Source organism: Octopus sinensis, linkage group LG5 (genome assembly GCF_006345805.1).
Source record: "Octopus sinensis linkage group LG5, ASM634580v1, whole genome shotgun sequence".
Lineage (NCBI taxonomy): Eukaryota > Metazoa > Mollusca > Cephalopoda > Octopoda > Octopodidae > Octopus > Octopus sinensis.
In genome coordinates this window covers 41052065-41340422 of record NC_043001.1, presented here as the reverse complement: position 1 = coordinate 41340422, position 288358 = coordinate 41052065, and the positions used below count along the sequence as shown (strand labels likewise).

General features: G+C 35.8%; 5 protein-coding genes and 1 long non-coding RNA gene across 11 annotated transcripts in view; 4 read left to right on the top strand and 2 right to left on the bottom strand.

Annotated features, from left to right (window-relative positions):
- LOC115211635 overlaps positions 1-41944 on the top strand; it is a 169087-nt gene extending 127143 nt beyond the window's left edge. Inside the window, exons 4-6 of the mRNA XM_029780261.2 lie at positions 23106-23177; positions 27387-27468; positions 39123-41944. Coding sequence (XP_029636121.1) covers positions 23106-23177; positions 27387-27468; positions 39123-39519 — 551 coding nt within the window. The 3' untranslated portion in view covers positions 39520-41944. The remainder of the gene's footprint in view (positions 1-23105; positions 23178-27386; positions 27469-39122) is intronic.
- An 18479-nt stretch (positions 41945-60423) lies between these two features.
- On the bottom strand, positions 60424-77199 carry LOC115211927 (methionine adenosyltransferase 2 subunit beta). 4 transcript variants are annotated; one of them, XM_036503345.1, is made up of 6 exons: positions 77070-77177; positions 74186-74246; positions 72493-72751; positions 67827-67941; positions 63834-63986; positions 60424-61012 (listed from the first exon to the last, which is right to left on the bottom strand). In XM_036503345.1, exons 3-6 carry the CDS (start codon positions 72673-72675, stop codon positions 60558-60560), a joined length of 906 nt encoding a protein of 301 aa, XP_036359238.1. In that variant the 5' UTR covers positions 72676-72751; positions 74186-74246; positions 77070-77177; the 3' UTR covers positions 60424-60557. The 4 variants fall into 4 exon arrangements, with proteins under 4 accessions (XP_036359238.1, XP_029636536.1, XP_029636534.1 ...); XM_029780676.2 differs by lacking the exon at positions 74186-74246 and having other exon boundaries at positions 77070-77199; XM_029780674.2 differs by lacking the exons at positions 74186-74246; positions 77070-77177 and adding an exon at positions 75605-75953.
- A 38772-nt stretch (positions 77200-115971) lies between these two features.
- Positions 115972-208553, top strand: LOC115212339. Its single transcript, XM_029781204.2, has 19 exons — positions 115972-116125; positions 123737-123887; positions 140407-140434; positions 148797-149312; positions 154485-155699; positions 159094-159307; positions 160931-161054; positions 165485-165583; positions 167871-168337; positions 170012-170467; positions 172287-172478; positions 173495-173870; positions 180103-180519; positions 182957-183023; positions 188629-189451; positions 192039-192130; positions 203605-203778; positions 205265-205596; positions 208028-208553. Exons 2-19 carry the CDS (start codon positions 123759-123761, stop codon positions 208124-208126), a joined length of 5820 nt encoding a protein of 1939 aa, XP_029637064.1. The 5' UTR covers positions 115972-116125; positions 123737-123758; the 3' UTR covers positions 208127-208553.
- Positions 208554-210451: 1898 nt separating this feature from the next.
- Positions 210452-269012, bottom strand: LOC115211719 (protein sel-1 homolog 1). 3 transcript variants are annotated; one of them, XM_036503344.1, is made up of 22 exons: positions 268552-269012; positions 246536-246786; positions 246167-246367; positions 243118-243490; positions 242279-242430; positions 239210-239273; positions 237466-237628; positions 235849-235902; positions 234299-234358; positions 233046-233127; positions 231547-231701; positions 230734-230790; positions 229728-229796; positions 227472-227549; positions 226946-227008; positions 225598-225685; positions 222939-223087; positions 219679-219844; positions 215739-215813; positions 214411-214583; positions 214124-214249; positions 210452-210705 (listed from the first exon to the last, which is right to left on the bottom strand). In XM_036503344.1, the coding sequence occupies exons 3-22, from the start codon at positions 246339-246341 to the stop codon at positions 210562-210564; spliced, it is 2466 nt and encodes an 821-aa protein (XP_036359237.1). In that variant the 5' UTR covers positions 246342-246367; positions 246536-246786; positions 268552-269012; the 3' UTR covers positions 210452-210561. The 3 variants fall into 3 exon arrangements, with proteins under 3 accessions (XP_036359237.1, XP_036359236.1, XP_029636235.1); XM_036503343.1 differs by lacking the exon at positions 246536-246786; XM_029780375.2 differs by lacking the exon at positions 246536-246786 and having other exon boundaries at positions 242279-242428; positions 243128-243490; positions 268552-269010.
- LOC118763641 lies at positions 257473-257891 on the top strand. The gene is made up of 2 exons (XR_004999406.1): positions 257473-257775; positions 257840-257891. It is a non-coding gene; the product is annotated as an uncharacterized LOC118763641 (long non-coding RNA).
- Positions 269013-279996: 10984 nt separating the features above from the next.
- LOC115211799 (putative E3 ubiquitin-protein ligase UBR7) overlaps positions 279997-288358 on the top strand; it is a 21148-nt gene continuing 12786 nt past the window's right edge. The window contains exons 1-6 of the mRNA XM_029780502.2: positions 279997-280171; positions 281627-281760; positions 282804-282861; positions 283797-283892; positions 286105-286158; positions 287813-287918. Of these exons, the coding sequence (XP_029636362.1) occupies positions 280022-280171; positions 281627-281760; positions 282804-282861; positions 283797-283892; positions 286105-286158; positions 287813-287918 (598 nt within the window). The 5' untranslated portion in view covers positions 279997-280021. The remainder of the gene's footprint in view (positions 280172-281626; positions 281761-282803; positions 282862-283796; positions 283893-286104; positions 286159-287812; positions 287919-288358) is intronic.

Genomic DNA, 288358 nt, shown 5'->3' with positions numbered 1-288358 from the left:
AATTATTTCTAAACAACATAAAATATGAGAAATTTGGAACTATTTGGCTGCTTTTTGCTGATTGTTAGGTGTTTGTGAATAAGAAAATACATTTAAAAAAAATTTGTTTCTATATCCTTGTTGTTGCTATTAACTGCTTTATAAATAGATGAAGAAGTTATTCATGATTTTCTAACAATTGTTTCCAGCAGCTTAATGATGTTTTTAGCTTCAATAAATAAAGTACGAATGTGGCTTAATAGCATGTGACAATCTTTTACTAATTGTTTTAGGTGTCTATATAGTTGCAAGCAGACTTAGACAACCTCTTAGTCTCTCTCCACCTCTTGACTCAGTGGAGCATCAATGATGTGACATTTTGCGGGAGAGAGGGTTGTACCCAATGCCTGGCTGGTGGTTGTCATTACAACAGGATAGACTGGAGTAACATGAAACAGCCCTGTCCAGAAATTGAACCAGTGACTTTATAATCATAAACAAAACATTGTAACTTCTGTGCCTTCATTCCTCACACCTATGTGAGAGTGTCCCCAATAAATCAGAAGTTTCAGATATATAACTCATTTGTATGAAATTCTTTCAGGAAAAGGAAAGAAAAATTGGATACTGATTTTTAAGCTATTTTTAAATAGTTGTTGCTGTTGAGCTCCATGCACATATCTAATATATATTTAAAATGGTGAAATTAGATTCAAAGAAGATTTCTACTATTTCTTGTTTGTTGGTCAGTCACATGGAGGCTTGATACTGTGCAGTATATTCAAAATTGATCTGTGTAACAAAATAATTTATCGACCATTTTTCATTTTGATATCATTCATTCATAATTTACAACTCACACATGTTTATCATAATCATTTCATTAGAAACAAAAAATATATATTCCCTAGAAAATCAGCTTCAGGCTGGAGTGCATTTTGTATTTTTTGTGACTTTTTGTAACATATTAATTTCATCAAGATTTTGTATTTTGAATCAAAATCATCTCTCACAATTACTGTTGTTTTGAAATAGATATTATAATCAACTTCTCTAAAATTTAAAATACTTTATAGGTCAAAGGTTTTTAAATTCTATTCATAGCATTTTAAACAACTTTTCACTGAATAATTTTGGTAGTCATGGAGAGATTTTGCTGCTGTCCTGGTTATATGCCAATAGTTCAAACCTGGTCTTCTGTCCTCAGGCATTCTTGTTTCTGTAATTTACCTAGCCAAAAAAGGTAGATTTTATAGTCCAATGGTTGGCTGGTTGGCACACATTCATTTTTCTCACTAAATCCATGTAAAAAGAACCATTTAATTCAAGTTAGCATAAAACACAATTAAAAGATAATACAGTTCTTGATGATTTATCTTTTGAGACCTTTTCTGATTGTTGCAACATATCTGACAAGGAAATCTTTAGTTATATTTATCATACCTTTGTTGTGCTTGGCCAGTCTCACTATCAGTCTACTTCCTGTGACTACTGGAGTTGGTTGCAAGTGATAAGCTGCAAACCACTCATCTACTGTATCAATTTTCCAATCAGTTCACTTAATCTTCTCAGTTGTAAGCTTGTTGGTTTATAATTTATTGGGGAAAGGAGGCTAAACTGATTTGGACGGGATTTGAATTGAAGAACTCTGGAATCTGTGTCTGTTTCTGTCAAATATCAATCCCAGAATTTAGAACTCTACTAAGACATGTTCAAGCAGACAAATAGTTCTTGTACAAGTAATGATTGTACAAGTGAAAATTGTATAGTGATGTAATTTTCAAATTAGGAAACCGGTGTAATTTAGTATTATAGATGGACATTGAAATTTGTTAACCCCACTAGTAAAACCATAGCAAACCACTTCAGTGGCTGAGTGAAGCATGTTGCAGTTGAATATCAGAGTAAGATTATCAGTTCAAAGAGTTTTGTTGCAGTTATATATTAGAACAAAGACTAGCATCACAAAGCTAGAACTGTCATTGCAGTTTGTTGTTAGATAAAAGACTGACATTTAGCTTGATAGCCTAACAAAAGATGTCACCTTACTTTGATATGAAAGTGAGGATTAAAACTAAATATTACATCAAAGCAAAAATTCTCATCACAATTCGATACCAAAATGAGGTTTGTCTTCACAATTTCATATAAATCCAAGGAGTGTCTTCTAAATTTAATACTTAGCATTTTGATTTCAGTATGAAAACTTAGGCTGTGTGGTAAGATGCTTGCTGCCCAAGCACATGGTTCTGGGTTTAGTCCCACTGTATGGCACTTTGGGAAAGCGTCTTCTACAATAACCTCAAGCCAACCAGAGCCTTGTGAGTAGATTTGGTTGATGGAAACTGAAAGAAGCCTGTCGTATATGTGTGTGTCTTTGTGTGTGCATTTATGTTCCTATAACTTAGCAGGCAAAAGAGACTGATAGAATAAATACCAGGTTTAAAGACATAAAACCTGGGGTGATTCATTTGACTAAAAAATTCTTCAAGGTGACGCCCTAGCATGGCTGCAGTCTAATAACTGAAACAAAAATAGATAAAAGATTTCAATTTGGTATCAAAGCAGAGATTGTCATTACAATTTTATATCAGCTCATTGCAGTTTGTTATTCAGACAAAAACTGTAATGACAGTCTGAAATCAGGACAGTGTCTTGTCATTGCTCTCCAGCACCTCGTGTTTGCTTTTTATATTTTTAAATTGCCATCCATTAGTTACAGTTACAAAAAAAAAACTTGTTTTCTATACTAAAGTACTTCATTACTACCATTTAAAAATTGTTCAAAAATGGTTTAGAATACAAATGAAATTTGTTTTTCCAATTATTTCCTGAAATAAACAGTATTCTGTTAACCCTTTCGTTACCAACCCGGCTGAAACCGGCTCTGGCTCTTTAGTACAAATGTCTGGTTTTCAAATGTTCTGAATTAAAACCTTCCACCAAACCTTAGTCACAATTTATGTCCCTAACTCTAGCTTAATGATAACGATGTTATTTTACTAATTCTTTGTTATATTTAACATAATTGGAAGAAACACTGAGCATCTCAAAATAAATTCAGTAATGAAAGGGTTAATGTAAACAAGTAAAATATCTGTTATACTTGGATCAAAACAATATCCTTATGAAACATTAGTGTGTGTGTGTGTGTGTATTCAACTATGAATGCTGTTATTTAAAAAGATTATATATATATATATATAGAGAGAGAGAGAGAGAGAGAGGTAATGGTATCATTGAGACCCAAAGGTGTCAGGTAATGTTGAATAAGTGCTATAAACAGACCATAGTTAAGTTCCAGGTTTGGGGATTTTGCGAATAAGGGGTTCAATGTTGGTCATATGTCAGCGTGTGTATATATGAATTTTTTGCGTAATGAGATAAAAAAAACCAAGGCTGTGTAGATATTAGAACATTTATATATAGAAGGTCTTACAGCTGTTTCCAGGATATTTATTAATTATATCCCTTCATCAGAGACGGTGTGAGAGGATGGTTAAGTAATAATTAATTTAGATAGGATACAAAATAGAGAGTGAGGTGGAGGAAAGAAAAGAGATGTGAGATATGTAGGGATATTGAATTTGTAGATCCATTTAGGCAGAATGGTACATATGTAAGATTCCAATACCTTATGAGAAAAAAACCAACAGTATTTAAAATTGTTCATTACAAGTATAGAGTTTATACACAATGTAAGATTCCAATACATTATGAGTAAGATCCAATGGTAATGACCAATTTTAAATACCGTAAGACCTACTATATATCAGACCTTCTATATATAAATGTTCTAATATCTACACAGCCTTGGTTTTTTTTATCTCATTAAGCAAAAAGTTCTTATATATATATATATATATATATATATATATATATAATATATATATATATATATATATATATATATATATATATATTTGTTATCAATATTACTCGGATAATGAAGACAGCTTGCAGAATCATTAGTATACTGGGTAAAATGCCTAGCAGCATTTCATCCATTTCATTCAAATTCCGCTGAGGTCAGTTTTTGCCTTTCATCCTTTTGGGGTCAATAAAATAAGCACCAGTTGACCACTGGGGGTTGATGATGTAATCAACTTATCCACTCTCCCGAAATTGCTGGCCTTCTGCCATTAGTAGAAAGAATTATTACTCACATGAGTACTGTAAATAAGCTCAGATTGAGTCATATGTACAACTTGGTTTTGTTTGTAATCATTTCATATCTCCTACAACTTTCAAGTAACGATGATTGTTACATATCCTCATACCCTAAATACCCTCATACCCAAGGTTCCACATAGTGGGACTGAACTCAAAAGTATATGATTAGGAAGAGAACATCTTAATTACACAGCTATGCCTACACACACACACACACCATCTTTTAATACCTGTTTTCCATGCTGGCATGGGTTGGACATGTGTGTGCGCATGCAAAATAAGAAAACTGGGAGACTTCTGGGGGTTTTGCAATTTATATCAGGTCTTCTATGATCAACTGTACACTATTTACAACTGATATATCAATGTGAAAATGTCCTTTACAAAATTTAATAGAATAATAAAATCTTTGCCAAAATATCATTTATAAATTGTATGTAGTTTAATACAGAACAAAAGTATATATTGTTTGAAAAAACTATACCATCTAGCATTCTTCATACTTCATTTAAACATACATAGCAATATTTCTGTAAAACCCAATGCAATACATTTAATGTAATACTTCAATAGTATTAAGTAATGCTTAATGTATTTACTAGACATTTTCTCTTAGCTAGGTGGGGGCATACACACACACACACACCACATACATACATACGAAATGAGGAAGAGAAAAAGAAACATAAAAATCACTGCCACCAACTCACATCATAGCAATTTTTAGAGTGGCATTGCCACTCTGTGCTGAACAGGATGTCATTTAAAGTATAATCATCTCAAATCACCTTGTTTAGGAATTTCACCTCATGAAAGTTAACCAGAGAGAATTGACACAACTGTTTGGTAGCAAATAGTGGCAAAATTATCATTTGAGAACATCTGAGCTTCATAATGATTGGATTTATGTGTTATTGCTCTTTAAAACTGCCTATGGCATGTTTTCATGCTGAAATATTAGGTGTGTCATGTATATAATTTATTACTGTAGAAGCTTAATGGTATCAATTGTAAAAAGTTGTATTTATGCCATTTAAACACTGATAGCAGTATTTCTACAATGCTCCAATATAGTACATTTACTGTAGGTGTGTGTGTAGACATGGCTCACTTTGCAACCATGTGGTTTTGGGTTATATTCACTGTGACACCATAGGTGGCTTCTACTATAATCTCAACCAATGCAATGTGAAATAAATTTAGAAAAAAGAAGTTGCTCAAATTCTATCATATATCTGGTGTGTGTGTGTAATTGTTTACATTTGCACTTTTCCAAAAATCACTGTCAATAAGGTGAGATTTGACAGAATTGATTTTAGAGTGCAAGTAGGAGTTCACCACTTAGAACACGTGGAGAATAGACTCTCTCAAATGCCCAGTTATTAAAGGGAATAGATAGTTTCTATTACCTAGGTAACCTAATTAACAGTGGAGGTTTATCTTCTAAAAGTGTGGTTGCTAGAATAATAATAGGATGGAAAAAGTACAGTGTGCTGTTACCTATGTTAGTAACAAAACCCTTCTACAATGCCATTTATATTCTGATTCCTGTTCCTTGTGAGTATACCCTGGCACTTCACCACCATCTCTCTCTCTCCTGTTCCCTCTTGCATTCTCAAATTCTCTCTCTCTCTCTCTCTCTCTCCCCCCCCTCTCTCTCTCTCTCTCTCTCTCCCCCTCTCTCTCTCTGACTGAGTAACCATGAATCTCCTCTACAGCAAAACATCTGTTTTGGTCCTCATTCTCTCCTTCTCTCTCTCTCTCTCTCTCTCTCTCTCTCTCTCTCTCTCTCTCTCTCCTCTACAGTAAGATACCTGTTTCTGTCTGTGTTACATTATAACCTTTCATCGTCTAGCACAAGGTCACCTCATCCAATGCTCCCTCTCCTCTCAAAGGATCTTTGTCTTGCAAGTTACTTGGTGATCCTACCAGCGTTGGTGCCATGTAAAAAGCATCCAGTCCACTCTGTAAAATGTTTGGCATTTGGAAGGGTATCCAGCTGTAAAATCTATGCCAAAATTGACCTCACCTGTATTGGTGTCACATAAAAAGCACTTAACCCACTCTACAGAATAGTCAGTGTTAGGAAGGACATCCAGCTGTGGAATCCATGCCAAAGCAGATACTGAAGTCTGGTGCAGTCTTCTGCCTGGCCAGCTCCTGTCAAACCATCCAACTCATGCCAGCATGGAAAGCAGATGTTAAATGATGATGATGATGACTCGTGTACAAACAGAGGTGCAGAGTACATGTGAAGACCGGAAAGAAATTAAGCTAGCATGATCCTCTGGGTGTGCAATATCATTATGCTTGTATGGCAAAGTGCAAATATAGTGAGAGAAAAATTGGGCATAAGAGGTGTCAAATGTAGTATGCAAGAGAGAAGACTGCACTGGTGTGGTCATATGATGCAGATGGTTTAGAGTGGCTGCATGATGAAGTGTTGATTGCTAAATATGGTTGGAGCCTGTAGAAGAGGGAAACTCTGGAAGACAAGGGATGAAGTAGTGTTGACTGACCTCAAAGATATGACTGGTGGTATGATGTGATCATGAAGATCTCTCCATATCAACAAAAATTAGGTCTAAATGTATGTTTATACCCCCCACCACATTCAATCTATACCTGTCAAACCTTCCCTTACTACTCATCTTCCTAACACCTTTCCCGCCATCACTCTTCTTACTACAACACGTTCAGGTGCTGTAATTATATATAACTTCCATCTGTGCTACTAGTTATTCCTCTCCTTGGAACCACTTTTTGTCACCATCCTGTTTTCTCAATATCATCCCTTACCACTTTATTTTCCACTGAACAGCTCATATCTACCTCTGATGCTTGGCTTACAGTTAAAAGAAAATAAGTGAAAATTATTGATAAATGGATTTAAATGTAGTTGATTTTTAAAGATAGAAGATGTAAACAAAATAATGTATATTATTTTTAGAAACAAACTGGAATATTTTGCATGAAGTGTTATTTTGATTTCAGTATTGTATGAGAGGCCAAACTGCAATAGATTACTGTGTCCTCTAAATTGATGGAACATATGAATAAGATATGAAATTTATAAACTAGTGCTATGGAAACAGCCTAACTCCTACCAAAATACCTTCGCAACTCCTTTCTTTTGACTTTTATCCGATAAAGACAATGTTTATGTCAAGCCGTAACAGTTCACTACCTTACCACCTGTATTCAATGGCTGAGGTCTCCTCATTCTCTACGTCCATGGAACACACAAAGATGTGATCTTTGCAAGTCACATTGCAAACTAGGATGGACTCTCTACCAATAAAACACACTTGGTCCATATTGTAGGACATACACAGCATAAAAATTGCTGAGTTTTCTTTGTTGGTATATGTGTTCAAACTGGTGCAGACTTGATGACCCATCTGACTGTTGCCAGTATGGGAAAACAGATGTAAAGTACTGCCAGTGATAATAGTGGCAATAATGGCAACTATACTAGAATATCATTATTATTAAATTGTAATTAAATCATAAATCATCTCTCTCTATTATACATAGGGGTGAATTTTCTAATAGTTTTCTAAGTTTTTGTCTGGCTAAATGTAATTCAATTCCAGTGAAACGTCTTAATGATGCTCAGAACTCACTCTTCAGATATAATATGGCTTTTGTAACAGCTGTAAAAACCTTCAATCACAAGTGAACAGACACTTAACAATTGTAAATCCCCATGGAATATTATTTAAATCTATTCAGACAAACTTAATTAAAATTTTAATTAACTCAACCTAATTCTCTATAATTTTCCAAACTTAAGGTTACAATAAGAATAATGTACATTTTTCCAGGAAATTATTACTGCATATTTTTGATAAAAGCTTTTCTTTGGCAGTTATTGGTTGCTTTTCTTCTTTTTTTAGTTTTGTATTAAATCTTTTAAAGATTTTTTTTCTTCTCATGATATATCAATATTGCCAAGTTGTTATAGTTTTGTACTTTAGGAAACAGGAAAAGAAAAAAAAAAGAAAGTTTGATTCAAATTCTTAACTAAAATTTCATCTGGTTTTATCATATGTGGTATTACTTATCTTGGGAAATATTTTGGTGAGTTGGGGAACTGAAGCTTAAATTCTTTTAATGTTAGAATCTTCCAAAAATTATAAACTGTCTTTATAAAATAAATAGAATTTATTCATTAATGAAATTTTTTATCGGTACCATTCTCATATTTCATATTATACATAAAATATTTTCTAACCAAAGTTTTATGTATTGTTGTGGTGGTGGTTTTTTTTGTTTTTTTTTCTGCGGTCTCATTGAAATTAAACACATAATTATTGATTCCCTGTTTAGATCTGCTGTTCATTTGTTCACTCATGTTACATCTGTTGTTCCCTGCTAGCATAGGTTGTGTGTGTGTATATTCTGATGAATAAGTTTGCTTCAGGATCATATAGTTTGTGGCTTGCTCTTACTGCATGGACGCCATCAGCTGGTATCACAGGTTGGCCAGTACCATTGTGAATAACATTTGGTAGGTAGAAACTGAAACTTGTCACACACACACACACACACACACACACACACTTATGTGAGTATGGATGTATGATTGAACATGCACTCTTCTTGTTATCTTGCTCTTTGCATGCTGATTGTAAACAAAGAGTTTCCATTCTTACAAACTTCATTGTTTACAGTTCTCTGTGAAAGCATGCCCAGGCTATCCTTCATTTTGTGTTATGGGAAGTATTATCTTGCTTGGAATAAGGTTAGGGTTGGCGGTACAAAGAGCATCTGTCCAAAGAAAATGCTACCTCAACAAAGTCTCATCTAATGCATGCAAGCATGGAAAAGTAGATATTAAAATGATGATGCTGTATGTTCATCATCATGTCACCATTTAACATCCCTTTTTCCATGATGGCATGGATTGGCTTAGATTCTTTGCAGTTGAAATTATTGAGGATATTTATTCTTCTGACAAAGAGTTTACACTTTTACTGACAATGAGAGTGATTCAGATAATCAAACTGGTGAAAGTGATGAGGAAAATAGTGATTTGGGCGAACAAATACAGTAGTTGAGAGAAAGGCCTATTATTGTTATTCTCCTGAATTTTTTGTGATTCTGTCCATTAGTTTACCTGCAATCATTACTCTTGAGCTGTATATTTAACTGTTTATTGTTTTGCTCTGGAGCCCAGGTTGAGGGTAAAATTAGACAAGTCTGACAGGGTTAATAGACAGGAAATTGAAATTGTCTAAAATATTATGGAAAGAATTTCAGAAATTCCTCCTTTTTCATCTGAATCCTATCATTAGTAAAATGACGATAGAGTTAAGACATACTATTTTTTTAACTTTTCCATTGTCAAACCCTTTTTGCTATAAGTTTAGTTCTGCATAATGATTTCACTTGTGTAAGATAAATAGTATGATAACATTTCACAGCAAACTGAATTTCTTACAACAGTAAATTGTAAATTTTGTAAAAATAAATGGCAAGGATTCTTCTTACAGTTCTATAATTAAATGATAACACTATTTAAATGTTTCAAACTTTGCATTTCAGAGGGAAAATGGGAATTCTTGTAGCAAATGCATAAGACCTGAAAAATTTATTAGCTGATAGTTTAATGGCATATAAGGCTAATTTAACATATTTTAATGCATATAGATTAATATATATTTTCATAATTCTATAGAATTATTGACAATATTATTCATAATGCCAGTACTATTTATTTGTGCACTTACTTAATCAGCCATGGTGTTTAAAGACTTCCAAGTCTTTAAAAATTCAATGAAACCCTCTTTTTCCTATAGTAGGAAATTAACTATGCCATTGGTACTGATCTACTTATCTATAGAATTAGAGGAAAGATCTTTTAAAAATGTATCCTTTCTGTTTATAAGAAAATGAAATAGAAATGTTATTGATTAGAATCAAATCTCTTTACAACACAGTGCTAAAAGCAGTGAGCCATAAAATTACCTTACTAATAGTACTTAACAAGGATACTTACTATTGATATTTTCCACTAATAGCATATTTTTCATGCTTCAATTAATCTCACATTTTTTTAAAGCTTTTTTTCCATATTTCCTTCATTCTGCATATATCTATTTTCAGCAATATAGTGCTACAAAAAACACACATTAAAACCAAAAAAATGAGCAAAATATATTCTAGTCAATATGTTATCTTCCAAACAGCAGCTTTATTCCTTCACAATATGTAAGCAGTAAAAGAAGGTTTCTCTAATTGAGACTAACTTGGAAAAGTTCTGAACATATTAATTTACTGAGTTATAGTTTATTCAGTTTCATACTGTGCAGCTGTTGTTAGTCGCTTTCACACTGACTTTAAATTGTTGTTGCTGAAGAAAGCAAATTGTTTTATCTGTGAGAAATGTAATTTTTTCTTGCCTTCATCTGTAGCTCCAGGAACTCATGCCAGACTATTGATCATTTGCTTCTGATGCCATATTTTAAGAAGATTCCAACAGTATTTTTGTATTTTGTTATATACTTTTCTATTAGTGGTGTTTTTGCATGAGAAAAATTATATAATAGTTAAGAAAAATACACCTTGTTTGTCAATTATAGATTTTTAAAAAATTTTATCATTTTTCTCTAACCTCAAGTGAAAACATCATTTCCTTTTTTATTATTATTATAAGAAATTTGACCTTTTAAACAGAACAAACCTATTGGATCTTACAAGTCACATACTTAATTCTTGCCTTTAGCTAAATATCTAAATTTTGATAGTTAATGTATTTCTGTTGTATTTCATGATCTAACAAACATTACAGTATCAACTATTCAAGTGGAATTTCTTATAAACATTTTTTTTTTATAGGAAATGCAAGTCATACATTTATAATTTATATGTAAGATAAGAAAATATATATTTTTTAATAAAATATTTAATGCACTGAAGTCATATACATTAGTAAATTTTACTTTTTAGTAAATTAATAAATTACAAGTTATTTCTTTAGCCAAAATCTAACAGAGGAAACAGCTTATTATGAGTGGATTGATCATTTTGCTTCTGATTCTATATTTTAAGATTCCAACAATATTTTTATATTTGGTCTTATATTTTTCTATTAGTGGTGTTTTTTATTTGGTTTTGTTTTGTTTTTTGTAAGAAAAAGTATATAATAGTTAAGAAAAATCATTTTGTTTGTCTGTTATAAATATATTTTAAAATTTTAACTGTTTGTTGCATTTTGTCTCTCACCTGAAGTGAAAATATCACACTTTTCATAATTTAAAAATTTGACCTTTTAAACAGAACAATCCTATTGGACCTTAGAGATTTTATAAGTCTTTGGGATTTTTCCACCTCCAGTTTTAAAACAATAGTTTGTTGGGAAAATTTAGTTGCTTCATAAACTGCATTGAAGCACTATATTGATGCTCCTTCACTGATTTATCAAAGGAATACATAAATACATTGCGGTTGTGTTTTTTTTCTATCATAATACACCCTAATGATATTGTTTTTAAAAAGCAACAAAAATAGCAGCCATATAGGTTAGAATTACTGGTATGCCATCAAGCATATTACTAAAAATCACAAATAGTAATAAGCTTAATGTAAAATAGTAAATAAATGTTTAATTCATGTCTAATTATCAAACAAGGCAATAAATTTTAATGCTTCACAACACCACAGCCAACAACAATGACAACAATACTCATAATAATAATGATGATGGACTCTCCTGTAGAAGATGATGTATGAGTGTTTAGCTTTTGCTAAACAACCTGCAAAAATGATTTGTTTATAGTGCTCAGATGTATGTGCTGTATATTAGCTCACTCACTGCCTCAAATCAACATTGTCTGCACAAATGTGCCACACATTAGGTGTGAAAGTGATCATAGAGCAACGTGAGATGAAGTGTTTTGTTCAAGAATACAATGTAGCACCCAGTCTAGGAATTGAAACCATGATCTTGTGATCATGAGTGCAACACCCTAACTACTAGGCCATGCACCTGCATAATAATAATGATAATAATAATAATATTAAGAGTAGAAAAGGAGAAAATACCAGGAGATGGCTCTGGCTAAAAAGGGGTGATCAGTGGGGTTAGACCAAGGTTTGATCAACCTTCATTGGGTCACCTGGATTAGATTGTATATTGCAAAATCCAGGGAGTCCAGGATGCAACATTGATGAAGTTTATAACAGGTATTTAAATACATAATTTACAAAAGCAAACAGTACAAAAATGGAAGGGAAAAAAAGTTAGAACAAGGAAATCAATAAATGAATAATTGAAATAGAGGCATGCACACTCCCTGGCATCTAATACAAAGCATTTGCTTCTAACTTTAGAACAATAGCTAAATCTACTAGACCTCTTCCCATCATCCCTGGACAGTTCCACTGATTCCAGAGTTGAGGGGATATTGACCATAGCTGGGGTTCATTTAATGTTTAGGTTTATCTTGTAGCAACTAATGTGACCCACATTCAGTTAACATGATAATTCATGAAGACTGAAGGGATCAAGGTGCTTATCACAGTAACACCTCATTCTCCCACACGCACCAGCTTCGATCGACTCTGATGGTATTGAATTTATTCAGTCTAAGTAAGCCACTGATGTTTTTCTGAAGGCAAAATGTCATTTCAATCTTCAGAAAATTTAGCTCTCACAGAAATTTGGCAGCATCTCAAGTTTTGCTGAATACTGCTTTTCTTTGTTGAAATTTAGGGTACACTTTTAACTCTAAATACTCTTGTGTTTCAGTGAATACTGTTTTGTTTGTTTGTTTGTTTTTTTTTTTGTTTGTTTTTTAAGGTTTTCATGTTTTTTTTAAATTTAAACCTTGACAAGTCAAATTGGCATAGAGATCAGAGCACCAGCAAGTTTACATTTTTATAATCCAAATCCTGCTTTGGTCGATTTCGCTCTTTAATGTTCTGGAATCAAGACAATAAATCCTAGATCAGTTGAAAAGTGGTGGGGGCAAGTGCAATCTGAACATCCAATATGTCAGGGGTTTCTTTTCTTTGCCAAGGAGCCCATTTATTTAAATTAATTTTCCAATACCTCCATGCTTTTGAAAGGTCTGTCTGTTGAAGAAGCCAATTTTATTAACTAAGAACAAACTCATCTTCTCAGTTTCATCTCTCAGCAGAAAGATATGTCACTGGATATGGTAGATTTTTAAAATTTTGAACACAGCCACAGACTGCCAGTACTACTTATGTAAAACCAGATTGGGAACAGTCAAGCTAATGGGATACTTGGTGTATAAAATACTGCTGAATGGTAATCTTCATCTCCAGCTTAACATGGATGTCTTGTTAGATCCTTTTATATAGGCATTTGGTGCATAAAAGCACACACACAGAGATTGTTGCTACAATCTATGTGTGTGCTTTTATCCACCAAGTGCCTATATGAGAGGATCTCTCGAGGCTAGTAACACAGTATTCAGTGTTCTAACAATACGTCCATGTTAAGTTGGATATAAAGATTATCTTTTGGTATTAATATTGCTTCCCTCATTAATAGTTATAATAATTACTGAATATATTAAAACATGGCAAACATTAGTATAGATCCAGCTCATTGTGAAAACTGTCTCTTCTTTATATATAAAAAAAAACTCTAAAATTAATTTACTAACATAATTACTACCATTTTCTTTTTTATCAAATCCCTTGATTAATTTCAATGTAAATTGAATAAGAATTTAAAATCTGAGTTTGAAATCAATCAGTTGATTGATCAGTCAGTAAAAAGAAGCAACATAATTGAAAGAAATACATTTATTACAAATGCTGTTTGTTCTAATGTATTTATTTTAGTTTATTTTTTAAAAAATATCCTATGAGCATAGCAAGTCATTTCTCTATATGTTATCTCTTCTGATCATCAATGGCTAAGGCAAAAAATAGTCATGATAAATTTCCTTCACACTTCAGACATTCATTTCAGTTTGTTTTTATTAAATCTTCTAAGTGTATCAACTTGTATGTATGTGTGAGAAAGTGGGAGAGAGATAGCACGCATTTTATGTGTGCATGTTTGTGCATCTACATATGTATATATTCTAAGTTTGGTACAAACCATTTATATATGTTTATGTAAGAGTCGTTCATAATCAATGTTTTTTTTTTAATCTTTTATTTGTTTCAGTCATTGCACTACAGCCATGCTGAGGCACCACCTTGAATGGGGTTTAGTCAACAAATCAATCTCAGTATTTATTTTTTCAAGTGTGTTACTTATTTTATTGGTTTATGTTACTGACCCACTAATCTGTGGGGACAAAAGCAAACCAACACCAGTTGTCAAGCCGTGGTAAGGAGAACAAACACACACACACACACACACACACACACACACATATAGATAAATAGATAGATATAAATATTTATGATGGGCTTCCATACAGTTTGTCTACCAAATTTCTTTACAAGGCATAAACCTAAAACTGTGGTTGCAAGGCAAGCTTCTTAATGGCACAGCCATGCCTATATATGTATATTTACATGAATACACACACACACACACACACACACACACACACACACACACATATAGATAAATAGATAGATATAAATATTTATGATGGGCTTCCATACAGTTTGTCTACCAAATTTCTTTACAAGGCATAAACCTAAAACTGTGGTTGCAAGGCAAGCTTCTTAATGGCACAGCCATGCCTATATATGTATATTTACATGAATACACACACACACACACACACACATACACACATACATTTATATAACTTACACATGCACACATATATTATATATATACACCTATAAGATTGCTGTTATTACATCAATAAAAATTTGATGTGTACCATTGAATATATTTCTAAATAATAATTGATTATAATTTATGATCTGTTTCGAATTAATAATTTATGACTTACATAGTTCCAGTTATTAGTGAGAGAAATCACCTGCAATGTCCTCCCACTTTTCAACATTCATGAAAAGAGACTTCATATCTCTTTGTGGGGCAGGGTGTACAAACACACAGATATATATCCATTAACAGATGATAAAAGAACAGGAATTACATAACCACATTCATTACCTTACAACTGTTTCTGTTATAAGAAGCTTGCTCTCAGAGCTGACTGTATGTGCAACTTCTTATACCTTTCCTAGAGCCATTTATATGAAGTGTATACTTATTGTAGAAAGCATTAAATTCATTGAGTTGGTGACATGCACAATTATATATGTAATATAATACAGTTTGAGTCAGCAAAACCCTACCCAAATACTACTAATACATATATAAATATAATTTTTTTTAATTTTTAGAACTAGAATAAATTCATAGACTCTGTGTTTGTATGAAAGAGAGAGAATAAACAGACACCCACATATATACATGTGTCCTTATATCCCATACATATGTACAGAAATACAGATACAGCTATATATATATATATATATATATATATATATATACATACATATATGTTATCTATGTGTAGAGACAGATAAACACTGATATACAGATGTACCTATACATATCTATTTATGCATCCACGTAATAAACACATATCTACGCACAGATACACATACAAAAATTACATCAATACCTATTTACAAATGCACACATAAGTACAAATTAGACAAGTAGACATAAACAAAACTAAATCAACTCCAAAAGATACAAGAGAATAAAGACACAGATAGTCAATAGACATATGTCAAGGACAAATCCAACTATATATATCTATATATATTTACCACTTTTTGAAAAAGTTTATTTTTCTTGTGATGGCTTTTGTGTGAAACAGCTATTATTCTGTATGTAAACACCAAGAACATTCTCTATTTTCTCTCAATTCCTAAACTATTAACTTTCTATGAAAAAAATGCATGCACACATTCCCTGGATTTCCTCCAGATTATAATTTATAAGTTACAGGTTATATCATGCAAGCAATTTCTAAAAAGAATAAAATATTTCTGTACATGTCTACCACCAACTAGAAATTGTAAGCACTTTATAATAAGTGAAAAGAGAATTTAGATATGTGAATTTTATGCGTCTTTTTCCTCTTAATTTTTAATCTTGCTTCAAATCGTAAGAAGCTGATTATTTCCTTTGTAATAGATGCTATCACTAGAGGGAACCATATGTATTTGAAAATTGAGATAAACTGAAAAGACCTATCTATATATTATATATATATACACACTTATTTTTTTATCTATTAATATTTAGACAAAGTAACAGAGTGACTCAAGGACCAAGAGCTTCATGCATCAGCACTTATCAAGTTTGATAATTGCCAATGCATGAAACTCTCGGCCTCTGAGTCACTCTGTTACTTCTGTTAAATATTAATTAAAATATACATATACTCATATTTTGAGTTCTATTTTCCCTGTTTGCATCACCATACCTCTGTGTGTGTGTGTGTGTGTGTGTGTGTGTGTGTGTGTGTATGATCATCATCATTTAACATTTATGTTCCAAGCTGGCATGAGTGGGATGGGTTGACAGGATCTGATGAGCCCAAGGACTGCATTGTGCTCTATAGTGATTGACTATTGAAATTTGTTATCATGCGTGCTAAAATGTAGCTGTTCCAATATGGAAAGCTACATGAAGACTGCAGCGCAAAGACAGCTGTGGTCTTAAAAGCAAAAAAGATTGATATTGACTTGAAAAAAATTTTGAGGAGTGACAAGCTGATAAAGAAGGAGGGAGACACCATCGAGTTGGTCCCTCCGCAAGAGACCGTAAAAGAGAAAAGTGAGAAAACAGTGGTGTATCACACTCAAGCAGTCACCACTAACAAGATAGAGAGATTAACAGAAAAAGAAATTGAAGAATGCTTAGGAGAAATTACAAAAAAAGCAAAGTGCATTGGCAGAGGAAAAAGATTCAGCACTGTGGAGGTGAGGTTTGCCACAAAGGAAGAGGTTGCCTCACACTCTACCACCATTCTGAGGACAGATAAGGTGGTGTTGTTACCCACATACAAGGGAAGGCGCAGTGTCAGAATTAAGATAGCAAGAGTGTCACCCGAGATTAAAACTGAGTGGTTGGCTGCAACCGAAGACAACCCAGACCAGTTGGAGAGACCCAAAAGCTGAACTGGTGGGGATTCGGGGTTGAGATGTGGCTGTTTGCAACATTTCAGGACATCAAACGGATCCCCTACCAGATTGAGATAGAGGAAGAAAAAACATTGAATGTAGTTGTGGAGGAACGGAGACCAAACTGTTACATATGCAGTGTGAGGGGTCACGTGAAGACTCATTGCCCCTTGTTTGAGTGCACATATAGCGAGAAGGAGCAGGAGAGGGAGACAGAGGAGAAATTACATACAAGGAAAGATAAAAATGAGGAGGATTGTACCCAGGAAGTTAAAGAGAAGGAAAAGAGTGAGGTGAAAGAAGCAAAGGAGAGTAGTGATGGGTTTGTCAGCCCCAAAAGAAGGAAGAGAACAAAGGCAAGGGAGCATTTAGCAGAACCCAAGAAGTCACAGAAAGGTAAGGAACGACTTGAAGCCAAAAATACACAAGAGAGAGAGAGAGGAAAAAACAATAGAAGAAGAGTGCATATATAAGGGTTTCCTGGTAGTGTATGGGAGAGTGCGGTTGCAGAGAGAAAAATTGCAAAATGGAAGGGGCTAGTGAGAGTAAAGCTAAAACAGAGAGATTCAATGTGGATGATAGATGTCTTTGGATATCTGATGAAAAGTATGAGAGATTTATGGAGGCATTTTTTGAATATATGATTACGGCAGAAGGGTTATGGTTGTATGAGACTCTACCTTCTGTAGTAGAATATGACGTGTTAAAAAGAATGGAGATAACAAAGAATTTGAACTTGTAAATTGAAAAAAGGAAAGACTGGGAAGAAGAAATAATGTACTAATGTGAACTTTGTGAAAAAAAAAGAAAAGACTGTGAAAAATAATATATACATGTAGACTTTGTTAATGAAAAAGAGAAAAGACTGGATAAAATGTAACCACTCGTCTTCAGGGGTTGAGTGGGCACTGTGCCTCATTTTCATTCTTTCATATTACCGTTTGTTTCTTTTATTTCTTTTTTCTTATTTCATCTCCTTTTTGTAATTTTTAGTTCCCCAAGTTTATGTTTTATGTTTTGTATTGTTTTTATGTCTTGTATATCATCAATTATCTACGTTTAGCCTTTTATGGGTAATAAAAAAATTAGTCTGCTTTGCCGTGGTTATGTAGGGAATATGACCGTTCATAAGGAGTTGGTGACAAATGTCTCCCTTTGAACGCCACACGGTCGCCCCTAACAAAATAAGAAGCCAAATACATGGTATAAAATTCAGTGCTACAAGGAATGAATTAAGGACGACAACCGTTCTATTGTTTGAGAGAGAAGAAGACTTTATTTACAATGGGTACAAAGAGAGTGTATGAGTGCTAGCAAAGTGTTGTGTATGAATGCATGTGCATAGTATTTGTGTTCGTGTGTGCGACAGAAGGTACAGATAAAGATGGATGTGTATAACAGAGAAAACAGAGCCTAAGATGAATCTCAGCATATTGAGTTAAGAGGGAATGTTGCTTACCAGTTTGTAATTGAGGTACACGATAGCAAGAGTTCTATAACAAGATGTTGGGGGTCATGTGGTAGAGGCCGGTTACTACACATGTAGAAGTTGTGGCTATTATGCCGCGCCGAGTCTCTTGATACAGAAAGTTCTTCAGGTAGACTGTAACTGTTTTTTCTTGGTGAATATTCACAAACATCGTGAGTTTAAACCTGGTCGATGTTGATGTGTACATATTTGAAGTTGACGGTGGGAATGGCGACAATAGTGGAGATGACTTAAAGTTGAAGTACGACGATGGTGATGAGAGTGGCGGAGATGGAGAACGTCCTGTCTGTCGCTGGTGTATAATAGCGTCTTCATGGCTGGAGCAGTAGCATGGCTGGCTGACTGGTAGTCTGTCACTCGAACTGGAACATGGCTGAGTAGCTCTGTGGTCAGTGACTAGACCTTAGAAGGTCTAAAGCCGAAAGACCCGAAATAGTGAATGCTGGCCTATATATAGGGTTAAAGTGGCTCAAACAGGGCATCTGAAACACAGTGTCACGAGACCTTATCCAAAGGCCGTGATTGGTTGGCTTAAACCCTGGTGCGAAATAAGTCGAAAGACAAACTGCGCCAAATGCCAACCAATCAGAGCAGTGGACACAACAGGGTCAAACTAGCCAAACATGGTTGTAATCTCAAATGAGATCATTCCTAATGTGTCTCTCAAACAGTGAGGATATCAGATATGCTACAGTTACTACTGCTGGGTGCCCTTACTAATGCCACCACCACTATTAAGGTTGCCATGCAGTTAGCAAGACAGCAAACCCCAAGGGTGGTAGGATCTTTATACTAATGATTGAAGGGACACAGTATGATAGAAGGTATGGTAAGAGCAGGTTCTTGAAGTAGAGTTGCATGATTACTCACATTTAGTGGGAAGAGGAGAGATTCATGAGTAGAAGCTAACAAGATTTGTGGTTTTTATTATAATACACACACCTCTTGTAGTAAATGGGTAGAGTTTAAGAATGATGACCAATGAATGGTGAGTTGAGGAAGGATAGTTGTTCAAACACTGTGGTAATGATAAAAGAGCTGAAAGAAGAAACAGTAAGTCTATGGGCCAGAGAGGTTGCAGTGTGTTGGTGAATAACTTGATGCTAATCATATGGTCTTCTTGTAGGTTGCATTCTAGGATGTGTGTGTGTGTGAGTGAGAGGTGGTAATGGAATGACCAAGCAACATAAATAGATGACTACAGTTTGAAGACTCCCTGGGCATTACTACTGAACTAGTCACTTAAACAGTGTCCTATCTTGTCTATTCCAAAGTCTGTATTCAGGGAAGGTTGGAGGAAGTGCAATCAAAACAGTTGATCACATTAACCGTAGACTTAAGACCTAGTAGGAGCATGGTATGGGAGATTAAAGGATAAGCATAGCTTCTAAGCAGGAGTGAATGGAAGTTCTAGGTTGAATGTGAATCAGGGTGTGGGCACTCCTGACCAGAATATCATATAGATATTTACAATTTTTTTAATAATAATAAAGGCTTGGAAATGATTGGAGCAATTATAGAAGTTTTATTTCATATTAATTTCAGATTATTAGTCTTATAAGTAAAGATCAATTTTAAAATGTTAATGTTCATTGGATTCTTATCTAAATTAAAGATAAGTAGCTGAATATATGTTATAGAAGAGTATGTTCAAAAATTTTAGAGGATCCATGATATGGACTGCCATACTATTATTCTTCATGCCATGCCATAAAATAAGCAATGAGAATTTACCATTTGTACATATAAATTCAATCAGAGTACCTAAAGCTATCCTTATCCTCACATAAAACTGACAGACTGTGTATCTGGTTATTTTCTCAGTAATTTTTAAAAATCAAATTCCAAAAACACTAATACTATTAAAAGTCAGTATTCAGGAATCTTGACAACTGGAACCATTGTATAATAAGTGCAGTACATATTTGATGATAATGATTATCTTGTCATCATTTAGTAGATAGTTTCAACTGCTATATTGATGTATATTCATTGATAATTTCAAACTAATTGAACAAAGAATGACTCTTGTAATGTAATCTGTTAGAGAACAATATTCTTAATGCATAACTTGAGATGCTGTTATAAAAAGACATATTTGGGAAGTCTCGTTTTCATAGCTCTAAGAAGCCATTGTCACTAAAAGGAAACAATTAAATCCTGCAGCTGAGGTTTATTTTAAGAGATATCTAAAGTGGTCTGTAAGTGCTGAATATACAAAAAACTTGTTCTTTCTGGGGGGGTTTTTTGTGTTTTTTTTTTGTCTTTCCATTTACCAATTATGTATTGGTAGAAAATATACCTGAGAAGTATCTCTGTATATCGGCTGGCCATGTTAATGGCTTCCAAATTAATGTATATAGTTAATCAGTCTCTGATAACAATCTCCAGAATTGTTGGACACTTATTAACTACTTGGCTTTCTTGCAACTTAATTCTTTTTCTTTTTTATGAGAAATGTTTTGAATATTTAATCTCTTATAATGGAGACTAATTGTTTCCTGCCTGTAGTATTGATCTGGTTGGCACCATCTGATTTTTTTTTTTTTTTTTTTTGCTTGAGCTCGACAGTAATCTAATGATAGACATAAATAGATGTTTATTATATGCATTGACTCATTGTTGTCATCTTATATCAAAATTGACAGGCTGCTTTTAGTGATTTACTTTCTTTAAATTTCCAATTCTGTTTCTCATGGAGAATCATAGAGCTACTTTAAGATTGATACAGTGCAAGAGTAATGGAAATAATAAGCACCGAGAAATTGTAATCTTTGTACTCAAGCATTCAGTGTGTGTGTGTGTCCGCCCGTCCTTAAGAGTCGTCTGTTTGATTTAGTACTTCTCGAATTTCTCAAAGTGCATTTCTGAAGGAGTGCGAAAATTACAGAAATAAATTTCAAGGACTGTATACATACACACGAATACCATTTTGTTTTGACACGCACAGAACAACAGCCAAAACTCAAATGGATGGGTATTAATTGTGTGCGTGAGAGAGAGAGTTGGGGTAGATTCTAGGTTTCAGTCAACTACGGAAAACCATTCTACAATCTTTCTGCTGAAACCCATGGACCGACATTTGACAGCTCTAATCTGCGGGTACAAGTTTTCAACAGTGCAAGTTTACCAAGGGACATAACTCAGTATGGAAGTCATTCTGCGATACCAAGGGACGAAACTCTTGATTATGCGACATCTATTATATGAAATGGTCATATAGTATATATAATTATGTATATACGTATTTGGTGTCTATCGTCAGCATATAGGCATGGTAGCTTCTGTGCCGTTATTTATAATTGTATTCTATACAATTATATATCTCTATATATGAATTTTACATAAAAGGTTATTTATATGCTGGCCACTGATAAAATTCATTAATTTTAATGATTTTATCGTTTAATTATGTTTATAGTGTGTGTGTGTGTGTGTGTGTGTGTGTGTATATAACGGGAAGGTTTACGAAAATAAACAAAAGACGAAGGCAGGTGGAGTACAAACAAACAATTGTATTAGTATGGCGCTCATATATATATATATATATTTATATATATTCACACACACAGCTTCACGCTCAGGCACATACACGTGTGTGTAATATACATGTATTGACATGGTGAAATAGATGTTAAAATTAGTAGTGATGGAGGCCAAAAAGCATATTTTTCTCAAACTGATAAAAACAAATACTATATTTTATTTATTACAGGGGTCTCAGGTGAGTTTGCATTCAGTATGTGGTGGTTACATAAAAAATGGAAGGAAAGGAAAGAATGGGGAAAATGAGATAAAATGTCTGCATAGCATTCAAAATATGTGAACACATGGGTGCTATAGTCCTGATCCTCCAACTAGAGAGCACAAGCCTTCACCCAACTGTTGGCCACCAATGTACAGGTGCATGCTTAGAGGAAGTCCATATTCACCCTAACCATTTTTGCCACTGTTACCCAACTTTTGACAAATTCACTGAGAAAGAGCACTTCACTCTCTATCTACATTTTCCCTTCTAAGTGGAACTTGAAAGAGTTAATGAGGACTTCACCACAGAAGAACATGTCTGTCCTCAATTGTTTCAGCCTCAACAACCACATAACCTCAAGCTGTAGCCCTGAACTGCTTCCCAGTCTTAGTTTTCCTTGCAGGTATGAACCAACAGATGTTGAAGCTCAACATTAACCACACCAATCTGAGAGGGTTTGTAAAAATGCATTGAAGCAACACTCCTTTTATTCAGTCGTTGTCACCAATGTCTGATGATGATGTTAGCATGACATCATGTGCATAAGCAGCCCTGACTTGTTTCATAACCCACCTTGACTTCTACATTTCCTCATTACTTTATTTTATCTTATTTCAGCTTTAAAAGATAAAGGCTGGAAAGAAGCTTCTCCCCAGTCTGCTCCTGATGGTAACAATTCTGCTTTTGGAGGTAATATTCTCTTTTTTTATATATATTTTGTTTTTGTATTTTTCTTTATTTTCTGAAAACAACTATATTGTTTTACAGAATTATAAAAGAAAGAAGAAAATTATAAGTAAGAATGGCTGCATCAATAGGGTAGATCAGCTAAACATCACCACATGATCTTTCAGTGTCTCTAACAGAATATACACGACAGCAAACATTGAGACAAGTTGAGACCCTTTGAAAGAGTCAGAGAAAAAAAAACATGTACTGCTTTTCCTCTTCTTACTAAACAAAAAGGAATTTTTTTTTTTTAAATAAAAGTTACCAGCTTAAAGATTGGCAGTTCATATCCCATTGTTTGTATTGTGTCTAATGCTCAGATATTTAATTCTGAATTGTTGAGTATTTTGTTGACTTCAACTATGTGTGAGTAATCTCACAGCTGTTTGAAAATAACCTCACTTCCTTGGGAGTATCTAATAAAATACTCAAGCTAAGAGGTAAAAACTTTAACATAAACTCCCAAGTGAATACTTTTGTTCTGATTATTGCTGATAGCTCCCGCACCTAAACTGAACTAAATCTGTTTCCATACACTTTTAGACTGCACTACATTGGTGAAAATGGGAGTGAGGTCTTGACTTGGATTAGATTATGATTTACATCTATAATGCTCAAGTTTTGAATGCCAATGCCATATTGTACAGTGCCTTAGGCTAAAAGAAACTTTTTTTTTTTTAATTACAAATTAAAAGAACAAAAGAAGACATTCAGCAATGATTATAATGTTTATTTCAGGCATTCATGTTTAGAAACTTACATAATAAACATTATTGAATGTTTTGATTCCAAAGCTGAAAACAAAGTTTTTTTGGGGTTTTTTTTTATCAATTTTTTAAAAATATTATAAACTATAATTCTTTCACCTACTTACAATATTTCATGTTGAGTATATTTATAGTTTGATGAGCACAGAATTAATTTCTTAATTATAAATAATATAAACTGCTTTCTCATATCTTAGGCAAAATGAAAGTATGTAAAATATACTTAAGTAAATTATATAAATTATATTGCAGTTTGGTTTTGTACCAGGCAGAAGCACCAATGATGTTATATTTCTGGTAAGGCAACTGTAGAAGAAATATCTAGCCAAAGATAAACCTCTGCACTTGGCTTTTGTTGACTTGGAGTAATCCTTTGACAGGGTACTCCAATCCCTTATCTGGTGGTCAATGCGGAAACTGGGAATAGATGAGTGGTTGGTAAGAGCTGTACGGGGATGCTGTCAGTAAGATGAGGGTTGGCAATGAATATAGTGAAGAATTCTGAGTAGAAGTAGGGCTTCACCAAGGATCAGTCTTCAGCCCCCTCTTATTCATTATAGTCCTCCAGGCAATAACAGAGGAATTCAAGACAAGCTGCCCTTGGGAGCTCCTCTGTGCTGATGACCTTTCCCTAATAGCTGGGTCACTGCCAAAATTAGAGACGACGTTTAAGGTGTGGAAGCAAGAGCTAGAATCGAAGGACCTTAGGGTTAACCTAGCAAAAACCAAAGTCTTATTAAGTAGGAAGGCTGTCAAATCACAATCCCCTTCAGGTAGATAGCCCTGCTCGATATGTAGAAAAGGCATGGGTAGGAACTCCATATGATGTACCCTGTGTAAGCTATGGACACATAAAAGGTGCAGCAATATCAAAGGAAGGTTAACAGGGAAAATAGTTTTTGTGTGTGACATGCACAGGGGCAATAAACACAGAAAATAGATTCCATCCCATGCCAGGGGAAGAAACTAGTAGTTAATAGTTTCTGCTACCTAGGCAACCAAGTCTGTAGTGGGGGTGGTTGCTCTGAGAGTGTAGCGACTGGAGTAAGAATAGCCTGGGCAAAGTTCAGGGAGCTCCTACCTCTGCTGGTAACTAAGGGCCTCTCACTCAGGATGAAAAGTAGACTGTATGATGCATGTGTGTGAACATGGGCCATAACTGCTGAGGACATGCGTAGACTTAAAAGAAATGAAGCTAGTATGATCTGCTGGGTGTGTAATGTCAGTGTGCATACACGACAGAGTGTAAACGCCCTGATAGAAAAGTTGGACATCAGAAACATCAAATGTAGTGTGCAAGAGAGATGACTGTGTTGGTATGGCCATGTGCTATGTATGGATGAGGATAGCAGTGTGAGGAAGTGCCACTCCCTAACTGTAGAAGGACAGGAGACCGAGACCTTTGGAGATATGTTGTAACTGAGAAGACCCGGTAACTAAAGTAAGATCTCAGCCACACATGTCCGGCCCAGTTAAGCGTACCCCTGATACGTCAGGCGATATGATGTGCTTGAGAAGACCTGTTGAGTTAAGTAAAACCAATATCATAGCTGTGGCCAGTGCTCCCTGACTGGATCCTGTGCTGGTGGCACATAAAAAGCACCATCCAAACGTGGTTGATGCCAGGTCCGCCTGACTGGCTCCTGTGCTGGTGGCACATAAAAAGCACCATCTCAACATGATTGATGCTATGCCTGCCTGACCGACTTCTGTGCCAGTGGCATGTAAAAAGCACCCACTGCATTCTCAGAACTGTTGGTGTTAAGAAGGGCATCCAACTGTAGAAACATTGCCAGATCAGATTGGAGCCTGGTGCAGCTGATGGCCCTCCAGACCGCAGTCAAACCATCCAACCCGTGCCAGCATGGAAAATGGTCGTTAAGCGATGATGATAATGATTTCATAGAGAAAACAGCTTAGTACCCAAGGAAGAATATTTTAAATATAAATGTTTTGTAATGTATTTAAAATGTTCATTGAAGAGAAAATATATAAACCAATTGACATTTTTCCACAAAAATGTTTGATCTGTTCAATCATGTGAATGTTATCAGTGAGTAATTTCATTGAATGAATTTGGAGATATAAATCTGATGATGATCTTATGCAGCAAAGTCTGTTGCATCTAAAAATACTTCACTATTTCCTTATGTTGACAGAAGTGAAGTGAAATTCTCAATTAAGAGAAACAAAAAAAAAATAACAGTTATTTTCTAAAAGATAGCTTTAACACTGTCTCAGTAGAGTAACATTTCTCAATAAATAAAGGGCATACACAGCAGTTTTTAGAAGTGAGTTCTGAATTATCAAGTTGGTGGGTGATAGAGAAATTTTCACCTCGATTAAACACTAGTCTATCACTGGAAGTTCTTCCTGAATTACAAGAGTGATTGCAGTAAAGCATGAACTTATCACATATGATCTGGTAGTATTTATTGATTTTGTATTGAAATTTGTGAACACCACAGCTGTTAGTTTCAAGTCTGCTATTGGCCAATCACTCTTTTGCTGCATTTCTGACAGTAGAAGTGACAAGGAAGTATCTGTATTTCAGTGCAGAACAAATATCACAAGAGACCTTGTTCGAAGAGAATCGGTTTTCTTGTTCCCATGCTGAGGCTTGCAAACAGCTTGCTTGTGCAAGTGTTGTTAACCGAAAGCTCTTCATACCAAATGCCAACAGGTTTCAGGGGTCATCAGGAGAGTATGTGTACTGTTTTAGGCCTTTACGGTGCACCGTCCCCACCCTCACTTCTTGATGTGAGGCCCTATCAACTGGGTTGACTAACTAGAGATTGATCTCGGTTCTTTCCTTGCTACTGTTTACATTCTTCCTCAATATACATTGGTGACATACATATTTATTTACATGCATACATACATGCAATGATTGTTTCATCTTGTCCAATGATAGCTGCTTTGTTATTCTCTATTCAGTTAGATTATAAACATCCACGTGCTCCAAGGTAATTCTTAATATCAGCTGATGGCTTACAAGGGTGTACAACAAATATGACTGACAAAACTCTGCATCTCTAGAGGAAGACTCAGACATGTTGGTAGCATGACATTTCTGTGCAGATGTCTTTGCTATCCAGTTTTGGATTTGTGCATTTTATTGTGTGCTGTACAAGCATTATAATTTGTTTTAATAAACTGGAATTTAAAATTCTCTGAAAGGTTCTTAATGATGCTAACCTGTAAACAGAATTATTTCTATCTTTCTGTGTTTGATTTCTCATGAACATATACCTATAACTAACAGACACATACACACACACACACACACACACTCTCTCTCTCTCTCTCTCTCTCTCTCTCTCTCTCTCTCTTTAATGTCTGTCTACAATTACCTATTTATCCGTCTTAGTGCATCTTTCAAATGTTTTTCTTTTTATTACAGGTAACATGGTTGGTCTGATAGTTGGTTTTGTGGTTGCGTTCATTATCATCATGATCATTTTCATTGTTTATTACAAACGCTGGTATGTATATGAAGCATAATTTGTGATAATTCTTCTATCTTGTGAAACATTCAATCACTGACATCAAGCATGTTTCAATATAGTAAAATCAGAACCTTTTGTGTTTCTTTGGCTTGACACAACAGAATTTTCAGAAACATTCAGAACATTTTACATATGTTGAACTAAAAAAACCAAATAAATAAATAAACATTTCAACTGGAAGCATCATTAATCATATTACAGCTAGAATTGCTAGCAAGTTATTTTAACTCAAGTTAAATATACTGAAAAGTGCCTTGATCGTTTTGCTGCCATATTTCAATTGAAATGCATTGCTTTTCAGTCAGTTTATTTTGAAAATAATGAATAGTTTAATAAAATAACCTTGTCATTAATTAACTGGTGTGTGGAATATAAATTAAGAAATTTTGATGGAATGTTTTAATTTAGGTTACTTTAAAACAGGAAGTTTATACCATGGAGTCAGGTGTAGTTTGAGGCATTGGTATCAAAAGGGCTAATCTTTATCCTGGTTTACCAAACTGACATAAATATTACCTTCTCGAAAATCAGAGCCTGATATGTTTCTGATCAGTAAGAGAACTGCGTGTGTGTGTGTGTGTGTACAAGAGGATACTGAAAAGTTCTTGGCTTTGGGTGAAAGAAAATACAGGAGGATCAATTAATTATGATTTTATTCAACATATTCCTCTCTCAGATTCACACACTTATTGCAGTAGTCCTTCAGTTTTTCTAAGCCCTATAAAAGAACTTGGAAGGTTGTGCCTCCAACCAGGCCTTTCATGATACCCTTAAAGCCAGGAACTTTTCAGCACCCCATCGTATATGAGTTTATTAAGGCAGATTTTCTACAGCTAGATGCCCTTCCTATCATCACCCCTCACCTGTTTTTGCAGGCTATTTCTCTATGACCAGACATATTCTTGTAGAATATTGGAAATAAATGACACTGCTTGTATGACAGTGACAATCATTTTACAAATATTATGCAATGTCAAGAAAAGGAGAGACACACACACACAAACAAGATGAGCTTCTTTCAGTCTCCATCTACCAAATTCACTCACAAGCTTTGGTTGACTTGGGGATATAGCAGACACTTTTCCAAGGTACCTTACAGTCACATTTGCACCTATACATTACCATTGTATGTGTGTACATATATATATATATATATATTTATATGTATATACATGCACAGATGCATGCACGCATGTGCACACACATTCTTATCAAGTCTAACATGCATAATGCATCTAGTTTATGAAACCATTCAAAGCTAAAACATACAAAAATTGTTAGACTTGTAAGCTATACCAAATGAAGGCGCTCTATGTAAGTCTCTTATTAATATCTTGAATACGTGTTTCTGCTTTGAATGTTCATTTTGATAAAATAAAATGTGGTTGTATATCTATGGTATACACACACACACACACACACACATACAGCAATGCACCAGATATCTTGGTCCTTAGCTTTACAAAGGAGATAACAGAGGACTGAGATATCTGGTGCCTTGCTGTACTCAAGAAGATCCATCTGCCACTACAGAATCGATACCACTGCCAGTGCTGCATGAAAAGCACCCAGTACACTGTGTGGAGTGGTTGGCATTAGGAAGGGCATCCAGCTATAGAAACCATGCCAGAATAGACAATTGAGCCTGGATGGCCCCTGGCCTTACCAACTCTGGTCAAACCATCCAACCCAAGCCAGCATGGAAAACAGATGTTAAATGATGATGATGGTATATATATACATATATAAATATCATCATCATCATTGTTTAATGTCCGTTTTCCATGCTAGCATGGGTTGGACGGTTCAACCAGGGCCTGGGAAGCCAGGTAGCTGCACCAGGCTCCAGTCTGATCTGGCAGTGTTTCTACAGCTAGATGCTCTTCCTAACGCCAGCCACTCCATGAGTGTAGTGAGTGCTTTTTACGTGTCAGAGGAGGCTGGCAATGGCCACAATCAGTTGGTGCTTTTTACATGCCACCAATACGCGAGCCAGTCAAGGCAGCGCTGACATCGGCCACATATGGATGGTGCTTTTTACGTGCCAGGGTAGGCTGGCAACAACCACGATTGGTTGGTGCTTTTTACATGCCACCAGCACAGAAGCCAGTCAAGGTGGTGCTGGCATCGACCACGTACGGATGGTGTTTTTTAGGTGCCACCGGCACAGGTACCAGGGTAGGCTGGCAACGGCCACGAACGGTTGGTGCTTTTTATGTGCCACCAGCATGGAAGCCAGTCTATATAAACTTACTGTTAACAAAAGTCGGGATGTGTGGCATTCAGTTACTCAATAAATGAAAAGTGTATTAAATACTACAAAATGTGCACGTAAGACAGACACAGAAGGATTGTAATTCTTTATCAGATATCAACTGAAAAATACTAATACTCAGTTTTGTGCCCGTAACGATGAGAACTTCATTTATCAGCAGCACTCAACCAAAGCCTTGTGAGTGGATTTGGTAGACAGAAACTGAAAAGAAGCCCACCCATCATATATGTGTGTGTATATGTTTGGGAGTCTGTGTTTGACCCCTACCATCACCTGACAACTGATGTTGGTGTGTTTACATCCCTGTAACTTAGCAGTTTGTCAAAAGAGACCGATAGAATAAGTACTAGGCTTACAAAGAACAAGTCTTGGGGCCAAATTGTTCGACTAAAGGCGGTGCTCCAGCATGGCCATAGTCAAATGACTGAAACAAATAAAAGAAATATATAGGTTGGATGTCTGCATAGTTTTAATCTCATAAATTCTGCTCCAAAGATATTGCTTAACCTGAGACTATACTAGAATTCATTGTCTAAGGGGCTGCACAGTAAGATTGAAACTGGAACTATGTAGTAGCAAAGAACTGCCCTCCTATACCTGTGATAGTTTGGAGATTTAATTTGTCACCCAGATTATTACTATCTCCTGTGCTTTAGGCATCATTAGCAGAATCCACTGTTTTGCAACCATTGACACAGTTGCCATTCTGAAGATATCTCAAATACCATTTTTTTCTCCTTTGTCAACTTTGGATCTCCTCCAAAAAGGTCATGGGTACTGCCTGCTACTATTTGTCCTCTAATCCATTCACCCTTACATGCTACCTTAAAAATCCTTTTTAACTGCCAAATAGGATCACTGAGTTCAAGAAGGAAAATAATTGGAATGCCTGTTATTTTAATGAAAAATAACTTCTAAGGGAGTCACTTTTCACTGTATATAAATGATATAATTTCTGACATTTAATATCAGACTTAGTCTAAATTACTAAATAATTAACCTAGATAGTTCCTTTAAAGCTGATTTAGCAGTATATGTATGGATATTATCACATTAATCATTTGTTAAGGCTTTGAAGTATTAAGAATGGACAAATTGACCTGTATAGACACATGATATTCTGGGTAAGAATATCTAAGTCAAAAGCTGAACATGTAAAGAATACAGATTAAACAAACAGTGTAATTTCGATGCTGTTGTAATTTTGATACTGTTGTATCTGGCTCCTGTTCACTTATCTTAAAACCTCCTTTTGGAATGCAGATAATCAGTTGAAAAACTAGTCATGATCAACAAATCCATTGCTCTACCTATGTAACATATTCTTATTTCTTTATTGCCCACAAGGGGCTAGACATAGAGGGGACAAAGAAGAACAGACAAAAGGATTAAGTCAATTACATTGACCCCAGTGCGTAACTGGTACTTAATTTATTGACCTCGTACAGGCAAGATTGAAATTGTGCTTGTGTACAATTTAAACTAACCACAGGGAATCTCTGTGCTTAATCAAACTATGTCATGAACAAATGCATAGATTATACAGAAACCACCAGGATATTCTGGAGACTCTGCTAAAACTAACATAACTGCACATATAGCTATATTTTTAATATAACACATGCAAATAAACACAGAAAATTCTGTGCCTTACAAAATGACTCGCCACAAAAAAAAAAAAAACTGTAATAAAATGTTCTTATTTTTCTGTCTCTGTGTTTCTATTTCTTCATGCGCATCTCTTTTATCTTGTTTTGAAATGTAGCAAACTAATCTTGTCTATAAGGAGCCATATAAAATACATATGTATCCAATTTGAATGTTTCTTATTCACATTCTTTTATTTGTCTACTCTTTACGCTTGCCACAGTTCACTGCAGAATGTTTATTTACATGTTCATGTATTTGCAAATCGAAACAGATAAAATTGCTGTATGTGGGGTTTATTTTATACAAAGTTATGTAGACATTTACGAATGAAATCTATTGAAAGCAATTTTATTACAAATTTACTGATGATGGTCGGTACTGGGTAGACACTTATTTGCCATTCTTGTTTCAAAGCTGCTTTCTGTAGAGTGGTATAAGTGTTTTCAGTAGATTGGAAATGATATCAAATAATATGTAGTAGTATAAACACTGATGTGAGGACCTAGCTGTATACAGTTAGATCCTCATATCTCTGTTTAATTTCATACATTTATGTACAAGGCCTGTATTCATATTGGTTCAGTTGGTTATTCCTCTTATAAACTGGAGTTCATAAAAAGGAGAAAACAATTTTTTAATATAAAATACATAACTCTACAAATATTTAAGCCTTTCCACTCCAGGGATACTGTTGTTTTTTGTTGTTGTTTACCTTATAATTACTAAATAATGTTAGATGATAATCAGCTCCTGCTTTCAGTATTCATTGCATCTTCAGCTTTTACTGTCACAAAAACCCAGGAATCAATGCTCATAAGTTGCTCTACACTAAACACTTGATTTTCATTGAGAATCAGTCAAGGATCTACAAAGAAATTTTCAGCATCACCAAAGCTTATTTAAAATTAAGCAGCAGCAAAACAAGAAAACTCCAACAAGAAGTAAATGGATTTATATGTTTAATAATCATCAAAAGAAGAGAAAGATTCAGGCACTGTTCCAATGGTTTTCAAAAATTAAATGCATGAGATATTTGGCTGATATACTTATATATATATGTAGGTATATATATGTGTGTGTGTGTAGGTATATATATATATATATATATATATATCTGTATATATAAAAGGCAGGATGTGTGTGTACGTGAATGTAATTTATGCACGTCCACAAATTAGCACGCATGTCGCTCCAATTTTAGGAGGACATTCATCCTAACCCTAGCTGTATTTTCATCAACTTATTTTTCCCAGAACACCAGTGAATAGCAGTAAAAATAAATTTTCAACCAAAACTTTTAAGTTTTCAAGTCGGTGAAATCACCATTGTTTACAAACAGGAGTTAAGTCCTCTTCTAGTGATGAGTAAGTTTCTGTTAAGACTTTTGTTGTTGTTTTTTTTTTCCATCGAGGAAAAAATGTTTTGTTGATATACAGGCCACGCAACCACACACAAACATGTATGCGTACAAAAAACATGTATACAATAGGTGTACATACGTACGTATGTGTGTGTGTGTGTTGCCCATATATATATATATACTTAAGACTTAGTTGTGATCTGAACATAACCACTTCAGACACAGAGAATCAGGAGCCCTTTTGGGCATTCTATTTTCCTTGTTGGAAAGGTTCCCAACACATGGGCAACTGGGGTTAGATGATATGGTTGGTGTTTTCAAAGGGCTGGCATGTGCAACCTGATCCCCTCTGCCAATCAAACTCCCAACCCATGCGCTCCCATCACGACACTGATTCTGCAGAACTGGGTTGGGTGTGAAAACCAACTTTAAAGTATAAATATAGATGTTTTTGAATCGGCAATATTGTGTTCGGTTAAGTCCTATTTGGGGTGAAAAATCAATAAACTGATTGCTTATGGGGTTTTCCATTTAATCAGGATAAAAAAAAAATCGATAAACCAATTCCTTACAGGATTTCCCAATAAAATTGGCTACACCCCATTTTCAATCATAACTTTTACTAATTTTGATGTATTTTGTTCAAACTTGATGCCAGCATTACTTAGGACTCATGGGATCTTTGAATACTTTAAGTTCTCCAAAAACGAAAAAAAAAAAATCGATGAGGGGAAAAAAATCGATAAACCTATTCCTTATAGGATTACCCAATCAAGTTGCCTGCAACTCATTTTCAGCCAAAAGTTTACCAATTTCAATGGATTTCGCCCAAATTTGACATCAATGTTACTTAATTTGGTTTGAAATAAAGAACTTCATTAGCTTAATAATCCTAACTTAATCCCAGGCAAAGCCGGGTTATACTGCTAGTATATATATATATATATATAGCCTCTATGCAGCATATAAGCTACTGGGAAAGACTCAAGAGATTAAGACTCTATTCCTTACAGCGTAGGCAAGAAAGATATGCCATAATATACATCTGGAAGGACTTGTCCCAAACTTTGGCATCGAGAGTTACACAAATACTAGAACTGGGCACCACTGCATAGTGCCAAGGACTCCAAATTTGCCATCAAGATATAGGACAAGATACTGCAATAACCTGGGCTTCAGAGGTCCACAGCTCTTCAATATCCTCCCGAAGGACCTGAGAGACCTGCATGGGGTGGATGTAGGTGTCTTCAAAATAAAGCTGGACCTCTTATTGTCAAGTGTCCCAGATGAGCCAACTTCACGACAGGAGGTGCAATTGAGAGCAGTGGCATCAAACTCCCTCGTGCAGCAAATGTCAATTCCTTAAAAGCATTTGTGAAGTAAAATTATGTGGCAATACCAAATGGTGATGCCCCAGCATGGCCACAGCTCACGAGCTGAAGCTTGATTAAAAAAAAAAATATCTCCTAGCCGGCTGCCAACACTTTTTTCTGCAAAATAGGGGTAGCTTATCCTGTGATTTGATCCACAACTGTGAGTTGAAAGTTTGAAACTAAGACAATTGCAGTATGGAAGGTACATCTTAGCTAGTAAAAAAGACACATATTGTTAACTTCTCTCAAACATTTATTATTTGTAATAGAATGTCAAAATTTTCATCACACAAACTGCAAACTGGTTGCCAACAAGATTACACTGCATCACTGAGATGTGTGTAAATTTATCAGTAACCAGGTCAATGTTTGTGCATTGAAAATTTTAACATCTTATAATAATAAATGCTGAAGTGAAGTCAAGTCTTCATTTAATTTTGAATGGCTAAGGGTATTTAATTTGACATGAAAACAAATAGTGATATTTGTCTTCATGTCAAGTTATATATAAAAACAATTTAACATTAAATTGAAGGATTACTCAATACTTTTTAGTAGAACACATATCTATCAATTTTTAAAAGAAAAGGATAACAGTGCCTTTGAAGTTTCAGCTTACTTCATTTGCATATGAAAATTTTTGCTTATGTATGACTAATGGTTAGTGACATAGGAGTAAAAGTTAGATGGACTCAGAGACAGGAGACATTCTAGAGGAAGACAAGGAAGTTGAAAGGGCAGACAACCCATAGTAGGGTAAATGATCTATTTATAGATGCATGGGACAAGACAGAAATAGGAAGGTATAAAATAATAATGCAGAGGACATCTAGGAATTTCTACAGAATAACTTGCTGAGAGCAAGCTCCATAGACAGAGTTGTAAAGGCTAAGAGTTAGCCTTGGCTGAGACAGGACAGTAAAGAGCAATGCTAAGTTGCAAGAAGAGAACTTCGGGTATATTTAGCTGAGAATAAAAGGTTTGCCAATGTCTTAAGATTTGAAAATCAGTGGCATAAGGTATTCTGAATTGCAAGATAGTTTGTGAGACTAAATCAAGACATTGGGGAGAAGTGTGGATGGAATTACCTCATTCATTTTTTTAGTCAATGAAAAGAAAGAAACATGGAAGTACTATTATAAGAAGTTACTGAATGCAAAGAATATGTGAGGGAAAACAGGTCTATGCTAAGTTGACCTAACAAAAATCAGGGAAGTTACTTTTTGTCCATCAGGAATCCCAGCTGAGCTACTTAAAATATGTAGCAGAATGAGATATGACCTATCACAAATATAGTAAATCAGATTGCACTGGAATTTGTCATACCTAATGACTAGCATGGCAGTATCATTGTCAACCGTAAAGACAAGAGGAAGGAAATTACAATACTGCAATTGATTAGGAAGAGAATTAACATAGATGCAATGCAGTATGGTTTAGTACCAAGAAGTACCATTCATACCATCCTTCAAGTGATACAGTTAAAAGAGAACTAGGAATAAGTCCCAAACCCTTTCACAGTGTTCCCCACTCTATCTGGTGTTCACTGAGGATGTTTGGAGTACACTAATGGCTTGTGAGAGCTGTACAAGGTCAACAAGGTGAGAAATAGTGATAAGGTCAATGTGAAGGTGAGCTGAACCTCTGATCAGCATATGTCCTTACATAGATTATTGTTCTTCAAGGCATAACAAGTTTAAGATTGTGTGCTTGATTTTTTTTTTTTTTTTTTTGTTCATTTTGCATCATTCCTGAGAGAATGTGGCATTTGGGCTATCTGAGATTGGGTAGGTTGAAGTTTCCCATAAGAGGTACACTGACCCATTTTGACTAGTACTGCTTCTATTATTGTAAGGCAATCTTCAAACTTAACCATATGATTTGGGGCCTCTGCTGGACAAAATGTAGTACTTATAACTATTTTAAGTTGTATGTACTATTGGTTTTTCACATATAGTGTGAATATGACAGCAGGATAAGAGCTGTGAGGTCTTCATGGAGGTACATTGCAATTCTACCATGACTCCTTTTCTATCAATTTACAATACAACATGCTTTCATATGTTTATTTCTGCATCTGCTGTATCAGGTGTCAGATATATGAGTGTGATTGATTGCAGCAAGATGTCTCTCAGGTAATGAATTTTGGTTTTGTTTACTAAGTTATAATAAGCCTCTAACATTCAATAGAATAACTGGTGTGACATTTTCACAGGTGTCAGAAGTGCCCCACTTCCACCCCTGGACCTGTTGTTGGTCATGACTTTGTGTGTTGGTAGATATTCCTCTGATTTTAACTCCAATGTTGCCAGGTTAGCTACCACACAATCTTTTGTGTCATGCTCAAAAAATATTGCTGCTTAGCTTATACCTTTTTTTACTACATCTGAGTTGATTGACATGATGAGTACTACATCTGTGTGTTCTTTTAGGAGGAGACAGTATGCCATCTGTTCCCTTTTGACAACTCTGTTTTTCTCGTGTTACTTGTTAGAAGAAGTTTGTCACCTTGTCGGGTACAGCTGTAACAAAGGTTTCAGGTGCTCAAAATGACAGTTTTGCACCATTTTTTCCCATGCCAACAAGTGCCTTACAGGTAAAATTCACTGATTACCTGTGTGCATTTCCTTTTGCTTCTTCCTCTTCCCAAAAGTCTTTTTTTGACTTTTGTTTATATTTTGGGGTTATAGCTAGTGTTTCTTGATTTAGTTTGTTTCTGCTCATGATAGCTCTGTGTGGCAGGAATTTTAGCTACTTTGTTTTAGTCCTCTACTTTTCTTTTATTTATTTTTTTTGTGTGTGTGTGATTATTTCCATTAACAGATTCAGAGTTGGTTGCTCTAGTGTTGCCTTCTTTGTCGGACTTTTCATTTAGGACTTCAGCTTTGTTTATCTGAGTGTCTGCAGAATTAGGAGGACCCCTATTATTTTGCACCTATGTTTCTACCTTCATCTTCGCTTGCTTCATCATTTTTAAGGATAGTGTCTAGCAGCATGTGGTTTGATGATTGTGTAAAAATGGTTAAATTCATTTTTCTTCCTATCTATTTTCACTGTAAAACTGGAAAATCTATTGCTCTTCAAAGCTGCTGCTATTAGGTTGTTGGGTGGATTTCTGTCTGCTATGTTCCCTGCCTAAAGAAATATTACAGCACCTCATTTTTCCAGTTTCATAACATCTTTAATATATTGTTTGCCATCATATCTTTCCTCATAGAATTTATGTATTCATGCATGTGATTTATGAATGCTGGAAGAGAACAAATGAAGGATGAGTTTCTGGTGAGAGAGAGAGGAGAGCAAGTGATGGACAGCAGAGGGAGGAAAAGCAGCTAAGACAGTGAGGGGAAGGTAAGGGAAAGAAAGGGGAGACTGAGAAAACATGAAAATGCAAGAAAAGCAAAGAATATCATGAACAAGACACAGATGGCAAGACATATTTAAATAGGGAGAGAACGAGAAAAATTTGTGTGAAATATATAGTTATATAGAGAAATAAACAGATTAGCACCCACTACACTCTCGGAGTGATTGGCATTAGGAAGGGCATCTATCTGTAGAAACATTGCCAGATCAGATTAGAGTCTGGTGCAGCCCTGGTTCCTATTGCAATTCCAGATTTTGGTGATAAACAGCGGTGTCAAACATGAAATGGTTGTTTGCATGTATATATATTTATATATATGTATATATATGTGTGTGTGTATATATATATATATGTGTGTGTGTGTGTATAAATGTGTATGTGTATACATGGCAGTGAAAGATGGTCTGTGACAGCCAGAAATGAGGCCAGTATGCTTCACTGGATGTGCAATATCAGTGTGCATATATGACAGAGTAAGCATCTTGAGAGGAAAATTGAGCATAAGAGGTATCAGATGTGGTGTACAAGAGAGGTGACTGAGCTTGTATGGTCATGTGATGCATATGGACTAGGACAGCTGTGTAAAGAAGTGCTGATCATTAACTGTGGAGGGAGCCTATAGTAGAGGTAGACTCAGGAAGACATGGGATGAGGTGGTGAAGCATGATCTTCAAAGTTTGGGCCTCACAGAGGCAATGACTAGTGACCAAGACCTTTTGCGATATGTTGTGCTTAAGAAGACCCATCAAGGCAAGTGAAATGATAGTTTTGAGTGATGCTGGTGTCACATAAGTGACACCCGTACCAATAGTACATAAAAAGCACCTTTCAAGCATTGGGCCTCATGGAGGCAAAGTAGCTGCTAGTGGTACATCAAAAGATCCTTTCGAGCATTGGCTGAGAACTTTGGCATTATGTCATGCTTGAGAAGAAGACCCATCAAGCCAAGTGAAATTGCAGTCATGGCAAATACCAGTGTCCTGTAAATGGCATCTATGTCAGTGGCACATAAAAGCACCCATAACACTTTTGGAGTGGTTGGCGTTAGGAAGGGCATCCAGGCATAGAAACCGTGCCTAATCAAACTGGAGTCTGGTGCAACCTTCCAACTTGCCAGCTCTGGCCAGGCCATCCAACCCATGCCATCATAGGCAACAGACACTGAATAATGATATGTTCATATACACACAAAAATCATACATATATATATATATCCAACCCATGCTAGTACGGAAAATAGATGTTAAAGAATGACAGTACATACATGCATGCATGCATTCGTTCGTTCATTTTTGTATGAGTTGACTAAATTAGAAACTGAAAAAAGAAGTATGGTGAAGGGATAGAACTTACTACTAAAATGGTACATGAAACATTTTCTTGCTTTTAACATTATAAATATCTGGGTTTGTTAACAAACTGTTTTATGATAATTCTTAATATAGTTTGATGTATTGTATTACCTTTGCATGCAGTGTAGTATGAGCTGCATAATAAAATCATATGCACATTTTAATTTTTTTTTATGTCTGATACTTTGATATATTTGTATCAAATTTCTTTGGCTGTTGGCTTAAATTTCTTTTTAAATTAATTTCTTTGCAGGCTTAAAAGGAAATATCAAGAGCCTGCTGTCCTCTTTCAGAATACATTCTATGCTCAGATGAAAAATGATAGTGAAACTGTACCTGCAGTTCCAATTACAGAAGCTGTTGCCAATAATACCTACTGGAATACAAATGATATGAATGTCTTATATGAAGAAGTCAGCAAACCAACAAACCATGGGGTCAATGATATGGAAAATGCTCTCACGAATAACATCAACAAAGCATGCACAGCTGAGGCAGGTGCTGTGGCTTCTGGATATGACAGCAAACTAGACAAAGATGCTAATAAGCATCATACAGTGAAAGTTATGAACAACGAAATTCGTGTAGAATCAGAACAGAATGTTATCAATGAAAATTTATATGAAGATATGGCTGCACTAAAGAAGTGACAATGTAGCTACTGTTAAGTTGTTAGTTAACAGTAAATGGTTGGTGCAATATTAATACTCATACAATGTGAAAAACAGAATGATTGAAAACAGAGCCATAAACAAAGCGTTTCACAAATTATGAAACACTTATTTTATTGGTTAATTTTATCAACCCCAGTACTTGTTTAGTACTTCATGTTTTAAAATATGAAGTTCAATCAAATGTCCACTTTAGAATATTGGTCACAATTCAGTTACCTTGATTATACATTATTAGGAAATATTTCAGATGTTATTCTTTTGTAATATTTTCTGTTAAGTTTCTTAATTTTTGTTTTTTTAATCAATGAAGAAAGACCTTATTGCAGATGTTGATATTGTTATAGTTCTCAACTAGTTTGTACCATCATCATATCATGATCACATACTGGTATCCTTTCAAATTGTTTCAGCATTCCATTTGTACATCATGATTCTAATCAACTTATATATTCATTTTTGATATAAAAATTTATTACTCAAAGCAATTTTTTTTTTCTAGTGAAAAATCACTCACCTGCATCTATAGAAACAAACTAAATGAAACTTTGCAAGTCCTAGTCAATTGCTAATGTACTTTAGAATCATATTCTTTGTTTGAAACAAACAAACAAACAAACAAACAACACACACACATTACAGACTCACTCATACTCATGCACAAACACAATCTTCAGTCTGCTTCCTTCATGCATTGTTCTCTAAATTTTGTTTATCAACCTATATATTTATTGTCTGAAATGTCAGTATTATATATTCACTTGAGAACTGGATAGACTTTAAATATAAGGTAAAATATTTCTACTCTCTAAAAAGCAACAAAAAGAAAAAACTTCCACAAAACACTCATGCATAGTGTTGAAATTATTTTGTATTGTCATATTTGACATTGTTTGTATTTTTTTTTTTTTTTTCCTTTTCTCCTCAATTAAATTTTGATGCAATTAGAAACTGGACACAAAGCCATAGATTTAACACTTTTGTTACTATATTTCCATTGAAATACACTGCCTTTTGTTTCAATTACTTTTGAAAATGGTGAAGAATTTAGTTAAGTTATTTTGTCATTATTTAAGCTGATGTTCAGAATATAAATTAACATGAAATTCTGATGGGAGGTTTTAATAGTGAATTTGTATCATGGGACTAGAAGAGGTCTCAGGAAGGATGGTATCAAAAGGGTTAAACTAGATAAAGCAGTTGTAACCATGCAGTTTTACATTTAAAGCCAGTCATTTCATAAATGAGGCTTGGTGACTGCTTGGTTTTGGTGATGACTTGCAAATCACCGAAAATCAGGTTGCCACAGTCATTTGTGTCTCTACTTGATTAAGGAAGAGGAAGTTCCAATCCATTTCTATAGCTCAGTGGTTAGCAATACAAAGTGTATCCAGCTGCACAAAATGTTGTTTTCAACAGCATTAACAAGCTAAAACAAACCCTTCCATTTTCATGCTTTCTTGGTAGTTTGAAAACTGCATAATAATAATAATAATAATGATGATAATAATAATAATTCTTTCTACTGGAAGACAAGGCCTCAAATTTTGGAGAAGGGATTAAGTCAATTACATCGACCCCAGTGCATAACTGGTACTTATTTAATCAACTCTGAAAGGATGAAAGTCAACCTCGGTGGAATTTGAACTCAGAATGTAGCAGCAGACAAAATACTCCTGAGCATTTCAACCAAGTTTTAAAAATTTGACATGAGGGCAGAGCATGCTCCCAAAAACAGCTCTATTGGGGACAGCTAGGATTTTCAGATTGGTACTTGGGTGTTGAGTATCTTCTGTGATACTTAACAGCTATGTACCAAGTCTTATAATTTGTGGAAAGGGACCTCGTGAGACTTTTGACAACAGGATGCTGCTCTCACAGGATTAACAAGAACAAATAAGATCAAGATCTCTGAGAAATTATAAATATAATGATAATGGTGATGATGATGATGATGGTTTCTCATTTAACTACAACACCAGCTGTATTAATGAGAGTGTATTAGTCAGTTATATCAACCCCAGTACTCATTTAGTATATCATGTTATCAACCTCAAAGGGATGGAAGATGATGTTGACTTCAGTGAGATTTGAACTCAGAATGTAAAGAACCAGAATAATTATAGTAAGGCATTCTTCTCCCCCCCCCCATGCTCTAATGATGTTGTCAATCACTGCCTTTACTTGTTTCTAATTTTGGCACAAAGCCAGCAATTTTGGGGGGAAGTGTTAGTTTATTACATCATTTCCTTACGACCCCACTGCTTAACTAATAATGATAATAATGCAGACAGTGAAGAGAGTAACTGTCATCCCAGTTGTTGCAGGGGCACTCACAGCATTAACAACCAAGTTTGAGAAGTAGGTCAGAGAAACTGGAATTGACATGTGGGTAGAGTATGCCTCAAAAACTGCTCTGTTAGGGACAGCTAGGATTTTTATCAGCCTCAGAGAAATGAAAAGCAAATTGAACCCTGGTGGGATTGAATCCCAAGACAAAAAAGAGCTAGAAAAAATACTGCAATGTATTGCCTCCAATGCTCTCATGATTCTGTCAATCCACTACAATAATAATAATTATTATTATTATTATTATTATTAGTGATGGCGGTGGTGGTGGTATGGGGGCATACACTGTAACAGCATGTCGCTGCATCACCATTTGTTGGCGATTTCCTATTTCTGATGGATGATGCTTTTGCACCACTTGAGAACAACTCTTCAAGATTTGAGGAAACTTGTCACTAAATCTCAAGATAAAATGCCTGCTAACTAAATTAGTATGCACTAACTTAATAATAATAATAATGATGATGATTACAATAATAATTGTTTCAAAATGTTTGCACTAGGCCAGCAATTTTAGGTGGAGAGGGCAAGTCAATCACATTGACCCTAATACATAACTGGTAATTTATTCTATCAATCTCAAAAGAATGAAAGGTAAAGCTGGCTCTCAGTGGAATTTGGACTCAGAACATGAAAAAGCCAGAAGAATGCCACAGGGCATGTGGTCCCACAGGCTCATGATTATGCTGGCTCAACCCCTTATTATTATTATTATTATTAAATAATAATAATCCTTTCTACTATAGACACAAGACCTGAAATTTTGAGGGGATGCGGAATTCAGTTACACCAATTTCAGTACTCAACTGGTACTTATTTTATCGGTCCTAAAAGGACAAAAGACAAAGTTGACCTCAGCTGAATTTGAACTCTGAATGTGGAGCTGGAAGAAATGCCACCAAGCATTTGTCCAGCATGCTAACAATTCTGTTGGCTTATTGCCTTCAAAATAATAATAACGTAGTCTTTCACATCAGCCTCTTATTAGCTTGGGAAACCCCCAAAATTATCTAAAAAGATCTCCATGCCACTTTTTTCACAGGTATTATCCTACTCCAACATTGTATTGTGGGTAAAGAAGCATAGGGCTAAATAAATAATTGATTTTTGTTTGATGAAAATTCATATCGTACCTATAAAATTACTATATTCTATGCTTATAAACACCAAAATTGTGAACTATAAATATCATAAATATCAAAGCAGACATTGAATATACTAGATGTTGTTTTACTAGTGTTTCATTATCATACTATCATTTGCTAGTAAAAGGAGGTCACCATGTATATCAGTGATAAGAATAACAATGCATACAAAGAAGTACTATAATATATGGTTACATCATCATCATCCCCAGCATTTAACATCCATGATGGCATGGGCTGGACAGCTTGACAGGAACTGGCAAGGCCAGGGGCCACCCCAAGTTTCATAGTCTGTTTTGACTTAGTTTCTTCAACTGGATGTCCTTCATAATGCCAACCATTTTACTGAGTGTACTAGGAGCTTTTTAAATGGAACTATCACAGTGCTTTTTACAGGGTACCATCACAGTGCTTTTTACAGAGTACCATCACAGTGCTTTTTACAAGGTACCATCACAGTGCTTTTTACAGGGTACCATCACAGTGCTTTTTATGTAGAACCAGCATCAATACCGATGTTTTTATGTAACACCTTGGTTTTCAGATATCAATTCTGTTGTGGTGGGTAGGTCTTCTTGAGTACAGCTATGCACTGCATATCTCAGTCCTCTGTCACCTCCTTCATAAGGCTCAGCATTTTGAGATTGGCTTTCAATAATTCATGTTTTTTCAAATTTTCAAGTCAATACTACACATTATTTTAGTAAGTCATTCCTTTCAATTTACTATTACATTGGAATTTAAATAACTTCATGACTATTCATGTTAAATTAAGAAGAAAAATTTAAGATACATAGTTATTTCAAGATGTTACTTATATGGAAATAGGGTTAGTATACTTATGTTTTGGTACATTGATTAACTAAGCTTACAACTGAATAGATGCTGCTTATGATGAATGTATTTAGGTGAGTGTCTTATCAAAGGCTTCATATGATAATAATAATGAAATTATTGTATACAGTGCTCAGGTGCACCACAACTTGTCAAAAGTGCATGTAAAGCATAAGCAGTAATGTACAAATGTCTGAACAGTGTATGAGTCAGATACATGCTTGTGTGTATATGGAGGGGAGAAAATCAGGTGTAATGTTGGTGAAAATCAGGAAGCATGGAAGTTTTGAAGGATGCAGTGCTCTGACAATTAACAACTGGTGCCAGCAGTTTGTTCCATACTTCAGCAACTCTTAGCGTAAAAAAATGTCTCCTAAAGTCATGGGAGCTGTGCTGTTTTCTGACTTTGTAAACATGTCCATGGTTGTTAGACAGGTGGAGTTTGAAAAGGTGCTCAGAGTTATTGTTTGTAAGATAGTTACCTCTTTCTAAAAATGTTCTTTAATAAGAACTTTTTAGATGTCCCTGTTAGGAAAAAGCAATTCAAGAAAATTCATAGAAAAGTCTAATTACTCACAAATTGTCACAATGAGGAGTGTTTCTGTTTTCAATTTTTAATATTTTTTAAAATTACACTAATTTTGATTGTTAATTTTGAAATATATTGACTCTAGAATTATTTTGAATAAGGTTTTCTTTGCATCGTAGTACTGATGTCAACTAATCAATAGTTCTTTTTTATAATTCACTGATATATTGCCAATTGATTAACAAATTGTGTGGTAAGCTGTTTGCTTTCTAAACACGTGGTTCCAGGTTCAGTCCTATTGTGTGGCATCTTGGGCAAGTGTCTTCTAGTACTGCTCCAGGTCAACCAAAGCCATGTGAGTGGCTTTGATTGTCAAAAACTGAAAGAAGCCAGTCATATATATGTGTGTGTGCCTTTGTTTTCATCCCCCCCTCGTTACTGCTTGATAACTGGTGTTGGTTTGTTTACATCCCCATAACTTAAAGGCTTGACAAAAGAGACCAACAGGATAAGCACCAGACTTTAAAAAAATATAAAAATATGTACTGGGGTTGATTTGTTTGATTAAATTCTTCAGGGTAATGCTACATCTAATGGTTGAAATAATTAAAAAATAAGATAAGTCATATTATCAACTATGAAGTTTTCTTGTAGACATGTAGTGTAACCATTTAATAATGGTTGAAACCCCACAGTAGCTTTTGTGAAATCTCAATGCATTTCATAGTTCCTCATCCCTTTACTCTTAAAAGAAAATTGGACTTTGATCAATTGAATATCATTTAAGAGATGTGGAGATGTACATACGGTTAAGATAACTAACCACAAGAGTCATATATCATAAATTATATCTTATATCTATCTCTGTTTTTGTCACTGAGATGAATCTGTTTGTTTAAAGCTTCATAACTAAGAAGCCAATATTATTTGAAAGATGATATGTCTTATTTTTCTGACATGTTATAAATTATTACTCTTACTTTATCTTTTGCAAAGTTCAGTTTCTGAATTTTTTAGTTCTTTCACATTCTATTGACAAATGATAATGACAACAAATAATTTCGGACAGAAATTCTTTCAATGAAGCATTGTAAAGAAATTCCAGATATGTCTCTACATCAAAATATATATACAATTAGGATTCCTCACAATCTCCTATCATTCAATATGAGAAACGTTTAAATGCCAAATTACGAAAGAAAACAAAAACAGTTACTTTCTGCTATAACCATTCGTACATCACCTACAATACAGTCCACTTAATATGAATGTGCCAAAAATGTCAATATTACAAAGGTTATGAGAAAGGTGGAAAATATATTATGAATTTATTTTTTGACACGTTTTGTTTTAAATTTTGTCATTCAATTTTTTTAAGTACTTTATAATACAATTTCAATCAAACATTACAAGTGTGAAAAATATAAATGAGTCTTATATTGCTAAATGTTCATTCATTAAGTTGAAAACAGACATCATTTTTCAGCTGTGACCACCAATTTTATATGTGAATTGCACATTATTTCACTCTTGTAAAGTAATTTAATATTTAAATAAATTTGTTTAAATTTTCCAGTTATCATAAAGAAAGGCTTTTCTATGAATTAATAAAAACAATGTTGCAACAAAAATATGGCCTCAATTTAATAAAGGAAATAACTTGTCTGAAGAAACAATTCATTATCTCTCTCTCTCTCTCTCTCTCTCTCTCTCTCTCTCTCTCTCTCTCTCACTCTCTCTTTCTCTCTCACACACACATACCATACACGAATGTATATTAGTACTCTCTAATAAGAGAAATGACTCAGTAATCACTGTCATGACAGTGAAATTGTATGTATACATATTTTTTATCAATTATCATATCTTTGCTTATTATTTTATTTCTGTTATTTAAATCTAGATTATTGGCATAAAATATATAAATTGAGACTGGTAAAAGAAAATGAATACTAGAAACATTTAGAAATATCTTGTATCTAAGAAAGAGGGAACTTGTATAGATGGGAAAAAGTGCTAATCCAGTTCCTCTTTGCATCTAAATTCAACTTTTTACACTTTTGCTTTAGCCTGACCTGTTCTATGTTTTGTTTTGGTTTTGTTTTTTTTTTTTAGTTTTTTTTAAAAGAAATGTGAGTGACTTAATCTTATTTTATCTCAAGGAGACATTTTGTCAGGTATTTCCATTTTTCAAACATGTAGGAACATGTCATTCAATGTGTTCTTTTTTTAAAGATGGTGTGAATGTGATTTGAAGATTTAGCTGTTATTTCTAGTAGATAGAGTGACCATATAGAGGTTCTGTAGAGCAAAAGGAAAGAGTCAGTAAGCAAAACTGGCTAAATACAGGCTGAATCTTCAGTAAAACAAATTGCCACTATATTGTGTGTGTGTATGTGCATATGAAAATGTTTAGAGATACAGATATCTCTAGTTCTAGTTAGCTACCATAACAAGCACATAAACTGAATTTTCAATGTTTAATCAAAGTAGACTCTTCGTACTTTACAGTGGAAGTAATTTTTTTTCCTTTTACAAGAAAGTATTGCAGATATGTTGCAGCTTGTATCAACCTTCAAAGCATTTAAAGGAAGTTTCTCATTTTCTTCTTTTCCTTTCAACTTCCTTTCTCTTTATCGAAATGTCGTACCTGTTGCATTTTATGCTCATAAATTATAAAGCGGCACTGCTAATAAAACTCATTTAATTACAGGATGTCTCCTTTTTACATGAGTAAACTTCCATTCACTATTACATATTCTACTGCAAAACAGATTGGGATATTTGACAATTAAGGTACATCACTATTCCATTGGCATAGATCATCAAGAAGTTTTTCAGTTAGTCTACTTTGCCAGAATGTACAGAAAAGATTGTAAAGTTTAAATATTTGCTATAATTTAGTTGAATTATATTATACCACTTGCCAGTATGACAATTTATTTCTTTTTGTTTTGCATTTTTTTTTTGTATGGATATTTTTATTTCATTATTTTCTTTATATCCTGATATTTGACATCTCAATAAGGCATCGTCATTTATAGATTTAACAAAATTCACCTTCCAAGAAATGTGCCAAGTATCAGAGTGAACACTTTGACACCATAATTGCACTTATTAATATATCAATGAAAAGGTCTTTAGTTCAGAATTTTTGAGGATTGTTTAATCAAAATGGACCTTTCATACTAAAGTCACTTTTTTAAAAAATCATTTATGGCTTGCTCTTAAGTTTTCATTTATTTTATTTTGTTTTTCATAAAAAGATTTTGCTCTGACAATAACTTTCCTAACATGACTTTACCACTGCTACACTATTACACTTACAAAATGTAGTTCATGAAAGAACTAAGATTATTAAAATATCAACACTGTTGTTTTTTATATTTGAACAATATATCAAAATATTCAAATTCTAATTATTTCACATTTTACAAAGTATTGTGTAGTTTTAAATATATAAATATATACTTTATTTTTCAAAAAAAAAAAATCTCCCCCTCATCATTTTTACAATAACCATAAATCACAGGTAAGAGGAGTAAACTGACATCACTCAATTGAAAATTAAATCTTTTTTTTTTGCAAATTCTGATCATATAGACACAGATTTGCATGTGCATGTGTGCGTGCATGTGTTATCTGTGCATTTATGCAAGTGTATATGCATTCATGAGTGCATGTATGTATATATGTGTATGTACTCCTGACTATTCATCAGACACTCTCCTATGAGTGAACATCACCCTTCTATACTTCTAACTGCTACTACAACCCTCCCTCTCCCCCAGTTACTCATTAATTTCTGTCACACTCTCGCACCTTTGACCATTTCCACAACTATCACTTGCTCTCTCTTGTTAGCAAACATGGAGCTTCCATTAGTCTCTTTCTTATTACCATCAGCTATTGCTATCTCTTATATTTCTCCATCCTTATCTCATTCCATTTCATTTTCTGCAATCATCTTTTCTACTCAGTCTGTTGGTCGTTTTACCCAGAATGAACAGTGAAGACCTTTTTCTCTTTGGGGGTACATGGCAATCTCACTATCACTGGTGCATTTCATGCACCAGTGCTTGCACGAGTAGGGAAAGGATGACTCTATAGGCTTGTCATATCAAAGACATAACAAGACCTCAAGTGCTGGTGTCATGGTAAAATGCACCCAGTACACTCAGTAACACCAGTGGTTGGTGTTAGGAAAAGCATCTGATTATAGAAACCAAGCCTAAACAAGACATGGTTCTCTGGCCCATCTAGGAGTGTAGTAACTCCAAATGAGAACTGATTCATGTCTTGATGGCCCATACATATTATTCTAGCATGGAAAGCAAACATAAAATAATGATGATACATAAATATATATACATATACATACATTATATATATATATAATCAAAATAAGTAACAAGGATATCCAGAGGTAATACAGTACGATCGTTTCATGCGACCCCATTTAATTGAACAATGCAATCATTTCATTACATCAATTTAAAATGTAGAGCAATCTTCAGTTGCATAAAATATAGAATTTAGTTAAATTTGAAGAATTCATTTGTATAGTTTCCTTTTTATCCAAAATCACAAAGAGGATTAGTAGATAGACAAAGAACATGTTTTATCAACATCACAGTTGTAATATATATATATATATATATATATATATATATATATATATATATATATATATAAATGAGAAGATGAATTTGGTATTAAACTTTATTCTGTACATTTGTTTTAAACCATCCTACTATTGTCCTTCATGTGTGGGACTCTGTTCAACATGAGTTGCTTCAATTTTGCAGTCTATGTCTCATCAGGTACATTAATAAAATTGTGTCTCGTTTAAGATCTTGAGTGTTGGTTGCCATGTTATAATGCCCATCTAGCTAGGGAAAACTAGGTGGGCATATAACAACATAGCAGCTGACACTCAAGATCTTTAGTGAGACACAACTTCGTTGATGTACCTGATGAGACCCAGACTGCAAAATCAATACAACACATGTTGAATGGAGTCCCGTACATAAAGGACAATAGCAGGACCAGTCAAAATGAACATTGTACAGAATAAAGATCACTACCAAATTTCTCATCACTTAATATAATTACCCTAACTGACACTGTGGAGTTCCTGAAGTAGATACCATAACTGCAGATGACAACTGGTAGCCTAAACTGTGCCAGTGCTTTACTCAACATTTAAATACACTAATCGACTTATACCTACTAGTCCAAAATATTTATTATTTATTATACACACACACGCATGCACGCATACAGATAAAATATGCATATCTGTATACTTGTCACCATCTCTGCCTCTTCTGACTGTCATCTTATCCAGAAAACCTCAAAATTTTATTAATGTACCTGATGAGACATAGACTGCAAAATTGAAGCAACTCATGTTGAACAGAGTCCCACACATGAAGGTCAATAGCAGGATGGTTTAAAACAAATGTACAGAATAAAGTTTAATACCAAATCCATCTTCTCATTTATATATATATATATATATATATATATATATATATATATATATATTTATATATATATATATATTACAACTGTGATGTTGATAAAACATGTTCTTTGTCTATCTACTAATCCTCTTTGTGATTTTGGATAAAAAGGAAACTATACAAATGAATTCTTCAAATTTAACTAAATTCTAATGGTTGTTCCAAGTTGACAGCTTTTAGAAGCAAATGGATCATTTAAGATGGCTTCAAAACTACTTGATACAGTTAAAGTCCATACAAGTGGTTCAATTGTAGCTGTACTTAAGTTACAAAGATGACAAACACAACCTAGAAACATTTAGAAGTAGTTGCCCACTATCACCAACTTAGTTGTGTTTACACACTACCATAATGCCAGAAGTAAAAAAAAGGATGCCTTTTGTGCATCACACAGCCAGCAGGTTTTCCCTTCTTGTAAATTACAGCTATGTTTTTTTTTAGTTTACTACCAAGGAGGTCTCTCATACATTACAGAATTTTTCTATTCATGATTGCTCAACCAAGCATGTCTTGATAAAGCCACCATATTCACTGCCTTTCAACTTCCTTACTTCACATCAAACCCTCAACAAAACTTTCTTCCACTTCATCTCTCTCATCACCACTCACAGTTACCAAATGTAGAAACTTTTTCAGCCCCAAAACTTATGTGATCTAGACAGTTGTCCTTCCATTCCTTTCCAACTGCCTGCCTGCACCAAACTCTTCAGTCTGCAGTCTGTTCAATTCCCCAAAAGTTAATCTCTCTTACCCTAACAATAGCTGCTGACTTTGATATTTGTAATGCATTCAGCTGATTTGGCAAGAAAACCTAAGAAAGAAATCATTGCAAATAAATAGATAAAATATATAGAAATAAAAAAAACGAGGCTGGAGAAAGGAATCAAAGTAGGAGCAGGCTTGCATATGGGCAAGCATTAACTTAAGTGGAAAATGATATACAAAACAAGTGATTAGAGTCTATTAAAGTAACTAACTGTAAAAGAGAATATAGCTCCATAGTGGGCAAATAATCAAGTTCTTATAAGTAAAAGCTTGTCAATCAGATGGATAAGATAACTTTTTTCATAAGCTCCTTCTCACACTTAGATCAAAAGTTTCAGTCAAACCACTCCGTGATATTGAGCATTGATTAGGCTCCCTCCCTTCTGTAAATGGTGTAACTCAGATCATGAATCTGTACATTAATGACTTTACTAATTTAAGGTTATTATTAATGTATAACACTTAAGACCATGATTGAAGACATGTCTAAGGTGCCACACAGTAGGATTGAACCCAATAACTCATTATTGCAATGCAAACTTCTAAAATATTTGTCACACATATGCACTGCTATGCAGGTCTCATGGCCACTCTTTTCTCTTAGATATGTGTGCATGTATAAACCTGTGTAAAGACATGTAAGCCAAATAGAGTAGATTTTTTTTTTATTTATGAAACAGTTGTACTTTGGCTAATACAACAGAGTATTATTTCTTTACCTTCTCATTCAGGTTTCAGATATATTGGGAATGTGAAGTGGAGCTGTTTTTGCTTCTGAATCTGAGGAGAGGGTGTGCTGAGAGCACATGCTCTTGAACATATTATTCATGTACCCAGTGTAGTTCTTCAGATTATAAATGATGCCTTATCTTTGTCAAGCTGAGAAATAAACATTTTCTTGAGATAGGAGATTGTGTTGAAGTGTAGACATAAGAACAAACATCTAAAACCATCTTACAATTGTACACAAAATATGGTATTAGGATCTGCCAAACTCCTCTTGACAACAGCTATTGCATTACATTCCTTGTCAAACTGTCTCGTTGAGAAACACTCCCTACTACCAATGTAATACTCCTGCTGAAAATATGTCAACCACAAAATTTTAAAATAGCTATAATTTTCACAAAGCTGCTGTTGGTTAGCAGTTAGTCTAAACCAATTGCTAACCAACTGAAAGAAATCAGGACAATAATTCTCTTGCCATTAGAAAGTAGTCTCCTTCTAATCACTGTGGAGAATGTTCTAGAAACAAAAAACTCAGAATAGCAACGTAATGAAGACTCGTCTTCAAACAAAAGAATATGTGAAAATACATACACATATATATATACATACATGTATACACACTTCATATATATATATATATATATTATATATATATATAATATATATATATATATATATACATACATACATGTATACACACTTTTACATACATACAGACTTTTATACATACATAACTTCATCATCAGTCAAATGATGATAGTAAAGCATGATTTTAGCATTATATCAGTATTTTTTATTTTTTATATAGGCATAAAATGTGTATGTTTACACAGTCGCACGTATGTTTCCCGATATTTATTCATTATGAGAGAGCAAAACAGGTGTTTTCATTTCATTTTTGTATTAATTAGCCTGAGGAGGAGTAGCACTGCTCAGAGACTTTTCAGGCCCTTCTAGATTGTGAGTTAGTGATAACTAATTGAGTACAGTTAATTTAGTTTTATGTTCAGTTTGAATTGTAGGTTAAGAGTTGTGAAATATGGGAGAGAAGAATATTTCAGAAGAATACAAGTTTTGCAAAAAAAAACAAAAGTCTGGAAGAAAAGAATCAAAGTAAGAGTAGGCATGGAGATGGGTTGTTGTGAATTTAGGTAGTAGGTGATATACAGACAAGTTAAAATAACTAATTTTTAAAAATGGATATAACTCCATAGTGAGCAAATTATCATTTCTGATGAGGAAAACCTTGTCTATGAAATACATGGGATGGCTTTTTTATAGATGATTTAGGGTGTGCATAATTAGAGTAATATTGTGATGTGTAAGAAGTACTTCATTGGAAGGTGTACTTCAGGTATTTACAGAGCACTGATAAAATGTTTTCTGCACACCTTGGGTCACTTGTTTTGGGACAGCACTATCATCAACCCTTTTTCCTAACAGCAACATCTTAGAGACTGAGGTCCACTCAATGAGTGCTGCTATGAGAGTCAAGGATAGTAAGTGATGCTAGTATGCATCACTGCTTGATAAATATTTCTTTGAATTGTGGCATGGAACCCATCAGTATCATTAGTAAATCAACACTAATCAATGCCATCAAAGCAAAGACAGATAGCTGAAGCTGCTACAATGTCATGGCTGTGACAGTGAGTAGCCTAACAATCGTTTTTATTTAAAGCACTCAAATAGATATAATGGTATGGTATGAAAAGTATAATATAAATTAATGCAAAACTTTTAAGAATGCTCAAAAGAAACAAAATAGTAATATAACTTGCAAACAAACCTCAAGTGCATTAGTAATTAAAGTGAAATAAGCTCATGGACAATATTTCATATACAAAAAATTTAGGTAGACTAGGCTACCAAAACTTTCTAACCAACTTTTTGTAAAACCTTACTTTAAAATCTGTTATTTAGATTAAAAGAAATTCAGATAACGTCTGATACATTTCTACATTTGTCTTTCTTCTTTTCTTGTTTGTGTTTTCTAATAGATTCTATCATCACGAGAAAATTCTCTTGCAGATTGATGAGAACTGACAACATTCAGAAAAGATTTTATTCTTCTCTTTTTCGGCTATCAAGAAAAAGCTGAAGTACTCACCATTTAATAATAATAATAATGTTGATACATGTTATTAACTGTAGAAATGTAACAATTTTGAACAAGATATGAGAAACCTAGAGTAAATAAAATGTCTGTAAATATTAAATTTTTGTTGTTTTGTCTTTTTAAATCCAATTTCATTTCCCATCGCACTTTCCTGCATCATTTTTTAACTATCTGCAACTTCTAATAAAGCTAGCAGCATTTGACTTCTTTAAGTAATGAAATGAAGTGTCAGAATATTATAAATACACTTCAAATGTAACTGTTGCTTTCTTAAGCAGTTTTATGAAATACATATTATCGCGTTTGTGCATATGTGTGTATGTTGGGTAGAGGTGAAAAATTTATTTCTCTTTGTATCTATGTTAAGCCCAATTTCTGTGATTTCAGGGTAATTTGATTGCTACTTTTGACAAGTCTATCGTATACAGGCCCACTTGTTGACTCTTGACTTTAATGTAGAAAGAAGGTAATATAAAGTTAATCCAAACAAGAAAGCACAAAGAAACACAACAACGCGAGGACGTGGAACAAATTTAGTATTATTGGACGCTCGGGAAAAAAGGAGGGTTTAACGTTTTGAGCGGAGCTCTTCATCGGAAACATAGGAGAAGGGAAGACAGAGGGAAAAAAATCGCCAACGGTACACACGCGGTCACATTTTGAATGATCGGAAGGAAATGGGTGAAGAAAAGTTCTTTCAAAGACAGGAAAGTGCAAGAGGAGGTATGTGTGTGCGCGAAGGTCTGCGTGTGTGTGTATGTGTGCAATGGTAACACGTGTGTGTGTGTGGTTGTGGCTGTTAATCTTTACGTATTGTAGGGCTTAGTAGTGCAGCATATAACATCGTGTAGTTCTTAGCAGGATTCCAATATTTTCATCAGGTAGCTATTAAGTTATATTTTAAGGCTTACACCTTTAAATAGTCTTTTCCCACATAAGTTGGGTTTTTTTCTTTCATGTCAAGTTGTTAACCAGTACATCCACCTGGCATAGAAAGCAGAACACTATCATGATTCTGCTGCTATCTTGTAATTTCACATCATGAGGTAGTGATATAAACTGTTGTTCCAGCCTTCTTAGACACCTATTGTACCGGGCTTATAAGATGCTGTCACCTCCCTCCAACAAGTCATCCTAACGAGACGTCTGCATTGGCTGGGTCATGGCCCTCCGTTGTCAGCCAGGAGAATTCACCCACAAAGCAATTGCTCCAGCTCCTCTTCAGGGTTGGTGAAAGCGATGTGGTGGACAACGAAACACCTGGCTGATCTGGAACCCAACCTAGGCCCCCATATCTACGGCGCTCACCGCTGGAATAAGGAATGGTTGGAGATCACACAGTCGTTAGCCTCCAATCGCTAGGTCTGGTTGGTGTTTGTGAGAGATGCAGCATTGAGGATGAATGAAGCCAGCTCAACCCACCCTGGGTGAATGCTATCTCAAGACAAGACAAGATGCTGTCTCCTACTCAGCTTAATCTAATAATGGTGTAAATTGTTAGTACTACAAAAGTATGAGTGCTAACAGCTTAGCTATTTATGCACATAAAATGCCATGAACAGAAATAAATAGATCAGAAATAGTATAATTAATATAAATTTTATGAGTTTTTTTCATGACTTTTGTGCCAATGCAACACACCTGACTGCCCATACTTTAAACCACAAAACTAATAATAAAATAACATATAGAGGAATTAGCCACATCAACAACAGTTACACCATACATGTCCAGGTCACAATAATAATCTTCAAGCAAATGCCTATGCAAACCCTCAAAACTTCTAGAAAGGTAAATTCATAAGATCATTAGCCTACTCATTTTTTCCAAATTCCAACATATATTCAGACCTCCACACTACTCCCAAATCTAACACTGAAAATGCATGATGACTTCAACACAAAATCTCCCATGTGCTCCATTTTACTAGCATGTTTTCAACTCCATTCCCTTTTGTCCATTTGCACAAAAAATACTTAACACCACCTTTCAAAACAGCATGAATCACTGACTAGCAAACTACTTGTTTGATCCTTAAACCTATGGCACTCCATTGGTTACAATAATAAAATAATAATAATAATAATAATAATAATAATGAAATTATTGTATACAGTGCTCAGGTGCACCACAACGTGCGTAGAAAGTATATTCAGTAATGTACAAATGTCTGGAAAGCGAACAATCTATGAGTCAGATACATGCTTGTGTGTGTATGGAGGGGAGAAAATCAGGTGTAGTGTTGGCGAATCTCAGGAAACATGGAAGTTTTGAAGGATGCAGTGCTCCGACAACTAACAACTGATGCCGGCAGTTTGTTCCATGCTTCAGCAACTCTCAGTGTGAAAAAATGTTTCCTAAAGTCATGGGAGCTGTGCTGTTTTCTGACTTTGTAAATATGTCCACGGGTGTTAGACGGGTGGAGTTTGAAAAGGTGCTCAGAGTTATTGTTTGTAAGATGGTTAATAATTTTATGGGTGTCTGCCAAGTCAGCTGCCGTTCCAGTTGATCCGATCAATGGAACCGTCTGCTCATGAAATTAACATGCCAGTGGCTGAGCACTTCACAGACACGTGTACCCTTAACGTATTTCTCGGGGAGATTTAGCATGACACAGAGTGTGACAAGGCTAGTCCTTTGATATACAGGTATTACAGAAACAGGGAAAGAATGAGAGAAAGTTGTGGTGAAAGAGTACAGCAGGGTTCGCCACCACCCCCTGCCAGAGCCTCATGGAGCTTTAGGTGTTTTTGCTCAATAAACAATGCCCAGTCTGGGAATCGAAACCGCGAGTCCGCTGCCCTAACCACTAGGCCATTGCACCTCCACATTAAACCTACACAATATACAAGAACAATACAATAACCTGCAATTTCCTGAATGGCATACAAGAATCCATCTTTGCAGCTATTTCTAACTCATACCTACTCAAGATATTCACATCTCTACAAAACATGTCAACAGCCTCATATGCAGAGGACATCACATTTGCATCTTTGCACGATTCTCTAAACATTACAGCACTACACAACTATTGTAAACTTATTTAATCACATAGTAACCTGACTTCATAATAACATAAAGTAGCAGATAGCAAATCCACTATCTCCGTTCTTAACAACAATATCAGAGAACACCTATACAACCAACCATCGTAATCAACAACATAAACATATCTCATGCATACAAGCTGCTACAAAGCAACAACACCAATGACAATACTAAAAGAAATTAAATGAATATAGATCAAAATATATATATATACAAATAAAAAACAACTAAAGCATTTACAAACAAAGAAGTTTTTTGACTAAAAGATCTTTTCGGTTTGAATGGCAGTTTTTTCTAGCAGTGTCAAATGAAATTATCACCCATAATTATGACCCTAGTATCGATCTATTGCATTTCAACCTGTTTTAGGGTTAGGGTTAGCGGTGGGGGGAAGGGTATCTTTTTTTTTCTCCTCAGAAATGTAAATAAACCCAATCTGTTTCTTAAACGAGGGACATATTCATACGGCACAGAATGTTTTCACCTCAATAGACGTCATTGATTAGTTGAAATTGCAGAAATTGAAGAAAAAAAACAACAAATATCTTACAAACTATAGAATTTTCTCAATAAAGTCAAGAGAAAAAGATGTTTTATAAACACATTCTACCAGTATATGAAGTTTAAATGTGTTTAGTTACGTGGAAATTATTTTAAAAAACTGCCGTTCAAACCGAAAAGATCCAAGAAGATTAATAAAGTATCTTTTCATAAATTGTAGTTGAGGTGTATTTCTAGTATTTTCAAACCCTACAAAATTCACATGTAGTAAATAGTAAAGAAAGCAAAATGACACATAAACATACTTAGAACATTCACGAGTAGTACAATGGGCCAACAGAAACAAACAACAATAGTGTTAAAGTAGTACGTGAAATTCGTCACGAACTCTATTAGTCCTATCTGGGCACCAGTTCTCTCCACAATAAACTATGTAATATAACATAAAGTAACATATACCACACTCACAGACTATTTACACAATGAAATTGAAATATTAAGTGCATGTCAACATAAAAAAAACACAGTTTGTTACTGCAGAAAGTTTCATCTATCATAATCCTTGACACGACAAAAACTCTTCTAAACACACAGGCATACAACTATTACAACATTCTAAAAGTAAAAAGAAAAATACAGAAAACGAAAATGATGAAAGAGTCCACTGTTGTTGTCATTGTCAAGTACTGTGAACCTGATGAACAACAAAGGAGCCTTTGTGTTGTCATTCAACCTGCTGGAAATAGCAACCAAACTTTCCTTAAATCACACTGATTATCTTAAAAAAAGAAAGATGTATTGGATACAAAGATGCATTATGTCTGAATGAAAGCTGGGATGGTCAAAGTTGGAATCTCTTTGATCATATGTTTGCTCAAACAAGGCTGATCAGGGTCTTAACAACCAACAGAGTAAAGATTGTTTGCCAACATAACATGGTAGTCCTGGTTTAGGACGAATGTTGCTGTAATTTAACCCCAGGAGACATCGTCTCCAGCTGGCTATACGACACGGTCTGTGTCTTTATATTTTCGAATAAGGGAAATCTAGCACTCCAACTCAGCTCAAAAGAACATCTGTATATTGCAATTTCTAGGTTATTTCCCTTCATCAGCACAGAATAATTGTTCGGCTAGAGGTTTATTCTAGGCACAAGGCCTAAACACATAGAAAACATACACAGATATGCAGGAACAAAAACACATAAAAGGATGAATGCAAAATGAATTAAATTACAAAGAAAATGAGATGGCCATCTCACTCCCACTCCGAGATGAAACTGTGAATTCCTTTTTACTTTAAAACTTTACATTCTAAATAACAATTTCCAGCCTCGCTCTGAGGTGAAACCGCAACTTCCCTTTTTGTTTTCACCTTACAATTTTAAAGGAAACGTTTTAAACAAATATTCATTCAATAGTTACAGGATTTACTTATTTTCCGTTTTTTTTAAACAAAAACTTTAACCAAATGTTTTTCTGTCTTCCACAATCTTTAAAATAAATCACAACTTAGTACTTCATCTTCTCCTTTTCGTCCACATCACCGAGGTGCAAGGTTGAACATCCACCTCCGGGCCCAGTGGATTCACTTTTTCATAATGCCTTTCAATTTTGGAATTTTTAAAACTTTTAGGTGTCCTATTTTATTTAAAAATCTTGCTTCTGTTTGTGTTTTTTGCCTCTGTTTTTCTGTAATTCTTGGCTACCCTGTGATTGTGTGTATGTGTCCGTGTTTTTGTGTGTCTGTGTTTAATTTGACTGTAATTCTGCATGTTTCATCTGTGTGTGTTTTTAGGTTTCCATAATTCTGAGTTATCTCGTTTCTGTTCGTCTGTACTTCTGTGCTTTTGAATGTCTGTGTGTCTGAATGTTTCTGTACCTGTATGTCTTTACTGGTGATCCTACTGGTAAATCTTCCCCATTTCTTGTCATAGGTTGGGTTACTTCTTCCACTGCTTTGTACTTCTTCAATTCCACTATCATTGGTAACTTCCTCCCATCTTTTTTCCTGCTTTCACTTCCACAAAATTCCTTTCTTGTTCTGTTATCTGTTTTTGCTGTTTCTCCACCATTTGCTGCTCTAGGGCATTTCTTTCTCAAGTGCCCTCTTTCACCACATTCATAGTACTTGGGGGGGGGGGGTCTCCCCATCAACATTATTTCCAGCTTTTCTTCATTTGATAGCTCTAAAGTTTCATGTCTTTCATTGATATTTTGGGCTCACTGCCCAAATTATCTAATCCGTAGCCCCACACTTCACTTGATGGGTTTGGCTTATCATGCCCATCTTCATGTTTTCATTTTCCTTCCTTATCACCAAACAAAAAATTGCAGCTATTATCCACTCTGGATCTATTCACGGTGGGATTCTTCCCACCATAATTCTTACAATTCTTTTGTCCAAACAGTTTGGTATTAAAGTTCATTTTTCTCCCTGTATCAGCCTGTTAGAGGTTTTTTCTGCCTCCTCTACTGATATAAAGGTTAACACTATAGACGCACATCTCTTTCCTCTTGTAAAGAATGCTATGCTATCTCCTATAAGTTCTTCCAAAATTTCTTCTATTTCTTCCTGCGGCACATGTTCAATTCTTCTATTTTTATTCAAAATGTTCTAAATATGACTGTCTTCTTTTCTATTTTCACATTTTCCTCCTCTGGCAGGGTCATTTTTATATTTGACCCTTCCTTCTCTACCATACTACTATATTTCTTTATCAGCTCTATTCCACTGTAACATCTGTTTCAGCACACGTGGGTCTAAGGGAACTTGACCTCCAGTAGCTTCTGCATAACTTCTCATTTTTTTCAATTATTCACTACCACCCAACAATGGTGGTTACAAAAAATTCTGCTAGATTTCTAAAAAAACAAAAAAAAATTGTTCGGCTAGAGGTAGCGCTGCCAAATTCCCGTTCAAAATATATCATTTTCAAAGTGACAACTAGTCACTGATCTATAAATTAGAAAATTACTATTTTAAATATCACAACAAGAGATATTCAGCAACAGTACTTTGGAGTAAAGACTGTTTGCCAACATAACATGGCAGTCCTGGTTTAGGACGAATGTTGCTGTAATTTTCTAACAACCACCAGATTCTGAATTTCTTACAAAACTTTTTATTCATATTCCTTAAAATCTTTATTTCGATCTTTTTTATAATTTATAATACCTAAAATTTGAAGGAAAAAATCAACAAAGTAAATATTTCATAAGCTTTATTTCATTTTTGAAATAATATTCATTCATCTTTGTTACCCTCATAGTTTGAATAATATTATCCCTTTTCCACAGTAAAATTAACATTATAAAAATAATATACTTTTCAAATAAGAAATATATTTATTGTAAGTTTTTAATGTCGTTCAATTCATAAAGTTCAAACAAATAATTAAATTTTGAAGTTCTACATTGAACCAAAACAATATTATAACCAAAATTCTTAAGAAGCAAACACACACACTATGATGAAACAAAAGGACATAGAACATCTTTTATTCCATTTCTGAATGGTGTTTTGTCAACATTAATCCCAAGATTTTCAAGACGTTCAGAAGAAAGATGAGCATTATAGGGGCGCTTTGTGCTTGGGTTACTTTTATCATCAGCAACAATATGCGACATGTCCAAACTAAAAATGTCAGCCATTGCAGTCATCATATCATATTTGGTCATGTTATCATTCCCACTCCAGTGGAACACACCAGATATTTTCTCTTGCTGGAAACACTTTTTTTCTGATATTAGCATAATCAGAGAAGCCAAGTCATCACAGTGGGTCGGGTAACGTCGTTCGTAATGAGAAGAGTGCGAAGTAACACCAGAATTCAAAATACTTTTTAGTAAGATTGTTACAGCACTTTCTTCTAAGAATTCCACTTGACCATAAAGAATTGGAACTCTCAAGATAGCAAAGTCTGCAAATGGAAAATAATCATGAAAGTTGACTTTTAAACATAAGCAAAAAAAGATATGTATGGTTATACTTAACCAAAATCTGGCATCTCATGTCTCTCCACGGAGAGACATGAAATGCCAGAATTTTCTTTTGTGGCGTAAAGAGGTGGTAAGAGTACATGAAGTTAGGCACTTGTTTCTGGAAACAGTCCAGGCACAGTAGACGAGTTTGAGTTATTCTGTTTCAAATACCTAATAACCTAACAACAAAAAAGGCCAGCCATTGCCAATCGATAATCGAACCCATCCTAACAAAAATGTTTAGAATGTATAATGGCAGATTTTATATTTACTGTTTCTCTTCACACACATTATTCTTGTGCACATTCTTTTTCAACTGCATGTATGTTAAACTAGATTATTATCTAAGCTTTGGAAAAAGATTACAGTAGATCCTGCTTAATGTATCCAAAATGGGTTGGGATGGAATTTTTACACATAAAATCTCTCGTTTAATAAATCCAAACCATCACTTAGTAAATCCAATTGTTGCTGCTTCTTTCTAAAGTGTCAACAAACAGCAGCAAATGAATGAAGTATTGTTTTTTTCATTCTTAAATACTGACAGGTGGGCCACCACCAGCCACAGCCAGCCAGCTGTCACATGGTACACTCCATCATCCCAAAATAGATCAATAAATATGTAGTAGCTGGTGGTGGCTGCTGGAGCCTACCACACAACCCTGTTATTCAAGTGAAAAAGTAAGTTCCTGGACCCCTCTTGTCAAAATTACTTGCCCTTCTCATTTATTGGATGATGGAGTGTACCACTGACAGCTGGCTGGTTGTGGGCTGCTGGAGCCTACCTGTCAGTATCTAAGAACAAAAAAACACATCAGGCACACACATACAAGTTGTTCAAAATGAAAAGAGAGAGGCAGGACAAATCCGTGGGAGAAAAGATTCAATTGTTAGAATGTTACAAAGCTCTTGGGAAAACAATTCAGCAGGGAAACAGCACAGAGTTTGGAAATTTCAAAAAGTCTGCCTCAGAATTTGCTAAAGAATGAGGATGACCTTCATGCCAAAGAATACAATGGCTGTTCATCAAAGAGAAAGCACCAACGAGAGGGAAAGGACCAACAAATACACTGTGCTCTCTATGACTGGTTTAAATTTATTTGCTCGAGAAATGTTCCCATCAACAGCGTGATCCTAATGCACAAAGCCAATACCATTGCTGAAGCTGCTGGATACAATTTTAAGGCATCCAAAGGTTTGGTTTACCATTGGCAAAAAAGACATGGAATCACTTTTACGGTTCTAAAAGGTAAGCTTTGTAGTTCGCTAGTCCACATTTTTCTCATTAAAGAACACAAACTAAACATTTCATATTTTGCAGGTGTTGCAGTTGAAGCTGATGTCAATGGGGCCCATCAATTTCATGAGATGACCATGCAGCTTCTGTTGAAATTGTATCAGCCACAGGACAACTACAATGCTGATGAAACTGGGATCTACTTTTGTGCATTACCAGGGAATACATATGTCTATGTGAGTTGCAAAACTGTGAGGGGCTTTAAAATGGCAAAGGACTGTGTGACCTTGATGGTGACTTGCAACATGAATGGAGAGAAAGAAGACTTGCTCTTAATCGGAAAGGCTGTTTTGCCAAGATGCTTCAAAAACGTCAACACATTTCTGATTCAGAATGACTTTTCAACCAATGCTTGGATGACAGAAAATATCCATGGAAGATGGCTCAGATCTTGGGATCGTCATTTGCAGGAATCTAGAAGACAAGTGGCGGTCCTACTTGACAATTGCTCTTCTCATAGACGATGATGATGTCAAGAATATCACTTTAAAATGTCTTCTTCCCAACACGTCAGTGTTGTAGCCCTGTGACATGGGGATAATGAAGACCTTGAAAGCCTACCCCAGGCATGAAATGCACGAGATCATTGATGTTATGAAAGACATTAAACATGACATTTCTGCCCAAGAAGTTGCAAAGTGGATCAAGCATAACCTAGAAGAAAGTCTCTAATCAGACAATCAAACATTGTTGGACCAAAGCTGGTTCTGTGTCACCCAAAGAATCAAATGAAGCCATAGATGTTAACGAAGATTTGATCCTGTTTTCACCACCTACAGGATTGACCAAAAGGCAATTCGAGAACTGGTTGTCCATAAATGATGGTGCTATTGTTGCTCCAGAGATCATCACTGAAGAAGAAAAAGTAGATGAGATCATTCGTGACATTCGGCAATCAGAGAAGGAAACCGAAGGAAATGAAGATGGTGATGCTAACATTGATGTTGATGAAAGAGTTTTGGAGCTTCCAACACCAGCTGAAATGAGACACTATCTGTTTTGATTAGAAAGTGACCTTGAAAGTTTTGATTTCAGTGATATGAATTTTTTTAGAACTCTTAAGGAAAAAAATCAATGCAGAGATGCGAACAAAGTGTCCAGCAAAGCAAACAGCACTCGACAAATTTTTCATTCAATGACATTATTTATAATGTTTTTATTCATGTATTCGCATATGTATTTTAATAAATACACATGTTTAAACAATCAGTGAATTTTGTCCCCTCAGTTAATAAACCCCTCATTTAATAAATCCAAAACAGGCGGTCCAAAGATGGATTTGTAAAGTAGGGTCCTGTTTAAGGTTGTTAATCTTAATTCCACTAAAATAACACACATCATCTACATGTCTATAATTGTACACAATCTAGATAAAATAAACTGATTATAAGTAAATATAAACTTCTGATGATGAAATTTTAGCTTATAAACACAATGCATTAATTTAAAAGAACAAAAGTTACCTGAGCTAATGTTCTGTACAGCTTTTTCACCCTGCAGTTTAGAAAGGCCATATTTGTTCAGCGGATTTGGTGCATCAGTAACGTTGTATGGAGGACTGGTGCCATCAAATACATAGTCAGTGCTAATATACAAAAGCCAAGAAGAGGATTCCACTACAGAAAATTTGAAAAAAAATCAGAAAGAAATATAAAATTAAATACATTCTTTTGTTAAGCATTGATTTTATTACAATAGTTCTATATCCTTATGGTTATCATCATATAATAGTTGTTTCTATTGTCATCTTGTCATGATTAGCAATAATGATACAGCAGTGTCTGTTAGCTGGTGAATACTTTTTAGTTAAAATGCATTCAGTGGAAGACTACAAACACACATAGTTCATCTACTTTTAAATAAACGTGTAGGCACAGGCATGGCTGTGTGGTTAGGAAGCTTGGTTTCAGCCCCATTGTATGGCACCTTGGGTAAGTGTCTTCTACTATAGCTTCAGGCCAACCAAAGCCTTGTGATTGACTTTGGTAGGTGAAAGTTTCTGTCATGTGTGTACATGTGTGTGTAAGTGTTTGTGCTTCCTAACAGTGAGGCAGGGGATTCCTCTTCTTCTAAGTAAGGATCTTGAAGGGTGAACTTTCTTTATATAATGGGTGTTGCTCTGCACTGGTGGAGAAACTAAAGTAGCAGCAACTTACAGTTCTGGCTTTCTGCAGTACATGTATGAATGAATGTTTTCATTGTTCCCATAAAATACTTCATGTGGTGAAATCCAAACTAAATGGGAGACCTCGTTATGCAAATACAGAATTCAGACAAGAAATCACATGTCTTGCTGAGAGCCCCTCAACCTCTAGTCAATGACTGTATTCATAAATGATGTCCAGCATGCAACCACTTGATATGAAAAGCTCTAAGAAATCCAGAGCAGCCTAAGATCACCGAGTAGAAGGAAGTATGGGTAAGATTAGTAAGTTCACATTGGATTGGAGTAGGACTTGAAACTTGAATACAAGCCCCAAAAGTCTCTCCTACCATCTTAGCAATCCCTGATAATTAAATGTGAATCTATATAAACCATATCATCTTTATGATACCCCAGTGTGCATGGTGAACAATATTGATGACATACTTTTGTAGTATTGGCATCTTCATCAAACAATGGTCATGAAGAATGATGCAACCTGAAACAGTTTGTCTTTAAATAGAGCAAAACTGGAAAAATTTTGAACTTGCCACTTGCATGAGCTTCAGTAGTTAAGTCTTGCTGTGTTGCCATTCTAACAAACTTCTAAAGACAATGTCTTGAGGAACTGCATTCTTTGCTGTGTTATTCTTCAAAGTTTGATGATGGGAATGTTGACTGACATTGTCTGCCAGATTCTTATCATTTTTTACCAGAATGATACAGTAAACCGCACTCATTTGGTACAAGGCAAACTGTCCAACATTCTATGTCATGGCTGGCCTCTGGCTTTTGATCATGCCTAGAAGTAGCTTGTGGTGACATGATGGTAAACTTTGACCAGAACAAGATGAAAATACTTGACAGCATGCACAACAATCAGTATTTATTTTCAGTTTGGGAGTAGTATTGTTCCATCCCTGTCAACACTCAGGTTATGTAACCAATGATCTTACCTTTTTGCATCAACAATGGCATGTTTTCTTCATGAAGATGAAATAGACTCTCAAACTTGTTTTAGTTAGTATTTCCTTAAGTTTGTCAATAACCAGCTGCTACACCTCAGAGCATCTTCTAGAGGATGTTCTGTCTTGTGAGGTCTCAGAGGGGGACACATGTGGCTCCAAAGTGGGGATGAAATCTAGAGACATATTGAGCCATACCCCTAATTGAGCAGATTACTCCAAAGGTTTTTTGTAGTCTACATCTAACGATGATCTGCAATTTTTAAGGATCAAATGAGACTCCCTTCTCACTGAAGACATGACCACAGAAAGTGAGCTTCTTGACAGCAATCAGGCATTTTTCATTGGATTTCATTGAGAATCCTAGAAACATTCCAAGGTTGCCTTCAAGCTTGCTTCATGTATAACCTGATTCTTCTCATGAATATTCTTGACAGAAGAAACCCGCAACTGCTTTTCAGAAAGATCTTGGATGCTACTGTAACACCAAATAGCTGCCCTTTATATAGATACAGCCCTCAGTGCAAGGTATACTTTGTTATGTACTGACATGATTCTGCCAGTTCAAGCTAATGATATGTATTTAACAGGTTCAACCTGCTTATGTCTGTAGATGAGTTGAGGTCAGCAATGAAACATTAACTGGCATGGAATGTTTCTCCCTCTGATAATCTCATTCACATTTCACAAACTCTTACTCCTTATTTTCTTGGGGACCATTACCATCACAGGACTCACCAAGAGTGTGGGACCCATAATCTTTTCAATGTCATCTAGCTGTTCTAATTATGCACTTTCTGTTTCCACATCTTTCCAAAACATGGAAATATGTAATTCGACCATGATCACAGAAATTTTACCTATCTTACTTACTGAAAGGTGATTGGTCAGGCTTTACGGAAAGATGAAAAGGCAAAATGAACAATGTGAAATGTTGTTTGTACAGGACCGTCTTTGTATAGAACGTCCATGTTTAAAAAATTCACAAACTGAGAGTGGTTGTGTAGATCCATATGCATAAGTGAAAGCTGAATGTTTCCACATGCTGGGTTTATCATGCATAGAGTAAAAAGATAAAGACCCCTTTTGGTCATGAATAACCATGGGATTGCACCTAGAAAGTTACTCTCTCAGGTACAAGTCCAAGCAAGTTTGTTTATGGGAGACCAGCAGTCGCTCATGCATACCAACCTATGCCACTCTCTATGCCACTGATGTTATCCAAAGGAAAGGCAAAGACCACTACAGCTTGGCACCAGTGATGCTGCAACTCATTTCTACAGCTGAGTGAACTGGAGCAACGAGAAATAAAGTGTCTTGCTCAAGAACACAATGCACAGCCCGCTCCATTAATCGAACTCACTACCACATTATCGTGAGATCAATGCTTGGATGCCATAATTATTCTCTATTACTGATGTTGGCATCAGAATCAACTAAGAATGTTACCATAGTGCCATTGCTGCAAATAATAACAGTTGGGGTTTTTGATATGTGTATATGCATGTTCTTGATTGTAAAGACGGATTTGTTACTGGATGGAAATGTCATTTCATTCTCAGGCTCAGGAATACGAGGAAAAAAATCTGAACTGACAAACATTAGCAAAACAGTTCATTTTATGGCAGTTTCTGCATTTTTTACCTCTTAGCTAGACAGGAAGCATGGAATTATGAGCCACCATAGAAGTGGCAAACAACTAAATCATTGACCTACAGGGAGTACTGGAGCCACATCGAGACAATGTTACAGGACATCATGAAAGCTGACAACTAATAACAAGAACTTGCTTCATAGAATAATTGTTTTTTAGGGCTTTGTGTCTGATACTTGTGGAAGAACAGCCTATCAAAACTTATGCCAAAATTTCTCTGCTCACATTGTTAATCTTACATGTTGCAGATAAACATAAGTAACTTCGTACATGACAGATTACTGAAACTCACAGGCAGTTTTCTTTTATTTATAAACTAGATGTCATTTTGTGCATGAATGAACGTACTTCTACAAAAATTATAACTATGCTATACTACAGATGCTAGTTTACATATGAAGGAAAGATGCATATAAATGTGTGTAGAAATACTACAAAATAACCTACAACTCATTATCAAAATGAGACAAAGCACTAAAATTTGTCATTTCAACTGAAAATTGACAAAGGAAAGTAAGATATATTTATAAATTTTGCATTTTCCAATAACCAAGACTTATCACATGAAAATAACTTTCTTCAACTTGCAGCTTCTGTTGTTTATCTTATTTGAATTTGTTGCACTAATACCAAAGTTAACCATTTCTTTTTTTAATTTGTAAGCTTCAAACCAAAATAAATTAACTGTCAATACCTGCAGCCTTACACAATGCTATTGTGGCTTCAACATTCAGTTTATAAGAAGCTTCTTCATTATTTTCTACAATATCAGGTCGTCTCTCAGCAGCACAGTGAATAATAACATCAGGCTGGAATAAGAATATTCAAGAATTCTGATTTCATAATAAATCAATATTGTTATAAATTTAGCAATATAAAAAAAAATAAATTATTTATATTATGTTTTTATGCTCCCTATCATATCAGTTACGTGTAATTAGCTAGTGGTTTTAGGTATTAATTCAAACAGTAACAGAGTTTTGAAAAATCAATAGAAATCTGAGAGCTACCTACAGATAAACTCTACAGTTTAAGGAATTCATTTCTATATTAAGGTGTAACAGTTATATTATGCAATAAACACTAATACTAATGATAATAACAGAAAGAATAACGAAGATAGTAAACAATATAGGTTTGCAGACATTGGCTCTTAAAGGTAAATACATTTCATCAGAGGGAATCTGTGGAAGGGGTAGATCCAGGATGACATGGAACAAAGTGGTGAGAAAGGATCTTCAGACGCTGGGCCTCACTGAAGAAATGATAAGGGAAGGGAGATGTGGTGATTTACTGTACTTGAGAAGACATGTCAAGCTAAGTACAATCAAGGCCATCCACACATACATACAGGCATGTCCTTTATAGATGCCAGTGCCACATGAAGTGTACTTATACTGGTGCTGTGTAAACACACCCATTTCAGCACCACATACAAAAGCACCCAGCACATTCTGTAAAGTGGTTGGTGTTAGGGAGGGCATCCAACCATAGAAACCATGCCACAACAGACAACTGGAGTATGGACAGCTCCTGTCAAACCATTCAACCCATGCCAATATAGAAAACAGATGTTAAATGATGATGATGATGATCACAGGTCATTATTACAAACAATGTTGCAGTCCCTACAATAAACAACTGTGCTAAGGTCCCCTTTACAAACAACAATGTTCAGTTCCTACTATGAATGGCAGTGTTGAAACCCATGCAACAAACAACAATGTAAACTCTCCACTACAATCAGAAATGCTGAAGCCTCCACAACAAACAACAGTGTAAAGTGTCCACTATGAACAGCAATGATGTCTACATTGCAAACAACAAAGTCTCTACTTTAGGATAAGGGAGCCTCTAATTTGCTGCTCAGCCTGCAGGGAATAGCAGCTAAGTATCTTCAAATTACACCCTATCACCATCAATATTTAACTCCTGTTTTCCATGCTGGCATGGGTTGGAAGGCTTGACAGGAACTGGCATGGTCAGGGGCAGTACCAGATACCATAGTCTGTTATGGCTTGGTTTCTACGGCTGGATGCCCTTCCTAATGCCAACCACTTTACAGAATGTACTGGTGCTTTTTATGTGGCACTATCAATTCTGTTGTGGGGAGGCAAATCTTCTCAAGTATGGCAATGTGTCACATATCTCAACCCTCTGTCATTTCCTTTGTAAGGTTCAGCATCTTGAGATCAACCTTTAATACTTCATCTCATGTCTTCCTGGGTCTCCCTCTTCTCCAACTTCCCTCCACTGTAAGTGATTGGCACTTCTTTATGCAACTGTCCACATCCATCCACATCACATGACTACCAGCACGGTCTCTCTTGCACACTGCATATAATTTCACTTATGCCCGACCTCTCTCTCAATATATCAATGCTCTGTTGCACATGCACAAACATCAGCATCCAGCAGAGCATACCAACCTCGTACCTCTCCAGCCTTTGCATATCCTCCACATTCAGGGCCCATATTTCACTACCATGCAGCATTGCAGTTCGTACACACACATCATACAATCTTCCCTTCACACGGAGAGACCTTTGGTTGCCAACAGAGGTAAAATCACTCTGAACTTCCTCCATCCTATTTTTATTCTAGCAATTATAATTTCTGTATAGCCTCCACCTCTTAATTAGGTCACCTAGGTAGCAAAAATTATCTACAACTTCCAAAAAGTCAACAGGACATTTAAAGAAATCACTTTCCCATGTATCTGTTATCATTACAGCTCCCATACATCTTCCACAGACAAACACTACTTTCTCTGTTAACCTTCCTATGATTCCACTGCAATCTGTCCATAGCTTGCACTGAGTACACTGAATGGAATTTCTGCCCACACTTTTCCTTCATATCAAACAGGACCATTTACCAGAAGGGTGAAGGGTCCTGTCCAATTTCCTGTTTACTAAGTACTTGGTCATTTCTAAGTTTACTTTAAGACCCTTTAATTCCAGGTTTTGTTTCAACACCTGGAATTTCTTTTCTAGTTTTCTTACAGATTCTGCTATGAGGGCATGATCATCAGCATGGGCCTCCAGTTCTAAATTCCTCCATTATGGCCTGAAGGATGATGCTGAATAGGAGGGGGGCTGGTAGACACCTAACTATCAACTAAATTCATCACTGTCCTCTTACCTTACTAACAGCACCTCTTCAAATGGCCTGTACTGCTTCCACAAGCTATTTATCTATCCCTAGTTTTCTCAGAGATCACCATATCACAGAGCAAGGAACTCTGTCAGAGGCTTTCTCTAGATTAACAAATGTCAAGTACAACAGCTTGTTCTAAGTTAAATACTTTTCTTGCAGTTGCATGACTATAAAAATATCTGGTCATTAAGAATGACATGTCCAATTTTCTTACGCACCAAGTTTGACAGTCGTTAACTCTAATGTTTTATCCTGACAATTCTTTGTCTTAAACATTAAAGAGTTACATCACTATACAAAATGCAATTCATTGTGTCTGATTATATTGTGAGTTTTCTCTTGTAAATCAATTTTTCTGAACCCATGGATAGATAAAAAATTTATGTTGTTTATGAATATGAGTTCCGTCGTGGAACCAATTCATCCCAGACTAAGGTGGATAATGATGAGCTGGAAACTGTAGTGGAAGAGGATACATTTCAAACTACATGTGAGTTAGCAGTAAGGTTTGATGTTTCGATTACAACTGTATTGGACCATCTGAAACAAATCAGCATGGTAAAGAAGTTGGACAAACTGAATGAGCATCAAATGACATGTCATCTTGAAACTTGCTGTTCCTTGCAGTCACGGCATAAAAGCGAACCATTTTTGCATTGTATTGTTACATGTGATAAAAAATGGATTCTTTTCAACAATAGCAAGCATTCTGCATGGTGGTTGGATAGAGATGAAGTGCCAAAACACAACCCAAAACAGAATATTCACCAAAAAAAGCTGATAGTGTCTGTTTGGTGGTCAAGTGCTGGTATCATCCATTACAGCTTCATGAGACCTGATAAGTCAATTACAGCAGATGTATACATCAACCAATTGGATGAAATAATGAGCGAACTTGCAATTAAACAACCAAGATTGGTTAATAGAGACAGGCCAATTTTCTTGCAAGACAATGCTCAACCACATGTTGCACAAAGAACACTACTCAAATTACAAGAACTGAACTTGAAAGTACTCTGTCATTCACCATATTAACCAGACCTTGCACCAACTGACTATCATGTTTTCCAGGCATTAGACAACTTTTTAGAAGGAAAAAAACTTCAAATCTGAAGAAGATGCCATAACAGCCTTTCATGATTTCATCACCTCTTGCTCTCCAGAATTCTTCGCTGCCAGCATAAATGAGCTACTGATAAAATGGCAAAATTGTGTTGATAATTTAGGTGCATACTTTGATTAACTGCATTGCTTTTTGTTGAGATAAAGTAAAATAAACTTTTAGTTCAAAATCAGACATTTCATTCTTAATGACTGGATAGCATCCGTGGTGCTTCTCTTTTGTTCTTATCTAGTTTAATTTTGTTCCTAATTAATTGGGCTATAACTCTCCATGCAACTTTCATCACCCACTCCAACAATTTGATGCCCCTTTAATTACTTCTGTCTAAGGCATCTCCCTTGTCTTTGTAGCAACTGTTTATGATCCTAATTCCTCTTGGTTGTTATAACCGCAATAATTCAACCATTGCATCCTCTGGTTTTGTTTAGGAACCTATCATATTCCCAGAATTTGGAACCAAATCCTTTATTAAATCCATGAGGGTAGGTTATTCACATTACATTGTCTATACTGGGAATGTTCTCCCTCTTAGTTATTTTACTCCTTGTATTGCTACTAATTTATTATGCTTTAACCAGAATGTGTATAACATGACTGACCCAGTGATTGAACTCACACTACTAGCTGAACTATTACACTTAATACTTAATCCATGCTTTTATTTATAATTCCATCGTCCAATAGACTTAATAATGGTTTTGGTATTAAATCCTAAGGTCATTACTGAATATGACAGGTATCAGAAGGACAGAGGGTATAATAGACAAAACATTGTGATTATAGCAACCAACAGACAAAATTCACATTCTGTTGTCTTACAAAACAAAAAACAAGATGGTTTTGGCTGAACTACTTTCAGAGATTGACCTAGAACTAAACAACAGGACCATTAGTGTTTAGAGCTCTCTAGCAAATTAGTACTTATTATAGTAACTCAAATTTTAGCATACAATATCATATCTTTCTCTCATCTAATCCAAGAAATAGGAAATAATAATAATAATAATAATGATAATAATAATGATAATACTTTCTAAGATGAAAAAAAATGAAGAAAAATCTAAAGAAAATTGCTTACTTTGAACTTTGATACTGTTTTAAATACCTCTTTTTCATCTGTCAAATCTAATTTATGAAGTGACTGAGTGGCCCGCTTAAAAGCTGTACCATATACATTCCACTTCTCTGGTTCAGACTGAAATTTTTTTATCACAGCTCTGCCTAGCAAGCCAGAAGCTCCAGTAATCAATACACGTTTCATAGTTTCTTCAAGATGAATTGTAAGATAAACCAGAAAACTTTAGGGAAAACTTAGATCTCAATATTTCAACAATAGCCTAAAAACAAAAAAATACTTTAGTGATTATTATAAATAGAAATTTTTAATAAATGGCTTTGTCAAGCTTAACTTGCAAATAAATCACTATATTTGGCATGTGAATATATTTAAATAATTTAGCATACTTAATGACAACTTAAAATTGTAGTAACATATAATCACAAGAATTGTTTGTATTTAGAGTAGTCTAAATTCATAAATATAACATACAGACACTGAAAAAATTATTTAGAATCACAAGGGCAGCGAGCTGGCAGAATCAGTAGTAAGGCGGCGAGCTGGCAGAAATGTTAGCACACCGGGCAAAGTGCTTAGCGGTATTTCGTCTGCCGCTACGTTCTGAGTTCAAATTCCACCAAATTTCAGGGTCGATTAAATAAGTACCAGTTACACACTGGGGTCAATATAATCAACTTAATCCATTTGTCTGTCCTTGTTTGTCCTCTCTGTGTTTAGCCCCTTGTGGGTAGTAAAGAAATAGGTATTTTATCTGCCATTATGTTTTGAGTTCAAATTCCACTGAGGTCGACTTTGCCTTTCATCTTTTCAGGGTCAATAAATTAAGTACCAGTAATGCACTGGAATCGATGTAATCGACTTAATACCTTTGTCTGTCCTTGTCCTCTCTATGTTTAGCCCTTTGTGGGCAATAAAGAAATAAGAATCAGTAGCATGCCAAGCTAAATGCTTAGCAGTATTTCATGTCTTTACATTCTGAATTCAAATTCAACTACCTTTCAACTTTTGGGGGTCAATAAATAATTACCGGTTGACCACAGGGTTCAATGTAACCAACTTATACCCTCTCCTGAACTTGCTGGTTTTGTGCCAAAATTTGAAACTAATATTTAGAATTACTGCATCCAGTTAACATTAGGAAAGATACCCAGCCATAGTTACCATGCCAACACTGACATTGGAGCTCAACACAGCCCTGCAACATATCAGACAAACCATCCAACTGATGCCAGCAAGAAAAATTGCCGTTAAATGATAATAATGATGATGATGATGATGATGGTGATGATGATGAGGATTGCTATAGTTTACAAATATCAAAATATTTAATAAGTTTTAATGTGATTTTTAAAAAAATGAGAATAAATTGCTTGGCAGGAAACTTAGCTTTGGGTGTGTGACATGTTCAGGCAGGGACAAGGTGGCAAGCTGGCAGAATTGTTAGCATGCCAAACAAAATGTTTAATGGCATTTCATCTGTCTTTGTATTCTGAGTCCAAACACCACTGAGGTCAACTTTGCCTTTCATCCTTTTGTGGTTGATAAAATAAGCACCAGAAGAACACTGGTGTCCGATTTAATCAATTTCCCCCTTCCCCCAAACCTGCTGATCTTGTACCAAAATTTAAAACCAATATTTTGGAGCAGGAATCATTATGATAAAAACAATTTGGAGGGTATGTTGAATAGTCACCTTCCCAACCTTTACTGTTTCTTTTCTTTTTCAAAAATTTTTGGGGGGATTCCTATGTGCTCTACAACAGAGATTATGATTTTATCAAATAAAAAGAAAATATCTTTTCAAAATTTAATTGTGAGGTTGTGAAGTAGTGCAAAAGTAACAGTTTAAAAAAGACCAAAGCAAACTCTCTCAAGGAAAGAGCATCCCTTCCACTCTAAGATGGGTTAGTGAGTATTGAAAAGATGAATTGTTGTATTTAAAAAATTGAAATGATTTCAAAATGTTAAAACTTGTCCAATAAACATGATGAAAAAAGCAGAAGTATATAGATGCAAACGATATTTTTGTCTTCCCACTAATAAAGGGGAGATTTAATGTTTCTGCGTGAGCTGGTAAGAGAGAGCAAGAATAAATGCGCATATGCATTCCTTATTACTCACAGACAGATGTTATTTCAGAATCGCGAATTTTTCTTTTTGTGTATATGGGACTATATCGCCCAATATTTTCTTTCATTGTATAAGGCGTTAGAAGTGTGCGGGTTGAAGGAGATTTGGCTGTTATTTCTAGCATGTTGAGCCACTATACTGAACCCTTCATCATTATAAACTACGGGATCAGTTGGTATCCACGCACGCGCAAATGAATGGACAAGTTTTAAAGCAACCTGATGATTGGTTCTGAGATGGGTGTGGATATTTCGAAAGCCTTTTACTTAATTGTTTCGCTTTAAATTGTTCAGTCTATTTTTACACATTTCCAGTTTCATTTTTCTTTGATTTTCACCTACACATTTTTGTTACTAAAACAAAAGACCACTGAAATCCTTAGAAAAAAAAAAAAAGAAAAAAAAGACAGGGAAGTGAGGTGTCTATTCGACAAACCCACCAAAAATCCAAGATAAAACTTTCTCATATATTTGATTCGGGTTTCTACTGAAACCGACACGTGTAAAAGGCTTGAAAATGAAATATAATGATAGCGGGTTGTTAGTCAAGGAAGGAATTCGTTCGATAATATACTCCTTACAAATACCTCTCTAAAAAAAAAAAAGGATCAGGTTACGCTCAGAGTTGACCTGGTGCTAAACAACAACATACTATTTTTTTTTTGTTTTTTGGCCGGGTCTAACGCTTTAGTTTAACCCTATTTTCAAATGTCAAAAAACTTAACTTGCGTGCACAAAACCCGCCTTAGGTAAAGTTAAATAGTGGAAAGTATTTTAATTTTGCTAACCCATCCTTTTTTTTTTTATTATTATTATAATAAACTATTTCTTACATTGAAAACAGGTCACAAATTTAAAAAAGAAAAACATGATCAATAGAATCGACCCGAAATTGACTTCATCAAGGTGAAAGTCTACACAGACAATATTTAAACTGAGTGAATGTGAACAAGCTAGATATGGCGGTACTACTAGTCATTTACCTTAAGATCCTATCGTTTAGGCATTGCATTTAGGTCACAAATTTATTCATTCGAGCCTTGTATTGACTGGTACTGATTTTGGTATATCTGAACAAGTGTGCCTCCCAAAATTTGTTTCTTCTTACCTTCCAGAGAAATGGATACTTTTTGATGAAATTTTCTACAAAAACGCTTCAGATGGTGCAGAACTCAATTATATAGGAATCTTAACATTTTTCCGAGGCCGGAGAGAGAGTTTAAGAAAATTCACAAAAGTCGGCTTTGTTTCCTCATAATGGGTATTTATTTGGTAATGAAATTTTCTACAAATACCTCAGATGATGTAGATTAGGATTATATCGGAATTTAATATGAAAAAAAAAATATTGGTGAACTTGCGCACACCACACACCACAAATATCAACAAAATGAAACTGGGAATTGCGAAAACGTAGTGCGTCAGTTAGTACATGTATGCTCGTTTTTTTTTTCTACATTAAATTCCGATATACCCATATTCTGAAGCGTCTGAAAGGTATTTCTTTAAAAATATTCATTTTTCTGAAAGTTATGAGGAAACAAAGCCAACTCGTATGAATATTTCTGAAACTCCTCTCAAGGAAAAAAAACTTTTCGCCACGTATTACGATATAATTGGAATCTACACCATCTAAAGCGTGTCTGTAGAAAATTTCATTGAAAACATACCCGTTTTTCTGAAAGTTACGCGGAAACAAATTCAGGAAGTGGGACATACTTGTGTACATATGCCCTTATTTTATCACTCAGAGTTGCCAAAAAAGTACGTAAATAATGACCTCTAGTACAAAACGGAAGGTTCCCTCCTTGGCTCATTTATACCATGCATGTTGAATCCCCAAATATCAACAAAAATTCTAAATCGTGTTTTATATTTATAAAATATAGCTACCATATAACGACAATTAACTCAGTTTAATTATTCCTAGTTGTCACTTACGTAAAATGATTTCTAAATTGGATCCATGTAGCACGTTATTTCTATGTGACAGGTAAAATACCGGGAATATCCAGAGTTCATATCCTCAGTATTTTATTTTATCCAGCCTGGGAAATAGAAACACGAAGTACCAAGGTCGATGCCTTAAATGCATCCTAGATAAGAGAAGACAAGGATTAGTTTCATTCTTTCACTTTTTAATTATAAAAATGACTGAATTGAATTTACAACTAGATTTCTCGTACTTATTGAAACTGAATTGATCCAGGGAATGTATAGGGGAAATGCATTAACGTCATATATAGAAAACTGTCTAGAATAAGAGATAAGGCTATGAGGTAAATTAAACTCGAAAGAGAACGTAATTTATAATTGGAGAATGTAAACGTGGACATTAAGTTTCTTGGAAGCATAAAGAGAAACTATTTCGCATCGTTCTTCTTACTTTGAAATATAAACTTCTTTACAAGAGGTTTCAATTTTTTTTTAAATATTACTAAAAATTACCTTTTATATCAAAATTTAGCGGAAATAAATTCACATGTTCGAAGTAATTTTTTACAAATAAACTGTCAATCAGGTCCTTAATTGCTATAAATAACGACTTCGTTTAATTTACTAGGAGCAGATAAAAATGGGAATTATCTCCCTTTAGTTTAAAAAACAAAAACAAAAACATTTGAGAACAAGGTGTTCTATTAAAAAAAAAATCCCAATGCAATAAATTTTAAGCAGTTTCGAACATCGTCATTATTATAATAAAAGGGAAACAAAAGGAAAATTTTATTTTTGGTGGAAGAAGTAGGGTTGCTGTGAACAGTAACCCATGGAAGAAAAGTATTAACTTTGTCACACGCAGACGTTTGCCTGATAGAAAACCGAAAGCGTTTCTTCGTCGTAAGAACTCAATGAAAGTGAAAGAATAAACGTTTTCGGAAGTTATCACGGTAACTACTAGCAAGAGTGCATTTTGCACCAAAATCCAAAATGAGTTTCTCTCATGGTAACAACTGCAGTATAGTTTGTTATAATACTGCTCTGCAACCGGCATGCCACGAGACGATTCTAAGTGTGCCGCAATGTAACTTGAATATTTCTTCCCCAATACTTTTAGTTATATTTTTAGTTCAAATGTGCCGCCGAATTTTGAAAGGAATATAAGTGTACCACAAGTGAAAAAAGGTTGCGGAATGCTGTCGCTCACGTTCAAGTGGGGACAGATGTTATAAGAAGTGCTTTCAAGGTCAAAAAGTGAAAGTGTTTGCGTGGGTGAATGTATTTTCAAAGGCGGAAATTTAAAATCCTGCACTTGTATGAGTCAAAGGTCAAGATCATTAAATAGGAGATATGTCCCACATAAACTGGACATTTGGTAACCTTAATCTAGCTGGCTCTGTATTGTTTGTCCATTGTTTTACTCTTTCGTTCCAAAAGTTACATATTCTTTGATGATTCTTCATATCAACCTTTTAAAATTTGTAGGACGAAACCTGCAAAATTGAATAGATGAAATGCTCCCATGCACACAAACATTAAAGTTTTCGCTCTTCGCTCGTATGTATGTACACTTTCCATTTGGTGGGGAAGGTGGAAAGAGAGAGCCGCAACTGTCTAATAAATTTACAAGAAAGCGGGTGAAAGTGGTGAGTATGGCTCAATCGATTGGGTCTTTTCTCGGTATGCGTAGGTTAGTGAACGACTGATGGAAGAAGGCATTTATGCTTGACTGTCAGGGTGTTCTAGGATCTGTGAAGTTCTTTGATTGACACTTAGTGGCGGTCGTTTTCGAGAACACTATGGAATTTTTCATACTGTGTAGATTTTAACTTCTTTGTCACTCATTTGGGTTTATTGTAACATCACCACCACCACCATTTAGTAACCAGTCCATGCTGTGCCCTCTCGCCTATTGTCTTAATAGTAAATAAAGAAAAACATTATAGTTATCGTCATCGTTATAATTCGTGTGGCAGAATAAAAAATAAAAATGGCCAGCGAACAGGTCGGTCGGAATTAAGGGACGATGGTCAAAATTCATGCTGCAGTAGGGGTAGAAGCGAGTAATTTACTTAACGAAATTCTAAGAGGTTGTCAGCGATGAGATCATTTAAACACGACAGCAAGCTGTCAGTACTGAAAACATTTAAGATATTAGGAGTGGAATAGAGAGGGAGAAGAAAGAGAAAAGTGTTCTTAGCTTTGCGTCTCGGTCATCGTGTGGCAGAATAAAAAATAAAAATGGCCAGCGAACAGGTCGGTCGGAATTAAGGGACGATGGTCAAAATTCATGCTGCAGTGGGGGTAGAAGCGAGTAATTTACTTAACGAAATTCTAAGAGGTTGTCAGCGATATTGGGTATACACCTACACAAGTGTCCACCCTTGACTTCGTTTTCTCATAACTTCCAGAAAGGTATATACTTTTTAAAGAATTACTTTTTACGACTTTGCTTCAGATGGCGTAGATTCTGATTATATCGGAATTTGGCGTGAAAAATGTTCCCGGTGGAGCGAACAGGAGTTTCTGAGAATTCACAAAAGTTGGCTTTATTTCCTCATAATTTTCAGAAAAATTAGTATTTTAATTAGTAAGCCAACGGAAGAATTTAGTATACCAAGCTATAGTTGAAACTGAAGGTAAACACATTTTCTACGTTGGTTCGACGAAAATCCGTTTGGCCAACCACGAATATTCTTTTATGAAGTACCTACTCAGCTAATCACCAGGAGCGCCTTTGGATTTAACCATCCCTTAGAGGTTTTAAACACCTCTAACTTATACATACATAACTTATATATATATATATCATCATTTAACGTCCGTTTTCCGTGCTAGCATGGGACGGACGTTCGACCGGCGTCCGGGAAGCCAGAAGGCTACACCAGGCTCCAGTCTGATCTGGCAGTATTTCTACAGCTGGATGCCCTTCCTAACGCCAACCACTCCGTGAGTGTAGTGGGTGATTTTTACATGCCACCGGCACAGAAGCCAGTCAAGGCGGCGCTGGCATCAGCCACGTTCGGATGGTGCTTTTAACGTGCCACCGGCACAGGTATCACAACAACAATTTTCATTTGATATTTATTTTGATGTTGATGTACTTGACTCAATAGGTCTCCTCAAGCACATCAGGTCACCCTACGATCCAAGGTAAGCACAGCAGGTCACCCTACGATCCAAGGTAAGCACAGCAGGTCACCCTACGATCCAAGGTAAGCACAGCAGGTCACCCTACGATCCAAGGTAAGCACAGCAGGTCACCCTACGATCCAAGGTAAGCACAGCAATTCGTTCTGCAAATCAAGGTACTTTGGATGGGCTGGGGCTATGCGAAACTGGTGCAGGAAACAGCCATGAACTCATATTATTTGTCGGGCTTTGCAGTCACAGCATATCTTCAGAGATCTCGGTCTTTCATCATTGCCTCTGTGAGGCCCAACGTTCAAAGGTCATGCTTGACCACTTCATCCATTGTCTTCCTGGGTCTACCTCTCCCCCGGATACCTTCAACTGTTTGGGAGTGGCACTTCTTCACACATCTCTCCTCATCCATCCGTAGTACATGACCATAGCAGTGCAAACGTCTCTCTTCCACACCACATCCGATGCTTCTTATGTCCAGCATTACTCTCAGGGCGCTTACACTCTGTCGTGTGTGCACAGTGACACTACACATCCAGCGGATCGTGCTTGTTTCATTTCTTTCAAGCCTACGCATGTCCTCTGCAGTCACAGCCCATGTTTCACTACCGTGAAGCATGGCAGTTCGCACACATGCGTCGTACAATCTACCTTTCACTCTGAGCGAGACCCCCTTTGTCACCAGTAAGGGTAGAAGCTTTCTAAACTTTGCCCAGGAAGTTTAGAAATAGCAGCCAAAGAACCTTAGCTATTTCCTCTACTTTAAAATGAGACTCCCGGACAAAAACGAAGTACTCGAAAACAACCCACGCAAACAGAGAGGTAAACTAACGAAAATCAATCGGTATATGATTACCCATGGACGCGTTTCGGAATTAGATCGGTATAAAGAATGTAGAATTTATACTTTACCCAAACATTTTCCTCTTCAGCATGGAACTTCACAATATTAAATCCGAAAGCACTGGAAGAATTGAATATACCTCTCCAACTAACAGTATCAGACAGATCATATTCAACGTGCAGTACCGCTGAATTCCAAATATGTGATAGCACTTGATCGCGTACATATTTAATCCTAGCACTCTCAAATTTATATTTGAAATGCTGCACTGAAGAGGTGAAATAAGTAAATACTTATAACTTTACTTTAATCCCGAAACGCGTATGTAGCTAATCTGAGTCATGTGGGTTCGTTACTTTTTCTTTTTGCCTGCCCATCCACGGGTGTCGTCAAGTAAAAATACTACAGAAAAAATCTGTAGCTTATTATCGGGGAGAAAATTATATTATCAATAATAACAAAGGGTAAAATTAATTAACTCGTAATCAATAATTTCACCAAGTAGAATTCGGCATAAAAAGGTGTTATTATTGATATATATATATATATATATATATGATTTCCCGGAAAATCCATTGTTATCCTTACCACCGCCTATTTCTGCTTTCACCCCTATTTTGGTGTTTAGTAGGGGTGAATAGGGACACCATAATTAATAATTTTACCAAGTAGATCGGTACGTTAAAATAACCTTTTTAGGTAAAATTATACAAATATTCTATAATTATAAATATAATTATAATTAGGAGTCAGCTAATTGCTTCACCACGCACCGAATTTAGAAATAGGAGTTAAAATTCCTTTTCTGCTACCATTAAGATCTTTTTTTAAATTGGCAAAAAGAAAAAATAACGAACCCACATGACTCAGATTAGCTATATACGCGTTTCGGGATTAAGTAAAGTTATAAGTATTTACTTATTTCACCTCTTCAGTGCAGAATTTCAAATATAAATTGAGAGTGCTAGGATTAAATATGTACGCGATCAAGTGCTATCACATTATGTTTATAATTATACAATATATATATATATATATATATATATATATATATATATGTATACCAGAGTAAGCTTGTAAATGCGGAACAAGTTGGAAAAAATAGTACTCGAATACCAGAGGCAGTGTAATATGCTTTATTGAAAAGCAGCCAAAATATTACAGGAACATGAACCTCTGAATAACAGTTTTTGTGATATTTTTGCTGCTTTTAATCAAGTATATATATATATATATATATATATGTATGTATAAAACTGAGAATCTCTGTGTGTCTGAATGTGTGCACCACTAAAGCTCAAGAACTACCTAACCGATTTCATTCAAATTTTACACATCCTTTACTTAGTGTGATGGAACAAAAAAATTTTCAACTTCTTGCCTGATGTGAGCCCGGAGCAATCGCTTGTCTCTTACAGTTTTGGGATTACGTGTCTGTTACGTCGCACGTTCGGATGACCTCTACTCAATTCTCGAGGTCTAGACTTCTCCCTCTATATCTACGTATATTGGGCTAGCCTACTTCATCGTCTGGGGGCGTCCACACAACACCTCCCCTTTTGAGTTTTTTAAACCCGAATTTATCAATTTTATTTCCTCGGTGAGAAACTGGTACATCTTGTTCTGTTAGCGTTAATTTCCATCATTTCTGTAGGTTTTCTCTTCCTGTTCAACCTACGTGTTCTGGGACCTCGAACAAATTATAACATAAATCCATTGGTTCTTCTCGCCTCTCTTGGTTTTTGGTATATCTTTTTTTTAATTGGTTTAAACGCTTTCTGTGTTCATATGTTGGTCCTTTTACCATGTACATCACGTTACCCAGACGTCTAGTTATATTTTCTTGTTCCCAGTCCTGTTTTCCGTTACTATATATTTTAAAATACACTTTGTCACCTGTGTTAAAAAATTTCTTTTTTCGTCCCGAATTTTCTGTTTGGCAACCATTTGTCAAGAATAGAACGATTCTGCATTTGGATTCGGTGTTATTCTATACACCTGCAAAAACTTTGTCATATTTGTATCTTCAAAGATTTTCCGTCTGGTCTTCCTGAAGGCTCTCTTGAATGTGTCGACAAATCTTTCCGCTAATCCATTTGACCTTGGATGGTATGGCGGAGTTAACACATACTTAATCTGAACCGACTTACAGAATCTTTCGAACTCCTTCGCCGTGAATTATGTAGCATTATCCGACACGATCGTATCTGGCACTCCATAACAAGCGAACAGTTCTTCCAGGAAGTCAATAGTCACACTTGTGGTTAGCCTTGAACATTTACACACTTCAGGCCATTTGGAATAGCTATCCACCACAATGATATAATGAGAGCCATTTATTGGTCCTGCAAAATCAACAGATTCATTGTATTTTTAGACACCATTAGTTTACATTTCCATGTCCCATTTTTAAGTTTTATTTCTGGTGAAATTTCGCCCAAAAATTGAACTCATTCTGCTGACACACCGTGGGCTATCCTAGTTGTTTTTTTATACAACGGCCTGCCTATCTTATTTCACATTGCCGTATTTATTATCGATACGTCTGAACCGGTAACTAATTGCATTTTGGTCTAAAACACATTTATTTCTACCAACACAAATTTTCGGTTTTGTCTGGTATAATTTACTTTTGTTGAGTAGACTTTCTTCTGTTTTACCATTTTCTTTGACCAGCATTTCGTCTGTATATGTCCAATTTTACCACACTTAAAAAGGTTTTATCTTTAAAGGGTCAATCTTTCCTCAAATGTCGATCTCCACAACCATAGCACCATTTTGAATTTAAATTTTTCCTTCTTTCTGTACTTTCTTTACACATTTGTACATTATTATTCTTGTCTTCTATCTTTCTTGTATCATCTCGAAGGTTTATTATTTGTTGGCATTCCTCAGCCACTTTCTGCAAAGTGAGTTTCACATATTGATTCAACTTTGATAATATTCTTTTTCTAATTTCTGCATCTTCCGTTGCCACTAGCCCTTTAACGAATATTAGGCACTTGAACATATCTGGCGTTAATTCTTCCAGCTTAAACCTTTCGCAAGCCTTATTAATCATACTGGCATATGTTACAAAATCATCGGACTCGTTTTTCTTTAAATTTAAACATACCCATCGAATGTTAAACTGCGAACTTTTCTCGCTAAAAATTTTAGTCAAAATATTTATCGTTTCATCAAAGCACAATTCCGCGGGCTTTCTCGGCAAAATAAAGTTACAAAATCTTTCGTGATCCGGAGTAGCAACCTTTCGCAAAAGGAGCCTTACCTTCCTTTCACTAGACTATCCCTTGTATTCCTCTCGGAATATGTATTTGTATCGTCTGTAATATGCAGCAAAAGTAGTTCCTTCATCCGGATTGTAGTGAAATTTTTCAATAGAATTTGCAACACCATCTGCTGAAAATGATTCTGTCGTATTTCTCGACTGCAGTAACAATTCTGTTAACTTCTGTAGTTGCTGCTACCCTTGTTGTTTTACAACTGCTTTCAGTAACTCTTCCATTTCGGTACTATTCGAAACCTCGTCGCCACTGTTATATCGCAATACTACACAGTGGCTGTGTGAGCTACGAAATCCTCGTCGCCACTGTTATGTCGCACGTTCGAATGAAATTGAAACCATATAATAGTGAAACTATTATATCACATTACAATAGAAATGTTTTGTATCACTTTTGACACTGTTGTGTGGACGCCCCCAGACGATTAAGTAAGGACGGATCTTTTCCTTTTGAACGGCACTTTTCAACACAATTTCTAGTTAACTAAACACTTTTAAACTTCGTATACTGGTAGAATGTGTCAAATTGGCTTTCTTGAGAAAATTGTAATTTGTAAGTTTAACGTAGTTTAATTTTTCGAATTTTAACCAATCCTATGCCCTCTATTTAGCTAAAATCATTTGCTGCGTCTAAAACTGAGACAACATCCTGTCACTAACCCTAACTCTAACCTTAACCCTAAATTTTAGCCTTTCGTTTTTTTTCTTAATTGTTAAATTAATTTAATTGTTACGCGTGTGTCTAAAATTATTCGTTTTGTTTTTGTTTTGAGTTTTTGCTTTCGTTTTTTTTCTTAATTGTTATCCTTAAATTAATTTAACAATTAAGAAAAAAAAAACCAAAGGCTAAAATTTAGGGTTAGGGTGAGGATTAGGGTTAGTGACAGGATGTTGTCTGTTTTAGACGCAGCAAATGATTTTAGCTAAATAGAGGGCATAGGATTGGTTAAAATTCGAAAAATTAAACTACGTTAAACAAACAAATTACAATTTTCTCAAGAAAGCCAAGACAAAAAAATGTTTTATTTTGACACATTCTACCAGTATACGAAGTTTAGAAGTGTTTAGTTAACTAGAAACTGTGTTGAAAAGTGCCATTCAAAAGGAAAAGATCCGTAAGGACTTCTGGTAACTTGACTGGGGAAAGAAGGCCACGAATGACCCGTCTTTTCTTGCCTGTCCTTCTAATTGTTGTTTCTCTTGTCCACCTTTGTATCATCTATAATTCTGCAAATTATATTTTCTATGATGGTCGCACTGATGATTTGCAGACGTTTACATATCTAAATATGTAAATGGTAACAATGAAACCTGGTATGTGACTAATCATTATAATTTGTATCTTTTCATTTGTCTTGCTTGCTTACGTTCTGGCATTTACTGAATTTTCTTGAGAACAATTTTTTCTTAGTGGTCAGACCATATGGGGTCTACATTTAGCATATTGGATGTCCACCTAGTGGTCATTCCTCTTATATGTATATAGAGGAAATATTGAATGGGTGAAGGAATAACTTTCTTTACAAGAGGAAGGAAATACGCGACTATAATAGTCACCTTTGCATCAGAAGAAGAGGCAAAAATGAACGACAACAGACTGATACTGAGACAGAAATGGACGTTGGTACCGAACTGTTTGGCCAAAAGAATCGTCAGGGTGGGAAGAATCCCACCGTTGATCGACCCAGAATGGGTAATAGTCACAATTTTTAATTCAGAGCTGGTGAAGGGAAGTGAAAACATGAACATTTGCATAGTAAGCAGAACTCAACAATTGAATTCGTTGGGATATGGTATTAAAGTAATTTGCGTGGTAAACCCAGAATATTACAACAAAATGGCGGAAACTGTGGAATTACCAAATGGTGAAAAACTGGAAGTAATGTTAGAGGGGAGACCCCAAAAATGTTACAGATGCAGTGAAAGAGGACACCTGAGAAGGAAATGTCCTAGAGCAGCAGAGTGTTCAGGAAGATATAGCTGGGGGGGGGGGCAGAGGCAGAGAACAGAATATGATGGGAATTTGGCAGAGGTAAAACCCAAGAAAGTCACCAACGACAGTGGAAGTGAAGAAGTTTAAAGGAATAGAAGAACTCAACCCACGACAAGAAACAGAGAAAATTTACCAGAGGAAGTAACAGCAAAGGAATTAAAAGGACAGAATCATGCAGACCAGAAACAAGACAACCCAGAAGTACGGAAACCTAAAAACATAGACACATAAATGAAACATGTAGAGTTACAGTCAAACGAACACACAAATACACGAACACACAGACTTAGAGACGAAAATACTAGAACACACAAAACAGCAGGAAAATAGAAACAAAAAGAGACATGAAAAAAACAAACAAAAGGAAAATTATAGTGAGATAGGTCATCCCAACATAAAGGATTGTAAGAGTGAAAGACATTGTGAGAGACAGAAGAGGTAAGTCAATACTATTTTGTAAAGACTGTAATTGAGGAAAGTTTATTTGTACTTTTAAGAAAAAAAGAAAAAGGAAAAACAAGTTACTTTGCAATGGTTGAATGAACAGGTTTCCAAAATGTTTTTAAAAAATAATGTGATGTACATTTGGTTGATTTTAGTTTAAAAAAAAAGGAAAAATAAGAAGTAAATCCTGTTTGAACATTTTCTTAAAAGGTGTAATTTTAGAGCAAAAGCAAAAAGGGAAGTCGCAGTTTCACCTTGGAGCAAGGCTAGAGGTTGTGTAAAAGTTAATGGTAATGGAATACACAGTTTCATCTCGCAGCGGGAGCGAGATGGCCGACTCATTTGCTTTGTAAAGGTATTCATTTCACATTCATTCATCATATGTTTTATGCTCCCGCATGTCTTTGTATGTCCCCTCTGTAATTAGGCCTCGTGCCTGTAATAAAGAATCAAGCTATCAAGCCAAGCTACTCCAAACTAATGAAGAGCAATGACTCTGAAACTGGTGGAAGGTTTTTATAAGCCATTTAAAACACACAAAAAACTGTTAGATTCACTTCAACATTTAAATTCAATTTGTGTCAAAATACTTTCATTGCTTTGAAACCATGACCTGGGTACTTTTTGGTTATCTCACCATGTTTTATGAAAAATATTGGTACTTTTGGTTCTCTCCCCCAACTAAACAATTTGTTTATCCCTCAATAAAACAAAAACAAAAAAAAAGTAATAAACATGAAAACTGAAAAAATAATAAACAAGAAAACTGAAAAAATTAAACATCTTATTGAATCTAATAGCATTTTTATAACAAATCACACCATGCCTATTGAGGGGGCCAAAAATCAACAATGTGTTGAATATTGAATCAAAAGGATCTAAACCCTTTTAACCCAATCTCTTGTCGTCTCATAAACTCAATTTTTTAATGGGGGTGAGGTAACCAAAAAGTACTGTGACATGTTCACTTACAAAACTTCATGCTGCTTGTGAGAAAGTAACAGTTGGTTCATGATATGTATGTATGTATACATGTATCGATGGATGGATGTGTGTGTATGTGTGCATTTTTGCATGTACATATGTAGATGTGTACATGCATATATGCCTATATGCATGTATGTATTTCTGTATGTATGTATGTGAGTATTTAGGTATGTGTGTAGACGTGTCTGCTTGTGTGTATATGTGTATGCACATGTAAACGCATGTTTATGTACTGATATGTGTGTCTATTCAAGTCGTATATATTACTGTTACTCTGTCGAAGTTTGTATATATATATATATGTGTGTGCCTCTCCACACCATCTAACAGTGAATGGATAGAATGTCTTAGATACATATATGCAAATATAAACACGTATACACACACATATGTATGTATAATCTTAAAGTATACTCATGTATCCATCTTATCCATCTACACATATATATGTCACTATTTTGACAGACAATGATTAAATTCACATACATGTTTTGTACTTGACATTGACATATACATATATATGTGCATGCATGCATCTATATATATAAAAATGAGAATGTGTGTCTGTCTGTCTGTGTGAATCCCTAAAACTTGAGGACTACGCAACCAATTTCATTCTTGCCTAGTGCGAGCCCAGAGCAATATCATATCTTTTCCACTATTTCAGTATTAGGTGTCAAAAGTGAAAGAATAACATCTCTCTATTGTCATGTCAGATATTCTTATTTTAATAGTTTCACTTTAATACTGAAACTATTAAAATGAAACTATTATCTCACATATATACAGGCATACATACATATATACATACATACATCATCATCATCATCGTTTAGCATCCATTTTCCATGCTAGCATGGGTTGGACGGTTCAACTGGGGTCTGTGAAGCCAGAAGGCTTCATCAGGCCTAGTCAGATCTGGCAGTGTTTCTACGGCTGGATGCCCTTCCTAATGCCAACCACTCCGTGAGTGTAGTGGGTGCTTTTTACATGCCACCCGCACAGGTGCCAGACAGAGCTGGCAAACGGCCATCAACAGATGGTGCTTTTTATGTGCCACTGGCACGGGGGCCAGGCGAGGCTGGCAGACACGAACGGATGGTGCTTTTTACGTGCCACCGGCATGAGGCCAGTCGGGGTGGCACTGGCAACGGTCGCGAACAGATGGTTCTCTTACATGGCACTGGTAACACATCTGCAATTTCCATTGATCGATTTCGATTATGATCCTCACTTGCCTCAACAGGTCTTCACAAATAGAGTTTCGTGTCCCAAGAAGGGAAGGTATGCATGCGTAGGCTGGCTCCATCCCATGTAGAAGGCCACGGGTTATGGACTCACTTGTCCTGCCGGGTCTTCTCGCGCACAGCACACTTCCAGAGGTCTCGGTCTCTAGTCATTTCCTCAGTGAGACCTAAAGTTCGAAGGTCGTGCTTCACCACCTCGTCCCAGGTTTTCATGAGTCTGCCTCTTCCGCAGGTTCCCTCAACCGCTAGGGTGTGGCACTTTTTCACACAACTATCTTCATCCATTCTCGCCACATGCCCATACCAGCGCAAACGTCTCTCTTGCACACCATAACTGATGCTTCTTAGGTCCAGCTTTTCTCTCAAGGTACTTACACTCTGCCGAGTATGAGTATGACGTTACACATCCATCGGAGCATACTGGCTTCATTTCTTGCGAGCTTACGCATATCCTCAGCAGTCACGGCCCATGTTTCACTGCCATGTAGCATGGCTGTTCGTACACACGCATCATACAGTCTGCCTTTTGCTCTGTGCGAGAGGCCTTTTGTCACCAGCAGAGGTAAGAGCTCTCTGAACTTTGCCCAAGCTATTCTTACTCTAGCAGTTACACTTTCAGCACACCCGCCCCTGCTGCTGACTTGGTCACCTAGGTAATGGAAACTATCAACTATTTCTAGTTTTTCTCCCTGGAAAGTGACGGAAGTTGGTCTCAGAGCATTTTCAATGTTTATTGTTCCTAAGCATCTGCCACATACAAAAACCATCTTCCTAGTTAGCCTTCCTTTGACATTGCTGCACCTCTTATGTGTCCATAGCTTACACTTGGTGCATCTTATAGAGTTTCTATCTACACCTTTTCTACAGATTGAGCAGGGCCATCTACCTGAAGGTGTTTGTGATTTGTCTACCTTCCTACTGATTACGACTTTGGTTTTAGCTAGATTGACTCTAAGGCCCTTCGATTCTAATCCTTGTTTCCACACCTGAAACTTCTCCTCCAGTTCTGATAGCGACTCAGCAATTAGAGCAAGGTCATCAGCATAGAGGAGCTCCCAAGGGCATCCTGTCTTGAATTCCTCCGTTATTGCCTGGAGGACTATGATAAATAGGAGGGGGCTGAGGACTGAGCCTTGGTGGACCCCTACCTCTACCCAGAATTCTTCACTGTACTCGTTGCCAACCCTCACCTTACTGGCAACGTCCCTATACATGGCCCGCACAGCTCTCACTAACCATTCATCTATCCCTAGTTTCCTCATTGACCAACAGATAACGGATCGGGGGACCCTGTCGAAGGCTTTCTCCATGTCAACAAAAGCCAGGTATAGGGGCTTATCTTTGGCTAGGTATTTCTCCTGCAGCTGCCTTACCAGGAATATAGCATCAGTGGTACTTTTCCCTGGCACAAACCCAAACTGCATCTCATCTAAACTAACTCTCTCTCTAATTAGTTGGGCTATGACCCTCTCCGTAACCTTCATCACCTGATCCAACAGCTTGATACCTCTGTAGTTATTTGTATCGAATGCGTAACCTTTACCTTTGTAGTAGTTGACTATTATGCTGCTACACCAGTCATTGGGTATGACTCCTTTGTGTATCACCTGATTAACTATACAGGTGACTAGGCTATAGCCGACACTACCAGACATTTTGAGCATCTCTGCAGTGATTCCTGATGGGCCTGGGGCTTTCCCTGTCTTCATGCTTCTAATTGCTTTAACTACCACGGAACTATCAACTCGGATAGCTGGTCCCTCTGTTGGGTCAACATTCGGCAGACTCTCTTTATCCCATTCATTTTCTTTATTCAGCAACCTTTCATAGTGGCGTCTCCAAACCTCTCTCTTTGCATCCTCATTTAGCGCAAGTGAACCATCTTCCATGCGAACACACTTCTCTCCTACCACATCACGATTCTCTCTCACACACTGTCTTGCAACGTGAAACACCTCCAGTCTTTGGTCCTCACGGCGCAGAACATTGGCAAATTTTTTCTTATCTGCTTCCCCTCTGGCTAAATAAACCTGTCTCCTAGCTTCTCTTTTGGCAGTCTGATACAATTCCCTACTACCCCCATTTTTCCAGACCTTCCAAGCCTGTCTCTTTTCTCTAATAGCCCTGTCTACAATATTGTTCCACCACCACATTATTCTAGGTCGATAGGGGACTTTGCACCAGCCACAGATCTGGTCAGTGGCTCTCAGCAGGTTGTCCCTTAGAAACGTCCAGTTGTCTTCTACCCCCTGTGATGCTCTATCCCCTTCTACTTCATCAAAGGCTTCAAGTAATATGTCCCTAAATCTCTGTCCATTTGCAGGATCTTTAAGCTTCCAGATCTTTCTTCTCCATGTTGGTCGTCTTCTAGTTGTCCTCCTAGTCCTGATCGTAAAGTCACTAACTACCAGTCTATGTTGTGGGGTACATTCTTCGCCTGGGAAGGTTTTGGCATTTATAAGCAGCCATCTCTCCCTTTGCCTTGCAAGGATGTAGTCAATTTGGCTGGTATGTTGGCCTGATCGGTAAGTGACTAGATGGCTGGTAGGTTTCCTGAAGTTAGTGTTGCAAATCATAAGATTATTTGCATCGCAGAACTCCAGCAGCCTGGTTCCCTCCTCGTTGCAGGAGCCATAGCCATAGCCTCCATGTACGCCATGGAAGCCCCCAGCATGTCATCCAACATGACCATTGAAGTCACCAGCCACAAAGAGAAGGTCTCTGTCATTCGTCAATGAGGTAGTCTGCAGTAGAGTGTCATAGAATCGGTCTTCCTGTCCATCGGGTAGCCCCGACTGAGGAGCATAGGCTGATATAATGGTTGCTAAACTATGATGAAGCACTAATCTGATCTTAAGTATTCTGTCACATACTCTGATTACCTCAATTACTTTATCTACCCAATATATATATATATATATAATATATATATATATATATATAAGATGGGAATGTGTATCTGTCTATCTGTCTGTCTGTGTCTGTGTGTGAATCCCTAAAACTTGAGAACTACACAACCAATTTCATTCAAATTTTACACATGCCTTACTCAGGGTCCATGTAGTGTTATAGGCCCCCAAAAATTTTAACTTTATGCCTAGTGCGGGCCCAGAGCAATATCATATCTTTTCCACTATTTCAGTATTAGGTGTCAAAAGTGAAAGAATAACATCTCTCTATTGTCAAGTCAGATATTCTTATTTTAGTAGTTTCACTTTAATACTGAAACTATTAAAATGAAAATATTATTTCACATATATACAGGCATACATACATATATACATTCATACATCGATATATTTATTTATATATGTATATATATATATATATAAAGATGGGAATGTGTATCTGTCTATTTGTGTCTGTGTGTGAATCCCTAAATCTTGAGAACTACACAACCAATTTCATTCAAATTTTACACATGCCTTACTCAGGGTCCATGTAGTGTTATAGGCCCCCAAAAATTTTAACTTTATGCCTAGTGCGGGCCCAGAGCAATATCATATCTTTTCCACTATTTCAGTATTAGGTGTCAAAAGTGAAAGAATAACATCTCTCTATTGTCAAGTCAGATATTCTTATTTTAGTAGTTTCACTTTAATACTGAAACTATTAAAATGAAACTATTATCTCACATATATACAGGCATACATACATATATACATACATACATTGATATATTTATATATATATATATATCTCTATATATAAAACTGAAATGCGTTTTTACCGCTTGGATCGCTTTCAATGCCACTACATCCCATCCGATTCGCTCCAAAATTTACAGGGACATGTAGAATGAGGTGACGATGCGCGTGGGCTACCTTAGAAATCCCTATCTTAAAAGGTGTGGTTGCTAGGGGCCATCTCCCTCACTCACCCTATTTCCTCCAGTACTCTCTCACTCCTCTTCAAGAGACAATGCAACTACCGTTATTTAATGTAAAGTCTTCCTCAAATCACTCGCTATTTACTCTCTTCCAAGAACATTTTCACTCACTCTATCTCTTACCTTCCTATACATTTTACTCATGTATCTATCAGCGTCATAGACAGTAACAAATATTACATCGCCATCGCATTCTATTGTCTACCTGTCAACACACACACACACACACACACACATATATACATATATCTAATATTATATTTTTATGTTTTTGTTTTTTTATTGTTTCATTTCCCTATTAGTGGTTTTGATCTCTAATTTAATTTCTACAGTGTGCACACACACACACACACACACACCCCTATATGTGGCCCCAGTAGACCCGAATGAAATCGGGTTCTCTTCATCAAAATGTGAAAAGGGGTCTAGAATTATCATCGCCACCACCAACACACAATCATGACAATCTTTCTCTTAAAACAAATCATGTTTACATTGCAAAATATTTCATTTTCCCGTCCTCTTTTTCTGATATGTGACCCAGGTTTGGGTGGCCGCACAGCTACAATTAAACAACGGCTAAAACATTCGATGTTGATAATGCCTGGATCGTTCCATTCAACCCTTTGCTTTCCAAAACATTTAATGCACACATTAATGTTGAGTACTGCAGTTCGGTGAGATGCATACAATACCTCTGCAAGTAAATTAATAAGGGCGATGATATGGCTGTGTTTGTGTTCAGTGATGAAGACCTTAGACATGACGAAACTAAACAATTCGTTTTGGGTAGGTATGTATCCTCCAATTAAGCAGCGTGGCGCATTTTTGGATACGAGATTCATCTAAGCTCACCATCAGTTTTCCACCTGAATGTTCATTTACAGAAGAGACAGATGGTTTACTTCACAGAGAAAAATGCACGTCAAGTCATTGAAAATCCAAAAGGGACTACGCTTACAGAATTTTTTAAATTGTGTTCAGTTGATGAGTTTGCTGCTACTCTCATTTACCCTGAAGTACCGGAATATTACACATACAACAACAATAATTGGAAGCGCAGGTCACATGGAACAGAACTTGACAATTGGCCCGGTGTTTCTAGGAAGAACGTCATTGGGCGTGTGTATAATATTCATCCTACCAAACAGGAAATCTTTTTGAGAATGCTACTTCATGTAGTTACTGGACCGAAGTCTTTTGCTGATCTTCACACGGTTGATGGTATCATCTGCGCCACTTACAGGGAAGCATGTTTGAGGCGCGGACTTCTTCTCAATGACGACCACTTACACAGGACATTAGCAGAGGCCTCAAATTGTAAACTGCCATGGCAAATGCGTCGATTGTTTTGTAGCATATTAATCCACTGTAATCCCACCAACCCTCTTAACCTTTGGGAATCGTTCAGACAGAGCCTATCAAAGGATATACAGGCTAATTTAGCGCTACGTGATGGCAATGACGATGTTTATAATGAGGCATTAATCGTCATGGACAGACATATCAGACGCTATGTTATACGCGGTTTAAGTGAATTCCATCTGCCAACACCTGTCCATCATGAAGCGCCTTTGGATGTTGAATACATGTCAGAAAAAAACTACAACATTGCCGAATTGACGGAAACAATTACGCGAGATGAACCAAGACTTTTGCCTGAACAAAGAGAGATTTATAATGAAATTATTGACAGCGTTAGATTGAACCAAGGAAAGCTTTTCTTTTTGAATGCTCCTGGTGGTACTGGTAAAACTTTCGTTATCAATTTGATTCTCGCAAAGCTGCGCGCTGAACATCGAATTGCCATTGCATGTGCCACAAGTGGTATTGCAGCGACACTGCTTCAAGGTGGCCGTACGGCACATAGTGCATTCAAATTGCCCATGGACATTGGAAAGAAAGATAATCCTATATGTAATATAGATCGTAGTTCCTCAAGAGCAAGACTTCTTCGTGAATGCAGTCTTTTTATTTGGGATGAGGCTACAATGAGTAATAAGGCCATGTTTGAGGCTCTTGACAGAACTCTCCAAGATTTGCGTCACAATAAAAAATAATGGGTGGAGCTACGTTTCTCATGGCTTGAGATTTTCCACAAACTATTCCTGTTGTCTGAGCAGGCACTAGAGCTGATGAGGTTAATGCATGTATAAAGCATTCTTTTGTGTGGCACAGTGTTATCAGTCGCCATCTTCAAACAAACATGAGTGTCCACCTACATGGTGATGTGGAGTCTGAGGCTTTCGCAAAACACCTATTAGATCTTGGTGATGGAGTTTTGCCGTTCGTTGATGATGAGCATATTCGGTTGCCTTTTGGGAATTTCGTTCCAAATGTAGAAGAACTTATAAGAGCCGTTTTACCTGACGTCGAAACCAACTTCCAGGATCTCGATTGGCTAAGAGCAAGAGCTATTCTATCGCCTCATAATACAACAGCTCATGCTACAAATAAACAAGTACTTGATATGAATCCTGGTGAGATAGTTTCTTTCATGTCCATCGATACAAATAAAGATGAGAATGATGCAGTCAAATATCCACCCGAGCTACTCAACAAGCTAACACCTCCGGGACTTCCACCTCATCATTTGTGTTTGAAAGTTGGTGCTCCAATCATGGTGCTCAGAAATATGGAAACGCCTGAAATATGCAATAGAACCCGAATGGTTATTAGGAGGATTCAAAGCCATGTTATAACTGCTGAAATTTTGAGTGGACCATTTGTAGGAACAATCAAAATGATACATAAAATGAGTATTTCACCCTCTGATGTTCCCATTCAGTTTAAACGCTTTCAATTTCCAATCAAACTATGCTTCGCGATGACAATCAACAAGTCACAGGGACAATCACTGGACATTGTAGGCATTAACCTGTCACAACCGGTTTTCAGTCATGGTCAATTGTACGTAGCCTGTTCTCGAGTTGGAAATCCACATAAACTCTTCATTCTTGGCAATCATGAGCGCACAAGGAACGTGGTTTATCAGGAGGCTCTGACAAAAGAAAACTGATTGTAAGTCATGAAATCTTGCTTGATTTTTTAGTTTGCACCTCTTCATTATCTCTTCATTCTTGAAAATAAAGACATTAAAAAGAACATGGTTCATAAAGAACATTGGGTTCAGATGTTTGCAAATATTTGATCCAACTCATTCTCTTTATTCCTCATTTTCCGATTCCTTCTACGTCTCCATTAAACAGTTTTGTCAAGTTATTGTTTCTTCGCTAACATAAGACATTCATAAAGTGAATGAGTTGTTAATTACATTTTATACACTATTCCATTGTTTAGGTGGTGTCGAAAGGACTGGCATGTGTCACCATATAAACTCTCTCAGTCAAACTCCCAACTCATGAGTTCACATCGTGATACTCTTTCTACAAAACTGAGCTGGGTGTGAATTCTAATTTCATTCACTATAACAGATTTTTTGATTTTTGAAACAAACACATTGCCTCTTTCGTTTTAAAACAATAAAACAATACTACCTTAATACATTGGTCCAACAAACAAAACATCCAACACTCTCATTCTTTTATGTATCTGTCTTCCTCCATCACTCACTCACTTTTCTCCCTTCCTTTCACATTCTATCTATAACGTCGTTTCACGGCGTCTACCTCCCTTACATTCACTTTCTCTTTATAACGTCGTTTCACAGCGTCCGTTATCTCCCCTCCCTGCCTTCCACAGCGCTTTTACACACTCTCTACGTCTGTCTGCATTCATAGAGAGAATTATCATTGCCACCACCACCACTCAATCATGACAACAAATATTATGAATCAGATATTTATTTGGTTAATTTATATATGTGTGTGTGTATCTATATATAAATATGTATATATAATAATTTTTATATATAAAAAGTGCATATATCTGTATTTATATATATATAATTTGTATACATTTATATATATATACCACACTCTTACCCGCGCGTAGAGCGGGTCACCTTCAGCTAGTATATATATATATATATATATATATATAAAGATGAGAATGTGTATCTGTCTATCTGTGTGTCTGTGTGTGAATCCCTAAAACTTGAGAACTACACAACCAATTTCATTCAAATTTTACACATGCCTTACTTAGAATCCATGTAGTGTCATAGGCCCCAAAAAATTTTAACTTCTTGCCTAGTGCAAGCCTAGAGCAATATCGTATCTTTTCCACTATTTCAGTATTAGGTGTCAAAAGTGAAAGAACAACATCTCTTTATTGTCATTGTCAGATATTCTTATTTTAGTAGTTTCACTTTAATACTGAAACTATTAAAATGAAACTATTATCTCACATATATACAGGCATACATACATATATACATACATACATCTATATATATATATATATATGTAGGTCCCGGGTTGAGTCGGGGTTAACCACAGTAAATAAGGTACTCAATAGTACTGATGATTTCTTTTGAATGAAACAGTTCTAGTCCTGTAGAAGCTCCTTCTATAAAATAAATATATATATATATATATATATATATATATAAAGATGGGAATGTGTATCTGTCTATCTGTGTCTGTGTGTGAATCCCTAAAACTTGAGAACTACACAACCAATTTCATTCAAATTTTACACATGCCTTACTCAGGGTCCATGTAGTGTTATAGGCCCCCAAAAATATTAACTTCTTGCGTAGTGCAAGCCCAGAGCAATATCATATCTTTCCCACTATTTCAGTATTAGGTGTCAAAAGTGAAAGAATAACATCTCTCTATTGTCATGTCAGATATTCTTATTTTAGTAGTTTCACTTTAATACTGAAACTATTAAAATGAAACTATTATCTCACATATATACGGGCATACATACATATATACATACATACATCGATATATTTATATATATATATATATATATAAAGATGGGAATGTGTATCTGTCTATCTGTCTGTCTGTGTGTGAATCCCTAAAACTTGAGAACTACACAACCAATTTCATTCAAATTTTACACATGCCTTACTCAGGGTCCATGTAGTGTTATAGGCCCCCAAAAATTTTAACTTCTTGCCTAGTGCGAGCCTAGAGCAATATCATATCTTTTCCACTATTTCAGTATTAGGTGTCAAAAGTGAAAGAACAACATCTCGTTATTGTCATGTCAGATATTCTTATTTTAGTAGTTTCACTTTAATACTGAAACTATTAAAATGAACTATTATCTCACATATATGTAGGCATACATACATATATACATACATACATACATTGATATATTTATATATATATATATATAATATATATATATATATATATATATATAAAGATGAGAATGTGTATCTGTCTATCTGTGTGTCTGTGTGTGAATCCCTAAAACTTGAGAACTACACAACCAATTTCATTCAAATTTTACACATGCCTTACTTAGAATCCATGTAGTGTCATAGGCTCCAAAAATTTTAACTTCTTGCCTAGTGCAAGCCTAGAGCAATATCATGTCTTTTCCACTATTTCAGTATTAGGTGTCAAAAGTGAAAGAATAACATCTCTTTATTGTCAAGTCAGATATTCTTATTTTAGTAGTTTCACTTTAATACTGAAACTATTAAAATGAAACTATTATCTCACATATATACAGGCATACATACATATATACATACATAGATCTATATATATATATATATATATATATGTAGGTCCCGGGTTGAGTCGGGGTTAACCACAGTAAATAAGGTACTCAATAGTACTGATGATTTCTTTTGAATGAAACAGTTCTAGTCCTGTAGAAGCTCCTTCTATAAAATATATATAATATATATATTATATAATAATATATATATATAAAGATGGGAATGTGTATCTGTCTATCTGTGTCCGTGTGTGAATCCCTAAAACTTGAGAAGTACATAACCAATTTCATTCAAATTTTACACATGCCTTACTCAGGGTCCATGTAGTGTTATAGGCCCCCAAAAATATTAACTTTTTGCCTAGTGCAAGCCCAGAGCAATATCATATCTTTTCCACTATTTCAGTATTAGGTGTCAAAAGTGAAAGAATAACATCTCTCTATTGTCATGTCAGATATTCTTATTTTAGTAGTTTCACTTTAATACTGAAACTATTAAAATGAAACTATTATCTCACATATACACGGGCATACATACATATATACATACATACATCGATATATTTATATATATATATATACATATATATAAAGATGGGAAAGTGTATCTGTCTATCTGTCTGTCTGTGTCTGTGTGTGGATCCCTAAAACTTGAGAACTACACAACCAATTTCATTCAAATTTTACACATGCCTTACTTACGGTCCATGTAGTGTTATAGGCCCCCCAAAATTTTAACTTCTTGCCTAGTGCGAGCCTAGAGCAATAACATATCTTTTCCACTATTTCAGTATTAGGTGTCAAAAGTGAAAGAATAACATCTCTTTATGTCAAGTCAGATATTCTTATTTTAGTAGTTTCACTTTAATACTGAACTATTAAAATGAAACTATTATCTCACATATATACAGGCATACATACATATATACATACATACATCTATCATATATATATATATATATATATATATATATATATATATATATATATATATATATAATAAGATGGGAATGTGTATCTGTCTATTTGTGTCTGTGTGTGAATCCCTAAAACTTGAGAACTACACAACCAATTTCATTCAAATTTTACACATGCCTTACTCAGGGTCCATGTAGTGTTATAGGCCCCCCAAAAATTTAAATTTTATGCCTGGTGCGAGCCCAGAGCAATATCTTATCTTTTCCACTATTTCAGTATTAGGTGTCAAAAGTGAAAGAATAACATCTCTCTATTGTCACGTCAGTTATTCTTATTTTAGTAGTTTCACTTTAATACTGAAACTATTAAAATGAAACTATTATCTCACATATATACAGGCATACATTCATATATACATACATACATCGAAATATTTATATATATATATATATATATATATATATATATATATATAAAGATGGGAATGTGTATCTGTCTATCTGTGTCTGTATCCCTAAAACTTGAGAACTACACAACCAATTTCATTCAAATTTTACACATGCCTTACTTAGGGTCCATGTAGTGTTATAGGCCCCCCAAAATTTAACTTCTTGCCTAGTGCGAGCCTAGAGCAATATCATATATTTTCCACTATTTCAGTATTAGGTGTCAAAAGTGAAAGAATAACATCTCTCTATTGTCATGTCAGATATTTTCACTTTAATACTGAAACTATTAAAATGAAACTATTATCTCACATATACACAGGCATACATACATATATACATACATACATCGAAATATTTATATATATATATATATATATATATATAAAGATGGGAATGTGTATCTGTCTATCTGTGTCTGTATCCCTAAAACTTGAGAACTACACAACCAATTTCATTCAAATTTTACACATGCCTTACTTAGGGTCCATGTAGTGTTATAGGCCCCCCAAAATTTAACTTCTTGCCTAATGCGAGCCTAGAGCAATATCATATATTTTCCACTATTTCAGTATTAGGTGTCAAAAGTGAAAGAATAACATCTCTCTATTGTCATGTCAGATATTTTCACTTTAATACTGAAACTATTAAAATGAAACTATTATCTCACATATACACAGGCATACATACATATATACATACATATATATAATATAAATATATATTATGTATATATATATATATATATATATATATATAATATATATATAATATGTATACATCTGCACAAATGTATATATATAGAGGTATATATATAAATCTATATGTGTATAGCTGTATATGTATACATGTATATGTGTAGATGTGTATATATAGATGTACATGTAATATGTACACACACACACACACACACATATATATATATATATACATATATATATATATACATATATACATGCATACATATATACACCCATACATACGTGCACCCCCCCCACACACATAGATGCACATCTGGCTGTGTGGTAAGAAACTTTGTTCCAAAACACATAGTCCTGGGTTCAATCCAACTATGTAGTGAGGTGGCATGTGTATTCTGCTATAGCCTCAGACCAACCAAAGCCTTGTGAGTGAATTTTGTAGACAAAAACTGAAAGAAATCAATCATATATATATGTATGTATATATGTAAGTGTATGTGTGTATCTTTGTCTCTGTGCTTCTCCCTCATCACTTCACAACTGCTGTTCATTTATTTACATCCCCATAACTTACTGGTTTCACATGAAGAAACTGATAGAGTAAGTACTAGGCTTATCAAAATAAAAAAAAGCACTAGACAGTGTCTCATATTTTTGTTTGCCCACTCAGTTGTATCTATCAATTTATCTTTTTGTGTGTGTGTATATATATATATATATATATATATATATATATATATATAAAATACACATATACATGTATGTATATGTGCATATTCATTTCTATTATTATTTACGAGCAAAACGCCCCCCCCCCGTCCAATGGACGGTGCTGAGTTGTCAAACATTTAAACCAAATTTTCTCAAAACAACTTGTCCGACTGTCCCATAACTCTCCCCTTTGAGAAACACTGATTTAACCTAAATTTGAGACACCAGCAAGAGAAGAAATAAAGACAGACTTTTTTCTATTCCAAAAAAAAACGATTTTGCAAATGCACGTACCCACAGCTTTATTGATTGCATTCCCACCAGGAATCGATTTTTGTAATTTTTTCAAAACTTCTACATGCCTTGATACTGTCAGTATATACATATCAAATTTGAACATATCAGTATAGTGGTCATTTGCAAACTCCAGAGGTGACACTTTCATTTCTCCTTAGCCCTCACATCACACAGTTGTTAATGTTTATTTCAGTTGGGTCACGCCCTTCCAATTGCTATACATTCGTAATGCATCTTACGGCTGTGCCTGTCACCTTGATGTTGAGGAATCCTACATTGGGAGTGGTAACGACTAGGGTAGGGTAGCTGACTGCTTATTGTGATCATTCGTCTTTTGGTTTCCTGTAGCTTTGCTCTCTTTTACAAACCTAGTGAACATAAATATATTTCCTATTTCAAAGAAATTCAAACAAGTTTAAAAGATTCTCAACAATTCAACTTCTCTTGTTGACATTAAGATACCCACCCCCAATAGGGGCCTTAACTCCCACATTTTAGAGCTCAGTGATGTTGCTTGGCTTCCTTAAAGACAATTTTGTTGAGGAAGAGCTATTCAGCACAGCTCAAGACTTTTTTTTATTTCTTCCTGCCTGTTCATCGGTTACCATTCCATTTGTTTGGCAGTGGCCTTGAAGAAACATATTCAGGCAACCTATGTACAGTTTATACATAACATTTGGCCATGTTATGGGCCGATAGTTTTTAGCCAAATGGGTCTCTTTGTTCTTGGGGATAAGAGTAATCTGTGCGACCATCAGCCAATCTAGTATAGGAAGCTCAGCATCCATTGTTTTTTGAACAGGTTCATGAGATTTTCCCTGTAGAATGTTAGATTTTTGTACTAGTAGCCTACTTTCATGTCTCTCTCAGGTGATTTTCCATTCAGCAATAACCATCAGGAGTATGTTATGTGTTTTGGAAAAGGCATTTACACAGTATTCATTTCATAGGTCGTTTTACCATGCTGCATCACAGTTGTATTTTTTGTTTTCATTCCTGATTTCCCATCAGAATGACTCTAGGTCTTCCTGGGGAGAAGCATTTACTACCTTGGTGGTATCATCTTTCATATTGCAATATACAGATTGTGCATTTTGGGCAAACATTCGTTTTAATCACTTTCCGTTACAATATTGAAGTTTTCACTCACTGCTTGTAGATCATATTTGAGGGTGGTAAGTTTTCCTGTGAATGTTTCTCAGCAGCAGTCCCCATATAATTTGAAGAACCTTTCTTGCAGTCATAGCTGATAATTTGTGAACTCATTTTTTTGTTTTGCATTTCATGATAGTGTCCAACTGTCCTATCTTTTTCTCGAGACCGTTAATGTTATTTTGGAGGGAGGTAATCCATTTTGGTTCCATATTATCCTTTAGATCAGTCTCTCTGTCTGCCATCCGTTGGTGCACAGTTACCTTGGCAAAACATGGGCATTTGAATTTGAGCAACTTGTTCTCTTGCAATTTCGTCGATCACGAATAACATCAGGTCAGTGGGGTTTTTTTTCAACTCTTATCGGTATTGTTCTGTTATTCAATCATTTATGCATGTATGTATACACAATAGCTTCTTTCAGTTTCCAAGCTATAGTAGAAGACTCTTGCCCAAGATACCACACAGTAGGACTGAACCCAGAGCTATGTGGTTGGGAAATAAACTTCTTAGGAGATAGCTATACATAATTCATTCTTGTTGTTATACATGCTTCCAGTGGATGTTTTACATTTTAAAAGTTTAAAAAATACTGTCAATTTATAAGGCATATTTTAAAAATTGAGATTTTGTTATAACTTAAATGATTCAAGTACACTCTCTTACATATTTCCTTTAATAAAGATTTCTTTTGAAATTCAAATCAATACCTGGGTCAGAATTTTTATGAGTTTTTTTCCTGTAGAAAAAAAATGTTCATCTTGAGAGGGAAGTCAAGCTTTGCATGTGTTTAAATGTACATTCATTTGGTTATATAGACTTATTTAACTATTGAAGTTAGGAATTTAATTAGCAATCGACAAGTTACCTTCTGTAGTAGCTTGGATTTAAATCTTCATAACACTTCAAAGCTGTTAAAGATATTTTTTTCAAACTTATTACATTCTCTCTCACCCTCACCCACTCTAGCTGAGTCAGTAGTGAGCTTAGATAGCATATCTGTGTATCTGTGCTACAAATTAAATCACTGTTTCGATTCTCTTCGATTTCTAAAAATATTTTTTTTAATGATAAACATAATGATATTTATGTTTAGAGTGACCTTCCTCTAATCTTAATATTTGAAACCTATTATGTTTCAGGCTAGTTTAAAGGTCAGACTTTTTATTTGATTACTATCAATTTCCTGTTAATATATATGGAAAAATTTCAACAAGACTTTGCTCAATCCATAGAATTGTTATATGCTGTATTGAAGTTTGAAAAAAGTTTCATTATTCCTACCTTTACTCATGAATAACCGAATCAATACCACCACCAAAAACCACCACCACCATCACTATCATCATTAGGAAATCAAAGTATCCATAACGCAGTTCTAACAATAAAAAAAATATGACTTGCTAAACTATTTTCCTCCCCATAAAACACATTTTATGCTTTGATGATGCGGAAATAATGCGTTGTCCATTGCTGGGATATAAGTATGTAGCGGCACAAGCAGTCAGCGCCATATTGGATGAGATCTTGCAGCAGCCATTGCCATCTTCGAGACTGGAGTGAGACCTCACCTGTATCCATTTGCCATGCGCGAGATCACAATGAAGCTTGCGATGGAAAACTGTATATAAGGAAAAAAACGATTCAGATCTGTCTCTTTTGGCGCCATTTCACAGCAGCACTTGCTGAACACCACCACTGGCTGGTCCTGTCTGTAGGTTGTATTTCCAGAGGCAATGCACTTGCACTAACGGAGCTACTACATAACGCACACAGCTTACGATGGTTGCTGAGAGCAGCACACTTCACCTATCCTGTGAAACTTGTAAATAAAACCAGTTGTAAATAGCATTTGTACTTGAAGTATTCTCTCTTTGCCTGCCGGAAGCCTGAACTACACAAAGAACAAAAAGATGATGGAAGAAGACGATATTCTTCCAATATCGTAAACCTTGCCTTCCATTATAAGTAACAATAACAACGACAACAATAACAACAAAAGTGTGTAATTTAAATTTTTAAAGTACCAGTTACACACTGGGGTTGATATAATCGACTTAATCCATTTGTCTGTCCTTGTTTGTCCTCTCTATGTTTATCCCCTTGTGGGCAATAAAGAAATAAGAAATGTTAGCAAGCCAGGCGAAATGCTTAGCGGTATTTCATCTGTCTTTACGTTCTGAGTTCAAATTCCTCCAAGGCCGACTTTGCCTTTCATCCCTAAAATTTCCGGCCTTGTGCCTAGAGTAGAAAAAAATATTTTATAATTATAAACGGAAACAATGGGTGGAGGGAATGAAGTTGAAAAATCATGTGTTTTAAATTTTTTAAAAGTAGCATAAATGTGTTTATGGGAAGAAAAATATTGAAAAACATCAGTACATGTAAGAGTAACAAAGAAGCGGTCATTGGACTGTGGCCATGCAGGAGCACCACCTTTTAATCAAACAAATTGACCCCAAAACTTATTTTTATTAAAGACTGACACTTCGAATTGCGGAATTCTGTTTTAAGCACCCCATATAACCCCTCATGACATTTTCTTGGGATTTTCAGGGAATTTTTCTGGGGATATGTCAGTGACAAACAAACAAGGAGATTTTAAGGTGGTCATGAGATATACTGAAAATAACAGCTAAATAACCCTTAAATTACGTACAATTTTTTTTCTGCATAATCGTAACAATTATTATGATTATGCAGAAACATTGGTTCTAGGTCTGATTACAGGGAGGAAGAAAGTTATATAATTACTCGGAGGCCCAGAGTTGCAGAATATCCCATCAGTGAGTCAGCAATTGGATAATCCGTGGCTCCAGATGTTTCATATATCAAACATTACAGGTGTCTGCACATCACCTGTCAACATCCATACGAGTTGATTTTCCTTTCTTCTCTTCATCGTTTGTTAAATTCTCATCTGGTGGACAGAGTTAAGAGAGCACGTTTAAGCTCTGCATTGCCAGTGTCCTGTGATTCTTGCCTGAGTGCACTACATTTCCTGTGATTAGGCTTACAAATCTATTTCGTCTTTAAAATGTCTAGTGCTCCTCCAGTTAAGAGAAAAAGGAAACTGAACCAAGAAGGGCAAGTGTTTAAAAAAAAAATGGGAATTACAGTACTTTTGCATAACGGTGAATGGAAAGATACATTGTTTAATTTGCAACAACAGCATTGCCACGCCAGAAAGACATCATGAAACAAACCATCGATCTTACAATAAATATGAAGGGTCAATGCATGTTTCAAGGCTCAAGGAATTGAAGGCTAACTTGACACAGCAACAGACCTGGTTTACGAAATTCAGAAAGGGAATGTCACTTCCATTACTGCAAACTATGAACTCATCCGAATGATCACCATTACGGCTGAAATTGTGTGTCCAGAGAAAGCACACTTATTCAAAGATATTTCATTTACCAGGAACACTGTTGCTGAATGGATTGATGAAATGTTCAGGTGATTTGAAACAACAGCTGAAGGCCGCATCATCAAGATTTGAACATTTTTCTATTGCTATTGATGAGACCATTGATATCACTGGAATAGCACAGCTTGCAGTCTTCGTCAGGGCCTGTGGCAGTAAATTTAATTTTTTGAAGGACTAATTGAACTCATCCCCATGCATGTCATTACAAGCCAGGACATTTTTGAGAAAGTCAAACTGGTTCTGCATGACTACGGTTTTGATTTGAGTAAATTTGCATGATTATCTACCGACAGTGTTGCGAATATGGTTGGCAGACATAATGGTGTTGCTGCCAAGTTACGAATAAAAACAGAAAATTTGCATCTGAATTCTTCATTTGCACATTTTTACTGCATAATTCATCAGCAAAATTTGTGATGAAAGATAAGGCAGTTCACCGATGTTCCATTCATTTTAAAATTGGATTATGTGCTTAGTTTGGTCACAAAGACAGTAAACTATATCAGAGGCTGTGTTCTCAACCACTGTCAATTCAGCCAGTTGTTGGAAGATAAGGCAGTTCACCGATGTTCCATTCTACACAAGTCCACTGGTTGTCATGTTACAAAGTGCTGAAAAGATTTTATTTGTTGTGACAAGAAATAATAATGCTTTTGGAGATAAAAGGTCAAAACACAGATGAAATCAAACATGAGAATATGCTCCAGGATCTGCACAATTAATTGATCTCAATTTGAAATTACAAGGTAAAAACAAACTCATCACTCAGTTGTATGACGATATCAAGTGCTTCATTACAAAATTAAGCTTATGGAAATCACAGTTGTCAAATGAAAATTTACTTCATTTTCCTAAGTGCAAAGAACTGAAAAACAGTGATAATACTGAGTCTGTACTTAACTTTGCCAATTATGACAGTCAGCTGGAATTGTTGTCAAAGGAATTTCAGGAAAGATTTCATGATTTCTCATCTTTTGAACATCCGTTTGCATTATTCTCAGCACCATTCACCTTTGATATTGCTAAGACAGTAGAAAGCCTACAGATGGAACTATTGGAAATACAGTCAGATTCTTCACTCAGAGCAAAGTACAAAGTGCAACAGAAGTAATGCCCTTTTTATTTAGTAATTCTTATAATACAAAAATTTTTTTATTTAGTAATTTTTATAGTACAAAAACTTTTTTCATTTGATAAATTTTTATTGTACAAAAATTTATTACAGAAGTTAAAGAAATGAAAAAACAACAATTAATGAAAATAAATTGCACTAATTTTAAGAAATTTATTAAATATTGCTCCATCAAAATAACGTAATTCTTTATGATAAAAAATTTTATTAACTTGTTCAAAATGCTCCTCTTCGTTTTCAGTACAATGCTGAACCCTAACAGCAACACTTCTACAAACCTTTCGACACATTTCCTTGTTAATTGCAGAAAATTTGTGTGGGTGTATTTCAATACACCCACAAGAAAAAGTCAGATGGTGTTAGGTCTGATGATCATGATGACCACTCAATGTTATCCATTTCACCTCAAAATTAAGATTTAACTATTCCTGAACGTTTTACCCATAGTGAGGTGATGCACCATCTTTTTGAGAGTAGAAAACTATAAAAATTATACAAATAAGAAAGGGCATTACTTCTGCCGCACCCTGTATTTTGAAGTGGTGATACCTGGTTTCTTTTCATACCTTCCTGAAAACTTTAAGAACTTCAGAAAGTTTGCCATAAAGATTACGGCAATGTTTGGTTTTACATATGAGTATGAACAGTTATTTTCCTTCATGAAATCAATAAAAACATCTCAGAGAACAAGGCAACTGACTGATCAACACTTGTGATATCTGATCAAACTCAGAACTGCACAGACATTTCAGCCAGACATACCAAAAATTGTCAGCAAAAAGAGGTGTCAAGCCTCAGGATAAAACACTAAAACTGTTTGAATAGTTGTAAATAAATGTCCATTTTGAACTGTTGTAATTTTTGTACAATGTATTTATTGCTTTTGCATTCATATCTATGTTGCCGTTTAAAATTTCGTTTTTTGTTTTCCTCCCCTTTTGTTAAACTACTTCATTACTTTGCATTCTTGAATGTCGCAAAACCATAGTATGTTTCTAAATTTAAGTAAGAAAAATATTCTGCAATAATTTTTATTAAATGACTTCAATTATAATTGAAGCGAGTGCAGCCCTCATAACAACTCAAATGTGACCCGTATGGCCCTCGGGGGACCTTTCTTTAGCAATGGAATAGCCATTGTTACAGGGACCCAATTTAGCTATGAAATTATTATAAGAAAGCATCAAATAGAATTCCTTCTTCTCTTACTCAGTACCTATTCCAGACACATATCTTCGCTAAGTAACAGCAAAGATATATTTTATTCTCTTTTCCACACCCGACAACCTTCCTAGGTACACGAAAGGCATCAAAATTACTACCAGATTTTGTTTTGACGTCAATGCAACTCTGCACAAGGTAACATTGACGTCCACGACACATCCTTGCTGTTACAGCTTTCATTTTCTCAAATTGCATCCATCACATTAGTAATTTGGAATTGAAACCAACTTCTTTTGTCCAGTTTTTCCTTCGTTTATTTTCAAATTTTGACATGGATATCATGCAATGCCCACGGTTTTACATAGAAGATGTAATACTCTTGTCTATTGACCATGATCAGCTAACTGACTGGTTGAAACGGTATGGAATCCTAGCACCATCTCGTATCTGCACTTGTGGTCGCAGTTGTTCATTCGCGAAACGGAGTGGCTATATCTGGAAATGCACCAACAGGTACTGTTGGAAACTATTTTCTATAAGGAAGAGGTTGTTCTTTGAAAACATCCACCTTACTTTGGATACAAAGCTCTTGTACTGATGGTCACTCAATGTATCGTTAACAATTATCATGGAGGAGCTCCAGATTGGAAGCTGGTCAACTATAACAGACCGGACAAATTTTTGTTGTGATGTTTTAGCAGAAAACCTAGTAAGCCACCCAGCTGTAACTGATGGTCCTCAGATAGTGGTCGCTATTGATGAGTTAAAGTTTATGCACAGGAAAAACAGGTGAGGTGTGCATTATGATGGTGCTGGGTGGCGTTGAATTGGACAATCCCGAAAACTGTTTTCAATTGATATGCCCGAATAACAGTTGGTCAGCAGCAACTTTGAAATTGATCATACTCTAACATGTCCGCCCAGGAACGATTATATTCACGGATGAATGGGCAGCATATTAGAACTTACAGGATCATGGATTCGTGCATTTAACTGTGAACCATTCTGTGTCATTTGAGAATGAAGCCATAGGTGTCCACACAAATCATGTAGAAGGAATGTAAGCTCACGCCAAACGCAAGTATCATCAGCTTTATGGCACCTCCTCAAACGTGTTTGCTACATATTTGATGGAAGTGATACCGCAATAGAACATTTGAAAATTTACTCGTTCAAATAGTTGAGCAATCTAAATTTTGAACTCAATACAAGCACCTATGCATGCACAAACATATTGGGTCATATATATATATATGTTTGTGTGTGTGTGTGTTTCTTTAAAATTTCAAGTTTCATTTTGTAGAAAAAAACCCACTTTCAAATTTACACTTTTGCTTTCAGCTTGTCATTTTTCTTTCTTTCTACCTCATTATGCCTAGGAAATTTTTCTAGAAAAGTAAGTACAATGCTAATAATAATTACTGAATGCACATTTCTTTCATTTTATCGCAGACTCAATCTCTCTCTTTTCAATAAACTCGAAGTTAACCCATCCTGCACGCAGTCATTTCGCATGCTAGAAATAGCAAGGATCACATGGGTGTGTTCCTAAGGCCATACCAACCAATTCGTCTCTGATGGTTTTTCACATTATGTTAATAATGTGTTACATTTTACTTGTTTCAGTCATTGGATTGTGGCCATGCGGGAACACCTTTTAAAAACCAGCATTTCAGATCAGGACGCCAACATAAGCTGGATTTTCTCCGTTTCGATGGCAATTTTTCCACTTCTTTTCCCTGCGACTTTCAAAATGATGGGGTGGTGAGGCATATATTTTATGAAAAATTTTTTTGAAAATTTTTCCCCCCGCCATCATCACCTCGCTCCAGACCGATTTTGGCCATTTTTTTTTTCATTACGCACTTATAAAACATGGGAGAAACATTTTCGGTTCAAAGAAAAAATTTAATCTCTTCAGAGGAAAAAGTGTGTGATTTAAGGGAGATTTGGCTGTTGTTTCTAGCATATCGCAAGACCACCCTCTTTTTTTTTTTTGTCACTCAAATATGTATTGATGTTTTTCAATATTTTCCCCCGAGAACATATTTATGATATAAAAAAAAAAGAAAAGTTATGATTTTTTTAGCCCCACTCCCTCCATTCGATTGTTTCTGCTTATATAATTCTAAAATATTGGAGAGCCAGAGAAGATTATTGCTGGGATTTATCTAGAGTGATTTTAAGGTGGAGCTGGACGGAGATTAACAATATGGCAAGCCAAAAATTTATTAATTTCGAATTTTATATGAAAAACTCCAAAATTGATCCACACACCCCTCGCCACCCAACAAAAAAGGGTGCGCGTGCGCAACAATCTCTACAGCTCATTGAACGGTCCTGGGATCTTTGGAAAGATCCAATAATTCTGTCATACGTCTACTAAAAACTTCCAAAATTGATCCATACACCCCTCGCTACCCAGCAAAAAGGGTGCGCGCACGCAACAATTTATACAGCCTACTGAAAATGAACGGCTGAGGAGGTAACCCAATGAGCTCCACACATTTTTAGTTAGCCGTGCGAAATAACAGCCAAATCTCTAGTTTTTTTTTTTCTTTCTTTCTTTATCTGCTAACAAATTCGGAAATAACGGTTGGGAAAAAAATCTACAAAAATATCTAATTTGAGCAGTTCAACATATAAATACAAAAACTAAAATTGAATAGCAGAACAGAAGACACTTTACAAGGGGGGAAAAAGTGCACAATTAAAATGACTTGCTACAAACTGGAATTTACTGAGGATAAACCTCGGCAATATGTAATTTTGGTAATCTTTCGTCTCTAGTAGACCTTTCCGTCGATTTCCGTAAAAAATTTTTTTTTTTTACATATGGGCTTGCGGGAACTTTTGAAGTAATGAGAGCGAAAGAGACTAAGAGAAAGCGATTGTATGACGAGGGAAGTTCTTTTGAAGTTACCGTGCATGTGAAGCATTGATGTACATGTGTGTGTTTGATGGGGTGTGGGAGACAGCCAGTATGTTGTGTAAGTGAAGTGCTTCTGTTAGTATGTGTGAAGAGACAGAGTAATGTGTGAAAGAAAGAGATAACTGAAATTTTTTACTCGGTGTATGTGTATATGTATGTATATTACTTCAAAAGTTCCCGGAAGCCCATATGTAAAAAAAAAATTTTTTTACGGAAATCGACGGAAAGGTCTACTAGAGACGAAAGATCGCCTAAAAATTAAGAAATTTAGTGGGAGGGCGGATTTAAAATTTTAAAAACGTGATTTTTTGCACATTCGGAATCTCCGTCAACGAAAACCTCTATGAATCTGCTGAGAGAGAAAAAAAAAATTCTGAAAGCTCGGTTTCTGTGTGTGCGTGGCGGGTGGGGTTGTTGTCCAGCTCCACCGATTTTAACAAATTACAATTTTCTCAAGAAAGCCAAGAGAAAAAATGATGTTTTTATAAACACATTCTACCAGTATACGAAGTTTTAAAGTGTTTAGTTAACTAGAAATTGTGTTGACATGTGCCGTTCAAAAGGAAAAGATCCATTTTGATTACTACCTCGAGTATAATTCGCATTTTCTCCCCAAAATTTAATGGTCAAAATTCCTAGTGCGCACTATATACGAGGTTAAGAATGAAAATTATTTTCTAAGCAATGTCCGAGTCTCTATTTGCTGTCCGGCAATGTTTATTTAGACGCATTTTGTGATGTCGAGCGCGAAAATACCTTAAATCATCCATAACTTTCAGTAAGCAACATTTATTAAATGAAAGATATTTGTATAAAATTTCATTTAAAAATACCCATTTCTTTGAAAGTTATGAGGGAAAATATCGGGCCGTGTAAATTCTCCGAAACTGCTCTCCTCAGCCCCTCTGAAAAAGTTTTTCCAACAAATCTTTACAAACACTCAGTCTACAGGATCTAAGCGATTATTTGTTGAAAGTTTCGTTAAAAAGTATCCATTTTTCTACAAGTTAAAGTGACAAAATCGATGGGGCATACATCTGTAGTTATGCCAAATTTATTGCATGGAGAATGCTGAATTTTTTTTCTATTTGTTTTAGTGTCTGGCATTGGCTACAACGAGGGTGAATTGTGTAGATATCTCTGGCGGTGTTTATTACTTACTTAGAACTAATAAGGTTATTGCTGTAGTTATTTTTCCCTGCGTTTAGACTGGTGCTGAAGTAGGTTGTGTTGTAGATTTTGCTACTTAAACCAGTCTTTTAAAAACACATCGCTGTTTCAATTAGCCACTTGGGGGCACATACTTGCAAAGAACTTTGAGGTTTGTCTATAAGAGCCAAACATTTAACATAAATTCAGTCGTGAAATATCAATTTTTTCTCCCACTTAAACTAAGCTTGCAACGCAGATCTAAACGAAAACCGCTAGATATAGAAGAGACAGTAATGACTAAGGATCTTAGATCTTGTTCTTTCTGAAAACCAGATGTAACTGGAAGAATTTGTGGCAAAACAGAGATTTTTTTGAATCTACTTAGTTGATTCTCATTAATGTCCTGAAGAACTTCGCTGGTCTTTTTCACAAAACTTCTCTGGGTTGCTGACGTGGAAGTTTCACTAACCGTATTCAAAACATTGAATAATGAAAGTGTTTATTTATATCCCTCTGTTCATTGTGTCGGTTTCTAAGATATCGAAAATACTTTCGGTTTCCGTTTCTCTCAGTAGCGTGTTTCTGTTGCGGTTTTTCATTTTATCTTTTACTTTCGTGTCAATCCGATGTATTCTTTTTGTATCGGAGATTAACTATTTCCTTCAATTCTATTACTCTGTTGGGTGTGTCACAATCCCATTTAAGAAATATTTATTGAGCACGTCTGATGAAAAATACCTCGCTAAGACAAATTACGAAGTATTTATGTCAGTGTGATCTGCGCACAGACTGTACAGGCTGTCTGCTGTAATTGAAGATATATTATGTTTAAGAAGGAGAAAATTTGGCTATCGCTGAAAGTGGCTAAATCCCACACTATGTCACTAATCTTATCGAATGTTTGTGTGATTATATTCTTACACAGTTTTTCATCAAGATAAAGAAGATATAAATTATTTAATAAAAAGATAACAAAATCAAGGGTTAATATTTACAACTGTAAACATTAACCCAGTTTTCTTTTTACGCAACACAAACAAAACAAGATTAGCTCTTCAGATAATACTGCCTACTAAAAAATAGGCAGTCAATATATCATGTATCTATCTAGGTACAGCACAGTGCTTGCCTAGCACTTATTTTATCGACTGCAAAAGAGTGACGAAATAATATTTGTCTACACCATACATACAAACTATTTGATCTTCTCATTAATAGATAGATAGGAGACAAACAAATGTTCATAAAAATTTTGCCAGAGACAGTATTTACGCGGCCGTTCAACCTGCTAAAAGTAGTTGACAAATCTCTCCCAAATCACGCCCTATAGTTTTAAAAACAAGGACATATTTGATAATATAGTCCTCGATACGTGTCTAGAAAGAAAAGGAAATAGTCGTGATTGGAATACCTTTGATCATAAGGTTACTCAATCAGAGATTACTAGGGGCTAAACAACAAACAATGGTCACACTCCTTGATCTGCTAGAATTAGCAGCCAAATAATAAAATCATCTCTCGTCGCTCTGGGAGGAGTCACAGTTTCCTATGTCGGTGCCACACTTCCCACCGACAAGATTTCAGGACATGCCGGGCTGTGTACTATCAACCGCCGACTATATCCCGTTCTTTTTCTTTTTATTTTTTCTCTTTCTCCTGCTTGCTACGGGAGGGTGTGGTACCTCCGCTTTATTCGGAGGATCTCTCCCGCAGCTTTAGGGTCGCTCGGTGGACAACCATTGTTGCCCACCTACTTTCTTTTCCTTTTTTCGAGGTCTCCACCTCCTCGACTGCCTCCATCTCTCCCTCTAATGGGGGAGCGGGGGCGCTACTTTTATTAACTGCTCCAGGACCCTACCTTGGTCCTGGAGACAGTTATTTTTAATGTGGCCTGGCTCCAGGCACAGGTGACACTTGGGGGGGGGGCGTCCCTCAAGAATCACCGAATACCTAGAACCGGCCATTCTCAAAAGATCTGGGAAAACCAGATTATTGGCTGATTGGGTCCACATGGTCAAAACCGCTTTTGACCCCACCCAATCAGCCGCAAGCAACATTTTAACATTAATGAGCTTGTTTCCTCTGCTACCCAGACTCCGGCGGATAGTGTCTTCTATCCACTCGGGTTTTATCCTGGATGGCAGCCCACAGACCCAAGCTCTTGTTAATTTCTTCCCACAATATGTGGGAAGAAACAGAATCTTTGCCCTTCTGAGAGCTGGTTCGCAAATTTGCGAGCCACCTCAGGGGTGTCAAATAGCAACCACACTGTTGCGTATTTGACACTCTTGGCAAGCTACTTACCACAGCCACTCCTGCGCCTATGATAATAATCTAAAATTATACTCATGATGGTAATCTAAAATTTCAGAAAATCAGTTATTTTTCCTCGTTTGCGCGAGTATTCTGTGTTTGAGGTGATCTTTGTATTTACAAAAATATTTTTATTGTGATATAAATTAATTCAGAAAACGGCGGGAATCGGATCAAAATACCTACATAAGTTGGATTTTCTCCGTTTAGATGGGAATTTTTCCTATTTTTTTCCACCACAGCCTTCGAAATGACGGAGGGCATCCTTTTATGAAAAAAAAGTTAAAACTTTTGAAAATTTGATTTCCCCACCTCCGGACCGATTTTGGCCAATTTTTCCTTTTCTTTTTGCTTTCCTTGGGGGGTGAGGGAGTACTACACACTTAAAAACAACGGGAGAAATTTTTGGTAAGGAAAATAAACGAAAAACGTAAATATTTTCAGACGAAAAGGTAGTATAACTTAAGGAATATTTGACTGTTGTTTTTAGTACATTCCACGACAGATCCCCCTTAAATCACACACTCCTTTTTTTCCTTTTACCGTGTGTAGTAGAAAAAAATTGGCCAAATCAAGTCCGGAAGGAGAGGGGCGGGGATTAAAAGATATCACAAATTTTCGAAAATTCATTTTCATAAAAAAAAATAAACTTTTTTTTAAAGGCCAGGGTGAAAAAAAAATAATGGAAATCCCCGTCAAAACGGTGAAAATCCACCTTCCCCCAAACTAAAGCGTTTGACCCGAGCCAAAAAACAAAAGAAAAATAGTGTAATAGGTGTAAAACAACTTGCTCAAAACGAATATGAAAAAAACAATGCGCGCTCGAGAAGGTGGGGGGGGATAACTCGGAAAATCCACATCGTCGGACCATGGACTATAGTGTTTGACCCGAGCCAAAAAAAAAAAAAAGAAGGAAAATATACTGTAATTGGTGTAAAACAACTTGCTCTAAACGAATATGAAAAAAAAAAAAAAATGCGCGCTCGCGAACGGGGCAGCGTGGGGGATAGGACTCGGAAAATTCACATTCTACCTTATCAAGAAAAACCGATTCCAGTATATTTTTTGGATTTTCATTTCCAAGTCAAGATGTAAACATTAACCCTTATCTCCCCTTAATCTTATTTTTATTTTTCCATATATAACTAAACTGAACAATTATCGCATATATATATGTGTGTAAGTATGTGAATGTGTGCCCGCGCGCGATGAAATCAATAAACAATATTATCCTTTGCTTGGAGAAGGAAATAAGGGCGTTGTATCAGTAAGGACTAATGTGGGAAAATGGACTACAACGAAATAACAACAACAACAACAACAATAATAATAATAATATGTATATTTACTCTGCTTTCCCCAGCGTGACCGACGTGACACTGTAAGATAGAAGGCAGAGAATTGGCAGATTCGATGACACACCGCTTAGCGATATTTTGTCCGCTTACGTTCTGAGCTCAAATTCCGCCAAGGTCGACTTAGTTTTTCATCCTTTCGGGGTCGATGAAATAATTATCAGTTATTGGAATCGATTTGCCCATCCCACAAAATTTCAGGCCTTGTATCTATAGTAATGTGAAAGAGAAACATTAAAATTCTATCACAAAAGTACTACCTCGTTTTCAAAGGAAAGTGAAAGTTTTTTTCCAGGAAAAACTGATTATTTCAATATTACATGCATCTGTACTTCCTGATTATTTTGCGTCATGATTTATCTTAACTACGTCATCAGTTTATATAAATCGGCTGTCGACATTAGTTTATTACTTTTCTTGAATTAACTCGAAGGAAGGTTTGTGATGACATTTTCTATCATTTAATTCTCAGTTTTACATACTTTGCTTGCAGGACGTCGTGGTTTGCAGTTCAAGCACCTGACATATCAAAAATATTTTGACACTAGAAAATTACATTGAGAAACCGATATTCCTACTCAATAGAACGTTGTAGACTTGTTTGAATTCATAGTATAACTATAAAGTTTATCGAAAACAAAAAAAAAAAACAAAACAACTCCCCCAAAATACATGAAAACAGCTGTATTAGTCCCGTGGTTGTTAACATTCATATTAGCTACTAATTTTGTAAGATAAAAATACTGGTTGATTGTGGACGGAACTATCGAGATATGTTCATAATTTATAGATAAAACATGAGCGTTGTTTCATTGAAGAAATAACGAAATGGAATTTAATTAAATAAACATACAGTGATGTTTGCACTATCGCTTTCAGGAAGAGAAAATAAAAATCAACTCATGTTTTTGAACTTGGAAATTAAGGAAATAATGTATATGGCTATCGTGAAACTATATACTTTCAGTTTCTTAACCTCCATTTAGCTTATAGTTTTTGGTGGCCGCGACCAGCTTGTTTGTCTTAAAGAATATTTTGAAGTATAATTAAGAATTTTTATTGTTATTATTTTTTTTTTTTTTGCGCTATTATTCGCTTTTATGCAGTTGCAATGAAATTATTCTGCTTTTGTGTTTGTTGCTTACAATGTGAGACTGACTGCTGTTTCTAACCGATTCAGTAACTGTATTGAAGTTCTATTTATGAGGTAAAAGTAATAGAAATTTGTCCCATCTTTTAATGAAATTATAAAAAAATTATTGAGGCAATCTTTGGTTTTTAAGTACATCTATATCTGTGAGGAAACAATATTGTAGTTTATTTTATCCATGGATTAAACATAGTTTTATAATTAATTTGTACCTGTATCTGTTTAACCCAATAACCACAAATAAAAATGGGAAAAGAGGAACAAGAAAAGGAAAAGAAAGAAACATTAAAAAATGGGTTGGTTGATTGCATCAATCCCAGTATTTGTCTGGTACTTCATTTTATCCACCCCGACAGAGTGAAAAGCAAAGTTAACTTCGGTAGCATTTGAATTCGGAACGTAAAGATCCACTGCTCTCGGGATATCAAAAGTAAAAATGCTGTAACTAATTTTAAACAGGTGAAGACAATATTATCATAACAAAAAAGGTTATGTAAACATTAACAAAAAAAAAAAAATAATAATAGAATGGCGGTGCCCCAGCATGGCCACAGCTCATTAGCTGAAACTAGAAAAATCAAAATCAATAATAAACGTATGCTTGACAACCGTCTTTTATAGGAAATAAACTAGCCATTACATTACATAGCAAATTTCTAAAATACTGTAATTTGCTGGTGAATTATATATTTCACCTTGTGGCTCTCAAAATGTTCTGTAGGGCTAAATCATTGACAATATAGCTTTTGCCATTATTGGTGCGTAAAGTCAAAACGGATGACACATCTTTTTTGTATGTATGTGTGCGTGTGTGAGAGAGAGTGCCTGAGAGAAGATGTGTGTTCGTATGTATTTTTTTGCATGTATGTCTAAGTGTCACTTACTCTCCCTCTCATACACATACATACAAAAACAGATGTATATATATTTATGTATGTACGTATTCATGACAACACACCCCTTTACTCACTCACTCTCTCTCGTCGCACGCACGCACACACACACACACACATACAAAATACACATTTTTTGTTTTACGAATCGCTTATGTTCATGTACTTTTTGTCCATGTATGTATATAGTTGTTGGCTTTTCTACATGTGTGCCTCTCCTCTTTCGACTTTGTTTCCTCATAACTTCCAGAAAAATTTATATGTTGTAATTGAAACTTTCTACAAATACGCTTCAGATGGTGTAGATTCCGAGGCGAAGTTTCGCATGTCGTAGCACAGATTTCCGTCGATTTCCGTAAAAAACTTTTATTTTTTTACATAAGTAATGAGAGCGAAAGAGACTAAGAGGAAGCGATTTTATGACGAGAAGGTTTCTCTTTGAAATCGGCCTGTGTGTGTTTGATGGGGTGTGGGAGACAGACAGTATGTTGTGTAAGTGAAGTGCTTCTGTTAGTGTGTGCGAAGAGACAGAGAGAGTAATGTGTGAAAGAGAGAGATAACTGATTTTTTACTCGGTGTATGTGTATATGTATGTATGCATGTATCTATGTATGTGTGTGTGTGTAAGTATGTGTGTGTGTATGTATGTATGTATGGCCGATTCATCGTAATTTTTTACTCGGTGTATGTGTATATGTATGTCTGCATGTATGTGTGTGTGTGTATGTATCTATGTATGTGTGTATGTTTATGTATGTATGTATGTATGGTCGATTCAGTGTAATTTTTTACTCGGTGTATGTGTATATGTATGTCTGCATGTATGTGTGTGTGTGTATGTATCTATGTGTGTGTGTGTGTGTGTAAGTATGTGTGTGTGTATGTATGTATGTATGTGTGTGTGTGTATGTATCTATGTATGTGTGTGTGTGTATGTATGTATGTACTCGGTGTATGTGTATATGTATGTCTGTCTCTTCGCACACACTAACAGAAGCACTTCACTTACACAACATACTGTCTGTCTCCCACACCCCATCAAACACACACAGGCCGACTTCAAAGTGAAACCTTCTCGTCGTAAAATCGCTTCCTCTTAGTCTCTTTCGCTCTCATTACTTATGTAAAAAAATAAAAGTTTTTTACGGAAATCGACGAAACTATGCCGATTCCGATTATCGGAATTTGTTGTGAAATTTGTTTTTCTGTGGGGTGGAAAAAGGAGTTTCGAAAGTTCATATGAGTTGGGTTTGTGTCCTTATAACTTTCAGAAAAAGATATTTTTTTAATGAAATTTTCTGCAAGTACTTTTCAGAGTATGTAGATTATGGGCATTGTTTCATATCTTACGATTATATCGAAATTTGATGTGGAAAAAAATAGTCAGCACACACGCATATTGACACAATTATTTTTTTTAAATTTCAAGTTTCATTTTGTAAAGTATATATGACGTGTCTTAGTATGTATGTGTATGAAACTCATCAAATTTTGTTTTCATGTAATCATAATCTACACACTGAAAGGTAATTGGCAATCTTTCGTCTCTCGCCAGGTAATTTATAGAACATTTCATAAAAAGACTGGCATAACTACAGATGTATACTCCTCCGACTTTGTTGCCTTATAACTTCCAGAAAAATGAAACTTTAAACAAATAAATCGTTTAGATCCTGTAGATTGAGTGTATGTAAAGATAGGCTATCTCTCGATATGAGAACCGTGTTTTACTCACTTTTTGTAGTGCGTGTGTATGTGTATGTATGCATGTGTGTGTTTGTGTATGTATGTGTGTGTATGTATGGCCGATATATACATACACACACATACATACATACACACACATACATGCATACACACATACATACATACACACACACATACATACATACACGCACACACTACAAAAGTGACTAAAAAATTTCAGTTATCTCTCTCTCTTTCACACACACACACACACACACACACACAACAGCAACATTACTCTCTGTCTCTTCACACACACTAACAAAAGCACTTCACTTACACACTCTACTTTCTGTCTCGCACACCCCATCAAACACACACACACACACACATGTACCTCAATGCTTCCCATGCACGGTAACTTCAAAAGAACTTCCCTCCTCATACAATCGCTCTCTCTTAGGTTCTTTCGCTTTCATAATTTCAAAAGATCCCATTTCCCCCCAACCCCATATGTAAAAAAATAAAAGTTTTTTACGGAAATCGACGATCATATATAAACAAATAAACGTGGTCAGTTTATATATATATATATATACATACATCTACGTTTATATATATATATATATATATATATATATATATATATATATATATATATATATGCATCTGTGTAGTGTATGTATGTATATGTATATATATATATATATATATATATATGCATCTGTGTAGTGTATGTATATGTATATATACATCTATCAATATATACATACAGCTATGTATACATATCTTCTCTATATTATAAATCTGAAATGCGAAAAGTTTGTTTGTTTGTCTGGTTTTGGCATTGAGAACGGGTTAAAGGCCACTAGATCCCGTCGGATTGACTCCAAAATTTACAGGGACATGTAAAATGAGGTGAGGATGTCAGTGGGCTAGGTTAGAAATCCCTATCTTAAAAGGTGTCGTTGCTAGGGCCAAAAACGCATTTTGACAAGTCTACTCTCATTCTTTTATGTATCTGTCTTCCTCTGTCACTCACTCTCTTTCCTCCCTTCCCATCACTTTCTATATATAACGTCGTTTAACAGCGTCTAACTCCCCTTCACTTTCTCTTTATAACGTCGTCAAACAGCGTTCTATATCTCCCCCTCACCGCCTTCGACAGCGCTTTCACACTCTCTCTCTCTCTCTACGTCTGTCTGCATTCATAGAGAGAATTATCATCGCCATGACGATCACACAATCATGAGAACAAATATTATGAATCAGATATTTATTGGGTTAATTTATATATATGTGTGTGTGTGTTCTATATATAAATATGTATATTAAACTTTTTAATACTTTTTGATAGTTATATATATATTTTTTTAAAATTATAAATATAAATTAATAATTTTAATTTTAAATTTGAATAATTTAAATTTTTCAATTTTATATTTTATATATTTTGTATATTATGTTTTTATTTTTATGTTTTGGTTTGTTTTTCACTGTTTGGTTTGCCTATTAGTGGTTTTTATCTCTAATTTAATTTATACATATATATATATATATAATTTGTATACATTTGTATATGTAATGCGTACACACACACACACACACATATATACATATATATGTGTATATATATATATATGTATATATAATGTGTGCATTATGTGGTCGGTTGAGCTGAAAATATGCACACCTATGTTAAAAGTGCTGGCAAGTTTGCATGACAACTATTTTTTCCTCAAATGAAAGGCGTGACCTTTAGGACAAAATTCCTCATCTTATAAAATGTGGCCCCAATAGACCCGAATGAAATCAGGTTATATTAACCAAAATGTGAAATGGGGCTGGAAGGGGATTAAAATTTAAAGAAGTGGGTGTTTAGGAATTCTCTGTTACATGAAGCTAAAAAATTTGCACCAGCCTTTTAATCGTTAATGTGTTGCCGTCCATGATGAAGGAGTTTTGAATGCTTACCATGGTGAGTCTACTGTCGTGAGAAAGAATCACTTCAAAACTTGGTGTTTAGGAATTTTATTTTACATCAAGTTCAAAATTTTACACCAGCCGTTAAACTGTCAATACGTTGCTGTTCGTCGTTAAGAAATGCCAGTCATGGTGACTCTACTATCCTCAGATTCTATCCCTTCAAACTTTGGTTTCCAATATTTTATTATTTTTATTCAGCTCGCAAGTTCGCCTATCCCTTTTAAATGTTAGTGTTTTGCTGTCTGCCTTGAAGCAGACCTTTCCGTTGTCACTGCCTGATATTTATGATTGATCTTTTGAACTACTTTCTTTCTCAACTTACTCAAGATCTTTTGTTGTTTATAAATGGAAGAGAGATAGATAAAGATAGAGAGTAAGAGAAAGCGAGGGAGAGTCCGAGAGAAAAGAAAAGTAAGAGAGTGGGAAAGTGAGAGAGAAAAGAGAGAGAAACAAAGAGGGAGAATCATCATCATCATCGTTTAACGTCCGTTTTCTGTGCTAGCACGGGTTGGACAGTTTGACCGGGGTCTGGGAAGCCAGGAGGCTGCACCAGGCTCCAGTCTGATCTGGCAGTGTTTCTACAGCTGGATGCCCTTCCTAACGCCAACCACTCTGTGAGTGTAGTGGGTGCTTTTTTCATGCTGCCGGCACAGGTGCCAGGGGGGATGTCGGCGGCCACGATCGGTTGGTGCTTTTTACGTGCCACCGGCACAGAAGCCAGTCAAGGTGGCGCTGCCATCGGCCACGTTCGGATGGTGCTTTTTACGTGCTGAAAGGAAGCAACAGAAAGTAGCAACCACACTCTTACCCGCGCGTAGAGCGAGTCACCTTAAGCTAGTATATATATATATATATACAGACATATAAGCATATATATATACACACATATATATATATATATATAATATATATATATATGCACACACACACACACACATACATATATATATATATATATATATATATATATATATATATATATATATATTATATATATATATATATATATAAAACTGAGAATGTCTGTCTATGTGAATCCCAAAAACTTGAGAATTACACAACAAATTTCATTCAAATTTTACACACGCCTTACTTAGGGTCCATGTAGTGTCATGGGCAGAAAAAAAATTTAGCTTCTTGCCTAGGGCGAGCCCACAACAATATCATTTCTCTACTATTTCAGTATTACGTGTTCAAAGTGAAAGAAAACATCTCTCTATTGTAATGTCAGATGCTTTCAGTTTAATACTCAAACTATTAAAGTGAAACTATTATATGACAGGGTTGAACCATTAAGAGTGGACATCCGCTATGGTCTTATATGCTACACCACTGGTTTTCAATTCATATTAATCAAATTAATATTCAATCTTTCAACCTTAGTATTTTAAATTCAAATTTACATGAGTGTATATATATATATATATATATATATATATAAATTGATCAAAATAAAAATAAAAATAAAAACATGAGGCGAAGGATTCAGCGGTACATATGTTTCGGGCCTTTATTAGACAGATTCATAACAAATCATAATGTATGTCTGTGGCCTTCTTCAGCCGCGCACAACAGCTTCCACAAGGACATGTGTTACTTCCGAAATTCTTGGTTGGGGATGCAAATCTTCTCGTTCCCGTACGACATAATGCGGCAGCAGCATCGAATTGAATCGTCCATCTCTTTCTTCTCTCAATGTAGAATGAGGAAACTTGGATGTTGAGGTAATGTAAATAAATAAATACGTATATAGAGGTGAAGATGGAGGGGCGAGAGTTCGGGACGAGGGATAAAAAATATAAAATAATATAAAATAATATAAAAATGTAGAGGATAAAGATATAAAGAGTTGTAAGGAGATGTAAAGGGGGTATAAAGAAATATAAAGAAATATAAATAAATGTAAAGGCATAATGTTGTAAAGTAAAAATAGAAATGGAAATAATAGTAAAAGAAGTAAAAGAACCTGATAAAAACATGATAAAAGTGTAAAAGAATGTAAAGATAAGGGATGTATAGAGGTCGCGGACCCAGCATGGTGGTCAGGAGATTGATAAAACTTAGTTGTAGAACTGTCAGTAAATTAACGGTTTCGTCGTAAATCAGAGCTGATGAGAGTTTAATCTGGTTCCTTGAATTAAATGGACTTCCAGTACATACATATCATCTAGACGTATATGTACGCGTGTATGTGGGTGTATGTACCCATGATGATATGTATGTACTGGAAGTGTAATTGATTAGTTTCCTCCATTAAAATTTTAGGCCTTGCACCTATAGTAGAAAGAATTGTATATTATTTTAAAATAAACTAATTTGTTTTCACTCTTCAGGATTGGAAGCAGAATCAACATCATGGAGCTAAATAATATATACAAAAATAAAGATATTTTCCGATTTTCACAACTCAGAAGCTCAATACTAAGAGATTCTGATAGTGATGAAGAAGGAAGAAAAGAAAGTGCTACCTTACAAAAGGGAAAGGTAAACATTTAAAATTTAATATTTAATTTTAATGCTCATAATGCTAACAGCTTGAATAATCATATTTATCGTGAGTGTGTCCTTATAAAATGAGATGGCTCTTCTAATGTAGATAGATGCAAATCAGCAGAATTATGCTTAGAGTTGCTTGTTTATAGTTTCCATTGAATCCAGTGATGTCCCTCTTCTTCATTTGTGGATCCTTAAATGACAGCATACCAATTCTTGATACACTGTTTTAGCCACATGTGGACATGTAAATTTTTGGTTGGATGGCCCTTGTGTAATTGCATATATACCCATTTTCTCTCTTCTGAGAGTGCTGTCTTCTCTATATTTACAACAGTTAGAAGCTAGACTAAGTTGTGGACAAAGATATATTCCACTTTTAAAAGGTTGATGTTACTCCTATTCAAAGCAGTTTTCAGCTGGTCTTTTAACTACTTGTTCGTTTTTTTCAATCAAGCTTGGCTATTGTAGAACTGCTCATAAACAATCCTATGGCAGAGATGCAAGTCAAGCATGCACTTTATATTTCTCAGCCATTTAAATAGTTTTAATGCTGCTACTGTGGTTCAGTGGAAGATTCCTATGTGTGTAATCTTATCTCTTCAGATGTCTGAAAAAAAAAATTCTGGAGACATGGGATGTTAAAGGCCTCTAGGGTCTTAATGTGTGGGCCATGCCTTGTTCCCATACAAGAGGTTGGAAACACAGACTGCTTCGTAGACAGTGACATTGGTATGGAGATTGAGCTGATAGTTTAGAAAGACTCAGTTTCTAAGGCCTCTAAAACACACAGGACTGTCTGAGGTGATTTTTGAATATTATCATCAAGTGTGCAGTCATTAAAAATAATGCTGCATCAGTTTCCCCAAGGTGGATGGGTCTTGAAAACTGTATTGCCAGTCATCTCTTTCATGATGTTCAAAGTCCTGAGATCAGCCTTCATTTCATGTCTTCCAGAGTCTTCTTCCACTAGTTCCATCCACATTTAGTGGTCAGCACTTTTTTATACAGCAGTCCAGATCCATATAATTTACACTTCCATACCAACACAATCTTCTTTTCTTTTTCTTTTTTTTGTTTTGTACTCTATATCTGATTTCTCTTATGTCAATTTTTTTTCTCAGCATTTTTGTAGTATATCTTTCATACCATCATTCATTTATTCTCCAACATCAGCTGCATTTGTTACATCAGGTGTTGCTCAATTATACTCAAGAAATTTTAATGTCTATTTTCTATGCTGGTATGTATTGGACAGTTCAACAGGAGCTGGCTGGCATGGGTTGAACAGTTCAACAGGAGCTGGCTGGCAAGCTAGAGAGTTGCACTAGGCTTCATTTGTCAGTTTTGTATGGTTTCTACAGCTTGATGCACTTACTAATGCCAACCACTTTATAGAGTGTACCGGGTGCTTTTTATGTGCACCTGCACAATACATTTTATGTGGCACCAGCAGGGTCACCATGTAGCTTGCAAGACAAAACCCCTTCAGCTGAGAGAGGGAGTGGAACTGAGGGATGTGGCTGTGAGCCAGGTGAGAGGTTAGAATAAAAAAAAGAGAGACAGATAGTTGTCTTGCTATTGAGGAGGTACTTAGCTACCACAGTAGGACATGGAAAGAGAGGAAGAGAGAAGATAGAGAAATAGTTAAAGTGTGAGAAAGAAATAGATTGTGTTGGAGAAGTATTGGGGACTATCTATAGAGAACTGTGGGGGAGTATAAGTAGTACAGAGGGGATAGAGGAGGGATGTTCCTTAAGAGTGTGAGGGGTGATGTTTAGAGATGGAAAAGTCATTGCTGTAGCAAGTGATGGTGAGAGAAAATAAAGTGACTGAAAGAGAGAGGTTATGGTAAATATGTTAAGGCATGAAGAAAGTGCAAATAGGCATGAATGAGAGAGTGGTGAGGCTTGAAATGAGTAGGGATCATGGGTAGTGGGATGGGAAGATGGATTGTAGGTGTGTTTTGACAGGACAGATTGTGTGTATGTGTGTGTGGTCATAAAGGACATGCCTGTATGTGTGGATGATTATGATCTTACTTAGTTTGACATGTCTTCTCAAGCACAGTAAATTGCCATAGATCTCAGTCCCTTGTCATCTCTTTTATGAAGCTCAATATCTGAAGATCATGTTTCACTGCTTTGTCCCACATCTTCCTGAGTCAATCTCTTCCACAGATTTCCTCCACAATTAGAGATTAACACTTTTTATGCAGCTGTCATAATTCATATGATTATATCAGTAAGATATCTCTCACTACATCTGATGCCTCTTGTACCCAATTTTTCTCTTAGATCATTTACAGTCTGTTGTACATGCACACTGACATTGCCTAAGCTTAGTTTCTTTCAAGCCTTCACATGCTCCCTGTAGTCACAGGCCATGTTTCACTGCAATGTAGCATAAGCTGTATGTACACAGGCACCATACATTCTGCTCTTCACGTTGAGGATGGAGCCCTTCAACACCAACAACAGTAGTAGCTCTCTGAACTTCAGCCAGATTTTTCTTATTCTTGCAACCATGTTCAGAGCATCTTCTTCCACTGCTAACTCAGTTACCTAGGTAACAGAAGCTGTCTACTACATCTAAGGATTCTCCCAGGCACTTGAGGAAGTCTATTTTCTATACATTTGTAGTGTTTATTGTACTTGCACATCTGTCATACACAAAGACTACTTTCTATGTTAACCTTCCTGTGATACAACTGCACTTCTTGTGTCCATAGCTTTCACTGGGTACATTGTATGGAATTTCTACCAACACCTTTTCTACATTTCAAGCAGAGCCATTTCCTTGAATGTATTAGTAATTTATCTGTTTTCCTACTTACTAGGACTTTTGTCTGTTGATTCCAGGCATTGTTTCCACACCTGAAATTTCTTCTCTAGTTCTAGCAGTGATTCAGCTACAAGTACAAGGTCATCAGTGTAGGGGAGTTCTTAAGGAGGGACAGTCTTAAATTCTTTTTGTATGGCCTGGAAGACTGTGATAAACTAGACGGGTATGAGAACTGCACCTTGGTGAACTCCTGCCTGCACATTAAATTCATTGCTATAATCATTACTCTGTACACATAGCTTGTACAGTTTTCACCAACCAATCATCCTTAGCTTCTCCATTGACTACCAGATAAGGGAGAGAAGGACCCTATCAAAAGTTTTCTCCATGTTGACAAAAGCCACCTACAGAGGTTTAATTTTGGCTAAATACTTCTCCTGTAGTTGCCTTAAAAATAGCATCAGTGGTGCTTCTAGGCACAAAATCAAACTGCATCTCATTTAGGTTCTCTTCCTAATTAGTTGAACCATGGCCTTTTCTATGACTTTTATGGCCTGGTCCAGCTACTTGTTATCTCCATAATTATAGCTGTTTAAAGCATCACCTTTATCTTTGTAGCAGTTGACTATAATACTACTACACCAATCATTGGGTATGACTCCCTTGTGGACAACTTGGTTAACTATATGATGACTATGCCATATCCCACTCTGTCAGATATCTTAAGCATCTCGGTGGTGAATCCTGATGGGCTGGAAGCTTTCCCCATATCCTTAATTGCTTTATCTATTAAAGTAAATTTATGTGCCCCTAATAAGTCACTAAACCAGTAGCTAAATCTTACAACCATGAACTATGATTTCTAATATAAATAGACCACACATTTTGGGAGGGGAAATGATTTCAATTAAATTATTGTTAGGAGTTTGACAGGTGTTTATTGTACCCTGTAGGTTTAATATTCAGTTTTGGATGCTGGTAGCACAGGGCCTGGAATTTTTCAGCATTAAACTGCATATTATTATCCTCAGCCCATCTGTAAATTGAGTCTAACTCCTGCTGCAGGTTTGCAACATCGCTGGGGATCTATATATTCTGTGAGACTTTCGTATCATCTGCATAACTTGTCAGAGTGGCTATCCGGGCATTTGAGAGCATATCTGAGAGGGCCACTATTAAAAGCAGTGGTCTCTAGACAGTGCCCTGTGGAACACCACTCACTATTTGTGTGTTCATAGAGGTGGCTCCATTAATCACTACTGCCTGACACCTATCTTTCAGGAAGTCATGTAACCACACTCCAAGTTTTCCAGCTATGCCGAGGTCACGCAGTTTGTGGCATATCATACCATGATCCACCTTGTCAAAAGCTTTTGCAAAGTCAAGGTATATTACATCAACATTTGATTTGTTGAGCAACTGCCTCAACACCCAGTCATAATGTTGTAAGAGCTGGGTCAGGCAGCTCCTACCTGGTCGAAAACCATGTTGGGTATCACTTAGCAAGTTATTTTCCTCAAGGAATACGATTAGTTTCCCTCTGACTATCCGTTCCATGACTTTGCTGATGTGTGAAATCAGAGAGATAGGCCTATAGTTTTTGGCATCTGCTTTACTTCCCCCTTTATGTATTGGGCATATTATTCCCTCCTTCAGCTTGCTTGGCAGTTTGCCATTTGTAAGAAAGCTCTGGAAGAGAATCTTGAGGGGTTTTGCCAGGGCATGTTTACACGATTTGAGGAGGATTGCTGGGAAACCATCAGGACCAGCAGTTGAGTTTGTGTCCACTTCATCTATGGCTAGTAGTACATCTTCTTCACTAATGTCAATGTATTCTATTGTAACTGCCTCGCTGGTTATAGGTGAGGCGGCAAAGAAGTCCACTGGTTTGTTCACTTGTCCGTGTTCCAACGGGGTGGTAAAGACACTTTTGAACTGGTCATTCAGTATCTCACTGACCTTAGTTGGACTGTTTGTGAGGGAGCCATCCTTTTGGTGGAGGGGTCCTATCTTGTAGTGCACTGAGACTGTTTCTTTCGCGTAATGAAAGAAGGCCTTTGGGTTTGATTTAATATTTTTTATAACTCAGGCTTCTTTGTCTGCTTTCTCCTTCACATAGGTTTGTTGCAGCCTTTTTTCGATCTCTATCAGTGTTGTTTTTAGGTGGAACGTTTTGCTGCTTTTGGGATGTTGGTTGAGTCGATTTACAAATTTCATCCGTCGTCTCATGAGGATCTTCCTATCTCTTGGAATCTTGCTCCTATTTGTTTTGGCCTTGTGCTCCGGGACATATTTCTGGCATATGGCTTGCACAGAAGACATGAAACATTCTAGTTTCATGTCAATGTTTGATGTGGAGAAAAATTTCGGCCAGTCCTCTCAGAGGATCTCTTTTTGGATTGATTTCCAATCTGCTTTGTGGAAGTTCAGATTGGAGAGATTTCGGGCACTTCCTTTAGGCTGTATGTCTCTGGTTACTTTCGGCCCAAGCATAGACAGCTCTATTATGTTGTGATCCGAGACTAATGTCGGTGTCACTTTCACATCATGAATGATGTCCATATTGTTCGTGAAGCAGAGATCCAGAATGTTATTCGCCCTAGTTGGTTTGAGTACAACTTGCTCCATGAATAAGGCATTGGTGAGGTTGAGCAGGGACTCCATCTGTGCTTGTTTGCAATGAGTCATTCCTGAGAGTATGAGACCTTCGGGCCAATTGATGTTGGGGAAGTTGAAATCACCCATAAGAAATATGGTCACGTGGTGTTCCAGATTCATGAGGATTTCTGTAATTCTTGTGAGGCAATCTTCAAACTTACCTATGTGGTTTGGAACATCCGGTGGGCAATATATATTGCATATGACTATATTATATATATATATATATATATATATATAATATATATATATATATAATATATATATATATACATATGTATGTATGTGTATATGTATGTATGTATGGAGTGGTTGGCGTTAGGAAGGGCATCCAGCTGTAGAAACACTGCCAGATCAGACTGGAGCCTGGTGCAGCCTCCTGGCTTCCCAGACCCCAGTCGAACTGTCCAACCCGTGCTAGTGCGGAAAACGGATGTTAGACGATGATGATGATATATATAGTAGAAATATGTTACAAAAAGAAAATATAAAATACACGTGGAAATGTAAGGGTAAAATATGAAAAATCAACGAAAATGCACATTGCAAATAAAAAAAGGCTATTTATGACAGGTAACGACAAATATATACATTTAGATTGACTGAGGTAGTAATACGAGTCATAAGAGTCGTTATTATTAGATGATTACAAGATGATAATAAAGTAAGAGAACAAAACGGACCATGGTTTATGCAAAGCTATTCATTGTTTGAAAGGCACCGGCTAATACATGGTGTTAGGTCTAATAGTTCCTGAGAAAAAAGAATATTTGTAAGGGAGGTAAGTAGTTCTGAATTATTTGTAAGGGAGGTCAGTAGTTCTGGATATAGAGATGTGAGTAGTGTAGGAAGTGTATAGGGGTTAGTGGTTTCAGTTGAAGAGTTAGTGTTCTGTATTGAGTTGTGTATTCATATTTAGTTGGGGGAGAAATTTATTGATGAAAAATGCCTCTTTATTCAACCTTTGTTGCATTGAGGTGTTCTGTGAACATTGGTAAAAGGGAAATATTTGGAAATTGGGATTAAGATTCCTGGTACAATTTTCAATGTGTTCACTCACCTTTAACTGTCTGTATTGTGGGTGACGGATTTGCTCTTTGTGAATGGTGATTCTTTGACGGAGCGAAATTCCTGTTTGTCCAATATAGAGTTTACCACATCCTATGCATGTCATGACATAGATTACATTCACTGAGGCGCAGGTGAAATTTGATTTGATCTTAAATATTTCTCCTTGTTTGAATTGGAATTCTGGACCCTCCAGAAGGTGGGTGCATGTACCACAGTTAGAACGTCCACATTTTGTCACTTTTGGCTCTGTTGTTAGTGGATACAGTCTAGCGCTGGTTAATATCTTTTTCAGTGACTTTAGTTGCTTTTTGCTTTTTATAATTTTATATGAGCTTAAAATTTTGTTCATTGTTTTGTCTGCTGTGAGGATGGGAAGGTTTTGGGTGATGATGTTGAAGGCTTCGTTGTTTCTGGGGTTATGTGTGGAAATGTACGGGAGTATTTTTAAGTCTTGTTTAGTATTTCGGCTAGTTTTCCTTAACATTTGTATATCTATTTCCTTAGCTCTTTTGATGCCTTCATTTACTAATGAGATTGGGTAATGTCTTTTAGTTAGTGTAGATCTAAGTTCAAGGACTCTATGTTCTCGAGTGTATGTATCGGAAACTATGGTGCAGATTATTTTTGCTAGGTTAAAAGGTATGTTGATTTTTATGTGTTTGGGGTGGCAGGAGTTAAATGATAGGTATTGTTTCGAATCTGGGTTTATAAAAGATGTCTGTTTCTATGTGGTTGTTAACTATTCTAATTAAGATGTCTAGAAAAGGGAGTTGTATACTGTTGTGTTCCATAGTGAATTGTATATTGCTGTGTATGTTGTTGAGCATTCTTTTGAAATCAAGGAGTTGATCCATGCTGTCTTTCCAAAGTATGAAGCAATCATCTAAATATCTCTTCCAGTTCTCCTTTAAGTAGCAATTAAAAGAGGCGCCATATTTTTCTGGTGATGATTGGTATAACTTGAGTTTGTGGTAACCCATTATGAGGTTTGCAATCACTGGAGCAGCTCTGGTTCCCATTACAATACCGCATTTTTGTCGATAGTAAGTAGTATCGAACAAGAAGTGATTGTTCAGCAGGACAAATTTCAATGCTTCAATTATAAAATTGTGGTTAATTCATCCTGGGATCTCTTCTGGGTATTTTTCTAGCCAAAATGTGATTGCTTCTATACCATAGTTATGTGGGATATTGGTGTATAGATTGACCACATCGAAAGATACCAGTAATGTTCCGTCCTTTACTGTCTTCGGGAGGTGGTTCAGCATGTCTAGGTCATCCCTGATAAAGCTTTTCACATATTTTAAAAGAGGTTTGAGTAATATGTCGAGAAAGTTGCTCAAACGGTGGGTTTTACAAGAAGAGCCAGCTATGATGGGTCAGAGTTTGAGGTCAGTAGGGGGAGGAACATTAATGCATAGGCTTGTAGAGATTTTACAGGCTTCACAAATGAGTGGATTTTTATATATTTTGGGTAATCCATAGAATAGACTAGGACTGTATTTGAAATTGGGTAAATAGTCTATTTCATGTGTTGTAAGACCCTTTCCATGAATTTTGAGTAAGGAGGATAAGTTTTTCAGTGTTTTTTGTGGGTTGTAATATGTTAGTTTCTCGTAGTAAGTATTATAATTTTCCAACATGGAAAGTATTAAATTTTTGTAGTACTCTGTATCCATCAATACTACCGCACTTCCTTTGTTGGCTTCTTTAATAGTGAGGTTTTATATATACATATATGTAAATATATATATATATATATATATACATACATGTAAATATATATATATATATATATATACATCATCAACATCATCATCGTTTAATGTCCGCTTTCCATACTAGCATGGGTTGGACGATTTTGACTGAGAGCTGGCGAACCAGATGGCTGCACCAGGCGCCAATCTTGATCTGGCAGAGTTTCTACAGCTTGATGCCCTTCCTAATGCCAACCATTCTGAGAGTGTAGTGGGTGCTTTTTACATGCCACCAGCATGGGAGCCAGTCAGGCGGTACTGGCAATGACCTCACTCGAATCTTTTTACACGTGCAACCAGCACAGGTGCCAGTGAAGTGACGTTGGTAACGATCACGCTCAAATGGTACCCTTTTACGTGCCACAGGAATGGAAGCCAGCTGGCTGCTCTGGCAATGATCATGCTTGGATGGTGCTCTTGGCACCCTACTAATACAGGCACAAGTGCCAGTAAGGTGACACTAGTAACGATAATACTCGAATGGTGTCCTTTTATGTGCCACTGGCATGGAAGCCGGTTAGCTGCTCTGTTAGCAATCACACTTGTATGGTGCTCTTTGCACCTCGCTAGCATGGATGCCAGTCATTGAATTTATTTTGATTTTGATTTCACTTGCCACAACAGCTCTTCGTAAGCAGAGTTTAGTGACCAAAGAAGAAAAAGGTACGCATAAGCGGGCTGGTTACGCTCCTGGCATAGGCCACAGGTTATGGTCTCATTTGGCTTGCCAGGTCTTCTCAAGCACAGCATATTTCCAAAAGTCTCGGTCGCTAGTCATTTCCTTGGTGAGACCTAATGTTCGAAGGTTGTGCTTCACCACTTCATCCCAGGTCTTCCTGGGTCTACCTCTTCCACAGGTTCCCTCAACCGCTAGGGTGTGGCACTTTTACACACAGCTATCCTCGTCCATTCTCACCACATGATCATACCAGCGCAGTTGTCTCTCTTGCACACCACATCTAATGCTTCTGAGGTCCAACCTTTCTCTCAAGGTACTTACACTCTGTTGAGTATGCACACTGACATTATACATCCATCAGATCATACTGGCTTAATTCCTTGCAAGCTTACGCATGTCCTCAACAGTCACGGCCCATGTTTCACTGCCGTGTAGCATGGCTGTTCATACACATGCATCATAGAGTCTACCTTTTACTCTGGGCAAGAGGCCCTTTGTCACCAGCAGAGGTAAGAGCATCTGCCACATACAAAAACTATCTTCCCAATTAGCCTTCCTTTCATATTGCTGCACCACTTATGTGTCCCTAGCTTACACTGGGTACATCTTATAGAGTTCCTACCTACGCCTCTACTACAGATCGAGCAGAGCCATCTACCTGAAGGGATTTGTGGTTTGCCTGCCTTCCTACTTATTAGGACTTTGGTTTTAGCTAGGTTGATTCTAAAGCCCTTCAATATATATATATATATATATGTATATATATATATATATATATATACACATACATACATATATGTAAATATACATATATATATATATATATATATATATATATATAATACATACATACATACATATATGTAAATATATATATATATATATATATATACACACATGTATGTAAATATACATATATATATATATATATATATATATACATATATGTAAATATATATATATATATATATATACACATATATGTAAATATATATATATATATACGTATATATATATATGTATAAGTAAAAGTTGCAAACTGGAAACAAATTGAGAAAGAGATCCTCAAACAACACTGGCCTAAATGTCTCTCCTCGCCAGACATCGACGTGAAACTTCAACAATTCATGTCTGTAATGCAAGCCATATGCTACAAATGTGTCCCAGAGAGAAAGGCCACTGTACACAAGAACAAAATCCCCAGAGAGAGGAAAATTTTAATGAGACGGCGTACAAAAATTTCAAATCGCCTAAACAAACAAATTGAAAGCAGTGAAAAGTCCTGCCTGAAAATAAAACTTGGAAATTGAAAAATATCTGCAACTCTCCCATGAAAAGGAAAGAGCAGACAAAGAAGCCTGGGCTATAGACAACATAAAATCTAACCCCAGAGCTTTCTACAGGTATGCCAAAGAAACAGCTACGGTGCATTGTAGGATAGAGCCACGCCTTGAAAAGGATGGCACACTCACAGGAAAACCAATGAGGGTAAGTGAAATATTGAATGAGCAATTCAAGAGTGTTTTCACTCCACCCATTGGGCATTTCCAAATCACCAATCCAACTGACTTCTTTACCACTGCAGATATAAAATCAGAGGCGGCGACGATAGATTACATCGATATAAAGGAAGACAATGTAATAAAGGCTATAGATGAAATGAAAACAGACTCAGCTACTGGCCCCGATGGATTCCCGGCAATCCTCCTAAAAGTATGTAAGAGAGTCCTAGCAAGACCACTGCAGTTCCTCTTTCAGAGCTTCCTTGCAGCTGGCAAACTTCCAAGAAAACTGAAGGAAGGTAAAATATGCCCTATTCATAAAGGAGGTAGCAGAGCGGAGGCCAGGAACTACAGACCTATCTCTCTGACCTCACACATCAGCAAGGTCATGGAACGAATACTCAGAAGGAAACTGATCACCTTCCTTGAAGAAAATGACTTGCTGCCTGACACCCAACATGGTTTCCGACCAGGAAGAAGCTGCTTAACTCAGCTCCTACAACACTATGACTGGGTGCTGAAACGACTGCTCAACCACTCAAATGTGGAAGTGATATATCTCGACTTTGCAAAGGCCTTTGATAAAGTCGATCATGGAATGATATGTCACAAACTGCGTGATCTTAGCATAGTTGGAAAACTGGGAGAATGGCTTCATGACTTTCTGAAAGATAGAAGTCAGGTGGTAGTAGCCACTTCCATTAACAAGCAAATAGTGAGCGGTGTTCCGCAGGGCACTGTTTTGGGACCACTACTGTTCATAATGGCCCTCTCAGACATGCCCTCAGCCACGCAGAGAGCCATGATCACAAGTTATGCAGATGATACAAAAGTTTCACAGGCGATACAGAACCCTAAGGACACTAAACACCTGCAATGTGAGCTGGACAAAATATACAAGTGGGCTGAAAAGAATAGCATGCAGTTCAATGCTGAAAAGTTTCAAGCTTTATACTATCAGCATGCAAAACTAAATGCAATACCCAATGAATACACTGGACCCGGAGGAATTGCAATCCCAGAGGCACAATCAGTGCGTGACCTGGGTATTTACATGAGTGATGACGTAACCTTTCGTGTACATGTTGCTAAATTGACAATGAAATGTAGACGACTGGCCGGATGGATTCTCAGAACCTTTAGAACAAGAGAACAAGAAACCATGATGGTCCTTTGGAGGACACTTGTCCTAAGCCACTTTGACTATTGCTCTCAGCTATGGTCACCATCCAGTGTCAAGTTGATCACAGAACTTGAGGCGATCCAACGTAGCTACACGAAGAAGATAGCCTCTGTGCAGAATATAAGCCACTGGGAAAGACTCAAGAGATTAAAACTCTATTCCTTGGAGCGTAGGCGAGAAAGATATGCCATAATATACATCTGGAAGATCCTGGAAGGACTTGTCCCAAACTTTGGCATTGAGAGTTACACAAATGCCAGAACTGGGCGCCACTGCGTGGTGCCTAGGACTCCAAATTTGCCATCAAGATGTAGGACAAGATACTGTGATAGCCTGGGCTTCCGAGGCCCACACCTCTTCAATATCCTCCCGAAGAACCTAAGAGACCTGCATGGGGTGGATGCAGATGTCTTTAAAATGAAACTGGATCTTTTCTTGTCAGATATCCCAGATGAACCAACTTCACGGCAGGAGGTGCAGATGAGGGCAGCTGCATCAAACTCTCTCATGCACCAAATGGCAGTTGCTAAAAAGCATTCGTGAAGTAAAACCATGTAGCAACACCAAATGGCAGTGCCCCAGCATGGCCACAGCTCGTGAGCTGAAACTAGAATCAATCAATCAGATATACACGTAAATGTATAAATATATATATATATATATATATATATATTTATACATTTACGTGTATATATATATATATATATATATATATATATATATATATATATAGTATAAACTAAGATAGGGGTTATGAGGGTAACCCAATATGAAATTGTAATATCTGTAAGTTGATGATCGAAATGAATTTGTTCCCCCATTTTCTTATTTGTACTATATATATATATATATATATATATATATATATATATATATATATATATATTATATATATAATTCCACTCGTGCGGTACCCTACAACTCCACTTTGTTATATATATCTCTTCTCTATCTCTATATATATAAAAGGCAGTTTGTCTGTCTGTGTGTCTGTCAAGTTGTACCCTCACCCTGACCATGGCTTTCAACCAATTCTGATGAAACTTGACACAGCAAAATGTTTGAAAAGTTCCCCCAGTTCTGAAAAGTATCGATTAATTCGACATGGGGTCGAGAATCTGAACTTATCATATGCAACAGAAGCTACTATAAATCAGCACAACCTTTCTGAACAACCCAATATATTTGTATGTATACATATATAATAATGATATTATAAAATTTGAAATTATTGTATACAGTGCTCAGGTGCACCACAACTTGTCAAAAGTGCGTATAATGTCTGGAAAGTGAACAGTGTATGAGTCAGATACATGCTTGCGTGTGTATGGAGGGGAGAAAATCAGGTGTAGTGTTGGTGAATCTCAGGAAGCTTGGAAGTTTTGAAGGATGCAGTGCTCCAGCAACTAACAACTGATGCCGGGAGATATGCTGTTTTCTAACTTTGTAAACATGTCCACGAGTGTTAGACAGGTGGAGTTTGAAAAGTTGCTCAGAGTTATTGTTAGTAAGATGGTTAATAATTTTATTGGTGTCTGCCAAGTCAGCTGCCAGACGTCAGAGTTTCAATGTATCCATGCCCAGGGAAGTAAGGCATTCAGAATATGGCAAATGGCTGATGGAGGACATTCTCTTGGTTGCACGTCACTGAATGGTTTCCAGATGATTAATATCCTGGGCAAGATAGGGTTTCCAGACTGGTGATGCAAATTCCAGGTGAGGCCACACCATAGCTATATAAAGCCTCAGATAGATAGCTGGAGAGCGGCTCACAAAGGACTTGGTGAGTGATGCCAAGACACCCACAGCCTTCTTGGCAATTTTAGCTATGTGTTTTGTCCAACACAAATCACTGTCGACAATAATGCCCAGGTCACATTCAATGTACATATATATACATATATGTATATATATTGTATATATATACATATATGTATATGTGTATATATATATATATATATATATATATATATGTATATATATATATATGCATATATGTATATATCTATATTATATATACATTTTTGTATATATATATATGTATAAATATACATATATGTATATATATATATATATATATATATATATATATACATATATGAATATGAGCGTGAAAGAGAGGCAGAAAGAGGGAGAGTTGGATTGAGCGAAGGAATTTTAAGTTTTTTTCTCTAAATATTACAGCATGGAAGACAAAACTGTGTTTACATAGATAGATAATGAAATGAAATAATAAAGTAATTATGATAATTACTTGCACTGAAAAAGAGGTTTTAGATGTGCACTAGGTTGGAAAACAAGGCTGCTTATCTGAACATCTTTTGGTTTCTATTTCGTGTGGCAAGGTATTAAAATATGAGGTAGGGGAATCTGAATGAGCTAGTTTATATGGGGTGGGATCGGTGGGGGGAGTGGAGATAAATTGTTGGAAGAAGCAAGTGGTTAATGAAACAGAGAAGAAGAGAGAGAGACCAGAGTTAGGCTGGTCGAAGACAGAACACGGAGACAGAATTTGGGGATTTAGGGTAACATAATTGAACGAATGGGTTTAACATTGCCGCTGCCAGAGTGAAAGAATAGTAATTCTGATAATGAGATAGAACTGGGCACTACAAAACGGCAAAAACTCAGGCTGCCAGTGTGAGAGAATATTAATGATAATATATATGTCTATATGTAAATATAATATGTGACAATTATTCAGTAGCTATGCTAAAACTCTGAGTTTCAGATGTCAGGGTTGAAATCCATGCCGCCATCCGAAACTCGGAAACCCGCCCCGACATCCAAAACTCGGAGTTTTATCATGGCTACCAAATAATTGTCACATATTATATTTACAGATAAATTCCTCTATTTACATAATATTGAGGTCTCTTTCATTCTTTTGTTGTCTTGCTATTTCTATCAAGATATATATATATAAAGTTAATCCAAACAAGAAAACACAAAAAAACACAACAACGCGAGGACGTGGAACAAATATAGTATTATTGGACGCTCACGAAAGAAGGAAAGAAGGAGGGTTTAACGTTTCGAGCAGAGCTCTTCGTTGGAAACATAGGAGAAGGAAAGATCCAGAGAAGGGAAGACAGAGGAAAAAAATCGCTAACGGTACACATGAGGTCACATTTTGATATATATATATATATATATATATATATATATTCATCATGTTAAACTGTTAATCCAATCACATTTTTTCTTCTCTGTTTTTCTTTTGCTTTCTCTCTCCATTTTTTCCTTTCATCCCTTTTGAAGAGTGTAGGCTTGAAATGTTAAAGACTTTTTCAATCTTCCTGAGCATCACACTTATACACCTGCTTGTTGTTCCCTCACCTGTCTTTGTCATTTGCTTTTTGCACATTTGAACTATATACATACATACCACACACGCACACACACACACACACACACACACACACACACACACACACACACATACATACATTTTCAGCCCACTAAATTTCACTTGGAAAGTACTGGTCAACTAGAGTGTATGGCAGATGATACTTGCTCAATTATGCATTTTCTATGGATCCTAATTGTTTTTCTAGTCATTTTAAACAATATTTGTTCTATATTCCTTTCTAAACTGAAAATTTTATGTAAATCTTGAGAAAATTGAAGCACCAGGCAGTGTTTATACATAAGTTTTTACATGTGAGTGTCTTAAAATCTAGCTTCAGGCACAAGTGGAGAAACAGTTCATTCTATTATTTTGGTTAAGGAAATTGAAGGGGGAAAAATATAATAATAATGAAATTATTGTATACAGTGCTCAGGTGCACCACAACTTGTCAAAAGTGCGAATAAAGTATATGCAGTAATGTACAAATGTCTGGGAAGCGAACAGTGTATGAGTCAGATACATGCTTGCATGTGTATGGAGGGGTGAAAATCAGGTGTAGTGTTGGCGAATCTCAGGAAGTTTTGAAGGATGCAGTGCTCCGACAACTAACAACTGATGTCAGCAGTCTGTTCCATGCTTCAGCAACCCTTAGCGTGAAAAAATGTTTCCGAAAGTCATGGGAACTGTGCTGTTTTCTAACTTTGTAAACATGTCCACGGGTGTTTGACAGGTGGAGTTTGAAAAGGTGCTCAGAGTTATTGTTTGTAAGATGGTTAATAATTTTATGGGTGTCTGCCAAGTCAGCTGCCAGACGTTGGAGTTTCAATGTGTCCATGTCCAGGGAAGTAAGGCATTCAGAATATGGCAAATGCCTGATGGAGGGTATTCTCTTGGTTACACGTCGCTGAATGGCTTCCAGAAGATTTATATCCTGGGCAAGATAGGGTTTCCAGACTGGTGATGTAAATTCCAGATGAGGTTGTATCATAGCTGTAAAATGCCGCAGATAGATAGCCGGAGAACGGCTCACAAAGGACTTGGTGAGTGATGCCAAGACACCCTCAGCCTTCTTGTCAATTTTAGCAATATGTTTTGTCCAATGCAAATCGCTGTCGACAATAACGCCCAGGTCACATTCATAAGAAGACTTTTTGAGATTAGTGTTGTGGAGGGAGTAAGTAGACACTGGGTTTTTCCTCCCAAAATGCATGGTGGTACATTTGTCCACAGCCAGCTTTAGTTGCCAGTCCATGATCCACTGCTGCATTGTGTCCAGGTCTGATTGCAATAGAGATCTATAGTGTACAGGATGTGACCTCGATCACCATGAGTAGAGCTGAATTGGGATTCTGATAACATAATGAATTGAATTGACTTGAATTGAACTAGTTTCAGCTCATGAGGTATGGCCATGCTGGAGCCCCACCATATTGTTTTTTTTTTCTACTCACATTTTATTTTATGAGAAAATAATAGTGTTAAATTAAGAAAATAAAAAGAAATGAACTTTTTTTTTCATTTCAGAAAAACACAAGACTCTTCGGCAGTAATGGTGAGATATTTTATTCACTTTGACTATCACAAATATTAACAAATTTATTGTTTAGCTTCAGATCATCCTTGGTCAAGAAAACTTCTGGTCAAAGTCATTCCAGCTATGGCCATCCCATTTTTTTTTTTTTTTTTTGCATAGTATACCCCAAACTGTTATTCAAAGTATCCTTCTTTAAAGTAGTAAGATGTGGTTTGGAAGTGATTTAGCTTCTATTTCCAGCACTTATGGATCACTCATTGGCTCATATACCTGTGCAGGTATGAAACATGAAATTTTGTAGGGAAACTTTTGTAAAATTGATGCTTTCAACTTTCCCTAGGTCTAATAATTTAATTGAAATTTTTTTATCGTTTTAAAATATTAATATTTAACACTCTAAAGATTTTAACTGGATCAGCTTATTAGATCACATAAAAAGAGCTAAAGAGCATTGTTGTTACACTTCAGCATACTTAATATGTAAAAAGGCAGGAAAGAAAAGAACATCAAAGCCTATCGTGCTCTGTTAAAATGAAGAGCTAATCACAATTATTTTTTTCATATAATTACAAGGCCTTCAATTTAGGGGAATGATGAAGTTGCTTAGATCAATTCTAGAACTCAACTAATGCTTATTTTATTGACCTTTGAAGGAGAAAGATGTAAAGTAAAGTCAAGATTTGAATTCAGTTATCGACACTACTATTGCTTTCATCCTCAGTCTTAGACCCTCTCAAAACACTTCATTTACTGATTGACTCCAACTTCAACCACCACCTATACATCAATCCTATACAAATGAATTGGAAAACAAATCAGGTGCAAAATTCTTTCACTGACATACTATGCTTTACATTGTAACAGAGTGTACACTGGTTCCAGATCATTTTAAAGCATGGTATATTTAAGTTTAGAAGAACAAAAGTGGTTCAGCATGATAGAAAAGGAAAAAGAGAGGTACTTGTGTGTCTGTGATTGTAGTGTGCTGTTGACTAGATCTTTATCATCTTTTACATGTGGTCTAGGATAGTAGTGTACAGAAATATTGTCCGGTGTATGTGAGATATTCACTAATGTGGGTCTTGCTGATCACAACTGAAATATTTCCCTAGCCTGAAAGGGAAATCCTAATATTCATGATACAGTTTTGGTGATGTGGATCATCATGAGAGATCATCAAAGATTATGAGACCTAGTATTATTTTTAAAGATTTTAATTGTGTGTATTCACCACGAGAGAGTGTGAAGTGTGGGATTGCTAACTTCATATGTGTAAAATGACAATTTGTTTAAAAGGTCCCATTGAATGTTTAAAAATGTTCTTAAAGTCTTTGTAATAAAGATAATGCATATCTTCCTAAACAGTGTTTAGGTTAAATGTACATAATGCTATTGTGCAGTGGAAAGTATAAGAGTGTTTTATAAGGAACAATATTTTATTAATGTACAGAAGGTAGAATATGGGAAACATAACTAAAGATTTAACATTACCACTGGTGCAGCAGGGTTGATAGGTCAGAGATAGATCCCAGTTGGTACTCACCCTAAATGGTGCATTCAAATCAGGAGCTTCTGGTCCAATAAATGAGAAATAGTTGTAGATTCTAGGTTGGCAACTTAGCTAGTTTCCTACATATACTAGACTTAGTTGAAGACTTTACTGATATCAAGTGCAACATTACATTCACCTAAATTAAAAACAGTCTGTAATGTATGAAAGTTTTTAACCCTTTACCCGGCAAAGACAAGTTAACTCGTCTTCACCCAATTTGTATTTTTCAGAGTGTGATTAGTAAACTTGTCCAAAATATATAATTTCAAAATAAGTCCACAGACAAGTTTTTACGTCAATTTTTGGCATTTCTCTGTTTTTTTTTTTTTTTTTTTTACAAATTATACCCAGATGTCAAGCACAGAAAAATAAATATATATATAAAAAAGATTTTTGAGGAGACATGCTATAAAAAATTAGTAAAATAAATGTGTGATTCCCCTTCAATAAGTTAGTAGTCATATGAACAGTGATGGCTGAAGATGAGAAAGGAGTTAAGATTCTTTAGTTTGTTAATCAGTCATAGATAAATGATGATATTAATTGGTTTTATTAAGGTAGCAAACTGACAGGATTGTTATCATACTAGGCAAAATACTTAGCAACATTTCATGTAACAGTGTACATATATATGTGTGTGTGTATGCATATATATATGTGTGTGTATACATATATATATATGTGCGTATACATATATATGTGCGTATACATATATATATATATGTGCATATAGATATATATGTATATATATGTGAGTGTGGGTGTATACATATACATACTTACATACATAAATATATATAAATATATATATAAATAATAATAATAATAATAATAATTAACAGAATGAGATAAAAAATCCAAGGCTGTGAATAGTTTTCAGAATGTTTATAAAGAGGTCTTACAGCTGTTTCCGGGATATTTTATATATCCCTTCATCAGAGACAGTGCAAGATAATGTTTAAGTAATGATTATTGTAGAGAAGATATGAAATACAGAGGGAAGTGAAGGAATGAAAATAGAATTGAGATACGTAAGGATATTGTATTTGCAGTTCCATTATATAAGCAGAATGATACACCATTCTGTTTAAATAATGGAACACCATTCTCTACAATAATTATTACTTAAACATTTTCTCATACCATCTCTGATGGAGGGATGTATAAAATATCCCTGATGGAGGGATGTATAAGATATCCCAGAAAGACCTTCTCTTTATAAACATTCTGAAAACTATTCACAGCCTTGGATTTTTTATCTCATTTTGTTAATTATTATATACATGCATGCTAATACATGACCTACGTTGGACTTCTCATTCGTATCATTATTGAACCTGGAGCTTAACTATGGTCTGCCCATAGCACTTACTCAGCGTTACCTGATACCTTTGGGTCTTCTTGACACCAATACCTCTCATACCATATATATATGCACACACACACACGCACATATATATATCACCTTGATCACCTTGACCGACCAGTCCGTCGGGCGTCCATTTGACACCGCTGGTCATAGCATGCTGTCCACTACTCTCTGGATTGCGCCTTCCTCATCCACATGGTCCCAACTGCTCTAATAAAATCTGAACTCCCCTCTCGTGGAGGCCTTCCAAGTTGTCATTTCCGCTCGCACGGATACCACTTTACAACTGCATGGGTCCACTAATTATCAGTGAGCCGGACGATGTGTTTATTCCATCTAGACTTGCTGCGTGTATATTCTACGATGACATCCCTCATGCCAGACTTCTATCTGATGACCTTGCTACTGATGTGATCTCTCAACAAGATTCCAAGCATTGACCTCTCCATGGCTCTTTGAGCTGTTACCAATCTCTGTTCTTCTCTCTTTGTTGTAGCCCATGTTTCACTGCCATATAACATTGCAGGTAGAACTGTGCTATTGATGAGGTTGGCGTGGGTAGTCCAGTCTAACCTTCTCTTGAGCACATCCCTTATGCCATTGAACACCTTCCATCCGGCCCTTACACTCCACGAGATCTCCTTTTCGATGTCTTGGCACATATTCATTTCCTGTCCCAGGTAGATATATTCCTTTACCTCCTCTATTTCATCATTGCCGACCACCATTCAACCTGTTGGTACGTTGTTGAACCGCATGAACTTCATTTTCATGCAGTTCATCTTGAGACCTACTGCAGAGCTTTTGATGTTGAGCTTCGTCAGCATGGTCTGGAGCTGATCTGTAGTCTCAGCGATGATTATGATGTCATCAGCAAAACAGAGCTCGCCATTGATATTGACTTTGCCTTGCCAGTCGATGCCTCTGATGATCTGCTCGAGACATGCAGTGAAAAGTTTTGGAGAGATCGCATCTCCTTGTTTCACTCCCTTCTCAACCAGCACTCATATGGGTGATGACAGCAAAGCTATATCGGTGGTGCATCTGGAATTTGCCTCCCTGAGCAGTTGCACATATTGCGCCTTGACTTCTTGCCTCTGCAGCGAGTTTAGCATTGCGTTGGTTTCAACGCTGTCGAAGGCCTTCTCATAGTCTACATACAACAATGCAAAGAGGCAGCTTGTACTCATTCGCTCGCTCAAGCAGTTGTGTGAGAGTAATATATGGCCCATCGTGCTGTAGTTTTTCCGGAAGCTGGCTTGCTTCCTCAGTTGTTGTTTGTCGAGATGACATGATAACCTGTTCAGAATTATCTTTGTGAACAGCTTGTACATGTGAGACAGCAGGCATGTGGGTCACTAGTTCTTTAGATCTTCTCTATCGCCCTTCTTATATAGCAGGATGGTATTTGACTCTTTCCACTGTGAGGGAATTCTTCCCTCGTCTAGATAGTGCGTGAATCGCTCAGTGGGGATTTTCCAGAGCCACTCTCTACCTGACTTTAACACCTCCAATGTTATACCGTCTTTCCCTGGTGCCTTTCTGTTTTTCATCCAGCTGATGGCTCTTTTGACCTCACTGAGAAGGATAGGTGGCACATTTTCTTCCTGTTGGAATGGCTGGACATTTCTGGTAGACTTGAAGAGCTTGGTGTAAAAGTCTTCACAAACTTTTTCCATCTCACTATTATCGCTGACCGGTACTCCAACTGTATTCTTCAGGACTGTCACCTCCGATCTATATAGTGCCATGTCCCTCTTGCATTTCTTGAGGCTCTTCTTTTCCTCTGCAGCCTTCAGGAGCTTCTCCATCCTGTATGCCTCAAAGTCTCTCTTCAGTTGCTGAGAAGGGAATATTCAAGGTGATCTTCAATAGTCCTCTTCATATTTTTCCTCTTCTTGAGTAACTTCGTAGTTTCCTCCAAGACTCTTCCCTTCTCTCCCAAACACACTCCCTTAGCCTTCCTTAAACACTCCTTCAGTTTCCCTATCAGTGAGTTGTAGTCATCATCTATGCCATCTCCTTGGCACCAGGTTTCCCGCATGATGGCTTCCTGCAGCTTCACCTCGTTGAAGACTCGGACGCGTTTTCCCTTCGACGTCAAATGCAGCGCCTTCATCTACCTCATCCTGTCGATGACAACCCTCGCCCTCACCAGACGATGATCGCTGCCGGTGTTGAATGGCATCATGACAAAGACATCATGTAATATGCTTCGCTTATCAACCAGAATGTAGTCGATCTCGTTTCAGTGCTCAGAGGTTTGCGATGCCCAGGTCCATCTCTTCCTCTCTTTCTACCTGAATAGGCTGTTTCTGATGTAGATCCACCTCGCCTCTGCCATGGTAACCAAACGTTCTTCTCTCTCGTTTCTCTCTCCTATGCTGAATCTCCTGACGTACTCTTCCTCTTGTTGTCCATGTCCAACCTTTGCATTGAAGTCTCCTATCACGACGATGTAAGTGGACTTCACAGCCAGCCCTTTGTCTAGCTGTCAATAGAATTCTTCCACCTCGTTGTTGTCACTGGCACTTGTGGGAGTATAGGTCTGGACAATCTTGAGGGTGGCCTTCCCTGACAGGTTCCTGTTCTGTACACCATTCCATGATGATATGAACCGGCAAGAAGTGACCCTTGAAGCCCATTCCTTGCTTATGATGAATCAGATACCTCTGACCGATCTGGTACCTTCTGCTCTCCCAAGTCTCACAGCGCATCCATCTTGCCATTGTATACTTGCTGCCTTCTTCTGGCGGTTCTTGCACAGCCCTAACATGTCGCACCTGATCTTCTTCCTCTCCTCCATTAGGTGGTTCAGTTCTTGCACCCTGCAAAGGAACTGCAGTTGTAGGTGCATATGTCAAGGTTAGTCCTGTTCAATGACGGCCCTCGGGAACCTGTGATTCTTAGCAGCCTCTTGTCGCCCAGGTTGCACTCCGTCATAATGGAGTGGCTTGATTGACGTGCAGGGTACTGAGACCCTTTTCCTTTTCTCTTTGTTCTTCGTGCTGTTTTAGCTTTACGATGATGCCATCCCACAGACATTTTGTTGGATGGCTGTTGACTGTTCAGGAGTTCATCCACCCTTTTTGGGTCTTATTTTTCATCCTGCAGGGTATCCGACAACACACTCTTCATCAAACGAGCCTGGTGGGGTTGTCAGTTTAGTCGCCGATGACCCGACCATGCAGCTGGTTGTACTGGATTATATGTTACCAGTAGCACGCAAAAGCGACCTGATATAAATATATATATGTATATAAATATATATATATATAACTTATAAATGAGGGCAAATGAAAAAATATCTAATGCCAAATATGCCGAAATTAGACACACCGTCCATAACCATTATAATTTTTCACAATACGCACGCTACTCCAAAAAGGTCAACAGAAATCTCTAAAATATTCCATTATTACCATATCGGACCGATTTCAGGGTTAGTTCGTAAGAACCCTCCCTTCGTCAGTGATAAATGTGGCAAAGAAATAAATGAGATACTTACTCATACCCATGGAAGAAGCAAAAACTAAGTCATGAGCACAACTAAGTACCACAAATACATCCAAAATAGAAATTCTCCAGCCCATTAGAGACACGTGTGATTTGAACTGAGTAGGATAGCTTTAACATAAATCTGTTAAAGATAGAGTAATAGTTATGTTGAGCAGGGAAGTTGGAGTCTAATATATTAAAAATAGATTTGGTTAATTTGGGAGGTATATATCATAGAAAGGATTTGACTAAGTTGGGAGTTGTATACCATAGAAAGGATTTGGCTAAGCTTAGGAGATGTATAACAATAGAATAGAGCAGCCACTGCTTTTTTGTTTGCTTAGGGGTAGTATAATCTATATTTTTAGAACTTAGAGGTGGATTATAGTTGCCATTATTGTTAGCAGTTTTAGCTTTTAACCTAGTGTTATATATGTGCATGTGGGGTCTAAGTTGTCTTAATCTGTGTTCTCCTGGGGTTCTAGCATAGTGCATGTATAGTCATTATCATTATGATGGTTAGCATGTCATGGTGATATGACTTGAGATATATTTTGCTTGAGCCTAGTATTAGAGATGTGGGAAAGACTTCCGCCCCTCCCCCCATTTTCTCCCAAGTTTGTTTATTTGTGTAATTTTTTTTTGCCAAAAATCCCTGTTTTCAGATACGGAGGTTCCAGAAAATTGCCAAAAATCAGCATTGTGAAATTTTCCCCACCAACATCTTCAATTTTCATTTTTTTTCCCCATCACCAACCCTAAAACCCTAACCCTAACCCTAAAACCGTAACCGTAAGTAAAGAAATGTTTTGAAATTTTTGTCCAAATCGTGATGTCCGTATTTATCTGCATATTTAGAGAAAAAAATTCTGGAAAAAAAATTTTACTAAGATTTTTGGAAATTTTTTTCAGAAATCATAATCTCCGTATTTTTCCACATATTTTCAATAAATTCTGAAAAGAGTGAAAAATGAAGGAAGTGGGGTGGGGGGTTAATTTAGAAATGTCGATTTTTGCCAATTTTTTTTGCAGATTCCTATTCCCCATAGCCAAAAAGCGGGGTATGTGTCGAAAAAAATTTTTTTTAAAGGGTGGTTTGGCAGGGGGACAGGCGGAAGTCTTGTCGAGATGTGTTTTATTTGTTGGGAGAAGCTGCTGGCAGCAAGTGCCTGGTTGTAATATGAGGTGTGGTTAGCAACTTTAACATCCAACATATACTTTTTTATCCTCATACTTCCCTTTGTACTTATTATCTCCCTTCCCTAAATAACTTCTTATATTGAACTCTATTGTTTCCTTCTATTTAACTCACTCATATCATCTCTGATGATGGGATATCTTTTATATACCTGAAACAGCTGTAAGACTAGATTTCTCCTTATAAATGTCCTAGAAATTTCACACTGCCTTGGCTTTGTTGTCTCATTTTATTTAACATATACACACTCACATGACCTGCATTAGACTCCTCATTTGTACTATTATCGAACTGGGAGTCTAACAGCTTTCTGTAGCACTTACATAGCTATATATGTGTGTGTGTATGTATATATGCCTATACTTATGTATATGTACACACACACACATGCACATGTGGATTTTCAATCGAGTAGGTGCAACCATATCTGATTCTTCAAGTGCTTCAGTTCTGTGTATGTACTTGTATTTACTAGATTGCTGACTGTTAGCAATGGTTTCTCCTTTGGGTTGATGCACCATTTTCTATCATTAATAAAACTTTAAGATCATAAAGTAGCTAAGCATTAATCCTCAAAAGAATTAACTGAAATGAATTCAAAATAAATTTATGTGGGTGGAAGAGAAGAAAGGCAAAAGATGAAAAATCATGGTATTGATAAATTGTGAATAAATATCCTAAATGGATTTTTTTCTTCTTTCTTTTATTATTCTTATATCATTTTCTTTAAAGTTTCTTTTTATTTTGTTTTGAATATTTATAGGCAGTCTTCAAAAGCCAAAGCAACAATATGATAATATAAGCAAATCCACTGAGTGTTTGGCTGCTCCAAAAAAGGAAAAAACGAAAAAAAAGAAGAAAAAAGCCGAAACGACTACAATGAAAGAAGCAAACCTTGCCAGAGAATTATTTAATATAGACTTTCCATTAAAGGATACTCATATATTTTCTTTGGCATGTGAAACTTGTTTTAGAAAGATTTCTGAAGGCCCAAAAGGATGCCAGTTAAAACAACCATGTATAGATTGTAACAAAAGTAAGCTTGTTATAAAGAAAATTGGAGACCAGTTTTGGACAGAAATAAGAAGACGACCCACTCGCATTAAAAACAACTATCTAAATTATAATGTATGTTATGATTTTAAGAAGAATAAAGCATGTTTAAATACACCATGTACTTTTCCGCATGGGGAAGCTGAACTTTGTATTTGGACTATGGAACAGAATGAGGAATTTGATACAGATGAATTTATCACAGTTTTGGGAAGACACAATATTGGTATGTACTGGATTTGTTCTGTTATAAAACTAAAAAATAATTTTATGTAAATGGATTAATATATCAGTTTGATCTCTTCCTAAGTACTGCTTCACCAAGTTAGTTATAGCTTGCTAAATCAGATTAGGTCACTAAGTGAATGTATTTTCTTGGTTATGGCAGATTCCTTGGTGAAAATGATTTGCTTCATTGTAGCTAGATTGTTAAATCTCTATTAGAAGATATCTCTTTTACTCTTTTACTTGTTTCAGTCATTTGACTGCGGCCATGCTGGAGCACCACCTTTTAGTTGAGCAAATCAACCTCAAGTCTTATTCTTTGTAAGCCTTGTACTTATTCTGTCGGTCTCTTTTTGCTGAACCGCTAAGTTACGGGGACGTAAACACACTAGCATCAGTTGTCAAGCGATGTTGGGGGGACAAACACAGACAGACTAACACACACACACACATATATATATACATATATACGACGGGCTTCTTTTCAGTTTCCATCTACCAAATGCACTCTCAAGGCTTTGGACGGCCCGAGGCTATAGTAAAAGACACTTGACCAAGGTGCCACGCAGTGGGACTGAACCTGGAATCATGTGGTTGGTAAGCAAGCTACTTACCACACAGCCACTCCTGCGCCTATGATCATAATCTTTATTGATAGATGTTGTAGATGTTAGGCAAGAACTACTGATAATAACAGTGGGCCAAAAATACTAGTAAATAGCATACTAGAAATTTTTGTCTATAGTTTTGTTCAACTTGTTTGGTATTTTGATAAATCAAGGTTTTGTTGTTTTGGTGAGCCTTTATGCAAGAACTGGATGTTTTCTTATGAACAGTCAGAGCATTTCTAGTTACCAGTTCAGTTAATTTTCTCTTTGCTATTTGTCAGCTGATTACAAGCTCTTACTCAAGAGTAAACCTTAAGTTAATACATTTGCCATCATTTAATCAGTTATCCCCTTTATAATACAATAGAATTTCAATTACATTATTTAATCTAAACCATTCAAATTGATTCAGAATGTACTGACATTAGTGTCTTTCAAACAGCTTAGATAAAATATTTTGCATTTTGATAAACTCAGAAATAGAAGTATCTATTGTGAAATATAAGCTTTTTGTTTTGCATGATCTTCTTTAGATGGTATTGAATGTTTTACACAATATTGCTCAGATGCTTTGATAACTCGCATTCATTATAGAGCAAACCATATCTTCACATGTATTTGGCTCTCTTCTCTCATTTGTTTGGCATAAAGTATCATATGAGTGTGTGTATGTGTATATGTATATATGTGTATGTGTATATATATATATATATATATATAATATATATATATATATATAATATATATATATATATATATATATAAAGGTCTGGAAGCTTAAAGATCCTGCGGATGGACAGAGATTTAGAGACATATTACTCGAAGCCTTTGACGAAATAGAAGGGGATATAGCTTCACACGATGTAGAAGACAACTGGAGGTTTCTACAGGACAACCTGCTGAGAGCCTCTGACCAGATCTGTGGATGGTGCAAAGTCCCCTCTCGACCCAAGATAATGTGGTAGTGGAACAATGTTGTTGACAGGACTATTAGAGAAAGAAAACAGGCTTGGAAGGACGTGAAGAACGGTGGTAGCAGGGAATTGTATCAGACTGCCAGAAGGGTAGCTAGGAGACAGGTTTATTTAGCCAGAGGGGAAGCAGATAAGAAAAATTTACCAATGTTCTGTGCCATGTGGACCAAAGACTTGAGGTATTTCGTGTTGCAAGACAGTGTGTGAGAGAGAATCATGATGTGGTAGGAGAGAAATGTGTCTGCATGGTTCACTTGCTCTAAATGAGGCTGCAAAGAGAGATGTTTGGAGATGCCACGCACAGGTCAAGATCACCAGCCCTCTTTCACACACACATTCGCACCTTTGTTTTGGGATCACTACTACTTTGTTATCTCCCCTTCTTCTTAGCCCTCCTGTGTGACCCTTCTGTCTGGCATTCACCATGATAGATCACTAGCCACTACACACATTTTTTCTCTCCTTTTTCTTTCTGTGTTCCTCTCTGTGGAAGTGTAGGCTCGAAACGTTAAAGACTTTTTCAGTTCCTGAACGTTATACTAATACATTTGTTTGTTTTCTACACCACCTGTCTTCATCTTTTGTCGTTTTTTTTAATTCTCCCTATATATATATTACTTATATATATGTGTGTGTTGTATATAGTTTAACATATATATATTGAAATATATATATATATATATATATATATATATTTGCATAGATACATATGTATTATATATATATATATATATATATATATATTATATATATATATATATATATTGTGTATGTAGCTGGAATTTCCAAAAAAAAAAACACAAGATGAAGACTCATGTGTAAACAATAAATAAATGTATTAGTTTAACGCTCAGGAAGTGAAGAAGTGTTTTACGTTTCAAGCCTACGCTCTTCAACACAAAGGAACACAGAAATAAGCAGAGAGAGAAAATAAAAAATGTTTAGTGGCTTGCTTCAGTGTGGCAAATGCCAGACAGAGGTGGTTAGACAAGAGAGCTAGGAAGAAGGGGTGATAAAAATAGTATTGGTGATCCCAAAACGAAGGTGTATGTGCATATGTATGTGAGAGCGTTTATGTGCGTATGGATAGGAGCTGGTGACCTTGACGTGTGCGTGTGGGAAGCAAGGGTGGAGTGTGCGTTAGGTGAGGGTCGGTGTGTGAGGATGGGTGTGGAATGGTATGTATAGGGATGGTGGGATGAGAATGTGTAGGGTGGAATAGCAATGGAGGGGTGACGATGAAGGTGGATAGGAGTGAAGAGAGGAATTATGTGTTTGAGCAAGAGAGGAGAGGAGAGGTGGGTGGGTGGGAGTGAAAGGAGGAAAGGTGTGAGAGTAAGAGAGGAGAGAGGAAGGGGGTTAGATGAAGAGGGAGGAGAGTTGAGCCCATGTGGCACAAAGGAGTGAAGAGAGAAGATTAATTCCTGTTCACGGTGAAGACAGGAGTCTGGATGGCCCCTGTGCAAGGACAATCCAAATACAGACAGGTGTTGTAAAGAATGACGGGTAGAGTGGATATGGCACGAGACCGGGGTGTTGTTGCCGAGTATGATGTCTCGGAGGTGTTCCGTAAACTGTTCAGCCAAGCAGAGTCCTGTCTGACCAATGTACAGAGAAGGACAGAGAGAACAGTAGATGCAGTAGATGATGTTGCTAGAAATGCGGGTGAAGGAGTCAGTGATATGATAGGGTTGATGATGGGTGCCAGTGAGGATGGTGGTGTTGGAAAGGTAAGGGCAAGTGCAGCAGCATGGGCAGGAAGCAGGGGAATGAGCCAAGTTGGGCGGTTGGGTTAGGGAAGAAACTGTGAACCAGGAGGTCACGTAGGCTGTGGGCTCATTTGAAGGAGTATAGGGGTCAGTTGGGGAAGATGTGTGGAGGGGCTCAGAGAATGGTATGTTGGAGAGGTAGGGTGGAGGGATGGTAGTCGAGGTGAAATGGGAGACGGGTGACAGCAGGGTGAGTGTGGTGGGAGAGAGCAGATGCACGGTCCATGGATTGTGCTCTGGCAAAGGCAATGTGGATAGTGGTGAGGGGATATCCACGTAGGGATATATTGTGTGTGTGTGTGTATGTATATATATATATATATCCATTTTATATATATAGCTATATATATAAATCTAAATATAGGGTAATAATTAAATATTAATTTTACCAGTAGCCAGTGTGAGTAAAAATGTCCGTAGATGGCATATATTGTTATATTATATGTGTGTGTAAAAATTATACATGACGGGAAAAGCTGCTATGTAGCTTTCGAACATGCTAAAAATAGGATATAGTTTCCATAGTGCAAAAAAAATCTCTTCTTATTTTAGCACTTTGAATGTAGGCAGGCAAGACAATTTGAGAGAAATCAAAAATGTTTAGTCATTCCCATACTTCGAAGTTTTGCTCTTAACAATTAAATACACTAACTAATGAATCAATGCATTAAACCATCTGTGGCTCATTAGCAAGGATTGCTATGGACATATAATTATAATACTTGATACATACCATGTCAGACAGGACACACTGAACTTTGAGTTCAATCTTTATATATCAAGGAATTCAGTTCAAATATCCCACAATGTGCCAGAGACCAGAGGAAAGCAACAGTGAATCAACATTCAGCAGTGAATCATCTGACTCTGAGAATTAAAATATCTAAATCTAAATATAGGGTAAAAATTAAATATTAAATTTTACCAGTGGCTAGCATGAGTAAAAATGTCCATAGACAGCAAATATTCTCATATTATATTGGGTTGGTGCATAATTATTGTGGCTTTTTCTCAATAAACTTTATCCAACAAAAACACGTAATAAAAACATATTTAAATGATTATTTCAGAGCATATTCACCATCTACTTCAATTACTGTTTCCCATTTGCTTGGCAAATGGTCAGACCATCATTTAAAGATGTTTTTGTTAAATATTGTTATTGTTTTGTGAATAAAATTTGTTGAAAAAAATGCTGCAATAATTATGCACCAACCCAATATTATGCTAGCATGGAAAACAAACAGTAAATATTGATGATGTTGAAATATTTTTTAAGGATACATTTTATCAGAGACAAGGTCATAGATTATGTAACTTTTTCAGGTGTTTTCTAACATTCTTAGAAGAAAATAAATTTTCTTGACTTTCAAGCACTGCAATAGATATGGGAAATGGTTATTGATAATAAAAACGATTTATTTAGAGTAATTATGTAAATCATAACAGGATTTTGGGTAAAAAGTGGGTTTTCTGAAGAAAAAGACATAAAAGTAAAAGTTCTGTTTGTTTCCTACATTTTGCTAAGGTTCATCTCAAATTTCTTTCAGAACTGCTTGGATGCAACAGTTCTGAATTAATATTCTTTGGCTAACTAAAAATTATCAGCATAATTTTAAAACAATTTATCCAAAATATAATGAAGTCATATTTTTGTATTCAGTTTAATTATTCATAGACTAAAGCAAGGCAGTTTATACCAGGTTCATCTTTTTTCAATAATATAAAATGATTTGATGTCAAACAATGCATTCTAATTATATATTTGTATATATGATTAAAAGATTTTGAGTAACTTGAAATTATGATTTTCATGTTATAGGTACTACTAAATTGTTTGAAGAGAAAAAAAAAATCAAATTTCTACCTGGTTTGACTACATCAACAAATACAACATCAATCATTAATAAACATGAATTTCCAGCCAAAGGGGAATATTCTTCTGAAGCAACCAAAACAACTGAAGAAATAATGAATTCTTTCCAGCGAAAAAGTCCCATTACATATAGAACTGACCCTGCATTAGAACCAGTTTATGAAGCAGATTTCCAAAGATACCCACACCCACTATATCATTCTCATGATTACAAATATTTTTGCTCAAATTGTTTCTTAAAACCAAATTCAGATTCATCACACAAGTGTGACAAAGATATTCTTGCTTTTGCCAAAAAGGGAACATCAAACTGGTTGGTTGTCAGAAATAGACTGAAATATATACAGTCTAGTTATCAGTTGTGTACATCAGTCGGAAACAAAGACATGCCATGTATTATGGGACCAGCAGACTGTTATTTTGCACACAATAATGTAGAGAAACTTCTTTGGAATTTGGAAAAGGATAAAAAGTTTTCTATAAGTTCTTTGATTTCAAAAGATAAAACTGTGTCTTTTGGATTTGTTTTTTCTCGACATGGGAATCAGTTTGATTTCATTTGCAAATACTGTTTCAAAAGTGGTGCTATAGCTGGTCAAAGTTCAGAAAATACTTTGTATTGTAAATCTAATTATCAACATCTTTGGGAAAATTCAAAGATTTTACAACATACTTTAGAGTTTACCTTTACTCTTATTAGAAAACCATATTCTTCCGAAAATAAAGATTATAAACTTTGTCAGACACTTAAATGTAAAAAGGATAATTGCATTTATGCTCATAGTATGGTTGAGAGAGATGTCTGGATGGTTTTACGTGATCAATGTATTTCTATGGAAGATTTTGTGAGTTATTGCAAGGCAGCAAAAACCAAACCACCTTATATGTTGAATGAATTTTGTAGAATTTGTTACAGTTTTGGAAAGATGTTAACTCATTCTCAGTGTCAACATGATAAGATTCATGGATCAATATATACCACCAAAACTAATGAAAGGAGAATAATAAATCATTTACCTTCTGTAATTCCTTCAAAATACAACTTTGTCATATGTAATCATGTGAAAAATAACAAGTGTACAAAAACATCGACCATTGAATGCACTTTTGCTCATAACAGCGAAGAAATTGTAATTTGGAAATGGATGTGTAACAACAATGGTATGTTCTCACTAACTTTATTTTCATTTGTTTGCATTTATTATTATTAACTTAGTGTGTGAGTTGATGTATGTATGCATAAGGGTTTGTACCATATATGCATTTGAAATGGAACCTTCTTTCAATTACCTCAACCTTTAGTGACTTTCTAATTTACATATTTGTTTTATTACCAAAGTCAGTGACAGTTTGAACAACTAATCAACACATTAATGGTTCATATTCTGTCAATGATGTCTAAGATTATTAACTCTTAATGAAACTGGAGGAGATAATAGATAACTACATCAATATATTGTAAGCATTGTCAATAAAAGTACTCAAATACAATAATAGTGCTTCCTTTGTTTAAGACATCATACAAACAAATTTACCACTAAAATGGATACTGATAATTTAAATTGTCTGTCTGTAGAAATTGAAAACAAATAGAAATTGGGGGTTAGAAATATCTTTTAAAGAGAAGAAAATTTATTCTTAATCTTACAAGCAGTAATCATAAATAAAATCATTTTTAAACAATCACCCATGCTAAATTAACTATAACTAAGAATGAGAATGGACTTCATCTGTGTTGTAACAGTCAGCTTGTTTCCCATGATACCCAATACAAAAATTCATATAAACAAACATATGCTAAATATTTCTACTTTCAGTTTTCATCTACTGCCCACTTCTGGATTATAACTATTTTGTTTTCATATCCACTTTTCCTTGCTTGCATGAGTCAGGTGGAAATTATCAAAGCAGATTTTCTATGGACAGGTACCCTCCCTAACACTAACCCTTATTTGATTCCAAATAAGGTAATATTTCTCCATGGCTAGACATGTTTTGCAGATATTGGAAATGATATTCATTAACAATAACCATATGTCACACACAGCCATGTAGTTAAAAAGCTTGCTTTTTAGCAACATGATCTTGGACTCAGTTTCTCTGTGCAGCTCCTTGGGTGTCTTCTACTATAGCCCTAGGCCAACCAAAGCCTTGTGAATGAATGTGGTAAGCAGAAACTGAAAGAAGCTTGTTTTTGTGTGTGTGTGTGTGTGTGTGTGTGGTCACATGCCTGTGCATGTATGTATCCTTACCTTGACATCACATGGTATGGAAGTATCACCATCATACAAGTGATGTTTGTTTCTAGTCTGCCATAGAAAACCTCTGGCCATGGGGTGAGGGCTGGTGACTGGAAGCCATAGAAAAATCTTCCCCAACAAATTCCATCTGACCCATTCAAGCAAGGAAATGTGGGTATCGAAATTATGATGGTGTATGTATGTATAATATACTTTTTATTAGTTAGTCTTTGAGATTGATTGTAAGTTACTTAGCTATGTTGGATCTTTTCTGTTTGACTTTCAGTTCCTTTAATTTTGTTCCAATTGATTTCAAATTTAGTGTATGCTAATTATAGAAATGAAATTTATTTTTGGCATAAATTAATAAATAAAAAGTTATAAAGTTTGAAAATTTTTAGTAATTTTGGCCAATTGTGAGCTACAGACACATTCATGCCTGTTTCCATAGCAACAAACCAAGCAATTGTCTGTTTAACACTACTACTACCACTATGTACCTTATTTCTGAACTTTTGTTTTTGAATTTTTGGTACAAAAAAGTATTAATTGCTTTTTCAAATTTGATATATTGATGTAATTTTTCATGCTGTAGCTGATTTTATTGTTCACTTGTTCCAGTTTGATGAATGTTCACTAAAATTATGTTGCCAATTGAATAATCCCTGGTCATCCACTGACTGGACTGACTCTAAATGCCAAACCTAAACCCTAACTCTAACCTTAGTGTATCTCGAACTTTCACTTTTGAATTCCTGTTATTGTTTATGAAATGAACTACAATAATATAATATACAGTTTGTTTTTCTATAATTTTTCTCAAAAAAATAATTCAAGATTTTTCCTTTTTATATTGCATGTTCCAGTATTGCACATAACTTTATTCATTTGGACTTGTTAAAACTTCAAAACTACTTACAAATATATTGCTTTCATTTTGTTTAATAAAAGTTGTGATGCAGAAAAACCCAGCTTCCAAATCCTGTTTACTGATTGGGTAAAAATAATCAAACTTTAAACCTCTGTAACAGTTTACTATAATTTTGCTGGAAGAAGTGGATTACAATGTCAGATTCAGCATGAAAAATACTTTCAATATTTGAAAGTTTTCACTTAATTTTAAAATTTAAAAAGTGAAAACCAAACAAAAACAACTCATTACATTTATGTAATTCAGCATTCCAGTCTTCACTGAAACACATGTAAGGCTGCTGTTAGTAAATAATTTCAGAGCAAACTTTTCAGCCTTGATTTTCTCTATATATGTACATAGATTTATATATTTATGCCTGACTGGAGGTGACATGAACCTAACCAGCTCTGATAAGCAGATCCTTAATGACAGTTTCTTTGTATCCAAAAATCACAAAGAAGATTGGTACATGCTCAAGTGGCTATGTAAATTATTCCTTGATACCACAGGGCTTTTCTTCCTAGTCAATCTTTGCTATCATTTCTCAATCTTTAGATTTGGAGGTCAGACCATTGTGGATCAGTAGGCTAAGATAGCTATGATGACCAGCAAACTGTAGATTTTTCCATTCCAGTAGCATTCTCCTAAGTGAATTTTGTCTTACAGGGTTGGATAGCTCCACCAACCTTGGAGAGCATCCTGGACCTCCTGAGCCACTCCACTTCTTGATTTTTTTTTGAGGTTGACTCCATTAGCCTTTTCCTTTCTCAAGGCAATGAGGATTTGTGCCTGCAGTTTCTTCCATAACATGCCAATTAACCTATTGCAATGACCTTTACAGATCAACCTTATATTAGCTGCTATAAATATGTGTATATTATTCCAAGCTGAAATCTCATAAGTTGTTACTTAAAGTTTCTGGTTTTTTCATATGCAATAGAATATTTTACTAAAGTAAGCTCATCAACAAAAGTATAAATTTTTTTATCCCTAACAAAAACTTCAAAAATTGAAAATTCAGAAAAGCAATATAAACATGAGCATGGGAGGTATGACTGGGTTTTTAAAAATATGTTGGAGTAAAAGCATTGTTAAATACACTGGATGTTTTTAGTGAGTTCCAGTTGGTTGAGGTATATTGTGAATCAGGATCATAAAGTAGAATGACTTACAAGATGTGACCAGTGTGGTGAATAAAGTCCACAAACCAGGTAGCAGGTTATTAACTTAGAAATTTTGTGCAAATTTGAATACTTAAGTATGTTTCCATGTATATTTATTTCTCATGTTTAATTTTTTTTTTGTATATTATTCTTTCATCATTTGCCTTTATTCATGATTAATATCTTGAAAACATTTTATTTTGATAAAAATACTAGTATTCTATTTGTAATATTTTCAGTAAAAACACTGGAAGAATACGTTAGATTGCAAAATCAATGTCATCCAAGGGTAAACAGTAACAGCTCACTTAACTCAAATGAAACTAAAGTAACTAAAAACGAAAATATTAACACACCATCAGTTTCACAAAATAGGTTTAAAGAACTTGGAGGTTATTCTTCAATTATCAATAAGCCACCAGTATCAAGAGAAAATCCCAAATTAAGTAATGAGTGAGTAATACTGTATTTTTTATACAACTTCATTTTGTTTTCTAAATTGTTTAGTGTAGTCTCTTTATTCATCTGCAAACAAGTAGATTTCATTGCTAATTACTATGCAAGTAAAACAGAGAAGCATCAGATAGGGAAAGTGTAAAAGCTATAAAAATATTGAGAACCTTATGTAGAAGAAAGATTATCTAGAATTAGATTGATACCCCAATGATAACCAACTTTCGTGTGGTACTAAATTCTTATATAAACAAAGCATGTTTTTGCTGGAATAGATGTCTAGTTGTTTGGTGAAAAGCATGAAATGGATTAGAAGACTACAAGTATAGATTGAACATAAATTAGATAAGAGAATGAATTGAAGAAAGTGAGTAGCAAGGAGTTATTCTTGTGGTCTGGCAAAGAAGCAGATACTAAAGGGATTGTCAATGTCCAAATCTCTGTAAAAGAAGTCTCCTTTTTTTAATCACCATATATAGCTGGCTGAAGTTGACATTACACCTCTCCTGGATCCTAAAAGATCTATGATTATTCAACCTGGTCTTAAAAGGGTTTTCAGTTGCCCCAATGCATTTTTGTCTATGCATTGTCCTGTTTGTGCTAGTTGAAACTACATCTACTTTATAGACCATGGTTTCTGTGTTGCATTTTCCCCATATAAGCATCTGGCCTCTGTTCACAATTTATGACTAATATATTTTTGATGATAGGTGTGCAGTTTAATGAAAACCTAAAGTTAAATTTTCCTATACCTATGGACCTGCACAAAATGTTTACTCTCTAGTTTAAGAAAGGCCTTACCCAAGCAGGTTCTTGTATTAAGCAAGAAAAGGGGTGAAGTCCAAATGACTTTGTAGTTGTGGACAAGCATTTAAGTAATACAAACTTTAAACCCACTTGATGACAAAGCCTTGTCATAATAATTGCTGCTGTGTTGAAGACATCTTTATTTGAGGATAGGTTTCGGATCTATGCTTCTACCCAAAAAAGGAGAAAGCAAAATAGATGCTAAAATTTATGGGCCTATCTCTCTGACATCACACATCAGCTATCATGAGTTGGAGCTATCTCCCTTTGAATGATTGCAGCTGTGTCCTAAATAGATCAGTTTATGTACATTTTTCATTCACTAGTCTGCAAGCAGGGAAAATCAAGTTTCCAAAATGAATTTTCTGTCATGAGGATATTGGTAAAAATCTCTCTTTTTGAATTCAAGAAGACACTTGGATTGTGCAAATCTTTTAGGATCGTTGTCCTCTTGGTCAAGCAAAGTTTCACTATCTGCTCCAATTGAGAAATGGCCCAGGTTGCTCCAGCAACTTCCAGTTAATTCTGTATGGTATTCCATCATCTTTTAATCACCATATGTAACTGGCTGATGTAACATTGTATCTCCTTGGGATCCTAATAGAAGACTTATGGTTATTTAGCTTGACCTTATATGGGCCCTCCATGGGTGTGACCTTTTGGTACTTTGCATCAAATCTTAATAAAGTAATGTAGGCAGGCAGATATATCACACTTGTTCATTTATCAAATACAAATCACAAGAAATCTAGTAATATAGTTATATACTTTTGTTACTTATTACAACTTATTGGTTTACTGTATTTTAACTTGTAGTATAAATGGTACACATGGAAATGGATGTTTAGCCTCACCACTAAAAGCTGAAAAAATACCAGAATCTTCTACAAACCAAATCAAGCCAATTCTAGTGGAATGTTGTAACACTGTTACTGAACCAGTAAGTTTTTCAGTTACCTTTTCCTGAAGTATAAAGATTTCTAAGATCAATAACATCATCTAAATTTAATTGATTTAATGAACATTTCATCTTGATTCCAAAATTTTCTACTCTAACACTTGATATTTTACTCAGCAGGCTACATTGAACCACAATTCTGTCATAAAAATGTAATCCTATCATTCCAGTTGTTTAACTCTTAGCCTAAATTCTAGGTGTAATTCTTCAATGTTAGAACTGAAGTTATATTTGTTACTGATATCCATGGGGACAAGAACAGGGGGTGCAAGTGCATCTAAAATTTTTGTGAAGTGCAAAATCAAAATTTGCACCCCTACTTACTTTTCTCTTGTTTAAAAAACAGTAAAAAGTGAACTGTAAAAAGTACCTTGAATTAGGTTTCTTCTCAAAGAACAACTAACATAAATAAATAAATAAACATGACCTTATTTGTAAAAATTTGGTGTCTGAGTTTGCAGCCCCTAAACAAATTTTATTCCTGAGTCAGTGTTGATATCTCACTAAAGCAAATGCATGTATCCTGGCTTTAGAATAGGTACATCATAACACTTCCAGGTGACTGAAAGGCTAATTGCTAAAAGGGCATTGAAAAAACATTTTTGTATATAATTAAGACTGTCATATAGCCTGACTGAACCATAACAGAGAAAAAATGGACTTGCCAAGTTTGTTGTTGTCTAGATGAGACAAATGACCCAAAGTCTGAATAACCAAAAACTTTACCTTTAGGTATACGTTCATTTGAGTGTCTCAGAGAGAAAGACAGTGCTTATAAATAGAGAGATGTCCAAGTGGATATTGAACACAATGCTATGAAGAAGTCAAAATAATAGTTTTAGATGTGTTTCGGTATTCATTCATGATAACAGTTTTAAAGATTTACAACTAATATTGCAGCAAGAAAGTTAAAATTTCAGAGTTGCTGTACACTGCTATGTCTTTTTTTTCTGATGCGAATGTTTGCAATAGGATGGACTCTACTAATGGAACCCAAGAACAGAAATATGGTCTTTTGTCATGAAGAATATCAATCTCACTATCTTTTTAATAAATTAATTAATTTTAAGGTTTATGTATCATACCTGTATTACCTATGATTTGAACTGTAATACTTAGAGCTCTCTCAGTTTTGCATTGCCTCCAAGTGACATTGTCTCTCTTCTGGTAAATTATCAATGTGGAAGTTTCAAATCTCTCTCTTTCTTAGGTGAAATAACCTTGAGGAATTCACATACAAACTGAAGACCTTGCAAATGTAATGGGAAGTTTCAAAGGACTAGCATTTATTGTAAAGAGAAAACATATATAACAGCTTTGTGGGTGTATTACTGCTCACTTTTAATGCTGCATAAATATTAAAAACAGAAATTAAATATAAGGGCAAGTAAAGGAAGAAAAATAAAGTAAAATACTGGATTAAGGGAGAGATCCCAGAAAATCTGTATGAGGAGTGTTTAATACAAACAAAGTTTGTGTGCTTGAAAATAAAAACAGCTAAGCTTGTGTTAAAAGAAATAGATAAATCTACTAGTAAGAGAGCTGATTTTCACTTCTGTTCACATTTTATAGTTGCAATTGGTATTATTGATCATTTCCTTTAAAAGTGTCAATTTTATGCAGAGATAATTCCCTTGAAATATTCCCTCCTTATCCTGGTCTTCATTGAAGATGTGAATTTATTTTGGGATTTTAAAATCTGTGTATTCTCCATTTCTACTGTTATATAGTGATTCATGCTTTTAAGGATCCAGTTAGAAGAGCTAACTTTAAAAGTTCTTTTGAAATCTTATCATCACTCTAGGTAGATTAGATCAAGTAATCAAAGATCCTCTTATTGTTAATCTATTAGTTCCAACAGTCATTGAGTACTTTTCTGTAGCCTTTTTTTGTTTTGGTGTTGCTGTTGTTCATAATGGTTTCTGCTATAGGCACAAAGCAAAACATTTTATTAGGCAAGGTTAAATGCTTAAATCAATCCTCGTACTTGATTGATATTTATTTTATCAACTCTGGAAAGGAAAATTTGACCTTGGTGTGATTTGAATTTAGAGCATAAAGGTATGGAATTGATGTCACAATGTATTCTGTCCAACACCCTAACAATTTTGCCAATTTTAGTTTAATTAAATATGCCTCCTTTTATCATTTTTGTATATATTGACCTTGTGGTACTTATTTCAGAAGCTAAGCATATGGAAGTGTTTTAAAGTTCATTTGTTACAGAATAATGTCTAATTTAGTAAGCATGTAGTTGGAAGACTGAATACTTTATAAGTTAAAGAAGTTCATCTCAAATCAGGACAAACAAATCAGTCGCTTTGTTGCATTGTCACCTTACATTTCTCCGGTTCCAAAAACGTCTAAATAGCCTTGCTAAATAGTTTGCCTTTCATAGGAGACTCTCAATCTGAGGAATACTTGCAGTGATTTTAGGTTTAGTCATCCATGACAAGGAAATAATAGATGAGCCTGGTTGCCCTTCTCTCTTTGTAGTATTCCAAGCTGGCTTTCTTTTTGTTAGCCCACACAAAGGTAAGATGCAAAAGAAGAACCAAACACCAGAAGTACTACCACCTTAAAATATTTCAATAGATATTCCTTTGAGACCAAAGTTTATAATTATGTTCTTTGCTATGAACTGTTACTTCTTCATTATTGTTTTAACAAAGTTCACATTCATGTTGTTAAACTGATGAACTTTTATTAAGCCAGTCATGTGGGATGAATCAGAAGTCTTTCTTGTAATGCATCCAGGTACATAATGGGTTCTTTTGCATCAACCAATACCATTGTTTTTAATGTCCTAGTCATCCAGTTGAATAATATTTTAGTGACTAATTAATGAATTAGTGGCAGACATGTGAAGGAGATATCTAGGTACTTGGTTTAGAGTGTTCAAGAGAATGCTGAAGTTGCATGTTATATAGCAGTGCGCTATGTCACATGGCAATCACCAAAAGTTTTGAGTTGTCAATGCAAGACTTTTCCACTTCTCAAAGCTGTTTAAAGCTATTCTCAAATCAAATATTGTAATGCTTGAGGGAGATTTTGTTTTCTCAATTTCTGTTGTTTCCGCAGAGTGTTCTTATAAACTCTTATTTTTGCTATGCTTAGCTTTCATATGAAAAATGATTTTTCCGAAATGCTTCTGAATTTTCTGCTGTGGATATTTTATCTGCTTCTATATTGTTATTGTGTATTGTCCTATGCAATTTTTGTTGGTTATTTTCAAATGTATACTTTTGAGTGAATGTTTTTTTCCCTCATGCTTTACCTTTTAAATTCATCACTTAAAGTGGATACTTTTTCATTTTAAGCATTTGAGTGTTTACAGTCATGTTGTTTGTAGTTTTATGGTAGAATTGTTTTGTGTTGTCTGAATTATTTCACTTATTTCATTTATATAGAGTATTTTATACTTTTCTTTACCTTTCCAGTCTTCTCTTCTATGTTGGTAACCCTTAATTTTCTATAGATTCAGTGCTTGTTTAACTATGATAGCAAATAGATGGTTAATCTGGATATGTATTAGAAATACCACCAGGAGTTGATATGTTATGATGTTGAATTTCCCTTTCTACATTGCTTATAGCATACCTTAATACATATTTGGTAATTAAGAATGGATTTTCTAAAAGACTATGTAATATTCATAAGAATTAGTTGAAGAATTTTTAGGTAAATTCATAAGCTGAATCATCAATTCCTTGCTGCTGATAAAATATAGCACTGTAAGTTATCATGATGTCCAGTGGTAGTGGTATCTATGATATTGATACTCTCATTTCCTTTATTTACTGCATTACTAAATAAATTTAAGTATTTACTCATTTTTACCATTTTAATTTCTAACTTTGTCAACCAATGTTTGGTTTAAGTTGACTTTCATTATAATTGTTTCTCATTTGTGGGAGCATTTATTATAGCCTTCAAATAGTATTAGGTAACATTTACTTTATCTATCATATTCTTTGTTTCATCATTGGATGCCATTGTTGGAATATTCTCCTTTGTATTGGTATACCTTAAGAAAACCAACAGCTATCTATTGCAATCTGCATTGTTGATGTTGACAGTATATATCCTAATAAAATTTTGTTTAGTAATGTATATAGAATATTTATTTTCTTATATCTTTTTATATCTCCACATCAGGGCAATGGTAAAATATGAGGCTGGCAAGATAATTACTCTGTTATATTCTAATTTGTATTCCTTTCTTTATTTTATATGTTCCTTCTTTTTCATTTATAATAGTATAAGATTGCAATCAACTCTATTGATATCCAACTATTTATCTGGTATCAATTCTGAATTCTCATATCTTGTTAGCATTTACTTTTTGTACATCTTTGTTTTTTCAGAAAATACATCTTCTTTTTTTTTTCTTGTATCATTGTACTTTACAGTTATACCAAATGTTACCTAATATTAAGATTACAATGAACATGACTTCTTCAGAAAGTAAGAAATCTATACACCAATGGTATTTTGAGGTTTTTTCTATGGCAAGTATCCTGATTACTTTAAATAATATTTTCATATTCACATACATAGAAAACATTTAAAAGAATAATCAAGCTATTCTAGTTGCTCTCTGAACTTTCCCTGGCCTAACTTAAGCAACTCTGCTTTCAGAGCATCCTCCTCCACTGCTAAGTAGATGACCTATGTTACAGAAACTGTCTACTACCTCTAAGTAAATCTGTTTTCTGTATGTTCTTAGTGTTTATTGTACCTGCACACCTGCCACACAAAAAGAGTACTTTGTTTACCTTCATGTGATTCCACTGCACCTCTCATGTGTTCATAGCTTACACTGAGTCAGTATGTGGAATTTTTACTTACACCTTTTCTATATATTGAGCAGAACCATTTCCCCAAAAGAATTAGTAATATCTCTGCTTTCCTGCTTACTAGTACTTTGGTCTTTGCTAAATTAACTCTAAATCCCTTTGATTCTTGGCTTTGCTTCCATACCTGAAATGTCTTCTCTAAGTCTAGATTCAGCTATACAAACAAGGTCATCAGCATAGAGGAGCTCCCATGGGCAACCAATATTGAACACCTTTGTTATGACCTGGTAAGAAGTGAGCCCTGGTGAACTCCTGTTTGCATACTAAATTTGTAGCTATACACATTATTGACGTTCATCTTATTGCCATCCCCACTGTAACGTGGCTTGTATGGTTCTCACAGTTGATGAAAGACTTAAGAGACCCTGTCAAAGGCTTTTATATTGACAAATGCCAAGTACAGAAAGCATTCCTGGCACAAAACCAAACTGCATTTCATCTAAGCTAACTCTCTTCCTAATCAGTTGAGCTGTGATCCATTCTGAAATTTTCATAGCTCTATATTTACTTTTGGGTAAGTCATCTCCATAGCCATTAGGTTTGATACTTTCCTGGACAACTTGATTAACTAAACTGATATTTTAAGCATCTGCCTTCATATCTTTGTTTTTATATGTTACTAGCTTAAGGTGACCCGCTCTACGCGGTGAGGGTGTGGTTGTTACTTTCTGTTGCTTCCTTTCTGTTTCTTAAATCTTGCCTTAATTTTCAAAATTTCAAACCTATTTTCCGCGCTTAAATTACAAATCCGCTTCCATTTTACCATGTTTAAAATTTGATTGAAATCGGGGAAAAGGTGTCCAATCTAGACCCCCCAAGTGTCCCCCAAAATCAATAAACGCCCCGTTTTCACAGCAAAGCAACCACTGTAGCACCCCAAAACGTCTCCCAATCAATTTCTCACCTCAAGTTACCTCCTCCTGTAAATTTTAATCACCTTCCAGCCCCATTTAGACCCCTTCTTACATAAAAATCCAATTTGTATCAACATTCGCCTTCTTCATTTTATAGATTAGATTAAAGATAACCGCCTCTGCAGCAACACAAAAAGCCACCATTATTCAAACAGCGCAACTTTCTATCCTATAAAACTCAATTTTTTTCCATATTCCTCACCATGGCAACCAAACGGTAGCCCCAAGTGACTTGCAACCCTCCTCACACTATTACCCACCCCATTTTACTCCCCAGTGTAAATTTTCACGCCAATCCAACCCTATCTACCACCCTTTAAACCATTCCCATACCAAAATGAGACAAATAACCAAGAAATCAAACAACTTTCTCACATTTCAGCTTTATAGCTATTGCTTATATATATACACATATATATATATGTATACACATTATATATATATTTATATACACACATATATATATATATATAAATTAACACAATATATCTGATTAATAATATCTGTTATGATTGTGCGGTGGTGGGCAATAATAATACACCGTTCTAAAAGACCTGTGGCAGGAGTTTTTAAATTTTTGTGGCTGTCAACGCTTTCTCTCTATAGATACAGACAGACGTACAGTGAGAGAGGTGGTGGGAGAAAGAGTGACAGAGAGATGACGAAGGTGGAGAGGTAATGAGAGTGGAAGATGTCAAACGTCATTATAGAGTGGAGGAAAGGAAGGAAAGAAAGAGATCGAGGAAGACACTTGATTTAAAAGATCCTGAGACAGATTTTGGTGGTTGATGGGGGAGTGTGTTGCATATTTCATGGATAGAACCTAAATTTGAAGATAGCTGAATAAATAAATATCAGCCACACTTCAAATTTAATTGATTGTTAATTAATTGTTCAACTCCAAAGAGATTAAATCCCTGATAAATCTGAAATTAGTACTTGAATTGGAAATAAAAGAAAATAATTTATATAAACGTATTTCATTAAATATATTTATTTATTCATTTATTTGTTTTCTTATTCAGAAGCATAATCTACAGAAAATAAAAATATTGACCGACAAGATTAGAGAAAAATTTTTCCTAATTCCTACTGCAAAAACAAATGACTCTAATCCAACATTTTCAAATATGTTTAAAATTGAGGAATATAAATGGAAGGTGCATATTATATACACTGGAGATGCTTGTGAGACATTTTCTGTGTCTGTTATCTTTGATTTTGGCATAAAACGTTTACTTTCTTATCCAATTGATTTAAAGATTAGCCCTGCTGAAAATACTAAAGGTGTTAAGACTTGTTTAAAAGCATCTACAAATACTCAGTTAAATGCTACTAAGCCAGTTGATTTAATGACTAAATACAAAATCCCTGAAAACTTAGTGTTGAATGAACACAACACAGAATTAGCACTAAAGAAAGACAACTATGTTGAAACGATGCACACTTTACTTTATGCGGAGGAAACTGCTTGTCAAAACATCATATCAAGGTAAGATGTACAATGTATTGGCATAAAGTACTCTAGACAATTCTCTTTTCATTACACATTACATCTGTGAATTTTGTTTCAACTTGACTCTCCCCACTATCTCTTGATACACAAGTATACATCTTAATTCTTCTCTGAAAGGCTCCCTTCAAGTTACACTTAATATTTCAAATTCTTTCTTGGATGTGATGTCTACTCTCAGGTAAAATCTGCTTTCTCTCTTAGACATTAGTAATAAAAACTTCTAGTTATCTATCCCAAAGTTTCTCATCACCATTTCTCTATGTTCATTTGTTTTCTGTGTTACTCTCCAACCATTATCAGTGGTTGAACTATTTTTTATTCTTGGTAACTTCAATGCTCACAGACTTTTTCCTTCAATCTTACATTCTTCCCAGATCATAGGTACCCAACCTGATAAAAATCTTCCTTAAACTATATTCTGTTTTAAAAGTGAGATAGTGGATAGTATACTCCTTGTAAAAACAAGGCAGAATGATCAAGTCTTGAATGTATATGATCACAGATTTACTTGAACATTGTTAAAAACTGCTTGTGCATGTGCCAAACATTTTACTTCCTTGCATTGCCTGCATCACTTAGTCTCATCATTTATCTGTGTTCATGATAAACTTACTGACCTTATAAACAGCCTTGATCCCACCTTATCTTTACTTCTAAACCCAACTTTCACTCTGCTATTACAGTCTTTGCTACCATAAGATCATCAGATCTGTAGATAAGACAATTCACTTTCCATCATCCATCATATGACACAATGGTCCCTGTTCCCTGAACCCACTGGTACTGCAAGTCAGCTAACTGATCCGAGTTTCAATAGTTCTGCACTAACTTGTTTTGCCAGCAAATGTGCTTCGTCTCTGATCCATTTGAAGCAACTAAGCTGGTAACTGATACTATCTTCCTTAGCATGTCCAACACCATCCTTCAACTCAACCAAATCCCACAACTATAAAGTCCCTTGTTATTCACTTACAAATATCTACAACATCTGAAGGGAGACCACCACCAGAAAGGTAAAGGCGGCCTTAACTTTTGCCATCCAGATTATAATCAAGCTTTCTAATCTCATGTTGGTAAAGATCTTTACTAACTTTTCGGAATCCCTTTACCACTTCTTAAAGAAATGGTCTTGTAAGTAACAATCTTATTGATAGAGATACCTCATTTGTTACCTATTTTGCTGTTAATCTTTACTGAACTCCAACAACAATACTTTTTCCAAACTCTCCTTTTACAATTACCTGTATTGCCACCAAATCTTAAAATTTCTTTGATTGCTTCTAATCAAGATAACTTGATGTTGACAGTATCTCTTCCATAACTAGTGCTGTTCTAGAAATAGAGATGTCTAATATTCAATCTTTTCCTCGATATAAGGATCTGTTCCAGCCTATGGAAGCATACAGAACTTTTTTCAATCCTAAAATGGTTAATCCCTCTCTGACTGATAATCATTAACCTATCAGTCACATTATTAAAATCTGAAACACAATGGAAAATTGTAAATGTGATGGTTATTGTTGATGTTACATAATTACTTACTAAATTTTTTGTCACATAATACTGATATGTAGCTAAATGTTACTTCTCTATTTATTGATGAAATCCTAGAATTATGAATGACCATTTGTTTGTTTCGTTCCCTTTCAGATATAATTTTAGATCTGAAATGAAGATTTCCTGTTATATTAATGATGCTAGTGGTACATTTTTCTCTGATGTTAACGGATCGTTGTTTGGCATTGTCGATTTCTCTGCTTCACTCTTACATGAAGATCCAGATAATTTGGTTTCCAAATACTGTGAAAGTGTACTTCTTTCTTTGACAAGTAACACAAATAAATTTTATGAAATCCCCATCACCAAGAAAACAAACCCTCCATTTGTTGGTCTTCAACAAGGTACTCTTTATTTGACCTTTAATAAACAGCATGTAAGAGATTTAAAACTTGAAAATGGGCATTCCTTTGGTGTAGAAATTCATTTCAAGTTAAGCAGAGGAAGGTTTTTAAAGATGCATCATGCTGTAGATAGTCTAATATCTACAGAAATTGTTTTTCCAAGCACTTCTACCATTCCTTTAGAAAATGAAAACCACAATTACAGGTATGTTTTTTTTTAATCTAAAATGCATTTTTTGTCAATGTAATTAATTAAATACTTTATATATAACTAAATTTTTTAACCCTAAATAGTTTGGTTATATATATGGAATAAGTCACATATTGGTGCTAAAAAAATGTTATGGTTTCATTGGGAAAATAGCATCGTAATTTGGAATATTTTCTGATATAAACATTAGTCATGTGAAAGTTCTACAACTGTTTTGAAATTTTTAATTCTCTACCAATAAAAGAAAAGTGATATGTTCCATATATCTTCAGCACTTATAAAATAACTCACTTTATTTATATACATACAGTGTCAAAGAGAATATGAGGGTGTGTGTGCATGCACGTACGTGCATGAGTGTGTGCATCTTTTATCTTTTACCCATTTCAGATATTAGACTGCAGCCATGCTGGGGCACTACCTTGAAGAATTTTAATCAAACAAATCGATCCCTAAGATGGTTAGGGTTGGAAATGGTCCAACATCTTTTTCAAAGCAACGACAAACTGGACATGTCTATTCACTTCCAACAATAGAAAGCAACTGCCATATTTCATTTCATAATGGCTACCTCTGATGAGCACAGTGTTACATAATCAGACTGTTAGCTAACACTCTATTGAATCCTTAACATGAAACTGATTGGTAAGATCAGTTGTAAAAGATATATATATATATATATTGGTTAATGAGAGAGATGGAAGATACTAGAATTTTTATTAATCACTGCAATTGTTTCAACCCATCTAACATTGATCCCTCACAGGTGAGAATGTGTGTGTGTTAATAATAACACCTAGAAGAAGATGCTTCTTTTCCATTCACCAAAGTGAATGAAGCTATGGCCAGGAGAAACAGATGCCATCGGACAGTATTCAAGAGTCATCAAGTGTTTTGACCCTGAACCATAACACCCTCCCGTTGGTGAATAAGTAGAAGTAGCCAAATCACTGCTCATCATCTCTTCCTGGCTTCCAGCTTTAATCTTCTCTCTTGATCTATAACCAGCAAGAGGCTCTTCTGTTGCCTCACCCAGTCTGTGCTCAGACATCCTTTGCTCTTTTCCTCTCATTCCAGTGGCCATAGGCATCCTCCATACCAACGGGGCAAGGAATCCCCTACAGCCAATCTCAACTTAGAAAAGCCATGACTGCCATCCCTTCTCCCTGCAATCCTACAGGAGGCTCTCATACTTGGCATGCTTCAATTCAAAGCCTTGGTCACCCCTTCTTCCCATGGAACTGTAAGCTTGATCAGGATTATTTTCTTGGTCTTTCTAGGCCATAGAACTATATCTGGCCTCAGGATTGTATGGATGACCTGAGGAAACTGCAGTCTCTCATTCAGATCCACTTTCATATCTCATGGTTGGGATTCATATAGTAACCTATGTGTCTTTTTTGCCATCTTCACTGGCTTTTCTCCTTTCATGAACTTATTTGCTTCTGTTGATTTCCCCTGATGATGATGTTTCTTGAACCTTTCCTCTTCTAGGGTGTGAGTGTGTTGCAAGCACCTTGTCATGGCAATATATGTATAATTGATGTACCTAAGTGCATATGGTGTGTTTATATATGTCTATATACATATGTTTGAAGACATCTGTACTTAGTTGTATTTGTAATTTTAAAAAAACTGTCCAATAAACAACCATGATTGTTCCTAAAGATTCATCACCACTTTACCATCATTATAATTATCTTCTCTCTGGCTTATACAGGAACCTCACACCATACATATATTGTATAATTTTATTATTCATTTATATATACAGATGAGGATAAGATTTCATCTATTTCTTTTCTTTTTGTAGTGATACACATCTAAATGAAGACCAATTATATGCTGTAAAGCATATTCCTTGCAAATGTACAGACGCTAGGCCTCCATTTGTTATGATTGGTTCTTTTGGCACAGGTAAAACTGAAACACTATTATCTATAATCACGAAAGTTGTGGAAAATAATTCTACTGCAAAAATCCTTATCTGTACACATACAAACGGGTAAGATTTTTTTTACTCACTTTTAACTTCAAAATTATGTTTGTTACTTATTTTTAGGTATTTTTCATAAGCAAGTCTTCTGTTTCATGTGATTTCATTGTATGAATCAACAACCATATAGTTATATATGACTTCATTCAAACATTTTTCAGGGATTTCAACCACAAATTACCGAAAAACACATTAATATATTTTAAATGAATTTTCAGCTGCTAGTTAAAATTTCTTGGATCAACTATCAGCTGAGTGATAGTAACACAACAGAAGGACATATGGAGAAGTAGTGAGGACTGATTTCAAGAACCTGAGCCTCACAGTCGAAGTAGCAAAGAACTGAAATGACTAGCAATACATAATGCTGGAAAAGCCCTGCTCAGTCATGCAGTTGACAGTTATTGTTTATGTGTAGAAGCAGATGGGGGAGCTCTAGCCCAACCTAGCTAGTGGTTTCTCGTCTATAAGTAGGCAAGAGCCCAAAATGTTTACCATATTATATTTTCTATTTAACCCTTTAGCTTTCAGATTAATCTTTCAAATGTAAAGCCTGTTTAATTACATTGTTTTAAATTAATTGTAGAGCATGTAACACTGAGATTTTGAATGATGCCCCTGTTTATTTTTAGAATGACTTTGTAGGGCATGTGTGAGAGGTCAGTGCTCGCTGGTTTGAGTATAAAACAAGAAGACAATTTTGGCCTGATATGGCCGGTTTAAACATTAAAGGGTTAAATTATATCATTTTAATTATCATGTCATTTTTATAAATGTTCAACTTGTCCTCATACTTGATTGTATGTAGCCTGTCACCAACTCTCCCTCCTCTTTATATTACTTGTTTGTCCTACCTGTACATCTTTCTGCCTTGTTTAACATATTTTATTGTAACTTTAAGTAGTTGTATCTAATAAAGAAAACATTTATCATCATCATCATCCAAATTAAATGATTGTCTTTCAATTAAAATATTTTGCTTATTCTAAAAAGATGGATTTCCTTTGTTTTTCTTATTGTAACAGTGCTGCTGATATGTTTATCATCAAACATCTACATAAATTCCTATCCAGAAACAAAAAAACACTCTACCTGAAACGTTTATATTTTGAAGGAAGGAGACGGGAAACTATTGACCCAGTGGTACAAAAATATGTTATTTTCCCATCAAAAAATCAATTAAAATCTGATATAGTTGACCCTCAGTCTATGCAGATATTAGTAACCACTATGGAAATGTGTCATCATTTGATGACGATGGAAATTCAAGGTTGTTTCAGTCATATTTTTGTTGATGAAGCTGCACAAGTTTTTGAGAGTATGGTTCTGATACCACTGAGTTTAGCTTCTGAGAAGACATGTGTAGTGCTATGTGGAGATCCTAATCAACTAGGACCAGAGGTAAATTTCAATTACTATTTTATTTTGACTTGAGTTACATTCTTCTCCCATATTAGTTATTATTTAAATGCATTTTTGCATAAATAAATATTATAGCCACCAATATCTGAAAGAAATTGTGTGTTGCTAAGTACCTCTTATGTAAGCATATTTCTAATCCTGTATTTCTAATTCATATATCATGTTTTCTATATACAGGGTGGGGAAGCAAAATTTACAATATCTTGAGGCAGGGATTGAAAGACAGTGTATGACCAATTAGTTTATTGAGAGTCATGAGAATGTATTTGCCACAAGAAAATTTACATAATAGAAAATATTTTTATTCTATGTGTCCTCCTTCTTTCTCATTAATTGCCTTCACACGCTTCCTGAAACTTGCACAGGTGTTCCTCAAATATTCAGGAGACAACTTCTCCCATTCTTCTTTAATAGTATCTTTAACAGAATTGACATTGCTGTGTGATGTTCTATTGGTAGCATGTTCTAAAACGCCCCAAATAACATAATCCAGAGAGTTTAGATCTGGGCTAGAAGGCGGCCATAAACATGATTCCAAAAAATTGCTAAAGTTGGATTTGCAGAAATCTTGTATTTTTCTAGCTGTGTGGGCTGGAGCACCATCCTGTGTCCATACATAAATACCATCTGGGTAGTTTGCTTTAAGCCATGGCAATAACTGGTGTCTCAGAGTCTTGTAGTTAGTATTAACATTGATCTTTTCATCAGTTTTGTAGAATTTTATAGGCATTTTCTTTCCATCGGAAGCCACAACACCAAAAGCCATAACTTGAGCAGGATGTTTTGTTTTGAATGTCCCCTTAACCTCAGCTGTCAATTTTGCGATAAATCTGTCATTTCTGTGGTTCAGAACAGCATCAGCAGTGAAGATTTTTTCATCTGAAAAGATCGTTACAATGGAGGACTTTTTCTTGAACCATGTAATAATTTTCTTGCACCTTTCCAATCTCTTTTCCTTTATAGCTGTTGTCAACAAGTGTTTTGGTGGTCTTGTGTAAGATTTTAACTTCAAATGGTCTTGTTGTCTACCTCAAGTTCAATTGCCATTTTTCTCATGGATTTGGTTGGATCCTTAAAGATTTTGGATTTGAGAGCTTTAATAGAAGCTTTAGTACGTTTTGTGTTGATTCCTCCACTTCCAGACTTCCTTGTAATAGTTTTGCTCATAGTCATTCTATTATTTACACTATAAACAGTCTTTATGGACACTCTAACTATTCTTGAAATCTCCTTTGGTATGACGAGTGCATTCAGTAAATCAAACACTCTTTGACGTTTGCTTTCCTGATTACTCATATGGGCAAAAGTTTCTGAAAAGGTACAGATAATAGTGCTAGGTATGATTATGACATCAATATATGCTAGGTTTCAAAATAATTGACCTAGTGCCTGCTGAGAAAAAACAACTTAACGTTCATTGTAAATTTTGCTTCCCCACCCTGTATATATATCAGGATTGTATTTTCTAGAAGCATTTTTCCAGGAATGTAAGATAATGGTATTATCCATAACTAGTAACATTTTATTTTATGACAAAAACAATAAATCAATCATAGAAAGAATGAGAAAGAGAAGTAGAAAATTCTTCAAAAACTAACTTAAGTATTACGTATGAATATGGCACTAAAGTTGTAAAGTTTTGGGATACTACTTTAAACATTAACTCTAAATTATACTACCCCTTTAGGAAAGAAGGTGAGGTTACATGACATGTGAATAAATTATCAAATCACCTCCACCTAATGTATTAAAATCAGTAGTTAAAAGTATTTCTTGGAGAATTACTAAATTATTATCAAACATTGATATTTTTAATTCCCATTCATACCACTATAACGTTGCTTTGTCTAAAGTGGGATATGACTAGGAAATTATGTTTCTCAGTCCTGAAAGTTCAGCACCTTTTAATAGAGGAAAAAATGATAGTTTGAGTAATAGAAAGTCTACTAACTTACTTGTGAAAAAATACCAAATGATAAACCATCCTACAAACCTAACATTTTAAATAGTAATAACAGAGTATGCTTCAATAGGAGGCAGGATACTAAAACGAGTATGAAGCTTAGGTTGAATAAAAATGGCAATGATGAAAAAGAAGTGGTTACTCATCCAGATAAGGGATCCACTAGAAATATATACAAAACTATTAATCATGGAACGATTCTAGGGAGCAGGGATAGTACAAATATATCCCACCCTTACTTACACAAAAAATTTAAAGGTAAGAATCTCATCTAGTTCAATATCCCATACAACTGTGCATTATCCATTTATAGAAAATTTATGGCTATTTTAGAAAAAAACTTCCCTACTTCCCATAGATATAACAGAATCTTTCCACATAAAACAGAATCTCATACTCTACTCTCCCCAATATAGGTACCATCATAGCTAGTTTAAGTAGGAAGAATATAAAATTAGCCAGAATTGTTGAAAATGATGATGATCATCATCATCGTTTAACGTCTGTTTTCCATGCTAGAATGGGTTGGATGATTTGACTGAGGACTCGTGAACCAGATGGCTGCACCAGGCTCCAATCTGATTTGGCAGAGTTTCTACAGCTGGATGCCCTTTCTAATGCCAGCCACTCCAAGAGTGTAATGGGTGCTTTTACATGCCACCGGCACGAGGGCCAGTCAGGCAGTACTGGCAATGGCCACGCTCAAGTGGTGTTTTTTACATGCAACCTGTACAGGAGCCAATCCAGCAGCACTGGTAACAACCTTGCTCAAATGTTTTTCATGTGCCAGTAAGGCGATGCTGGTAATGATCACATTTGAATGGTGCTTTTTACATTCCACCGGCATGGAAGCCAGTCAGCTGCTCTGGCAGCGATCACACTCGGATGGAGCTCTTAGTGCTCCACTGGCATGGGTGCCAGTCATCGAATTTGCAAATTTGGTTTGATTTCGATTTCACTTACCTCAACAAGTCTTTGCAAGCAGAGTTTAGTGTCCAATGAAGGAAAGGTACACATAAGTGGGCTGGTTACACACCTGGCATAGGCCATGGGTTATGGTCTCACTTGGCTTGCCAGATCTTCTCATGCACTGCATATTTCCAAAGGTCTCGGTCACTATTCGAAAGTCATGCTTCACCACCTCATCCCAGGTCTTCCTGGGTCTACCTCTTGCACACTACAACTGATGCTTCTTAGGTCCAACTTTTCTCTCAAGGTACTTACACTCTGTTGAGTATGCACACTGACATTACACATCCATCGGAGCATACTGGCTTCATTCCTTGCAAGCTTACACACATGTTCAGTGTTTATTGCTCCTGAGCATCTGCCACATACAAAAACTATCTTCCCAGTTAGCCTTCCTTTGATATTGCTGCACTTCTTATGTGTCCATAGCTTACAAGGGTACATCTTATAGAATTTCTACCTATGCCTTTTCTACAGATCGAGCTGGGCCATCTACCTGAAGGGATTTGTGCTTTGTTTGCCTTCCTACTTATTAGGACTTTGGTTTTAGCTAGGTTGACTCTAAGACCCTTCGATTCTAATCCTTGTTTCCACACCTGAAACTTCTCCTCTAGTTCTGATAGTGACTCAACATTTTGATTTTATATATCATCAGAACCCCCATCTACTGGTTCACTTCTGATATAGAACTGTTTGTCTCCTTATCCCACCTTTTTCTCTGCCTCTAACTTTTAGTATAAGCAGTCTCTAGATGATGACCAGGCCTACATTGCCACAGGACACCTGCCAAGTGAAAGACTTTCGCTGTTGGTTCCAGCCTAATTCACAGCATTATTCAATATATTTGTGGACATTTTCTCTCTATATCAAGGGTTGTGTTTTAAGATTAGTCACCAACCAGTATTTTTATTGAGTCACCATCTCTAATAAGATTATCAACCAAGTCTGCAGAGCTCTTACTGTCCATATGTGTCAGGGGACCATGTTCATAATTTTTACTAGGAGACAGATGATGTTGATTAGTTCTATATCCTCATCTGACCATAACCCAGGAGCTAGCTCCTGATTTGTTGTTCAACCACCTTCATTCCAAGGTTGAAGCCAGTGGCTACTGACAGGTTGCCACCAAGTCGGCTAAGAAATCCTATCTTCACCAGTTTTTAAAGCAGAGTGTTATTTCTTGTAGAAGGACTACCAACCAAAGCTCACGAGTTCTGTCTACCCATTTTAGATGGCCATTGACTCTCCTGAGTTCCTCTGTCCTTTGCTGGGTTTTGTTTTTCATCCCATAGGGTATCCAAACTTCACCCTCCTCACCAAGCAAGCCAACAACTTGACCATGAGACAGTTGCACTCCAACACGTTAATCATTATCATTTACTTATTTATTATTATCATCACTATTTCTACTACTTTCCTTTCCACCATGTTTACCTATTATTATCATTACCATTATTGCTAACACCATTATTATTTCTATTATTTGTTGTCATTGTTGTCAGTGGTGGTGGTGGTGGTGGTAGCTCTGTTATATGTGTTGTTATTGTGAGTTGTTACTGTCATAGTAGTTAACATTTTGTCATTCAACTAATTTTCTTATCTTCTGTAGCACTGCTGCTGTCATTGCCTCTATTGCTGTTTTTTCAGTCCCTGTTCTTCTCTTCTGGTCCTGTTGTGACTGCCTTCTGTAGACCTGATGGCTCTGTTCCTGATGTCATCATTAATATTTTTTGAGTTGTTGATTCTGATTTTGTCTTCACTACTTTCTTTAGTCACCTAGTTATTTTAGTTGCTGCTATCGCTATCACTCTATATAGAAGGGTGAGGATGCTTGATTAGTGTTGTGGTATATGGGGTGGTGGAAGGGGTTTCATGTAGGAGCAAAGGCAGGTTGGACAGAACATAGCTAGCCAAAATATAGAAACACATTTACATGTATTCACATCAATATATTTATATAGATGACTATTCCATAAGCATCTCAAAGTTTTATTATTATTTTTATTAAGGCAATGAGCTAGCAGAATTGTTAGCATGCTGGGCAAAATGCTTAGCAGCATTTTGTCCATCCTTACATTCTGAGTTCAAATTCTGCTGAGGTGAACTTTGCATTCCATCCTTTGTGGGGTGGTTGATGAAATAAGTACCAGTTATGCACTGAGGTCAATGTAATCAACTAATCTCCTCCCCTAAAATTTCAGGCCTTGTGCTAATATTAAAAAGGATTGTTATTATTGAGTGAGAGAGCAATTAGTAGTAGTAGTAGTAGTAGTAGTACTAGTATTGTTATTGTTGTTGTCGTTGTCGTCGTCATCATCATTATTCTTATTCCCTGCACCCCCAAAATTGAAAGAGATTTAGTTTTGTATGTGGCATATTCCAGATAATTGTTTCAAATGGTACAAGGCCAGAAATTTTAGGATAGGAGATAGTCAATTGATCACAGTTATCCCTTTGCTCAACTGGTATTTATTTTATAGACCCCCAAAAGGATGAAAGGTAAAGTTAACTTCAGCACACCAGAAGAAATACTGCTAGGCATTTCTTCCAGTTTGCTAGTGATTCTGCTAGCTCACTATCCTGCATATTCCAGATAGCAACATCTTTTAGTTTCTACCATATTTGACATTATTGTTTGAGCAATCACTCTCATCCTTACATATTGCAATATGAATTCAAAAGACAATTACCATATCCCAGATACTTTTTGTACTTTCTTCTATTGTTTATTTCACTTATTTTAGCTGTAAGCAAAATATGAATATTGATATCATTCTTACTCATATTTCTAACCTATGTTCTCTACCTCAGATTATTTGGGACGTATATTAGCAATGAACAATATATATATATAGCAATGAATCATTTACAGTACAAGAACCCATAAGTGAATGGGAAAATGGCTTGAATGTAATTTTTGGATGATTAATGTTATTTATGAAGAAGTTACTTGTTAGCTAGCTAAGAAAGTAACCATGAAAGCTGACTATATTTGGAGTAAACATTTAATATGAAGAGGCAGTGCATGCTGGTTGCAAACATATTGTGAGTTGTTTCTGTAAAATAACTAAGATGAGCTAATTTTAGGAAGACTTAGGAAGAAATAATAAAGACAAGTTTAGGTAAAATTGTATCACATAAATTAGATAACCTAAGATCATGGTGTATTGCTGATGGTTTAAATCTATACTAACATGAAAAACAGACAATAAAACTGCTTATGATAATGACTATAATATTAACTTAAAATTGCTATCAACATTTACATTTTTGTTTTAGGTGCATAGTACTAATGCGGCAAAAGACCTGTTATCAATATCTATTGTGAAACGTCTCTATGAATACTACAAGAAACAGGGGCAGAAAAATAAAGTGATGCAACACCTGCCATACGTTATGCTGAAACAAAATTATCGTAGCTGTAAAGAAATTGTTAATTTCTTGGCTTATTCTTTCTATGGTCTTTCTCATGAGATGACTTCAAAAGTTCAAAATCCTGTAAGTGACATGAAAGCTTTGCAGTTTTACTCTGTAGAAGGCACTGCTGAAACTTTGCCCCAAAATATGTCATATTATAATAAGATGGAGGCTGAGGAAGTACGAACTATTGTGACAAATGTGATGAAATCTTGGCCAGATGAAGAGGAAAAATTATCACCTGAAGACATTTGTGTTGTTTCAAATGAACTGAATCAGGTAAGGATTCCTACATTGCTTTTTGTGTGCAGAAAGGAATTGTATTTATTTGTGTATAATATGCACTGGTGTTTACTGTGCAAAACTGATTATGGGCAATAAAATACTGGAAAAATTATGTGTAATAATATGCCATGATATTTCTTTAGTATAATGGTAAAAACAGAATTTAGCCAGGTTTACTATGTTTGCTATATAAGATAAATTGAGAAATTTCATGCTTTCTCAATAAAACAAAAGTAAATATGAAAGTAACTTTTGAACTTTACTTGTATAGGTATAAACATTTGCGTAAAGTTAACATTTTGGAAATTATACAATCTGTGTTACTGATAAATGTATATGATGTAGTTTTTGAAAACTATTTATTTTCTCTAAAATAGTTGACAAACTCTACGTTTCTAAATAGAACTTTATCAGACAGTGAAATTTATAGGTGATATTTTAATGAAATCCTGAAATTCCTTCAGCTTGTCTTCAAATTCTTCTGGCAGTTTTATGCTTAGTGAGTTGGACTCCAGCCAGGACTAATCTTGAAGTTGTTAGGTATTTTAATTGTACTGACTTCAATGCCGGCCATGCTGCATTATCACCTATTCACTAAGGTCTTCTAACTTCAGAAATGCTACAGATTTTTCTGTCTATCTTTTTCAACTTTGGCATGGATTAAATTTGAGAAGGGTTTTAACATTTTTTTTTTTTTGTGCCCAGTATTTTTTATGTAATTTGATGGGACATAAATCATGTAAATTTAGATCTATAAAAAAAAAATGGAAAAGTAAAAAAAGAGATAACTCTTTGTTTTCATACACAAGGTGCACCAAAATTTCAAAAGTTTCAAAATCTGATGGGGAAAAGTGTATATCATATATGAATAACTATGGTAGTTAGTTCTTGAACTGCAAAGGAAATTATTATTTCATTGATAACCTTCACAGAGTTACACTTTTGTATTCTGTAGTATTTGTTATAGTCTTTTGAACATATAGAAGAATGGGTTAATAATTCAGAAAGATCAAATTCAGATCTGATTGTTTTATATTCTGTTTCCTTCAGCAAGTAAGAACATTCTAACTGCATTATTTACCCACTTAACATATTATATACTTTTCACATGACTTATATACAGTATTTGAGGAAAAACTAAGCATTTAGAATTATTTAGGGAACTGACTCTATCAATTAATGCAAACATTCTCATTTGTTGAATCATTATAGTCTCAAAATAATAAATAATTCTGTATTTTATTTATTATGATAAAGCCTTGTTGGGTTTGTTACTATAAAATGCACCCACCCAGTGAAATAAAATATATTGAGCGCAGGCATGGCTGTGTGGTAAGAATCTCGCTTCCCAACCACATGGTTCTGGGTTCAGTTCCATTGCATGGCACCTTGGGTAAATGTCTTCTATTATAGCCTCAGGCCTACCAAAGCCTTGTGAATGAATTTGGTAGACAGAAACTGAAAGACTCTGCCGCCCCCCTCCCCATATGTGTGTTTGTCCCCACCACTACCACTTGACAACTGGTGCTGATGCGTTTACTTCCCCATAACTTAGTGGTTCATCAATAGAATAAGTACCAGGCTTTAAAAAATAAGTACCAGGGCCAATACATTTGACTAAAACATTCTCCAAGATGGTGTCCCTGCATGATGCAGTCTAATGACTGAAACAAGTAAAAGATAAAAGATTAATACCACAGAGATTATAATAAGTGAATCACAAATTTGGCTAGAACATATAGTAGCACTCACTAGAAAACCAGACTAAAATACAGTATATCTGTCATACAGTATATATACTGAAGTTTGCAACTTTTAGTTGCCTTCTTTTCAATCGTTTCAAGAGATAATTTCAATTCATAGCTTTCCCTCAGGTATTGTATAAGTCATGTGAAAAGTTGTAATATGAGTTATATTAATCTTATTAATAATTCTTTGGTTTAATATATGGTTTTTGATAAATTTACAAATGTGTTAAATCTCAGAACAGTGAGAGAGCCTCCATGTTCACTTGATCTGCAAAAAATAACAACCAAATTTCCCTCAAATTAGACTTTGCTATCTTGAAAAAAGCAAGACCTTATGGATATTGTAGTCTCCTAATGCTTAGGAAAAAATGATGAGATAGTCATAACTGGAATATCTTGATCTTAGGTCTGCTCGGTTAAAGATGACCTGGTGCTAAACTACAATATGGACTATTGATTGTTGTATTTGACAAGTTCATTATACTGGATCTAAATCAGTTTTCTGTTCACTTATTTTCTTACCTTAACCAGGAACACTGTGTTACTAGTAAGCTCATCATTAACTGGCAATGACAATACAGCCTGCATTTCCTAATCTAATTACGATCATAAAATCAGATAAAATGATTGACTAGGTCACATAATTATTAGTTATATCATAAAAATTATTTATATTTTCATAGGTTAAGCTGATAAGGGAATACTTATCTGGAAAACACATCACTGTAGATTCTGTTATCAGTGTACAAGGTAAGCTACAATAAAATATAAGTACCTTTATATTATCAAAATTACAAAGTTACATAAAAATGTGAGTGGTTAACAATGGTGGTATGTTCACTGTGAGCTGGCAGAAACGTTAGCACGCCGGGCGAAATGCTTATCGGTATTTCGTCTGCCGTTACGTTCTGAGTTCAAATTCCGCCAAGGTCGACTTTGCCTTTCATCCTTTCGGAGTCGATAAATTAAGTACCAGTTACGCACTGGAGTCAATGTAATCGACTTAATACTTATGTCTGTCCTTGTTTGTCCCCACTGTGTTTAGCTCTTTGTGGGTAATAAAGAAATAGGTATGTTCACTGTGAGCTAAGTCTATGACCCAATCCAGATTTGTGCTGCAATTTCTGCTGTAAAACAGCTTTCAGAAGGAGATGCACTATCATGCTGATATTAGTTTGTGTTAATTTCATAGTAATAAACACATCTGTGGGACATATAGATATATCAGATAAATTTGTTTGTTTTTAACTATTTATTTTAATCCTTATTTTTCCTTAACAATTTTAATAAATCAGTCAATAATATATTCTCCTTCATTGTTCATGATTTTCTTTGCAATGTTCCTCTAGCTTGTCAGTATCTTGATGGTAGAAATCACTGGGCCTTGACTTGAAGAATTCATTGAACCCAAGTTTCAGCTCCATTTCATTGTTGAACAAAATGCCTCACAGACTTTCAGAGAGTGATGGAAAAAGGTGATAATCCAAAGGCACTATATCAAGAGGGAATGGTGGATGCAGTAGAACTTCCTAGCTGAATATTTTTTGTTAAATTAGTGATATTGAAATGAGCACTATTTCACCCATCGCTATGTTCTGAGTTTAAATTTTTCCACTTTGTAAGAGTAATTTACCCAATATTTCTGCTGTTCTAATGGCATTTCTGTGTTCAAAAATAAATTATCATCTTATTTGTATCATATATATGTGTCGGTGGCACATAAAAAAAAACACCATCCGAGCGTGGCCATTCGCCAGCCTCATCTGGCACCTGTGTCGGTGGCACATATAAAACACCATCCGAGCGTGGCCGTTCGCCAGCCTCGTCTGGCACCTGTGTTGGCATTAGGAAGGGCATCCAGCCGTAGAAACACTGCCAGATCTGACTGGCCTGGTGCAGCCTTCGGGCTTCCCAGACCCCAGTTGAACCGTCCAACTCATGCTAGCATGGAAAGCAGACGTTAAACGATGATGATGATGATATATATATATATATATATATATATATATATATATAAAAGATATAATTAAGATGATAATTATATATTTTATATATATATATATAATATCAAAATAAGCAACAAGGATATCTAGAGGTAATGCAGTACGATCGTTTCAAGCAAGGTGATAGACAAAGAACATGCTGTCTTCACTTCAGCTTAGAAGCTACTCTAGCCGCACCATACCAGACCATACCAGCGCAGTTGTCTCTCTTGCACTCCACATCTGATGCTTCTTAGGTCCAACTTTTCTCTCAAGGTACTTACACTATGTCGAGTATGAACACTGACATTACACATCCATCAGATCATACTGGCTTCATTCTTTGCGAGCTTACGCATGTCCTCAGCAGTCACGGCCCATGTTTCACTGCCATGTAGCATGGCTGTTTGTACACGTGTCATAAAGTCTACCTTTTACTCTGAGAGAGAGGCCCTTTGTCACCAGCAGAGGTAAGAGCTCTCTGAACTTTGCCCAGGCTATTCTTATTCTATCAGCTACACATTCAGAGCACCCTCGCCTGCAACTGACTAGGTCACCTAGCTAACGGAAGCTATCAACTATTTCTAGTTTTTCTCCCTGGAATGTGGCGGAAGTTGTTCTCTGCACATTTCCTGTGTTTATTGCTTCTGAGCATCTGCCACATACAAAAACTATCTTCCTATTTAGCCCTTCCTTTGATATTGCTGTACCTCTTATGTGTCCATAGCTTACACTGGGTACATCATATAGAGTTTCTACCTACGCCTCTACTACAGATCGAGCTGGGCCATCTACCTGAAAGGATTTGTGGTTTGCCAGCCTTCCTACTTATTAGGACTTTGGTTTTAGCTAGGTTGACTCTAAGGCCCTTTGATTCTAATCCTTGTTTCCACACCTGAAACTTCTCTAGTTCTGATAGTGACTCAGCAATTAGAGCAAGGTTGTCAGCATAAAGGAACTCCCAGGGGCATCCTATCTTGAATTCCTCCGTTATTGCCTGGAGAACTATGATAAATAGGAGGGGACTAAGAACTGAACCTTGGTGGACCCCTACTTCCACCTGGAATTCTTCACTGTACTCGTTGTGAACCCTCACCTTACTAACAGTGTCCCTGTACATGGCTTGCACAGGTCTCACTAACCATTCATCTATCCCTAGTTTCCTTATTGACCACCAGATAACAGATTGGGGGATCTTGTCAAAGGCTTTCTCCATGTCAACGAAAGCCAGGTACAGAGGTTTATCTTTGGCTAGGTATTTCTCCTGCATCTGTCTTACCAGGAATATAGCATCAGTGGTGCTTTTCCCTGGCATGAACCCAAACTGCATCTCATCTAAACTGATTCTCTTCCTAATTATTTGGGCTTTGACCCTCTCTGTGACCTTCTTTACCTGATCTAACAACTTGATACCTCTGTAATTATTTGCATCTAAGGTATCACCTTTTCCTTTGTAGCAGTTGACTATGGTGCTGCTTCACCAGTCATTGGGTATGACTCCTTCGTGTATCACCTGGTTAGCTATACAGGTGACTAGGCTATAGCCGACACTGCCAGATATTTTGAGCATCTCTGCAATGATTCCTGATGGGCCAGGGGCTTTCCCTGTCTTCAAACCCTTTATTGCTTTATCTGCCAAGGTACTGTCAATTCGGATAGCTGGTCCCTCTGTTTGGTCAACATTCAGCAGACTCTCTTTCTCCCATTCATTCTCTTTATTGAGCAACCTTTCATAGTGGCGTCTCCAAACCTCTCTCTTTGCAGCCTCATTTAGTGCAAGTGAACCATCATCCATGCAAACACATTTCTCTCCTACAACATCACAATCCTCTCTCATACACTGTCTTGCAACACGAAATACCTCGAGTCTTTGAACCTCACTGCACAGAACATTGGCAATTTTTTTCTTATCTGCTTCCCCTCTGGCTAAATAAACCTGCCTCCTAGCTTCCCTTCTGGCAGTCTGATACAATTATCTGCTTCCACTGTCTTCCAGTCCTTCCAAGCCTGTTTCTTTATATATATATATATATATATATATATATATATATATATATATATTTATTTATATATATATATATATATATATATGTATAGAAATTAAATATAAATTACAAAATGGGACAAGAACGCAAAAACACACAAAGAGACAGCACAAAAAAACAGACGGGTCATTCAAAGCCTCTAATCTTCAGTCGGGAACCGGATCATCTTAGCAATTTCGGCTGATTAATCCTCGATATCGCTCCGATATGGCCAGCCCCAAAGAAAAACTAAGCTACGGGCATTAGATTTCTTGGAAAGAGGATCGAATGTATACGAAAAAAGGACAGGATGCCACACGAATATAAATACAAGAAACAAAAAATAGAAATAAAAAACTAGAATAGTAATAACAGGACAAAACAGTGGGTGTCTTACAACCTCAGACAATTTTTAACTTATCTTGGCTGGCGTATTTGAAAAATGCCTTTGCAGCAAACGAAGACAACAGTGTTAACGTGGCAACGGGTCAAGCCGGAAAGACCAGTTTGAAGTGAGAGGACGGTAGAAAGAGAAAGAAAAGCAGGGGGCAAGGAATCAAAGAGAGAGAGAAAGAAAGGGACAAAGGCACCAAGGAGGAGAGAGAGAGAAGGAAGGAATTAAAGAAGGGAGAAGAAATAGGATTGGCTTAGCAATAGAAATAATGGTGCAAAGTAAGAAAGATGGAGAAATGTGATAGAGTGGGGGAAGAATCAGAGGCAAGGAAAGAGAAAGACACAGACTATAGAGAAAGTGTGTGTATATATATATATATATAATTTCATCCGCATTTTTCTTATATATTGCATTATTTAACATAACTTAATTTAGTACAAGATAATAGAGTCAAGTCCCTATATTAATTTCTTTATTGACTTTTACTATCCTACCTACTAATAGTTAACCTTGAATTTTTTGTTTTTTGCTTTCTATTTATATACATTTATATATATTTATGCCTAGTTTGTTGTTTATGCTACTGGTTATCCATTAACCAACCATAACAAAGTCATGGCCTTTCAAAACAATAGCTGACCAATTAGATTATGGGACTGACCATCCCCCCCCCCCACACACACACACATTTCAGCAACTCGATAAACAAAAAGTAATGGAAAATAATAAAGTACCTTGATTAATACCCGGAAATTTATTACTTTTAGTACCGACTAATATCACAGGTATTAATATAAACTCTTACCCACTTATTATGGACCTTTATCTTAAGCCATCAGTAGAAAACATATCACATATTTATTTATATGTATATATGTAAATATGTTTAAGTATAATTATCATAATTATATAAAAAGAAAAATGCAAACTACTACAGTAATCCTCTCTTCTCAATACATGAAATATGTATGTACCTATGGGTATGTTTGTACGTAAATATATATATATGTTTGTGTGTGTGTGTGTGTATTTATATATTTCTTTACTACCCACAAGGGGCTAAACATAGAGGGGAAAAACAAGGACAGACAAAGGGATTAAATCGATTACATCGACCCAGTGCGAAACTGGTACTTTATTTATCGACCCCGAGAGGATGAAAGGCAAAGTCGACCTTGGCGGAATTTGAGTATTCCTCATTTATATACCTTTTCATTCGTACATAACTACAATAATCTTAAGATAGATTGATCATTTAAATTCCACTATTATTTCACTTTTGATAATCTTTTCTTTCCTTTGTTTATACTTTATGTAATAGGAATAATTTAATACACCTAATAATAATAATAATGATTCCTTTCTATGTATATATACATATACATATAAATATATAGATATGTATTTATGTATATATGTATGTATTTATATTTATAACTTAACCTTTATATTTATAACTTAACCTTATGAACTTTCTAAACTCTCTGACGAAGCCCAGAGGCACACCCAAGTACCATAATCTTATCTACCAAATACTTCAGTTCACTGAAGGGATGGAAGTAAAGTGGGGTACTATGACCTTTTGGCTGAAACAGCTGCAAGATACTATTCTACTTCCTATGCTTTATGTTATATATCTTAATAATTACTGGTATTTTTATATTTTTATATATTATATATGTAAAGCATATGTTATACATGTATATATATTGTTATAATGGTTTTTAAAAAATAAATATATAGACATAATATAATGTCTAAAAATTGATGAATACCACCTCTTGATCCCCTCCATTTTCTTATTGCTGTGTGTGTGTATATATATATAACTTTATATGTTAACATTGAACATACTAAGTCTTTTTTAAAGATTTTTATTAAGTATTATTTTTTGTACATAAGCATTGGACATTGATTTAATACTAATGCTTCCTGTTTTATTTTGTAACCTGCAGGTAAACAATTCAAAGTAGTGATAATTAGCACTGTATATACAACTTCATCAGGTCTCTGTAATGGGGCAGAATACACAAACTTTCTGAATAATAAACTTTTACTAAACACTGCAATGTCAAGAGCTAAATATGTTGTCATTGTTGTTGGAGATCCAGTTGCTCTATGCATCTCAGGAGACTGCAAATATATTTGGCAAAATTTTATTCAAAGTTGTTCTGAACTGAATACCCTCTATCCTGCTCACTATACATATGATGTAATTCATTCAAAGATATTTGCACTATTAAATAGCATTTCACAAGAGGAATATGCTGCAGAAACATATGAGGATGAAATGGAAGCAAATCCTAATATAAACAATTGCATAAAACATCATAAATGTCCCCAAGAATGTTTTCCATTATTATATACTGAAAGTATTGATAATTTGAAGCGCCCAATTATTGATGCTATTTGTCAAGAAGCTTTTTGTACTGCTATTACAACTTCACTTGTTATGTTTGTTGATATTAACATCAAGTGGGATCAAAATCAAGGCTGTGGAGAATTCTGCATAAAGTCTTCCATTTTGAACGCTAAGAATATAGAATTGCATTCAGCACAAAGTATGACTAATATTCCAGATTGGTTTTGCATCAAATACAAAGGTCATCAAGCCTCAGCAACTTATTTCATTCATGTTTGGATCTTGGAGGTGAAAAGTGAATATGACAATCTTGTAGTGAAGATAAGAGTTATAGACTCTGAAGTTGATACATTGAAACAGATAACTGATAATCTTAGCTGCAGTATGTGGCTAATATCATTTGATAATTTTTACAGGTAATATTATTATTATTATTATTATTATTATTATTATTATTGTTGTTGTTGTTATTGTTTTTGTTGTTGTTGTTATTGTTGTTGTTATTGTTGTTGTTGTTATTATTATTATGATTATTATTATTATTGGAGTAAATAGATATTTTATTTTCAGTGTCAAAGTAGATCTTGCTTTTACTTACTTTTGTTGTTTTCTTTTGAATCAGATGAACTGATGACAAAACTACAAAATATCTCAGGTTCTGTAATCTTAAGCAGGAAAGGCTGTTTTTCCCTTAGGCAGTTTAGTCTATCATTTACTTGATTAACTTGAAACGACTATGGTAGTGTGCAATGATCATACCATAAAGTATTATGAGAATTAACTATAAATTACTATGATGAACCTGTTCCTCAAATTAACCTTTTGTTAGCTCTGATTCATGAAAGATTTAGACAGTAAAGGAGGGGTATAATGGAATTAATGGGCTGTTGAGTGATTTGTTCTTAAATACAATCTAGTATTTGGCACTGACTATTGATCTTCAGCTAGTTTCTAGTCTCATTTGTTGTTCTCCATTAAAAACAAAGGAAAAAAATCAGTCAGAATTAGAAAATTATTCAGTCATCTCTCATTCATAATTTTGTAAGTATTTAGACGAAAGTTGTTGCAAACTACAGAATTTGCCTAAATGAGTTCCTAATAAACATATTTATTGGAATGTCTGGATATACAACAGTATCATAAACCCACTGGACTTGCAAAGAGTAGTGAACAAGCTATCAACTTACGAAACTTATCAACAACATAGGTAGGCTTGAAAGAAAAAATTCATGAAGCTAACACATATTGAAACATTTGTATGACTACTTTTTTAAAAATAAATATGTTGTTTTTTAAGTGATAAAATAAACAATATATATATATATATATATATATATATGTAAAAAAAAAACTGAATTATCCAAAATACAATTCATCCAAACTGATATAAAATAGACACAGTATGAATGCAAAATAGACACAAAATGAATTACAATCACTATAATACATCTCCTATTTATTCCCTTCCTTCAAGCAGAACACTGATATTGTTTTTCTTCTCAGCTACCAGTTAGTATTTTAATCTTTCGATGTATCTAGAGCTTCCTGCTTTGGAATTTTTCTGCAAAGTTTTTGACAAGATTTTGCAATAAAAAACATGTCATCAGCCCATAAAAGTTCTCAGGGATATCTGGTCTTGAACTGTAAATGTATACAAGGCTGATGAGGACAGAGCCCTCATGAACATCTGTGGACTAAAGTACTCACTGAACTTACTACCTATTTGTACCTTGCCTTCACAAGTTATTTGTATGCACCGAGCTTACGTAGAACTTGCCAAAGTGATGAATGCGAAGTACTGCTGAAGGTATATTTTTAGTTGCCTCCCTTTTGCTGGGCTCCTGACAAGATGTATGAGGGGCTACCCAAAAGTAACTGGAAACGTTCTCTGTGGGATAAACCTGTTGTAGTTCAGGCTTATGCTATTAGAAGCCACTTTATATGGCCCTCAGGCATCAGTGTGCTGACCTGTGGTGGTGGCTAAGGCCATACTACCATGTGGTGTGTCTTTGTTTTACAGTGCTTCTTCCCTGTTCATCAATTTTGTGATGGCTAAAATGAAGGAACAGCACACTTCGGTAAAATTCTGTTTTCTGCTGGGAAAAATAGCAGCCAAAACAGTTGTCATGCTTCAAACAGCTTACAAGTGTGCTGCCATGTGCAAAACACAAATTTACAAGTAGTTTTCACACTTTAGGAATGGTCACTTGTCACTTAAAGGCCAAACTTGTTCAGGACAACCATCAACCTCTCGAACGAATGAAAATTCATGAACTGATCTTGGAGGACTGTCACCAAACAGTTGACAAACTTGTAGATATGATTAGTGTGTCCTAGAACTCCTACCCATGAATTTCAAGCAAGGAATTGTAACTGAAAAGAGTAACATCAAAATTTGTGCCTCACTTGCTCACGGAAGATCAAAAGCAGTTATAACTAAATGCATATCGTGAACTGAAAGAAAAGTTGGAAGTTGATCTGGACCTTTTTTTCGAAGATCATCACTGGTGATATGGAATTTGCAGATGTAGAAGAGGTGAAGAAAAAAATCGATGGAGGCATTAAAAGGCATCACTTTAAAAAAGTTCCAGCACTGCTTCAAATAGTGGAAAATGCACCTGGACTGATGCATTGCTTCAAATGGAGAATACTTTGAAGAGGATAAAAGTGTAAACATATAAAACTAAATGAATAAAATAATATTGCAAAATTCCAGTTTCCTTTGAGTACTCCCTCATACTTCCGAAAACATAAGATTACTCAGCTTTGAGAACATTTGACACAGAACCTTTATTTTTTGTTGGTGGTATAAGAAATTTTAAAATTGTTTGGATAATTATTTGAACTTTTAAAAAATGTCTGTAAATATTTATGGAACCTATTTCTTTTCTCATGCCACTGTACTGTTAATTTAATGTTTCACTTATGACTGTTTTAAAAATTTAGCTAAGTACTTTTGTATTTTAATGTATAATACTGTATTTTTTTCTTGTTAAATATCAGGTTTTTGATAAGCTCAGTCATAGACATGGATACCATATCATCATTGATTAAAATTTATGTAAATGACTTTCATAAAATACCAAAAAAATTAGGTAATTATGATATAATTTTATTTTTAATTATTACTTAATCATTGTTATATGTTTTATCTTATATTTAATCTTTATATAATATGTAATTTTTCTAAATGGTATAATTTAATTTTTCAATATTGAATTGATAAAAGGTGGGTTTTTTTCTAATTTATATATATATATATATATATATATATATATATATATTATATGTTGTAAAATTTGATTTAGTATTTCTAAATTGAATTTTTCCTTGTAAGTTTGGAATAATATTCCCTCATATTATATATATATAAATATATATATATATTGTTATATTTCGGAATGGTCATTTTGCCAGTTTAGCCAATAAAAACACACGCACTATATATTTGGTGTTATTTTGCTTCAGTGTTATTTATTTTTTACATTAATCTTACTCTTATTTCGGCCAGAGTTCTTTCGTCACACTCCTGTGACCACATCAGTGGTCCTTTGTTTTCTTCTTTCTTATTTGTGTCTCTCCTTACTAACCGTCAGCCATTTTGTATTTCTATTGTGTCTTCATTTGCGCATGCTTATATCTCTATGTGCGTCTATGTTTATTTAGTGTGTGTATGTGGGGGGATGCCTGTAATATTTGTATCTTCTGTTTATATACGTTCATGTAATTTGTATTTTGTTTTTTTTGTTGTTGTTTTTGTTTATTCTTATTTTGTTCATGTGTTTACATCCACTTATTATTATCATTAGATATGCTTGTATGTATGTATGTATGTATGTATGTATGTATAACAACAATACTAGTAATAATAATAATAAATCGAATCGACAAAAAAAAAATATATATATATATATATATATATATAGTTATTTATTTCTATTTGTTTATTTATCTGTGTATTTATTATGTTTTCGGGATCCTCTATCATCATATGTTGTGGTGTGTGCTAGTGCTCCATTCTAGTTTTCTATTGAGGCTAGGTTTATTTTCTATTAGGTGTGTAGCTTCTGTAATTTGTCTGATTGTTGCATCTGTTCTATGTATGGACAATATTTTAATTTCTATATTGTTGATTGATTCCCCCGTGTTCCTGTTCGGCGTGTTGGTACAGAATCGATGAGCTTTTACCTTCCTTGAGTTGTCTCCAATGTCCATTTACCTGCTCTCCTATGCTTCTTGCCGTTTCCCCTACGTATGTCGTTATCTTGTTACTGCATTGTCCTTCTATACATCTTATACTATAGACTACATTTCTGGCTTTACAGTTTGTTTGTAGGCTAAATCTACATACAGTACAGTACTTATCTGTACAGGGGGTTCTACTAAAAGGATAGGTTCTACCAATTATAGATTTGATAGGGTTGCCTGGCTTTTCAACAACCTTAATTCTTAGCTTAAGTTTGTCTAGGGTCCTTCTAAAGCGGTACGCCAGTTCACCTCCAGGGGTGGTGTCAACGAACATGACACTCTGGTATTTATGGCTATCATACCAAGAATTGGCCTTCCCTATTTTCTTTTTTGTTCTTTCTATAGTGTTCCATGACTTGTTCCTATAGAGTGGGCAAATCCCATTCCTATCATTACATAATATATTATCAAATTTCTTTATGGCTCCTTTGTATACTCTGATCCTTTCTTTATGGCTGTAACCTGAGAACTGCATGCGGTGAATGAAATATTGTATGAGTCTCTTTAACTCTGTGGGCTCGCACATGCGTGACACATTTCTCATTATTCTGACGAGGTCTGCCATCAAAATATTGAATTTGGCATTCTCCGCAATGGCTGAGTTCCGGTGGATCAAGTATTTTGAGGCCATAGGTTTGGCATAGTATGAATGAAGGATTTGGGTTTTATTATTCACAATTTCTAGCCAGAGTTCAGTGTCTAGTACTGGTAGTCTATGGCTAAACTGGCAAAATGACCATTCCGAAATATAACAATATCTGTTTCAACACACGACTTCACATAAAAAATCTTGCACAACAATATTTAAACGTATATATATATATAATATATATATATATATATATATATAGTTATTTATTTCTATTTGTTTATTTATCTGTGTATTTATTATGTTTTCGGGATCCTCTATCATCATATGTTGTGGTGTGTGCTAGTGCTCCATTCTAGTTTTCTATTGAGGCTAGGTTTATTTTCTATTAGGTGTGTAGCTTCTGTAATTTGTCTGATTGTTGCATCTGTTCTATGTATGGACAATATTTTAATTTCTATATTGTTGATTGATTCCCCCGTGTTCCTGTTCGGCGTGTTGGTACAGAATCGATGAGCTTTTACCTTCCTTGAGTTGTCTCCAATGTCCATTTACCTGCTCTCCTATGCTTCTTGCCGTTTCCCCTACGTATGTCATTATCTTGTTACTGCATTGTCCTTCTATACATCTTATACTATAGACTACATTTCTGGCTTTACAGTTTGTTTGTAGGCTAAATCTACATACAGTACAGTACTTATCTGTACAGGGGGTTCTACTAAAAGGATAGGTTCTACCAATTATAGATTTGATAGGGTTGCCTGGCTTTTCAACAACCTTAATTCTTAGCTTAAGTTTGTCTAGGGTCCTTCTAAAGCGGTACGCCAGTTCACCTCCAGGGGTGGTGTCAACGAACATGACACTCTGGTATTTATGGCTATCATACCAAGAATTGGCCTTCCCTATTTTCTTTTTTGTTCTTTCTATAGTGTTCCATGACTTGTTCCTATAGAGTGGGCAAATCCCATTCCTATCATTACATAATATATTATCAAATTTCTTTATGGCTCCTTTGTATACTCTGATCCTTTCTTTATGGCTGTAACCTGAGAACTGCATGCGGTGAATGAAATATTGTATGAGTCTCTTTAACTCTGTGGGCTCGCACATGCGTGACACATTTCTCATTATTCTGACGAGGTCTGCCATCAAAATATTGAATTTGGCATTCTCCGCAATGGCTGAGTTCCGGTGGATCAAGTATTTTGAGGCCATAGGTTTGGCATAGTATGAATGAAGGATTTGGGTTTTATTATTCACAATTTCTAGCCAGAGTTCAGTGTCTAGTACTGGTAGTCTATGGCTAAACTGGCAAAATGACCATTCCGAAATATAACAATATCTGTTTCAACACACGACTTCACATAAAAAATCTTGCACAACAAATATTTAAACGTATATATATATATAAATATATATATATATATATATATATATATATATATACATACATACATCTGCACAAATGTACATATATACATGTATATATATAAATGTATATATATACATGTATACGTATAGATGTATTTCTATAGATATAGATGTATATGTATACACGTATATGTGTAGATGTGTATGTGTATATATATATATATGTACATGTAATATGTACACATATATATACACATATATACATCTATACACCCATACACACACACACACACACACATATATATATATATACATAGGTGCAAGTGTAGCTGTGTGGTAACAAACTTGGTTCCAAAACACATGGTCCTGTGTGGTGAATTAGCATGTGTCTTCTGCTATAGCCTCAGACCAACCAAAGCCATGTCAGTGGATTTTATAGACAGAAACTGAAAGAAATCAATCGTATATATATGTATGTATATATGTAAGTGTATGTGTATTGTCTCTGTGTTTCTCCCTCATCACAACTTCACAACTGCTGTTCATTTATTTACATCCCCTTAACTTACTGGTTTCATATGTATGTATGTATGTATATGTATGTATGTATGTATGTATATGTATATGTATGTATATATATATATGTATGTATGTGTATATATGTATGTATGTATGTATGTATGTATATATGTATGTGTATATATGTATGTATGTATGTGTATATATGTATGTATGTATATATATGTATGTATATATATATACATATGTCTGTATGTATATATATATATATATAATATATGTATATATATATATGATCTGGCAGTGTTTCTACAGCTGGATGCCCTTCCTAATGCCAACCACTCCGTGAATGTAGTGGGTGCTTTTTATGTGCCACCAGCACGGTGCCAGGCGAGACTGGCAACGATCACAATCAGTTGGTGCTTAGTATGTGCCACCAGCACAGAGGCCAGTTGGGGTGGCGCTGGCAACGGCCACGTTTGGATGGTTCTTTTACGTGCCACCGGCACTGGTATCACAACGACAATTTCCATTGATTTTTGAGAGATTTCGATTCCGATTTCGCTTACCTCAACAGGTCTTTGCAAGCAGAGTTTTGTGTCCCAAGAAGGAAAGGTATTCATAAGTGGGCTGGCAGAGGCCATGGGTTATGGTCTCACTTGTCCTGCTGGGTCTTCTCATGCACAGCATACTTCCAAAGGTCTCGGTCACTAGTCATTGCCTCGGTGAGACCTAATGTTCGAAGATTGTGCTTCACCACCTCGTTCCAGATTTTCCTGGGTTTACCTCTTCTACAGGTTCCCTCAACCGGTAGGGTCTGGCACTTTTGCACGCAACTATCTTCATCCATTCTCGCCACATGACCATACCAGCGCAATTGTCTCTCTTGCACACTACAACTGATGCTTCTTAGGTCCAACTTTTCTCTCAAGGTACTTACACTATGTCAAGTATGAACACTGACATTACACATCCCTCGGAGCATGCTGGCTACATTTCTTGCGAGCTTACGCATGTCCTCAGCAGTTATGGCCCATGTTTCACTGCCATGTAACATGGCTGTTCGTACACATGCGTCATACAGTCTGCCTTTTACTCTGAGAGAGAGGCCCTTTGTCACCAACAGAGGTAAGAGCTCTCTGAACTTTGCCCAGGCTATTCTTATTCTAGCAGCTACACATTCAGAGCACCCTCCCCCGCTACTGACTAGGTCACCTAGCTAACGGAAGCTATCAACTATTTCTAGTTTTTCTCCCTGGAATGATGCGGAAGTTGTTCTCTGCACATTTCCTGTGTTTATTGCTCCTAAGCATCTGCCACATACAAAAACTATCTTCCTAGTTAGCCTTCCTTTGATATTGCTGCACTTCTTATGTGTCCATAGCTTACACTGGGTACATCTTATAGAGTTTCTACCTATGCCTTTTCTACAGATCGAGCAGAGCCATCTATCTGAAGGTGTTTGTGATTTGTCTACCTTCCTACTTATTAGGACTTTGGTTTTAGCTAGGTTGACTCTAAGCCCCTTTGATTCTAATCCTTGTTTCCACACCTGAAACTTCTCTAGTTCTGATAGTGACTCAGCAATTAGAGCAAGGTTGTCAGCATAGAGGAGCTCCCAGGAGCATCCTGTCCTGAATTCTTCTGTTATTGCTTGGAGAACTATGATAAATAGGAGGGGGCTGAGGACTGAACCTTGGTGGACCCCTACTTCCACCTGGAATTCTTCACTGTACTCGTTGCGAACCCTCACCTTACTAACAGCATCCCTGTACATGGCTTGCACAGGTCTCACTAACCATTCATCTATCCCTAGTTTCCTCATTGACCACCAGATAACGGATCGGGGGACTCTGTCAAAGGCTTTCTCCATGTCAACGAAAGCCAAGTACAGAGGTTTATCTTTGGCTAGGTATTTCTCCTGCATCTGTCTTACCAGGAATATAGCATCAGTGGTGCTTTTCCCTGGCACAAACCCAAACTGCATCTCATCTAAACTGATTCTCTCCCTAATTAGTTGGGCTATGACCCTCTCCGTGACCTTCATTACCTGATCCAGCAACTTGAAACCTCTGTAATTATTTGTATCTAAGGTATCACCTTTTCCTTTGTAGCAGTTGACTATGGTGCTGCTACACCAGTCATTGGGTATGACTCCTTCATGTATCACCTGGTTAACTATACGGGTGACTATGCTATAGCTGACACTGCCAGATATTTTGAGAATCTCTGCAGTGATTCCTGATGGGCCAGGGACTTTCCCTGCCTTCATACTCTTGATTGCTTTAACTACCAAGGTACTGTCAATTCGGATAGCTGGTCCCTCTGTTGGGTTGACATTCGGCAAACTCTCTTTCTCCCATTCATTCTCTTTATTGAGCAACCTTTCATAGAGGCGTCTCCAAACCTCTCTCTTTGCAGCCTCGTTTAGTGCAAGTGAACCATCATCCATACAAACATATTTCTCTCCTACCACATCACAATTCTCTCTCGCACACCGTCTTGCTACACGAAATACTTCAAGTCTTTGGTCCTCACGGTGCAGAACATTGGCAAATTTTTTCTTATCTGCTTCCCCTCTGGCTATATTGCTACCCTGGGAAATGAGAAATTGAAACTCTGACGTCTGGTAACTGACTTGGTAAACACCCACAAAATAATTAACCATCATGCCAACAACCACCTTGAGCACCTTTTGAGCTCCACGTGTCTAACACACATAAGTACACCTACAAAGTCAGAAAACAGCACCCCTCTGTGACTTTTGAAAACATTTTTTCACACTCAGTGATGCTGATGCACGAAACAAACTACCTGCATCAGTTGTTAGTTGCCAAGACATTGTATCTTTTAAAAACCACCATGCTTCCTTAAAGTCAGCAACACTACACCTGATATCCACCCCTCCATACGCATGCTCATATGTATATCATGACTCATACGCTGTTCATTTTCCTGAGTTTTGTACATAATTGTATGTGCTATACATGCACCTTTGATGTGTTGCTGTGCACCTGAGCACTATAAACAACAATTTCATTACTTATTCCTTATTATCATCATCATCATCATCATCATTTAGCGTCCGTTTTCCATGCTAGCATGGGTTGGACGGTTTAACTGGGGTCTGTGAAGCCGGAAGGCTTCATCAGGCCCAGTCAGATTTGGCAGTGTTTCTACGGCTGGATGCCCTTCCTAACGCCAACCACTCCACGAGTGTAGTGGGTGCTTTTTACGTGCCACCTGCACAGGTGCCAGACAGAGCTGGCACAACGGCCACGAACGGATGGTGCTTTTACGTATCACCGACACGGGTGCCAGACGAGGCTGGCAGCGGACACGAACGGATGGGTCACTTAACCCCTGCTTTCTGATATATGATTTGATTTTGATTGTTCTCACTGGTCTTGCCAGGTCTTCTCACGCACAGCATACTTCCACAGGTCTCGGTCTCTGGTCATTTCCTTGGTGAGACCTAGAGTTCGAAGGTTGTGCTTCACCACCTTGACCCAGGTTTTCCTGGGTCTACCTCTTCCACAGGTCCCCTCAACTGCCAGGGTGTGGCACTTTTTCACACACCTATCTTCGTCCATTCTCGCCACATGACCATACCAGCGCAATCGTCTCTCTTGCACACAACATCTGATGCCTCTTAGGTCCAACTTTTCTCTCAAGGTACTTACACTCTGTCGACTATGAACACTGACATTACACATCCAACGGAGCATACTAGCTTCATTTCTTGCGAGCTTACGTAAATCCTCAGCAGTCACAGCCCAAGTTTCACTACCATGTAGCATGGCTGTACGTACACATGCATCATACAGTCTGCCTTTTACTTTGAGCGAGAGGCCTTTTGTCAGCAGCAGGGGTAAGAGCTCTCTAAACTTTGCCCAGGCTATTCTTACTCTAGCAGTTACACTTTCAGCACACCCGCCCCCGCTACTGACTTGGTCACCTAGGTAGCGGAAGCTATCAACTACTTCTAGTTTTTCTCCCTGAAAGGTGATAGAAGTTGGTCTCTGCATATTTTCAGAGCTTATTGCTCCTGAGCATCTGCCACAGATAAAAACTATTTTCTTAGTTAGTCTTCCTTTGACATTACTACATCTCTTATATGTCCATAGCTTACATTTGGTGCATCTTATGGAGTTTCTACCTACGCCTTTTCTACAGATCGAGCAAGGCCATCTACCTGAAGGCGTTTGTGATTGGTCTACCTTCCTACTTATTAGGACTTTGGTTTTGGCTAGGTTGATTCTAAGGCCCTTCGATTCTAAACCTTGCTTCCACACCTGAAACTTCTCCTCCAGTTCTGATAGAGACTCAGCAATTAGAGCAAGGTCATCAGCATAGAGGAGCTCCCAGGGGCATCCAGTCTTGAATTCCTCCGTTATTGCCTGGAGGACTATGATAAATAGGAGGGGGCTGAGGACTGAACCTTGGTGGACCCCAACCTCTACCCTGAATTCTTCACTGTACTCGGTGCTAACCCTCACCTTACTAGCAGCGTCTCTGTACATGGCTTGTACAGCTCTCACTAACCATTCATCTATCCCTAGTTTCCTCATTGACCACCAGATAAGGGATCGGGGGACCCTGTCGAAGGCTTTCTCCATGTATATATATATGCTCACCTGTGTGACTCTTCTGTCCGGCAGTCACCATGATAGATCGTTAGCCACTACACTCATTTTTTTCTCTCTTTGTTTTTTTCTATGTCCCTTTCTGTAGAAGAGCGTAGGCTCAAAATGTAAAAGACTTTTTCTATTCCTGAGCATTATACTAATACATCTGTTTGTTTTGTACACCACCTGTCTTCGTCTTTTGTTTTTTTCGTAAACTCTGCCTATATATGAATTGATAACCAAGCAGAGAGTAGGGATTTATTCACATCCAAAACTTTTTTATTAAATATTAAAAAGTTTTCTGCAGCATATATAACATTGACCAACATGTTTTTACTGTGATTGCACATTGCTTTGTATGTAGTTATGTATATATATGTATAAAGGTAGGGTATTTCACCATATTCAATAAAACCCATCTGTCACAGTAAAAGTGGGATGCTAAAAGCATTAGATTTGGGAATACACTCACTGGGCCCTGTTTCTGTCAAACTCTTCCCACCTCTCAACTTCCCAACACCTTCCACCTTCACATTTATAACAATGGTACTGTTCATCTGTTATAAATCATATGACAATAAAATCCAAACATATTTCTTGCTCTTTACGTTACTATTGGGTTGTCCGGAAAGTTCATGCCAATTTATAGTAGCTTACCTTTCGACTTACTTTAGAACATGGTTGAGTTCATAAAATAGGATTTGACTACACCTCCATTTAGAACACAGTTTAAGCTATCTTTTCGTGGAAGAAAGTTTATGTTCCTATAACCTGTGTTAATTTTGTAACCCTTTAAAATGGAAGATAAGAAAGTTCATTTTCGGCACTTGATGCTTTGAGAACCAGACAAAAATTATTGCAGTTCAGCTGGGATGTGTTACCCCACCCTCCATATTCACCAGATATTGCTCCTTCGGATTTTCACTTACCCAGGTCTCTGCAGAATAGTCTTAATGATAAAAATTTTAATTCCTTGGATGATGTAAAAAGATACCTTCATGAATTCTTTGCCATGAAACCACCTCAATTCTGGGAAGAGGGTATTTTCAAGTTAAAGGAAAGATGGAGACGCATTGTGCAACAAAATGGTTCATTAAAAATGTAATGGCAAGTATTTATTGACCTTTTTCTTTCCTTTAAAAATTGGCACGAACTTTCCGGACAACTCAATAGTTACCTTCCCCTCTCCCTGAAACCACTTCCTTTACCGTCCATCCCACATTCTAAATATTATCTCTCCTTGCTTTATTTTCACTAGTCACTATTTCTTTATTATCCATACGGATTAACACAGATGGGGACAATACAATGTTTGGGGTCAACATGGAACTTTTTACAATAAAATCGAATGGGTTATTTACAATGAGATGAAATTACAATGAAAATTAAATAAGGACAAATAAACAAAATAAACAATGAAGATAAAAGAACAGGATAGCCAAACCCACGAGCCGTTATTTTAGCTGAAACCTTTTGGTAGGTGATCATGGCATGTTCATGCAGGGCCTTTCACACCCAGCATCCGTGCTACACGCATCCATCTTTTTTTGAATACAGACTCTGTCAGACACCTATTCTCTAGCTCCACCTTCCTCTTCAGCTGGAATCTGAAGAAGTTCGTTAGGGCGGTGCCGGAGGTCATGGTGTCTGACATTATACCTTTCACTCTGGTCCTCCATATCACCTCTTTCGCAACAGCTACTATCACGAGAAAGCAATGCTTGCCTTCGTTCGTCATGAAACCAGGCGGGTCAATTTTAAAGATTGACTCAGACGACAGCTGTACTCTTCCTTCGTCCGACAACAGGTGTTCGGCGTAAACCCACACTTCCGAAATTTCCGGACAATGGCGTGCAGGACTGTTTCCACATCCCGCCTGCATCTTGGACAGGCCGAAGGTCCACCGTGACCATGCCTTGTGAGTTTATCGCGAACGGGTAATGCTCCTCTGTAACACTGCCAGGCCAGGGACTTCTGAAAGTTATCCAGCATCCCTGGTCTGAATGTCCTTTGGAACAGGCTGTCCAACAGATTACCGTCGAGACCCAGGGTCCTTCCCAGGGTATCGTCATTTCCGGCCTCTACCAACCTGCTATAGAACGCTGCGGTTGTACCAAAGCCACCGGCATTGCCCAAGCTGCAGAAGCGTAGGAGAGCCTTCCGGCACTCCGAATACCACATACTCGATCTTAGTCTGTGACGAAACCAGGTTTCTCTACCACCAAAGCTGGGGAACGTCTGTTTTGTGAGCGGGGACCACACCCATTCACCTTCCAGGTAGAGCCAAAGATGCCTCAACCTCAGCGCATGTCTGCGCATCAACAGCCAAGGCATCTCTAACCCACCCTTTAATGGCTTTTGACAGCAGACAGATCGTCTCACAAGAGGAGTGGAACCCTTCCACAGGAAGCGAAAGATTTGCCTCTCCAACTTGTTCACCCACGAATCCGGACAGGGGACGACGGTTAGGCGGTATATGATGACCGATGCCATGAACACATTGGCCACCTCCGCCCTCCCTTTCAAGGATAGCCACCGCCGACTGTATCCCTCTTCCCTGAGCTACATCTTAGAACTGTCTTACCCCATTTTTAACACCTTTTCGTATCTGCCATCAACACCCCCACCTTTGTCCTTCACTCACTACAACCATCATTACATATTTCTGATATTCATCACTGTCCTTGTATATCTTTTTCTTCCCCATTCTCACATCAGCTCCCTGTTTTCTTTTTTATTGCAGGTTTATTATATTGTTGTTCTCCACCCTTTCTATGCTGCTACTGATCACCTACTTCTTCATGAACTACTTTTTCTCTTTTCTTTTCTTTTTTTTGTACCTTTATCATTGGCCACACTGCCTTCCTTGTATATTATTAATTACATATCTAATCATCTTTCTCTTCTCACATTTATGAACTTACCATCCACATTTCCCTCTTCAGTTCAATTTCCCCTCTTATACCCACCGTCTTGTACCTTGAGAGTGTGCTCTGACACCTCATCACCATCATTATCTTCATTCCAGCTACTCTCATCTGTACCTGTACAATGTGAAGTAGCTATTTATCATTTCTGCCCTTCTATCATACTTTTATCTCTCAACACTAGGCATAAAGCCACCTTCCCTTCTACTGTAACCCCACCCAGTTGAGTGGGGGTTTCCTTAATATTTAATACTCATTTATTAATGTATTTTCAAAATACTTTTCAGTTGAGGATAGCTTTCCTGAGCAAATTGTGAAATATGAATATCCAACAGATGGTTTTCGCATGATCAAACTGGTAGAATGGTTATATTTAGCCAGTAATAATGACAGAGCAAAAACTGAAAATTATCAAATTATTGTTTGTTCTAAGAATGAATCTACACTAGATGCAATAGCAAGTAAGTACTCTGCTTGACAGTTTTGTAATCACAGTCTACATTACAAATAATAGTTGATTGCAATAGACATGGTGATTATTAACTATAATTAATTTTTTTTTGTGAAGAAAAGGAGAAACACCACTCTGAAGGCAGTTCTACTTTATATACCATATATAATCTCATCTTTATGAATATGTTACAGTGGAAGTGCAATAGCCCAGTGGTTAGGGCAGTAGACTCGTGGTCATGGGATCATGGTTTTGATACTCAGACCAGGTATTATGAGTGTTTATTGAGTGAAAACACCTAAAGCTCCATGACTCTGGCAGGGTGTGGTGGCGAACCCTGCTGTATTCTCCCACTATAACTTTCTCTCATTCTTTCTTCCTGTTTCTGTTGTACCTGTATTTCAAAGGGCCAGCCTTTATCACACTCTGTGTCACACTAAATCTCCCCGAGAACTAAGTTAAGAGTACATATGTCTGTGGAGTGCTCAACCACTTGCACATTAATTTCACGAGCAGGCTGTTCCGTTGACCGGATCAACTGGAACCCTCGTTGTAACTGACGGAGTGCCACAATTACTACTAGGTGTCAAAGGAAAATTACATATCCATTCAAACTACTGTTAACTTTTCTTAATAAATTAACATTTTTCATATTCAACCCATTCCTTTAAAATCATTACAATTCTCTATTTATTGCTTATGTTACATTAATATACAGCATCACACTCTTCTGTTTATTAAAAGTGGTCTCTTCAGAGTTTGCCTTAAATATATTATACATTTTGGTATTTGATACAATATTGTACATGTGATTGCACCAGTAAAAATTAACAATGATGTGATACTTTTTATTTATGTTTAGTTCAAAAATGATAAGCTGACAGTGAAAGCTGTGGTTTTTAGCTTATAATAAAGTGATTCTTCCACCTTATAACAATGTTATTGTTTCAATTTCTACCTGTGCAACTGCACCTCATCGTATATGTAAGGGTTTATGAACATCATCATCATTTAACATCTAAGCATGGTTTCTATGGCTAGATGCACTTCCTAATACCAACCACTTTACAGAGTGTGCTGGATGCTTTTATGCAGCACTGGCACTTTTACATGGCACCACTGCAGAGTATGGGTCTTCTTGAGTACAGCAAGGTGCCAGGCATCTTGGTCCTTTGTCATCTCACCTGAAAGGTTCAGTGTCCTGAAGTCATTCTTCAGTACTTCATACCATGTCTTTCTGGGTGTTCCACTTCCATGTATTCCATCTACTTTGAGAAATTTAAATATTTTGTAGATAACACATATAAGACAAAGAAGCAGATGGTTTTAAATTTTTGATTATACTTATTTTCCTGAGGATACTAGTATTTTTTTTTTTTAGAAAGGCATGAGTATCACAAGTTTCAGTTCTCCACATTCTCTAAAAGAAAAACGTTTGTATATAATGGAAATATATTTTACACAGTTAAACTTGAACATTTCCTTTCCATTTCCAGATCAATTGAAAACTCAGCAGATCTTAGAAAACTGTATTATGAGAGTAGCTGATGAAAAAACAGAAGACAGCTATTTTGAAAAATACTGGCAATCAAATGTTTCAATCAATTCACAAGATGGTCTCACATATCTTCATGAACATCTATTGTGGAAGAATAGTTTGTTTCAAAAGTACATGGAGACTGTGAAAACGCTAAAAGCTACTGGAATTGATGTATCATTGCAAACAAATAAGTTCAAAGAAAATATATTGGAAAATTCCAATATAATTTTTTGCAACATTGTGACAACAAACCGACAGTTATTCAAGAAATTAAACAAAAAGAAAATGGTAGGTTTGTATACTCAATAAGGAAAAATGCAATGCAATAATTCTTATATTATTTTGATCTGAAAGAATTATGTATCCAATTTTTCTCTCATTATATTTGCATTTTGTCATACTCATACAATTACATTGAACATCCAATGGAGCAGTCTATCTAGTTCATTCCTTTTTAATCTTCATAGGTCCTATGTATTCAAGACCCACATCTCACTAGCATTGCTGTTCATAACAAACATCATACAATTTGCTTTTTCAATCTGAGATAGATATTTCATTACTAATAGGCATAATAGCTCTGAACTTTCTCCATCCCCTTCTCATTCCAGTAACTCTTTCAGAAATCCTCCTTCCACTGCTAATTTCGTCACTTAGTAACTATCTATTGCCTCAAGGGAACTTACTGAGCAGTCCAAAAGAATCTTATTTCCTGTGTATTTTTAGTGTTTATTGCTCCTGCACATCTGCTACATGTAATGCCTACTTTCTCCATTTAACCTCCCTGTGATTCCAATACATCTCTTGTGTATCCATAACTTGCACTGGGTAGACCATATAGAATTTCTACCTACACCTTTCCTACATATCAAGGAAAGTCCTGTCTATTTCCCTGCTTACTAAGAATTTGGTCTTCACCAATCATCATCATCATCATTTAACATCTGTTTTCCATGCTGGCATGGGTTGGATAGTTTGACAGAGGTCTGAAAAGCCAGGCTGCACCAGGCTCCAGTTTGATCTGGTAACGTTTCTACAGCTGGATGCCCTTCCTAATGCCAACCACCCCGAGAGTGTAGTGGGTGCTTTTTATATACCACCAGCACAGGAGCCAGTCAGGCAACTGTGGCATTGATCACATTCAGAAAGTGATATTTACTTGCACCAGCATGGAAGCCAGTCAGGTGGCCCTGGCATCGATCATATTTACGTGCCACTGGCACGAGAGCTAGTCAAGGGGGACTAGCTTCAATCACATTCAGATGGTACTTTTTACACGTCACCAGCACAGGAGCCAGTCTGGGGGGGACTGGCATCGACCACAATCGAATGGTGCATTTTACATGCCACCAGTATGGGAGCCAGTCAGGGGGCACTGGCCACAGCTGCAATTTTGGTTTTACTTGACTCAACAGGTCTTCTCAAGCATATCATGTCACCCAATGCATCAAGGGTACTTTTAAATGAGCCAGACATGCAACATTGGCATCGGCTATGGCTATGATCTCACTTTAGTTGCCAGGTCTTCTCAATCACAGCATATCTTTAAAGGTCTCGGTCTCCTGTCACTGCCTCTGTGAGGCCCAATGTTTGAAGGCCATGCTTCACCACCTCATCCCATGTCTTCCTGGGTCAACCTCTTTCACAGTTAGGGTGTGGCACTTCCTCACACAGCTGTCCGCTTCCATATGCAACACATGACCATACCCAGGCAGTTGTCTCTCTTGTACACCACATTTGATGCTCCTCATATCCAACTTTTCTCTCAGGGCACTCACACTGTCGTGTATGCACACTAACATTACACATCCAGCGAATCATACTAGCTTAATTTCTTTCAAGTCTACGCATGTCCTAAACAGTCATGACCCATTTTTCACTGCCATATAGCATGGCAGTTCGCACACATGCATCATACAGTTTACCTTTCATTCTGACTAAGAGGCCCTTAGTTTCCAGCGGAGGTAGGAGCTCCCTGAACTTTGCTCAAGCTATTCTTATTCTTATTCTAGCCACTACACTCTCAGAGCATCCACCCCCACTAGAGACTGGGTCACTTATGTAGCGGAAGCTATCAACTACTTCTAGTTTTTTCCCCTCGCATGTGATGGAATCTGTTTTCTGTACATCTTGAGTGTTTATTGCCATGTGCATCTGCCACACGAAAAAAACTATCTTCTCAGTTAACCTTCCTTTGATATTGCTGCATCTTTTATGTGTCCATAACTTACACTGGGTACATCGTACCCACCTCATTTACTCCAATTCTGCTCTTAATTAATTTAGCTATAACTCTTCCTGTAACTTTCATGAGCTGGTCCAAGAATTTGATAACACTAATTACTTCTAAGGCATCTCCTTTACTCTTGTAAAATTTAGCTAAAATGCTAGTATACCAGTCTGGGTATGAAACCTCTTGTAAAACCTGATTAACTATACCAATGACAATGCCATATCTTATTCTATCAGCTATATTAAGCATTTCAGCAATGATTCCAAATGGAGAAGGAGCTTTTCCTGCCTTCATATCTTTAGTTTCTTTATCTACCATAATAGATGAGGACAGTAACTTTTTTTATCATTTTTACAATTTTTTAAATTAAATTTATACTATCATTTTAATCTTGAAAGTCAATGAAAGTTTGTGAAACTTAAAAGCAAAGAAAGAAATTGGTCTTTTTGTTTTCCTAAATAGTTTACTTTTTTTTCCATCTTTCAGATTGTTATAGCTGATGCTGCCAACCATACTGAAATGTCAGTTGTACTACCACTATTACTGGATAACATCCAGAGTGTTTTTCTATTTACTACACCATGATGAAATCATTTTATTCAAAATAATATATTATTTTGTTTCTTAATTCAATTTTCTATAAGTTTTCTTGAATATATTTTCATTTCTAAAAAAACATGAACTGATTAAATTATTATCTCTAAAAAGACCAAACTGATGTATCTATTATAAAAGATGTCAGTCTTCTGGAATCAGTATTCAAATATTAATATTATTTTTACATCTTGAAAAACTCTTCAATTTTATTATACATTTGTAGAATGAGTAATATCATTAATGGTAAAGGAAATATTCTAAATGTGAAACATTTTTAAAAACTGAATTTTACCCCTATTTTAAAACAATAAAATGTTTGGAACAAAATTTCAATCCATTCTCAAAATATTCACTGGTGTTTGAAATTTTTTCAAAATTTTAAAATGTTAAACAATGGAAATAAAATTTTTAAATAATCATTTCTTTCCATATCTACCCATACTCAGTGTGAAAGTTCAAGCATCTCTATGACTTTTTGAGATAAGTTTTATACTTTCAGTCAAATAAGTACGAGGGGCGTTCAATAAGTAATGCCCCTGACCCACTTCCCATAGCAGTAGAACAACGAAACTTGGCACAGTTATTAGTCTTTTTCTACATAGGAACCACCCAGAGTTACGTATTTCTCCCATCGTTTGATGCGGCTCTGGAGACCGTTTTTGTAGAAGAACCCAGCTTGGTCCTCCAACCTCAACGTGACTTCAGAAATCAAGGCTGCATCATCTGGGAAACGCTTTCCTTTCAAAAGCAACTTCATGATTGGGAAGAGGTGAAAATCAGAGGGTGCAAGGTCAGGAAAGTAGGGGGATGGGGAGGAGTTCATAGCCATACGCCTGTGCTTATGATCTGGCGACAAGCGAGTTGTGGACCGGAGCGTTGTCCTGCAGGAGGAGGATGCCTTTGCTGATCTTGCCCCGCCTCTTGATTTTGATAACTTCTCTTAATTTCCTCAAAAGTGAAGCATAATAGGGTCCTGCAATTGTGGTACCCTTTGCCAGGAAATCTGTCATCACTACTCCGTCCTGGTCCCAGAAGACTGTGAGCATGACCTTGCCAGCGGAGGGCTGCACCCTTGCCTTCTTTGGAGGGGGTGAGTCACGGTGCTTCCACTGCATTGACTGGGCTTTGGTCTCTGGATCATCGTGATGGACCCAGGTTTCATCCTGTGTAATCAGTCTTTTGAAAAATTTTGACTCATCTTCTTGTCACATCTCCAAATTCACCCTCGAGCACTCGACGCGTTCTTGCTTCTGGAAAGGCGTGAGCAACCTGGGAATCCATCTGGCAGACACCTTTTGCATATGCAAATGGTCATGAATGATAGTTTCCACAGACCCGGTACTAATCTTGACCTCATGGGCTATTTGGCGAATGATTATGCGTTGATCTTCCAAAATAGCAGCCTCAACTTGACGGACAGATGCCTCATCAATGGCAGAAGGGGGCGACCAGATCTGGGAGCTGTTTCCACAGAGTTCCGACCATGTTTGAATTCACGATGCCAGCGTTTTACAAGCTCATATGATGGGGCATCATCACCATAAGTTACTTTCATTTCATCAAAAGTCTCCCGTGGTGTGTGTCCTTTCAAATACAAAAACCGGAGCACTGCTCGACACTCAACAGGCTCCATTTCACACTTGACTCGGTTCAAACACCTGTAAATCAGAAACCACAATTAATTCAGAGCTGTAATTTGCTACTTACTCTATAGAGATATAAATGATTGCACATGCAAAATTTCAGCTAGATCAAACAACTGCAAGTGGGTCAGAGGCATTACTTATTGAACGTCCCTCGTACCTATTTTCTGAATAGAGAAGTAATGTGGAAGAGAGAGACCCAGGTAGATATGGAATGAAGTACTGAAAGCCGATCTCAAAATGCTGAACCTTGTGAAGGAGATGGCAGAAGACCAAGATATGTGGCACATAGCTGTACTCAAGAAGACCTGACCACCACAACAGAATTGAGATCCTAAGACCAAGGTGCCATGTAAAAAGCACTCAGTACTCTCAGTAAAGTGGTTAGCATTAGGAAGGGCTTCCAGCATTAGGAAGGGCTTCCAGCCATAGAAACAAAGCCAAAACAGGCTTATGTAACCTGGTGCAGCCCTTGGCCCTGCCAGTTCCTGTCAAGCTGTCCAATGCATGCCAGCATGGAAAATGAACATTAGATGATGATGAATGTATTGCATTCAATGACTATAAAATAGATTAAACTCATAATTTTATACTGTCAAACTTTAAACATAGTCACCTCTTACCTACTTTGTGACTATACTACATTTTAAAAACAACAATGAATATTTTCTTTAAAAAGAATACAATAAACTTTATCGAAAAATTTATTTACACATATATTTACAATATCCTCAAATAAATTTTGTCCATCATATAGAAAAGACATGAGCAAAAGCAATGTTATGCTGCTTGTCCCATTTGTCGTCGTAACAAAATGACCAGCCCTAGTAAAACAGCAAGAAATGTTATTACATAAAGATCCCAGTCTGGGCCTAAATACAATTGAGGATTTAGTTTTTTTAGAAAATCCTTGTAGAATTCCATCTGCAATGAGAAAGAAAGAAACTTTTAAGAAGGATTGATAAGAATAAGATAAATTACATTCTGTTGTATATTAAAGAAATTGGCATGTCATAGTATCAAATTTAGTCATTTGTTTTTCCATATTTGCATCAGGCAGACTTTCTACAACTGAATGTCTTTCCTGTTTCCAAACTAGATAATATTTTCCCCTGGCTGGACATGTTTTTACAGAAGACAGGAAATGAAGGACACTACTTGTATGACAGCAATCACAAGATAAGGAGACACAAATATATATATATATATATATATATATATATATATATATATATATATATACACACATATATATATATATATACACACACACACACACACACATATACAAGGTATTCAGGCTAATTTGATGATTTTTATTTGCCTCCTTTTTTTTAAGGAACAGTTTGATGTATTGGCAAACTGCATAAAGATTAAAGGTGTAATTGAGAAAAAATTAGTTCACATGGAAGACAGGAAGCCATCTTAATTCTAGAAAAGTGTTACCTCTATCATGATGATTCGTGCTGGACATCAAAATGCCGACATCATGACTGCTGCTCAATGCTCTATAAAGGCTGTAAGATGTAATATGGACATCATGAAAACTAACTTCCCCAAAACTGTGATGGTGTTTCAGAGTGTTACTAGTGATAGTTATGTCATGCCACCCCATATCTTTGAACAGGGCCTCTATTAAGCTGCTGGGAGAACATAGGTGTGACAGCAGGATTTGGCTCCCTTACCATACCTCCAGAAAGAGTCACAAGTGTCCAGAGAATTTCTACAATTTCACCAACCCCAATTTCTAGCCTCCTGATTGTAATCCCATGGATTACTATGTGGGGTGTGGTTGAAAGACACTGGCCACTCTGCCTGCAACACTGAGCTGGTAGCCAAGATCAAGGTGTTTGAAGATCTTGCTATGGACGCAGTGAGGAACACATGCACTAGGTTCTGGAGCTGATTTGAGGCCACAGTGGAAGCTGAAGGTAGCTACTTTGAGTAAATTGTTATCTCTCAGCTATAATTTAGTTGATATATAATTTTTTTTTCTAAACACTTATAATGTTTGGATGAGATATTGTTTTCTTTTCCTTTTACACAAACTGTTAAATTTAGCCAAAACACCTTGGATTTTTTTCCGTTTCTTTCTACCAAATCCACTCACAAGGCTTTGGTCAGCCTGGAGCTATAACAGAAAACAGTGGGACTGAACACAAAAACATGGTTGCAAAGCAAATTTCTTAACCACACCCAATACATTGCTGTATTCATTTTGAAAATATCTGCTTACTCAGCAGAATTGAGTAAGCAAATATCTTCAAAATGAATGCAGTAACAGTGAAAGTAGAAAATACAAAGACCTGCCAGTCAGGAAAGCGAAGAAAAAAAATCTAGGTTCTCATACTCTTATACTGCACTGTTTTCTTAAAAATAGTCACACCATTGAAAATTTCAAACCTACAGAGTAATGCATGATTAATCATAATGTAAAAAAATATTATGTCTGACAAAGTAATCTGAATGCTAAAGGGTTAAAATGATGGTTTTGATGATGCAACTGAAAACTTGTGACTAAGCTTGCTTCCCAGCCACATGGTTCCAGGCTCAGTCCCACTAAGTGGCAACTTGGGCAAGTGCCTTCTATAGCCTCAGGCTGACCAAAGCCTTGTGAGTGGATTTGGTAGACAGAAACCAAAGAAAGCCCATCGTATATATATTTATGTGTGTGTGTTTGTCCCCACCACCATTGCTTGACAACTAATGTTGGTGCATTTATGTCCCCGTAACTTAGCAATTCAGCAAAAGAGACTGATAGAATAAGTACTAGGCTTACAAAGAATAAGTCCTGGGGTCGATTTCTTTGTCTAAAACCCTTTGAGGTGATGCTCCAGCATGGCCACAGTCAAATGATTGAAACATGTAAAAGAATAATTATTCTATCCCATAAAATCACTTAACAGTTTCCTTTGAAAATAAATTGTATAAATGCTTTCATAATCTAGTACATATGAACAAAATTTAAAAACAAGAATCTCAACAATTTTACAATTCTTATTAACACTCAAAATGAAAAATAACCTGTAAATGGAAAGGAAATAGAAGAAAAATAATCATTCTGAACCTACTATCTGGTCATTAAGAATGAAATGTCCAATTTTCTTATGCACCAAGTTTGACGGTTGTTACCTCTGTTTTATCCTGACAATTCTTTATTTTACAACATTGAAGAGTTACATCATCACTTTTCGAAATGCAATTCATGGTGTTTGATTATATTGTGAGTTTTCACTTATAAATCAATTTTTCTGAACTCATGGATAGATAAAATATTCGTGTTATTTATGAATATGAGTTCCGTCATGGAACCAATGCATCCCAGACAGCTCAAAACATCAATGAGGTGTTTGGTGAATATGTGGCAAATGAGCACACTATACATCGATGGTTTGAGAAGTTCCAGTCCGATGACTTCATTCTTGAAAATCAGCCCTGTAGTAGACCTGAGACCAAGGTGGATAATGGTGAGCTGGAAACTGTAGTGGAAGTGGATACATTTCAAACTACATATGAGTTAGCAGTAAGGTTTGATGTTTCGATTACAAATGTATTGGACCATCTGAAACAAATCAGCATGGTAAAGAAATTGGACAAGTGGGTACTACACAAACTGAATGAGCATCAAATGACATGTCATCTTGAAACTTGCTGTTCTTTGCAGTCACGGCATAAAAGCGAACCATTTTTGCATTGTATTGTTAAATGTGATAAAAAATGGATTCTTTTCAACAATAGCAAGCATTCTACATGGTGGGTGGATAGAGATGAAGTGCCAAAACACAACCCAAAACAGAATATTCACCAAAAAAAGCTAATGGTGTCTGTTTGGTGGTCAAGTGCTGGTGTCATCCACTACAGCTTCATGAGACCTGATAAGTCAATTATAGTGGATGTATACATCAACCAATGAGATGAAATGATGAGTGATCTTGCAATTGAAGAACCAAGATTGGTCAATTCTCTCCACATGTTGCACAAAGAATAATACACAAGTTACAGGAACTGAACTTGAAAGTAATCTATCATCCACCATATTCACCAGACCTGTTTTCCAGCATTAGTCAACTTTTTGCATGGATAAAACTTCAAATTTAAAGAAGATGCAAAAACAGCCTTTCATGATTTCATCACCTCTTGCTCTCCAGAATTCTTTGCCACTGGCATAAATAAGCTGTCGATAAAATGGCAAAACTGTGTTGATAATTTAGGTGCATACTTTGATTAACTGCATTGCTTTTTTTGAGATAAAGTAAAATAAACTTTCAGTTCAAAATCAGACATTTCATTCTTAATGACCTGATAAAAGAAACAGTTTTGGATTATTAAGAGAAAAACTTACTTCTTTACTAAACACATCAACACCATAAAAAAGTCCTAACTTCAGGAGGGCAAGTGTTACTGGAACCTGTGCTTCAGTACTTGTTTCAGCAGCCATATCATAAAAACGTTTAGCAAGATGAACATCCTAGTAACACATAAAAGAAATGAAAATCAATTCTAGTATTTTCTTTAATAATAATACAAGGCATTATTTTAAAATGAAAAAAAAAAAAATTCCACTTTTTTATGAAGAAATAATAGAAGTGAGACATCAACAAAATAAGCAAAATTTGAAATGGTTTTTACCTGTTTCATACCAAGCCCCTTCTCGTGCATGTAGCCAAGGTTGAACATTGCTTGTGCATTGTGGTGTTGTTCTGATGCAACGCGATAATGACTGGCTGCCACTTCGTAATCTACAGATGTGCCAAATCCATAATAATGATAATCTCCCATTTTCACCCGAGCAATTGTAGATCCTGGAAAACAACATTATCCTTAGATCATAATACATATTCAAAATCTATAATCTGCAACAATTTCCTTTACACTAAAATAGCTTATTCAGTTTCATTATCGAACTGTTGCTATTCAAAGACATTGCTTTCAAGAATTTTAATTAAGTTAATTGATTCAGTAATTTTCATCTACTTATGGTTCAGTGGTTAGAGTGTCAGGCTCACAATTATGAGGTAGTGACTGCTGGTCTTCCATAAACAACCTTGCCTGGACTTGTACCTTGGAGGGGAACTTTCTAGGTGCAATCCCATGGTCATTCAAGACACCCCAACAGGATTTTGCACAGTTTCCTTCTAAACTTTACTCAGAAGGTTTATAGTGGATGATGCTTGCCCAAGGCATTCAGTGGAATCAAACCTGGAACCACATGGTTGTGATTCAAACTTTTTACCTATACAGTCATGCCTCTGCTTGTTATGTTAAAAAGAAAATACAAAACTACTACTATAAATTATTATATTACCATATATAAAGGTGGCGAGCTGGCAGAATCATTAGCATGCTGGGCAAAATGCTAAGCAGCATTTCCTCCGTCTTTATGTTCTGAGTTCAAATTCTACCCCAGTCGACTTTCCTTTCATTCTTCCGGGGTTGATAAAATAAGTACCAGTTGAACACTGGGGTCAAAGTAATCAACTTATCCCTGCTCCTGAAGTTGCTGGTCTTGTGCCAAAATTTAAAATCAATATTACCACATTTAAAAATATTCTGTGAGATAAGTTGTATATAAATTATACATCAGTTTTGATTTGGTATTGGGACCAAAGATTATAAAAAGATACTTCCATAAATTTTCTTCTATCTACAAAACAATATTTTTTTTAATTCTTGTACAACAAAAATAGCCCAGAAGTTATTTTAAATAGTAATGAGTCCTGATGGAATTTATATTGAAAATCAGATGCAATAAACTCCAACTATGGTTTACTATTAGCATAAACACCAAATGTTTATCACAACATGCAATAAGAATGTTTCAGAGAGGAGGTGGTGACATAGTCAATGGACACAGCCTAATATATGACTGATATTTGTTTCATCTAATCTAAATGGCTGAATTTTCATTCAGAACATAAAAATTTAATCTGGCAAATGTTAGTATAAATATAATTTACCTTGGGAAGCAGCTCGAGTCCACTGCAAGAGAGCTCGTTTATTGGTTTCTTGCTTTAAAAACATCATACTTTCACCTTCAAAAAACAAACATTACTTGATTATTAAAATATCTAACACTTACTAAGTGTGTTTAGAAAGGAGGGAATTTCACCATACTCTATCTATTTTTACTCTATGGCATCTTATTGTGACACATACCAAACTGTCCTTCACAGACAGTTGGTTTAGTATCAACTACAAAAAAATAATTCCCTAAAGTTTTCATGTACAGCCACAAGAGAAAGTACAATAATCTGATAAACAAACCCACAGCCACAGTCTTCAAACTTAACAAGTAATGGAGCAATTTGCACTATTTTATTCTGTTATAATAATGGGCACTGTTCCACTCATTTTACATGCTCACATTATTTTACTTTCTAAGGTCCAGACTAAGAACTTCCAATATTTCATCCTTAATACTGTACATCACTTCAACCTAATCTTACCGATTTTGGGAGAGGAGGTATACTTAAATAATTATACCTATGGTCCTAAATTAGTCAGACATTATATATTCAGAATAACAAGTTTTTAAGTTGCCACTAATTCTTCAGTCTTTATCTTTCATTCCTCATGGCATTTTGCCATGAAGAATGAAAAATAAATCAACTGCAAAGGACAAAACCAAAAGAATTTATTCAGAGCACTACTGTAACATATTCCAGTTTCAAACCACATCACCTTAATTCCAGCCCAAAGAAAAGATTCATATATCAATGAGATATGCTGTGACAGATGAAATGTTGCTTATGGATAATGCAGGAATATATGAATATATATATATATATATATATATATATATATGTATGTGTGTACACAAACACACACATACACAAATCATCACCATCAACATCAGTTCCATGAAAAGTAGATCAGTTGAGATTGTGGAGATGCTGCAACAAAAGCAAGTGGATGTGAATTGTGTGCAAGAAAATGGAAAGGTGGCTTCAACCAAACTACTCATGGGTAAAGAACAAAAGTACAACGTTTTGGGGATGGGTAACAGAGGTGTAAGGTCAAATTCTTCAGGATGGGTAACAGAGGATAGGTAGATTAGACATATTGCTAATAGGGGAATGGATAGATGAGGTAACTGTGGTTTGTAGAGTTTGTGATGGCCTAAGGTAGTCTTGGATAACATAGCAACATTTTTCTCTGCTTATTACACTACAGTCAGGTCTGACTGAGAAACAGGATCACTTTCATAAGATCTTTCTGCAGATCACCTCAAAAATTAATGGCAGCAACCTCACTACTATGCAGCAATACCAACTTTAAGAAAGCAGCCAGTTAGCTAAACATCTACTAATTGGAGAAACACAAGCCAGATAGACTTTGCACTCACCAGGAAAAGGGATAAAGAGTGAACACTGGGTCTATCCCTACTGAAGAAGAGACTAATGGTTAGTGACTTAAGAATAAGAGCTCAATATAACAAGAGGCAGCTATCTGGAGACAGAGGACATGCAAGTTGGAAGAGCTAACAACCAGCAGTAGGTTCAGAGATACATTAATTGATGCATAGGACAAGATAAAAGAAGAGAAAATTATAGCATAAAACACAGCTGGAATTTCTACAAGACAACCTACTGAAGGTGACAGAGCAATTTTGTAGTAGGTGCTAAGTCCCAACCGAAAAGAGTGATATGGTTGTGGAATAGCTTTATAGTCATGAAGGGTAAGAGATTGGCCTGGAAAAATTGGAAGAAAAGGGGCAGCAAAGAGAAATGGCTAGGTGTCAGACATACTTACCAAAGTGAGAAGACAAAAGTAAAGATCAGAGGTGTAAGGTATTCCAAATTGTAAGGGAATTTATGAGAAAAAAATTCAAAACATTTTTGAAGTGTGTATGGAATGATTAATTGTGCTCTTGCTCTTACAATGAAGAGTTGTTGAATGAGGGAATGTATAGGAAGGAGAAAGAAAGTCTGCCTCAAGTAAAAGGTACAGAGAGAGACTAGCCATTCATCATCATCATTTAACATCTATTGTCCATCCATGCTGGCATGGGTTGGATGGTTTGACCAGAGCTGGGAAGCTGCACCACACTCCAGTCTGATTTGGCATGGTTTCTATGGCTGATATCCCTCTGAATGCCAACCTCTGTACAGAGTGTGCTGGGTGCTTTTCATGTTCACAGTAATATGGTGGATAAAACAATTGCAGATTTGAAAGCACAAGAAGCACTCAGTCCATCAAAAATACCACCGAAATGCTTAAAATGTTTCCAAGGCATGGGCTAGTACCCACATAGCAAATCAAGTATCGCAGGAGGGGATCATATCCAGTTACTGGCAGATACAGTATCAACTGCTGCAAGAGTCTAACTAGGGATGTCACAGGACCTATCTGACCTCATCTTCCCAACATTCACTTCCACTTTCTCATCCACATTCCCTAGCTCTCTTGCCCAATCTCAAGAACATGAATAAAAAGATCACAGCAGATATGCATGCTCACAATCACTCTACAATCACTCCTATTCTACTTGCCTGTTATCTCAGCCACCTGGTACTGACATACAACATTCACTCATCATGTATCTATTTCTATTACTGGCCATCCCTCTGCCACCCTCTTATCCTAATCATTCTGTTTTGACCAGCATATTCTTGCTCACACTGCTCTTCTATTCACCTACTCAGCCACATAACTCTTAGTGAACAAATTCTTTATAGGAAAGTGAGGAATCTCTAATCGTCAGAAACACAAGACAACCTCACTAATGCTGATGCTGCTATAAATCTTCCCAGGATGCTCTGTACGGTGATTGATGAGGATATAGCAACTTGATACATTCTGTAATGTGGAAGGACATCCAACCATAGAAAGCAAACCATCCTCCAACTCATATAGAAAGAATATTATTCTGAATAAGAACGGACCCAAATCACAATGACTTGTCCATGCCATGTGAGCATGGAAATCAGATGTAAAACAGCAGTAGTGGTAGTAAACTAAAACTCATAAAACACACGACTGGCCAGTTAACATTATCATCAGTTAACATCTGTTCAGATGGAAAGAAATCGAACCTTCAGAAATTGTTGAAAAGATGCCTAAGTAACAAAGCCAATTACTAATTGTAGCTATTTAAACTTACACTAACAACTGATTTAAACCAATTTTACTGATATTCATGTGGAGAAAATTTTTAGTAGTTTTGCTGTTAAAGTTTTGAATACTTGTTAATTGTATACATATATATTCACATATAACTGTTTTACTTCATTTTATTATTTATATTTGCATTATAGTTCAGTGAAAATTTCATAGCATATGAAAAATTTTAAAATCACACATTTCAAGCAAATAAAATTATTTCTATAGCATAATTTCATTGTAAAAATCATACAGAACTTTTCCTAAAATTGGAAGTGTTTATCCACAAGATGTGTTTATTAGCAATTCTCTTTAAAAATCATCTTGAGTTAGAAGAAGGCACAGTTTGTTCTGTAATTCAGTTTTGAGGTACAAGGAAGTCATAAAGTTTTAAGAAGTAATGGATTCAACTTCTGTTAGCATCAGTCATGTTAGTTATTATGCCATGTATGCCTGGGTATCTAAAGAAATCTTTCAGTCACAAGAATTCTTCATTTTATTAGAATATGACTTCTACATATATAAAATAGAATACCTTTAAATGCAAAATTCTAAAATTTTAAAACTTTCATAGTAAAATCTGAAATTCACGAAGCATTCTCACACCGGAATTTTTCTTTTAAAGTCATCAATCAGTTATAGGATATTTAAACCTTTTCAAATGAAATTCATTAAAATATTTCATATAGAGAAATGTTTGGAATGCACTGAAAAGCTTTTCATGCAAAGTACAAAATTTAGAATTTTTCTTATGGTCAGACAATTTTTGCAATAAATAGAAATCAGTAAAATTACCTTGATCCAAAATATATGCTACGTTGGATTGTGCTACTTCATAACCAAGCTCAGCCAAAAAAGTATATTTGATGAGTGCAGCTTCAACATTACCCTCTCGATATAATGAATGCGCTTCCATCAGCATCTCACTCCAACGTCCACGTTCTGCTACATTTTTGAATAACTAAAAATTAGAAATACTTAACACTAAGAAAACAGCTAAAAATAATGATATTTTGTAGATGTACAGAATTACAAAAAAAAAAAAAAAGAGTTCTGCTAATGTTAATATGGAAAAATTGGTAGGTAAATAAATAATATAAAAACCCAAAGCATTTTATAGCATGTTTGTAATCCCTTCAAACTCCTAAACCATCTAAAATGCAATGGACACTACTGCTCACCCAATATACTAAATATTTAAATGTGATTGATATGGTCAATTAAATCAACCCCAGTACTGACCACAAAATTATTGTATTGATCTTGGAGAGATAAAAGGCAGTCAGCCCCAGAAGGAGTTAAGCTTAGAAGAAGGTTTGAAACCCAAAACAATAAAGCATTTAGTCTAGTATTCCACTGTCTTTACAATTCATAAATAGACAAATAAAAATAATCCTTTCTACTAAAGACACAAGGCCCGAAATTTTATGGGTAGGGGATAGTCGATTACATCAATCCCAGTGCTCGATTGATACTTATTTCATTGATCCTGAAAGGATGCAAAGCAAAATCGACTTCACTGGAGTTTGAGCTCAGAATGTAAAAACAGACAAAATGCCACAAAGCATTTTGTCTGGTACAGTAATGATTCTGCCAGCTCACCACCTTAATAATGATTTCATATTTTAGCACAAGGCCAGCAATTTTATGAGAGGGTTAAGTCAATTACACCAATCCCAGTATTCAACTGGTACTTATTTTATTGACCCTGGAAGACTGAAAGGCAAAGTTGTCCTCAGTGGCATTTGAACTCAGAATGTAAAGCTGGAAGAGATGCTGCAAAGCACTGTGTACAGCACAGTAACAATTCTACCAGCTCAATGCCTTAATAATAATAAAAATAATCCTTTCTATTAAAGGCACAAGACCTGCAATTTGGCAAGGAGGGGACTAGTTGATTACATCAACCCTAGTGTTTCATTGGAAACATCCTTGAGCAATAGTAATAATAATTTCTAATTTTGGCACCAGGTCAACAATTTTAAGAGGAGAGGATTAGATGATTACGTCAACCCCAGTGCTCAACTGATACTTATTTTATCAACCCTGAAAGGATAAAAGGCAAAGTTCACCTTGGCAGAATTTAAACTCAGCTGGAAGAAATGCAGCTGAGTAGAATTTTGTCCAGTATAGTAACAATTCTGCTAGCTCACTGCTTTCATAATAATAATGATGATGATTTGTTTTATTGGTAACAAGGGCCCAAGACATTGAAGACAATATCAAGGGATGCAATACAACACCCCAAAAAATTGGGTTTGCATCAATCAAAACAAGACACAACAACAAAGATAGCAATTTTGAAGGAAGGGAGCTTAGCTGATTACATCAACCCCAGTACTTGACTGGTACTTTATTTTATTAACACTGAAAGGATGAAAGGCAAAGTTGATCTCGATGGTATTTGATTACAGAATGTAAAGAACCAGAACAAATACTGTAAGGCATTGTCCAGTGCTCTGGGTTTATTTTAATTGCTTTTTTGTGACATCAAAATTGATATTTTTGGAAGAAAGGAAAGACAACAGTATGATGTTCAAATTCTTTCCATAATATTTCTCAGGTCTTCTGTTAACATTGCTAAGATTATTATAATAAACGTTCTATTATTGCTCAACTGGTGAAAAGCAGGAAATACTTTACAATACTATAGATATCAGATCTGCAATCTCAAGATTGTAGCTTGGTAAAAGTAATCAGCTGTAGATAGCAATGCTTTACAAAAGAAAAAAGAACATATACACATAATACAGTCTGACCTGCTATATCTGCAAAAGCTTGTCTCAGTACCCCCAAGATCCCTTGACATAAATATCCATTGATATCTATATATCTATGAATATATAATTTCCAAACCATAGGTACCAGATCCTGAAAACTGCAGAAAAGTAACTTTGTTGCATACAAGTGGAGTAGGTACTGCATCTAATATTTACTTGTATACATTTAATGAAGCCTAAATGTAGCCTAGTGGTTAAAGTGTCAGGCTCAGGATCATAAGGTTGTTGGGTTGATTCCAAAACTGGACCAGCATTTTGTATCCTCCAGCAAGGCACTTGCTGCTCCAATCAGCTCAACTGAAAATATGTACCAACCTAGTGCTGGTGCAGCCCTTTTTCACTCCAGTTGTTACAATCTTCCACTGGATCAAAGGCATCTGTGTCTTCTTGTGACTACATAAGCACCTAAAATGGTTCAAGAAAGCATGGTGCATGCTACTAGGCCATACTCACTTGCTTGTGACTGTTTGCTTTTTGGTTTTGACATTATACAACTCTTATACTATGTAAATTTCTTACTTTTCTCCTCAAGCTTTCAAAGACAATTTGTTAAACCAATTTTAAGTATGATATATCATTTTGGACATAATCTTATTCCAGATTTGATTTCTAAATGCAATTTAAATGAACTGCTCCCAATCAAGTGACAAGTATCAGGTAACACAGACCTTCCCTTTCATATTTGTCTTGCTAAACCTCTACACCAGTCACCACCCCTTTCTCTTTCAGTTTGAGGGGATTATTTTGATTTCTGAGATATTAGCACGACTTGGCTTCATCCTCATCGTCATTAACATTTAGTGTCGGTTTTCCATGCTGGCATGGGTTGGACGGCTTGACAGGAACTGGCAAGGCCAGGGACCATAGTAGGTTCCATAGTCTGTTTTGGCTTGGTTTCTATGGCTGGATGCCCTTCCTATACTGGGTACTTTTGACATGGCACCATCACCAGTGCCTTTTACATAGCACCAACACTCACACCAATACTTTTCGTGTGGCACCTTGGTTTTAAGATCTCAATTTTGTTGGGGTGGACGGGCCTTTTTCAAGTACAGCAATGCACCACATAACTCAGTCCTCAGTTATATCCTTTGTAAGGTTCAGTATTTCGAGATCAGCATTCAATACTTCAAATAAAGGGGTGGGGAGAAAGCAGGTGGAAACATTCTTAATGAGATAACAAGAAGTCCTAAAACAGATTGATGAAAAAAAAAATTAAATTATAAATTAATAATTATTAGTAAGAATCAACATTCATATAAATTAAGATAATACCTCTACTGCCATGTGACAGTTGCTCAAAACTCCAGTGCCTGTAGCATGCATCTGTGCTAGATTGTAAAATGCAAGGATATGACCACCTTGAGAGGCCAAGTTGAAATATTTCACAGCAAGTTTGTAGTCCCTTCGAACTCCTAAACCACCTAAAATGCACAAAACAGCTTAATTAATCAAAATAGTATTAAAATTGGATTTCTTATAAGTGCACACATAGAACACAACTGTTCTCCCTTTCTCTCTCTATACATGCATTTGTGTGTGTGTGTGTGTGTGTGTGTGTACAATAAATACACACACACCTACATACATTATTTGCCATAAAGGTTAAAAATAAATTTGGTAAATACAGGAACTAAATATGACTAGCATTTTATATATATATCATCATTTAACGTCTGTTTTTGATGCTAGAATAAATATGTAAATAAGTAACAAGGATGTACAGGTGTCAATACATTAGGGCTGTTCAAGCAGCTCCATTTAACTGATCAATGAAAGCATTACATCAATTTGAAAGAAACCGCTCTCTTCAGATGCAGATGACCATATAGATTTCAAACAAAGGGTAAACCACTTTTAACAAATTTACATCAATAATAGAAACCAAGGTAATTACATTGTTTCCTTATGTTATATCTGTGGCAGAATGAGTTTAGAAAATAATGCATATCTTAAGTCTACTATATCTTATATATATATACACACACACACACACACACATAAGGGGTGCAGAAAAGTTCCTGACATTAAGGGTATTGTGAAAGGCCTGGTTGGAGGCCCAACCTCCTGAATCCTTTTACAGAGCTAAGAAAGACTGAAGGGCTACTGCGATAAGTGTGTGAATCTGAGATAGGAATATCATCATCATTTAACGTCCGCTTTCCATGTTAGCATGGGTTGGACGATTTGACTGAGGACTGGCGAACCAGATGGCTGCACCAGGCTCCAATCTGATCTGGCAGAGTTTCTACAGCTGGATGCCCTTCCTAAAATCAACTACTCCGAGAGTGTAGTGGGTGCTTTTACGTGCCACCGGCACGAGGGCCAGTCCGGTGGTACTGGCAACGGCCACACTCAAATGGTGCTTTTTACATGCTACCTGCACAGGAGTCAGTCCAGCGGCACTGGCAACGACCTCGCTCAAATGTTTTGTTCACATGCCTCCAGCACAAGTACCAGTAAGGCAACGCAGGTAACGATCACACTCAAATGGTACTTTTTACATGCCACTGGCACAGAAGCCAGACAGCTGCTCTGGCAGTGATCCCGCTCGGATGGAGCTGTTAGCGCTCCACTGGCATGGGTGCCAGTCATCGAATTTGGTTCAATTACGATTATGTTGAATAAAACCATAATTAACTGATCCTCCTGTATTTTCTTTTACTCAAAGGAATGTTTTAGCACCTGCCTTGTATATATCACATGTCAGTACGATTTTATTTTTTAAATATGGATTTACATTAATACTGCTGATGAAATCAACATTTGCAATATAATTAATATTAAACTATAATCTCATCTAGTTTCTATTTTTGCAAAATTAATTTTTAATATTTATGCCAGATAGCATTATTAGACTTAACAAAATAAAATGTCTTTCCTTTCTTTTTCTTTTTTTTTTTTCAAATAGTAGGGATTGAGTTGAGAGAAATAGGTTGCTATTTCTAGCAAGCTGAATGACTACAAAGAAGCTCTATTCATATCTTGTGCTAGTTAATATGGTCGGGACATGTATTTACTATGAAATGCCCATCTTAAGTGATGCAATACAACAATAGATGAAATATAATAATACATGAGGTGACTGCATCATTGTTATCAAAATCTTTCTTACGTCTGCTTCCTATGCTAGCATGGGTTAGTCAGAGTCACTTCCCATTGGGAGCCAGTGCTCCTAAAAACATGGTACTTGTGTGTTTGTGCCATGTGACTTAGTTTCTCTGGCTGGATGTCGTCCTTAATGCCAACAACTTTACAGAGAGTACTGGATGGCACCAACATCCAATGCTTTCATCAGTGACATGACATAATCGTTGAAGTAAATGCTTTTACAACCAAATACCCTTCTTTCCTTACCCAGTCGCTCATAGTCTTTTAGGAGTCCAATTCTTAAATACCTTTAGCTCTTAAACTGGCCATACCTAGCCTAAATATTCTACCTGTTTTACGTTCAAACCAGCCAGATCTGGCCTCTTACATCTACCCTACAATGTCATTCAAAAAATATACAACCACATGATCAAAATTTCAAAGCTATGAGATAATGTATGATTATTTTCTAAATAATATGAATAAATAAGCATCACATTTGACAAAATAATCTGAATGCTAAGAGGTTAAAATATCTGGATTGAATTTCTGAACCTATGTGACTGTTTTTAGAAAATTTGAATTCCTGAACCTATGTGACTGTTTTTAGAAAATTTGAATTCCTGAACCTATGTAACTGTATTTTAGAAAATTTGAATTCCTGAACCTATGTGGCTGTATTTTAGAAAATTAATATGATATGATATATGATATGATATATTGTCATTTAAAAAAATCAATATTAAAACTAAAAACAATAACTGAGTTTACTTTTCCAAATTGTAGCTCCAAATGTTAATCACTGACATTACTAGCACAAATCTGAAATAGAAATTTTACTTACTATAATGCATAATTCCTAGCTGCAGTTGACCTTCAGCCCAGCCTTGTTCAGCAGCCAAAGTGAAATACTTTAAGGCATTAATGTAATCCTGGTTTAGAAAATAAAGGATTTTGTATAGCTTTGCAGTGAAGAAGTGATCAAGAACTAAAACTTGGTTACTATAGTAGTTGCAATAAAATTATGTACTATACATTCTGGATTAGTAAAACAAAATTAGTATCATACTTACAGAATATCAAATATAAAAGAAAAACCCACCCCAAATGTTATGTTTCCTCCTCACAACCAGAAAACTTTTCAGTTTGTTAACCTGTGACAAAGCATATGTGGAACCCATATTAAAGTACTGCTTACATATTAGAGATCAAGCTGTTGTCTGCAATGCATCCAATCATTCCAAAATAACTACCTGATGTGTAAATTTTCACTCTTTAACACACTAAAACCATTGGCCTACATTGTTTGATGTCCTCTTTCCATGCTGTCACAGGTTGGATGGTCTGACATGGAGCTGTCCTTACTCCAACTGTCTGTTGTGGCAATAGTTTCTACAGGTGGATGCCCTTCCTAACATCAAACACTTAACAGCGTGCTGGGTGCCTTTTATGTGCCACCGTAATGGGTGTGTTTATGCAGCACCAGCACAGGTGTGTTAACATAGCACCAGCATGGGTGCTTTTTAAGTGGTATCAGCATCTGAAAGGGCAAGCCTGTATGTGTGGAAGACAGTGATTTTACTTAATTTGACATGTCTTATCCATTTCCTTCATGAGGCCCAGCAACCAAAGATAAATATTTTTCTTCTTCTATTTCAACTATGTTTCCAATCAATTCATCTATCAATTCATCTGATGAACATACTTTCCTCAACTGTTTCTCACTTATTACAAACCCCATGATATACAATTTTACTAGTTCTTTCTCCTTAGGGTAGACAAATCATGGGCAAGGAACTACTTTCCTTATTCACATTTTCCCTACAAACATCAACATCAGCAATTTGAGAGATTCTGCAAAACTATGAGTAATGCTATATTCAGAAAAATAATGCAAAAACTTAACAAATCTAGTCAATAATGTCAATTGATCCTGAATGGATATATTAGCTATTTTCTTTAAATGAAATTATGTAAAACTTAAATCATCTATTCAAATGATCTCCAGTTTAAAATATGGTACACAGAACATTCCTTGAATAAAATGCTTGAGTCAGTTTTAATAAAATCAATAATTAAGAGAAGAAATGACTCTGAATATCCAGAGAAAGCAAATTTTAGAACACTTTCTGAGAAATTTATTCACACAGTAAAAATGGATTTTGGCAAAAATGTAAGTAAGAATTCTTTACCTTTTCAACACCTTGTCCTCGAAGATACATCAGTCCTAATCCACACTGTCCAACTGCATTGCCCTACAAATACAATAAATGAAATGGTTTCTTATTAAAAACAATGGAATACAAATTATATTACAAACTTTGGATAGTAATATAGTTTTTAATTGTATTAGTTTCATAATCCATGTCAGATTGAAATTTCTGATTTACTCCATTTAGATTAATATACAAAATTTAACAAAACAAATAACCAAGAGTAGATTATAAAAAAAGATTTCAGTTGTCATATTTAAAAAGATGTTTTAAATGCTTCTTTCTTATACAAGTCATTTATTGATGCTCTCATAGCTAAGTTAGAAATAAAAACAAAAGAATAATCTTAGACTATTGAAAAGTTATTACATTTTTTAAAAATTCTCTTATCAGTAAGTCTGCTTAGATTCTATCTACATAAATTAAGTACACTTTTGAAATGACATACCATTTTTAAAGATTAATTTCAATAATAAGAAAATAATTGAAAAGCTAAAATACTTACTTTTTCAGCAGCTTTTTTGAAGTAACTTATAGCAGTTTCATTGTTTTGCTTTACTACAGGACTACCTTCTGAATACATCTGGAACAATTAGAATGCAGATTACAATAAATTACTTTCAATATTATAATACTACAAGGCGGCAAGCTGGCAGAATCATTAGCACACCAGGCAAAATGCTTAGTGGTATTTCGTCTGCTGTTACGTTCTGAGTTCAAATTCTGCCAAGGTCAACTTTGCCTTTCATCCTTTCGGTGTCAATTAAATAAGTACCGGTTATGCACTGGGGATTGATGTAACTGACTTAATCCCTTTGTCCTTGTTCGTCCCCTCTATGATTAGCTCCTTATGGACAATAAAGAAATAAATACTATAATACTACAAATTTTTGCCTGTTTTTTATGAAATATAAAAATTTAACTAAAGTGTAAAGAGCCCCTGTGATCATGAATGACCATGGGATTGCACCTAGAAAGTTCCCCTCCAAGGCACAAATCCAGGCAAGGTTGTTTATGAAAGACCAGCAGTTACCCATGCATACCAGCCTTCCCTCTCTATGTCACCGATGTTATCCAAGGGAAGGCAAAGGCCAAAACAGCTTGGCACCAATGACATTGCAACGCATTTCTACAGCTGAGTGAACTGGAGCAGCATGAAACAAGGTGTCTTGCTCAAGAACACAACACACAGCTCAGTCCAGGAATAAAGCTCACTACCGCATGATTGTGAACCTGACGCTCTAACCACTGAGCCATGCACCTTTAAAAATGTAACTACTGAAATATAAATTTTTCTTTGATTGTAAAATGGGGGAGGGGGGGTAAATATTTTAAATAAATATTTACACACTGGTTTTAATCACTAATTTCCACCGTTCTACATTTAAGAGATGAGGAATTATGTACATTATTTACATTTGACAGATATTTGTCCTCATCTTGTTTGTTGCTAACACGTCTCAGCTGATATACCCTCCAGCCTTCATCAGATGTCTTGGGGAAATTTCGAACCTGGGTTCTTGTTCCTAAGGTATTTTTCAACGTTATTATTATTATTATTATTATTATTCAGGTCACTGCCTGGAATCGAACTTGTAATCTTAGGGTTAGCAGACCACGTTCTTAACCACTATGCCATATGCCTGTGGGCTTATTATGGCATATGGCATAGTGGTTAAGAGTACGGGCTACTAACCCCAAGATTCCAAGTTTGATTCCAAGCAGTGACATGAATAATAATAATAATAATGATAACATCAAAAAATACCTTAGGAATGAGAACCTAGGTTCGAAATTTCCCAAAGACACCTAATGGAGGTTGGAGAGTATATCAGCCAAAACGTTGCGTTAACAACAAACAAGATGAGGACAAATATCTGTCAAAATGTAAATAATGTGCTAATTTCCACCTTTGAATTTAATGCTCAATTAAGAAAAAGTGATTTTTCTTGCATATCATCAATGATTCCTCTATATGTTTTAAAATGATGCATTCAGGTAACTCTGTGTGTGTGTGTGTGTGTGTGTGTGTGTGTGTGTGTGTGTGTGTGTGTGAGAGAGAGAGAGAGAGAGAGAGAGAGAGAGAGAGAGAGAGAGAGAGAGAGTATGTGTATATATGCATATATGATATATATGTGTAGCCAAGTGGAATCATAGTTGTGGTGCTTGTGAAGCTCCATCAACCCAAGTGAAATCATAGTTGTGGCCATTGTTGGTGTCATGTAACTGGTGGCACATAAAAAGCACTTTTTGAGCATTGGGCTTCACGGAGACAATGTGGCCGATGCTGGTGTCGCAGAACTAGCAACCATGCTGGTGGCACATAAAAAGCACCTTTTGAGTACTGAGCCTCATAGAAGTCATGACAGGTGACTGAGACCTTTGGCAATATGCTGTGCTTGAGAAGGAAGAGCGATCAAGCTGGGTGAAACCATAGTTGTGGCAGATACTGGTGTCACATAACTGACACCTGTGCTGGTGGCATGTAAAAGCACCCATTTCACTCTCAGTGTTGTAGGCGTTTGGAAGGGCATCCAACTTACCAGTCCTGGTCAAACCATCCAACCCATGCCTGCATGGACAACAGATGTTAAATGATGATGATGCTGATGGTGTGTGTTAGGATGTATACAGTAGTCAACAGTGAAAAGAATGGTTTATATATAAGGATGAGGATGAATGATAATTATGACAATGAGGGCAACAAAGACTACTTCCAAAAGTGCTTTGCATATAAAGATAGAAAAAAATTTTAACTAACCTTTCCAAGAAATGCCAAAGCTAAAGCATTTCCTGATTCAGCAGCCATAAGAAAGTAGTGCAAAGCACGCTACAAATGCAAATGCAAAAATGTATGAATATTTGTTAAAATAAAAACAAAAAGTTGAAATCATTCTTTCCCTCATTAATAACATTCTTCAGAATCAAGTCAAACTTCAATTTTTAGTAACCAACTACTGAAAGCATTCATTTTTAGATTCCGTGATACCGGTGACAACATTCTAATAAACATATACTCAATAACTTCCCATAAACTTTAATTTAGTTAGGGTGTGATTGGTTAAAGTCTACCACACACATTTTCATGTGCCTTATCACCACTCTTCTTATTTCTACATATCAAGTTAAAGAAATAGTAGCACTACCAGATCACAGATGAATAGGTTTCATTCAAAGAGGTATCCAGATAGAATAAAAACACTTTCCTGGAAATCAAGTATGAGTTAGAATTTTCAGAAAATCCAACCCAATTACTATACAAAGATTTATATTTTTTTTTCTCGTATACTACAGTGAAAGATTTGTAACACAAAATGCATCTGGTAGTGCTACTATTTCTTTAACTTGATATGTAGAAATAAGAAGAGTGGTGATAAGGCACATGAAAATGTGTGTGGTAGACTTTGAACTCAGCACCTTAACCAATCACACCCTAACTAAATTAAAGTTTATGGGAAGTTATTGAGTATATGTTTATTAGAATGTTGTCACCAGTATCACAGAATCTAATCATAATAAATATGTAGTTAAATATAATTTCAACTATAATGGACATTGTTGCAATGTCATCACAAATAAACTAGACTTTGAAAAGAAAACCACTAGATTACTTAGATTAGATTTCATTTTCTCTTGACACACCTGCACACTCACTTTATATGGTCTCTGAGAAATTAGTTGTAGTTATGCTTGTTCAAAGTATTAAAGAGCAACTCAGTTAAGAATTTAAATTTTACATAAACACAAAATAATTTTGTAAGCTTTACCTCATGGTTGATTTCAACTCCTCGACCACCTTGATAATACAGTTGTCCAAGTACAACCTTCATGAAATAAGAAAGAATATCTTATAGACATTGAAAATATGGAGGTGATATGGTTATCTGGCCTGCCTAGGAGGACAATTACTCTGAATAAGAATTGATTCAGCCCATGATGACCCATCCAACCCATGGAAAATAAATATAAAATTAAGGTTTTTGACTGAGTCCAACAATCTGCAGTCTGATAGAGATTGAAAAAAGCTGTCCAGGAAATGTCTAAATACACTAAAAGCAAGTTAAAAGTCAGCAGTGAATCAAAGAGGAATTTTGTGGGTGTTCATCAAGGCTTGATCCTCAACCCTTTTTACTCTATCCTAGTCCCTGAAGCAACAGAGTACAAACCAAGTTTATGTACAGAGATTATGTACATTAATAACCCTTTCCATTGCTAAGAAAGTTGTTGAACATGCAATTTCATGATCAATGTAAATTAAAACAGACACCAATTATAAATTATATCTAATACATCTAGATACTCTTTTAACTTGAGTATGAATGTGTGTGTGTGTGTGCCTGCATGCATGCAAGTATGTATGTACATACGTACATATGCATTTGAGTACTAACAGCTTGCCTATGGATTGTTTGATTGTGAGCCAAATAAACTATTTTGTATTACAATGATATTTTATTCCAAAGTAAATTCTAAAAAGCTTTTTCTGAAGGATAATCTAAATATTATACAGACATAGTATTCTTCTCAAAACAAAATAGAAAGAAATGAAGTTTTGACAAGTAAAAAGTTAAAACTTGAACCTGAGCTTGCATATCTCCTTTGTCAGCAAGAAAATGATAGTATTGAAGAAGATCATCATCTAGAAGTCCTGAATTAGAATGGGTATTTTCTACTTCTTCTTGCAAGCGAATTCTCTGGATTACAGGTCCACCAGACACAGATACCATATTAGACACTTGAAAAGATTAATAAATAAGGATTAAGATTTTACAAAGTATAGAGCATTTTATTGTTTCTTTAAAACAAGAAATATAATAAAAGAGATTATTTTCAGAACAAGTATCTATAAGAATTTATGTATTTAGATATTTATGGAAAGCATTTTCTTGGTTCAAGCCTTAGTTCTAGGTTGCTGCCATACTATGTGTACACTTGGTTCACCATATTCCTTAAGCCACACCTTTACGAGATGATATATGAGCTGACCACCATCAACCTCTAATGAAGCTATGATCAATGGTGGATGGGATTTGTTTTATCACAAACCAAACCATACAATATATTTTCAAAGATGGGAAGGAAATCTACTTTTTCTTTATAATATTTAATCAGAGAGACAAAATTGAAGTCTATAGAAAGCAAAAAGCAAATGAATCCACCCCACCCTGCATTTTTTCTATCTATCTTTCTCCCTGTTTGTCTATTTATTTATCTACCTAATTTACAAAAAAAAATTTTTTTAGTTTGAAAAAACACTGAACTCATGAATTTAGCAAAGCACTGAAGAGACCCAGCTGAGACAAAACATATGTGACAAAAAGTCTTTTTCTTTGTTTTTTATTTAAAGTTCTGCAGTTCAGTTTTAATTATTACTGTTATGAAATAAATGAACAAGATTTTCTTCCACTTATTAAAATAAAATAAATGAACCAATTAATTGCTAGATTTACAAACCAATATATCAATAAATGAGTAATAAACATTGTTTTGATTATACTTATTCATTTCAATAAAGATCACTGGTTTATTAAGATCATTTTGTTTTTTTGTTGTTCTAAAAAACAATAAATTTAAATTATGCCACTTTACCCTACTGCAATACAAGAGCATATATGAGGGAGGGGGTGCTGAAAAGTTCTTGGCTCTGGGTAAAACAAAATACAGGAGACTCAGTTAATTTTGATTTTATTCAACATATTCCTCTCTCAGATTCATACACTTATTGCTGTAGTCCTTCAGTTTTTCTAAGTTCTATAAAAGAACTCAGCCAGGTCTTTTGCAATACCCTTAAAGCCAAAAACTTTTCAGCATCTCTTCGTATGAGCTCACTCAACCTGCAAGAATCAACATCCAAATCTTCCTCAATCACATTCTATTGTTTTTAAAAATAGATGCATTAGACAATAATTGGAATTTTGTGAATGGCAAATAGCTTCTGGTAAGTAGATTAATGCAATAAGATCTAAACATGTGACATACATATATTCAGCAGTCTAGCACTATGAACTCACAACCAATGCATCTAAATAATTAACAAACAAAAAAAAAAAAAAGCCACATATAAGGTAAAGTTACTAACCAAGTGTTGCTACTTTGCGATAATAAGTTAGTGCTGATTCACATTTCATCTCCACACCAATACCTGCCCAATACCGGTAACCCTGCAATATGAAAAGTATAAATTAGTGTATAGCTAACTAGGATATTAACAAGAGTAATAGAAATGAACTTATATATATATGGCTGGTGATATCAACAGAGAGTTAAGATCCTGGATCTTCCGTTCATCGTTTTTCCTGGATGGATGCTTCAGGATTTGGAAGTTTTCATTTAATCACAATCTACAATTTCTTGTTTCATTAATGTATGGGATTACTCTGTCCAGGTTATTCCAGATTATGAGAACTCAATTCCACTAGCTATTAATTTCCAAATGAATTGTGACAGAGGCATTGAGATCTCTGTCCACTAATCTGAATACATACATATGCTCATTGTATCACCTCTTAATGGTTTTGAGGTGAGTACCAACATTTTTTGCAATAGCATTTGTGGGTATCAGACTTATTCTACATATCACTGCATCAGAGAGAGATGATGCTCCAAGAAGACAGTTTGAAAAGTTTCTGCAATAATAAGTTGATCTGAGCTGAAGGCTGGTTTGGATGTATGTCTCAAATTGTGGCATGAGATCTGAGAGACAATGCTGCCCAGACAAGTGTAACTCACTTTCTTGTTGTTAGTAATGAAAAGTTTGCAATATTTATACATAAGTGGGAAATGAGATCATAATAGAGTCAAAAAATTCCTGGCTATATTGAGGAAGTGGTTTTTTTACCAGGTGATGAGAGGTTAAAGTATGAAAGAGAGACAAAAATGGATGTCTTGTTGTAGCGGAGATACAGAGTTACCCTAGTTGGAAAGGTGAGAAGATGGTGGTGAAGCAGTGTCAAGGCTCATCCCCAAGTTAGGAGACGGTGTGTATAAGAAAAATGGTCAAATGGATTGGACAGGGGGAATGGATAGCTAAGTTCATGAGAGTGTAAAAGGAGAGCAGCAGATGAAAGAAAAATGGAGATAGAGGTGAAGTGAGCGGGGAAGATGGGTAGAGATGCTATCAATGGTGAATATCAGTTGTGAAGGCAGAAGGTGGAGGCAACATGAGGAAGCACAAGTGATGTGAAGTGCGTTCAGTGTGCAAGAAATGCACAGTGCCAAGGATGAGGTCAGAGGTACATAGGGATGGAAATAGTGTAAGATGAACACAAGTAGTGGGGGCTGCCATTGGCAGAATGTGATCACTTAAATATTTACAGAAGATTATCTGCTTACCAATGCCATTTGTGCTAATGGGTCTCCTCCAAGGGCTGCAAATGTCAAATAGACAATAGTCTGTAATATAAGAAATAAAGTAGTCTTAATTGTTTTAGTTCTACAAGAAATTAACCCTTTCATTACTGTATTTATTTTGAAATGCTCTGTGCTTCTTTCAATTATTTTAAATATAACAAAGAATTTAATAAAATAACTTAGTTATCATTAAGCTAGTATTGTTATGAACATAAATTGTGACTAAGGTTTGGTGGAAGATTTTAATTCGGAACTTTTGAAAACAAGACATTTATACTACAGAGCCATGAGTTGGTTTCAGCCGGGTTGGTAATGAAAGGGTTAAACTTTCAAAGCAAACTTTACTAATGGTTAAACTGATTTTTAAAAAAAACTTTAGCCCAAACATTAATGCTAAATAGCAATTTTGACTTCCATTCCCAAATACCCATGTTCTTTTAGTTATCTTTTATCTCAACAAGAATTTATAGAGGAAATTTGTTGAGGTAGGTATATTCAAAAGACATTTAAGTATAGGCATAATGCATTACACACAGAATAAAATTCTGTGAGCTGGCAGAAACGTTAGCACACCAGGCAAAATGCTTAGCAGTATTTTGTCTGCTGCTATGTTCTGAGTTCAAACTCCGCCAAGGTCGACTTTGCTTTTCATCCTTTTGGGGTTAATTAAATAAGTACCAGTTACGCACTGAGGTCGACATAATCAGCTTAATCCATTTGTTTGTCCTTGTTTGTCCCCTCTATGTGTAGGCCCTTGTGGGCAGTAAAGAAATAAGAATTTATGGAGGAAACAACAAGGATAGAATTGTACATATGCATAAAAATGCAAAGTAAAGAAGTTGAAATCAAAAGAAGAACAAAATTTTCAGAAATGTCTCTTTCTCATATTTCTTTCTTGAGATTTTTTATGTGACAGGTGTTGAAACAGATATTGCTGTATTTAGTAAATGCCATTATTCTAATGAAAAACCATGCACACAATATGTATTTCATATCTTTACCAATCAATTAATAAAGAAGTAAACTACAACCAGTGTGTGGTGCTTTTATTGGTATAGTAACCCTCCCCAAAAAACAGCAAATTCTGTAATTACTGTCTACAAAGACAAAGGGATGGCCGTAGTTGGAGTGTCACTAAAACAATATAAAAAGACAAAATATCTCGAATGTTGGTTCTCTGTCCATACATCTGACTTACACAGCTGCCATTTCTAGGTCTGAAGCTACAAACAATAACAAATGTGTTGATAAATATGTATGCCCAAGATTCAAGATGTTCATTGATTCATTATACAGTCAGAACTACACTGAAGCATCAACAAAAGAGTTTGATTCCTAATAAGCACTCACTCTTTACTAGCTTTATATATCCATACAAGTACAATGCTTAAAAAATGGAAACCTATTTCTAATTCAATCTTAGTTTACTCATCAATAAAAAAAATTATAAAATTTTAATTATTTTCAGATTTTTATTCTAAAATTTAAAGTGTATGTATAATCACTACAATAAAGTAACATAGTACACATACCTTAGCTTGACTGGAATTCACAGACATGCCAATACTGAACAACAAACCAAGGCCCTGGAAATTAATAAGAAAAAATCAATATATTAGATAAAATACAAAGATAATTTTAAAGTGAGATGATTCCAAAACTTGTATCAATTTTTAGCTCTCTTATGGTTTTCTGCAAATTAGGTGACATAAGGCTAATTGAGACAAAAGTGCTCAATTTCAGTTTCTGTCTTATTCTGTGTGTAATGCATTATACCTATACCTAAATGTCATTTGAATATACCCGTCTCAACAAATTTTGTATTTAATCCTCAATTTCCATTTTTTTCCCTCCTAATGTTCCAACTGTCACTCTTAACTTGCTCTTACTCTGATGAAGAATCTCTTCTAATTCTCGTTACTCTAAAATTATCTTGGGAACTGACATGTTCATATCTGGTATTAGGAAGGGCATCTAGCTGTAGGAACCATGTCAAAACAGACAATGGAGCCCGATACAGTTCCCGGTCTTACAAGTTCCTGTCAAACCTTCCAACCAATGCCAGCATGGAAAATGGAAGGTAAATGATGATGATGGCTCTCACATGAGAAAGTGTTGTAAATAAGAAAAGTATTTGAAAGACTCATTTTTTTTTTTGATTAAAATTTATATTTCTCAGACAGAATTGTATTATTTAATAACATAGTTTGATTTATTAAGAGAACTCGCTGAGTTACTGTAATAACATCGAAAGGAGTAAAATACATTTTGACATCTTAAATAGTCTTATTCAGAAAGAAATAGAAAATAGATATTTTATCATCTATTAAATCAAAAAGATGACTGTTTTCTGTCAAAACATCAAAAGTCTATCAGAGATAATATAACTCGATTATTTGAAAGAATTTATCAATTACGTTAAAATGCTTAATGTTCTTTGTAGCAAACATATATTTTACTTTAATTCTAATTGATTTTTCAGTCTATTTTAAGGAAAGTTATAATAGCAAAGGAAAGTCAATGAGGAAAGCAACCAAATCTTCAAATCACATCCCACTGCCTTAAAATATTTCTATTGAAATATACTGCCTTGTTTTAAATAATTTTGAAAATAATGAAAAAATTTAGAAACATAACTATCATTATTTAGCTGGTGTTTGGTGTGTAAAATTAACATGAAATTTTGATAGAAAGTTTTTAGATCATTTTAACCATTTAATATTTAAACCAGCCATATCCAGCCCGAATATTATACCAGTTTTTATGCTCAAACTGATCATACTCTATAGTATCATACTACAAATAAACAAGCATTCACTGAAATCTCAGTGCAAAAAGATAATGCATGAATAATTCAAAACAGCGAAAATAAATAAGCATTACATTGGACGGAATAATCTGAATGTTAAAGGGTTAAACAGAAAGTTTGTAACATAGAACCAAAGGTGGCCTCAGTTGGGTTGATATCAAAGGGGTTACACGGTTAAGTTTGATAGTTTCTCTATGAAAACACTGTGTATGGCCTTAACCATGCAAAATAGCTAAGATATTCTTAAATATTAAAGATAAACAATATAACAATGATAAGAGTGAATATTAAAAGATAAAAGAAATTAACAAATTGTTACATTAAAATACATTTTACTTACAAGTTGACCTCGGGCAGACCCTCTATTGGACAAATCTTCAAAAATTTCTTTGGCTTTTGTAAAATTCTGATTACAATGATCACCAAAGAAGTGCCCAAAACCTATGTATTCAAGTGCTTTTGTATGGTTCAGTTGAGCAGCAGCTTTGAAAAAGACATAGGCTCTACAATAAATTACAAAAAAGACACAGGTTCTACAACAAAATTACAAAAAAGTCAAAATAATTCTTTTTAAAAAAATATCAATTGAATAAGTTATAAAACCTTTTCCAAAAAATAAGGTAACATAATTCCACCTTTTTATCATGCATTACAAGATGAAATTAAAAGCTAGGGACTAGGATTTTTTTTTTTTTTGCATTATTATTATGTTTTGGCAGAACTACCGATGAATAAAAGTAATGTAGCTAAGTAATCATCATCACCATCATCTGTTTTCTATGCTGGCATAAGTTGGACAGTTTAACAGGAGCTGACAAGGCCGGGAGCCACATCATGTTCCAATGTTTTGACATGGTTTCTACAGCTATATTCCTTCATAAGGCCAACCATTTTACAGAGTGTACAATGTGCTTTCTATGTGGCACCATTACCAGTGCTTAAACATTCAATATATTTAGAAACTCCAGTTGTCAAATTTTTTTGGTTTTAATTCTAATATTGAACAGGATTAGGTTTTATAGTAGATGACTGGTAACAGTGGATAACTATTACTATCATCAAAGTTTAAAGAATGGTTACTGCTTTTATTTTTGAATTTCATTTAAATACGCATCTTTCATATTTGATAGTTGACTTTGTGAAATAAGAGTGACATAAAAAAACCTAAAAATGTCTATCCCCTATGAATTTTATGTATAATTTTTTTTAAATGTTTGACCACATACAATATTTACCATATGAAATTATTTATTTTGTGCTAAATTGTGTGATTAGTACAAAACTGTATCTACCATTTGCTACTTAACTATTTGTAATGAAAAAGTTACTGACAATGTCAACTATAAAATACTTAAGTTTAAATTTTATTGAAAATAGTAGTTAAGACTAAATATACTATAATATGACTTTTCAATAAAACTACTGCCATTACCACTGTGATGCCTCTTGATTTTTGTTTAGAATTTCTCTGAATTCTCAACAGATTCAACTCTAAGAACTAAGCCATCAACATATAAAAATTCCTACTACAGCTGATGTTGAACTCCTCTGTAATGGCCCGAAGAACAATAATAATGAGAAGGGATCTCAGAACCAAGACCTGATGGATATCCATCTACACTAAATTATTCAATGAACTTATTGCCAACTCTTACCTTACTGACTGCATGGCTTGCATGACCCTCACATGCAATTCATCTACACCAGTTTCCTTAGTTCTAGAGTGTGGAACTCCATCAAAAGCCTTTTTCAGATTGACGACTGCAAAGAATTGTGGCTTACTCTTAACTAAGAACTTCTCTTGTAGTTCTCTCATTAGTAAAAGGGCATGAATGGTACTCAGAGGACCATGTCTCACTCACATATTCTATATTTATGGTATGATTTCTATACCCTTCCTAACACCAATCACTTTTCAGAAAAGAACTACTAAATGAAAATATGGCATATAGGGAAAGATATTACATGTTAACGTGTGTTAACATGTATATGTTAACACACATACATGTCACAACCTGTTTAGAAATCACTAAAAACTAATATCTTAAAAAACAACTACTCATAACATATTTATAAATACCTACGCTCTATAATTCTTATGGTAAGTATTGTTAATCAAGACTTCTCCTTGTTCATAAAGTTCATTAGCTGAAAGACAAAAATACAGCTGTTAATGACATTGAGATGTTACACAAGAAAGTGTATGTATAGAAAAACAAGTGGAAGTTCTTTCTTCTCTAGACATGTATATAGACCAGCAAATAATTTTTAATTAGCAGCAAATAATTTTTAGTTAGCAGCAAATAAATCTATATATAATAATTAGCAATGTGCTTTTATTTACTATCATGCTGAAGCGATAGTGTAGAACTAGAACTTCAAAGGACATATAGATAGTGAGCAACAGTTGAAATAAAATGAAAGTGAATGGAAGGATGAGATATTCATCTGTCATGCTTGTCTGGAATAACAAATAGAGAGAGAGAGTAAGAGTGGGTAAGAGTAAAAGGAGTAACAATTGGACTGGCAGCTATAGACTAATTTATAGGATTCCAACAGGATGAGTTATTATACACACAAAATCATTTACCATCAACCTTCCATGCTGGCATGAATTAAAAGGATCATCATGCTCCAAGTCAGTTCTTATTCAAAGTTACTGCCCTATTAAGCCTTTAGCTTTCAGATTACTCTGTCAAATGTAATGCTTATTTATTTACATTATTTTGAATTATTTATGCATTATCTCAAAGGTTCAAGATTTCAGTGATGTGATTGCTTTATTCTTAGACTGACACTGTAAGGTAAGTGGGAAAGGCTGGATCTGGCCAGTTTGAACATAAAACAAGTAGAATATTTTGATGAGATATAGCCAGTTTAAATGCTAAAGAGTTAAACATGTTCGAGAATTGTCTCATTCATACATTCTATATTTATTGGCTGGATTTCTATGCGCTTCCTGACATCATTACCTTTACAGAGTGTACTGGATGTATTTTACCATGATACCAGCATACCAGCACCAGTAAGTTCGCCTTTTGCTCTACAAAGCTGAGAATTTTCACTACTCTATAGCACCTCCATTCATTCAAGGCAACATGCGAGAGAGAGAGAGAGAGGGTAGGTGAAGAGAATGGGGATGAAAGGAGAAATGGAGTAGGAGGTAACAGAAGCAAGACAGTAATGGCAAGGTATGAGGGAAGTGAGATAGTCAATGCCCATGGCTTCCTAGGTCTCATTTCACAGATTCCACCCACTATGAGTGACCTAAACTTCTTTATACATATGCATTATATATATCCATACCAACACAGTTTTCACTTTTGTACACTACATATGATCCCTACTGAATCCAATCTTTCTCTTAGCTCATTTATGTTCCTTCATGTACACTAATATTACACATCCATGGAACATTCACTTTATTTCTTTATAGATTTTGAAAATAAATTCACTGCATTTAGAGCCCATGTCTTGATACTATGCAATATCACAGCTCATACACAAGCATCATCTGCCCCTCAGACTGAGAGTGAAACCCTTTGTTACCAGCAGAGGCAACAAACTTTTCTTACTCTAACTACAATACTTTTGTAACACTTACCTCCATTGCTAATTAAGGTGCCTATGTAAAAAATGCTATCAGCTTTAGGGAGCTGTCCAAGTATTTGAGATAATCTATTTCACATGCTTGTGTCAGGCCATTTATGTTACTGGTTGGATGTAGTCCAGGACAACCTACTGCAAGGTCAGGTCACTGCTAACTAAACCAGCTCCTTCATAGGCTTATCTAGTGAGATGGGTTGCTACAAACCCAGCAGAATAAGAACAATACCTATCAAAAAGAGATAAATTTAACATAGGAACAATATCTAGCATTAGCACAGGGACTTAGAAATTCCAGGTTAGTGTTCAGTATGATGTAAAACAATAGAGAGTAGGGTGCTCTTTAGCATTTAAAGCATGTCTCTAAGAGAAAGTACTACTATGTGCAATTACACCAAAGGATAGGCAGTCTGGACTCAGCATCCAAATTAGGAAGATTTGAATATAAATGAGGCTTAGGAGTACTTGCAAAAAGGTAAAGTCTACGAGAGTCAACCTGACAGTAAATTAGGCCAGAAAAGGATTCAAGCCCTACTGGCTCTATCAAAAAGAGAGCATAATGATGCAACAAATGAATGATAGTTGGGTCTGAAACACCCTAACTCTCAGCCATAAGGATGAGAATATTCATTTATTTCACATGTGTTATGCTATATATACTGCATACAAAGTTAACCTTCTCTATTAGTTTGCCTGTGATCCCACTATGCTTTTTGTGTGTCCATAGTTTACAATGGGTACACCATATAAAGTTTCTAATGTTTCTTTTTCTGCATTACAAGTAAAGCCCTTTCCCTGATGGCAGCAGAATTTTTAAGTCATAGGTTTACTCCACTGAGCTAACATGGGGTGATATGGCATATATTCATGTCAATGAAAATAAAGTGTAGATTGAATAATACATAAACCGAAACAAGGAAAATTTTTTTTTTAAATCAAGGAAGGAACATAACTAAACAAGCTGACATTGTCATTGTTTTGAGAAAGAGCATCTATGTGGTCACTTGTTCTACTAGAAATAGTAGTCACATATCCCTCAGATCATCTTTGCACATATGTGTGTATGTATATACACATAAATATAGATAGATATATAGATATACACACACACACACATACATCAAAACTTCAGCATCTACCCACATCCACTGAAATAAACTGAAGATTAATCAACAAATAAACCAAAACAAGAAAGTAAAAAAATTAAAAGTGTTCATAACTAAATTATTTGATGTTGAAGTTGTTTAGCAAGAATGTTTCCAAGTGGTTGCTCAAAATATGAGAAATACCACCTACAATAGACACAGGTATGGTTCAGAAATGTGTGATGACTGAGTGACTGCAGGGCATCTGCAGTGATTAGAGAAGAAGGTTCAGGTATAGAAGATAATGGAAGCACAGAACATAAACTGAATTTAAAAAAACAAGCAGAAAATGTTAAACTGATTCAAACATCATGTAAATTCAAACTAGCAATTCCATTATTTCTAGTAGAAAGGGAAGAGCTGTCATTTATGGTTTAGTGTTAAAAAAAAAAAAAAAGTAACCTTTTATTTCTAGAGGAGTAAGTTCATCTTCCTTCATTTCCTCCCCTTTAGAATTCACGGCATCAGCTGTGTGATCAGTATCAGGAAAATTAGCTGAATCAACATCTGAATTGAGATCTGCTGTATTTAAAGCTTCATTGGACGGTTCATCTAAGCAAAAAAAAGAATTTTAATAAATAAAAAGTCAAAAATTTTTTACCAAAAATAAAAATAAAATTAGTTTGGTTTGATTTGCTTTGGATTAATGGTGATTCCTAATTGACCATTCTAATTTCAGAGTCTAATTTGTTTAATCTTTTTAATATCAATTTGCATGAGACTCTCATAAGAAAGCTAGTATACGATTGTCTGTGTGATCCTGCAAGCTCATACAAGGATGGCTTAGCTATGACTGGAGTCCCTTTGATAGTAGATAGGCTTGATCAGGATTGACCTAGAGCTGAAGAAGAATACATGCTCAGCTGCATTTAACTCAGCTTGCTAGCTAATCCACTGTCATGTAGACTCAATTTGCAAAACATCTGCTCCCTTGCAAGATGGAATTTTGAAAGGGGAGGGGGGCATTGGAGGAGGTGATCTTGTGTCAGATGATGGAACATTAGAGTGTGACAGAGAGACAGAAACAAGAGTCAAGAGGAGGTACATGGTTATCTGACAGAGAGAGAGAGCTTTTTATCAATAAACATATATTTGTAATTTATCCAAGACTTCAGAACTTCTCCCTAACCAAACATTGCTTTTAAAGAATGAAAATATTTTTTCAGCAAAGTATTATTTATATAAACTTTCTTTTCATATATGATGGCACAAAATAACAACAAAAATAAAAAAATAAAAATTCTATATTACGTGAAATTTCATTGGTATCTTGATTTTGTTGATTAACTACAGTTTCATGCAGTGTTTCAGAGTCTGGATTAAACTCAGAACGAAATTCTTGGCTATCTGAGGGAAGTTGGGAATCTTGAAAGATTTCAAATTCTTTATGAACAGCTGTGTTCTGGTGGTCTGATATTTCTTGTTGATCTGGTTCTTGTTGATCTAAATCTTTTTGGCCTAATGAGTTCTGATGAGCAATAATATCTTCAAAGTCTTCTGTATTTTGAGGGTTATTATGACTATTATGAGAATCTTGTTCATGAATTGTATTTAAATTAGCTTCTTTATCTTCAAAAAATGTATTTTGTTCAAATTTTTGGTTTTGTTTTTCACCTAAGAAAATATAAAACCCATAAAAAAATACATTAAATAGATTTTTAAAACAAATGTAATTTCATAATGTTGGAACATCATTAAATCTAACTTGTTATAATCAATAAGCATTTAGTATTTAATCTTTCATCACTTAAATTTATTGATTTAACTAACCAGGATTTCAATTTTAGGGTTTTTGTTAACTGAATCCCAGTAACTTTACTGCTATTTATTTTGAGGACTGGAGAGAAATGACATGCAAAGTTAATCACCACAGAATTTGATCATATAACTAAAATATTTAGATCTACAATATAAATAAATATATTAAGACATATCAATACACATTCTTGGCTATCTTCACTATGTATTATCAGATCATCATCATCATTTACTATCCCTTGTCCATGCTGGCATGGTTTGGATGGTTTGACCAGGGTTGAAAAGCTAAGAGGCTGCACCAGACTCCAGTCTGATTTAGCATGGTTTCTATTACTGGATGCCCTTCCTAATGCCAACCATTAATATAAAACAAAATATAACTAGTCACTAAACATGAATAAAATTATTTAAAAATAAAATTCAACAGCAGCAGCAGCAGCAGCCGCCGCCGTCATCATCATCATCATCATCATCATTGTTTAGCGTCCGCTTTCCATGCTAGCATGGATTGGATGGTTCAACTTGGGTCTGGGAAGCCAGAAGGCTGCACCAGGCCCAGTCTGATCTGGCAATGTTTCTCTGGCTGGATGCTCTTCCTAACGCCAACCACTCCATGAGTGTAGTGGGTGCTTATTACGTGCCAGACGAGGCTGGCAAATGGCCACGATCGGATGGTGCTTTTTACGTGCCACCGGCACGAGGCCAGTCGGGACGGTGCTGGCAATGGCCACATTCAGATGGTTCTCTTACATACCACCGGCACTGGTATCACAGCTGCAATTTCCATTGATGTTGATCGATTTTGATTTTGATTTTGGATTTTCACTTGCCTCAACAGGTCTTCACAAGTAGAGTTTTGTGTCCCAAGAAGTAGATATGAATTTATAGCTTTGTATCAACAAAAAGAAGTGCAATATGACTATGTAAAAAGCAAAATATTTTCCTTAACTACTGCCACTTCCATGCCAAATAACTTTTCTTTGCCATAGACTACAAGGATGCATAGAATGGATACCCAACAGTACTTTCATAGGGTTAAGTAAATGAGAGATAAATGTTTCACTGGATAGGATGCTGGAATGTTACAAATAACTTTTTCTATACAATGAATTGAACTTCAAGCCAACAAACTACAGTGTTGCCACTCCTTACAATAACAAGCCACACAATCTGAGACACCTACTTAAAGCTAAATGAACACCTTTTTTGAGTATGAGATGCTTTTATCACAAATGTGCTAATGACAATGGCATAATCTGTTGAATTCCCTGGGAGTTAACTACAACCACATCAAATTAGCCATTCATGTTCTTTTAGAACACTTGACAAGAATGCCAAATACTAGGGTAATATATAAGTGTTCTCATCATGAACCAACATTTGTTTCTCCATTCTGATACTGGGTTGATTGATTTTCAAAGGAAATCTTTTCTCACGTCCATCATTTGTTGGTATTTGCTTGGATCATCTGAGTTGTGTCCAATCAGTCCCCATCTCTGTAAGATGCTTCCTCATCTGCCATGACCAATGTGACATGTGACCAACCAACGCAAGCTATCACCCCAACCAGATCCTTAGAGAAGCAAACATTAATTGAAAGAAACAGAGCATCTCAACAGGAATATGGTCACAAAAGGGTTAAAGAGTCATCTTAACAATTTATGAGTCCTTCTATAACTGACTATGCCTATACATTTGAAATCCTGAACCTCAGTCGGATTGGTAAATATACCAATTACTTGCACTGAGTATACAGCATTGATTTGTTATCATATTTATATATTTCTACATATTTAGCAAAACCACTTCTAAGAGGATGCTAAGATTTTGTGCTCTCAGTTACCCAGTACAAACTGTCTATTCATATTATAACAAAAAATATATATTTTTTACAAAATGTTTTAATACATTTGTTCAATTCATACTAGAATATACCTCTCAAGTTTGGTCCCCATGTTTTAAGAGAAATATTCATATAATCCAATGTATCAAAAACCAGTTTGCTCACAGAATTTCTCAAGTAAAATATGAGTCACACCTATTTCGTTTGTTTAACAACTAAATCAGGATATGTTAGATTCAGCTGTAAAATTAAAGCAGACCTTTTCATGGTCTACATGATTGTATATGGTCATATCAACTAATGGAATTAAATTAATTCAAGAATATAATTATTTAAACAATTGAAAAAATTACTTTTTCCTTGATCACTGAAAATTTGGAATGCTTTGGAATTTATTGTAATTTTAACTTCAACATTTCATAAAATTCTTATTGAGTTGGTCTTCTTTGGAGCAAATGAGTTGGGGTGTTTCCATTACATGGATTGCCTTTGACTCAAAGTGTGCATGTGTGTGAAGGGTTTCTACCAAATTCACCTCACACATTATTGGTTGACTAGAGGGCAAGACACTATGCAGTGGAATCAAAATACAATGTATGATGATGATGTATTCTTTGAATAATTTTTTCATTTGGTAATTTTTTTTTTTTTTTAAGATAATGAATTAAAATTTAACAAACTCTACTTGCCTTCATCTACTTCTGGTTTAACATTTTCTGAATTTTTAGATTCTGCAGGAGTGTGTAACTGATCATCTTGATGAAGGTGTCTGTGTGCATTATCTGCACAAACAATGATTTCACAAAGCACAATATATAAAACTGTGCCAAGGAAACACTTGAGACGTAAACTGGTTTTTAACATTGTATCAGCTAGGGAAATCAGGAACTCTAAAGAAAAATAGATATAAAATTTATATACAATATATAAAATATATATATGTTATAATTATTTGCCAGATTCAATTGAATCAAGGTATTTTAATAACAAAGGCACCAAGGTAGAGTCAAGGACAGCATACTCATATATCAACAGTGTGTACAGACTCACGTACTTACTAGAGCATGTGGGAATTTGTCCTTCCAGTTACGCATACATCCACAAGTATTGACCAAGTACACTCAATGTATACATAAAATCACACAAGGGTATATTCCAGCATGAGGTCCATGGTCCACTGTAGGCTCAAGAAGATCCAATGCAGGGAAGGTTCCAAGTGTGGTGTAATATAAATGAAAATGCAAATGGGCTGAGGTTCACTACAGCTGATTCAGATGTATTTTTTATTGATGAGCAAATCAATTACAACCTGTAAAAAAAACGTTTCCTTCAGGTGAATTATAATTAAAATTAGATTTAACATTTAGGATTTTTCACACAAACAGTATAGAATGCACATTAACTTGCACATCTCAGTGCTGGTTGAAAGCAATGTTAAAATTATTTTTAATTCACCTGAAAAAAATGGGTTTTTTTTACATGATGTATATATTATATCTATATATATTTTGGACATCAGTGTAAAAACATTTACATTTGGTTACATACACATGCACTCGCCTCCTCCTCTTTGCTTTAATGTCCAATTTTCCATGCAAGCATGGGTCAGACAAAATTCACCAAGACAACTTTTCTACAACTAGATGCTGTCCTTGTTGTCAACCTTCACTTGTTTCCAAGCAAAGTTAATATCTCCTCTAGTTCTTCAAACAGGATCAGTACAAAGATCGGACATATTTTTGTAACAGATTGCAAACAAACACCACCATTCATTTCACAGTGACACTTATTTACAACTGGCATGCAATATCAAGGCAAGAAGACACACAAACTTACACTCAAATATACAGTAACATACTCATACACAGGTGCACGTGCACACAGACACACACAAATGGCTTCTTTCAGTTTCCATCTACCAAATCCACTCCTAAGGCTTTTCTCGGCTTAGGGCTTTAATAGAGACATTTGCCCAACATGCTGTACACTGGAACTAAACCTGAAACCCTGTGCTTGCAAAGTAAATTTCTTAACCACACAGCCATGCCTGTGCCTATAACAAGGAAAAGTTGCATGTGTGTGTTTGAGAAGATGTTATTTTTATATTCATCCATCCATTTTTTCCGTTCGCTATTCGTAGAAATCAAGCTTCTTACCATACAACCATGCCTAACATAGAAAGCATGAACTTTTAGAATATTACATTTCAAACTTATCTTCATAAAACATGTATTTCAGAATATACAACAATTAACCAGACATGGCTGTGTGGTAAGAAACTTGCTTTCCAACCACATAATTCCGGGTTCAATCCCACTGTATCGCATCTTGGGCAAGTGTATTTTACTATAGCCTCAGGCTAACCAAAGCCTTGTGAGTGAATTTGGTAGAAGGAAACTGAAAGAAGTCTATTGTGTATGGTGTGTGTGTGCGCGCGCATGTTTATGTCATCATTACTTGACAATCAGTGTTAGTGTGTTTACATCCATGTCAGCAAGAGAGGCTAACAGAATAAGTACCAGGGTTAAAAAAGAAAAACGTACTTGGGTTGATTCACTTACACTAAAATTCTGCAAGGTGGTGCCCCAAAATGGCCACAGTCTAAATATTGAAACAAGTAAATATACACATGTATGATATGAGTAATTTTGTGTAATTTACCTGCGTTACTGATGACATTAAAATTCAAATATATGACAAACAAATATTTGAATTGGAGAAAAATATGGGCTGCTTCTAAGAGAATCTAACTAAATAAGGAATTAAATATTGAAATTTTCTCTTCTACATTACAGTGAGAATGTTCAACAAATTGACAGGATAATTGCAGCTCAAGTAACAGGGAGATGAATATAAGTGGTACAGAGGATTGGACAGAGTGAGTGGGCAGGTAAGTTTGTGGGGGTATTAAAGGAATGTAGGAGATTGAGAAGAAGGGAATGCTACAAGTGAACACAGGCAGACAGAGATAGTGTTCGGAAGATGAGTTATGGGGTGGAGAGATTTGTTAGGGACAGATTGTGTGCAGGTAAATTTTAGGTTGTCCCACTGCACAGAACTTTAGGTATGCATCTCTTATTATAACCTCTGGCCAGCCAATACTACCAAGTGACTTTTGTAGATGGAAGCAGTAGGAAACTGTTGTTTATATAGCATCATTATCATTAACATCACTTTAGTGTCCACTTTTTCATGTTTGCATGGTTTAGACAAAATTAGTTGAGGCAGATATTTTATGGCTGGATGCTCTTCCAGTCACTTACCTTCACCTTTTTCAAAGCAAAACTGAACATGTTTTCACATGATTTTCCAATGGCTGAACATGTTTTCTCAGAACTTTGGGTATAAAGGACACTGCTGTATGACAGTAATGCTTGTATATAACTAGTGTACAATGTCAAGACAAAGACACACACAACACACATACACTAAAGGCTTCTTTGAGTTTCTGTCAACCAAATCCACTTACAAAGATTTCATAAGCTCAGCACTATAGTAGAGGACTTGCTCAAGGCAATGCAAAGTGGGACTGAATCCAAAACCATGTAATTGGAAAGCAAACACCTTAACCACAGAGCCATGCTCACACGTGTGTGTGTGTGTGTGTGTGTGTGTATATATATGCTCAGATATATGTGCATGTGTATATACACACACACATACACATTGTTGTATTGAACAGTGTTTATTATAACTGCACACAATCCTTTAATCTCAAAACTTTACAACTGAATACCCAAGCTGTGACAGTGAACTTATATACACTCATACACATAAATATACATGGATATGCATATACATATTTACATATACATACATGCATTACAGACACATACATACTCAAGCATATATACATATACACACATAGTCATGTGAAAACAATGTTTATTCAAATACAGTTATATCCACATGTAATTCTCTTTACACACAGAAGTTTTATCAACTAAATAGCCAAGCTGTTACCTTATACCTAGACTGATGAATCATTTGTAAGCACAGAATACATACAGAACATTAGCTTAAGAATAGTATCTAATCTCCAGAAAACAAATTGGTTTCATTCCTTTCTTTATTGATGAACTAATCTAACACCATTTGCTATGCTTGTTCCAGAATCCATTGTCAAATCACACTCCATATTAATCCTTTAGCATTCAGATTACTCTGTCAAATGTAATACTTATTTATTCACACTGTTTTGAATTAATCATACATCATCTTGGAGGTTTGAGATTTCAACGATGTGATTGTTTAATTTTAGAGTGACCTTACTGGTTAGGTGTGAGAGGCTGGATCTGACCAGTTTGAACATCAAACAGGCAGAATATTTGAGCCAGATATGGCCAGTATAAATGCGAAAGAGTTAACAGAGTATGAAATATCATTTAAAAGCTTACAGAATTGATTCTGCATTTTGTTCGCTCTGGATATTGTGTTATCTAATTTTACCAGGTGGCATTCTCAGTTTACCCTTAAGTGTTATTGTTTGCTTGAGATATAAATCTATCTTGCTTTGGTTTATTGTTTCTTCTACACTGATACCAAACTGTGCAGCAGTTACAGGAGACATTATTGTTTTTGCCTGTCAAAGCAGATGAACTAAGAACCCTTATTCAATAAATCATCATCATAGTTTAATGTTTGCTTTTTCATGTTTGCATAGTTCAAATGGAATTTGCTAAGGCAGGCTTTTCTTGGCTGGATGCCCTTCCTGTTGCTAACCTTCAGCTGTTTTCAAGCCAGGTAATATTTCTCCAATGGATAGATATGTTTTACATGGAAAACTGGAAACAAAAACGCTTGTATAATAGTGATACTCATTTACAGTCATCACATGATGTCAAGACAAAGGTAAACACACATAATACATATACATACATATATGATAAAGTTTCAGTCAGGTCTATAGCAGAAGACACTTGCCCAGGGTGCTGTACAGTGAGACTGAACCTAAGACCACATAGTTGGGGAAGCAAGCTTCTTAACCACACAGCCGCCATTTTAACACTTGCAAACCTTTCTCTCTGAAATTCTATTTGGTTTTTGGAAGATACGGTGATATTTTTGTTTTGTTCTTCATTTGACCTTATTAAGCCATTGATTATCACAAAATTCACAGGCATTGTTAGACATCCATTCTTCTGGGATATTGACCTGCTTACCTGTTTCTTTTTTTATTCTTAACTCCAATTACTTTTGGCCACTCACAGTATGTATTAATGAATATTAAGAACAGTTCATAATTCTTTACATAAGCATAAGCCATAAGAACACATCAAAACTTTAGTTTCTTTAGGCTGTGTCTGCACCATGTGAGGAATCCTGCTTATATTCTAACACCCATCCTCACCATAACCTGGCCACCATGCATCTAATTTCAATCCATTCCTTTTAACCACAGAGCTACAATGTACCTCATTAAACAGGTTGATCAAACAATTCTCCTTCCACCCATTTTCCAATGACTTAACCATTTTACATTTAAACCAGCCAGATCCAGGCCAAATATTCTGTTTTATGTTCAAACTGGCCTGGTCTGACCTCTCACACCTACCCTACAATGTCATTCTAAAACAATATCACCAAACTCTCAAAGCTATAAGATATTACATTTAGCAATCTGCATCATAAAGAGTTAAATGGCCTTTCAACAACAGTACTTCAATTATTTTTTTGTTTTTACTTGTTTCAGTCATTACACTGTGGCCATGCTGGAGCACCACCTTGAGGAATTTTAGTCACATGAATTGACCTCAATACTTTTATTTTTAAGCCTGGTACTTATTCTATTGGTCTCTTTTGCTGAGCCACTAAGTTTTGGAGAGGTAAACACACCAAGATCAGTTGTCAAGCAGTGGTGGGGGTCAAACACTCACACGCACACAAGAGGCTTCTTTCAGTTTCTGTCTACCAAACCTACTCACAAGGTTTTGGTCAGCCCGGGGATATAGTTGAAGACACTTGCCCAAGGTGCCATGTAGTGGAACTGAATTCATATAAGATTTTAGGGGCTCCATACAGCAAAATAGTAAATTAGGAATCCACAATAATACTTTAAGGGCCCTTGAAAAAAAACTTTTGCTTTAGATATTGGTGTGTATTGCAAGAAACAGCTAGGTTTCTTTCTCTAATATTTTACATAGTTCAACCTACACAAGTTAATGTAAAACAAAATAGCAATTTTGAAAGACGTTTCTATAAAACTAGTTTTTAAATATCGAATGGCTATGAGTCCACCAGAATAGAATAGTAATTTAAAAAGATTCATAGATAAAAAAAAATGATAAAGAACTTTTGCTTTGGAGGAACCATAATTTCTTGCCAAAATAGTAGCTATGGTCTGAGACAAATTTTAATTTCTGGTTAAGCAGTAAATGGCATACTCTTCAAATATACCATACAATCACCAAGCTTCCTTTCCAATATTTGAATATCTTATTTCATCTGTGGTTGATGCCTTTGACAAATACAATATGGCTATCTTACAAAAGTATTCCTGATTCCTGACATAGCCTTTTTACTTGCATCACTTATTAAGGTGCTTCTTTCACCTTCACAGCATCATAAATCTTGCTCACTGGCCTCTATCCAGACTTCAGCTTTATATGCTAAAACACCTTCTATTGTTGGATCTTCCATGAAAATTGTACATCATGCTTACAAAGTAATGCAAGTGGAGATATGAAATCTAAATAATGATTGATAAAATTTAAACAAAAATTAACAAAACTAAGAAAATATTCAAATTGCTTTTTGTTCTGTTCTTAAGTAGTTTTTACATCCATAATTCTCACTACTAAATGATGATCTAATGATATACACTCTTTTGTAAATCTATATTCCAGAAAGAAACACAAGTCATCAGTCCATCAGATTTAGTTCAATTGATTGCCATATTTGATACTTACAACCTTTTTTATGACCTTATCTATGTAGGTTTTCAAGAGTTTTAGCCTCAATACATCAACCAAGTTGATAAACAGTCACATTACCTCATTCCTAATATGTTCAACTGCTCTCCAAAAGATAGCACAAGTTGTCATAATTCCATATAGAAGAGATGTCCATCTGATAAGACCCAAGAACTTCTTAAAGACCTTTGTTAATTAGTTACCTTAACTTCACTTCACTAATAGTTTAATGTATATTGCTAATGGTCTTGTCTCAAAATAGCTTCCTTTGAGAAGAATGTACACCTTAAAACTTTTCAATATCTCAAATTGACCTGTAGCTTCAATCATAAATTACTGTTAAATTATAAACATTCAAGTCCATACTAACATGATTTTGTGGGTTTCTTTAATGAACAGCAACAAAAATATTCACACCCTCAATTCTCTTATCAATTTCTATTAATGAGTTTAATTTTCCAAAAATTTTAAAGAATGATCCACCAATTTGTTTTAAATCACACTTTCTTAGTTTTGGTTTATTTAAATTTACCAAAAATTTCTGAGGTATGATAAAGTTGACTACAAATTCACAAAAACAAATTGACTGTCACTTTTTCACTCTGTCAAACTACAAACAGCCATGATATGCTTATATGGAAAACGGGAAACAAACATCATCAAAATTAGCCATTCTCTTAATTTTGCATTCTTTCTCCTCCTAATTCCTCTATAATCACCTCTCCATTAGTAATTGTTCCCCTCATTCTCTATGTCAGTATTGATTGTGAATGTTTGTCCTACTATTGCATTTGCTAATCATCCTTCCAAAGAGAATGTTTGGGGTTTCCTACATGAAGATACTTGTGAATCATGCTTCATGAGAGTTGATATTTTTGTAGATACACTTCTTGTAATATTGCCTTATTATGTACATCAGTTTGCATGATAAGCATTAATACATCGACCATTCACCAAAGTTTTGAAATAGCTGCAAAGATTTATTTACAAGTTGTAATACATATATATGTAACATCTCATATAAATGGATTCCTTCTATCTATAATTGTTTACCAATCTTGAAGGTTGATCTCAAGATGTTGAACCTCACAGAGGAGCCAACAAAAGACCAAGATGACTGGTGATTTGCTGTGCTTGATAAGATTCATCTGTTTTGATGAAACTGAGATTCTAAAAGCATTTTAATGTGTATACACTTACAGGACCCAGCTTCTATCCCCAACAAGCTTTCCTCACTTATCTCCCAAACACTACTACTCAGCTACTTTAATCATAAAGAGTAGAACATGCATACATCCCATCCTCCTTTGTGCTACTAGTTACCTTCCTTCTCTCTAGAACCACTTCCTTTTAAAATCGATCCCAAATTTTCAATATCATCCCTTCCCACTTTATTTTCTACCAATCACCCCTGAGCCTTCATGAGATACATTTTAAGACAGCCATTATCTTATCTCTAACACCTTTTATCTGCAATCATTCTCATTATCTTGATATATCTGCTGTCAATGGCCTCACCTTTGTCTCCCATTCACTATAGCCACCCCTGCATATCTCTCACAGCCATCTCTGACAATGCACATTCCTTTACCCTCTCTCACCCCACATATTATCTACTTAATTTCTTATCAACCTACAGATTTATTATACTGCTGCACTCCACCCCCACCGCCATATACTGACATTTATCATCCACTATATTTACCCTTACCCCCATCTCTCATCATCTGTCAATTTCCTCTTACACTTAGGAATTTACCCATCCATCCTTCCCATTCCTCCTCTGTATTCTCTCTTATACTCACCATTTTATACCTTGTAAGTACTCTGACACCTTTTCACCACCATATTTATCTTCCTTCCACTTACTCTCACTTTTATGTAATGCTGGGAAGTGATGCTTCTCCTCCATAGCAAGACACCTGAACCTGCTCCTTATAGCCTTACAATATCTGGCATAAAGCCATCTCCCTCTCTACGACCTCCTCCTTCCTAAGCCACACTTATTCTTTCACCTTACCCCCACCACACTGATATTTGCTATTGACCACACCTTAACCCTTGTTCCACTTATTACATTCATCTCTACACCCCTCTCTAAGAATCTACTACCCTCCTCTCTCATTCTGATGAACTTATCCATCCACTCTTCCTGATTCTTTGTCCATATTCCCTATATTTACATTCTTGTATCTTGAAAGTACGTTCCAATACCTCATCACCATCATCATTACCCTCATTCCATCTAGCCCGCATCCACCCTTATGTAATGCAGGCTAGTCATGTATCTCTTCTATAGCAAAACACTTGTCCCTTCCCTCTTTCATACTTCAGCGTCTCAACATCAGGCATAATGTCATCTCCCTCTCTAATACAACCAAACCCGGTCAAGGATCTTTGAATTTAACTCATTTGGGATTACCTTGATAACATTGTGTTAGCATATATTTTCGGATATATTAATTTGACTGGTATTTTGTACCTTTTTTCTATATCTAAATATACTGGTGTAGGGAAGGATTCGTAACAGACAAACTGTAGACAGATACTTCGCTGTGGGCTAGCTAGGAAGTTGGTCAGCAGGAGGAAAAAGGACTTCTGGCAGGAGAACAAAAACAGAAGAATGTCTGCAGCGAGCATGGAACAAATCTGAGTGAACTATACAAAAATAACTGATGACTTAATCCATGGCTAGCAACAAAACACCACTGGGGCTACCATGGTTCTGGTCTAAGAGGGCTGAGCTATGGTTCACGCAGGCGGAAGCTCAATTCGATATAAACAAGATAACAGCCAACCAAACAAAGTACTCACACGTGGTGGCACTAGACGAAGACACAAGTAGGGTGGTGGACATTTTAACCCATCCCCCACCAATAGAAAAATACACCATATTGAAAGATAGGATAGTGAACACATTCCGACACAGTGAAAGAGAAGCGGCAGTCAGGATACAGGAGGAGGAATTAGGTGATTCCAAGCCTTCAGAACTGATGGACAGGATGTTGGCATTAGTCCCCTCTGGTGAGTCACCCTCCTTTTTGTTTAAAGAAATATTCCTCCACAAGCTCCCACCCCAGGTCCAGGCCCTCATAACTCAGACGTAAATCAAGGACCTGCGGCAATTAGCAAAGGCAGCTGACAGGCATTTTTATCCAGTGGTGTCCTGGTCAACACCATAGGGTTGGCCCTAAGACAGGGTAGGGTTAAGCATGATGATCTGTGCTTCTACTATGCAAAGTTTGGAAAAAGGCAACAAAATGTAAACAACTATGTAGCTTCAGGGCTCCTTCACCAGTGACTCATGGACACTCCAGGGCCAATGGGTCCACAATCGAGACATACGGTCCTCAACAACAACACATATGCTTCCATGCCTCTTGCAACATCTGCACATGCTGCCCCCTGCAGAGCAACCATCATGCAGACCAAGAACGAATTTTTGGATCTTCTTGTTAGTTGCCCCAATCTCACCACTCCGACATTCTCCAAACCTACAGCCCGCCACGGGATGACACACCACATCTTCACCACCGCCCCCCCCCCCCAGTGCACAACCACATATGTCATCTATCACCAGACAAACTTGCAATCGCAAAGGCCGAGTTCAACAATATGGAGGCATTGGGTATAGTTCACCAATCAAGCAGTCTCTGGTCATCACTCCTGCATGTGGCCTCTAAATCCAATGGAGGGTATCAACCCTGCGGAGATTACCACCATCTCAATGCAGATACGACACCTGACCACTACCCCATTCCAAATATACAAGATTTTTCAGCCCAGCTAGCCAGGTGCTCAGTTTTCTCCATGGTTGACTTCATCCAGGGATACCACCAAATACCAGTACAAGATGATGATGTACCAAAAACCACTGTGATCACCCCAGTAGTTGTATACTGTCAACTTAATGTGACAGTCTTATGAAGGGAATCACACCACTGCTATTTAGCCCTAGGAAGCAGCAACGCTTCCTGTCAGCCTTAACACATTTCCTGTGTCCTTATGTTTACAGTAGGGAGATAAGCACCTCCACGCAGCTAAGCCTGCACCCAAAGACTAGTTTCTGAGTCTTTGCTCATCATCAGTCTGGAGTAGCATGGCCTGCTAGTTGGAAATGTCCATCTAGCCCCTGTAAATATATAAGAATTCTAGTGAAATAAATCTACTGATTACAAAAATAGAAATATTACATTTCTAAATATCTCAGAGAGATATAAGCAGAGTACGATAGAGTAGCAATTACAGAAAGATAGGGGGGATACAAAATAAAACGTGGAGCCTCTCGTTCCTCTGTCTCCCAGCAAAAATGATTCATAAAACACAAATAGATAATTAGAGGGAAAAGACAAAAAAGCTGTCCAAGGAAAAGGTTTAAAGTCTGATAAACTAATAGTAATTTTTTTTTTCACTGTTAAAATAAGGTAGTTTGATCCTGTTAAGAATTACAGCACAATGTTTGTTTTGATTCTGTGAACCGGATTTAATGAGTGTGGATAAGACAGTGAAAGAGCTCTAGCAATGAGTATTGGTGTGAAATTATCGAATTTGGCGATCTTTCGATTAAAATAGGAAGTCTATCAAAATTTCCAGTTGATTTGTTCGGCAATTTCCGTAAAGAATTTTATATTCATTTACTTTTGTTTTCATGTCCAGTTAAAGCCGACATATGCTTTGAAGTCTGTAAGGGAGGTGAAAAAGTGAAACACGCTCCCCCCACACACCAATTATCTTTCATATACACACCGCTCGGTTCAAAGTCTCTCTTGACCAGAAATGGCCTGAACTCTTTGTATGACCACCCTCCCTGTACATAACTCCCTGTCACCCTACATGGCCTTGCTTTTGTTTTTTGAGCCAATAAAAATTGAATTAAAAATTAAATTAAAATAAATATGGCGGAGGTAAAAGATCATGGATCATGGACCTTTGCGATGTTTTTTTAAAATTTTTTTTTTTTTTACAGGAACACACTATATCGAGGACGGAGATTCCGAATCTGCATTTCAGAATTTAAATACCGCCCCCACCCCACCCCGCATAAATTTCTTAAACTTTCACTTTAAAAAAAAATTGGGGCGAAATACGTAGAAAAATACAGAGATTATGATTCTGAAAAAAAAATTCTGTAAAATTTTAATTTTTCAAAAAAAAAAAAAATTAAAATAAACACCCCTCTCCTTCATCCTATGACAAGAAATGAAATTAAAGTGTTTTCTCTACTGTTTCATGACGAACATAACCCAACATGTTGTGGTTGAGGGTCTTTTGGAATTAAGAGAGGCATGAAAAAATTAGATTTTTTGCACACACAAACACAACAAAATGACGTTTAAACAATTTTTTTTTTCTCTTTTGGTAATTCGTATTTAGAAAGTTGATCCTCGGTTTGGCTGTTGTTTCTAGCTTGTCAAATTTCCGGTTGGGGCGGATTTAAATTTTGAAATGCAGATTTTTTTTTGCAGATTCGGAATCTCCGCCCTCGATATAGTGTGTTCGTGTAAAAATAAAACCCCCAAAAAATCCCAAAGAAGGTGCGGTCCATGATCTTTAACCTCCGCCCATAAATACATACAAGATGTATGTATATGTATTTATGTGTGCGCGAGTGTTTCACTATTCAACTCATGGACATGAAAGTCAATGGGTGTGTGAATACAAATCTGAACGCGCTCGCACACATTATCTTTCATATACACGTACATACTTTACATACATACAAAAGATGTATATATATATATATATATATATATATATATATATATATATATGTGTGTGTGTGTGTGTGTATTTATGTGTGTACGTGAATATGAAAGATAATGGGTGTGCGTGTGTGTGAGTGAGTGTGTGCGCGTGTTTCACTTTTCACCTCCCTCACCAACTTCAAAGGCAAATGTCGGCTTCAACCGGACATGAAAACAAAAATAAATAAATATTCTTTACGGAAATTGCCGAACAAGTCAACTGGGAATTTTGATAAACTTGCTACTTTAATCGAAAAGATCGCCTCGAGCTTAACATAAAACTCAGAGCTTTAATTGCATTAACAGTTACTGTAATTTTCGTTAAGCATCGGGTTGACTCTTAACGAGAAGACGCATGACAGATGTTTCATCCGTGACCATCACTTTTTTAAAAATATTTTTACTATAGTATAGTTTAAGGAAGATTTAGCTGCTATTTCGAGCAGGTCAAAGGACCACGTAAAGGCTGGCGTTAATCCTTACTTTTAAACTTTGCTCTCTTGAACCCGGAATTACTGAACTTCTGTTAATTTACAATTCAGGTATTTAATTACAGCAACGTCCGGTTTTCAATTATTCAATGTCAACACACGATAAAACTTATCTGTGGTACAATACTAGTTGTATTTCTCTTTCGCCATACATAAGGCCAAAATGAAAATTTGTGGCCCTTCACACTTGCACTCTGTTCTGTCTGTTCCACTTATGCATATAGGCATGTGAGTATGGTTAAGAAGCTTGCTTCATGACTATGTAATTTCTTTATCAGTCCCACTGCATTATATCTTGAGTAAGTGCTACAGTCATGGACTAACCAAGTGGATTTGATAGAAACTGTATAAAGCCAATCACACATACACACACACACACACATCTATATATAAAACTGTAGTTGTGTGAGTGTCTGTCCCCTTCGATTTAGATTCCTAACTACTCCCACATTTTGCGGTGCAGTTTAACCAAATTCGGGTATCTTATAGTCGTAATTCATATCGAGCCCGTCTGGCTATTAGCGCGCGTCTACGATGAGTCTACGATTTTTAAAATAATTTAACATTTTTTATTCCATTTTAATGCATAATTTTTCGTGTGTCGATGGCGGCGGAGTTGGCGTCCACGGTCACACCTGCACCTGTTTGCTTCTCCCCTTCTTCCCTCCCTCGTGAAGCTGTGGGGAAGGGAGTGTAAGGAAATCAACGTCGTAAAGAGTTGTCAAGGAGACCAGTGTTCTTTTAGAACAAAGACACTGAGTCGACGATTTTAAAAAAAAATTATCATTTTTTATTCCATTTTTAATGCATTTTTTTTGCTATAACTCTCTAAAAATGCTTATATAGTTATTTCCCTTACAAACCCGAGCAACGCCGGGCGATACTGCTAGTTATATATAAATATAAATCTTCTGGATCCAAAAGAATCGGGTATTTAAATAGTAAAAGCACCAAGGTAGAGTCGGGGATAGTGCACCTGTGTACCAACAATGTATACTAATGTATACGTACTTATTTAAGTAAAAACAGATTTACCCTTCCAGTTATGCATACTTCACAAGTAACTAACTGAATACACGTGTCATCAAAGTCATACAGGGGTGCACATTCAACTTCGACTATAGACATCAGATCCAAACGTATGGAAGGTTCCGAGTTAGGTGGAGAATAAATAATAACACAAATGGGTGCAGTTCACTACAGCTGTTTCAGACGTGCTCTTTATTGATGAACCAAAATTATTCAACCTGGCACTATATCCTGTTTTGTAAGAGGTTTTTATTGTTAATTCATACATGTATTCACCTGATGAAAACAGGGGGGGGTTGCATTATGTAACACTTGTTTATCATTAAAGAATACATCTGAAACAGCTGTAGTGAACTTGCAACCCATCTGTGTTGTACATGAACATGAACGTCGAAATAAATATCAATGGAAATAGTAGTTATGATGCCTGTGCCGGTGGCACATAAAAAGCACTATCCGATCGTGGCCGATGCCAGCGCCGCCCTGACTGGCTTCTGTGCCGGTGGCACATAAAAAGCACCATCCGAACGTGGCCGATGCCAGCGCCGCCCCGACTGGCCCCTGTGCCGGTGGCACATAAAAAAAAAAGACCATCCGAACGTTGCCAGCGCCGCCTTGGCTGGCTTCCGTGCCGCTGGCACGTTAAAAGCTCCAACCAATCGTGACCGATGCCAGACCCCCCTCCTCTGGCACCTGTGCAGGTGGCACGTAAAAAGCACCCACTACACTCGCGGAGTGGTTGGCGTTAGGAAGGGCATCCAGCCGTAGAAACTCTGCCAGATCAGACTGGAGCCTGGAGCAGCCCCTGGCTTCCCAGACCCCGGTCGAACCGTCCAACCCGTGCTAGCGCGGAAAATGGACGTTAAACGATGATGATGATGATATATATTTATTTGTATCGTTTGTAGAAATACATAAATACGTGGGAGAGGCACACTCTAAGATGTAGAGCAGTTGAATCCGCAAGGCGACACTACAGCCAGGGGCCAATAGCCAAGGCCAAATGGAGACAATTGTTTACCTTAGTGGTTATTGGGTGGCAGTGTAGCCAAAGCTTGATGACCGATAGCAAAAGGAGATAATCACCTAGTGTTTACTTTTATAGAGGCATTTCCATCTCCATATTTTGAAGGGGTCTTAGGCCAGTAGTGTTTGGGGTCTGAAGATACGCAGTAAGGCTAAACCCCTTATGAGCAAGAAACCCAGAGCAACCCCATAAACCGGCCCCCATTACAATATATATATATATATATGTGTGTGTGTGTGTGGTGTGTGTGTGTGTGTGTGTGTGTGTGTGTGTGTGTGTGTGTGTGTGTGTGTGTGTGTGCGTGTATATATATAAATGTGAGTGCATGTGATTAGCCCAGAAAAATTGGAAACTGTATAGTCAAGAAAAAAGAATTTGATTTTTGAAATCTGCATCCTAAAGGAAAGGCTGTCCATCATCATCATCATTTAACGTCCACTTTCCATGCTAGCATGGGTTGGACGATTTGACTCAGGACTGGCGAACCAGATGGCTACATCAGGCTCCAATCTGATCTGGCAGAGTTTCTACAGCTGGATGCCCTTCCTAATGCCAACTACTCCGAGAGAGTAGTGGGTGCTTTTACGTGCCACCGGCACGAGGACCAGTCTGGCAGTACTGGCAACAGCCACGCTCGAAATGGTGTTTTTTACGTGCCACCTGCACAGGAGTCAGTCCAGCTGGCTGTCCATAAATAATATAATTTTCTATGAGAACTTAACTTATAGATTGGCACAATCTTTCACCACCAGTGTATCTATATATATTTACCAAATTCTTTGACACTTGCTCTCTTTGTATACATAATCTCTAATGTTTATTTTCATTTTATAACAACTATTTTTTTTTGATTGTATGAAATTGATCAAACTTTAAACCTCTGTAACATCCTTCTGGAATAAATGAATCACAAACTTGGACTCACCATGAAAAGTACATCAATATACCAAATTTGAGGATTTTCACGTAATTTAACAATTTCAAAATCTGTGACAACAACAGAAAAGATCCTTCTCTTTTCTCTCTCCCTTTCATTTTTCACTTTTCTCATGATAAATTTTCCCTTTCTACACATATTTTTACCATACTCTTGCTCACTCTCTATAAAAGTATATCGCTCGTGCTGAGTTTCTGTGCGTGTGTTTGTCAGCATGTATGCATACATGTATAAGGAATGTCATTAGGGTGATGGAGTGACTTAAAATGGTATGTAAATGATAATTTATTTTAATAGCATACTTTTCAGTAAGTAAACAGGGTTTTTTTCTTACACACACACACACATGGACTCGCTTGTTGCAAGAAGGGATTAAAAATTTAAATTGCAATTTCTTTCTTTTTGTTCCTTATATACCAGCAATGGACTACCATATCATCATTCTAGAAAATATCTATGGGAAGAAAAAATATTAATACATGTCAGAGTGACAAAGAAACAAGTAAGGTAGCAAGTGGTCGTAGGATGTGCAAGAAACACCAGCTAAATCACATACCTCTCTGCATGAAAGTTATTTTAAAATAATAATAATAAAAACATTGTGTACAGTGCTCAGGTGCACTACAACTCATCTAAAGTGTATGTATAATCAGGTGTAGTTTCAGCGGATTTCGGAAAGCATGAGGGCCTTAAAGGATGCAGTGTCATGGCAGTCAACAACTGACGCAGGCAGTTTGTTCCATGCTTCAGCAACTCTGAGCGTGAAAAAATGTTTCCGAAAGTCATGGGAGCTGTGTTGTTTTCTGACTTTGTAGGCATGTCCACGTGTGTTAGACACATGAAGATCAAAAAGGTGTTCAGTGTTGTAATTTTGAAATTATAAACAGAAACAAATTGCAAATTGAGACTGTCTGATTTTAAAACTATGATAAAAATATTTTTTTAAAAAGCCAAAATTTTAGGATTTATGGCAGGGCAGGGTTAATGAAAAAATTTTAAAAAAGACCACACTATTGTTTCCAAATTTCATTTCATTTTCTGTTTAAATATAAAGGAAGTGGGAACTGTGATGATGATCACCATTTTATTTCTCTTTTTAAGCCTTCAAGGCTTCTCCCATCGTTATTAAGTATGTAGTTCAAAAAGAAAAAAAATCTGAGTTAGGGAGAGAGATTTGAACAATTTGTAATTTTTCAAGAAAGACTATTTTTTTCTACCAAAAAAACACCTCCCATTGTTTGTAAGTGCACAGTGCAAAGAAAATATTGAACAAAATTAATCTGGAAGGAGTGAGGAGGAGAACCATAAATTTTCCAAAAATATTTTTGCATAAAAGCTTTCCCCCATCCTTTGCAGTGGAAAAAAAATTTGTAAAGTCCATGTCAAAATGGAGAGTCATTCCAAAAGTCTACCAAGCCATTCTATTGTGAAAATTACCTGGCAAGGACAAAATATTCAACTAATATATATATATATGTATGTATGTATTAATAATAATATGACAACAAAAGAATGAAAGAGACCTCGATATTATGTAAATAGAGGAATTTATCTGTAAATATATGTCATAATTAGTTGGTTGTCATAATAAAACACAGAGTTTCGGATGCTGGGGCTGAAGTCTGCTCCAGCATTTCATCAATTATTAAGAGAAACAAAAACACTATGAATAAAACCGTTGAATAAAGGGAACCCCGGCATCCGAAACTCTGAGTTTTATTATGACAACCAACTAATTGTCACATATTATATATATATATATCATCATCATCATCATCGTTTAACGTCCGTTCTCCATGCTAGCATGGGTTGGACGGTTCGACCGGGGATCTGGGAAGCCAGAAGGCTGCACCAGGCTCCAGTCTTATCTGGCAATGTTTCTACAGCTGGATGCCCTTCCTAACGCCAACCACTCCGTGAGTGTAGTGGGCGCTTTTTACGTGCCACCCGCACAGGTGCCAGGTGAGGCTGGCAACAGCCACGGTCGGATTGGTGCAATTTATGTGCCACCGGCACGGAAGCCAGTCGAGGTGGCGCTGGCATCGGCCACGAGTCGGATAGTGCTTTTTACGTACCACCAGTCCAGGGGTCCAGGCATCTGCCGGGTGCCAGTCATAGGATTGGTTCAATTCGATTTCACTTGCCCCAACATGTCTTCGCAAGCAAAGGGGGTTGGCATGGGTGCCTGTCGTCGGATGAGGTTCTATATTGACTTCGCTTGCCTCAACAGGTCTTTGTGTCCAAGGGAGGAGAGGCATGCATAAGTGGGCTGGGCTCACTTGTCCTGCCTGGTCTTCTCACGTACAGCATATTTCCAAAGGTCTCGGTCGCTGGTCATTTCCTCAGTGAGGCCTAAAGTTCGAAGGTTGTGCTTCACCACCTCGTCCCAGGTTTTCCTGGGTCTACCTCTTCCACGGGTTCCCTCAACTGCTAGGGTTATATATATATATATATATTTGAGTGATAACTAGTGACTGAGACTGCTGGTGATTTGCTGTGTTTGAGAAGACATGTCAAATTTAGTAAAATTTATGTTGTGGGCAGTGCCAGTGACACATAAAAGACACCTGTGCCAGTGATGTGTAAAAGGCACCTGTGTCACCGACACGTAAAAGGCATCCAGTACACTCTGTGGAGTGGTTGGCATTAGGAAAGGCATCTAGCCATAGAAACCATGCCAAAACAGACTGGAACCTAGTACAGCTCTCTGGCTTACCAGTTCCAGTCAAACCCATACCAGCATGGAAAACGGATGCTAAATGATGATGATATATATGGTCATGCAGACAGCAGAGAAGGAGGAAAAGAATGAAAAGCACTTTTATGAAATGACTAACTAAGGAAGTCCAATTTTTTACTGAAAGCTTCAGGGTTGATAATATTTTTCTTCACATTTGATTTATAGATGCAGTAAACGTTGTCTTTTATTAACCCAGATACCAGCTCACCATGCAGCAAGGCTTTTGGAATATGACCATCAGCCATACAATTGACATGTCCAAGCTACTGAAGTTGTCACTGCTGCAAATGAGTGAGAGTGGCAGGAATACCACCACCCTGCTTAATATGTTAAGATTGTTAATTCTATCCTACCATTTCATTCCAGGGGTTCTGTGCAGACACTGCATATGAAACATGTGAAGTTTCAGTTCTTGTGAAGAGTATGCTGGCCTTAGAAGTGTACTGAGAACATAGGCTTTGTACACCTTAACCTTAGTAGACATTCTGAGCTGTTTATTCCCCAAAACTTTCTAAAGGAAGTCTTGAGAGAGTACTAGCTGTTTTGACCCTGTGCTTCTTGAGTTCTGCATCTAGGACAAAGCTGTCTGATGCAGTGAGGTCAAGATACTGCTGTGCCACATCCACTTCCTTACCTCTGATCTTAACGAAGGAGGTGCTGGAGTGCCTTGTTCCAAGACTCAAATCTTTATGCGATTGATGATGAGACTAAATTAGGTTGCGAGCTCTTGAGAATCTATCCACAAGGTTTAGTAAGCATTCCAATAGAATTGAGGAGTTAGATGCATCAACAAACAGCATAACAGTAATTTTCTTCATTTTCCATCTAGCTATATTGAAAGCCAGCTACTAGATCTTGAGTGGAAGTAAACACTATCTGTTGTGAAGACACATAGCTTAGTGGTTTGGGTATTCAGCTGATGAGCAAAAGGTCGTGAGTTTGATACCTAGCAGCACATCATGCTAGTGAGCAACACAATTTACTTCCCATTGCTCCAGTTCACTCAGCTGATAAAAATGAGTTGTACCCGTAATTCAAAAGGAGCCAGCCAGGTCACATTCTGTGTCATACCGAATCTCCCAGAAGATTATGTTATGGGTATGCGTGTTTGTAGAATGCTCAGCTATTTGCCCATTAATTTCATGATTAGGCTATTCTGTTGATTGGATCAACTGGAAACCTCGTTGGCATAACCAATGGAGTATCAGATAAGGATTCAAATGTGTTTCAAATATACCAAAAAGTTTTGGAACAAGGACTCAACTCTTCATTTCAGATTCCCTGGACATAGATTCTTCATACTGCACAGTGCTTATCATACCATCATAGAAAACCATTATAGTGCTTAGTAGGTTAGGTAGTCAAGCAATAAATGGTAACATGTTAAACAAGTCAGTTCTACTGATGAACTTAAATGCTTTCATTAAGTTGATGAAAGCCAGCTACAATGGTTGATTCTGCTGCTCTTGGCACATTTCTTAAAAGTGATGCAATGATAACATTGTCTTTGGTGGATATCTTGGAGCAGAAGCCACACTGCAATTCAAATTTCTAAAACCTTTACAGAACCAGTCAAGTAATAAGTTTGCCAACTATACTAAAAGATATTCCTCTCTAACTATTGCAATTACTTCTGTTCCCTTTGTTTCATAATGTAGCAATGTCAGTATCCTACACATCCTTTAGAAAAATACTCTCTTCCCAACATTGACAGGATTTATGGGGTTCTTCCAGCAAGACTAACTTACCACTTACCCAAACATCAGCAGGAATATAGTTTTTTCCAAGTGCTTTGCCTGTTAGCAAATTTATGCAGCCTTCATGAATTTTCCTATGGTAAGGAATTCAACTAGTTTGGATATAACCAGATGTTAAATAGCATCCAAAGCTTGAGTAAAAGTTATAACAAACATTCTACACATGCTTCCATCTGTAGTTCAGTTTCCTTGATGCTCCATCAAACAGCTTTCAATATACCACAGTACAACTTGATAGTGCCTGTGTCTGCAGCTTGTTGAACAAAGCTCAGAGGTTCAGCCAGTAGTTATTAACACACGTACTGATCATTTCCTGAATTCTGCCATCTAACTGTCTTAAGTATTTAATAGTTCTCTGTAAGTGGCAAATTTTTGTAAGCATTATGCTTGGCAACAATGAGAAGAAGTAAACTTTCTGAGATGGCTGGCTACCAGCTGTTATCCTGCAGGCCTTTCTTTCTCCCAAAAGTTTCTATTATAGTAGTGAGATTCATTGTTGTGAGGTAGTGCCAAAGCTGAATCTGGAAGGCAAAGGGAAGCAATGATCTGATGTGAGCTGACTTTTCTGGATTTGCAATCTTTCTTACATCTATAAGTAGCATCCCCTTTGGCTTGGCTCTATGAAATCTCTTGTTATAGACTGACCATAGTGCAGACAAGTGAATGTTCTGTATTACAAACTGCACTATGTAATGCTCTTGTCACCAAAAAGTTCTTGAGATGAGATCACCTGGCTATGACAAGGTCCTATTAGTGCTACTGTTTAGCTTGTGGGTGTTTGCAGAATACTCTATAATAGGATTTAGAGCCAAAGTAGGTATTAGTAACACATAAGTGTGAAAGGAGCACAATTCTAGGAGGTGCTTGTTATTGTTATTGGGTCACTGTAGTGACCCAAGCAAAATATCTAAGCTTCATTTTAGTAGTAAAAGTTTTCTTTAATAACAACAGTAGAAAAGATTGTTAGATCATCAAAGATGGCATAATGCACTCAGCATTTATTTCTACCAATTTCTACAGCTTAGAAGTGTCTGCTTGATAGCAAACCCAACACTTTGTTCACAAGTTTCATCTTCCTTCTTACCTTGCTTAAAGAAGAATGAGTAGTGTAAGCTTCTTTTATGTTTCTAGAATCTGCTAACCAGGTGCCTTGGAGAGCAACAATGTCTACTTGCAAGAAGGAAAGATTGCTGATTACGATGACTATTTTGTGCCAACACCTGACCCTTGTGCTCTTTTGTTCTTTCTGCTGATGTTGTTGATGCTTCATTGTTCCCAATGCATTTGTTCATTTTGGCAAGAAGTACCTAATGTCGCACACAACCAATGAAGCATGTTAACACAGTGGTAAGGCAACACCTGTCCAATGAGAACCTCCACCACCACCACCACCAGTGCTTAGCTATATGCTGCTCTAAATGGAAACTTGTAACTTGTTCCCTGTGTTGCATTTGTAGTTTGTGTCAAAAGGATGGTTGTGATATGTCTAGTGTGTAGATAAAGGAAGTTATGTGTTTATCACCTTCTTACCTGCAGCTTTTCTCTACTGGTTAACAGTAATGTGTAGGATACATAACTTCTCCGGCAAAATGTACCTCTCCCTCTTTATAATGAAACATAGTAACTTGGTGCTTTGCAGCCCAAACTTAAGTTCTCGGGGACTTGTAGGTAGAATGCCTCCAGAGATACCTGTAGGCTCAGCAGCATGAAAAAATGCTTTAGTCTCTAGTATGATCCTATAGACAGCCCAGTATTGTACTCAACCCAACTACGGTAGCTAATTCAGTTGGCCTGGTATCAAACGTATTGGTTCAACTTTCCTTTGCATATTACATAGAACGAAAGGGAGACATTGACGCTTGGATAGCCCATACTCTCTATATCTCGAACACACAAACACTCATTAAACATACACATTCACGGCTTTATATCTACAGCAACAGGCTGTTTTAGAGATTCAAAACTCACCATAAAGAACATACTTTTCAACTGCTAAATTGTAACATGTTGATTAAAAAAAATACACTATTATTAACGTTGCACTGTTTTGATTTGTGTGTGTGTTTAAACTACACTTGTGAGATCAGTATCCATAGCAGGTAAAATATTGAATAGTAATCACCAAATTCTTAAACAAGTAGTTTGTTTTAATCTTAAAACAACTGCATATATATTCCTTGGTTATATACTGCAGCAATATAGAAAAAAATGTCAATTACTGATGCGTATATTTTACAGATTATCAGATGTTAAACTATACAAATCCAATAAACTAACAACTTATTGAAGTTGTACTCTTATAGCTACACAGAGATTATTGTCCTTACAAATAACTTATAGTGATGCATTTTACAAATGAATAACTTCATCTTATATCTGTTTCTCATGTAAACAAATATACGTTGGTGTATATGTATTTTGAAAGGGGTTAAACATACCTGTGTAATTTCACGGGAAATTCGTAGAAAAGAAGTTCTTTAGTTTCCTTTAACAGTAACCAAAGGTAATGATAACACTTCTGATGTTACCCGATTGAACAGTATCATCTAATAACGTTTCTTCTCGTGTTTTTCTCCTAGCATGCCACGTAATAACCACTTTTATGTTCCGCCGGTGAATATCATCGCCATTGTAAATGAATATTTCTCTGAAATTTTTTCCTTTTTATGTATCTTCTTTCTTTCTACATGCTTTCCATGTATTTTCCCCCTTTTCTTCGATTTTAATATTTTCCGAAAGTAATAAAATTTACTCAAGGTATTCGTATGTATTTTTTTTATCTAAAGCTGTCACTAGGGTGCCGATCAAGCATACCTCAAATTCGTTAAATTAGCTGATGCTTTTCAACAGCTGGAAGTACACTCGCTCCAACTTCCGTTCTAAATAAATTTATTCCTCTCTATAAAGTCTGTGTCTTCCCTCCTCTTTCTTTAGCTCAATCACTAACTAACACTACTACTTCCTTTTCGGTGAAATAAAAATATGACTGCTAAGATAAATATTTCCTTTACTTTCTTTTGAACACATTCATGTATATCGTCTCATTTAACTAATAGTAGTCCTCGAAAATAGTCTTCACATGTTTTATTTATATTTTATTGGGGAAATCCTGTTTACAAGAATATTAATTACTCTAACCACGAAGTATCTGGTGGTAGACTTAATACATTGCTTAGTTTAAGACCACCGCTTACATCTTTGGTGTCTCTTTATTATAGTCCATTCTGTTAACAGCATTTAGGAGAATGTGGCGTGCAGCATGTCCTCCTGTGATTGTGCTATTAAAAAGCATCATCCAATTGTAGTAAAATTCATTTTCATTTATATAGCACTAAAAGTAAATGCTTTAATAATTTAGTATGATTTTATTGATTTGGAATACAAGTCTAGCTTGGGTTTCCTCTGCAATTCTTACCTGCAAGGTAGTTAGAAAAATAATGAAGTTAAAATCAAGCTATATTAACTTCTACAAAAATTAGCCTTGTACCTACTTGTAGCAGAGCTACATAGTAATATGTGAGTTGACCTGCACTGCAGACGAATATATCAATGAGGTGACTAGCCTCGCTTTGATACAGTAGCCTCGTTCTGAGCTACACTGTAGAAATTCTCAGTTCCTGCCAAGCTTTGATCAAAGATACACGTCTTCTCTATAGCTCTACATGCGATCTTCCGTGTGCAACTCACATGTCTATTTACCTTGACACAAGATATATGGTTCATAAACGAACATATTTTATCACACACACATTCTCAATATGACTGTTCTCATTACACACATGCATACATACTGTAATACAAATATATGTTACTTCTTTCAATGCAAAAGTAAAAATCAAAACTTTCTTTGCATGTAAACACATGTTTTTGTATCATACTATATGCTTCCACCACAAAAGGTGAATACAGAATAAACAATATATTTATACACAAAAAATGTCTTATGGTGATTCATACTAACTGTTTTTCCATTTAATAAAATGCACTTGAACAGCCAACGACTGCCACTATATACTAAAATAAAATAATTTAAAGCTATATATGGTTTTCAAATATTATACCTTCAACATGTTCATGTTGCAAATAACTCTCAGCTGTTGATTCAAGAATTCAATTTCAGCTTCTACTGATTGCATTACTCCTGTTAGCAAAAGGTGTCAATAATAACAGATCACTGATATAGGCTTAAATGAAAAGTAAACCATGGACTATCATATCCATGAAGTGCTGGTATGTCAGATGCAGCATTTATAAAACTGAATGGCATTTAAAGAAACTGGAAAAGGCCAGAAGGAAGTGTAACAGATTTGTAGGGAGAGCAACAGTTTATATGTTGAAAAGGCTATAGTTCTTAAGTTAGGTCTCACCAATCACAAAGTGTAATGGTAGTTAGGATATATAGTAGATGTTAGGTCACCAAGAATGCAATGGCTGCATTGGTTATCTTTGAAATCCTTAGAAGAAAATAATAGTTGAAACAGCCTTTATTTTATCAGTACACTTCACTCTTCAACAGTCTACTTCTGTCACTTTCTAGCACTTTCACTGAGATACAAACCAACTTTTCATATGTGCAAACCTTACTATTATTATCATCCTTTCACATGAAAACATCTGGTTGCTACAAGTCTTTATGTATCATACATCAGACACAATGTAAAAGTGAAAAATCAATTGTGACAGTTAAATAAAATCTGTGATAAGTATTTTTCTTTTGTCAGTTTATTTTGGTACGTATCTTATTGTCACACACAGGCTCCACTAAACCTCTTACTGATACCAATAATACATACAGCTGTTGCAGATGCTTACAAAGTTCTGATTATATAATTATATTTAATAAAACTCTAATCAGCAAAAGTAACTGAAAAAGAGAAAATGCATATTTCAGATCTTTTAAATTTTTGTACCCATGCATAATGTGCATCACACTTTTGGAAGACAGAAAAGTAGACTTCCGGTAATGCAGATGCAATGATATACAGTAACTGAGCAAATTTAGCATCAGCATGCCTATACATATATGCTCTAATGAATTTCTTTCCTCATAACTTTCAGAAAAAGGGGTATTTTTTAATGAAATTTTCTACAAATATGCTTCAGATTCTGATTATATTGGAATTTGCTGTGAAATAACAACAACACAACTTTTATGTTTGACTCACACAGCGGCCACATCTTGACAATTTCAATTTTCAGGTCTCCATGTTTGTTGACTTTTTTTCTTTCTTTCATGACAATATGTTAATCTCCTGGCACTACCACATCAACTATTAGGCACTCTTGCTTGTCCTCTTTGGTGCTCTAACACCTTGTCTATCTGAAAGTCAAAGTCCTAGAGGATATTTGTCTTCCTAATTTAGTCCATTACTTTTTTCCAGTGTATGGTGGTACAAAGCACCCTTTACCTCATATCCATACTTTCATAGCCAGTGAAAGTTTAGAGCTACCTTGTTGTGTCTGCACTGGTACTCTTTCTGTGCAAGACTTTCACAAGCGCTTACTATGTGAATCATGCTTTTGACCTTCTTCCCACACATTCTGCAGAGGTTTGTTGCGCTTGTGTGATATATATTCCTTTTCACTGACTTGGTATTCAATACCTGGTCCTGAGCAGTGATGATCAAGTTTTCAGTCCTCTTTTTAAGGTCACCTTCACTGAACTACATCCATGATGCTTCTTGGTCTTTTAAGTTGATGGCAGTCACGAAGTTCCTTGCACTTAGTTTTGACTTCAAGAGAAGTTTGAGGTGCTTCAAATATGCAAGGTGAACTTGTCAGAGCCTTCATCAACAATGTTGTCTTTCCATCTACCATCCATTCCAGAACCTCACCATTCTGTAGACAATCATCTAATTGCAGGCCAATTCATTTGTATGTTGAATTAAACCACTTGAGCCAGTAGTCTTGGATTTCATCTGGCCCTGCTGCTCTCCAGTTTAACAGTTTTGATACCTGTGCAATTATATCTTCTGATGTTATGGATACATAATCCTGCCTTGGAGCTTCAGCGTGCTGAAGTTCAGAATGGAATGAATCCATTCAGCACTGTGGTTGTTGGAAAGCTATTGCCCCCAGATTTTATTCCAAGATTGGTGGGTTTCCTCTACTGTCTCCACCCAAGTTTTCAAAAAACTGCCTCTGGTTATTTGTGAATTGTCTGTTTTGATAGAAATGCAATATGTGTTCAGTGTAGCATTGCTCCTTCAATGTTTTTGCCAGAATACATTGTTTTAGGGTTTTGATAACAGTTTCTTTTCTATATGGTATTTTGTTTCAAGATAGGCCTTCTCACCTTCCTTAGTATGTTTTCATTGCCCTTTGGACTGTTCTATGCAACTCAGATTTTTACACAGTTTTAATATCACCATTGATTCTCCACTGCCACCATGACTCCTTCTGTCCACTTGATTTCCTCTTTTTTTTTCTAACCAACTCACCAACTAAAATTGAAACAGATTTAATCAAGTACCTTGTTTCCAATACATTTTCGATGGAATATTACATACAAAAATGCGAGCAAGAGAAATAATATTCTTAAGATTATAAACCTGGAAAATTACAGAATAAGTTATTACCTTGGATCGTAGGGTGACCTGCTGTGCTAGAGGAGACCTATTGAGTCAAGTATATCAACATCAAAATAAATATCAAATGGAAATTGTAGTTGTGATACCTGTGCCGGTGACATGTAAAAAGCACCATCCGAACATGGCCGATGCCAGCGCAACCTTGAGTGGCTTCTGTGCCGGTGGCACCAACCAATCGTGGGCACTGCCAGCCTGCCCTGGCACGTAAAAAGCACCTACTACACTCACGGAGTGGTTGGCGTTAGGAAGGGCATCCAGCTGTAGAAACACTGCCAGGTCAGACTGGAGCCTGGTGCAGCCTCCTGGCTTCCCAGGCCTTGGTTGAACCATCCAACCCATGTTAGCATGGAAAACGGATGTTAAATGATTATGATGATGTTGCTCTGCAATCACTTTGACACCTGATGCATGATACTGTAGTGAGTGTGTGCGATTTGAATATAGATGCACCTACCTTCTCTTCGTGGTGACGGAGATCCTCCAGAGATGGCTGATCCTTCCTCACAGCCCTACCCGAACACTAACAATAGCAGCTGCTAGCCCCAAACCGTTTAGCGACCTCCTCGCATGTCTTGTTGCCAGCACGACCCACGTTGGAAAGGTCAACTTCCGCCCCCTGCGCGCGCTTGACGGCTGACCCCCTTCCGCTTGCCCCAGCTTCCGGTCAACGCACCCCGCTTGCCCCAGCTTCCGGTCAACGCACCCCGCTGGCTGGCGTCCGGCTGCTGACGTCATCCCACAGATACATCGTGCACCTCTTCAGGCAATGTCAATTTAATGGAGAGACTGAGCTAATGTGTGGCAGAATGAACATTTGAGCAGAATGTTCAGCTGTTCAGCAAAAGCTGAGTGCTTATACATTGTCTTCAACAGGAGAGTCCACCATATATATATATATATATATATATATATATATATATATATATATACAAGATAAGAAAATGGAGAAATACATCTAAAGATATACCAGATAATACTCAATCACATACTTTATTAAACCACCACATAAGAGGCTGTAGGGTTAAATATAAAAAGCAGAACAAATCAGTGTACATAAAGGAATGTACATATATATAAACGGCAAAATGTCTGTGTGTGTTTCCTTTATACAAATTCACAATTTTTCAGTTAGAGGGTTCACACTTTCTATGGTCATTCAAAACCGTCCAAGGGTGGTCGTGCACATCTTTACATTTCTCCGGTCACCCCCGCAAAGCCATTAAAAAATCAATAAAGGTGACTTTTTTTGTGAATTTTCTATCCAAAACCCAATCAAAATGCCCGAAACTTGATACACCAATTGAATGCTAGCTAGCTGTATGTGATTGGTCAGAGATTTGGACAGTACTCACGTGTATGTGAGCATGCAAGCAGCTGTATATGCACTAGCACTATGACCCGGTGTGTGTGTGCATGCATAGGTGCAGAAGTTTGCTTCTCAACCACATGGTACTGAGTTCAATTCCCCTGTGTTGCACCTAGTGCAAGTGTCTTGTATTATAGTGCTGAGTTAACCAAAACCTTGTAAGTGGATGTGTTGGACAGAAACTAAAGAAAGACCATTGCAACATGCATATATGTATATTTATATACACTAGATGAACCTGTAAAAACTTCATGGCAAACATAAAAAATTTAAGCATCTGTAAATTGTGTACTGGTGCCATGAGAAATGTTTCTATATGGTGACAGTTACAGAATATAGAAAGAAGAGTAAAACTGATAACTATATCATCCAACTAAAATATCTCAGTTACGCAAATGTAAACAGAATTACTATTAAGCCTTAAAATACATTGTACATATTCAAAGAACCTTCTTGGTTTAGTGGTACGGAATGTTCTTCTGGCATTCTTTTATTCTTTTACTTGTTTCAGTCATTTGACTGTGGCCATGCTGGAGCACCACCATTTAGTTGAAGAAATCGACCCTTGGACTTATTCCCTGTAAGCCTGGTGCTTAATCTATCAGTCTCTTGTGCTGAACTGCTAAGTTATGGAGATCAAACACACCAACACTGGTTGTCAAGCGATGGTGGTGGGGGGGGGACAGACACAAACACACACACAAATATGTATGATGGGCTTCTTTCAGTTTCCGTCTACCAAATCCACTCACAAGCCTATGGTTGGCCTGAGGCTATAGCAGAAGACATTCTATGAAGTATAGAGTTGAATTTCGTGTAGCCACCTGTTGGCAACTTTTCTCCCCCACTCATTTTGTAGTGGGTATTACCCATTTTTCTGGGCTCTTTTCACAGCTATACCCCATTCGAAATTTGCATTAGTTTTTGTATGAAAAAAAAAGAAGGGAGGGGGAGCAGTTTGTTTGTAATTTGTAAAGAAAACGTTAAACATGTCTGATAAAAAAACATGATGTTTTTACCCAACTAAAAGACATGAAGAACTATGAAAGAAGGTGAATAAGTACCGGAGGTGGGGCAAAGAAGAAAGAACTAACACTTGATCCTTCTAGAACTCCCAAATGAAAACCTAAACGCCTGAAAGACTTTCCCTTTCTATTCATTGCTAAATCTCTTTCCCACTTCTTCATTGTAAAAGTAAAGAAGCTAGAAAAGATCAATCATATTTCAGTCTAATTGTCATTTTAAATGACTGAGGCTTTCCTTTCTCTGTCTCTGTCACTTCACTCTTTTTCTCTCTGGTTAAGAGAGTGAAGGTGCATGGCTCAGTGGTTAGGGGTATACGGCCCATGATCATAAGGTCATGAGTATGATTCCCAGTAGCGTGCTGTGTTCTTGAGCAAGGCACTCTACTTTACCTTGCTGCAGTCCATTTGACTGGCAAAAATGAGTTGTAGCTGTAATTCATTGGGGCCAGCCTTGTCACGTTCTGTGTGAGGCTGAATCTCCCTGAGAACTATGTTAATGGTATTCATGTCTGTAGAGTACTCAGTCACTAGCTCGTTAATTTTACTAGCAGACTGTTCTGTTGATCAGAGAAACAAGAACCTCATCGTTGAAACTGATGGAGTGTCATTTTTTAAAAAGATTGAAAGAAAAGGAAATGTTCTATATCGTAAGGCAAAAATGTCATGTGTTTAGTATAAGCAGTGAAAGCTAAGACGAAATAATTGCTATTCCATTGTGTAGTGACTTTGCCCTCAACTCATGCTCAATTTGATAACAACAGCCTGCACATCAGTGTTTATTTGGGGGCTTGGCCTCCAGATCTGTGAGACCTACAAATGTTGGTATTAAGAATGGCTAAAAAGATTTTCCTGCCTCTATATAGGATCTTTTTTCATTTTCTTCCAACCACTTGAAGGTTTATCTTGCTCCAGTCCATGCAGTTAGCCAAAATGAGTTGTAGGTGTAATTGAAAGGGGCCAACCATGTCACATTCTGTATGAGGCTGAATCTCCCAGAGAACTATGTTAATGGTATGCATGTCTGTGGAATACTCAGCCACTTGTGCATTAATTTTATCCTTGTGTGGTAATGAAAAGTGAAAGTGACATCCAATATTTGCTGTAGTTATTTGTCTTTGATTTAACTATGTGTGTATGTATCTACTTTTCTTTCAATCTATGTATCCACTTTGCTTTCGATGTATGTATCAGTCTACTCTGAAAATACTGATAAACATTTAAAAAGATAAAACGAACGCCACCTTCCTTTCAGTCACCACTCACTGTCTCTCTCTTTCTGTGTCACTTCCTCTTTGTCCCTCCTCTCTCCTGCTTTGCCACTCACTTCTAATATACCTCCTCTTTTATTTCTTTTTTTCTTTGTACCTTTCCCTTTTACCTTTTAACCCCTTCCTTTGAAGTAAATGTGGTACACACCACAGGTATGTATGTAAAAAAACAAAGATTAGCATATCAATATTATTGATGTTGATGTATATTTGTTTGTATACATACATAATACATATATGCATACAACTTACACACATGCACACGCACACACACACACACACACACACAGATGCACACAAAAACACACATATATATATACTTTATTGGAAAGCAGCAAAAATATCACAAAAACTGTTACTCAGAGTTTTACGTTCCTGTTTGTCAGACAGTTTTGTTTAGAATGGAACAAAAATAAGGTTATATGCATAAATATACAATTGGTTTGATAGATACATATTTGATAATGGTTTTGTTTTATTGGTTCTTTCAACTAATGGTCTTTTCAATAACCGGTTGCATGCAATAACAAATTGCAGTTTAAAACCATATTATTATAAGAATCGAAGAAAACCTTAAATCAAAAAATAGCTTATAAAGAAGGAAAAGGCCTGAGTACCCAGGGTAAATAATTAGCTGTAAAATATTAATAAATTAAAAGAAATATCTGTTTAAAAAAATGTTCATGCTAGTTACATATACATTTAGCAGTATTTGCTTTTTTAATAATGTCCCTCTCCACCCACATTTTACAGTGATCATTCTTCTGTGCTACCAAACTATCTCTCACTCTCCCCATGCAATATGCCTGCCTCTTTCTTCACATTCCTGCAACCACCTCAATTACACAGTATTTCTCTTTATCTCATCCTTCCCCTGTTTAATGTATCATTATTACTGTTCTACGGCTCTTCACCCCTTTCTGTACCATTAGTAATTTCCTGTACTCTTCCACCTTCCCTATCCCACATTACTTGAAAGGAATATTACTAATAGCAGTCAGTATATTCTATAAAGTGGTTGGTGTTAGGAAAAGCATCTGATCATAGAAACAATGCCAAAAATTGACTTTGCCACAAATTGAAGTCTTTGGATTTGTTGGATCCTATCAATCCGTCCAGCACATCTATAATGGAGTGGAAGGTTTATGATACCTGTAAAGTATCTTCTTCTCCTATTATAATTATTTTTGTAGTTTCAAGGAGCTGGAACAGGTCACCAATTTGTAACATCTGTGCGAAGTGAGGAGACAAGAATGGCTCCTTAGTACATCACACGGTCAATACAATAAATATAAATAGAACAATGCATATATGTGCCAGAGGGAAAAAAGAGACACAACCGAGTAGAATGTTTAAGAGAAGATTTATTGATACGTTAACATGTGTGATTGTGTGTGCGTCATATATACAAAATAAAAGACAGGCCGTCATAAGAATAAGATGCATGCATGTGTATGTAGGCATAGATGTATGCGTGTTAAGAACATACAAGGATGGCAATGAAGAAGAGACAGTGAACGAGTCTATAGCCATCAACGTGAGGAGTAAGTTCATAGACACAAGGATGATAAATACCAATTCGTAGTCAATTGTACATGATAGTTGAAATACTGTATCAAGATTGTGGCTATGATGCAGAGCTGTATGTGAAGTTGTGATGCTGCTGTCTGGGTCACTTGGTACAGGAGTTCTCACAAGTTGTATATTCGCTGTTGATTCATGGTGAAGTAATTCACGAACAATGCAGTGTTGTAACCAGGGCGAGTTGCTTGTTGAGTTGTGTACACAGAGAGATGTTGACGTTAGGACGATAGTGGCGATGAAGATGGAGGTCACCAAATGCTGTTGAACGAAGTTGGTGAGTCTTAACGTGGCTGCTGTTGTTTTGTCACTGGCATTGGCTGTCTTGTGTGGTCAGTTGCTAGACCTTTTAAAGGTCTGGAAAGAATTTCTTTATTTACCTATGAAAGGTATACATAGAGGGGACATAACAAGGGACAGACATTTACATTCTTACAAAACGGTTTTGGTTACAATGAGATGAAAAAATTATACAATCGAATGAGGATGATTTAATAAAATTATATACAATTAAAAATAAAATGATGTTCCGGGTTATTTTACAAGGTTAACCCGCCAGTATTTTTTTTCCTTCCTTTTTATTTTGACTGGCTATGCTAGCACGGCCCCATTCATTCTCAACTTTCTTACTACTGTCGTCCATCTTTTCCAAACATACTTTGCGACAGACTCCTCTCCAGATGGATTTTTCGTGACAGGTGGTAGTTGAAATAATCTATCAGCCCGCGTCCGGAGATGAACTGGCTTGTCGCAATCCCTTTCACTCAAGTCGTCCATACCGTCTCTTTCAGTATGGCTACTACACAGAGAAATGATGCCTTCTTTTCGTTGTTGAACGAAGAAGGTGGTACGATCTTAATCATGGACTCAGTCGAGAGCCATACTCTTTCCGCATCCGACATCAGCTGTTCGACATAGGTTATCAACTCCCTCAACTCCTCACAGTGTATGAAGACGTGCATGACCGTTTCACTGGCATGCCCGCACCTCGGGCATGTGGGGGAGGTGCCAAAACCATGTTTAGACAACCTCCCTCGAACCGGTAAGGCCGATCTGTAGCACAATCAGACCAAGGATTTCGGAAAGTTATCCAGACACCTCAGCCCGAAAATTCTTCCGAACAGGTTAGTCAGCTGCTCCTCATCGAAGCCCAGAGTTTCCCATAGGACTTCGTCGGACTTATGCTCTACCAACCCTCTATAAAAGTCCGCAGCGGTAACCCTGCTGCCGGTGTTGCTCACCCGAGAGAAAAGAGTGAGTGTTTGTCTGCACTCCCTCTGCCATTCTTCCGCCGTAGGTTTCCGCTCGATCCATGTGCCTAAGTCCCTGAGGGACTTCAGTTGTGGAAAGAGCCCCTTGGCATGCGGTGACCACACCTGCTCACCATCCAGGTAGCACTGGAGATATCTCAGCCTCAGCGCGTACTTGTGCATCATCAGCCCACCCTTTAACGGTTTTTAGCAGCAGATCGAGCGCCTCACAAGTGGCGTTTTCCCTCTCCACAAAAAGTGGAAAAGGATCTGCTCCAACTTGTTGAACCACAAACCGGGGCAAGGCACGACACTGATGCTATAAACACCTGTGTAACCTCGGCTCTTCCTAACAAGGATAACATCCTCCCAGACTAAGAGGTCTGGATAGACCTCTAGACGAGGAGAAGTTGGGTTTTTATAAGGAGTTGTAGGCTCAAAACTGAGTTGAGAACAGGCTGTCACACATGACCTTATTTAGGGGCTTCGATTGGTTATACGCTGCATATTGGCACGATAGAGTAAGAGACAAATTGCGCCAATACCAACCAATTTGAGTAGTGGCCAAAGGCTAGCTGTTATCTACCACTTTCGTATGTATGTATATATGATAGAGAGAAGAAGAATTTCACATAAGTGTACGCTACACATCCTATCATGGAACATGGGCATTAAAGATGATGATGATGATGATGATGATGATGGTGATTTATGTCTACTTTTGTAAAAGACTGCATCACTATATGTTGCTATAGTAATGAGATCAACCAATGAAAATATATTACGTCACAATTATCTCCCTTGGACTCCATTTGATAACTTTGAAAGATGGCGGAACACGAGAAAATGTCGCGGGAAAATGTTGATCAAGAAGAAAACATCACTATGGTAGATTTCCTTGCAGAAGAAGAAAAACTAGAAGCCGATGCAAAAGCTGTTCTAGGTGGCAGTGATCCCAAAAATTGCACTTATCCTCAAGTAAGTTTTAAGGCAATAAATATATGCTCATAATAAATAAAATTGCATTCGTTATACATCATTTTGTCTTTTTATACACAAACTTGAAATTACTTTTTTGCATTCTTTTATATAATTCTTTTTACCAATAGTCTTTCTTGGAATGGTAAAATATTAGTAATTGTTTTGAATGTACTTTTGTTTGCATCGTTTCTTTTGTAATCTGTAGGGTAATATGCTAAGTAAATTGTTGCAAAATGTACTAGATCTGCTATGTGTCTTAGTTTACAAATTGTTGATCAAAATAAAAATAACAATTGTTGATTTGGATGATAAGCGATACCTATTTCATTCATTGCTCATGTTTATTCGAAATTATTACAAGTGGAAACGTTCGTAATGTGTTAAATTCTGTTTTATTGAACATGATCCACTTTTATTACATTTGATGTTTTTCTCCATTTAAAATGTAGAAAACTATTTTTTTTTTTTGAAATTTCAAAGCTAATACATCCTGGTAAATACCACCTGTTTTTTACTCGGAAAACTTCAAATTTTCAACTCCCTTTGTTACGGGGTCTTAAACTGTATCAAGTAGCACCAGCATCAGGCTCAAAGAATTCGTCTGCTATATATCAAACGGCTTGCTACTTTACTGTTAAGCTTGTATTTTCAATTGGATTTCTGTTTCTGAGAACAAATGTCGTCTTCACATGAAACAATTTCATTAAATGTCAACAAATTTAATATTCATAAATTTAACAGCGGCTTCTCCACACAAGGCAGCTGTCATCTTATTTTAGTTTTTTATTTATTTGTTTTTGATTTGGATGAAGTGGGTTGTGACCGTTGTCTTCGCAAGTCCGTCTAAATAGTGAAATCGACGCAATTCGATTAAATTACTCACTACTATTCAGAAATTTTGTTATTGCTATGTTAATTATAATAAAAGGAAGTCCAGGAATTATTCCAGGTCCTTACTTAGTTAATAAGGTTGTAGTTGCAATGGCTGGCTTGGAATATTTAATAATGCATTAATCTACCATTTATTTATTGCTACAATAGCGAAACAAAGGGTATACACTATAGGAAAAGGTAATTTTTCTATATAGGAAATGAACTAATTGAACAAGCCGTAAAAAAGTCAACTTATTGCAATCAATAGGTTGATCCTTGTATTGTAGATTGAATGTATTCGTCTTGAAGATTACCAAAACCTCTAAGTATCAAAGTCATGACAAAGCAAGACATGTAGAAAGGAAGAGGATACAAACTCAACATATACCAATATGGAATGTGTTTAGGGATTTTGGGTAGACTGACCTGGAAGTACACTTTTAGGTGTGAGTGACCGTGATCCTGTCATGTATCAAAAATCTTGTAATATTTTCAAGTAACCCAATGATGAGGCCACTTGAAATATATATATAAATCTAAAATATTCTGGTTCAGCATCCTTTTATTCTTCATTTTCAGGGTTACCTTTCTCGTCAAGCTCTTTATGCTTGTTCTACATGTACTCCTGATCCAGCCCAGCCTGCAGGAATCTGTCTTGCATGCAGTTATGAATGCCATGAGGGTCACGAACTCTTTGAATTGTATACAAAGAGGTATGTTTCTGTATCCTGTATCTATCAGTGGTTTTCTTTTTTTTTTAAATATAGATTTTATACTTAAATTTTCTTAATTTAAATGTCATTTATTCTATGAGACTTTTGGTAGTTTTTATCTTTGTGTGTTTGTTAATTTTCAACCAGCATGAAATTTTAACATTTAAATTCTATTGTGATTGTAACTAGTCATGACATATTAACTTTGAGAATTTTTTCCCTCTGTTTTTCTTTCTTAAGAAAGGCGGCAAGTATTAAAGTTATCAGCTCTAACAAATCTTGTAAAATATCTGAATGTTGTAGAATTGTTTAACCCATTGGTACAAAAGTACTTTTAAAAGATATCATTTGAACATCAAAAAATTGTCTAAAATTATTATATAATTCTATTCAAGGACATGAAGTCATCCTCTTAATTTTAATTTTATTTCAACTACCTTCTTTATCACTCTAATTATGGTTTGAATGCTCCAGTTTGTCATACTGAAATAGAGTGAAAATCTTTGAGAATTCCTAATCTTGCAGGTTCATGGGTGCCATGTACACTTTGTAAAGTGGTTGGGGCTAGGAAGGACTTCCAGTTGTAGAAACTCTGCCAAAACAGACATGGATCCCGGGCAGCTCTCCAGCTGACCAGCTCCTGTCAAACTGTACAACTCATGCAAGCGTGAAAAACAGACGTTTGATGATGATGATTGTGTATCATCTAATCTTTGAAGCTCAATATTCCAAGTTCTTCCTTAGTTTGATTATATTTGTGTTTGAATTTCAGTTTGAAACTTAGATTAAAATATTCATGTTTTATTCCTCTTATTATTGCATTCAAAGCATGTTTTCTATTTCAAAAGTGGAGGCAAGCTGAGTCACTTATCTAGATTTGATTCCTGATGGTAGCTGTTTCACTTCACTTATATTATTATTGTCTTTGGGAAAGACACAAAACTGATAGTTTTCTCATTCAATTACATTTTCAACATTATTTTTCAGTTGCACATAGATCTTTTATTACAATTTAATATTATTTGTTTTTTCTTTTGTTCCAGGAATTTTAAATGTGATTGTGGCAATAAAAAATTTCCAAACCGCTGTAAACTGTTTAGTGTAAGTTGAGTATTCCAACTATTTTGTACTGTTTATTATCTTAAAAGTTTACATATATTTGCAATTTTAAATCACTGATGAGAATAAAAATAGAAATAACTGTTCATTTGAAAATTGAAATGTTTAGGGTTATTACATCTTTCTTTTTTTTTATATTCTAGCATAGGTAGTTTTTGTAAATTTGAATATTTACATTTGTTTGTGCAATGGATTTCATCATTGGATATGTTTTTTTACTGCTGTCCTCAATGGTGAAAAAGTAGAATCCAGATATTATCAGACAAATGAATTGAGACTAACAAAGTTACTTGCTTTGTCCAAAGAAACAATGGCTGCAGTATTCTAACCTCTTAGCCATTTATGTCTTGGTTTATATTATTTGATAGTTTTCGAAAAGAAAAGAATGCCACTTTATGCATTAAAGTGATTAGTTCTTACTCTGTAGTTGTGAAATTATCATATAGTTTTGCTGAGAACAGCTGTTAGAGTAAAGCATTTTGCTTTTTTGAACAAAGGTAGTCTGTAATACCTTCTGTATTGTTATTCATTTCTTCTACTGAAAACCAACCTTATTAAATATTGTATTTAGTAACTAACAGAATACTTATGTTACTAATGCAGAATTCAGATATTTTAAATACTTTCGTTTTTATTGTCAATTAGTAGAGTTTGTCTTTTTAAATCCTACTTATGTAATTATTCATTTCTACAATATTCATACTGTTTTCTTTGGATATTACAGTTTACAGCAAATGATAGTTAAATGTTAATCATCTTGTAGGTATTAGTTATATTTCCCACTTGTTTTGATATAGAAGGAATTAGAAAATTTCAGATTCCAGGTTATTTGGATGTAGATCGATATGTAGACCTTATTTCAACAATTTACTCTCTGTAAAGTTTTTCTTCCCATTTTTATATTTTCTTTTATATAGGAAAAATCTGATTATAATGAACTTAATCAATACAGCCAAAATTTTGTTGGTAAATATTGCACTTGTAAGAGGCCTTATCCTGACCCTGAGGATGATGTAAGTCAATTCTGTTTAATAATGTTAAATTGATATGTTAGTTAGGATGCACATAAAAAATACAGGAAATGGATAAACAATATAACTGGTTTTTCACTAATGCAATTCTTAGACTCTGGAGTACTGAGTAACACTTGTCCATTAGAAAATGATTGGTGCAGTTAAGATCATTATCGTCATCATTTTTGCATGGGTTTACAGTGTCTTGCTACTCACTGTAGTCCTTCATTATCTGGCACACAGAACATCTTGGCTAACGCTGTTGTACATGTCATTTTTGGCATGGCCTTCTATGGCTAGATGCTCTTGACTATCAACAACTCCCTTGTCAATGTAGACTGAGTGTATTTTATTGTGTTGTAAGCACTAGAGAAGTCGTTTGCAACAAAAGTATAAGTTCCTCTCCACTTCATATTGTTTCTATTGGTTCTTTCCTTTTTGGCAAGGTTTCTACAGCTGGATGCCCTTCCTAACTCAAACCATTGTACAATGTGGACTGACATTTTATTGTGCCATCTGTATGCAAAATAAATGTGAAAAATTAAGAAGTATTGGCTGTGTAGAGTAGATAGGTATGAAAAATTTAGGAAGAAAATCTGTTTATGTACAATTTTGAAGTGGAATTATTAACCCTTTCGTTACCAAACCGCCCAAAGCCGCCTGAAAAATTTTTAGTTAATGTGACCAAACCGCCCGAAAAAAAAGTTTAGTTAATGTGACCAAACTGCCCGAAAAAAATTTTAGTTAATGTGACCAAACCGCCCAAATTTACCTATTCATATTTAAATGAGAATATCAGAGCAAATCTCTTTAGTACATTTGTGAAAACACGTGATTATGCTTCGTAAACAGTTAATCTACAGTTTTGTACAAAGATCGACGTGTAATTTTAATTCCCTGAATATTGGGAGATTTTTTTCCACATTTTTTTCGGCATCGATTTTTCTTCAACTTTGAAAATAGATGGGAGTTTCATGTTATCAAGCATTGATTCCGAATTGGAAAATTTGTGAAACAAATACTGGGTACTGTTGTGGATTTAGTTTTTATACAGGGAAACTAATGTTAGTCAGCATGGCTTAGGGTATGATGTGGTCTAGAAGTTATTGTTTGAAGCGATCAATGCGGAAATAAACTTATGCAGAACGTAAACAAACACAAAATGGGGGTTCAAATTTCGGAAAATTTGTGAAGCAAATACTGGGTACTGCGTGGATTTAGTTTTTATACAGGGAAAATAATGTTAGTCAGCATGGCCTAGGGAACGATGTGGTCTGGAATTTATCACTTCCATACCATAACCAGGGCCGTATATTATTTTTTGATGGATTTCTTTAGTTCGGTCTAACTTACGGTGGATTCCAATATTTCAGTTTATTCCACCTTTATGGTTCACCTGTTGTGCATTAAATTCAACTGATGGTATAGTGATGTGCACAATTCTTCTTTATCAAAATTTTGTTGCATACCCATTTGAATATTAGCTGATGATTCATTTTCTATGGTGATGTTTAAACAAAATTTTAATATTTTTACCTTTTGCTCATTTTAAAATTTTAATATTTTTACCTTTTGCTCATTTTAAAATTTTAATATTTTTACCTTTTGCTCAATTTACCTGGATTTACCTGTAATTAAAGTCACTTTGAGACAAAAGTTATGCAATAGAATTGATTAAGAACCCTTTCTTTAATTATGTTCCAAATATCACATTAATATGTTGATAAGTAAAAAAGTTACAGTTATTTAATGAAACAAGCCTAGATTCATGATTATTTTAGAATTTAATTGAAACTCATGAGGGGTGTATTTTGGTCAGAAATATAGTAACGAAAGGGTTAAGGGAAGACCTTAAAACTTTGTGGAAAATAGGGAGAGTTTGTTTCAAGTAGATTGAGCCTTAATTGTTAGTGAAACAATAGTAATTGAAATAACTAAGTAATAAAAGATTTGTGGAAAAAATTGCTTCACAACACTGAGTATACATGTGTGTTGGTTGTGGTCCATAATAATGACAGTTATTTATCTGTACAGATATTTTTATTTCTTACTTTTGGCATGTGGAATGATGATATAATTATGCTGATAGAGGGAGGTAATAAGATAGCAACTAGAATAAACCAAAGGGAAGAGAAAGGAGGAAGTGTGTATGCTTCTTAAGTCATTATTTTCATATCGTGAATATTGTCTAAACATGACTATTTTACTTCAGATTGATGATGAGATGTTCCAATGTGTTATCTGTGAAGATTGGTACCATCAGAGAGTAAGTTGACCTCTTCTTTGTCTTTTGTGTGTGTGTTAGGCCTCAAAGAAAAAGCAGATGTTCAATTAGAACGTGGAAATTTTAATAATTGATTCAGTAGAATGTTTTAACTAACTCATTTGATCCATTCATTATTTTATATGTGAGATTTGGGGGTTAAGACTTCAAATTCAGGTGTGATCAAATCCAGTTCCTTTTTTTTCTAAAAGTATTATTGCTGTTTTTATTGTGAGACCAGGTTTATTTAGTAAATTTAAGCACATCATTAAATATTGATGATTGTTGCTCTCTATCTCTCTTAAAATAATCTTACCAAAGACCAAACGCTTCCAACTAGAGTTCTTAAACCATGTGTCAAACATTTTTTTATATAAATACCTGTGTTGATTCTTGAACCAGTTTAACCAGAATATTTTGTATGGCTTGACAACATGCACTTAAGTATCCGTTAAGTAAAAGTAGGAAGCATCATAAAAGCTTTCTTCTAAGATTATTATCTTTCTATATTCTGGGGAAATTTATATTTCTTTTATGATTTGGAATTAAAATTCATTACGTATTAAGTGGTTTCATTTATTTTTATTGTATGCAGTTGTTAATATTGTTGTCAGATATTTTTTGCTGAAATAAAGTTCCAGTAGGCTTATCACAAGTTCACTGCATTTCACATGCTGAGAATGGCTGTGCACTCAGCTTTTGAAAGCTTATGCTTGCTCAGCTGAGATGGCTCTGATTGGTGTTGCAGGAAGTTTGAAACATATTTGATCGGCAAGTATGAGCAGCTCCTGTATATATAGTGATGGGATGGTGTGCACATGCATGTACATAATATATTTCAGTGATAGAGAGAGAGAGTGTGTGTGTCTGTCTGTCTGTCTGTCTGTCCTTAACCATGTTTATAGGGCTGGATTTAGCAGAATAAAATTTTGGTTTGTTCTGCAATATTTTTACTTTTCACTTTTAGTAGTCTATTAATAAGGTAACATCAGTCTTGGCTTGATTAAAATTTAAAACTTCAGAAAGAGTTACACCACAACACTCATTATCTACCTGTTAGTTTAGCCCAGTGCACCACATTGAACCTTTTGGAATCTGATTCAGTCCGGTTCAGTGTAGCACTACTAATTGAGCGAAGTGTAGTGCTTCATCATCATCATCGTCATTTAACATCCACTTTCCATGCTGGCATAGGTTGGACGGTTTGACTGTCTGGTTTCTTTTTAATGTTCAATATCATCTTTCTTTTAAAACAAGTCAAAATAAATGTAAATTAGTTTTTAAAGTATAGTATAATTACTGGAATTTGAGGAGACTACTTGTAATCTGCATTATCTGAGAAGCTGTTTTGAATTTTTTTAACTTAAGGTATAGAGGTTTTCTCTGATATATAATCTTGAAGTTATAAATTTAAGTTTCAGTGTAAGATCTTTTTCATTTTACCTTGGACCCAAGTTAATTAAGAGCATGTGTTGAGGAATCAAGTTAATGTATTTTGGTCTCCTGAAACTCTTCTAAGGCCCATTATATCCACTTGACAGCAAAACTATGTTTATATACACATAGTACATTGTGTCATGTTTTGTGTTTTATTTATGACATTTTTATAATTTACTCGTGTCATTTTTATTATTTGTTTTTCTACTAAATTTTCTAGCATTTGAATGCTGATTTTCCTGAACATGATGATAGTGTAGAGGTTGTATGTAGTAGCTGCATGAAAAAGTGTCCCTTCCTCTGGGCATACCAAGCTGCTAATACAGGTGAGTTACCTAAGCTTTTCAATACTTTAGAAAAAATATACTATTTAAAAAAATCTATTTACACGAACTGTTGTTGAATTATTCTGTTATATTAAATAATAAACAGTATATAATTGTTCCTGATCCATAATATTGACATTTTGGCTTGTGAAAATGGACATTTTTTTTTGAAGACTTAACATTTCTCAACGTTTTTATTAAATATTTTCTATAGTTTATTTCTTAATCACACATATGATAATTTTATAATATAAGATTACCATATGTGTGATTATAAAATATATAATCTATAATAATTATATCATACTAGACCCATTTTTATAATCTCTACTTCTATTTTATCCTTCATTTTGAAGATGACAGAAAGAAACATTTAGAAAACCCCTTAATTATGGTGCATATTTCTTCCCCCAAATTGTCTCTTTCCATGTTTTTTTTTA

Coding starts and splice junctions, on each gene's coding strand:
- LOC115211719 (XM_036503344.1), bottom strand. CDS start 246,341: ATGTTAAAAACCAGTTTACGTCTCAAGTGTTTCCTTGGCACAGTTTTA. Junction 235,903..237,465: donor GGTCTGCCCGAGGTCAACTT/GTAAGTAAAATG, acceptor ATTAATTTCCAG/GGCCTTGGTTTGTTGTTCAG. Junction 214,250..214,410: donor AGGGGCTTGGTATGAAACAG/GTAAAAACCATT, acceptor ATGTGTTACTAG/GATGTTCATCTTGCTAAACG.
- LOC115211927 (XM_029780676.2), bottom strand. CDS start 72,675: ATGAAACGTGTATTGATTACTGGAGCTTCTGGCTTGCTAGGCAGAGCT. Junction 63,987..67,826: donor AGCATTGTGTAAGGCTGCAG/GTATTGACAGTT, acceptor AATTTTCTGTAG/TGGAATCCTCTTCTTGGCTT. Junction 61,013..63,833: donor TGTACAGAACATTAGCTCAG/GTAACTTTTGTT, acceptor TTCCATTTGCAG/ACTTTGCTATCTTGAGAGTT.
- LOC115212339 (XM_029781204.2), top strand. CDS start 123,759: ATGGAGCTAAATAATATATACAAAAATAAAGATATTTTCCGATTTTCA. Junction 140,435..148,796: donor AAGACTCTTCGGCAGTAATG/GTGAGATATTTT, acceptor GAATATTTATAG/GCAGTCTTCAAAAGCCAAAG. Junction 192,131..203,604: donor TAAAATACCAAAAAAATTAG/GTAATTATGATA, acceptor AATACTTTTCAG/TTGAGGATAGCTTTCCTGAG.